The following is a 288,358-nucleotide window of genomic DNA, read 5'->3' on the forward strand; positions in this document are numbered from 1 at the left end:
TGCAGCCACTGTGAGGTCAGGCCTGGGCCAGGGCGGAGGGCAAGGCTCCCCCCTCAGAAAGCCTGAGCCCTGACCCCTCTTCTCTTGGCTCCATCAATTATTTACAGTAAGAGCTTAGGTGGTACTAGTGGTAAAGAACCTGCCTGCCAGTGCTGGACACATGAGATGCAGGTTCGATCCCTGGGTTGGGAAGATCCCCTGGAGGAGGACCCAGCAACCCACTTCTTGCCTCAAGAATCCCAAGGACAGAGAAGCCTGATGGGCTACAGTCCACAGGGTCACAAAGAGTCAGACACCACTGAAGCAACTGAGCACCCACACAGGCTGAGGAGTCTGCACCTTCCCTGGGCTGAACTGTCCTCACGAGAAGGACACGTCCATGTTAAGAGTGAAAATAAGCAATCACCATTACTCTTTAAGGAGCCCTTCTCACCCTCCCAAGCACGGACTAGTCCAGGGGTCCTATTGACCAGAATCTCCCCACCTCCAACAAGGGGTGCTCTGAGTTGTGCTACCGACACATAAGGACAGACGGCCAGGTATGCCAGAGTCCTGCTCCACCAAAACTATCTGCAAGAAAATGTCAGTAGTGATCTCCCTGGGAGATGGCGTGGAGATGCCTTCCCCACGTTATTCCCATTTCATCTTGGCGACACCTGCACAGTAGCAGTGACCCCAGGACATGAACAGTGAGGAGACAGATTTGCAGAAGTTACCCATCTTGCCAGGGACCCACTTCTCTGACTCTGTCCTGTACCCTCCAGCCCTGAATATTCTGCAACTGTGAGCACAGGGAAATGTGGGATTCAGCTTGTGGCCCAAATCCTAGGCTAATGGATGACAGTGAAATCTGTCTTATTTCAGGTTAAGCGAAGAGAGTCAGCAACAGCAAGTTTACTCATAGAAGCTGGGTCCATGTGTAAGGGTGTCGTGTGTGTGTGTGTTTGCATGGAGGAGCGTGTGCTCTGTTCAGACCCTGGGAACGTGCTCACGTGTGAGGTCGTCACTCCTCCAGCCTGTCACCGAGATGACATATGTGGAGACCCAAGTAGCATGAGTTGGGGTAACCTTTTCATCTTGGACACTTTCTTAACTTACAGTCTCTAAAGAGGATCCCAAAATGTGCTCACACGAGGCCTCTCACGTTCCAAACCTCCCTGAATAAATGCAGTGAAACTCGATCAGTGACCTTCTGTGCACGAGCTGTAAAGTGAGCAGGATTCCTTCTCTGGCCTCTAAAGACCCAGGTAACTGATTTCTACAGAAGATGAGCTGGGTCTGTCAGGAACTAACTCATTAGATTCTGAAAAGGATCTGAACTAAAAGGTAAATGATCTCACACTGAAGGCCTCGGACTTCACCAGGCCTGGAGAGGAGACCCAGTCCTGCCCCAGCTCAGAGCACCTGAACTCCCTCCGGCAGCTGGACCTGCCTGCAGCTGCACATGAGGGGTGGGGCGGGGCCATCCATTAGGACAGGGACTCGCTGGGTGAGTGGGGTCAAGGGTGGCAATCTGGGGGCTCTCTGACTTACAAGCCTCTCAGAGAGCAGAGCCCCGTGAAGGCTTGGCTAGCTTCTTACCCACCCTGGCCTGTCCACTCCCTGGTCTGCACAGCCATGGGGCCGCGGGCTCACTCACTGCTCACACGGGGTGAGACAGGGTGAGCTCCCTGGATGTCTCAGTTTCCTGGAGCAGTGAGCTAAGCTTTAGGGAATGACAGAAAATCTCAGGTGCAGCCACTCCCGAAGGGGCAGAGCCACCGAGGACAAGATGATACTCGTCTACATCCTGGGATGCTATTTACTGACTGATGATGTGATTTACAGTGTGATGCTTTAGTAAGGCTCTTTCAAAGCGAAAATGTGAGGTTGGGGGTGGTCAGCAGAGGCACAACATAGTCAGAATGAATTGAGAACTGATGTAGGAGAGAAGAGGTTTAACTATGGGAAAAAATTGACTGCCCTGGGGAGGAACCAACTAGCAGTCAGCCTGGTGGCTTTACTTGGATGGAACTGGGTCCTAGGAATGCATTCTGCCCTCCCCTTATTATCTTGGGCTTAAAGTGCCTGTATCATTAGAAGAGTCCATTGAAGCCAGCCAAGCTCTGTGTGATCAGAAGACCCCCCTCCTTCCATTCCACACAAGTTTATCAAGTACTTCCACACACCAAACTCTATCCCAAGTGCCTTCCTGGATCATAGTCTTGTCGCGGTGAAGGGGCTTGTGTAACCCCAGTGAAGCTATGAGCCATGCCATGCAGGGTCACCCAAGATGGATGGGTCACAGTGAAGAGTTCTGACAAAAGGTGGTCTACTGGAGGAGGGAACAGCAAACCACTCCAGTATTCTTGACACAATAACCCTATGAACAGTATAAAAAGGCAAAAAGATACGACTCTGAAAGATGTGTCCCCCAGGTTGGAAGGTGTCCAGGGTGCTACCGGGGAAGTATGAAAGTCAAAGTGGTCATCACTCAGTCGTGCCCAGCTCCTTGTGACCCCATAGATAGCCCACCAGGCTCCTCTGTCCATGGAGTTCTCCAGGCAAGAATACTGGAGTGGGTAGCCATTCCCTGCTCCAGGGGATCTTCCCAACCCAGGGATGGAATCCAGGTCTCCTGCATTGCAGTTGCATTTTCTTTTTTTTTTTTTACTGTCTCAGCCACCGGGAAAGCAGTGGGCAATTACTAATAGCTCCAGAAAGAATGAAGCCGCTGGGCCAAAGCGAAAACAATGTCCAGTTGTGGATACGTGTGGTGGTGAAAATAATGTCCAATGCTATAAAGAACAATTGTGGAAAGCACCAAAATCGCAACTAGCTATTGAACAACCATTGAAAGGAGAATGCTGGAACCCACCAAAAACAGATACCCACCTCTGAAGACAAAGAAGAAGCTGCATCGAGACAGTAGCAGGGGCACAATCACAATAATATCAAATCCCGATCACATCCCGCTGCGGGGGGTGACCCACAGACTGAAGGACAGTAATACCAAAGAAGTTCTCCCACTGTTGTGAAGGTCCTGAGCCCCATGTCAGGCTTCCCAGCCTGGGGATTCGACAAAGGGACTAGGAATCCCCAGGGAATCAGACCATGAAGTCCAGTGGGATGTGACTGCAGGACTTCCACAGGACTGGGGGAAAGACAGACTCCAGTCTTGGAGGCCACAAACAAAATGTTGCATGCACCGAGACCCAGAGGAAAGGAGCAGTGACCCCACAGGAGACCGACCCCAAACCACATGCCAGTGTAGGAGGGCCTCCTGTGGAGGCGTGGGTCAGCAGGGGTTCACCACAGGGACAGGGGCGCTGGCAGCAGCAGTCCTGGAAGGTTCCCCTTGGAGGTGCCATTATCCCTACAATAGACCCAGCAGACCCCAGGGCTGGGTCACCTCAGGCCAAACAACTAACAGGGAGGGAACCCCACCTATCAGTATATAACTGGATTAAAGCTTTACTGAGCAAGGCCCTGCCCACTAGAGCATGACCCAGTTTTTCTCACCTCCAGTCCCTCCCATTAGGAAGCTTACACAAGCCTCTTAGCCTCCTCCATCTGAGGGCAGACAGAATAAGCAAGAAGAATCACAATCCCACAGCAGCTAGAACAAAAATCACATTACAGAAAGTTAATCAGCATGATGGCAGTATTTGCCATCACTTCATGGCAAATAGATTGGGAAACAATGGAAATAGTGACAGGCTTTATTTTTTTGGGCTCCAAAACCACTGTGGACAGTGACTGCAGCCATGAAATTAAAACACGCTTACTCCATGGAAGGAAAGCTATGACAAACCTAGACAGCATATTAAAAAGCAGAGACATTACTTTGCTGACAAAGGTACATCTAGTCAAAGCTCTGGTTTTTCCAGTGGTCATGTATGGATGTGAGAGTTGGACTATAAAGAAAGCTGAGTGCCAAAGAATTGATGCTTTTGAACTGTGGTGATGGAGAAGACCCTTGAGAGTCCCTTGGACTGCAAGGAGATCCAACCAGTCCATCCTAAAGGAAATCAGTCCTGAATATTCATTGGAAGGACTGATGCTAAAGCTGAAGCTCCAATATTTTGGCCACCTGATGCAAAGAACTGACTCATTTGAAAAGACCCTGATGCTGGGAAAGATTGAAGGCAGGAGGAGTAGGTGATGACAGAGGATGAGATGGTTGGATGGCATTACTGGCTCAATGGACATAAGTAAGCTCTGGGAGTTGGTGATGGACAGGGAAGCCTGGCATGCTGCAGTCCATGGGGTTGCAAAGAGTCGGACACGACTGAGCAACTGGACTGGACTGAATCAGCATGAAAAAGCAGAGAGTTATGTCTCAGATGAAGGGACAAGATAAAACCCCAGAAAATCAACTAAAAGAAGTGGAGAAAGGCAACCTTCCAGAAAAAGAATTCAAAATAATGGTAGTAAATATGACCTAGGATCTTGGGAAAACAATGGAGAAGATGCAAGAAATGTTTACCAAAGACTTAGAAGAACTAAAGAACAAACAAACAGAGATAAATAATACCCTAGAAGGAATCAATAGGATAACTGAGGCAGAAGAACTGATACATAACCTGAAGGACAGGATGGCAGAAATCCCTACCAAAGAACAGAATATAGAAAAAAAAAATGAAAAGAAATGAAGACAGATTAAGAGACCTCTAGGACAACATTAAACACACCAGCATTCGTGATATACGGGTCCCAAAGTAGAAGAGAGAGAAAGGACCTGATAAAGTATTTGAAGAGATAATAGCTGAAAACTTCCCCAACATGTGAAAGGACTATAGTCAACCAAGTCCCGGAGGCACATGGAGTCCCAGGCAGGGTAAACCCAAGGAGGAATACACTGAGACACATAGTAATCAAACTGACAAAAATTAAAGACAGATAAAATATTAAAAGCAACAAGGGAAAAACAACAAACAACATACAAGGGAAGTCTCATCAGGTTATCAGCTGACTTCTTAACAGAAACTCTATGAACCAGAAGGGAATGGCACCATATATTTAAGTCATGAAAGAGAAGCACCTACAACCAAGACTTCTTTACCCAGCAAGACTCTCATTCAGATTTGATGGAGAAATCAAAAGCTTTTCAGACAAGCAAAAGCTAAGAGAATTCAGCACCACCAAACCAGCTTTACAACAAATGCTAAGGGAACTTCTCTAGGCGGGAAACACAAGCGAAGCAAAAGCCCTACAGAAAACAAACCCAAAACAACTAAGTAAATGGTAATAGGATCATGAAAGTGAAAGTGAAAGTCACTCGGTCATGTCCACCTCTTTGCAACCCCATCGACTATACAGTCCATGGAATTCTCTAGGCCAGAATACTGGAGTGGGTAGTCTTTCCCTTTTCCAGGGGATCTTCCCAACTCAGGGATCAAACCCAGGTCTCCTGCATTGCAGGCAGATTCTTTACCAACTGAGCTATGAGGGAAGCCCTAATAGGATTATATATATTGATAATTACCTTAAATGTAAATAGGTTAAATGCACCAACCAAAAGACCTTGACTGGCTGGGCAGATGAAAACATACGCACATATGTACTTTCACTTATCATTTTACTCTGCTTGATTCCCTCCCCCCCAAATTGTATGTAATTATTTTATACTGCAGCCCATGGGGTTGCGACCGAGCGACTTCACTTTCACTTTTCACTTTCATGCATTGGAGAAGGAAATGGCAACCCGCTCCAGCGTTCTTGCCTGGAGAATCTCAGGGATGGCGGAGCCTGGTGGGCTGCCGTCTATGGGGTCACGCAGAGTTGGACACGACTGAAGCGACTTAGCAGCAGCAGCAGCAGCATTTTATATTGTTAGGTTAATCATGTTCCCATGATGGCTTGCAATTGTAATTATCATTTATTTTTTGTCTGGCTATCAATCGTGAAAACTGATAAACATCTTTTACCATTGTGATTATGTAACTATTTTTCACTTAATAGCATTGTATCATGATTGCCAACAACAAAAAAATAGAATTATCAACAAAACTAACATTTAATAGAAAATCCTGTCATCACTTTAAAATCCAGATCATATCAGAATTATCTTGGAATTTTTTGAAAAATAGCAAATGCTTTTTTTTCTCCAGAGCTCCAAATGTGTTTCTAATGAGCAGCCATGTTTAAAAACAACTGGACTATATGAGCATCTTTTACTTTTATCTGGTTATTTTCACTTTTTCTATTTCATATTCAGTGCTCCCATTTCATTTAGCTTATGTTCTCCAATTTCTCCATCTCTTTTTTTTGATGTTCCTTCTCAAGCCTTTATCAAGCATAGTAGAAAAACTTTTGTATACATCTGCTGCTGCTGCTGCTAAGTCACTTCAGTCGTGTCCGACTCTGTGCGACCCCATAGACGGCAGCCCACCAGGCTCCCCCGTCCCTGGGATTCTCCAGGCAAGAACACTGGAGTGGGTTACCATTTCCTTCTCCAATGCATGAAAGTGAAAAGTGATATGTATAATATATACATATATTTTAGAAAACTTATGGATTTTTGCCTAACTAGAAATTTTATGACATTTTGATTACACTTGTTTGACTTAGCATGAATAGAATGCTAGATTTCTAACTAAAAAAAACAGATAAGCAACAAAGGTTTACTGTATAGCACCAGGAACTGCAGTCAATATTTGGTAATAGCCTATAGTGGGAAACAGTCTGAAACTAATGCATGTGTGTGTGGATACCTGAATCACTTTGCTGTGCACCTGAAGCACTGTAAGTCAACTCTCCTTCAGTAAAATATATGTATTAAGAAAAATAAGACAATACTGCACAGACACCTGGAATGTCAGGTCCATGAATCAATGTAAACTGGAAGTGGTCAAGCAGGAGATGGCAAGAGTCAAAATCGACTTAGGAATCAGTGAGCTACAATGGACTGGAACGGGCAAATTTAATTCAGACAACCATTATATCTATTACCATGGGCAAGAATCCCTGAGAAGAAATAGTCAACAAGAGTCCAAAATGCAGTACTTGAGTGCAATCTCAAAAATGACAGAATTATATTGGTTCGTTTCCAAGGCAAGCCATTCAACATCACAGTAATCCAAGTCTATGCCCCAACCAGTAATGCTAAAGAAGTTGAAATTGACTAGTTCTTCATAGAACCACAAGATCTTCAAGGACCTACAAGATCATCTAGAACTAACACCAAAAATGATGTCCTTTTCATTATAGTGGATTGGAATTCAAAAAGTAGGACGTCAAGAGATACCTGCAGTAACAGGCAAGTTTGGCCTTGGACTAAAAAATGAATCAGGTCGTTTATTTTTCTGGAATTGAGCTGCAGGAGTTGCTTGTATATTTTTGAGATTAGTTGTTTGTCAGTTGCTTCATTTGCTGTTATTTTCTCCCATTCTGAAGGCTGTCTTTTCACCTTGCTTGTAGTTTCTTTTGTTGTGCAGAAGCTTTTAATTTTAATTAGATCCCATTTGTTTATTTTTGCTTTTATTTCCAATATTCTGGGAGGTGGGTCATAGAGGATCCTGCTGTGATTTATGTTGGAGAGTGTCTTGCCTATGTTCTCCTCTAAGATGAAATGAATCGCCAGTCCAGGTTCGATGCAGGATACAGGATGCTCGGATCTGGTGCACTGGGATGACCCAGAGGGATGGTATGGGGAGGGAGGTGGGAAGGGGGTTCAGGATTGGGAACACGTGTACACCCATGGCGGATTCATGTTGATGTATGGCAAAACCAATACAATATTGTAAAGTAATTAGCCTCTAATTAAAATAAATAAATTTAAATTTAAAAAAATGAATCAGGGCAAAGGCTAACGGAGTTTTGCCAAGAGAATGCACTGGTTATAGCAAATACTCTCTTCCCACAACACAAGAGATGACTCTATACACGGACATCACCAGATGGTCAATACCAAAATCAGGTTGATTATTAGTCTTTGTAGCTCAAGATGGAGAAGCTTTATCAGTTCAGTTGCTCAGTTGTGTCCGACTCTTTGTGACCCCATGGACTGCAGCATGCCAGGCCTCCCTGTCCATCACCAACTCCTGAAGTTTACTCAAACTCATGTCCATTTAGTCAGTGATGCCATCCAACCATCTCATCCTCTGTCGTCCCCTTCTCCTCTCACCTTCAATCTTTCCCAGCAGCACAGTCTTTTCAGATGAGTCAGTTCTTTGCATCAGGTAGCCAAAGTATTGGAGTTTCAGCTTCAGCATCAGTCCTTCCAATGAATATTCAGGACTGATTTCCTTTTGGATGGACTGCTTTGATCTCCTTGCAGTCCAAGGAGCTCTCAAGAGTATTTACAACACCACAGTACAAAAGCATCAATTCTTAGGTGCTCAGCTTTCTTTATGGTCCAACTTGCACGTGCTGGAGCGGGGAGCAGTGGCTGTGTGGCACTGGCGAGGCCGTGAGGTGATACCCCACGTCCAAGAACAAAGGAGAAGCCCCAGAAAGACGGTAGGAGAGGCAAATTTGCATTTAGAATCAAACCCCATTTCTGCCAGAGGTGCTCAGAGGGCTCAAACAAACCTGTGTGCAGGACCCAGGGACCCCACAGAGACTGAGACAGACTGTGTTTGGGTGTCTCCTGAGGAGGTATAAGTCGGCAGTGGACTGCTGCGGGGCAGGGGCTCTGGGTGCAGCAGTCTTGGGTATGGCATAAGCCCTCTTGGAGGAGGTTGCCATTAACCCACCACAGAACTGCCAGAATTTATGCAGGACTAGGAAATAGACTCTTGGAGGGCGCAAACAGAACCCTGTGCACCAGGACCCGGGAGAAAGGAGCAGTGACCCCACAAGAGACTGTCCCGGACCTGCCTGTGGGTGTCCAGGTGTCTCCGGTGGAGGCGTGGGTCGGTGGTGGCCTGCTGCAGGGTTGGGGGCACTGAGTGTAGCAGTGCATGCCTGGGATCTTTTGAGGGAGGTCGCCATTATCTTCATTACCTCCACCATAGTTTGAAGTGAAGTGAAGTGGCTCAGTTGTGTCCGACTCTTTGCGACCCCATGGACTGTAGCCTACCAGGCTCCATCCATGGGATTTTCCAGGCAAGAATACTGGAGTGGGTTGCCATTTCCTTCTCCAGGGGATCTTCCCGACCAAGGGATTGAACCCGGATCTCCCGTATTGCAGGCAGATGCTTTACCTTCTGAGCCACCAGTTAGCCCCAGGTAAATAGCAGGGAGGGAACACAGCCCCACTCATCAACAGAAAATTGGACTAAATATTTACTGAGACTGGTTCCAAATAGGAAAAGGAGTATGTCAAGGCTGTATATTGTCACCCTGCTTATTTAACTTACATGCAGAGTACATCATGAGAAACCCTGGGCTGGAAGAAGCACAAGCTGGAATTAAGATTGCTGGGAGAAATATCAATAACCTCAGATACACAGATAACACCACCCTTATGGCAGAAAGTGAAGAGGAACTATAAAGCCTCTTGATGAAAGTGAAAGAGGAGAGTGAAAAAGTTGGCTTAAAGCTCAACATTCAGAAAACGAAGATCATGGCATCTGGTCCCATCACTTTATGGGAAATAGATGGGGAAACAGTGGAAACAGTGTCAGACTTTATTTTGGGGGGCTCCAAAATCACTGCAGATGGTGGTTGCAGCCATGAAATTAAAAGTCGCTTACTCCTTGGAAGGAAAGTTATGACCAACCTAGTTAGCATATTGAAAAGCAGAGACATTACTTTGCCAACAAAGGTCCATCTAGTCAAGGCTATGGTTTTTCCTGTGGTCATGTATGGATGTGAGAGTTGGACTGTGAGGAAAGCTGAGCGCCGAAGAATTGATGCTTTTGAACTGTGGTGTTGGAGAAGACTCTTGAGAATCCCTTGGACTGCAAGGAGATCCAACCAGTCCATTCTGAAGGAGATCAGCCCTGGGATTTCTTTGGAAGGAATGATGCTAAAGCTGAAACTCCAGTACTTTGGCCACCTCATGCGAAGAGTTGACTCATTGGAAAAGACTCTGATGCTGGGAGGGATTGGGGGCAGGAAGAGAAAGGGACGAAAGAGGATGAGATGGCTGGATGGCATCACCGACTCGATGGACATAAGTTTGAGTGAACTCCGGGAGTTGGTGATGGACAGATGGCCTGGAGTGCTGCGATTCATGGGGTCGCAAAGAGTCGGACACGACTGAGAGACTGAACTGCACTGAACTGAGCATGGCCCCATCCCATCAGAACAAGACCCAGTTTCCCCCTCAGTCAGTCTCTCCCATCAGGAAGCTTCCATAAGGCTCTTATCCTTCTCCACGAGAGGGAAGACAGACTTAAAACTACAACCACAGAAAACTAACCAAACTGATCCCATGAACCACAGCCTTGTCTAATGCAATGAATCTGTGAGCCATGCCGTGTAGGGCCACCCAAGGTGGATGGGTCATGGTGGAGAGTTCTGACAAAATGTGGCCCACTGGAGAAGGGAATGGCAAACCACTTCAGTATTGTTGCCTTTGCCTTGAAAACCCCACGAACAGTATGAACAGTATGAGAAGTTCTATACAGTCAGCAAAAACAAGACCTGGAGCTGACTGTGGCTCAGATCATCAGCTCCTTACTGCAAGATTCAGGCTTAAATTGAAGAAAGCAAGGAAAAACCACTAGGCCATTCAGATATAACCTAAATCAAATCCCTTATGATTATACAATGGAGGTGATGAATAGATTCAAGGGCTTAGATGTGATAGAGTGGGTGGAGATTTGTAACACTGTATAGGAGGCACTGACCAAAACCATCCCCCGAAAAAGAAATGCAAGAAGGCAAAGTGGTTGTCTGAGGAAGCTTTGCAAAGCTGAGGAAAGAAAAGAAGTGAAAAGTAGAGGAGGAAGGAAAAGATAAACCCAACTGAATGCAGAATTCTAGAGAATATCAAGAAGCAGTAAGAAAGCCTTATTCAATGAGCAATGCAAAGAAACAGAGGAAAACAGTAGAATGGGAAAGACAAGAGATCTCCTCAAGAAAATTGGAGATATCAAGGGAAAATTTCATGCAAGAATGGGCACAATAAAGGACAGAAACAGTAAGGACCTAATAGAGGCAGAAGAGATTAAAATGAGGTGGCAAGAATACACAGAATCGTACAAAAAAGGTTTTAATGACCCAAATGATCACAATGGTATGGTCACTCACTGAGAGCCGGACATCCTGGAGTGTGAAGTCGAGTGGGCCTTAGGAAGCATCACTATGAACAAAGCTAGCGGAGGTGATGGAATTCCAGCTGAGCTATTTCAAATCCTAAAAGATGATGCTGTTAAAGTGCTGCACTCAGTATGTCAACAAATTTGGAAAACTCAGCAGTGGCTATAGGATTGGAAAAAGTCAGTTTTCATTCCGATCTGAAAGAAAGGAAGTGCCAAAGAATGTTTAAACTACTGGACAATTGTGTTCATTTCCCATGCTAGTAAGGTTCTGCTCAAAATCATGATGCAATGGTATTAAATAATAGTTGCTGCTGCTGCTAAGTCACTTGAGTCATGTCCGACTCTGTGCAACCCCATAGACAGCAGCCCACCAGGTTTCCCCGTCCCTGGGATTCTCCAGGCAAGAACACTGGAGTGGGTTGCCATTTCCTTCTCCAATGCATGAAAGTGAAAAGTGAAAGTGAAGTCACTCAGTCGTGTCCGACTCTGTGTGACCCCATGGACTGCCGCCTACCAGGCTCCTCCATCCATGGGATTCTCCAGGCAAGAGTACTGGAGTGGGGTGCCATTGCCTTCTCCAAATAATAGTTACATAATTACAATCGTAAAAGATGTCTGTTTTCACAATCAATAGCCAGACTAAAAAAAAAAAAAAAAGATAATTACAATTGCAAGCCATAATCCAAACATGACTAACCTAAAAAATAATTACATTTAATTTGGGGGTTAAATAGAGTGACGTGCTAAGTCGAAGTGCGTACTTGCACACGTTTTCATCTGCCCAGTCTATTGATATCCATAATTATCTTAAATGTAAATGGATTAAATGCACCAACCAAAAGACACAGACAGATCTCAGAACCCATTTGCCAAGAAACATCTTACAGGACTAGTTACAACAGAGTACATTTAAGGACAAGAGGCTCTATTAAGAAGGTGACATAATCTAATAATTTCTATGCTTTATGAAAGCATAGTTAAATTTAAACTTAAGTCACTGAAGCCAGTAGTTTTTAAACTGGGATATCTAGATGTACAAGCTGGATTTAGAAAAGGCAGAGGAACCAGAGATCGAATTGCCAGCATCTGTTAGATCACAGAAAAACCAAGGGAATTCCAGAAGAACATCTACTTCTGCTTCATTGACTATGCTAAAGTCTTTGACTGTGTGGATCACAACTGGAAAATTCTTAAAGAGATGGGAATACCAGACCACTTCACCTGTCTCCTGAGAAACCTGTATGTAGGTCAAAAAGCAGCAGTTAGAACCAGACACAAACAACAGACTGGTTCAAAATTAGGAAAGGAGTACAGCCAGGCTGTAGATGGTCAGCCTGCTTATTTAACTTATATGCAGAGTACCTCACGCAAAATGTCAGACTAAGTGAAACACAAGCTGGAATCAAGACTGCCTGGAGAAATATCAACAACCTCAGGTATGCAGATGATACCACTCTTATGGCAGAAAGTGAAGAGGAACTAAAGAGCCTCTTGATGAGGGTGAAAGAGGAGAGTGAAAAAAAAAAAAAAAACTAACTTAAAACTCAACATTCAGAAAACTAAGATCATGGCATTTGGTCCCATCACTTCTGGCAAACAGATGGGGGAAAAGTGGAAACAGTGACAGATTTTATTTTTTTGGGCTCCAAAATCACTGCAGATTGCGACTGCAGCCATGAAATTAAAAGATGCTTGCTCCTTGGAAGCAAAGTTGTGACAACCTAGACAGCATATTAAAAAGCAGATATCACTTTGCCAACAAAGGTCCATATAGTCACAGCTATGGTTTTTCCGGTAGTCATATATGGATGTGAGAGTTGGATCATTAAGAGGGCTGAGGGCTGAAGAACTGATGCTTTCAAACTGTGGTGCTAGAGAAAACTCCTGAGAGTCCCTTGGACTGCAAGATCAAACCAGTCAACCCAAAAGGAAATCAACCCTGAATATTCTTTGGAAGGACTGGTGCTGAAGCTCCTATACTTTGGCCACTGGATTCGAAGACCAACTCATTGGAAAAGACTCTGATGCTGGGAAAGATTGAGGGCAGGAGTAGAGGCGTGACAGAGGATGAGATGGTTGGATGGCATCACTGAATCAATGGACTTAAGCAAACTCTGTGAGACAGTGAAAGACAGGGAAGCCTGGCGTGCTGCAGTCCTTGGGGGTCGCAAAGAACTGGTCACAACTTAGCAACTCAACAACAGCAGCCTTACATCTACCAGCATTTTCCAATGAGTCAGAGACTCAAACAGTTTCAGGGGATACATTTTTAGATCCTTACCTTTCTATTGCACTCTTCAAAGAGTCACCAGCCAGAGAAAATGCCCTTTTTTCCCATTACAAATGAAAGCAGATCATTTCCCATATGCATCTTACTGTAGAGCAGGACTCAAGATACAATTTCCAAACATAGTGTTTGGAAATGAAAGCATAGTAACAGGATACAGATCCTCCTGCAATGCTGGTTGGTCCCCAATTCCTTGCTTACAACAAAATTGAAGGAACATCAAAATTTCTGAGTATTTATTTTAGCATGTAATTCCGAAGGAGATGGCTTTACCCTGCTATCACTAACTCCTTCTCTTTCCATCTGTCTGTCTGAAGTAGGGTCATCAGCATTTCCATACATAAAATTGAAAAGGGAGAAAAGAACTGATGCTGTACTGTGGCCATTCTAACAAAAATAATAGTAACATACAGAGATGAAATAATGGGGAGGAGAAGACTTCAACTCATTAAGTGATACACTGTTAATGAAGTTTTACGTGTTTAGTAGTTTATTAAAATTGTCCTCTATCTATTAAACAAACTCAGTCCATAAGAAATTTAAAATATGTAGAGCTTTATGATGGTAGGATGGTATGGAATTTTGTTACAGTCAACTAAACAATATGTAAGCCAAGAATAATTAGGCTAAAATTTTGAGGGAGAAATAGAATCAAAATACAAATTCAGGGAGTAAAAAAGAAAAGTGTGGCATTTCCTACCATTAAAATTTGTATTCTTTGTGTACTTTTTTGAAAGGATGATAGTGTCTAGCACCAACTGTATTTAGAACTTCTTGGCTAAATTTAAAGGGAGATGTAGCCATTTTACCCAAAGATGCAGTATCTATGCATGCCGGTACTTAGATCCTTTGCAACTATTTCAGATGAAAACTTTTAGACTTCACTTATGAGGTCTCTGGGCATAAAATTTTAAGTCGGCTAACTGAGGATCTCTAAGGATAGTTGTGTTTGGAAATAAGGATGGCTAAAAGGGGCTCCTTTTAGGAAATTTGGAAAACTCAGCGGTGGCCACAGGACTGGAAAAGGTCAGTTTTCATTCCAATCCCAAAGAAAGACAATGCCAAAGAATGCTCAAACTACCGCACAATTGCACTCATCTCACACGCTAGTAAAGTAATGCTCAAAATTCTCCAAGCCAGGCTTCAGCAATACGTGAACCATGAACTTCCAGATGTTCAAGCTGGTTTTAGAAAAGGCAGAGGAACCAGAGATCAAATTGCCAACGTCCACTGGATCATCAAAAAAGCAAGAGAGTTCCAGAAAAACATCTATTTCTGCTTTATTGACTATGCCAAAGCCTTTGACTGTGTGGATCACAATAAACTGGAAAATTCTGAAAGAGATGGTAATACCAGACCACCTGACCTGCCTCTTGATAAACCTATATGCAGGTCAGGAAGCAACAGTTAGAACTGGACATGGAACAACAGACTGATTCCAAATTGGAAAAGGAGTACGTCAAGGCTCTCTGTATATTGTCACCCTGCTTATTTAACTTACATGCAGAGTACATCATGAGAAATGCTGGGCTGGAAGAAGCACAAGATGGAATCAAGATTGCTGAGAGAAATATCAATAACCTCAGATACGCAGATGACACCACCCTTATGGCAGAAAGTGAAGAGGAACTAAAAAGCCTCTTGAGGAAAGTGAAAGAGGAGAGTGAAAAAGTTGGCTCAACATTCAGAAAACGAAGATCATGGCATCTGGTCCCATTACTTCATGGGAAATAGATGGGAAACAGTGGAAACAGTGTCAGATTTTATTTTTTTGGGTTGCAAAATCACTGCAAATGGTGACTGCAGCCATGAAATTAAAAGACGCTTACTCCTTGGAAGGAAAGTTATGACCAACCTAGATAGCATATTGAAAAGCAGAGACATTACTTTGCCAACAAAGGTCTGTCTAGTCAAGGCTATGGTTTTTCCGGTGGTCATGTATGGATGTGAGAGTTGGACTGTGAGAAAAGCTGAGCACCGTATTGATGATTTTGAACTGTGGTGTTGGAGAAGACTCTTGAGAGTCCCTTGGACTGCAAGGAGATCCAACCAGTCCATTCTCAAGGACATCAGCCCTGGGATTTCTTTGGAGGGAATGATGCTAAAGCTAAAACTCCAGTACTTTGGCCACCTCTTGCGAAGAGTTGACTCATTGGAAAAGACTCTGATGCTGGGAGGGATTGGGGGCACGAGGAGAAGGGGACGACAGAGGATGAGATGGCTGGATGGCATCACTGCCTTGATGGACGTGAGTCTAAGTGAACTCCGGGAGTTGGTGATGGACAGGAAGGCCTGGCGTGCTGCGGTTCATGGGGTCACAGAGTCGGACACGACTGAGCGACTGAACTGAACTGAAAAGGGACTCCAGTTCTTCTAATTTTCAGAAGGAATAGATATAAACATTCACCTTAGGGGACATCTAACAGTTTGGAGACAACCCTAAAAGCCAACAGAAAGGTAATAATTAGACTAAGAAGTACACAGAATTACTAAACTGGAGTTTGAAAACTAGTTAGTGATTTGTGACAGGCTTTTTATTCTCAAAATATTTTCTTTCTGAAGAGCCGGATTCCACAGTGATCCTATCTCAGAAATGTCCATACTTATTTCTCAGTAGGCTTTAGAAAGCTGCATTTGTAAAGGCTTGTTTATTATTAAAGCTTATTTTTTTATATAAATAGTGTATGCTTGTGTGTACATACAAATGCTGGTAGTTGTTAACATGAAAATTAAATGGCTGTATCACATTTTTAAAAAATATTAATAAAATTTGGTCTCATTGGATATAGCAATTTGTCCAGGAATTTGTTTTGTTGTTCTTTTTAAATACCATTCAATTTTTCATCCTCATATGAAAACAAGAACTACTTCTGTCACAAGATAGGTACAGGTACAGTTCTTTTCAAATTATGTGTTTTTCTATCATTTACTCTATTCTCTGGGTTACTGGTGTTACTCTTAGCAAAAGTTCACTCTATGTAGAAGCCCAAGTTTCTAAAATTAACATGTGACCACTAGCAATGCGTCAGTCATTGGAAAAATATTTTGAGCTAGACAGGCAATGCTATTAAAAAAATACCTGTATTTCTCAACTAAGTAACAGGGCACTAGAGCTGCCAGTCACTGTATTTTCCGTCATCAAGTCCTGCGCAGGAGCCACACCACGTGTCCTGGAGCTGCCCCACCCCCATCCTCATACGCAGATGCCTGGACTAGTCACGCTGGTCCCAAACCTGAGCAGTCTGTGACAGACCCCTGCATTAGCAGATAATCACAGAGAAGTAAAAAGCAAAGAAGGAATTACAACTGCTAAAGTACCATTCTTTTAAATGAATAAAATCATAACTCTCATAAAGACATAAAAGTGAACACATATCCAAAAATTTATTTAACCCCTTAATTCACAATGAAACAAATAAAATGTTATAACTGGTTTGAAGTAGAATTTAAACAACAATACAAGTTTGGGGTACCAGAACCTCTGATTCTGCACTTTCTGCTAGGAGCAATTCAGATGATTCTTGTCCCTGTAAATGCAAACTGTGTCCAGTGCCGACTCAGTTGGTCACTGGCTGTGAGCACTGACCGATTTTACCAATTTTTTAAGTCAGTTAAGTGAATTTATTTTAGCATCATCAATGGACATGAAATCTGACCCCCCCCTTATACCACACATAAAAATTAAATCCAGTTAGATTATACATCAAAATGTAAAAGATAAAACAGTAACAGTTCCAGAAGGAATTCACAACCTCAGAGTAGGGAAAAGTTGTTTCAACAGAACACCAAAGGCACTACCTGATAAGGGAGGCAGCTAAACTAGACTCCGCTAGAGCTCATGACTGCTGCTCCTCAAAAGATACAGTAAGGAGAATAGGAAGGCAGGACAGGGTGGGAGAAGATATTTGTGACAACCTATCTGACAAAGAATCTTGGTGAAAATGTGATTCCATCCCTCCTAGACACTACGGTAATCCATGAGTGGAAGAGGCATATTCCATGAATAAGCACCTCCCAAGAGCACGTCCAAATGACAGGTAGGCAAATGAAAAAATGCTATCCATTATTTGTAAGAGAAAATGCAAATTAAGGTGACAAGAAGATACCACAAAAACTTTTACTGAAGTGACAAAAACTGAAAAACCTAACAGTATTATCCATTGTTAGCAAGAACACAGAGCAACTGGTGATTGTGTAATTTGGTAGCAAATTACATTGTAAAGACATTTGACTCTGCTGATGTTTACCACGTGCGTAGCCTATGAGCAAGCATTCTACTCCTGCGTACAGTTGGCCCTCCGTAATCCGTGAGTTCCCCATTTGTGGATTTAACCAACCTCAGATCGTGTACCACGTTTGCAGTCCACACTGGCTGATCAGCAGGTGGTGAATCCATGAGTGCGAGGGCGGACTATGAGGCTTAAGCGTCCTGAGAGTGCTGAATCCAGGGCAGATCCTGGAGACAGTCCCCTAAGGATGTGTACAAGACAGTGTGCAGTACTGTTTCACACTAGGCAAAACCAGAAAGAGAGTCTTGCTGTCTACATGCTGCACAAGTGTTAACTGTCTGTCTTTACACAATGGAGCACACACAGCAGCTACAACTGACCAAGCTGTAACAACATGGATGGGTCTCACTCAAAGTATAATTTGAGTGAAGGGAGCTGAAAACACAAATATAGCAAAGGGGAAGAAAAGGAACACCACAAATTAGTAGGAATACATAAAGGAAAATGCAGGACATTTGAGAGACGTGTGCATGCATGCTAAGTTGCTTCAGTCACGTCCAACTCTGTGTGACCCTATAGTGACACAGACTCTGTGGCCCTCCCCCCCGGCCCAGACTCCTCTGTCCATGGGGATTCTCTAGGCAAGAATACTGGAGTGGATTGCCATGTCCCCCTCCAGGGATCTTCCTGACCCAGGGATCAAACCCTCATGTCCTGCATTGGCAGGTGGGTCCTTTACCACGAGTGCACCACCTGGGAAGCCCCGCTTGAGACGTGGATTAGTATAAAAAATGACATGGAATGGAGCTCAGCACATATACACAACATGGACACATCTAAACACTGATGGAGCTCAGCACATATACACAACATGGACACATGTAAACACTGATGGAGCTCAGCACATATACACAACATGGACACATCTAAACACTATAGTAGGAGAAAAGTGAGATGCAGGAAAGTGCACGTTAGAGATGCCATTCATATACATCTTAAAAACTGCAAACGAAACAATGTTGTATGTTGCTTATAACAGACATATGGATAGATAGCTAGAAGTATAAAAATGGACTGAAAGGAACATCTGAAAGTCAAGACGAAGACTGAGTCAGTGGGGAGGCAGTGACTGAGACAGGGAAAGGCAGTGTTAACTCCATTGCATGTTTCCTTTCTGTTTTAAACACTGGAAGTGCTGCTCTGCCCGGTACAAATGTAAAAGCAGGCCTGCTTATAATGAACCTATGTATCGATCCTTCTCAGACTCTTCCTAAAGACTGAAGAGGAAGGAACACTCCCAAAGACAGTCTATGAAGCCACCATCACCCTGATACCAGAACCAAAGACAAAAATGCTACCAAAAAAGAAAATTACAGGCCAATATCTTTGATGAATAGAGACCCCCAAACTCTCAACCAAACATCAGCAAACCAAATCCAGAAACACATTAAAAAGGTCATACACCGAGACCAAGCCGGATTCATCCCAGGGTCACAAGGGTGTTTCAATATAACGCAAATCAATAAATGTGATACACCACGTCAACAAAAGGACAAAAGCCACACGATTATCCCACAGATGTAGAAAAAGCATTGATAAAACTCAATATCCATTCATGATAAAAACCCTTACAAAAGTGCATGCAGAAAACATCTCTCAACATAAGAAAAGCTATTTATGAAGAGCTAAAATCTGGACCAAGACAATGATGCCCACTCTTACCACTTCTCTTCAACAAATACTGGAAGCCCTATCCACAACAATCAGATAAGAGAAAGAAATAAAAAGAATGCAAATTGGTAAGGAAGAGCTAAAACTGGCATTATGCACTGAGAACACAATACTCTCTCTATAAAACCCTAAAGACTCCATACAAAACTACTAGAACTGATACACGAATTCAGCAAGGTAGCAGGATACAGAAAGGAGCTGAATTTCCTATCACATAAAAAACCGCCTATGAATAAACCTCAAAGAGGTGAAAACCTTATGTGCTGAGAAATCGTTAGTAAAGGAAATTAAAGAGAATTCAAAGAAAGGGAAAGATATTCCATGATCTTGGGTTGGAAGGACTAATATTTTCAAAATACCACTACTATCCAAATCAGTCTACAGATTTAATGCGACCTTTGCCAAATAACCCATGACACTTTTCACAGAATGAGAATATATAATCCTAGTATTTATATGGAACCATAATAGACCCAGAATTGCCAAATAATCCTGAGGAAGAACAAAAAAGCAGGGCGTATAAACCTCCCAGGCTTCAGACAATACTACAAAGCTATCGTAATCAAAACAGTGTGATGCTGGAAGAAAACCAGACACATAGATCAACAGAACAGCACAGAGAGCCCAGAAATGAACCCACATACCTATGGTCAACTAATCTTCCACAAAGGAGGAAAAATATGAAATGAGAAAAAGACAGTCACTTCAGGAAGTGGTGCTGGGAAGGCTGGACAGTTGCATGCAAATTGATGAAGTTGAAACATACTCTCTCACCATGCACAAAAATAACCTCAAAATGGCTTAAAGATTTAAACATAAGATATGATACCATAAAACTTCTGGAAGAGATCATAGGCAAAACATTCTCTGAAATAAATTGCACTAATGCTTCCTTAGGTCATTCTTCCAAGGCAATAGAAATAAAAACAAAAATAAAAATAAATAAATGGGACCTATGAACTAAATCAAACTTACAAACTTTGCACAGCACGGAGGTTCCCCAGGAAACTTAATAGAGTTGAAATTTGACCCAGACAAAAATATCATTTGAGAAGATAAAAGGACCCATATGTTCATAATAGCACTATTTACAATAGCCAAGCTGTGGAAATAACTGACCAACAGATGATGGATAAATAAGATGTGGTACATACATACAATGGAATATTACTCAGCCATAAAAAAGAATGAAACAATGCCATTTGCAGCAACTTGGATACACAGTAAGTAAAGTAAGTCAGAAAGAGAAAGACAAATACCATATGAAATCACTTATATGTGGAATCTAAAATATGACACAAATGAAGACATCTATGAAACAGAACAGACTCAGAGATAAGAAAACAGACTTGTGGTTGCCAAGCGGGGTGGGGGAAGGAGGGACTAGGAGTCTAGGGTTAGTAGACACAAATTATTGCTCACAGGATGGATACGCAAGGTCCTAATGCAGAGCACAGGGAACTATATTCAATACCCTGGGATAAAACCATACTGGAAAAGGACATTTAAAAGAATGTGTATATGTGTGTAACTGAGTCACTTTCCTGTACAGCAGACATTAACACATTTTTAAATCAACTATACTTCCAAAAGTAAATTTAAGAATAAACACTGAAGAAAATGCAAGAGAGAAGGAAATAGAAAATCACTATTATAATATGACTGTCAAGGTCTACCAATAAATGCTAAAATTAGTCAAAGTTTGAGGAGAAGCAGGCTATTTCCATAGTCTCAAAATACCTTCCTCTAAGAAATACAATTGGAAAGAAAAAAAAAATGAGGCTGTACAGTGGATGAACCCAGCAGACACCATCTTAATCCAAAATGATCAGTGTCCCCACCAGTAATGTGTGACATCACATACCTCCTGAGAAGGCACCTCACTTCTGCGCCATTTGGGCCAAAGCTGCAGAACCTCAAACACATCATGAAAACACCCAGACAAACCCTTGAAATGCAGCATGTTCTATAAAGCGAGTGACCAGCAGTCTTTCAAAGGGTCAAGGTCATGGACAGTGGAAGGTGGATGGGGCCCTGAGGAAAAGTCAGAGACGGGAGGACTGGGAGCCACCGCAACGGCGTGTGCTGTGGGGCCTGGACTGGATGGTGGACCAGAAAAAGGACAGGGTGGGAGAGCGGGTGAAAACCACAGAGACTCTGTGCTTTAGTAACTAGTGTGCTCCAATGCTGGTTTCTTAGTTTTGACCGTTGTACTGAGGTTGTTTGTACAGGATGGTAACCCTGGGGACCCGGGTGGTGCAGGGTACGGAAACTGCTGAACTGTCATGGCAACTTTTCTGTAAGTTTAAAATGTCAACATAAAAAAGTTAAAAGGTAAAAAGCACTGGTAGGGGCGAAAACAAGCAGAAACAACCCACAGGTAGAGAATTCCATGAAGATTCTGTCACAGGCCAGAGAAAGCTTATTATGAAAGCTGTTTTCCAAGAATTCAAGGATTTAAAATTATATATGTGCACACACACATCCATCTAATACAAGAGGTTAAAGAAGCTTCAAGTGTTCCAAGTGGGAATAATAATTATAATGTAAACATACCTTGATATAACCAAAAATGAATTTATCTCCATGGAGGAAGATAAAAAAGAGGATGTAAGGAAACAACCAATGCTTTCTCTCTGAGATAATCCCTAAAAACTGAAAAACCAACAACTTTCAGTATAAGCATGTTGGTTTTGTTTTTGTTAGAACTGTGGAGTTAATGATCAAAAGAAACAACTGCTGACCTTGGAGAGCAGGGATCAAGGGGCAGGGAATCAAGGGGCAGGAGACAGCAGGGGATGTTTGGTAACAATTCTAGCAGTACTTCTGGCTCTTTAAATCCTGTGCATATGTAATTAATAAAACTGGAAATGTAGAATCTAAGTGTGAGTAGATGATACATTGATGGGGACAGATGACTTTTATTCAAGGACACTGGCTGTGAAGGTGACGAGAGGGGTGGGTGGGGAGCTGGTGGGTGAAGGGAGAGCTTCTGAAGATGTGCTTGTGCTGCTGATGGAGACGACGCAGTGGAGAAGGGAAGCAGGGAAAGGGTGAGTGCAGGAGGGAAGCCGTGGGCGCTGCTAAGGGGCCGAGATGAGATTTCCTGTGTAATTTCTTCTACACAAGAGAGAAAGCAAGGCCTCGGCTGACCTTGGGGAGGGTTAGGGAGAGCAGAGGTGTGACACAGTCATGTTAAGAGAAGGAAAATAGAATCTCTTGGTGAAATACAGTCGGCTTGTATTGTTTAACGTGTTTCTGTGCTGTGCGTGTTAACGTTTTCTCACTGGTATTCACTGATGTTTTGGGTCAGGTTTTGTTGTGTTGGCTTTATAAAAATTACTCGGAAGCCTTCCCTTCCAGGACAATGGCACATTCTGAATAGAACTGGAGGCAACTTCTACCAACATTCAACATATGTTAAAACACCATTTGTGAAGCTTTCTGGGCCTAATATAAGAATTTTCTCATTTTCTTCCAGGATAAATTTTTTTCTCTTATGGGCTACTTTTCTATAATAGCAAATACATACATACCTACCTTAATATATACTGGAGATATGATCCTTACAACAAATATACACATATTTATTCTTTTCATCGTCACTTGGTTTTCTATTCCATAGGTTCTTTCTGCATCTTCTTACCTGTAGTTCTATACCTACTATGTTTTACTTGGCTAACTGGCCTTTCATACTTTCCTCGATTAGTTTAGACAATGGATTATTTATTGCATGACTCTGTTTTTCCCAGAAAACAACCTAGCTCCTGCATTTACTCGATTATGTGGGTGTATCAATTCAGCCATTTCTGTGTTTATCTCCAGTAACTCTGTCTTTCCTTAGCCTCCTGTTCTTTTTATAATTGCTTGTGTTTATGTAGGTGATTTCTGTATTTCATTTTTGTGTGCTAACGCACATGGACCTGTACACAGATAGGTGGCCTGGGGCTAGTGGGCATCACTCTTCTGAAACACCCCTTACGAAAAGAGACCGGGCAGGTGCCCAGGACTCAGGCCAGGGGTCAGCTGTTTGCTTGAGACGATGGGGTAAAAGTGGACACAGCCCTGCGGCTGAGACTCAGACAGGGTTACTGGTATCTGAGACTCAGACAGGGTTACTGACGTCCAGAGAACCTAGGCCCCAGTGCAACATGGAACCAGTGCTGGCCCCGCCCTTGAGTCCCCCATTTAGAGCATTCAGACAACCTGATGCCAGAGCAAAGGAAACAATAAACAAAAAGACAACCTTATGGATTGGGAAAAAGTATTTACAAATGATGTGACCAATAAGGGATTAGTCTCCAAAATTTACAAACAGCTCATGATGCTTAACAGCATCAAAACAAACAACATGCTCAAAAAATGGGCAGAAGACCTAAATGGACATTTCTATAAAGCAGACATAATGATGGCCAATAGACACACGAAAAGATGTTCAACACCGCTAATTATTAGAGAAATGCAAATCAAAACTACAATACGGTATCACCTCACACCCACCAGAATGGCTATCATCAAAAAATCCACGAACAATAAATGCTGGAGAGGGTGTGGAGAGAAGGGACCCCTCCTACACTGTTGGTGGGAATGTAAATTGGGACTGCTACCATGGATAATATTATGGAGATTCCTTAAAAAACTAAAAATAGAACTACCACATGACCGTAAAATCCCACTCCTGCATATGTATCTGGAGAAAAGCATGATCTGAAAGGATACACGCACCCGTGTTCTCTGCAGCACTGTTTACAATGGCCAGGATGTGGAAGCAACCTAAACGTCCATCAACAGAGGAATGGATAAAGAAGACGTGGCACATGCACACAGTGGGACACTACTCAGCATCAAAAGACTGAAGTAATGCCATTTGCAGCAACATGGACAGACCTAGAGAGTGCCACGCTCTCTCTCTCTCTCCAAGTGAAGCCAGAGAAGGAGAAATATTGTACGGCATCCCTTATATGTGGGATCTAAAAAGAAATGATACAAAGGAACTTACAAGACAGAAATATACGTGTGGCTGAGTCCCTTCACTGTTCAGCTGAAACTATCACAACATTGTTTGTTAATTGGATATATCACGATACAAAATAAAAAGTAAAAAAAGAAAACCAGATGCCAATGTATAAACAGAGGGAGGAAAGCAACTTCCCATTCTAAATGAGCTTGCACATGAATATTTAAACCTCAAGGAATATAATGCTAATACAGCTAACAAGCAAAAAAGCAAGAAAGTGCACTCCAGTGAATCTGAAAATAACTTTGAAATTTAAAAAAAATTTCAAAGGGAACCCAAGGGTTACACACAAAAGAACAACTCTTTCTTAAACTTAATCAAGAACATATTCCAGAATAGGTATGGTTAGGGAAAGAATTAATAATAACTGTGAAGATTGTACTGAACAATTTGCTCCAATACATCAAGACATGGTAAAAATATGAAAAAGGTTAAAAAAAAAAAAAAGGTAAAATGAGAAGCTCCATAGTAAAATATCTTGAATATTCATGGTTGATGATTTTCAAGTGCTGAAGAGACAAACATTCCCCAGCTCTAAGCAGAGCAGTATAGAGACCCACATACAGGCATATTCTACTGAAGTGGAGGAATAGCAGGATAAAAAGAAAAATCACAAAAGAAGAAAAGACAGATTACCTACAGAGGCCTGACACACAGCAGCAGAGCCTCCAGGTACAGCAGTAGCAGCCTAAGGAATAAGTCACTTGTGTCTGACCCTTTGCGACCCACCAGGCTGCTCTGTCCATGGAGTGGGTTACCAGGTCCTCCTCCAGGGGATCTTCTCAGCCCAGGGATCGAACCCTCGTCTCTTGCATCTTCCGCACTGGCAGGTGAGCTCTTTACCACTAGTGCCACCTGAGAATAAGGGGTGCCTTCAAAATGCCTTAGACACACAGCTGTAGGTCTAGATAATTAACATCCTAATAGTTAGCAATCAAGAGTGAGGGAAATCTCTATACCAAGAAGAGAGGGATGTGTAAATCTCCAGAAACTCTTATCAGTGGAGAAGGCATGGACTTAAAACTGCATTAAAAACCATACTCTTAATCAACTATACTTAAATTAAAAAAAAAAATACCCTTGATTACTGTACTCTTCCCAATAACATCTCAGAGTGGCATTTCCCCTGACGTCTTCTTTTCTCTTTAGCTAGATATGGTATTTAAGGTGCTAGCTTCCTTACTATATGGCTTCCCTTTGTAACTCGGTAAAGAATTTGCCTGCAGTGCAGAAGACTTGGGTTCAATTCCTGGGTCGGGAAGATCCCCTGGAGAAGGAAATGGCAACCCCCTCTAGTATTCTTGCCTGGAGAATCCCATGGACAGAGGAGCCTGGCGGGTTACAGTCCATGGGGTTGCAAGTTGGACACAACTTAGCAACTAGACCACCACCACCACTGCCTTACTATGGCCATTTTTTGCTAAAAGAATGACCACAGTAAGGAAGAAGAAATGTAACACAGAAGCAGGGTGGGAATAATTAGTAAGATATTATGAAATAGAAATAACCATCTACTTGGAATAGAAAAACAAACTAATATGTTAGTAATTAACTCAGACTCCAAAGAAAGCCAGATGACTCTCTGTTTCTTGACTTGCTGGTGGCCCCATAGCTGTTTGCTTTATAGTTAATCACTAAACTATATATATGTTTTATGTACTTTCCTGGATGTTTGTTAAATCATACATAATATGGACTGCTAAGTACTAAATTATGTAACAGTTATAAATGCTGTGGGTTTCAGAAATAAAGGCAATTATAGAAGCATTAGCAGAGAAGATGAATTTCTTACCTTAAGCTGATCACAGTCATTACGTATAATATGAAAGCAACAGAAGGTGTTTTCTACCTGGTGGACAGAAGGTAAAAGGAGACCATTTGTAGCTGAGAGTTAAGATTTCAACATGGCTCTTGTTTTGCTTTAGCATTAACAGGAAGGGAAACTGGTCTTGAGGAAGAATAAACATTTAGGCAAAGTTATCACTGATTCTTCCCAATGCCTCACTCAATACATTGAATCAGTTAGCAAGGACTGTCCATTTACCTTCACTCCTTGTGCAAAGACAATCATTTTTACTCCTTTGCACCTTGGCCAGGGAACAGAATAACATTCACCATGGCTCTCCCCAGCTCCAAAGTCAAGTTCTACCTGTGGTCATGGGGGATGTCCACAATGGTTTGTTAGGTCATTAAGCTGGGAAAAAAATTTGGACCAAGGTATGGTCTGAGCCCAGTTTTTGTAAAAATAAAGGACCAAAGAAGCACATTTGTGATTACCAATGGATGTTTTTGTAGCACTGGAGTCTCTCACTGGAATCACTGCATCAGTGGTAACAGCCACTAGACTGACCTCCCGAGGAGCTGTCCTTTGCACAATAGAGATCTTCTACAAACATCAGAGGTAACACACACTCATCCTCCCGTGCTAAAATCCACAGTCCTCACCCTGTAAGGTTTTCAGCATAACGGGGGTGCTGTTTCGGCTCAGACAATGGCCGGTTTAGGGCAGGGCTTGTTTCGGTCATGGCTGGATCCAGGCGCTCTCCCAGTGGCTCTGTTTCCCTCTTTCTCCACATGATGGCAGAAGGACCACTAGCGACTGAAGACACTCATCACTCTCTCCACCGATCCACCAGAAAAGAAACTTTCTCTTTACCAAGAGCACCAAACAACTCCCATGGACACCGCCCACTAACCTGACCTGGGTCTTGTGCCTGGAGGTGGTGGTGCCAGGGGAGGAAGTCAGCATTACCAGCTGGAGTCACATGCCCATCCCTAGGGGTGTAACCCATGTTTCCCTGGGTCTTCTGGCAGGAGCGGGGGGAAGTGGGTAACAGATTTATTTGAGATGATTCTTATACCATACATTTCACCCACTTGTATGATTCACTGTTTTTTAGCCCCTTTGGAGTTGAGTAACCATCACTATTACCAATTCTGGAACATTTCCATGACCCCAAAGAGCCACTCCTGCTCCTCATCTGTCTCCACTCATTCCACCCCAGGCCACCAGCAGTCTGCTCTCCATCCAGGCCGCCCTCTCCCTCACTGCTGTGTCTACTGTGAGCACAGGACCTCTGTATTTGGATGAGAACCGGAAGGCGACATAGACCCATGGAAAACCAGACTGGATTAAGAAACAGGATCACCTGGCAATGCAGCTGCTGTTTCAGTGTTTCACGATAAAGCTCCCCTTAACTGGCAGCCATAGCTTTCTAGACTGCTGCTTCCCATGGAGTAAATGATTGAGAGCTCATCTTTGCTTAAAACAGATCCTGGCTCTTCTGGGAAGATCCCCGCAGATGATCAGGTCTGCCCCGTGCTCCCTGCAGTCTCCCCTTCAGGCGGCACACCCCTCCATGGCTGTCATCCTGTCTGTTCTCCAGGAGAGCGAAGAGGAGCTGTATTCCTCCTGCCGCCAGCTGCGGAGGCGGCAAGAAGAACTGAACAACCAGCTCTTTCTGTACGACACCCACCAGAACCTGCGCAGCACCACCCGTGATGCCATGGTCAGAGAATTCAACGTCAACGAGAACCAGCTGCAGCTGTACCAGGAGAAGTGCAACCGCAGGTGGGTCACAGCCTGCAGCCACTGTGAGGTCAGGCCTGGGCCAGGGCGGAGGGCAAGGCTCCCCCTTCAGAAAGCCTGAGCCCTGACCCCTCTTCTCTTGGCTCCATCAATTACTTATACTAAGAGCTCAAGCATCTGCACCTTCCCTGAGCTGAACTGTCCTCCTGAGCACGCCCAGGAAAGAGTGAAAATAAGCAATGACCATTACTGTTTAAGGAGCCCTTCTCGCCCTCTCAAGCCTGGGCTCGTCCAGTGGTCCTCAACTGAAGTGGAATCCCTCTCCCCACCTCCCTTCTCCAGAGTAGGATGCTTTGAATTGTGCTAGAGACTTGTACGGGGGTTTCCATGATGGCTCAGTGGTAAAGCATCCACCTGCAGTGCAGGAGACATACGAAATACAGGTTGGATTCCTGGGTTGGGAAGATCCCCTGGAGGAGGAATTGGCAACCCACTCCAGTATTCTTGCCTGACAAAACCCAAAGACAGAAGGATCTTGGTGGGCAACAGTCCATGAGGTTGCAAAGAGTCAGGCATGACTGAGCATGACGACATGTAAGGAGGGATAGCCAGGTATGCCAGAGGGCTGCTCCACAAAGAACATTCTCCAAGAAAATGCCAGTAGCAACTTCTCCAGGACATAGCATGGAGACTCCTTACCCATGTTCTTCTCAGGTCATCTTGACGACACCTGCACATCAACAATGACTGCCGCACAACGACCAGCGACGAAACAGAATCACGCAAGTTATGCACCCTGTCAGGGACCTACCTCCTCAGCTCTGCCCTGTACACCCAGCCCTGAGTATCCACAAACATGTGGACATAAACGGGAGACTTCAGCACATGACCCGAATCCTAGGCTAATGGATGACGGTGAAGTCTGTATGAGAGTCAGCAACAGCAAGTTTACTCATAGAAGCTGGGTCCATGTGTAAGGGTGTCGTGTGTGTGTGTGTTTGCATGGAGGAGCGTGTGCTCTGTTCTGACCCTGGGAACATGCTCACATGTGAGGTCGTCACTCCAGCCTATCACCGAGATGACATATGTGGAGACCCAAGTGGCATGAGTTGGGATGATTTCCTGCTAACTTTCATCTTGGACACTTTCTTAACTTACAGTCTCCAAAGTGAAAGTGAAAGTGAAGTCGCTCAGTCGTGTCTGACTCCTTGTGACCCCGTGGACTGCAGCCCACCAGGCTCCTCTGTCCATGGGATTCTCCAGGCAAGAATACTGGAGTGGGTTGCCATTTCCTTCTCCAGGGGATATCTTCCCGACCCAGGAATCGAACCCAGGTCTCCCACACTGCAGGCAGACGCTTTAAGCTCTGAGCCACCAGGAAGGCCTCTCACGTTCCAAGCCCCCATGAACAAAGGCAGTGAAACTCGATCAGTGACCTTCTGTGCACAAGCTGTAGAGTGAGCAGGATTCCTTCTCTGGCCTCTAAAGACCCAGGTAACTGACTTCTATGGAAGATGAGCAGGGTCTGTAAGGAAGTAACTCATTAGATTCTGAAAAGGATCTGAACTAAAGGCAAACGATCTCACACTGAAGGCCTCGGACTTCACCAGGCCTGGAGAGGAGACCCAGTCCTGCCCCAGCTCAGAACACTTGAACTCCCTCTGGCAGCTGGACCCGCCTGCAGCCGCACATGAAGGGTGGGGCGGGCCATTCATTAGGACAGGGACTTGCTGGGTGAGTGGGGTCAAGGGTGGCAAGCTGGGGGCTTTCTGACTTACAAGCCTGTCAAAGAGCAGAGCCCCATGAAGGACTGGCCAGCTTCTTACACCACCCCCCAGCCTGTCCACTCCCTGGTCTGCACAGCCACGGGCCGCGGGCTCACTCACTGCTCACATGGAGTGAGACAGGGTGGGCTCCCTGGGTGACCCCGTTTCCTGAAGCAGTGAGCTAAGCTTTAGGGAATGACAGAAAATCTCAGGTGCAGCCACCCCCAAAGGGGCAGAGCCACCGAGGACAAGGTGATACTCGTCTACATCTTGGGATGCTATTTACTGATTTGTACATGTGATGCTTTAGGAAGGCCTTTTCAAGGTGAGGACAGTAGTGGGCTGGGGGCGGGGGTGGTCAGTAGAGGCACAACACAGAATGAACTGAGAACTGACTTAGGAGAAAAGAGGTTTACCTATGGGGAAAAAAAAAAATGCTGGGAGGAACAAACTAACAGTCGGCCTAGGGGCTTTACTTGGATGGAACTGGGTCCTAGAAACCCACTCCCCTTATGGTCCTGAGCTTAGCGTGCCTGTTTCAGCGGAAGAGTCCATTGAAGCCCGCCCTGCTCTGTGTGATCGAAAGACCCTTCCCTTCATTCCACACAAGTTTATCAAATACTTCCACACACCAAGCACTAAAGTTGGGAGGGACCATGCCTTTATAAAATTAAGGGGAATAAAGCTGTCATCCTGGTCTCATGGAACCTCTCCATGTACTTCTAAAAAAAAAATGCATTTTATCTCCCATGAAGCCAGGAGTACACCTAACATTAATAGCAGCCTGACCAAGATGGGGCTTTTATTACTTAGTTATTCCTTGAGTTGGAGTTGCTATTTTACTTGGCAGTCAGCAACTGAGGGATGAATATTCCTGCTGGTAAAAACATTCAAAGCACCTTTCAAGAAAGGTTAAGTGGAAAAGGCACTGAGCTGAGCGCTGCAGGGAGGGAATTCTGACACTGTAGCTGACAAAGTTCCATGTAGTCAAAGCTCTGGTCTTTCTAGGAGTCATGCATAGATATTTGAGAGTTGGACCATAAGGAAGGGAGAGTGCTGAAGAATTCATGTTTTTGAACTATGCTGCTGGAGAAGGTGCTTAAGAGTCCCTTGGACAGTAAGGTGATCAAACCAATCAATCCTAAAGGAAATCAACCCTGAATATTCATTGGAAGGACTGATGCTGAAGCTTCAACACTTTGGCCACCTGATGTGAAGAGCCAACTCACTGGAAAAGACTGATGCTGGAAAAGACTGAAGGCAGAAGCAGAAGAGGGTGACAGAGGATGAGATGGTTAGATGGCATCACCGATTCAGTGGACATGAACTGGGGCAAACTCCAGGGAAGCCTGGCGTGCTGCAGTCCATGGGTCACAGAGTCAAGACAGGACTTGGCAACTGAGCAACAATGACAACAATCAGTGCCTCGTTACCTGTTGGGCAGGAAGCCAGTGGAGCCTAATTATTGCAACCCTGCCTGCAAGTCCCTTTGGGATCCATCATTACCTCTGCGAGCTCAGGAGCTGATGTCATTACCTGTTTTTAGTGAGGGGTAGAACAAAGACCTAAGCCTTCCTACCTCACCCCCTTTTAAAGCCATACAGTTCAGACCAAGATCCCCTTTCTGCCTGAAATGCATTTTCAGTTACTGTACCAAAAAAATTTAAGAATTTGCTGCACAGAAGGCAGAAGCTCAGCATTTTTTCAGCTGCAGTGTTGTAGAATCCATACTCGGCCACCCCCTGGCAGGACAGAGCAGGCAATGAGGGGACTATACTCCAAACGGTGCTAGGAGACACCCTCAGCCCTAAAGCTGGCTACTCCTTCTAGGTGCTTCAACACATGACTTCAACACGTCATTAGAGAGTATCTGTTTTGGCACCACGGTCTCCCCACAATTACCTAGGGTTCTGGGTGGTGGTGGAATTCTCTCCATGAGAACACACAGAAAGAGACGGGCACAGAGGACATCGCTGCTCTTCCCCGAGTCTGCCTGGAAACCACATAACCTGAGTATAAATACGCAGCTGAGACTATGCTTTCACAGGCACATAAGGAGCACAGCCGATTCAGATCAAGCAGGAGAGTGACAGGAATGCTGTGAAAGATGGCCATGACTGCCTGTGTGCACGACTGTCTTTATTCTCCTGAATGAGGGAAATGGTGAACATTAGTTATTATGTGGAAAACTAAATGGAGGAGGCTGGTTAGATGTGAGTATGGGAAATTTAGGTTGTAGAATGTGAATTCCTCTGCTGTAAAACCTGCCTATTCTAATGCACACAGTGAAGAGGAGGGTGGAATGTCACATTTCCCAAGTTTGATCTCAGAACCCTTTTTCCAAGAGGTATCTTACAGGACTAGTTACTGTGGAATACATTTGAGGACCCGCTACTCTATTAAGAAAGTAACATAATCTAATAATTTATATGCTATATTATACAAGTAAAATCTACACTTATCCTACCAAGGCCAGTGGTTTTTAAATTGGGCCAGCCTTACCCCCAAGCAGTCTACCAGAGCTTTCGAAGGAGTCACAGACTCAAATAGTTTCAGTGGATCAATTTTCATATCCTCACCTTCCTATCTGCACTCTTTCCAAAGATTCACCAGCCTGAGGAAAAGAGGTCTTTTCTCCACGTTCAGTCTTACCATAGAGCAGAACTCAAGATACTATTGCAAAATACAGCGTTTGGAAAGTGAAAGCCTCTTAACAGGATACAAATCCTCCCACAATGCTGGTGGTTCCCAATTCTTTGCTTTCAACAAGATTGAAGGAACACTCCAGATTTCTGACTCTTTATTTTAGCATGGACTTCTGAAGGAGATGGCTTTATCCTAAGTACTTCTGTTTCCATGAATCTGTGTGACAAGAATCTTCAACATTTCCCTATGTGAAATGGAAAGTCACTTATATGTGGAGTCTAATATATTAATAGCACAGATGAATCTATCTACAAAGCAGAAACAGACTCACAGACATAAAGAACAGATTGTGGTGCCAAGAGGGAGGAGGGAGGGGGAGGGAAGGCCTGGGAGTTTGGGATCTGCAGATGTAAATTATTCTACACAGGATGGATAAACAACAAAGTCTTACTGTATAGCATGGGAAACTATTTGATATCCTGTGTAAACCATAATGGAAAAGGATGTTTAAAAAAGAATGTCTATATGTATATAACTGAGTTACTTTTCCGTATAGCCAAGACTGGCGCAGCACTGTAAATCAGCTATTCTTCCATTAAAAAATTAAAAAAACAAAAACAAAAAACCTACAGAATGGGAGAAGAGACTTGCAAATGATGCAATCCACACAAGGGCTTAATTTTCAAATTATAGAACCAACTCATACAACTCAACAACACAAAAACAACTCAAAAAGTCGAAAAAGGAGCAGAAGACCTAAATGAGCATTTCTCCAAAGAAGATGCAGATGGCCAAAACCGTGTGGAAAGATGTTCAACAACACGAGTTATCAGAGCAATGCCAATCAAAACTATAATGAAGCATCACCTCACAGCAGTCAAGATGTCCATTACGAACAAGTGTACAAACATATAAATGTAGAGAGCAGGGAGAAAAGGGAACCCTCCCACACTGTTGGTGCGAATGTAAGCGGTGCAGCCACTACTGAAAACAGTACAGAGGTTCCTCACAAAACTAAAAATAGTTTCTATTTGATATAGAAATCCCATTCTTGTGCATCTATCCAGACAAAGCTACAATTCAACAAGATACATGCACCTCTATGTTCAGAGCTGCACTATTTACAATAGCTATGACTGGGAAATGACCAAAATGTCCATCAATAGATAAATGGATAAAGAGGATGTGATGCATATGTACAATGAAATACTACTCAGCCATCAAAAAGAATGAAATGATGTCATTTGCAGTAACATGGGCGGACCTAGACATTATCATACTAAGTCAGACAAAGACAAATACCACACGATACCACTTATAAGTGGAATCTAAAATACAATGTAAATCAACATGTCTAGGAAACAAAGACAGACTCACAGATAAAAAGAACAAATATGAGGTTGCCGAGGGAGAGGTGGGGTAGGGAAAGAAGGAATGGTAGCTTGGGATTAGCAGAGGCGAACAACTATATATAGAGTGGATAAACAACAATGTCTTACTGTATAGCATAGCGAACTACACTCAATATTCTATGACAAACCATAATGGAAAAGAGTATATATATGTGTATATATATTACTGAGTCACTTTGCTGTATACAAGAAATTAACACAATATTAGAAATCAATTATACTTAAATAAAAAAAAGAACTGGCACCTAAACAGTACACTAAATAAATTACTTTTTTTTTTTTTTTTTTAAAAAAAAGCAGGGTTTCTCTACCAAAAGCAGATCCAGGCATGTTCAATCTTTCTGGTCCATAGCAGACCACCTAAACTGAACAATATATAACCATGGAAAATAAAGGCAGCAGAAAGAAAGGTTTGGGTGGGGCTGGGAATCATAGTGAATGAGAGCGCCAGAGGGAGACTGACACTAAAAGAAATAGTTATTATTAGCAGTTAATAATTCTGGGTAGTGAGAAGATGCCATTACATTACTTTTTCATGTTTCCTATTTTAAAATTTAACTTAAAAAAATAAAAGGAAGGAAAGAAGATAAAAGCTATATACAAAGATGTACCTGGCAAATATGAATAAAAATTAAGCTGGCGCAATACTGTTAAATCAGACAAATTACAATGCAAGGTAGGTACCACTAAGGGCAACATTTTATATTGCTAACAAGAACATTGCCCCAAAGTGTTACAGAGACACACTTTTGTGCTTTTCATGGCATAGCTCTGAAGAACATAAAGTAGACTGGGAAAGAAAACAAATTTCTAATTACAGTGAGGGACAGACTCCTCTCTCAGAAATCTCTTATTAAAGGAAGTGAAAAAAGCTCAGAGACTCTGAATAGTGTAAGTCACAAGTTTGATCAAGTGCACAGATATGCTCCTACAAACACTAGAACTTTGTACACAGAGGATACTTGCTTCGCCCAAGCATTGCATATTCACAAATGTTTGACTGGACACCAAGCCATAGTTGGTGGTGGGTCAGGGAAGGATGAACTATTTTAATTGCTTCAGTACAAGTCCAAACTCAGTTCAGTTCAGTTCAGTCGCTCAGTCGTGTCTGACTCTTTTTGACCCCATGAATCACAGCACGCCAGGCCTCCCTGTCCATCACCAACTCCTGGAGTTCACTCAGACTCAAGTCCATCGAGTCAGTGATGCCATCCAGCCATCTCATCCTCTGTTGTCCCCTTCTCCTCCTGCCCCCAATGTCTCCCAGCATCAGAGTCTTTGCCAATGAGTCAACTCTTTGCATGAGTACTGGAGTTTCAGCTTTAGCATCATTCCTTCCAAAGAAATCCCAGGGCTGATCTCCTTCAGAATGGACTGGTTGGAACTCCTTGCAGTTCAAGGGACTCTCAAGAATCTTCTCCAACACCACAGTTCAAAAGCATCAATTCTTCGGCACGCAGCTTTCTTCACAGTCCAACTCTCACATCCATACATGACCACAGGAAAAACCATAGCCTTGACCAGATGGACCTTTGTTGGCAAAGTAATGTCTCTGCTTTTGAATATGCTATCTAGGTTGGTCATAACTTTCCTTCCAAGGAGTAAGCATCTTTTAATTTCATGGCTGCAGTCACCATCTGCAGTGATTTTGGAGCCCCCAAAAATAAAGTCTGACACTGTTTCCCTTTCTATTTCCCATGAAGTGATGGGACCAGATGCCATGATGTTCGTTTTCTGAATGTTGAGCTTTAAGCCAACTTTTTCACTCTCCTCTTTCACTTTCCTCAAGAGGCTTTTTAGTTCCTCTTCACTTTCTGCCATAAGGGTGGTGTCATCTGCATATCTGAGTTTATTGATATTTCTCCCGGCAATCTTGATTCCAGCTTGTGCTTCTTCCAGTCCAGCGTTTCTCATGATGTACTCTGCATATAAGTTAAATAAGCAGGGTGACAATATACAGACAGCCTTGACATACTCCATTTCAGGTTTGGAACCAGTCTGTTGTTCCATGTCCAGTTCTAACTGTTGCTTCCTGACTTGCATATAGGTTTCTCAAGAGGCAGATCAGGTGTTCTGGTATTCCCATCTCTTTCAGAATTTTCCACAGTTCATTGTGATCCACACAGTCAAAGGCTTTGGCATAGTCAATAAAGCAGAAATAGATGTTTTTCTGGAACTCTCTTGCTTTTTCGATGATCCAGCAGATGTTGGCAATTTGATCTCTGGTTCCTCTGACTTTTCTAAAACCAGCTTGAACATCTGGAAGTTCATGGTTCACATATTGCTGAAGCCTGGCTTGGAGAATTTTGAGCATTACTTTGCTAGCGTGTGAGATGAGTGCAATTGTGTGGTACTTTGAGCATTCTTTGGCATTGCCTTTCTTTGGGATTGGAATGAAAACTGACACTTTCCAGTCCTGTGGTCACTGCTGAGTTTTCCAAATTTGCTGGCATATTGAGTACAGCACTTTCACAGCATCATCTTTCAGGATTTGAAATAGCTCAACTGGAATTCCATCACCTCCACTAGCTTTGTTCATAGTGATGCCTTCTAAGGCCCTCTTGACTTCACATTCCAGGATGTCTGGCTCTAGGTGAGTGATCACACCATCGTGATTATCTTGGTCATGAAGATCTTTTTTGTACAGTTCGTTTGTGTATTCCTGCCACCTCTTCTTAATATCTTCTGCTTCTGTTAGGTCCATACCATTTCTGTCCTTTATTGAGCTCATCTTTGCATGAAATGTTCCCTTGGTATCTCCAATTTTCTTGAAGAGATCTCTAGTCTTTCCCATTCTGTTGTCTTCCTCTATTTCTTTGCATTGATTGCTGAGGAAGGCTTTCTTATCTCTTCTTGCTATTCTTTGGAACTTTGCATTCAGATGCTTATATCTTTCCTTTTCTCCTTTGCTTTTCACTTCTCTTCTTTTCACAGCTATCTGTAAGGCCTCCTCAGACAGCCATTTTGGTTTTTTTGCATTTCTTTTTCTTGGGGATGGTCTTGATCCCTGTCTCCTGTACAATGTCATGAACCTCAGTCCATAGTTCATCAGGCACTCTATCTATCAGATCTAGTCCCTTAAATCTATTTCTCACTTCCACTGTATAATCATAAGGGATTTGATTTAGGTCATACCTGAATGGTCTAGTGGTTTTCCCTACTTTCTTCAATTTAAGTCTGAATTTGGCAATAAGGAGTTCATGATCTGAGACACAGTCAACTCCTGGTCTTGTTTTTGCTGACCATATAGAGCTTCTCCATCTTTGGCTGCAAAGAATATAATCAATCTGATTTCCGTGTTGACCATCTGGTGATGTCCATGTGTAGAGTCTTCTCTTGTGTTGTTGGAAGAGGGTGTTTGCTATGACCAGTGCATTTTCTTGGCAAAACTCTATTAGTCTTTGCCCTGCTTCATTCCGTATTCCAAGGCCAAATCTTCCTATTACTCCAAGTGTTTCTTGACTTCCTACTTTTGCATTCCAGTCCCCTATAATGAAAAGGAGAAGGGCGCAGGAGGGCCCAGAGGAGCTATTCCACGTTCAAGGTCAGGAGGGGCGGCGGTGAGGAGATATCCCTCATCCAAGGTAAGGAGCAGCAGCTGCACTTTGCAGGAGCAGTGGCTGCACTTTGCTGGAGCAGCCGTGAAGAGATACCCCACGTCCAAGGTAAGAGAAACCCAAGTAAAACGGTAGGTGTTGCAAGAGGGCATCAGAGGGCAGACATACCGAAACGATAATCACAGAAAACTAGTCAATCTAATCACACTAGGACCACAGCCTTGTCTAACTCAATGAAACTAAGCCATGCCCGTGGGGCCACCCAAGACGGGCGGGTCATGGTGGAGAGGTCTGACAGAATGTGGTCTACTGGAGAAGGGAATGGCAAACCACTTCAGTATTCTTGCCTTGAGAACCCCATGAACAGTATGAAAAGGTAAAATGATAGGTTACTGAAAGAGGAACTCCCCCGGTCAGTAGGGGCCCAATATGCTACTGGAGATCAGTGGAGAAATAACTCCAGAAAGAATGAAGCCTGGAGTCAAAGCAAAAACAATACCCAGATGTGGATGTGACTGGTGATAGAAGCAAGGTCCGATGCTGTAAAGAGCAATATTGCATAGGAACCTGGAATGTCAGGTCCATGACATCAAGGCAAATTGGAAGTGGTCAAACAGGAGATGGTAAGAGTAAATGTCGACATTCTAGGAATCAGTGAACTAAAATGGACTGGAATGGGTAAATTTAACTCAGACGACCATTATATCTACTACTGTGGGCAGGAATTCCTTAGAAGAAATGGAGCAGCCATCATGGTCAACAAAAGAGTCCGAAATGCAGTACTTGGATGCAATCTCAAAAACAACAGAATGATCTCTGTTTGTTTCCAAGGCAAACTATTCAATATTACAGTAATCCAAGTCTATGCCCCAACCAGTAATGCTGAAGAAGCTGAAGTTGAATGGTTCTATGAAGATCTACAAGACCTTTTAGAACTAACACCCAAAAAAGATGTCCTTTTCATTATATGGGACTGGAATGCAAAAGTAGGAAGTCCAGATTCACTGTTTCACAAAGTCACAAAATAAAGATATCCCCCCGAAGTCCTTACACATGAAAACTTTACAATCTATTTCTGAAATATTTTTATGTTATCAGGAAAGGAAAAAACTTCTGCTCAAAAAAATCAAACCTTTAAGTGCATTCATTTCAAAAGAAGAAAAAGTGAAAATAAATGAGTTAAACTTTTAACTTAGAAGCTAGGGGAAAAAAACCTCAAAAGTAAAACATGAAATTAATATAGAAGAAATACAGAATGAAGAGAACTTAAATAAAATTGATAAAGCAGTTCTCTAAAAAAGACTAATAAAATATATAAAGGGAAAAAGGAAAGAAAGCACTTTATCAGTACTAGAAGAAAAAAAGAGCATCCATAAGTAGAGATTAAAAAAAGACATTCAAGTCTATTAATATAAACATCTGGGAACCTAGACAAACTAGGCAATATTATATTAAAATAAAAATGATTGCATGTCCAAAAATCTAGAAGTTGGACCACTCCAGTTATAATCAAAGAAAAAATAGTGGCCAAAGATCTGCACCCCCTCCAGGTGTCATCAACTTCATATAATTTTTATGGACAACTTCTACTGGGGGCCCAGTCGCTGACATCACCATCCCAGACCTCTGTTACGTGACTCTCTGTTACATGAGAGAAACAAACCCCTGTAACTTTAAGCTGCTCTGAATTCATTTTTAACAAATGAGAAGCTAAATGCATGTCTGATACAGCAGACATTGGAACTATTAAAGTTGGAACTATTAAAGTTGAAACTATTAAAATTGGAACTATTAAAGTTCCAATCCTGCTTTTAGGGATCTACTGTAGAGACCCACTTGCCAGTGTATCCAAGGAGATGTGTACAAGAGAACTGATGGCTGCGCTGTTTGATAAAGTGGCAAACTAGAAACAGTCATGACCAAGCATCCATAAGGAAATGGCTAAATTAACAGGGGTGGGTTTACAGTGTGGAACACGAAGCAGCTATTAAAAGAGAGTTAGGTGCAACTACCTTACGGTGGTCATAAATAAGACATGTTCCATAATGTCATCATCTCACAAAGCATCACGCATCTAGTGGCCCCATATTAACATGGTGAGATCGAGGCTGAGGGCTACCAAGCTCACACTCTGAGTCTTCTCCTTTGAAGCCACGTTGCTGCTCAGCACGTGTGCCCAGAGTGGGAAGCAGAAAGGCACTCCAGGAGTTAGACCGCCCAGCTCACAGACTCCACCCTCAGGGCTGGGTGAGTCGCACTGACGACCCTGGGAGAGGAGCAGGGAAGTGGGAGAGCAGATGGACTGCAGCAGAGTTGGGAAAGTTCTGGTGTGCACACAGAACACCTGGGGAGCCCCAGGCAGGCAGCCCACCTGAACACCCGTTCCTATCAGGCTGGCCCGGGCTTTTGCAAATTTGACGCAGCGATGGGATCACTAGGCTTAACTACCGTAACAGTGAGAATGACAATGCACTGTCTGAGGCGATTACTGACTCAACTTACTAACACAGTGATGGTCAATTATAAAGAGAATTACCTACGTTCAGGCAGCCCAGATGGCTTTTAACGTTCTGTGAAAATGAAGAGTAAAACACTTAAAGTGCATTTTACAAATACTTTTGGACTCAGGTTGCTATGTTTACTGAAATATCAAGTTCCATTTGAGTTAATTGAAATGCTTTTCATTTTGCTTGAATACTGTAGTATTGTGCGAAAATTTATGTTACAGCAATGACAAAGTTGATATTGGAATTCTTTCAAGTGTATCATTATGCTGCATAATTTGTACCAATATTGGGCTGAGATATTAATTTTTCTATATGCACAATGGCTATTGGCATAGGAATTTATTCAAATGTATTATGGCTTGCTACATGGCTTGACCAATTTTTGTTTGCTTTATTTTGAATGCACAGTAGAGGAATTCCTTCAAATGTATTTTACACTGTGACTTTTCTTTTTTTAGTTAGCAGCATTCAGTGAAACAGAGTACCGGCATCCGCTTTTACACCATCCGATGTCGGATTACCTTCTCTTCCACCAGTAAATGTGTTCTGCTGCTCATTACATAAAATGATGGCCAATAACATGCACTCATAAAATTATTTCAGTGCTGGCAGAATATTGCTGCATACTCAGAATTTAGGATGTCCTACTAGATACACATTCAAAATGATATTTTCCCCTCAAAACCACTTCACAACTTACAACACAGTTATTATGGGAAAATATGTCATCCTTTCTATTATAACTTAAGCATCTTACATACAGTGACTATACAATTCAAATACAAAATGGGACACATATGAGAGTGAAAAAAAAAGAGAACAATTAAAAGTTAAGACAGGACAACAAGCATAAAATCAGAACTGTCCTGGACAAACTGGAACATATAGCCACCATTTCATACACCAGCATGCCTCCTCCGTCAGCCAATAAAGAATATATTCTTTTTTTCTAATTTTATTTAACTTTACAATTTGTATTGGTTTTGCCATATATCAAAATGAATCTGCCACAGGTATACAAGTGTTCCCCATCCTGAACCCTCCTCCCTCCCCATACCATCCCTCTGGGTCATCCCAGTGCACCAGCCCCAAGCATCCAGTATTGTGCATCGAAAGGAATATATTCTAGTATCAGTAGATCACCACGATGCACAATTTAGTGAGAAACAACTAGCAGAACAAATGTGAAGTAGAAGGCAACATTATGGAGAGAAAAGAAGCCTATACAACACTTACATATACAGAATTGGGGATACACTGGTAAAAGGGTTCTTTGGCCAGATCTGCAGAGTTTTAACTTCTAAGAAAAATCCATGGATGGATTATTCAGACAGCTACCTTTAAAACTAAAAAGAAGTATTCTGCACACAGAATTAAGAATGACCTTTTCACCTTTAAAACCAAGACACACTATTAGGGACTGCTTAGGATACTTTTTGTTGTTGTTAATAAAACTACTCTTCCTTCTTGGTGAATTCCTTCTGTGCTCTGGGATAAAGAACCTGAGCTTCATTAAATTCTGTGACCAGATATATAGTTTCTGTTGGGAGATTGTGGGGTTGAGTCTCAGCTGAAGAGTGGCTGTGTTCGAGTACCATCCGAAAGGAGTGCCATTAGAATACTCTGGGTTTGAGCCCCAATCTGAGCCATGCATCTTCAACACCACTGTGAGCATTTAAACAAGCAGAAATTTAAAGCAGAGAGGCATAGGTTATCATTTTTTCTCTAGCATGGTGCCATCTACTCTGCAACTTTTAAAAAAATCCCCTCTTTATTTTCAGTTCAGGACGCAAAACATCAGTGAACTGAGGTACTTAAAACCATAGTTAGCAAATGAGCACCGATTTTGTAGCAGTGAATCAATGAGATAGTTTCACTACTACCATCCTCACCTGATCAGACAGTTCTTCTCACTGAAGCTCCAGTCCGACATCGCTAATCATTTACTGAGCATTCTATTCGAATGACGCAAACTCAACTGTCATGTCTCATATCTACTCCTGTATACCACCAGCTCCCTCTCCAAACTCTTCTGCCTCTCCCAGAAGGACCGCTATTAATTAAGGATCTATGTGCATAGTGCTTTACAGGTTACAAAAGGGCCTCCATGACATTTCATCCACTGAAGGATCCCTGTGAGATAGCCGTGCTAAGTCGCTTCAGCCATGTTCGACCCTTTGTGACCCTATGGACCATAGTCCGCCAGGCTCCTCTGTCCACGGGATTCTACAGGAAACAGTAACTGAAGTGGGTTGCCACGCCCTCCTCCAGGGGCTCTTCCCAACTGAGGGATCAAAAGTGTGTCTCTTAATGTCTCCTGCACTGGCAAGCAGGTTCTTTGCCACTAGCACCACCCAGGAAGCCCTGTGAGGTGAGCAGGGAACGTTTTATCTCCATCTTACAGGTGAGGGACAGATTTGCTGGAGGTCACGCTGCAAACTAGAGATGGATCCTGCCTTAGGAAGTGCTAACAAGTGTGTGAGTCCCTTGCGCACTGAAGGGGGCCAAGACCACCTGTCACCAAAGAACTCTTTTCCACTTGGGCCAAAGGTCTAAAGTCACCCCAGTGCGTAGAGAAACTTCTGTCCTGAGGGGCTTTGGGGAAAGTTCACCTTTCTATGGGAGAATTTAAATATCTCTGTTGCAGAGATATTCAAGTTCTCTGTTGCAGCAGAGGAAAATGTCACATCCTGGGACCTGCAGGAATCCTTAGGTCAGACTGCCAAGAGAGGGTTCTTGACTTTGTGCAGGAAAGAATTCAAGAGTGAGCCTCAGTAAAGGGAAAGCAAGTTTCCTTAGAGAGATACACGTTCCATCTGCAGAAGGCAGACATCTCAAAGTGAGAGCATGCTGGGGCGTGGATGTTGTAGGTTTTTATGCATTAAGTAATTTAATAGGCTAAGGAGTAGGAGGCATATTCGTGCTATTTCAGGGAAGGGTGGGGATTTCCCAGGTATTGGGCCACTGCCCACTTTTTGGCCTTTTATGGTCGGCCTTGGAACTGTCATGGAGTAAGGGGGAGTGGATTTTAGTATTACAGTGAAGGTATAATCGGCTCAGATATGCAGATGATACCACCCTTATGGCAGAAAGTAAAGAGGAACTAAAGAGCCTCTTGATGAAGGGGAAAAGAGGAGAGTGAAAAAGCTGGCTTAAAACTCAACATTAAAAAAACTAAGATCATGGCATCTGGTCCCATCACTTCATGGCAAATAGATGGGGAAGCAATGGAAACAGTGACAGACTTTATTTTCTTGGTCTCCAAAATCACTGCAGATGGTGACTGCAGCCATGAAATGAAAAAATGCTTGCTCCTTGGAAGAAAAGCTATGATCAACCTAGACAGCAAATAAAAAGCAGAGACATTACTTTGCCAACAAAGGTCCATCTAGTCAAAGCTATGTTTTTTTCCAGGAGTCATGTATGGATGTGAGAGTTTGAACCATAAAGAAAGCTGAGTGCCAAAGAATTGATGGTTTTGAACTGTGGTGCTGGAGAAGACTCTTGAGAGTCCATTGGACTGCAAGGAGGTCAAACCAGTCAATCCTAAAGGAAATCAGTCCTGAATATTCATTGGAAGTACTGAAGCTGAGGCTCCAATACTTTGGCCACCTGATGCAAAGAATCGACTCATTGGAAAAGACCCTGATGCTGGGAAAGACTGAAGGCAGGAGGAGAAGGGGACGACAGAGGATGAGATGGTTGGATGGCATCACTGACTCAATGGACATGAGTCTGAGTAAACTCCAGGAGATAGTGATGGACAGAGAACCCTGGGATGCTGCAGTCCAAGGGGTCGCAAAGAATTGAACACGACTGAGCGACTGAACAAAAACAACATAATTAGCTAAAGATCAATGACCGGAGTATTCTCAAAGCTGCCCTGGTTTCAGCCTGTCTATTTTTTTATTTGTTTTACTGAACTGCAAGACATGCAGGATCTTAGTTCCCCGACCAGGGATTGAACCTGTGTCCCTAAAGTAGAAGAGCAGATTCTTAACCACAAACTGCCAGAAGTCCTCTCCAGCCAATCTTTACTGCACGCCAACAGCTGTGTCTCTTTTTCATCATCTATAATATGTGTCCATCCATAAAACTTCTAGAAGAGATTATGGGCAAAATATTCTGACATAAATTGTGCTTAGGTTTGCTTAGGTTGTCAGTATCCCAAGACAACAACAGCAATAAAAATAAACAAATGGACCTAATTAACCTTACAAGCTTTTGCATAGCAAAGGAAACCATAAACAAAATAATGTATGGACTGGGAGAAAATATTTCCAAACAATGAGACAAAGTCTTAATTTTAAAATATACCAACAGCTCATACAACTCAACAACAGAAAAAGAACCCAATCAAAAAATGGGCAGAAGAACTAAAGAAGTATTTCTCCAAAGAAGACATACAGATGGCCAAGAGACATATGAAAAGATGCTCAACATTGATATTAGAGAAATGCAAATCAAAACCACAAAGAGGTACCACCTTACACCAGTCAGAATGGCCATCATTAAAAATCTACAAATAACAAATGCTGGAGAGGGTGTGGAGAAAACCCTATACTGTTGGTGGAAATATAAGTTGGTGAAGCCACTGTGGAAAATAGTCTGGAGGTTCCTCAGAAAACTACAAATAACATTACCATACCATCTAGCAATCCCACTCCTGGGCATATATCCAGACAAAACTATAATTCAAAAAGATACACACACTCCTATGTCCACAGCAGCACTATTCACAACAGCCAAGACATGGAAAAACCTAAAGGTCCACTGATAGATGAATGGATAAAGAAGATACAGACAATAGAATATTGTGCGTATGTGCGCACAGTTGCTCAGTCATGCCCAACTCTTTTGTGACCCCATGGACTGCAGCCCACTAGGCTTTTCTGTCCATGGAGTTTTCTAGGCAAGAATACTGGAGTAGGTTGCCATTTCCTACTCCAGGGAATCTTAACAACCCAAAGATCAGACCCACATCTCCTGCATCGGCAGGCAGATTCTTTACCACTGAGCCAGCTGGGAAGTACACAATGGGATGAATATTACTCAGCCATAAAAATGAATGAAAGAGTGCCTTTTGCAGCAACACGGATGGACCAAGAGGTCATCATACTAAGTGAGGTCGGAAAGACAAACAACATACGGTGTCATTTCTTTGTGGAATCTAAATTATGACACAAATGAACATATCTATGGAACAATCATGGACACAGAGAACAGACTTGGCAGCTGTCAAAGGGAAGACAGGGTGCGAGAAGGATGGACTGGGAGTCTGGGGTCAGTAGATGCCAATTATTACATATAGGATGGATAAACAACAAGGTCCTATTATACAGCACAGGGAAGTATATTCAATATCCTGGGATAAACCATACTGGAAAAGAATATTAAAAGGAACATATATATGTGTATAACTGAGTCACTTTACTGTACAATAGAAATTAACAACACTGTAAATCAACTGTACTTCAGTAAAAAAAATATTGATTAGCATGTGCGTCCTGCCCCTTTCCCTCCTGTCTCATGTCTAAAACTTGGACTTTATGTTTTTATTATTCTGACAGATATTTATTAGGCCTGTGCTCTGTGTCCAAGATATCAATCAACAGCGAGTAATACGTAGGCTCTGCTCTCGGATACCAATGAGGAGAGGAGATTAGGTTATGTACAATGTGACCAATGCTGGTAATTAGATGCAAGAGCAAGTCATTTATTCTTGGAGGATGCCTTGTGGATTATTAGGGCTCTAACATGCCATACTCTTTACTAAATAAATGAGATTCAATAGATTAACCTGCCTACACACACATACACACACACACACACACACACACACACCCCAGCCCCACCACATAGCACATTCATCTGTAAAATAATGCTTTGCTTATGACTTATTAAGGGTTTGTGCAGCAAAAGTCACTATGCACAGTAACTTTTTTTTGCTGCAAATAAATGCAACCATTTATTTTAATTGCAAAAGGAGTTTAGGCGATGTGTGGCCTTGTATAGTGTACTGTTAAAATGATACAGCCACCTCAGACATGGTCATCAAGAGTTTGGTGTCTGACAAAAACAAACTGTAAATGGTTTAAAGGCTTAAACATAAGACATGACACCATAAAATATCCTAGAAGAGAATATAGGCAAAATATTCTCTTACATAAATTGTATCAAGATTTTCTTAGGTCAGTCTCCCAAGACAATAGAAATAAAAGCAAAACCAAACAAATGGGACCTAATGAAATTTATAAACTTTGACACAGCAAAGAAATAAAAGCACAATTTACAGAATGGGAGAAAATATCCACAAACAATAGGACCAACAAGCACTTAATTTCCAAAATACACGAACAGCTCATATAACTCCACAGCAGCAACAACAACAAAAAGCCAAGCAACCCATCTGAAGAATAGGCGGAACAACTAAATAGACATTTCTCCCAAGAAGACATACAGATGGTCAACAGGCACATGAAAAAATGCTTAACATTGCTAATCATTAGAGAAACACAAATCAAAACTACAGTGAGGTGCCACCTCACACCAGTCAGAATGGCCATCATTAAAAAGCTTACAAATAACAAATGCTGGAGAGGGTGTGGAGAAAACAGAACCCTCCTACACTGTTGGTGGGAATGTAAATTGGTGCAGCCACTATGGAAAACAGTATGGAGGTTCCTCAAAAAACTAAAAATAGAATTATCATATGACCCAGCAATCCCACTCCTGGGCATATATCCAGACAAAACTATAATTAAAAAAGACACATGCACCCCTATGTTCACAGCAGCACTAGTCACAACAGCCAAGACATGGAAGCAACTTGTCCATCAACAGAAGAATGGATAAAGAAGATGTAGTACACATATATACACAATGGAATACCACTCAATCATGAAAAAACCCCAAATCACACCATGTGCAGCAACATGGATCCAACTAGAGATTACCATACTGAGTGAAGTCAGAAAGAGCAAGGCAAATAATATCAAATATTTATGCAATTTAAAATATGACAATGAACTTATCTGTGAAACTGACTCGCAGACATAGAGAACAAACTTGTGGTTGACAAGGAGAAAAGGGGTGGAGAAGGGATGGCCTGTGAGGTTGGGATTAGCAAATGTCAACTATTATCTATAGAATGGATAAACAAAGTCTTACTCTTAGAGGACACAGCACTATATTCAACAGCCTGTGATAAACTACAATGGAAAAGAATATGAATATATATATATAACTGAATCACTTTGCTGTACAGCAGAAATTAACACATTGTAAATCAACTGTGATTTTTAAGAGTTTGGTATCTGGATTCAAGTGAACGAGTCTCAAATCCAAGCTTTGCCACTTCCTGGTCAAGTGACTTGGGTGACCTGGGCCAGATGCTTTACCTCCCAACACCACCAATTCCTCACATGTACACTGGGGATATAAAAGTCCCCACTTTTTAAAGCACTGAGAGAATTACATGAGTTTAGAAAATATAGAGAGACTTACACACAGTAAATGTTCAACAAATAGTAGCAATTAACTGGTGAGAATGACCTTCTTTGAATAACTTAGTTAATGAGGGTGATGGATTACATCCATCATTATCCCAGTGATAAACATACCTAGAAGCAAAAAACCCTGAAGAAGTTGCATGATGACAACTTAAGTGTGGGTGTTGCAATTGCCCCAGCAACACAAGTAATTCTTCTTCAAAACTGGGCAGCATTTCAGAGCCCTATTAGCTATTCAGGACACCAGATCCTAGAGATGGTGAACAGCACATGGCAACTCAATTCTCATAACACAAACTAAAAATATGTATTGGTAAGAAAGTATTTTACTTTTAGATCTGTAATATGGCTCCCCTGGAGGACTGGAGAAAAATATATCTAGAATATTTGCCAGGATTAAAATACCACATATTAGTAATGAAGAATGTTTTAATTACTTGCATGCTTCAACCAGATCTGTTAAAAATAAACATTGAAAATTACTGCAAATCAACCCCTTGTTGGCTGCAAGACACTTGCCCAGGTCACTCTGTTTTATGTGATTTCTTGGGGTGAGCTAGATTTTGCCTTGGTCATGGTTGCACTTGAGTTCAGTAACAGAAGTATCTTCCCTGTGTGTGGAGTTGGGTAACATTGTATGAATCTGCAGAATTTAGGGGTGCTGTGGTCTGGTTGACTCCATTTCTGGTTAGATTTTCAACAGCAAACAGCTACTTTATGCCCAAAAGATCAGGTAACCAGGCCCAAGAGACATATTGCAGAAGAAGCCCTTGGGCCAAAGGAAGCGAGTTCCAGGTGGCCTGGAGGAGTCAGCACTGGGAAGTGGCGTGCTTGTGAGTCAACAGACCACGGGGCCTATGGTTGAAAAAGGAGGCAGGAGGTCACCTTGGTTTAAGGTTCTTCTGTGAGCCCCATTTCCCCTCCGGTCAAAGGCTTTGGCGTAGTCAATAAAGCAGAAATAGATCGTTTTCTGGAACTCTCGTGCTTTTTTCTGTGATCCAACGGATGTTGGCAATTTGATCTCTGGTTCCTCTGCCTTTTCTAAATTCAGCTTGAACATCTGGAAGTTCATGGTTCATGTACTGTTGAAGCCTGACTTGGAGAATTTTAAGCATTACTTTTTTAGGGATGAGTGCAGAGGACTGCAATTATGCAGTAGTTTGAACATTTTTTGGCATTGCCTTTCTTTAGGATTGGAATGAAATCTGACCTTTTCCAGTCCTGTGGCCACTGCTAAGTTTTCCAAATTTGCTGGCATATTGAGTGCAACACTTTAACAGCATCGTCCTTTAGGATTTGAAATAGCTCAACTGGCGTTCCATCACCTCCACTAGCTTTGCTGGTAGTGATGCTTTCTAAGGCCCACTTGACTTTGCATTCCAGGATGTCTGACGCCAGGTGAGTGATCACACCATTGTGGTTATCTGGGTCATGAAGATCATTTTTGTATAGTTCTTCTGTGTATTCTTGCCACCTCTTATTATTATCTTCTGCTTCTGTTAGGTCCATACCATTTATTGTGCCCATCTTTATCTGTCCTTTATTGTGCCCATCTTTGCATGAAATGTCCCCTTGGTATCTCTAATTTTCTTAAAGAGATCTCTAGTCTTTCCCATTCTACTGTTTTCCTCTATTTCTTTGCACTGATCACTGAGGAAGGCTTTCTTATCTCTCCTTGCTATTCTTTGGAACTCTGCATTCAAATGAGTATATCTTTCCTTTTCTCCTTTGCCTGTTGCTTCTCTTCTTTTCTCAGCTATTTGTAAGGCCTCCTCAGACAGCCATTTTGCCTTTTTGCATTTCTTTTTCTTGGGGATGGTCTTGATCACTGCCTCCCGTACAATGTCACGAACCTCCGTCCATAGTTCTTCAGGCACTCTATCAGATCTAATCCCTTGAATCTATTTGTCACTTTCACTGTATAATTGTAAGGGATTTGATTTATGTCATACCTGAATAGTCTAGTGGTTTTCCCTGCTTTCTTCAATTTAAGTCTGAATTTGGCAATAAGGAGTTCATCACCTGAGCCACAGTCAGCTCCTGGTCTTGTTTTTGCTGACTGTATAGAGCTTCTCCATCTTTGGCTGCAAAGAATATAATCAATCTGATTTCGATGTTGACCATCTGGTGATGTCCATGTAATAGAGTATTCTCTTGTGTTGTCAGAAGAGGGTGTTTGCTATGACCAGTGCATTCTTTTGGCAAAGCTGTTGACTTGCTTTGTTTTGTACTCCAAGGCCAAATTTGCCTGTTACTCCAGGTATCTCTTGACTTCCTCCTTTTGCATTCCAGTCCCCTATGATGAAAAGGACATCTTTTTGGGGTGTTAGTTCTAGATCTTGTAGGTCTTCATAGAACCATTCAACTTTAGCTTCTTCAGCATTACTGGTTGGGGCATAGACTTGGATTACCATGATATTGAATCATTTGCCTTGAAAATGAACAGAGATCATTCTGTCGTTTTTGAGATTGCATCCAAGTACTGCATTTTGGACTGTTTTGTTGACTATGAGGGCTACTCATTTGTTCTAAAGGTTTCTTGCCCACAGTAGTAGATATAACGGTCATATGAATTATTTGACTATTCCAGTCCTGGAGAAGGAAATGGCAACCCAGTCCAGTATTCTTGCCTGGAGAATCCCAGGGACAGAGGAGCCTGGTGGGCTGCCATCTATGGGGTTGCACGGAGTCAGACTCGACTGAAGCAACTTAGCAGCAGCATTCCAGTCCATTTTAGTTCACTGATTCCTAAAATATCAATGTTCACTCTTGCCATCTCCTGTTGACCACTTCTAATTTACCTTGATTCAAGGACCTAACATTCCAAGTTCCTATGCAATATTGCTCTTTACAGTATCAGACTTTACTTCCATCACCAATCACATCCACAACTGGGTGTTGTTTTCACTTTGACTCTCTCTCTTCAATCTTTCTGGAGTTATTTCTCCACTCTTCTCTAGTACCATGTTGGGCACCTACCAACATGGGGAGTTCATATTTCAGTGTCATACTTTTTGCCTTTTCATACTGTTCATGGGGTTCTCAAGGCAAGAATACTGAAGCAGTTTGCCATTTCCTTCTGCAGGGGACCACGTTCAACATTCAAGGTGGTCCACTGGAGAAAGAGTTTGAACAACACTGTTTAAATATGTGCCCAGTCCAAACACACGCTATTCTAGAAAAGGAAATTAGTCTGTTATGGAAGAACTCCAGCAAATGTTCAGTTCCCTGGGGGTGGGGGGGTGGGGGTGCTAAAAAAAAAAAAAAGGCCCTCTTTGTAAGGAAAGGGGTGCACAGGAGAATGGAGAGTGAGTGCCTTTGGAAACTACAGAGGATGTTCATCTGTGCCCAGGATCGGGGAGTGATTATAAACCAAGACCTTTTCCAATTCACGGAGAAAAAACCCAACTCAAAAGACTAAGCAGAAAACAAAATATACTGAGACTCACATGATAGCATGGTCCAGGAAGAGGTGAGCCTTGGGCGGGAGGCAAAGACGCGGGCCCGGCTTTGAGGACCTCCTCCTCTCTCTGCATTTCATGGCCCTATCATGCTCAACTCACAGCTGGAACCGGGAGCTCAAACATTGTCAGAATTCCGTCTCGCCTCTGTGGTATGCCAATTCATGGCAGCCCCAAAGCCCAGCAACAATCCCTCAACCGCCTTGCAAAGAAGCAACCTCCGCAAAAGCGGAACGTTCGCGGGGAAAGTTGAGGACACTGATTGGCCCACTCTGGCCCAATGACCGCAGTCAGAAGGAGGGCAGTTTTTTGATTGGCCAGGTCTTGCTTGTGGAGGTTAGTCCTAAGGAAGGCCTGGGATTGGATTTCTTGTTTCGAAATGGGAGGGGGCGGGTGTCACCTTCCACAGCAAGAGATGATGGTAGCCAACAGTGACTATTTCAATAAGAACTGCTGGTGTCGGCTTCCCATGCCAGCTAACAGGGGGCGTTCTTAACTATAGGCTGCATGGCTGTGTTGGGGGCCAGGAGTAGAATTCTGTAGGCTATTTCTTCTAACCTGTCTGTAAGGCTCAGTGAACTGGTAGGGATTTGGAAGAATACATGGTCGAAGATGCCCCAACGTTGTGAGCAAACAAATTAAATCTATGACACAGCGATACTGGACTTCTTACAATCAGCATATTACGTGATTTAGGACAATAAAACCTTCTCTTGAAAAGAATCCCTATGCCGACTCTATAGTTTGAGAAATATGATAACCTAGGGAATTTGGTGCCCAAATTAGTTAATTGGCCCTTCTGTAACTGCTACAGTTCTTAATGTGGCATCCCCTGCCACCTATGACTGGAGCAGCACTAAGCAAATCCAGGATTTGAACAGGCCTGCTGGGCCCCTCTTCCTTCCTGCAGACTCTGGCAGGTTTAGCATGTCCTTTAGGTTCCATGACAGGGCTCTTTTTCCCATGGTGTGACCCTTCAGCAGGCTTATGGATAACTGCTCACCCATTCCTTGGAGGCAGTGTTTTGGGTGGCAGTGCTGGGTCTATGCTCAGGTGTCTAGGAGATTCCCCTCTGCCGTCCCCCAGCCATGAACAAGGCTGAGCATCATTTCATAGGTCTATGCAGGTTTGGAAGCTCCACCCTGTTGAGGGAAGGGGAGGGAAGTTGGGAACCCTATAATAATGGAATTCCTTAACTGCAGTATCTCCTGACCTTGGAAAAGAAAAGAGCTGCCTTTCAGATAATAGATTGAGTTCTTTTAAGTGGTTGGTTTTTCGGCTCTGATGTGGACAGAGCGCCACCAATTTATATGGAGAATGAGCTTATTGATTTACTAGACTTCATCTACTCTTAATTGACACACAATTCTTGTAGGTTGGATATTTTCCCAGTTTTCAAGAGATTACAAACAGTAAGTGATGTATGCGAAGAAATGGGTATTCACCCTTGGAAGGAAAAATGGCATTAATTCAATAAGTATTTTTATAACAAATACTTATTATTGAATTCCCATATTGTGCTAGGTGTTAGGGGTACAAGAGTAAGCAAGGAAAAGTTCTGCCCTCATGGAACTTACAGGCATTCGACACATGACGACTCAAACTATGACAGCTGTGAGAAAGGCTACACAAGAGAAACAGGTGCTATGAGGGCTTGTGGCTGGAGGGCCAACCCTAACTTGTTAGGATCACGGAAGGCCTCTGGAAGAAAATCAAGCTGAGGTATGAAATAAACACACAGGTCAGTAAGTCGGGGAGGGGGTGTGAGAAGCTCGGAACTCGGGACCCTGCAAGAAGCTGGTATAGCCGGGCAGAGAAGGCAGTATGGTGTGAGATGACCCAGGGAGAGGCAGGTGGAATCAGATTAGGCAAAGTCTCTTGGGTTGTATTAAGGATTCTCAACCTAAACCCAGAGAGCTTGGAGTAGGGGAAGTGACACAGATTTACACCTTTATAAGACCACTCTGCTTAGCACGTGGAGAATGGGTTAAAGGGACACAGAAGAGGACACAGATGGAAGAGAAAAGAGGCTTTTATTGGAGCCAAGGGGAGAGCAGTGACAACTGTACCCTGGGAATGGGCAGAAGGTAAACTCAAGGGCTAAAGGTGGATCAGATGTGTCAGCTTAAGGGCAGCTGGGAGCAAAGATTATCCCAGATTTCTGGCATAAGAAATTCAACATTGGTGACATCTATTAAAGAGAGGAACCCTGTAAGAATTTGGAGGGATTGTGAATTTCATGTTAGATATGTTGACTGAAAAGTGCTTGTGAAATATCCAGCTGGAGGTGCAGAGGTGGTTGGATGGGTGGGGCTAGAACTATAAATTTAGTATTGTATCAATGTATTTGGAATAGAGATGGAAATTAAAGCCAGGAGCTTGGATGAGATCACTTCGGGAGAAACTGTGGTATTAGACAAGGGCCTAGTGCTGAGCACAGAAGAAACTGATCATGAAAAACTGGTGAGACGCAGAAGTGTGGGAGCAGGCTCCAGCTTGGCCTCCAGTGACCCCACCTCTTGGTTTTCATATCCTTGGGGCTCCTCCCATGTGGAGGCGGCTAGTCAGGGCAGCCCATAGATTGTGGAAATGACAGCGCACGACCACGCTGGTGGCTACAATCTTCTGAGACCTGAATCTTTAGAGACCTAAACTGGTGCCTCTGGTTCAAACAGAAAGAGTTCTGGTTCAAACAGTAAGGTTTCTAAGAAGCTAGAGGGCATTTGTCCCTCAACAGTCTCAGCAGAAACCCATAGTATAGAATATATCTCAGAGAAATATGTGGGTGGGGCCTTTGCTTAATAGTGACTGCAGTGAGATTCCTAGGAGACATAAAGTGTTCACAATAATCAGGACTGAAAGGGATACACTACAAAAGGGAAAGGGGCCTTTCAGTTCAGTTCAGTCACTCAGTTGTATCCGACTCTTTGAGACCCCATGGACTGCAGCACGCCAGGTTTCCTGTCTGTCATCAACTCCTGGAGCTTGCTCAAACTCAGGTCCATTGAGTTGGTGATGCCATCCAATCATATCCTCTATTGTCCCCTTCTCCTCCTGCCTTCAATCTTTCCCAGCATCAGGGTCTTTTTCAAGGAGCCAGTTCTTCGCTTGGACCCCCTCAAATTCTACCAAGGGGAAGCAGGCTGAGAAAATATGTAGCTGTAAATATAGGCTACCTTTCATGGAAGAGGAAGGATGAGTCAGATGGTGGAGGTCAGCCTCCAAGATGGGACCCCCAACACTCCTCCTGCGTTATTCGTACTGAATACCACGTGGAAAATGACTGACTTGTATAAAGCGTACATAGTGTGGAGTGCGCTGTGTGACGTCTGAGGACAAGTCATGAAAGACACTGCAGCTTCCACTTTGCTTTCTTGAATCGCCTGCTCTGAGGGGGAAGCCAGCCGCCCTGTCATGAGGATGCCACACAGCGAGTCCTACGGAGATGCTCACATGCTGAGGAACTGAGTTCTCCTGCCCACAGTAACATGGATGATCCTGGAAGTGGATCCTCTGGCTTCAGTCAAGCTTTCTGATGACTGCAGCGCTAGCAGAAACCCTAAACCAGAGCTTACCCAGGTAGGCCACACCCAGATACCTGGCCCACAGCAACTGAGAAGTAATATTTGTTATTTTAGGATGATATGTCTTGGGGGGTAATTTGTTATGTAACAATAAAAACTAGGAGAAAGGCCAAAAGAGTGTGAGTTCATGAAAAGTAAATGGATTATGTTTCAAGGAGATATTGGACAAGTATGTCAAATGTTGTGAAAATATCAAATGTCTCATATTTAGATGACAATGAAGCCCATTTATCAATTTCATTTAGATACCTTCATTGTAGAAAACATAAACAAGAAAAATCCACTGTGCTCAGTATAGTTGGTATAAGAAAACTTAGAACTATCTGCCATTCTTTTGAAGGACTTCATTAAAAATGTTCTGAAAGTCTGTGAGGCCTCTCAGTGACAACAAATAAAATAAAAATGCTTTGCTGCACTTACCTGGCCTCTCAGTCACCTTCCTGCATGGACACACCATGTCACTGCTGGACTGCAACTCTGTAAAGGGCAGAGGTACCTGTCCTTCAGGACCTGGAGTGTTAGATATGCTGCACATATGCAGACAAGTTGAAAAGTCAAAGTATTAGTCACGTAGTCATGTCTGACTCATTGTGACCCCAGGGACTGTAGCCTGCCAGGCTCCTCTGTCCATGGAATTCTCCAGGCAAGAATACTGAAGTCGGTTGCCATCCCCTTCTTTAGGGGATCTTCCCGACCCAGGGATCAAACCCAGGTCTCCCACATTGCAGGCAGATTCTTTACCATCTGAGCCACCAGGGAAGCCTTGGTCAGACAAGTTAACTCAGACTAAGTTAACTTCATGAAATGCAAAATAAAAGACTCATATTTCACTAAAAACAATCCCACCACCATCTTAATGTTGCAATTTATATATTATATATTAAATTATATATTAAAAGTACTCACTACATCTTACTTTTTGCTCAGAACAAACCCTGTGAGGTGGGTAAGTGGGTTAATGTGCCAGATACTCAGTCACTCAGTCGTGTCTGTTTGCAACCCCATGGACTGTAGCCTGCCAGGCTCCTCTGTCCATGGGATTCTCCAGGCAAGAATACTGGAGTGAGTTGCTATTTCCTACTCCAAGGGATCTTCCCGACCCAGGGATTGAACCTGTGTCTCTTGTGTCCCCTGTATTGGCAGGCAGATTCTTTACCATTGTGCCACTTGAAAAGCCCAAAGGTGGGTTAATAGAAAGGGCAAATACATTCCTATTTCCCAAGGCAGGCAACTGAAGCCCTACAGAGGCTGCAGTTACTTGGTTAAAAGACCATACAAGATATTCATGGTGGCAGATCCTCTGGTATCAAGCTGAGCACTTTTGGGCCTCTTCATCCAGCACCCTCCTCCTACAAATACTCTCAGACCAAATCTAACATGACTTTCCACAGCCATCTGTCCTTACAGCCTAGGAATGCTGTCCTTTCTGTAGCTGGAATCAGAGAATGGGTGAAGACTGTCTTCTCTGCACTTCGGTTCCCATGTGACAGTACAACTTGAATGTCTGCCACAGCAATCCCCGTGGGAGCCCGGACAATGCCACCATTGTTCAGAACATTCTTCACTGGAAGAGGCCTTCAGAGAACGGAAATTCTCCCCAGAAGAAAACCAGTCTATTAGTTGAGAGTTATGTTTTATTTTTTAATTGCAAATGGTATCATTAGCTTGAATATTCTCATCAATCATCAGATTTTTAGCTGTTTCCCAGATTTCAATCTCTCCTTGGAGACCACAACTTTATCAACACTGAATATATTTAAGCACACTTGTTACAGACTCTGAGGGCACATCACAAAGGTATTCCAGAAAGGTCAGTAGCAACAGCACCCTCTGAACAGAATACCCTGAGGAAGAAAACCCTCATAAGGAATGTGTAATAATAATATTAATAAAAATAATGGCTTGTAAGTGTGGTGAGTGGCACTTTATATACCTGGTCCAATTTAACCCTCTAAAGAATCCTGGGAGGTAAGATAAAGGTCTATTCATTTCAATATCAAACATTACCATGTGGTCACACAGGTATAATACCTTTATGTCATGAAGGGCAAAAACTCATTCCTAGAACATACACTGTGACTAGCAACCGCCTCCCCTGCAAAAGTGACCATCTCCTCAGAGGCTTGGGCTGCGGGGAAGTAGCTCAACTTGTTGTTTTTCACACAAGTGCAAGCCTGTTAGCATTTTGCCATTCCCATATCAGTGTTTCAACCTCTGTGAAGTCAATGCAAAACGTATGGAATGAAGATAAGTACATTTTTCGCTTCTGAGAAATTCAAGTAAGACATTTCCCATCTGAGGGAGTTTAGCTCTATGGGTTTTGGAATGACGTCTACTGTCCATGTCTGAAGGAGGAAGACCCAAGGATCCGAATCTCAAACTTATCCTGGTTTCTGTTTTCTCCCTTCAGGATCTGTGCAAGGAGGTAGGAAATGAAGACTTAATCCAAGAATCAATTTTTTTTTTTTTTTGGCTGTGCTGTGTAGCACATGGGATCTTAATTCTACAACCAGAGATCGAACCCATACCTCCTGCGCTGAAAACTCAGAGTCTTAACCACTGGACAGCCAGGGCGAAGTCCCCCAAGAATCTATTCTTAAGTAGCGACTTGAAGATCCAAAGGTTGACATCAGGTATCTATTCTCTATTTTTAAAACGTGTGTTTCATGAAAACCACCTCAGTATATATAACAACTTCAGTGGTGTACTGTACCACCTCAGTACAGCTCCTCCTTCACATCGACAGGATCACGGAAGGCAGCAGCCACACGAGAACCACTGTAACCACGAGTAAGATCACCAGCCCATCCCAAACAAGACACTTGGAGTCACAACTCCCAGGACGTCTGCCGTGACCATGGGCTTTAAACCACTCGACTGCCTCCTGGAGGTCAAATGGCTGAGCCTCATACCCCAGCTCCTTCCTGGCTTTCTCCAGGCTAAAGTAATGTGTGACGCCAGTTTTGTAAACTTCGGTGCGGGTGAGGAAGGGCTGGAAGTTGTAGAGTCGCCCCAAGATGAAGTGGGTCATCTCTGTCAGGAAAGCGAAGCAATAGATGAGGGTCAGGGGCAGGCGGGTGGACGGGAACTTGTAGCCCAGGCCCTCAACCAGAGGCCGGAAGAACTCAAAGTTGTTCACAGGCCTGCCGTCTGAGATGAAGTAGGGCTGCCCAGCAGCAATGTGGCCCTTGTTGGCTTTCAGGGCCTCTGAGGCCAGGATGTGAGCCTGCACCAAGTTGTCCACGTGGACAAATTCCACCAGACTCTTGGGGTCTCCATACACAAACCTGAACAGGCCCTTCTCTATGTAGCTCACTATCCTGGGGAGGTGCCTCTGTTCTCCAGGCCCGTAGATGCCAGCTGGCCTCAGGGCACAGGTGCTCAAGACCCCACTACCCCTCTCCAGGGCTGTACCATTGGCTGACAGCACCTTCTTCTCAGCGATAGATTTGGTCCGAGAGTAGTGATCAGGATGGAGGTGAAGGGGCAGGTAAGGCAGAGATTCGTCTCCATTTCTGATGACCTGCCCTCCGAAGATGACGTTGAAAGTGCTCGTGTACACTAACCTCGGCACCCCTCTCCTCCTGCATGCCTGGAGGATGTTGTCTGTGCCCCCCACGTTGATTTCTTCAATCAGGCTTCGATTCAGTTGCTCGCGCCCTGACATACCATAAGATGCGATATGGAACACACAAGCCACGTCGACACCCTGGAAGGCGTTCTCTATGTCAGAGAGACAGCGGATATCTCCTAGTATAAACCAGATGCCTTCTGGAATGGTCTGGGCAGGGCGGCTGATGTCAAACAGAATCACATGGACTCCCAGAAGGTTCAGAGCACAGCCAAGGCTGCAAGAAGAAAGAGTAAAAGTTAGATCAAATCACTATTAAGCTATGCCTTGGAAAAGTACGGCTCAGGCAGTGAAGGGTCTGCCTGCAGTGTGGGAGACCTGGGTTTGATCCCTGGGTTGGGAAGATCCCCTGGAGAAGGAAATGGCAACCCACTCCAGTACTCTTGCCTGGAAAATTCCATAGACTGAGGAGCCTGGTAGGCTACAGTCCATGGGTTCACAAAGAGTCGGACATGACTGAGCGACTTCACTTTCTCTCTTTCTTTGGAAAAGTATATAATTTTCCCAGTCTTCTTGGCTTATCCTGTGAGTTCCTCACTTTACACATTCATTGGTACAAGTTTTACTTATGCAAATATTAAAAAACGAGCATCTTCACATTTATTTAAATTACAGTGAGAGAGGCTTTATCTTCAAAGATGGTGGTGTCCACATATTACATTCCCCCAGCCCCCTGTTCCAGGCATGCATGCATGCTAGGTCACTTCAGTCGTGCCTGACTCTTTGTGACCCCATGGAATGTAGCCCACCAGGCTCCTCGGTCCATGAGATTCTCCAGGCAAGAATACTGGAGTGGGTTGCCATGCCCTCCTCCAAGGAATCTTCCTGACCCAGGGGTCGAACCTGCATCTCCTGCAGCTCCCTGTATTGCAGGCGGATTCTTTACCACTGAGCCACCAGAAAACCCCTCCTCCCCCCATTCTAGCACTCACCATCTATTCTTCAGAATATTTATGAATGATAATGTAACTGTGAAAGAATAGCCATTATTTTAAATTGTTTGTGATATGATTATCTCCCAACCCCGATTCAATGGCTTTATAAAGAATTTTTCTTCAAGTGGAATGTATCTATAGTTCTCAATTTCCTAATCTGAGCAGTGGGCAGCATGGTTCATTCCTGGTCTACACTGTACCAACGAGTAAGAGTCTACACTGCATTAATGTAGGTTGAAAGCTATACTTTTCCCAGAAACTACCAGTAAAATACTTGCATGGACATATTTTACAGATGCACTGACCGGAAACCAAAATAGCCACCTCCTCCTGTAATGAGGACTGTTTCCTTCGGAGATTTGTGGGAATCCATATGTGGCAGTCAAAGATAACTGGACCTATGAAGAAAGTAGGATGCACCACTGTTACTAACCCAACTGCAGAAGCGATGGTCCCCTACTTGGGGTTAATAGACACGAAAAGGCAGTGTGCTCCAGCAGAAAGAAAAGCTAAGACCTGGGTTCCCGTCATGGCTTTGGGACATTAGCTGACTCCTGCCCACCCACCTCGTCACTTCTTGGGCTGCACAACATTTCTGCCCGTGTGTCAGCAGGAACAGTACTAATCTGCTCTGACTGCCTGGCAAGGTCAGTGTGAAGATTAAATAAGATAATGTAGCTGGGAGAGCTTTGAAAAACCACAAAGCACTCTCCAAATAGAAAGCATTATTCTTAATCCGTGGAAAACACTAGAGGCTTTTTGAAAAGAAGTTGTTCGAATTTGGCACAGAGGGTCATTTTCCGCATCCCCCCACCCCCTCTGAAAAATCAAGGACAGAACTCTGAAGCAAATTTCCAACATCTTTTGTTTAAGACAGCACACTGCAGCATAGTTTAATACGGCTTTTATGTAAAAAAAAAAAAGTAGAAAAAGAAGGGAAGGACAAAAAGGTCCTTTATGTAGCAAACCATATTCACCCACCCAGGAAATCTTCTAAGTACTGTGTGTGCTCAATGCCTTTGGGAACCTTGCTTCCCCCTCCCTCCGCATCTATGCTAAAATTATATTCTAATTATTATTTTCTCAAGGCTCCAAGACACCTTTCTTTCAAAAACAAGACAAAACAAGCAAAAAGTGGGCCACTCAACTCTTTCCGCTTAAGAAGAAATGGAACAGGAAGCTCGCAGGTCCTCAAATGCATTTAAACACACACACACACACACGCACACACACACACCTTCTCTCATTCAGTCAAGTAAGTGGAGACAACTGAGAAGCGTGGTTAGTTAGGGAGACTGCAAGCAACCAAAGGTGCTACCATTTGGACAGGTTCATCCGAGCTGTTGCTGCATTAAACATCAGAGCTAAAAATAAGCTCGCAGGATTCTGGAGACCGAATGGGAACATGTATAAAAACTGCCTGATGTAGTGTAGGTGCTCCATGGATATCACTTCTTGAATTTCTTTTCTTTGAGTTCCACAGTCTAAGGATTCAATTTTTCTCTTACATTCCCACACATCATGATAAGGTCTCTCAGAAGTACAGGATTACACAAAGCTTGTCAGATTCTTCTGGATAACTCTACTAAGAAGCTTTGATCACCAGCAAAGCTAATCAGATCATTCGTGCAGAAATCAGTTGGTGTAACAGCTGAAGACAAGATTCAGCAAGTGACTGTCTCCGTGGCTTGAGGGTAAGAAAATTAGGAAAACTGATCAAAATGATGTGAAGGATGGCTGGAGTCCCAAGGTCTGACTAAGCAGTTGCCATTGTTGTGCTTACAGGAAAATCCATCACGAATGAATGCCCCGGCATCCTCTTAATATGCGACTTTATGTTTCTATTATTTTCTGAGTGCAGGACGCTCCCATTCGGATTTGGACTAGCCAGCCATAAAACTTGCTGCGGTCCATTCTGTCACTTAACATGATCACATGACTTTGTTATCACTGATGCTGCTTCCAGACACAGAAGGGTGTCAGTCAGTGACACTTCAGCCCAGACTTCTTACTGTCACCACCATGACCTGGTGGCAACCTCCTTCTCTGACTTCCTCTCACTCTTTTGTTGGGACTCTACTCCGCGCTCCAGCCCCCTGAACTTCTCCCTTCTCTTGATAATGCCAAGCTCATCTGTGCTAAGGCCTACGCGCACTCCTTGCTTCACCTCTGTGTGAACCGCTGCCAAGCCAGATGCCTGCCAGGCTGCGTCTTTCTCAATATTTAGGTCTGCTCAAGTGCTCGATGCATAGGGTAGTTTCTGAAGAGCTCTCCCTTATCTGAACACTGCTTTGTTTTCTTCATGGCATATTACCTAAATGTATTTGTTTCCTTTCTGACTACTGATCTCCTTCCAGCAGAATCTGGGTGCCATGAGAACCGAAACCTTCAGACTTTCTCACTGGCATGTCCCCACCAGACAACCTCGGATGCAGAGGATGCCCATCAAGTATCTGCAGAATTCATGGATGATTTGGAACATGGTGAAATACACCCAATTTAGTAAAATGATGATGGGCACAAATTATGCAGGGCCCGGCCGTGTCCAAGAGTCGTCGCTGTGTATGCCAATCAGTGCTGCCATTTTCATTTAACTTAGCTCCTAAAAAGGAAAGTTCTGGCATGAAAATGACATAAAGCAAAATGTGACAGAATTCCTGCATTCCGGAGCGTATGCTAGAGGAGACAGGCTTCTGCAAATTAAAGTAGAAGGCAAAATGGAGAAACCAAGATTCCTTCAGGGGAGCCTGCACTCTATTCTGCAGACAACAGTCTTTGCAGGTGTCCACGACGGCGGGCTCACTTCAGTCCTTGTCAAAGATTAAGCTTTACCTGGAGGAGGGAGAGACTGCAGGTTGGCAGGAGTCTAGGTGAGGGGTGATGAAGGGGCAGGGCCAGCGTGCTCAGTTGAGATCACCGTGAGGCAGGGGCAGCAGGAGAAGTCTAAGGACGGTGACGCCCTTAAGCAAAACCGCACTTACAGGTTTTAGAACTGTTCTATTTGGTTACAGGGTTTTCATTAAGAGGATGCCAGAGGGGGGAAAAAAAGGTTAAGATATTTTTCTATCTCCACAAGAATTCCCCGATAAGGAAATCAGAAAAAGGACAAGGCTTCAAAGAGCCCAGCTAAGAATTTTCCAACAGAAATTCTTCGCAGGGACTTCCCTGGTGGTTTAGTGGTTCAGACTCCGTGCTCCCACTGCGGATGGCTCGGGTTCGACCCCTGATCAGGGAACTAGATCCCACATGCCGCAACTAAGAGTTTGCATGCTACAACTAAAGACCCTGCAGTGAAAGTAAGTGAATAAATAAATATTTTTTAGGAAAGGAAAAAGAAAAAAGAAATTCTTCCAAATCTCTTCTTGTCCTTTTTTAAAAAAATTTTTATTTTATATTGGAGTATAGCCAGTTAACAACACTGTGATGGTTTCAAGTGCACAGCAAAGTCACTCAGCCATCCACAGACACGTACGTGTTCTTCTCCAAACTCCCCTCCCATCCAGGCTGCCACATAACATTGAACAGAGTTCTCTGTGCTATACGGTAGGTCCTTGTTGGTTATCCATTTCAAATACAGCAGTGTGTATCAATGTCCTTTGTTTTTAAAATTGCACATTCCCATCTAGTCATAAGACTGCAGGCCAGTCCTGGCTCAAGTGCACACTAATCACACCAGGAATGTACAAATTCAAACTATTAATGCTTCCGAGTACCTGTCAGGCCTATTCACGCTATTCCTCATTACCTTCCAGCTAATTCCAGAATTATCTGGGGCAAGAACCTGTGTAATTGACTTGAACTGGAGGGTCAGAGGAGTGGTGACGAGTAAGGAAAGATTAATAAGTTAGCAAGACAAATGGCAATGAGAGAAGCCTATCCACCCGGCTGGTGAAACCTTCATAGATGACCAGCCATTAGTGCTGCCACCCAGAAGCCACCTCCTCCTTTTCCAGCTGCCTGCATCGGTGAGCACAGAAAAATCGCAGCAAACACATTTCGCAGGAAACCAAAAGAAATTCCCATGAACACTAAGCCATAAAGGAGAAAAGAGGGTCTGCGTGGTTTTCCTTCAAACAGCTGCCTGAGTTTTTATATTTCTTTACTAGTTTCCATCTGATTCTTTCCAGGGCTGGGCACTCAGACCACTGTTTATAATCTCAATTGCTTTAAGGCTCTTCCAAAATGTGGCTTTGTTCAGTAATTGCTTCCTTCTGGGTTGGGGGGGAGGGTCACATTTAATCTGAGTAGTCATTTTAGCTGATACAGGTTATGGTTAAGTACACGATCCAAAAAAAAAACCAGGAATCTTAATTATAAACAAGAAAAAATGAAATTTAAAGTTAGCCTGACCCCTTGATAATACTAAGAACGAGGGTAATAAGGTTGACATCTCACAGGAAAGTCATGAGAAGAAACTCATAAAAATGACTAGGAGTACTTCAGATTTACAAAGACCTAATTAAATGCGAAGGATCAGTAATAAGAACCTCAGCTTATGCACACAGTTCCTTCATCCCCAGGGTTCAAGAGCATGATGCTACTGACCCTCTGGTATTAAAATGCAACATACAAATCTAGGCACTACTGGAGTATGGCGAGCAGAACTGAAGACAGCTTTCATAAAGATAAAAATTTACTGTATTTACTTTAAAGGAAGATAAAAATATATCCAGGTAGTTTAACCCTATGATGGCGTGTTTTAAATTACTGCCAGGTACTGAATGGAGGCAAAATTAACTGTGTTCTTACTGTACTGAGACCAGGAAAGCGTATTGAGGCTAGAAGGTTTAGAAACGGTGCTGCTCAAATTCCATACATGATCTGAAAGTTATCTGTGTTTAATACAAAGCAGTCAGAGCCATAATGATGAACAAGTAGTTACAGACAATAAGGAGAGTCACCCTGATACAGGTAAAAGGGAAGTGAGGTGTAAAACCTAAAAGGCCAAACACATCTGCGAAGAAAATTAACCGCACAGCATTAAGGGGAAAGTTGACACAATCATGCCAAACAGGGGTATTTGTGCAGTTTTGAGTTTTACTGGCAGTGGCAGGGAAGTTAATTCTATCCCTGATCTTCTTGTCCAGCTACCCACTCAAACTCCTTTTGCCTAGATATTTGTTGCACAAAAGATCCTTGCAGTCTTGCAGTTATTCCTGATACTTATGATATAAGTTAATCACAAAGTTTTATAATCGGTATTTTCCAACTGCTTCCCAAACTATCCATATTAACTCCATGCAAACCTAAGCCATTTCTCTAAGAATGTCAGCAGGAATGAGGAATATTTGACAGATCCTAGACCTGGTCCATTATATGTATTACTGTGGGCAGGAATCCCTTAGAAGAAATGGAGTAGCCATCATGGTCAACAAAAGAGTCCGAAATGCAGTACTTGGATGCAATCTCAAAAACGACAGAATGATCTCTGTTTGTTTCCAAGGCAAACCATTCAATATCACAGTAATCCAAGTCTATGCCCCAACCAGTAACGCTGAAGAAGCTGAAGTTGAATGGTTCTATGAAGACCTACAAGACCTTTTAGAACTAACACCCACAAAAGATGTTCTTTTCATTATAGGGTACTGGAATGCAAAAGTAGGAAGTCAAGAAACACCTGGAGTAACAGGCAAATATGGCCTTGGAATACAGAATGAAGCAGGGCAAAGGCTAATAGAGTTTTGCCAAGAGAACTCACTGGTCATAGCAAACACCCTCTTCCAACAACACAAGAGAAGACTCTACACATAGACATCACCAGATGGTCAACACCAAAATCAGACTGATCATATTCTTTGCAGCCAAAGATGGAGAAGCTCTATACAGTCAGCAAAAACAAGACTGGGAGCTGACTGTGGTTCAGATCATGAACTCCTTATTGCCAAATTCAGACTTAAATTGAAGAAAGTAGGGAAAACCACTAGACCATTCAGGTATGACCTAAATCAAATCCCTTATGATTATACAGTGGAAGTGAGAAATAGATTTAAGGACCTAGATCTGATAGATAGAGTACCTGATGAACTATGGACGGAGGTTCATGACATTGTACAGGAGACAGGGATCAAGACCATCCCCACGGAAAAGAAATGCAAAAAAGGAAAAATGGCTGTCTGGGGAGGCCTTACAAATAGCTGTGAAAAGAAGAGAAGCGAAAAGCAAAGGAGAAAAGGAAAGATATAAGCATCTGAATGCAAAGTTCCAAAAAATAGCAAGAAGAGATAAGAAAGCCTTCCTCAGAAACCAATGCAAAGAAATAGAGGAAAACAACAGAATGGGAAAGACTAGAGATCTCTTCAAGAAAATTAGATACCAAGGGAACATTTCATGCAAAGATGGGCTTGATAAAGGACAACAATGGTATGGACCTAACAGAAGCAGAAGATATTAAGAAGAGGTGGCAGGAATACACAAACGAACTGTATAAAAAAGACCTTCATGACCAAGATAATCACGATGGTGTGATCACTCACCTAGAGCCAGACATGTGACTTGTGAAGTCAACTGGGCCTTAGAAAGCATCACTATGAACAAAGCTAGTGGAGGTGATGGAATTCCAGTTGAGCTACTTCAAATCCTGAAAGATGATGCTGTGAAAGTGCTGCACTCAATATGCCAGCAAATTTGAAAAACTCAGCAGTGGCCACAGGACTGGAAAAGGTTAGTTTTCATTCCAATCCCAAAGAAAGGCAATGCCAAAGAATGCTCAAACTACCGCACAATTGCACTCATCTCACACGCTAGCAAAGTAATGCTCAAAATTCTCCAAGCCAGGCTTCAGCAATACGTGAACCGTGAACTTCCAGATGTTCAAGCTGGTTTTAGAAAAGGCAGAGGAACCAGAGATCAAATTGCCAACATCCACTGGATTATCAAAAAAGCAAGAGAGTTCCAGAAAAACATCTATTTCTGCTTTATTGACTATGCCAAAGCCTTTGACTGTGGATCACAATAAACTGTGGAAAATTCTGAAAGAGATGGGAATACCAGACCACCTGACCTGCCTCTTGAGAAACCTATATGCAGGTCAGGAAGCAACAGTTAGAACTGGACATGGAACAACAGACTGGTTCCAAATAGGAAAAGGAGTACATCAAGTCTGTATATTGATACCCTGCTTATTTAACTTCTGTGCAGAGTACATCATGAGAAATGCTGGACTGAAAGAAGCACAAGCTGGAATCAAGATTGCCGGGAGAAATATCAATAAACTCAGATATGCAGATATGCAGATGACACCACCCTTATGGCAGAAAGTGAAGAGGAACTAAAAAGCCTCTTGAGGAAAGTGAAAGAGGAGAGTGAAAAAGTTGGCTTAAAGCTCAACATTCAGAAAATGAAGATCATGGCATCTGGTCCCATCACTTCATGGGAAATAGATGGGGAAACAGTGTCAGACTTTATTTTTTGGGGCTCCAAAATCACTGCAGATGGTGATTGCAGCCATGAAATTAAAAGATGCTTACTCCTTGGAAGGAAAGTTATGACCAACCTAGACAGCATATTGAAAAGCAGAGACATTACTTTGCCAACGAAGGTCCGTCTAGTCAAGGCTATGGTTTTTCCAGTGGTCATGTATGGATGTGAGAGTTGGACTGTGAAGAAAACTGAGTGCCAAAGAATTGATACTTTTGAACTGTTGTGTTGGAGAAGACTCTTTCGAGTCCCTTGGACTGCAAGGAGATCCAACCAGTCCATTCTCAAGGAGATCAGTCCTGGGTGTTCTTTGGAAAGAATGATGCTAAAGCTGAAACTCCAGTACTGTGGCCACCTCACGTGAAGAGTTGACTCATTGAAAAGACTCTGATGCTGGGAGGGATTGCGGGCAGGAGAAGGGGACGACAGAGGATGAGATGGCTGGATGGCGTCACCGACTCGATGGACGTGAGTTTGAATGAACTCCGGGAGTTGGTGATGGACAGGGAGGCCTGGTGTGCTGCAATTCCTGGGGTTGCAGAGTCAGACACGACTGAGCGACTGAACTGAACTGGACAGCAGGGGGCTGTATCTACTGGCACCCAGATGCATCTGATTCTACAGCCTACACGTCACCCACATCAAGCACTCAGGGCTGTGCAGAGTCCCTGACCTGAAGCAGCCAAGTCTATGGTGACCTGAGTCCCATGGGGGCTTTCACAGCTAACACATTCTGCAATGTCAAATGGGCCCTTCCAATTTCCAGAAGGGCAGGCAGGAGGTGCCCCGTCCCCTCCCAAGAGGCAAGAGGTAGTGGGGAGGCAGGGTTAAGCTTTTTAGGTTATAAATCAGAAAATCTGAGTCCTAGACTTGGTTCTCCCATCAGTTCCCTGTGTGACCCTGGGAAAGTCACTGAACCTCTCGGATCCTGTTTCCTTCTTGCTAAAAGGAAAATAGCAACTATGTCGGCATTTAGTATTATGGGCAAGGGGCTTAAGGTTTACCACGGAAGCCTCAGAACAGTCTTCTGAGGTAATTATTATCCTCAGCTTTTCTGATATGAGAAAAAGACTCAGAGGTCAAGAATCTTGCCTATATATATCTCTCTCTCCAAAGTAAAGGAAATCACTATCTCCAAAAGGTATCTGCACCCCCATATTCACTGCAGCATTATTCAAATTGCTGAGTCATGGAAACAACCTAAGTGCCCATTAAAGGATGAATGGATAAGGAAAATGTGATGTATACACACACAAACACACACACAGTGGAATACTATTCAGCCACTCAAAAAGGGAAGGAAATCCTACCATTAGTGACAGTACCAATTGACCTTGAGGGCATTATGCTAAGTGAAATAAGTCACAGACAAATACTGGGGTGATCCCGATTACACGGAGACTCTAAAAGAGCTGATCTCATAGAAACAAAGAGTAGGACGGCGGTTGCCAGGGGGTGGGGGATGCGGGAAATGAGGAGATGCTGGTCAAAGGGTATAAGCTTCTGGTTACAAGACATAATTGAGTTCTGGGGATCAAATGCACAGCATGGGGGCCATATGTAATATTACCGTATTACAGGCTTGAAAGCTGCTGGGCGAGTAGATCTTTTTTCCCCCTCCCCACTTTGGGACCCCGCAGCTCCCAAGGCCGAACCGCCCAGGGTGAGCCAGGCCCCGCCTTGCTGGCCCAGACGCCAACTCCATGCAGATCTGATCTCAAGACCTCCACCTGGATGCCGCCATCTTCCCGCGTGCCAGGCGAGAGTAGATCTTTCAAGTGTTGACCACACACAAAGAAAACTATCATAATTCTGTGAGGTGATAGAGATGTTAACTGACCTCACTGTGCTTATCATTTCACAATATATATGCGTATCAGGTCACCAAGTTGTGCATCTTAAAATCACACAACGCCGCACGTCATTTTTACCCTAGTCAAGTTGAAAGGAAAAGCATCTAAAACAAACAAAAAACTGGCCCACAAATTATGCAGGTGACAGAGGCTGAGTTGGAGCAAGGACTTGAAGACAGATCAGAGTAGGAGGACCCAGCTGGGTTGGGAACAACGCAGTGTCATTCGCTTACCACCTTCATAGTTTCCGTCACACCTGCTATCTCTGATACTTTGTTGCTGCTTAGTTGCTAAATGGTGTGTGGCTCTTTGCGACCCCATGGACTGTAGCCCGCCAGGCTCCTCTGTCCATGGTATTTTCCAGACAAGATTACTGGTGTGGGTTGCCATTTCCTACTCTGGGGGCTCTTTCTGGCCCAGGGATCGAACTCGTGTCTTTTGCATTAGCAGGCAGATTCTTTACCACTGAGCCACCAGAGCAGCCCTATCTCTGGTACTAGTACTTACTGTTTTATTTAAAACTCCTTATCTTTTAGCAATAAATACCTTCATTTTAAATGGGAACCTTACACGGCCACTTAAATGGAAAACCAGAATCATCTGTCATCAAGACAAAGTAATCTTTCCCCCACAAAGTGCGATTATAATAAAAAAAAATGTAAATGGAGTTTAGCTTGACACAGATGCCTGTTGAAAGTTCTGAGCTTGGGGCCTGCCATCTTTTTCAAAAAGAAGACGAAAACCAGAAGCTAGCCGGTGCTTGAGACCTTCGGAACGATCCTAGAAAGAGACGCTGAGCCCCGCTGCTTGGAATCCGAGGGGAAGTGGGGTGAACTCAGGTCGGCCATCACTCACGACCGCGCCCCGTACCAGCGGCCACGGGGCTCGTCCCACCTGGGCCGCCACGACAAGCAGGTAGCGGCCGACAAGGTCGTCCTCCGCAGGACCCCGACGCGCGTGCAAGCCCAGGCGTCCCCGCCAGGGTCACACAGGGAATTGATGGGAGAACCAAGTCTAGGACTCAGTCTAGGACCCGCGCCTGGGTCCCGGCGGAGGGGCGACCCTCCCTACCCGGGGCCACTCACAGAGACAGAAGACCACAGCGACGCCGGGATTGCGCGAGGTGGGGCGACTCAGGCCCCTCCCTCTCCCCACCGCCACCCCCGCTCTGCGCCTGAGCCGTCGGACCAGCCTCCTGGAGCCACTTCCGGCCTCTCTAGGATGCTCGGAGGTCTCGGCATCTCTATGGTATGCAGGTTTCTCCCACCATCACCTGTGCGACGGTGTGGCGTTCACTTCACGCATCTTCCCGAAGTGCCTAAACCGTGTGTTCCAGCTTCGCGGGAGCCCTTTCAGGGCATATCGGTTATGAAAAGTGAAGTGGTGAAAGTGAAGTCGCTCAGTTGTGTCCGACTCTTTGCGACCCCATGGACTGTAGCCTATCAGGCTCCTCCGTCCATGGGATTTTCCAGGCAAGAGTGCTGGAGTGGATTGCCACTTCCTTCTCCAGGGGATCTTCCCAACCCAGGAATCGAACGCGGGTCTCCCGCATTGCAGGCAGACGCTTTACCGTCTGAGCCGTCGTCGGCTATAACCACCTCCAATTTAGACTTCCGTTTCCGTCTTTGTGTACCTTCAACGTTGAGCAGGACTTCCCTGTAGCTCAAACGGTAAAGAATCTGCCTGCGATGCAGGAGACTGGGATTCGATCCCTGGGTTGTGAAGTTCCTATGGAGCAGGGAATGGGAATCCACTCCAATGGTCTTGCCTGGAGAATTCCATGGACAGAGAAGCCTGGCAGGCTACAGTCTGTGGGATGGCAAAGAGTCGGACACGACTGAGTGACTAACGCACACACAATGTTGAGCATAGGCAGTGCTTGATAAATAGGAGGTGCTTAGCTCATTTATTGCTTCGATGGATGAATGGATGTGTGGGTGTCTGGATGGATAGATGGATGGGTGAACGGGTAGATGGGTGGGTGATGGATGGATGAGGCTCTCTATGCTCCTGAGTATTCACTTGCCATGTATCTTTTCAAATCTGTCTCTGAGTTTCCATATTTATGTATATTTTCCTGTGTCCCCAGTTTCCCCTATTTTTACAGTTCCACTTCTGATCAATGAGCGAGCAATGATGCGAAGACTAACCTTTGTTGCTGGCATATTGAGGGCAGCATTTTAACAGTATCATCGTTTAGGATTTGAAACAGCTCAACTGGAATTCCATCATTTCCACTAGCTTTGTTCCTAGTGATGCTTCCTAAGGCCCACTTGACTTTGCACTTGAAGCACAAGCTGGAATCAAGATTGCTGGAAGAAGTATCAAAAACCTCAGATATGCAGATGACACCACCCTTATGGCACAAAGTGAAGAGAAACTGAAGAGCCTCTTGAAAGTGAAAGAGGAGAGTGAAAAAGTTGGCTTGAAACTCAACATTCAACAAACTAAGATCATGGCATCCAGTCCCATCACTTCATGGCAAATAGATGGGGAAACAATGGAAATAGTGACAGACTTTATTTTCTTGGGCTCCAAAGTCACTGCAGTGGTGACTGCAGCCATGAAATTAGAAGAATTTCTCCTTAGGAAAAAAGTTATGACCAACCTAAACAGCACGTTAAAGAGCAGAGACATTACTTTGCTGACAAAGGTCTGTCTAGTCAAAGCTATGATTTTTCCAGTAGTCATGTATGGATGTGAGAGTTGAACTGTAAAGAAAGTTGAGCATCGAAGAGTTAATGCTTTTGAACTGTGGTGTTGGAGAAGACTCTTGAGAGCCCCTTGGACTATAAGGAGATCCAACCAGTCAATCCTAAAGGAAATCAGTCCTGAGTGTTCACTGGAAGGACTGATGCTGAAGCTGAAACTCCAATATTTTGGCCACCTGATGCAAAGAACTGATTCCTTGGAAAGGACCCTGATGCTGGAAAAGATTGAAGGCTGGAAGAGAAGGGGACGACAGAGGATGAGATGGTTGGATGGCATCACTGACTCAATGGACATAAGTTTGAGCAAGCTCCTGGAGTTGGTGATGGACAGGGAGGTCTTTCATGCTGCAGTCCATGGGGTTACAAAGAGTCAGACACAACTGAGTGACTGAACTGAATTGAACCTTTGTTGCTGAAGTAACCAAAGACTTTAAAGCCATATAGAAAGGAATGTTGACATCCTTATTCAAAGGTGTCCTGGGGAGGCCCATCTTTTTCTCCTCATCACAAGTTTGGTTCCATGGAAACCTGCAGGCTCTGTGTACAAACACACACACACACACACACACACACACACACACACACACACACACGACTTGACCCCTGGCTGGAGAAGACTTCATTTTGATGGCTCAAAGGATAGGAGTTTTGACTTCATACACTGCTGTTGCCACATGCAGACTCCAATAAGCTCATATGACGTAAGTCATTTACTGCTAAATTTTCACTGAGAACACAGAGTCACAAAGAAAACCTCAAGCCCAGGGATATAAACATTAATGAAAGCCATAGGAAGAAAGCCGAGTCCCCAGTGTTGGCCTCTTGAATCGTTCCTCTCTGATCCTATCTGTCTTGTCCTCAAGTGTGATCCAGCCATAAGTCTTAGGAGACTGAGATATGGTTGTAGCAAGTAGTCTTAAGACACAGCTTTTCTCTGCCTTCCTAGCATGCATAAAGATTAGAGGAGGAGAAGAGGAAGGCTAGTGAGGTGACTGGCAATATGTTCTTGGGACCAGTAGCCAAGGAAGAAAATATCCCTCTGAGGATGCAGTATGTATGACGGACATCCTTTGGGGAAATTCATCTCTAAGAGATGCCCAGGTTTACTGCCTGTTGATAACCCATAAGAAGAAATGTGGCAAATTTAAATGTTAATATCATCGTGCCACCAAGGACTCTTTTAAAATCTAAGCACTTATGTTTTAAGGGAAAATCATAAACTTTACAATTGCTTCCTTAGTTTCTACCCACTGCAATTTAGTGAGTTGATTTTATAAAGGTCTGAACAAGAATTTTAAGATAAAAATGACCAGGAAAAAAATTGACCTCAGTATTAATTTACATGTCAATCCTTTTTGAACAATTTTTTCCCCTAATAATATATCCAGAGAGTGGATACATTTCAGAAAAACCAGTTTACAGTTATCATTCTTCACAGATGTCCAACAATTTATACTATTAGCTCATCAGATTCACAGAAATTGTATCCATTAAGATTCTTTCAAGTAGTAGAGAATTTTGGTGTTGTTGTTTAGTAACTAAGTCGTGTCCGACTCTTTTGTGATCCCATGGACTGTAGCCCGCCAGGTTCCTCTGTCCTTGGTATTCCACAGGTAAGAATACTGGAGCGGGTTGCCATTTCCTTCTCCAGGGAATCTTCCTGACCCAGGGATCGAATCCGCGTCTCCGGCATCTCCTGCATTGGCAGGCGAATCTTTACCACTGAGCCACCAGGGAGGCGCAGTAGAGAATAGCTCTAGCAAATATAAGTGAAAAAAATGTCAACTTTTAGAATCTCAAAAAGAGTTCAATAATTTATGCATGTATGATAAGAAGTGCTAGCTTCTATAATAGATAAATCCTGATATCTCAGTGGTTTAATGCAATAAAAGTTTCTTTTTCATTCTCATCATAGTTCAGTTAGTCTGCAGGGGAGAGTGGCTCTCCTGCACACAATCACCAGGGCCCCAGCCTTCTTTCATTGGTTATGTTTTTTCATTTGTATTCAACATGTGTCCGCCAAGGTCACTGTAGAAAGGGAAGCAAGACCTTGGCTTTCCCTAGCACCCCTGTTTAAAGTAGGTCCCCTGCAACCCTTGAAATTCTCCAATCATTTCAAAGCACTTAGCTTATCTGAAATTATCTTGTACAGTACTATCATGAATGCTCTGTGAGGCCAGAGACCTGCTTTATCGAACTAGTATATCTCTACTGCTTGTTAGAGTATCTGGCATAGAGAGAATTTGAAAAGAACTGCTGAATGAATGAGCAAGTGAGTGAATGTCCCAACTCTGGTTGTCTGTTCAAAACCAGATTTGTGGATGCGACCTTCTTTTGACCCTGGTTGGGTCAGAAATCACCTCTAATGTAGTAGAGGTGGCAAGGGGGTATAAGCTATGGGGATACAGCTATGGCAAGTGGGTTAAGAGCAACTATTAATAGCCTATCACTAAAATCCAGGGCAGTTTCTAGAAGAGGAAAATCACTGTGAGCCTGGAAGTTACCCTCTACCTTGCTACCCCAAGGTGTGAAGGCAGCCACATCAACATCACTGGGAGCTTATTCAAAATGCAGATCTTGGATTCCACTCCAAACACAAGAATCTGCAAAGGTCTTGTGAAATTTGGAAGTCCCCAGGGAATTCCTATGACCAATAAAGACTGAGAGACGCTGCCCTAAAAGGTTTTTATCACTACGACTCTCCGATGTGGGTAAGAGATTCCTAACAGTAGTCTCTTGCTACACCTGGAACCCAGGTAAGATTTAGTGACTTACCCAAGGTCACAGAACTAGTAATTGGCAGAGCTGGGGTTAAAAGGCAAGGCTTCAGGCTCCAAATCCCACTCCACTCCATGCTTATCCCACCATGCTGCTCTATCTCCTGGATAAACCTATTTCCTTCCACTAATGAGAAAGATTCAAAAGGGAGAAATAAATGGGAAAAAAATAGAGTTACATTTAAATGCTGGTTAATGGTTTCAAGAATTGATTTGTTTTAGAAAAGGAAACAGGCATTTATTGCTTACAGTGCATTCAATACACCGTTTTCCCCATTACATATTAAAGAATTCTCCAAGTAACAAAAGGGATATTTATGTTTCATTTACTCAGCAATTAGGCATCTTAACATTCTTTTATAAGCATTTGTAGCACTTATTCAGAATTACCAATATCCTATCTGGGTCAATGGTTTTTCTTTTCCCTTCTTGGATTAAGTTGTTTACATAGCACTGATTAAAACTACATGTTATTTTGAGTATCTTGGCCAAGGGCTTTCTGCTCAGGGCTCAAGCATTTGAAGCTTTCTTATTAGAACACAAAAGACCCCCAGAGATAGTGAAGCTTGCCTTCGCCACTTTTGTTCTTTACTGTTTCCAAAGATTGAAGAATGTAGATACCAACCATGTTAATCAGCTTGCAAATCATAGAAATCTATCCTAGCATGGGTAAATCAAAGGAATAAATGATTGGCTGCTGTAGCTTGAAGCTCAGAAGTTGGATCTAGCTTCAGAGTCTTAAACATCATCAGAGTTCCATCTCCCCGTCTCTCAGCTCCCCTTGCTCCCGTTTGACCAGTTCTCTTCCTGTGGCTTATTTAACTTACATGCAGAGTACATCATGCAAAATGCCAGGCTGGATGAGTCACAAGTTAGAATCAAGATTGCCAGGAGAAATATCAGCAACCTCATATAGGCAGATGATACCACCCTTATGGCAAATTGAAGAGGAACTAAAGAGCCTCTTGATGAAAGTGAAAGAGGAGAGTGAGAAAGCTGGCTTAAAACTCAACGTTTAAAAATTAAGATCATGGCATCTGATCCCATCACTTCATGGCAAATAGAAGGGGAAAAAGTGGAAGTGGTGACAGATGTTCTTTTCTTGGGCTCCAAAATCACTGTGGACAATGATGGCAACCATGAAATTAAAAGACACTTGCTCCTTGGAAGGAAAACTATGACAAACCTAGACAGTGTGTTAAAAAGCAGAGACATCACTTTGCTGACAAAGGTCTGGATAGTCAAAGCTATGGTTTTTCCAGTAGTCATGTACGGATGTGAGAGTTGGACCATAAAGAAGGCTGAGCACCACAGAATTGATCCTTTTGAACTGTGGTGTTGGAGAAGACTCTTGAGAGCCCCTTGGACTATAGGGGGATCAAACCAGTCAACCCTAAAGGAAATCAGTCCTGAATATTCATTGGAAGGACTGATGCTGAAGGTGAAGCTCTAATATTTTGGTCACTTGATGTGAAGAACTGAGTCATTGAAAAAGACCCCGATGCTGGGAAAGATTGAAGGAAGGAGGAGAAGAGGATAATAGAAGATGAGATGGTTGGATGGTATCACCGAATTGATGGACATGAGTTTGAGCAAGCTCTGGGAGTTGGTGATGGACAGGGAAGCCTCGTGTGCTGCAGTCAATGGGGTTGCAAAGAGTCAGATGTGACTTAACGACTGAACAACAATAAGAACTATGAATGAGACGCCAAACCTGTGCAAACCAGCATTGTCGACTTGCTCCTTAGGGCCACAGAAAAAGGATCATTATGGCAATACGAACTCGGAAAGACAGATGCATCTTCCCTCCCCTCCAGAAGGATAGGCTCTAATAGTTGCAGCTCATGGGTCCTGGAGCGTGTGGGCTTCAGTAGTTATGGAGCTTGGGCTCAGTTGTTCCTGGTGTGTGGAATCTTCCTGGACTAGGAATGAAACCTGTGTCCCCTACTTTGGGAGGCAGATTCTTATCTATTACACTACCAGAGAAGTCCTAGACCTGCTTCTTTTGAATTCCCTTTAGGAAATAAAGCACAAACCCCATCAATATTTCCTTATTCTATGTGGGGAGTCCTCTTAGGAGCGGGTGACATACCTCAGAATAGACTTTGCTAGGAATTCCGGTGATTGGATTGTGGGAGAAACACCATGTTCTAGCTTGAGTTTCTGCAGAAGCAGATCTTGAGGCAAGGATTCAAGTGCAAGTCATTCGTTTGGAAAGTGATCCCAGGAACTACCAGTAGGCATTTTGAGGGGTGTGGTGGTGATAAAATATAGTAACAGTTGCATACTTCTGTGAATACTGAAAACCACTGATTTATGTACTTTAAATGGGTGAGTTGTATAATCTGTGAATTATATCTCAATAAAACTGTTACTCAACTACAATAAATGCCATTTCGTCATTTCAACATGGAGTGAAAGAGGACCAGATGTCCTTTCACCCTGGACATGCCCACAAAAATGTGCCATGGGTGGCAAAATCAATACAGGTTTAGGAGCCACTGCCTTAGAAAAATAAAAATGATTCTCTTTCTCCACCATCTCTATAGTTTTTCCCGGGGGCACTCCTCTCCCTGCCCTCTTTCTCAGGGCAAAGAAAAAAGTACAAACCTGGAGGGAAAGAGGTTTGAATAATAAGTGGTTTTCAATTAGCTGCATTGAAAACTGAGAGTTGACTTGTATTAATTTTCATGATCAAATTACTTCATTTTGTCTCTCTTCTAACTGCGAGGGTAATTTTATGCCAGGATTATTTCAGTCATTCTAATTATGCTTGCATCAATATTTAGTGGGTGTTTACCTAACCCACAGCACACCCAAATGTTCTCTTCCCTCAGAGACCGTGGTAGCACGATGTAATATGAATAGGTGGTGCACAGGACCGAGATTAAGTTCCTTTTATTTCTCCATCTTTGTTTGTAAGGAACATTCAGGTGGCGTTTCTTGAAAAGCAACGTATATGCTATTCAGATGCATCTATAAAACCAAAGGCAAGTGTTGTGAATGCTGTGAGTTCATTACATGATATTAAATGCAATTCTCACAAAGATGTTTCATTAAAGGTTCAGTTATATAAGACAAATCAAAATTTACCATTTGTTTAGATTTTTCTTTTTGTAAAGAAGCTTCGCATTCTTGTTGTCATGCATTTGAATTACTCTGTCACAGACAGAATTGCTTACCCTAAAATTTTCATACAGAATCCCTTCTCCTTAACACTCTGTATTTATGTTCTTCTCTGTCTTCTCACTCCCCTTCATCCTTTCCTCTCCATTTTCTTTCTTCAGAAACTGCATTTTCTTCCCACCTCCTAACTGAGTTAAAACCTAAGACTGAATCTTGTCTTTTTTTTCTTTCATGCCTACATCCTTCACTTAAAAGAACACTTCATTTCTCTTGGTTTCAGTTCTGAACCCTGAGCTGACGTTTCCCAAATATACATGAACAGGCACTGGGATGTATTTATGGGAATGGTCCATTTATCTTAACCTGATATCCAGAAGTGAATCCCTCATCTCCAGCAACACCTGACATTGGCCGGACCATTTCCATACTTCGTTTTTCCCCCTTCATTTTCATTTAACTTTAATTTTGCCTTGCAAAGTCTCTTGGCCTCATTCTCTCTTTCCATTTCTTCTATGTTCACTGTTTTCCTGATGGCTTCCTAACCAGAGGAACACTCCAGCGGGTCAGCAAGCTAACCTTGGTGGTCTGCAAGATCTGATCATCTCCATTCTGAAGCTGCCTGCCTTCTTCCTTCCTTCACTCCCAGGATCCAAAGACACCTGACCCCTGCATCACTCCCCTAAGTCCTGTGAAACGAGACGAAGCTGAGAGAGAGCCTTCCGTAAGAGAGAAGGACATGAAATGGAGCAATACAGGGGAGGATGTTGGAGACCAAAGGCACGATGTGGACCACAGGGTGTTGAGAATCTGGAAGATTCAGAGAATATACCAGGAGAAAGGCTTCCTGCCTATCCCTGAGATCGCCCTGTGGAATGACCTGCCATTCATTCTTTCAGAAGCATCTTATTTAACTAAGTGTTCTCAGAATTGGGTAAATCAAAAGAGTGTTCATTTCAACACAAATGCAATCTTGTGAACACAGTCTTATCATGTGTCTTAACTATCTCTTAAAACAACTCTGTAAGTGAAGATTTACCTCATTTAACTTATGGAAAATATTCAACGTATCACAAGCATTCCACATGATGAAATCAATCAGGCAGATCAAAGTATTTGAATTCTTTCTGAGTTATATGCCCCAAATTACATTTAATGATCATCTGTTAGGGAAAAAATGAGTTTGTATTTCAGTTTGAATAAACATAACAACATTCTCATGACAACTGTTTAATTTTTGGTAGAGAGAAAGAGTAGACAGATTGTAGCCCTTATTGTTGCCGTGAGTTTGTTACTTAGGCTTTCATGAGAAAATTTGCAGCATATTGAGGGGGAGGGAGGTGGGAGCAGGGTCACTGAGCAGGAGACTTTGAAGAAGGAACTATAGAAGGAGAGTGAAATAAGCAAATGGACAAGAGTATTCCTGGCAGAGGGAAGAGCCAAAGTGAGGCTTCAAGGCAAGGTCCAGCCTGTGTGTTTGAGGAGTTGACAAGGGGGCCCTTGTGACTAGAATGGAATGAATAAGGGAACAGAAGTCAGAGATCAAAAACAACAAGAGCAGGGTAATCTAGCCTGGAGCCATCTAGAGATTCTGGTTTTTACCCAAGTTTTCAGCAGATGAGTGATGTGATAGCACTAAGGTTATGAAAGGGTTTCTGCAGTGCTTGGTTGAGAACAGACTATAGGGAGACAAGGTTGGGACCAGACATCCAGGAAGGAGGTGATGGTCACTTGGACCAGATGAGTAGAAGCATAGTTGTCAGGTAGTGGGTAAATTTTAAAGGCATATCCCACAAGATTGTTGATGGATGGGCAGTGGGTTGAGTCAGGAAGCATCACTACGAACAAAGCTAATGGAGATGATGGAATTCCAGTTGAGCTCTTTCAACTCCTAAAAGAAGATGCTGTGAAAGTGCTTCACTCAACATGCCAGCAAATTTGGAAAACTCAGTAGTGACCACAGGACTGGAAAAGGTCAGTTTTCGTTCCAATCCCAAAGAAGGCAATGCCAAAGAATGCTCAAACTACCACACAATTGCACTCATCTCACACGCTAGTAAAGTAATGCTTAAAATTCTCCAAGCCAGGCTTCAGCAATATGTGAACCATGAACTTCCAGATGTTCAAGCTGGATTTAGAAAAGGAAGAGGAACCAGAGATCAAATTGCCAACATCCGCTGGACCATTGAAAAAGCAAGAGAGTTCCAGAAAAACATCTATTTATGCTTTATTGACTATGCCAAAGCCTTTGACTGTGTGGATCACAACAGACTGTGGAAAATTCTTGAAGATTTGGGAATACCAGACTACGTTACCTGCCTCTTGAGAAACCTGTATGCAGGCCAAGAAGCAACAGTTAGAACTGGACATGGAACAACAGACTGGTTCCAAATCAGGAAAGGAGTATGTCAAGGCTGAATATTGTCACTCTGCTTATTTAACTTATATGCAGAGTACATCATAAAAAATGCTGGGCTGGATGAAGCACAAGCTGGAATCAAGATTTCAGGGAGAAATACCCATAACCTCAGATATGGAAATGACACCACCCTTATGGCAGAAAGTGAAGAAGAACTAAAGAGCCTCTTGATGAAAGTAGAAGAGGAGAGTGAAAAAGTGGCTTAAAATAACATTCAGAAATCTAAGATCATGGCATCTGGTCCCATCACTTCATGGGAAATAGATGGAGAAACAGTGGAAACAGTGTCAGACTTTATTTTGGGGGGCTCCAAAATCACTGCAGATGGTGATTGCAGCCATGAAATTAAAAGACGCTTGCTCCTTGGAAGAAAAGTTATGACCAACCTAGACAGCATATTGAAAAGCAGAGACATTACTTTGCCAACAAAAGTCCATCTAGTCAAAACCATGGTTTTCCCAGTAGTCATGTATGGATGTGAGAGTTGAACTATAAGGAAAGCTGAGCGCTGAAGAATTGATGCTTTTGAACTATGGTGTTGGAGAAGACTCTTGAGAGTCCCTTGGACTGCAGGAAGATCCAACCAGTCAATCCTAAAGGAAATCAGTCCTGAGTATTCATTGGAAGGACTGATGCTGAAGCTGAAACTCCAATACTTTGTCCACCTGATGCAAAGAACTGACTCATTGGAAAAGACCCTGATGCTGTGAAAGATCGAAGGCTGGAGGAGAAGGGGACGACAGATGATGAGATGGTTGGATGGCATCACTGACTCAATGGACATGAGTTTGAGCAAACTCCGGGAGTCGGTGATGGACAGGGAAGCCTGGCATGCTGCAGTCCATGGGGTCGCAAAGAGTCGGACACAACTGAGCGACTGAACTGACTGAGTCAGAGATCAGAGTGAAGGGAAGTTCAGTGCTGTGCCACTGGAAGGGTGGCCTTGCCCTCACTGAGATGGGGAAGGATGTGGTTAAGCAAGTTTGGGACATGTAAATTGGGGCATTAGAGTGAGCTGTGAGCAGAGAGTTCTGCAGGATGGAAGGAGGAGGAGTGCGAGTCCATGGGACAGGAAGGGAAGGAGGAAGAGGAGGGGGTTACACAGAGTGCGAGAAGCTCAAAGGAGCATCCATGAGGTCGGTGACACTCACTGAGGTGATGGTGGGAGGACGCCTAGGCCCCTGTTAGTAGGAACAGTTCCCTCTACCGTTGCACACACTTAGGTGATTGTGTTAGTTTCCTGGGTCTTCCATAATAAATGACCAGAAACTAGGTGGCTGTGTTGTTGTTGTTCAGTCACTCAGTCATGTGTGACCCTTTGTGACCCCATGAATTGCAGCACGCCAGGCTTTCCCATCCTTCACTATCTCCCAGAGTTTGCTCAAATTCATGTCCATTGAGTTGATGATGCCGTCCAACCTTCTTTATGGTCCAACTCTCACATCCACACATGACTACCTGAAAAACCACAGCTTTGACTGTTTGGCAAAGTGATGTCTCTGCTTTTTAGTACACTGTCTAGGTTGGTCATAGCTTTTCTTCCAAGGAGCAACCATCTTTTAATTTCGTGGCTGAAGTCACTGTCCACAGTGTTTTGGGAGCCCAACAAAATAAAGTCTGTCACTGTTTCTATTTTCCCCCCGTCTATTTGCTATGAAGTGATGGGATCAGAAGCCATGATCTTAGTTTTTTTAACACTGAGTTTTAAGCCAGCTTTTTCACTCTCTATTGCTTCAGTTGGTGGCTTAAACAAGAGACATTTGTTCTCTTACAGTTCAGAAGACTAGAAGCCCTAATTCAAGGTATGGGCAGAGCTGTGCTCCCTCTGAAGGCTCTAGGGGAGGAACTTCGTTGTCTCTCCCAGCTTCTGGTGGCTCCAGGTATTCCCTGGCTGTGGCACCATAACTCCAGTTTCTGCCTCCATCTTCCCAGGGTATTCAACCCATCTCCCTCGGTCTCTGTTCTGTGTCTTACACAGATGCCTGTCATGGGAATTAGGGGTTGTCTTAATCCCAAATGATCTTATCTAGAGATCCTTATGTTAATTACATATGCAAAGACCCCCTCCCCTCCAATAATGTCACCTTCACGGGTTCGTGGATTTAGGACCTGAACATATGCTAACGATTCACTCCACTACAGCGGTAGAATTTTTCCTCCATCCTGTCCATCTCTCCTACCTGAACTCCAAAGCCACTGAAGGTAGAAGGAAGTTCAATACAGTTGACTTTACTGCTTTCAGTTTTGTTTTGCAAATAGAAAAGAGAGGTTGGGTTTCACATTGAATTCAAAATGATAGAGAGAAGCAATGACTTAGAAGAAGCAGAAGGAACAGTGAGAAGATAGGTCCTTAGGATCTTGGAGAAATCTTGGTGAGGCTTTGACTTCCCCAGGCTGTGGGACTGGGAATTTGAGACAGTCTTATCTGGATCCCAAAGTTTAAGAAGTTCCAACTGATATCTGGATGATAAGGGCATGAAATATGATCACATTATATATTTTACTTTGTGATCTGCTCTCTGTGCTCAAAAATATTGCAAACCTTTCCTCAAGACATTAAATATTCTCCAACAACACAATTTTAATGGCTGTATAGCAGTCCATCAAATGAAAGTGCCGTAATTTATATAACATATCCTTTATGGTAAGCCATTTAGAATGTTTCTGCATTTAACACATGATAAATAACACTGAAATGAACAACTTTCTCGGTAAATTATTGTGCACCTCTTTGATTATTTTCAAATGGTCTCATTTTAAATAACCATGAACACTTCGCGATAACAATTTCTGCTCATTGTTTTCTTTATGAACTAAAACTTTTCCTTCAGGCAAAAAAAAAGGAAAAGAAGTTCCTGGAACATCTGGCTTATGGTATAATTTACTTTTGGCATTCAGCTGTGCTCTCAAATTTTGAAATGTCTTCCTTCTAACAGATTCATCAGAGATTTAATCTCCCTTCTGGAGATACAGATGTCAGCATGTCTCCTGTGAACCTTCAGCCTGGGAGCCATGACCGTAGGAAAGAGCCCACACCAAGTGGTGCATTGGTTGCCTGTGGCTCCTATTTTTCAATTTGTAAATTCCAAGAAGGGACAGGAAGTGAAAAAAATCTATTGCAAGAGTTTTTGCTGAAGTCAAAAAGATTTTTGTATAATGGCTGCCATAAAAGTCTCTAATATGCCAGGTCATTTACACATAGATTATAACCAATATGAGGTACAAATTATTATCCCACTATTGATGAGCACCACCGTTCGAAGGCATCAGATTCTTCAGAGTCTCTTGGATTGCAAGGAGATCCAACCAGTCAATCCTAAAGGAAATCAACTGTGAATATTCACTGGAAAGACTGATGCTAAAGCTGAAACTCCAATACTTTGGCCACCTGATGTGAAGAGCCAACTCATTGGAAAAGACCCTGATGCTGGGAAAGACTGAAGGTGGGAGGAGAAGGGGATGACAGAGGAGGAGATGGTCGGATGGCATCACCAACTCAATGGACATGAGTTTGAGCAAACTCCGGGAGTTGGTGATGGACAGGGAGGCCTGGTGTGCTGAAGTCCATGGGGTCGCAAAGAGTCGGACAGGACTGAGCAAATGAACAATTGGTGAGCAGCCTGTGGCTCAGACAAGACAGGGCAGTTCATGCAATCCAGGAAGTAACAGAGCTGGATTTATACGCAAGGTTTGTCTTACTCAGATCCACCATGTGGTATGTTAGCGGGACTGTCACATTTTTGAATTTTGAACGCTGGTAAAATTTCAGATCAAAATCTGGGGAGACATGTTGGTTTGCCAACTTTTAATTTTGCCAAGGAAATCAAAACAGAAACAGGGGCTTCTCTGGTGGTCCAGTGGCTAAGACTCCATGCTCCCAGGGCAGGGGGCCCAGGTTCAATCCCTGGTCAGAGAACTAGATCCCGCATACAGCAACTAAGAGTTTGTATGCTGCAACTAAGACCCAGCACAGCCAAAAATACAAAAGCTTTTTTAAAAGAAAGGAAATTAAATATATTAAAAAAAAAAAAACAACCAAACTGTGATATCCTATCACCACTGTTTCATACACAAATAGATATTTTAATGACAAAAAGAGAGGAAGGGTATACTCTCCACTGATAATCCTTTAAATGAAATATTCAGTCTTAAGAAAGTTCAGTACATTGTCCTTGCTGATGATCATCATCTCGTCATGGATCAGCGAAAAGCAGTTGCTATCTCTAGACCATGCTCAAGAGTTACTTCGAGAGGCCTGTTGCATCGCTGCTTGATGGGGGTGTTTCTTTGGCCTGGCTGACCAACACCGAAGGGGATGCATGGCCTCTCTTCTGCTGTGGGAGAGTGAAAGTGAAAATGACTTCGCTCAGTCGTGTCCGACTCTTTTTGACCCCATGGACTGTAGCCTACCACCCTCCTCTGTCCATGGGATTTTCCAAGCAAGAGGACTAGCGTGGGTTGCCGTTTCCTTCTCCAGAGGATCTTCCTGACCCAGGAATTGAACTCAGGTCTCCCACATTGTAGGCAGATGCTTTACCGTCTGAGCCACCAGGGAAGTCTGCTTGTGGGAAGGAGCTGGGAAAACATTCAGCCTGGTGAGACTGGGGCATTCATGTCATTATCCCCTCTATTCAGGGTAGAATTCTCACACTCCAGTTCTTTCTAAGAGCGAGGAAGGGAAGTGGAGGCAGGAGATGGAGACTAATATCAAGACATTTAAGGGTAGATTAAGAAGAGAGAGGAGAATTTGGAAACAGAAAAATTTTGGAGTTGATTCCTTAATGTATTCATCAGAAGTGGAGCTATGTAGATGGAGAACCCTTGTCAGTCTCCAAGTAGATAAATCCAAATGTATTTATGGATCTTTCAAGATGGATCTTTCAAGCTGTCTCTTTACTAATATTATTGTTCTGATATACAATGTATGGGAGGAAAGGACAATGGATTCATGAATACACCTTATTCCTTTACTCACACTGAGTCCCTCAAGGACAATGAGAGGTCTGTATTTCCAATTATTGGTGCTGAATGGATACTTAGTAAATAATCGATGAACCACGAAATAGACAAACACCAATTATTACATCAACCTGTTAGTATTTGACTTTAGTACCTCACTCCACCCCATACACCCTCATTGCTTCACTCTTCAATTTGCAGTCATACGTGGTTTCTAAAGGCAAAGTTGGCTGTAGTCTCCATGGATAGAAATGTCATCAAAAAGGTAAAGAAAATGAAGGTCAGGATGATCTTCTTACTCAGGAATAAGGTTGAGATTCCTGAAGTCAACCATTGAAGTTAGCCATTGTTGAATGAGCACTTTGGACCTGACATTGTATGAAACACTTAACCTGTACATGACATTGTACAGGAGGTGGTGACCAAAACCATCTCAGAGAAAAGGAAATGCAGGAAGGTAAAACGATTGTCTAAGGAGGCTTTACACATAGCTGAGAAAAGAAGAGAAGCAAAAGGCGAAGAAGAAAGGGGAAGATATACCCAACTGAATGCAGAGTTCCAGAGAATAGCAAGGAGAGATAAGAAAGCCTTCTTAAAGCACTGAGCTCACACAATCCCCCTAAGAACACAACGAAGGAGATATTATTAATATTATCTCCAGTGTACAGTCTGCAGAGCTCAAGGAGATGCTTAGCAGCTGGGCTTGAGAGTTGTAATGGAACAAGGATGGAACTCACACCAGCTCTCCCCACACACAAAGCAGGCACACATACATACACTTACACACACACAGAGACATGCTCACCCCCACACGTACACATATACACTCCCACAGATACCCACACACCCATACACACACACAGAGTCATATATATTCACACCTACATACATACACACATATGCACATACACATATATACACCCATACACACACACACACACAGCAAGAACCCTGGTCATATACCAAATTCTGACGCTCACTGTATGTGTGTGTGTGCGTGTGTGTGTGTGCTCAGTTGTTCAGTCATGTCTGACTCTTTGCGACCCCGTGGACTATGTAGCCCACCAGGCTCCTCTGTTCATGGAACTTTCCAGGCAAGAATACTGGAGTGGATTGCCATTTCCTCCTCCAGGGGATCTTCCCTAGGAGATCTTCCCTATCCAGGGATCAAACCCAGGTCTCTTGCATTTCCTGCAGTAGCAGGCAGATTCTTTACCAACTGTACCACCTGGGAAGCCCCCCTTATCTGTATGATTCTAGCAAAAAATGTTATCCACTCCTCGGGTTCCTCACAGCAAGTTTAGATTAAATTAATGATCATTTGGTCACAGGTCCAGGAGCCCTCGGGTCCTGCCTTGGGGCTGCTTCAGGGGTGATAGAAAAGCCCAGCAGGAAGGTTGCCCGTGCCTCACCTGGGCTTCAACCAGGACAGCTAAACTTGCATTCGTTTCACTGGTTGCTGTTCCACTCAATTATTTTATTAGCACAAAAGTACCGGAAGCAAGCAGAGTCGAGTACTGGGGAGAGGACCAGCCTGAGAAAATGCTGCAGACCAGGGAGAAGGCAATGGCACCCCACTCCAGTACTCTTGCCTGGAAAATCACATGGATGGAGGAGCCTGGTAGGCTGCAGTCCGTGGGGTCGCTAAGAGCCGGACACGACTCAGCGACTTCACTTTCCACTTTCCACTTTCATGCTTGGAGAAGGAAATGGCAACCCACTCCAGTGTTCTTGCCTGGAGAATCCCATGGACGGAGAAGCCTGGTAGGCTGCAGTCCATGGGGTCGCACAGAGTCGGACACGACTGAAGCGACGCAGCAGCAGCAGCAGTAGCAGGCAGGGCCAAGGGCTTACACAGAGTAGGGGTGGAAGCCGCTGATGCTCTGTGGGCCTTGCGCCGCCTCCTAGTGGCCGCCTCCCACTCTGCAGCGTACAGCGGAGATCTGTCCTCGGAGGGAGCCTTGCCTTCCTGGTGCTACAGGCCACTGTGGGCCAGGGTGTTGAACAGTGCAGCCTGTCCCGACTCACCTTTCTGCTGACCACAATCGGGGCCGTCTTCCCGTCATGTGAAGGGGAGGCTCCGAGCTCCCATGCAGTAGCCTGAAGGGAATCTCTGGGGTCCAAGGGAACCCAATTGCCTATAGGAGCCAGACCTCCCTGAACCTACTGGTGGCAAGAAATGCTTTATGAGAAATGGAACTCCTCCCAAATCCTCAGGGATAATGTTGAGTTCTGATGACGCATTAGGACTCCAGCCTTAAGAGAGAGAAAGAAGGTCTCAGAGGCCAGACTTGGAAATATCCGAGTTATATATCTGTGTGAACATAAAGCCCAAATTACCATCAAGTAGCAGAGGAATATTGAAATCTTTTTCTAACTGAGATTACAAACCTACTTGGCAGGAGGAGAACTACCTCGTGATCTGCTTAAACTTACTTACGTAACTTAGAGGGGAAGTGTGTATCTGGCCTTTCCATTTTTTGATGCTTGTTGTTTATTGCCCCTTGCTGTGGTCAGTACTAAGAGTCAAGAAGGGGATGGGCCCCCGAACAAGAACAGAGATAAATACATTGGGATTGTGACTTCCCTGGTGGTCCAGTGGTTAAGGATCCACCTTCCAATGCAGGGGACGAGGTTCAATCCCTGGTTGAGGAACTAAGATCCCATATGCTGTGGAGCAAGTAAACCCACGGTCCTCAACTAGAAAATCCCAAGTGCCACAACTACTGAGCCTGGAAACTGCAATGAAGACCCGGTGCAGCCAAAATTTTTAACAATTGGGATGCTGTTTCCTACCCACAGAACCCATAACTTATTCCCTACGTCTCTTAAGCGTGAAATTCTATTGTCTCAAGAGCAAGACCTTTCCCATTCTTACACTTCACCTTTTGGTTCCCAAGTGGCAATTCACCACTGCCAGTTGGTGACAACTTTTTCATTTTTTTTTGGGGGGGTGACACCTGAAAGAGGAGGACAAGATAGAAAGTTTCTTAAAAAGTTAAAATCGATCAGTATGAGACCACATTTTATTCTGAGACTATGCCCATCTTTTCAGGGTTAAAATATCTTTTCTCGTGTAGACTGTTGGTAGTTGATTTCCTAATGCATTTTCACTTGGCAAAACTAACTATTGGTGACTCCATGGGTATCTCTTGCATCTTAAAAAATAGTTTACTGGTCTATGAAGCAAAAAATTTGGAAACTATCGATTTAGGCAATTTTATGATTAAGTTGCAGTCCAATTATTTAGTTATAGTTCCAGGAAAATTATCAGCCAGAATCACAGTGAAGATTTTCTAAGAAAGTTACATAGCAGCCTAGAGACTAAAAATATAAAGTGCTACTAAACCTAAAGATAGGAAGCCTTCCTCTACGAAGCTAAGACCCAGATTTGGGTTTTACCTGCAAGCAAGCTTGATGCAGTGGGCATGTTGTTGCTGTTGTTCAATCGTTAAGTCGTGCCTGACTCTTTCCGACCCCATGGACTGTCCATGGGACTCTCCAGGCAAGAATACTGGAGTGGGTAGCCATTCCCTCCTCCAGGGGATCTTCCCGACTGAAGGATTAAACCTGTGTCTCCTGCACCGCAAGCGGCTTCTTTACCATCTGAGCCACCAGATCACTTACGTGTGAATATAAAATATGACACACATGAACCTATCTATGAAACAGAAAGCCACCAGATCACTTACGTGTGAATATAAAATATGACACACATGAACCTATCTATGAAACAAAAACAATCTCATAGACATAGCGAACAGACTTGTGGTTGCCAAGGCGGAGGGGTGAAGGAAGGATGGAGTGGGAAGCCAAGGTTTGCAGATGGAAGCTGTTCTAGATAGATTGGATAAACAACAGGGTCCTCCTGTATAGCACAGAGAACTATATTCAATATTCCATGATAAACCATAATAGAAAATAATATAAAAAGAATATATATGTATAACTGAATCACTGTGCTGTATAGCAGAAATTAATACAACACTGTAAATCAACTATAGTTCAATTAAAAAATAATGATCTGACTTATATACATCATGAAATGATCATCACAGTAAGTTTAGTGGATATCCATCATCTTGTATAGATCAAAATTAAAGAAATAGAAAAAAAATTTTTTTATGTGTGATGAAAACTCTTAGGACTTACTCCCTTAACAATCTTCACATATAACGTACTGCTGCTGCTGCTGCTGCTAAGTCGCTTCAGTTGTGTCTGACTCTGTGCGACCCCATAGACGGCAGCCCACCAGACTCCCCTGTCCCTGGGATTCTCCAGGCAAGAACACGGAGTGGGTTGCCATTGCCTTCTCCAGTGCATGAAAGTGAAAGTGAAGTTGCTCAGTCGTGTCCGACTCTTCGCGACCCCATGGACTGTAGCCTACCAGGCTTCTCCGCCCATGAGATTTTCCAGGCAAGAGTACTGGAGTGGGTTGCCATTGCCTTCTCCTAGTACTAATTTATCTTATAACTGAGAGTTTTTACCTTTTGACTGCCTTCCTTCAGCTTGTCCTTCCCAGCCCCACCCATTTCTTGTAACCACAAATCTGATCTCTTCTTCTATAAGTTTCTTTGTCTTTCAAGCAGAATTGACCCACAACGTTATGTTAGCTCCTGTTACAAAACTTCTTGATTTGGTATTTCTATACATTTCAAAAGGATCACCACCATAAGTCTAGTTACAATATGTCATCACACAAAGAATCACATAGTTATTGACTCAAACTGTACCTTTCATACCTGTGACTCATTTATTTTGCAACTAAAAGTTTGCACTTAATCTCCCCCACCTATTTCTTTCCTCCCCTCCCACACCTCCCCTCTGGCAAATGCCTATTTTTTCTGTATGTCTGTGACTCTGTCTGTTTTGTTAGGTGTATTCATTTGTTTGGGTCTTTATTTATTTATTTTTACATTCCACATATAAGTGAAATCATACAGTATCTGTCTTTCTCTGATGTTTCAGTGAGCATAGTACTACCTAGGTCCATCCATGTTGATGCAAATAGGAAGGTTTTGTTCTTTTTTTTATAGCCGAGTCGTATTCCATTGCGTTTATGTGTGTTTGCATTTGTGTGTGGGTGTGTGTATATATGTGAGCTTATGTATATCATCTTCTTTATCCACTAATTTATGGGCACTTGCATTGATTCCATATCTTGCTGCTGCTGCTGCTGCTGCTGCGTCGCTTCAGTTGTGTCCGACTCTGTGCGACCGCATAGATTTGGCGATTGTAAATAATTATGCAATGAACATTGCTGTCTATGTGTATGCTCAGTCACTCAGTCTTGTCCAACTCTTTGTGATCCTATGGGCTGCAGTCTGCCAGCCTCCTCTGTTCATGGGATTTTCCTGGGAAGAATCCTGGAGTAGGCTGCCATTTCCTTCTCCAAAGGATCTTCCTGACCCAAGGATCAAACCTGCATCTCCTGGGTCTCCTGCATTGCAGGCAGATTCTTTACCACTGAGCCACTGGGGAAGCTATGTATATATATTTATAACTGTTAAATCTTCTTCTTGGATCGATCCCTTAATTGTTATGCAATGGCTTTTTTTTTTGGTCTCTTGTTGTAGTTTTGTTTTAGAGTTATTTTGTCTGATATAAATATTGCTACTCCAGCTTTCTTTTCATTTCCATTTACATGAAATACCTTTTTCCATTCCCTCATTTTCAGTTTGTATGTGTCTTTGGATTTGAAGTGAGTCTCTTACAGGCAGCACATATCTGGCTCTTGTTTTTGTATCCGTTCAGCCATTCTATGTCTTTTAATTGAAGTATTTAGTTCATTTACATTTAAAATAATTGTTGATAGGTATGTACTTATTGCCATTTTGTTGTTTCAGGGTTGTTTTTGTAGTTCTTTTTTGTTCCTTTCTTCTTCAGTTCTCTTCCCTTGTTACTTGATGACTATTTTTAGTATTATATTTGGAGTCCTTTCTTTTCTCTGTGTGCGTATGTATCATAAAATTTTGGTTTGTGGTTATTGTGAGGTATGTATGTATGTGTATATATAGGTATGCAAACACACATATGTGTATATATATATATTTTTTTTTTAAGTTGCTGATCTCCTAAGTTTAAATACATTTCAACAACCTTGCCTTTTTACCACTTCCCCCACATGTTTACTGTTTCTGACATAGTATATCACATCTTTTTGTTTTGTGTATTAATTAATTACTCTGAGAAATGCTTCAGAGTTCTGAAAGCCCTGCACTCCTAGTTTTTGTTTTTTCTAAAAAGGGAAAGAAAATGCCTTCTGAAAACCACAGACCAGAGCAGGGAATTAGATCCTCATCATGGGTCTTATTAAAAAATGGTTTGGGCAATCTTAGAGGAGGAATCCACAGTTCCCAGGAATTAACATGGTTGACCAGTAAATAAATATGTCAGATTAAAAGTACTCTGCTGATTGGTGGAATGAATAAACATGTTGACTTTGGATTTCAGCAAAGGATTTGACAAGGTCACTTTTGATATCACTGTTGGCAAGATAAAGACATGTCAGATGATTAATATCAACCTGAGAAAATGATTTCCAGTGGCACATCTCTCATAGCTATGTTGTAATTAGCTATTTAATGGTCTGTTTCCCTGACTAGACTTTAAACTCTATGAGAGCGTGAATGAAGTGATTTCCCCCCCACCCACCACTGTTGTATTCCCAGTACTTAGAACAGCATCCAGCACACAGTATGAACTCTATAAATATGTGATGAATGAATTAATGTTTTATTAAATGTCTTACTTTAACACTTAGATAAAGCTATAGAAGATACATGTAGACATGTTCCCCATGACATGTTGCTGGGAGGCTAGCACAGTGGACCTGTTTTTAACAGGATTTCTACTTTTATATAAATAACATATCATACAAGGACAGGGAGAGGTGAGTCTTATCAGATGGTATAAAAAGAGAATGAGGAACTTTGCTTTCAGTAACAGCAGACAAGGTAATTAGGATCAGCACTTTTGCTGAGAACTTATCCAATAGACCTAGATAAAACAGAAAACGTATCTCCCCAAAGGCATTAAAAAATGCTGAAAGAAAACAACTGCCAACAAGAAACTCTATACCCAGTGAAAATATTCTTCAAAAAATGAAGACATTTTTAGAAAAACAAAAATTGAGAGATTTCCTCACTGGCCCCCACACTAAAGGAAATACCAAAGAAAAAATACCAAAGAAAAATTAAGCGTGAAGATAGGAGAAAGAATGAGAAATCACAAAAGGTAACACATTTGTGGGAAAATTAGCTGAACATTTGACTTATAAGACAAATATAGTAGTATCATAGGTGATTTGACATATCTAGGTAATTAAAATTAATGACAACATTAGCATTCAAGTCAGGAAGGGTGGAATGGTGTTACGGTGCTCAAACGTCCTTCATTGTGTAGATAGGGATCCAAAATACCAAGTCATGTTGACTTTGATAAGTGTCATAAGCACATATTAAAAGAATCATAAAAAGTGTGTAACCGCCGAGGACTTTGGTCCGGTGGCTAAGGCTTCATGCTCCCAACGCAGGAGGCATGAGTTCAGTCTCTGGTCAGTGAACTAGACCCCACATGCCACAACTAAGGCTTGCATGCTGCCTCGAGTTGTATGATGCAACTAAGACCTGGTGTGGCCAAAGAAAGAAATCTAGTTTTTGAAAGTATGTAACTGTGAATGTAATGGGGCAGGGGAGGGTGGAAGATGGGCTGAAAAATAATTAATTCAAAAGAGGTCAAAAAGTAGAAGAAAAGTAATATAGAATAGAAGGGACCAGTAGAAAGTGAACAGTAAAATACTGGGTTTAAACTAACTATATCAACACTCACATTTAACAAAATGAATTAAACTGTTTGGTTAAGAGACAAAGATCATTATGGAGTTCTGTACTCCCACCCATTCTTCCCTGTATCTTCCATTACCGTGGGGTGTCTGTTACAGCTAATGAGCCAATACTGATACATTATTATTGACTAAAGTCTATACTTTTTACCTGATGTCCTTATCCTTTTTCTGTTCCAGGACCCCATCCGAGATCCCGCGTTACACTTACTTGTCATGTCTCCTTAGGCTCCTCTAGGCTGTGACTGTTCCTTAGCAGTTTCTTGTTTTTGATGACTTTGATGGCTTTGAAGAGTGTTGGCCAGGTATTTTGCAGAATGTTCGGCAAGGATGAGTGTGCCCTTTTCATTACGTGACTTATCCCCGGTCAGTTGATCTCAATCACCTGGCTGAGATGGAGTTCATTCACGTTTCTCCGTGGCAGGTTCCTGTCTCAGTTTCCAGGCTGTGCATTGTGGAAGGGAGTCACTACGTGCAGCCCACACCTCATGGTGTGAGTTCTGTTCCACCTCCTTGAGTGGACATGACTGAAGCGACTTAGCAGCAGCAGCAATCATTTATCTGTATCAGCATGGACTCATGGATATTTACTTACATTTATAATTTGGACACCAAAATAATTTTAAAATGACAAAAAGCTGCAAAAATTGGAATTTTACTTGATAGCAAACACAATGGGAGTAAGCCATAGTACACTACTGTCAAAAGAGCAAATGAGTCTTTGGACATATAACTAAAGATATCACTTCAGGGACAGGGGAGGTGATCATCTTGCTCTATTCTGTGCTGTTTGCACTGTACTAAAAATATGGTGACCTCTTCTGGGCCTAACCTTTCAGAGGAGAAGTAAGTACTTAAGTTCCATTCTAGGAAAGGCCAGGCTGCTAAGGATCCTTGAAACCCTATACAATAAATTTAGATCTGATCTATTTGAAATGAATGATTTCAACATTTTCACCCCAACATAGTTCAGTGGCAGAAAAAAAGACTCCATCCAGCACCACCATCAGCTTGTCTTCCCACCCCCCCAAAATGTGAACTAGAGAACAGATATATAATGTTTGCACAATTACAGCTCAACACTTAAAATGTTAGTTATCATCCAAAACCTTGAAACAGGACAACCCTTGTGCTACTCCAAGACCACCCTGATGTCCATGGGATGACCCATTATGACGGCATCGCCATCTCCATATCTTGACATTTGGGTCATAGTGACATCAACACAAGGTCATTCTCTACTGGATAAATTACGTTGTCATCATGCCGTTACATTATTATAACAACATTTCTTCAGTTATTGAAGAAATAACAACATGATTTTTTTAAATGTTTGAACTCTTGAAGTTATGGCTGCTTCAGGCACTAAGTACCAGACAGATTATATTCTACTATACATAAGGGGCAATTGAGAGAACTGAGGACCATCCACTTGGAGACATTACTGCTGCTGCTGTGTCGCTTCAGTCGTGTCCGATTCTGTGGGACCCCATAGACGGCAGCCCACCAGGCTCCCGCGTCCCTGAGATTTCCAGGCAAGAACACTGGAGTGGGTTGCCATTTCCTTCTCCAGTGCATGAAAATGAAAAGTGAAAGTGAAGTCGCTCAGTTGTGTCCGACTCTTCGCGACCCCATGGACTGCAGCCTACCAGGCCCCTCGGTCCATGGGATTTTCCAGGCAAGAGTACTGGAGTGGGGTGCCATTGCCTTCTCCAGGAGACATTACAGTAGTCTTCAAATATCTGAATGAAATAGGGACTACTAAGTTGGCTTGTGTGATACTAAGTGAAAAAGGACCGACAAGTGACATGATACAATTCAGTCTAGAGGAGATCTTTCTAATGCTCTGAATGTTCTGAACTGGAGAGGCAGCTACAGAGGCTTTTGGTGCCTGTTATGAGAAGCATAGTGGCAGTAGACAAGATGACCACTTGGTGGGGATGTTACAGAGAGAATCCATGTTTTACTCCTTCAAATTTCCCTTTTAAACTCAAGAGCCATCGATTCTAAGAAAATATACATTCCAGATTCTCAGCATTGCCCCCCTTCCCTGGGTTGAGAAATGGGATAAGATATCTTGTCTTCAGAGTGTTAGTCCCTCAGTTGTGTCCAACTCTTTGTGACTGCATGGACTGTAGCCCGCCAGATTCCTCTGTCCATGGGATTTTCCAGGCAAGGATACTGGAATGGGTTGCCATCTTCCCAACTCAGGGATCGAACCCAGGTATTCCGCATTGCAGGCAGATTCTTTACTGTCTGGGCCAGAAGGCACCTTCAAAAAGGGACCTCCGCTGGCAGAAGGAAGCAACACATTGGCTCATTGACACCATTAACAGGAATAACTTGATCCAATTGGCACCATCCCCCTGGAAAGCTAAGCACAAGTTTGCCGGAAATGGGACATTGGTCAAGCGAAAATGGTCTCGAGGAAAGCTCTGGGATAGAATAATGGGGATGAACAGGAGACCCAGTTCAGCTCAGTCAGATGGAAGAAGTCCTCATTCAGAGGTAGAGCAGCCCCTCAGATGGACTAGGGCCCTGGAATCCTCAATCTGAATGAGGACATCCAAAGATCAGGTGGGATTGAACTAGTTTTCAACTGGGAATTCTGCAGTCCCATGTCTGTTCTCCCAATGGTAAAAACCTTCCGTTTCCACCACCATCTACCCTGCTTCAGAGGAGGGGACTGAGTCTCAGGAAGGGCAGGTAATTGCCCAATGCCTCACAGCTAGTAAGTTGGCAGAGTCACGGTTCAAACTCAGTCCTGTGAGTCTTTAAAGCTCGCGTTTTCTTTGAAATAATGCCATTTGCAGCAACATGGATGTTACTAGAGATTATCGTACTAATTGAAGTAAGTCGGAAGGAGAAAGACAAATATCATAGGATACTACTTATATGTGAATCTGAAATACGACACTAATGAACCCATCTATGAAACAGGAAACAGACTTACGGACAAGGAGAGCAGACCTGTGGTGGCCAAGAGGGAGAGTGTTAGGGGAGGGATGCAGTGGGATGGTGGAGTTAGCCAGTATAAGGGTGTCCCTGGTGGCTCAGATGGCAAGGAATCTGCCTGCAATGCAGGAGACGTGGGTTTGATCCCTGGTTCGGGAAGATCCCCTGGAGTCGGGAATGGCTACGCACGCCATATTCTTGCCTGGAGCATTCCATGGACAGAGGAGCCTGGTGGGCTACAGTCCATGGAGTTGCAAAGAGTCAGATACCACTGAGCAACTCACATTTTCACTTTCACTTTCTATGATCTATAGGATGGATAAACCACAAGGTCCTACTGTAGAGCACAGAGGACTATATTCTATAACCTATGATAAGCCATAATGGAAAATAAAATTAAAATAAGAATGTGTATAGGACTTCCCTGGTGGTCCAGTGGTTAAGACTCTGCCTGCCAGTGCCGGGGACACGGGTTGGGTCCCTGGTCTAGGATGATCCCACGTGGCACATAGCAACTAAGCCTGCCTGCCGCAACCACTGAGCTGATGCACGTACAGCCCATGCTCTGCAGCAAGAGAGGCCGCTGCAATGAGAAGCCTGTGCACCACAGCGAAGAGGAGCCTCCACTTCCGCAGCTAGAGAAAGCCCTCGCCCAGCCACGAAGACCCAACACAGCCAAAATGATAATAATAATAAACAATTAAAAATAATATAAAAAAGTATGTGTCTATATGTGTAACTGGATCACTTTGCTGTGTAGCAGAAAGTAACACAACATTGTACATCAACATTCAACAAAAATAAAAAAATAAATCTTGTATTCTTAATATAGCATACCCCCTTCCCTCACATCACAGCATCTTTTGCTTTCTCCTTGGGGGCCCCAGCATCGAGCAGCTTGGAAGCTACGTGGGCAGCCACCAGAGAAGATTTGCTCTGTCTCTGGTGGGTGTGCACTGTCAGAAAACCCGCATGGGGGTCAGGTCCCAGCCCCATGGGCCAGAAAAAGTGCAGAGGGCCCTGGCCAAGAGCCGCATCCTCACCTAGAATCCGTCTGACATCAGAGTTAGCTTGACTGAATCCTCCTGGCTGAGGAGGCCACAAGGACCATGAGGTACCCGCTCTGGGGATGGCTTTGTGGACAGCTGACAGGAAGAAATGGGGTGTGTGGAGTGAGGGTGATCTCGGGGCTCACCAAGCAAGATTTCACATCCTTATCCCTCAGCTCCCTGACCTGAAGCCGACAACTTCTGATGTCCTTGTGGCTGGGAGAGCAGACAAGAAGGGCCATTGCCCCAAGTGAGACCCCCATAAGGGCTTTGTTGTCACCCCCTCACGGTTCCACAGCACAATAAGTTTCACACCCAGTCTTCCCTTTTTTGTTTTAAGATTTTTTGATGTAGACCATTTTTTTAAAAAGTCTCTATTGGATTTGTTACAATAGTGCTTCTGTTTTATATTTTGGTTTTTTGGCCGCGAGGCACATGGGATCTTACCTCCCTGACCAAGGATCGAACCTGCATCTGCTGCATTGGAAGATGACGATCCAGAAGGTGATTAACCACTGGACCACCAGGGAAGTCCAAGAACTATCCCTCCTTGGGTCTTGAGATAGCACCAAGCCCAGGTGGCTTGGCCTTATCTCCCTTTACAGCTGAGCTGGCTGAGCCCAGTGGTTCATCTCAGGCTCATCTGAGGCCAGAAAATAGCTTCGCCGACTCCTATCCAAAGCTCTACCTACCTGATGGGCTGCTACGTACACTTCCTCCAAAGTCTTGCCTCCGCCCCATCATTCATCACTGGAGTCCTCTCACCTGACCTTGGGCTTCCCTGATGGCTCAGTGGTAGAGAATCCACCAGCCAACGCAGGAGACGTGGCTTCAATCCCTGGGTTGGGAAGATCCCCTGGAGGAGGAAATGCCAACCCATTCCAGTACTCTTGCCCGGAGAATCCCATGCACAGAGGAGCCTGGCTGGCTACAGTCCATGGGGTCACAGAAGAGTCGGACACGACTTAGCAACTGAACAGCAATAACACAATCCCCCATCTCCTCCCCACCCTCAGCACGTGCTAACTGCAGCCAGGGTTTGTGAGAAATCCACACGCCACTAGGTGCTCTGTTTTCCTCCTCTGGTTCTTTCTCTCCTGTTGAAAAAATGCAAATTACCAGCACTGATGAGGCTCCTTCTGTGCCAGGCAGGATGTGCTTAGCACTTCACCTTAGTGTTTTTATGATTTTACAGCTGAGGAGATGAGGGTTTAGGGAAAAAGAATCACCCACCCAAGACAACCTAGCTATTAAGCTGCAGAGCTGAGATTGGATTTGAATAGAGCCAATCCGACCTCAGACTGAGGACTTTTCTTGTTTCTCCAGAGATGCCAACAGCTTGATCAGAATTCTTGGTCCCTCCCAGACAGGTGCCCAGAGCAGGCGAGGCTGTAAACCCAAGTAGGGTGGTGACCTCTTGGGGCTGTCAGCATTAATGCCCCCGAGTGCTGCCTTTTGAGAAAATTGAGTCATGGTTGTGGGTCTTGACCCACTATTCTTAAGTAGCTAATCCTCTTCCAGCCTCAATTTTCCACACTGTAAAATGTGCATAGTAACATCCACCTTGAACTATTTCATGCTTCAGATGAGGCTAAAATAGAGAAGAGCTAGTACATAATATACGAATTGTCTTTAATTTTTTTCTCCTAGCACAGTAGAGTGGTTAGAGCATAAAACTCTGAAATAAGACTGCTCGTTTCCACTTCTGTGTGATCTTGGGCAAATCGCTTAAGCTCTGTGTGCCTCAGTGTCCTCACCCATAAAATCACTACAGTAATAGAAGTTATTTCATGGAGATACTGTGTTCAGAGAGACTGTGCATATTGACTGTCGAGCGCTAGTGCCTGGAGCAGAGTTTGGCAGAAAATAGGGTCTCAGCTGAACATGGCTCCTGGCACAAATAGGTATCTATCGGCCATTACTCATATTTTTATTATAGCGTTATCTCTCCCTGGCTTGGCTTTCCTCCGGTGAGACCAGAGCACTTCTCATTTGCTGAGACTCTCTTCCTCTACTTCTGTGTTCTCTTTTCCATCCAACCCTTCAGCCTGGCTCCAGTGGGAGATGGCAGGAATGCTGCAGATGTGGATGAAATCAGTGATCTGTTTCCCTTCCAGAGTGGTTGCTTGGATTTACATACACACACACACACACACACACACACACACACACACACACACCCCTGGGTCAGAAAAGAACCTTGACCCACACACCACAGGCACTGAAAGATCTCCTCCAAGCTAGAGGTTTCGTCATTTACTGTTAATACAGTTTGAATTCTGTCAATTATTACCTAACTAGTTATCTCTCCAGAGGTGATTAAAAAAAAAATGATGTGTGTGTTTGTTGTGGGTGAGTACACATCTGTGTCATGTGTGCAGTGGGCGTGGGGGGTTGTAATCAAATAGTCAGTGCTCTAGTATTTATATTAAACTGCAGATTGATTTAAATTACCCACCAGGAAATATGTGGCTTATATGAGTATGCTTAATTCATACTCATTCAAAGTGAGCTGGGGCTGTTTTCTCCCCCTCCCTTCTTGCTTCCCCGTCCATATAACCCAGGCTGCCTCCAGACTGCCTTTGCCCACTTGACTCACTGGCCGTAAGCACGGAAAGGTGCAGAGTCACCAAGAATGGGCACTTTCTTCTCTGAGCCTGGGTGGCTCTTCCTGACTGTCACCGCAGTGCTGGGAGGAACAATTCTTTGTAAACTCAAGACTAGCCCAGGGCAGGTGGGGAGAAAGGTGGTCTGCCTGGCGGGCCTCTGGGGAGGCGCTTGCCTGATCAGCCTGTCCCTCTTCTGGGGCTTGGTCCTCTTCTCCCTGTCGTATTTCGTCATGTATACTTACTTTTCTGGCCAAGAGTTGTTACCTGTGGACCAAAAGGCGGTGCTGATAACAGGTAAGTGGACAGCCCTGCTCAGGGCCGGAACTGGCCCTTGCTTTGCCTTAGCAGGACTTTTTTTCAGATTAGGTTTAAAAAGAAAATATTTGGCATGGAGTAAATGCAAGCACATCCCCAGTGTCTTTCACTACAGCGATTTGATCTGCTTTCTTTAGAAGGTGCCTTTGATGAGGATGGTGGTACGAGGGACTTGGAAGGGAACATCTATCTAAGTCATGATTTTGTTAATTTCCCAGGATATGTACAAATAAGGCAAGGCGGTTCATTTCATCATAGCCAGGAAAGCCCTATAGGTTTTGTTTTTTTTTTTTTAAAGCTAAAACCAAATTTCGTTCTGAGATTAATGTTTAGCTGTGTTTTAGACTTGGCTTCTTATTCCTGAGATGCACAAAAAAGCTCTCAAATTGAGGTTATCCTTGTACTTTGCTTCATTATTTAAATATCAAAGAGACTCACCCGGGCTGGAAAACGTCGCGGTTTTCCCCAACTGCTGTCAGGAACCTTGTGTCTCATCCGAACCTTTGCCTTCAGATCTCTCTTGGGACTGCTAATGTTTCTTAATTGGATCAATTTGGCAAGGTGTCCAGAAGGCGGCTGGCTGCCTGTTGGCCGAGGTGCTAGCTGTTTTTCCTTTTCCTGTGTTGCTTTTCCCCCTGCTGCAAGTGTGAGTCCAAACTAAATTCCTAGGTGCTGTAAAACTGGTTTGTTTGGTTGTGAAGTTTGAGCTTGGATAGGACTTTAATTAGGGTTACCTAGTGTTATCCTCACCCAGAAAGTCCAGCCACGGTGAGGACAGCAGCTGCAGAACCATTTGCTGGGAGGGAGGTCATTACCCTACTCTCCACCCCTAGGCTGTGACCCACGGGAGTGAAGTGAAGGCAAACAGGCAGTATGAACGGAACCAAATCAGGCGATTTCCCAAGTCACCGAGAAAGGGACTAGAAAGCGACTTGTCTATCTTGCTCTTGACTTTTAACTCATTCATGAAATTCTCTCTTAAAATGAGATGCAAGTAGGCACTTGTTGGAGTTCTGAAGTGCTGCAGAAAACAAGCTTCTGCAGTGAAAAAGAAAAATCACCAAAACAGTTCAAAGGTAGAAAATTCAGTTGATCCATGGGATGTTTATCTACGCTAATGTCTGGTGTTACCTGGAGTCACGCATCTGGAGGACTTGGCTGGGTTTTCCACTGTTTCACTCAAATGTTATAGGGCTGGCTGGGTAAAAAGCTGTAAGAACAGTATAAATTTTTCTGTTCAGTCTGTAGTAGCAAGTCCCCACAGTCTTCAGAGTAATTCCAGTTCCAATTTATTTTTTGTACTTTTCCACTTGCATGAAAGAAGACAGAACAATGAAGCATGTTAGAAAAAAATAATCATGATGCTGTTGTTGACACTAATGGCCATGATTTCTCGGAGGTCCAAATATTCCTGGGAAATGGATTTCAAGAAGCAGCACTTCTAAGACTAATAGATAAGAATACTAAAGCTTAGGATAAACAGAGGCAAACTTCAAGGTAACCGAGAAAGCAGGAATTGTCTCTTGCTTGTTTGTCTTGTCAGTGTTCTTTATCCTATGCTTTTGAAGACAGAGGCATGCAGAAACGTACCAAATACACACCCAGCTCAGCTCACATCAGCCATTGAAATGTACTGACTTGTGTTCAGTGGCACGGAAAATGACTGATTCAATTAGGCAACTCAAACCCAGTGACTAATCCCTCAATGAAATGCTTAGCAATTAGGAGGTTTAGGCTTAAGAAAGGAAGGACATACCTTAAGGCTGACTGAATTGAGCCTTTCAAGTCACTTTCAGGAGGAATGCCATAGACTGCATACAATTCTAGAGAAGCTCTCAAGATCTTTGTACTAAATAGGAAAATTTTAAATGAATTTAGTTAGTTAGACTCTTGTTGTTGCTCAGTTGCCCAGTCATGTCTAATTCTTAACAACTCCATGGATTGCAGCACACCAGGCCTCCCTGTCCCTCACCATCTCCCAAAGTTTGCCCAAGTTCATGTCCATTGCATCAGCGATGCCATCCAGCCATCTCATCCTCAGATGGCCTTTTCTCTTTCTTTCCTCAATCTTTCCCAGCATCAGGAACTTTTCCGATGAGTCAGTTGTTTGCATCAGATGGCCAAAATACTGGAGTTTCATCTTCAGTATCAGTCCTTCCAATGAGTATTCCAGGTTGATTTCCCTGAAGATTGATGGGTTTGATCTCCTTGCTGTCCAGCAGATTCTCAGGAGTCTTCTCCAGAACGGTAGTTCAAAGGCATCGATTCTTTGGTGCTGTGCCTTCTTTATGGTCCAGCTGTCACAGCCATACCCACTGGGAAGACCATAGCTTTGACTATGTGAATGAACCTTTGTCCGCAGAGTAATGTCTCTGCTTTTCAACATACTGTCTAGATTTGTCATAGCTTTCCTGCCAAGAGGTAAATGTCTTCTGATTCCATGGCTGCAGTCACCATCCACAGTTATTTTAGAGTCCAAGAAGAGGAAATCTGTCACTACTTTCAACTTTTCCCCCTGATGTGTCATGAAGTAATGGGGCCGGATGCCATGATCTTAGGGTTTTTAATGTTTAGTTTTAAGCTAGCTCTTTCACTCTCCTCCTTCATACTGATTAAGAGGCTCTTTAGTTCCTCTTCAGTTCAGTTCAGTCGCTCAGTCATGTCCAACTCTTTGCGATTCCATGAATCACAGCACGCCAGGCCTCCCTGTTCATCACCAACTCCCGGAGTTCACTCAAACTCACGTCCATCCAGTTGGGGAGGCCATCCAGCCATCTCATCCTCTGTCGTCCCCTTTTCCTCCTGCCCCCAATCCCTCCAAGCATCAGAGTCTTTTCCAATGAGTCAACTCTTCGCATGAGGAAGCCAAACTACTGGAGCTTCAGCTTTAGCATCATTCCCTCCAAAGAACACCCAGGGCTGATCTTCAGAATGGACTGGTTGGATCTCCTTGCAGTCCAAGGGACTCTCAGGAGTCTTCTTCAACACCACAGTTCAAAAGCGTCAATTCTTCAGCGCCCATCTTTCTTCACAGTCCAACTCTCACATCCATACATGACTGGAAAAACCATAGCCTTGACAAGATGGACCTTTGTTGGCAAAGTAATGTCTAGGCTTTTCAATATGCTGTCTAGGTTGGTCATAACTTTCCTTCCAAGGAGCAAGCGTCTTTTAATTTGATGGCTGCAGTCACCATCCGCAGTGATTTTGGAGCCCAAAAAAATAAAGACTGACAATGTTTCCACTGTTTCCCCATCTATTTCCCATGAAGTGATGGGACCAGATGTCATGATCTCAGTTTTCTGAATGTTGAGCTTTAAGCCAACTTTTTCACTCTCTTCTTTCACTTTCATCAAGAGGCTTTTTAGTTCCTCTTCACTTTCTGCCATAAGGGTGGTGTCATCTGCATATCTGAGGTTATTGGTATTTCCCAGCAATCTTGATTCCAGCTGGTGCTTCTTCCAGCCCAGCATTTCTCATGATGTACTCTGCATATAGGTTAAATAAGCAGTGTGACAATATACAGCCTTGATGTACTCCTTTTCCTATTTGGAACCAGTCTGTTGTTCCATGTCCAGTTCTAACTGTTGCTTCCTGACCTGCATATAGGTTTCTCAAAAGGCAGGTCAGGTGGTCTGGTATTCCCATCTCTTTCAGAATTTTCCACAGTTTATTGTGATCCACACAGTCAAAGGCTTTGGCATAGTCAATAAAGCAGAAATAGATGTTTTTCTGGAACTCTCTTGCTTTTTTGATGATCCAGTGGACGTTGGCAATTTGATCTCTGGTTCCTCTGCCTTTTCTAAAACCAGCTTGAACATCTGGACATTCCTGGTTCAAGTATTCTTGAAGCCTAGCTTGGAGAATTTTGAACGTTACTTTGCCAGTGTGTGAGATGAGTGCAATTGTGCAGTAGTTTGAGCATTCTTTGGCATTGCCTTTCTTTGGGATTGGAATAAAAACTGACCTTTTCCAGTCCTGTGGCCACTGCTGAGTTTTCCAAATTTGCTGGCATATTGAGTGCAACATTTTCACAGCATCATCTTTCAGGATTTGAAATAGCTCAACTGGAATTCCATCACCTCCACTAGCTTTGTTCATAGTGATGCTTCCTAAGGCCCACTTGACTTCACATTCCAGGATGTCTGGCTCTAAGTGAGTGATCACACTATCTGGGTATTGAAGATCTGGATTGTGAAGATCTTTTTGGTATAGTTCTGTGTATTCTTGCCACCTCTTCTTAATATCTTCTGTTTCTGTTAGGTCCCTACCATTTCTGTCCTTTATTGAGCCTATCTTTGCATGAAATGTTCCCTTGGTATCTCTAATTTTCTTGAGGAGATATCTAGTCTTTCCCATCCTATTGTTTTCCTCTATTTCTTTGCACTGATCACTGAGGAAGGCTTTCTTATCTCTTCTTGCTATTCTTTGGAACTCTGCATTCAGATGCTTATATCTTTCCTTTTCTCCTTTGCTTTTCACTTCTCTTCTTTTCACAGCCATTTGTAAGGCCTCCTCAGACAGGCATTTTTCTTTTTTGCATTTCTGTTTTGGGGGATGGTCTTGTTCCCTGTCTCCTGTACAATGTCACGAACCTCTGTCCATAGTTCATCAGGCACTCTATCTATCAGATCTAGGCCCTTATATCTATTTCTCACTTCCATTGTATAATCATAAGGGATTTGATTTAGGTCATACCTGAATGGTCTAGTGGTTTTCCCTACTTTCTTCAATTTAAGTCTGAATTTGGCAATAAGGAGTTCATGATCTGAGCCACAGTCAGCTCCCAGTCTTGTTTTTGCTGACCGTATAGAGCTTCTCCATCTTTGGCTGCAAAGAATATAATCAATCTGATTTCGGTGTTGACCATCTGGTGATGTCCATGTGTAGAGTCTTCTCTTGTATTGTTGGAAGAGGGTGTTTGCTATGACCAGTGCGTTCTCTTGGCAGAACTCTATTAGCCTTTGCCCTGCTTCATTCTTCACTGCAAGGCCAAATTTGCCTGTTACTCCAGGTGTTTCTTGACTTCCTACTTTTGCATTCCAGTCCCCTATAATGAAAAGGACATCTTTTTTGGATGTTAGTTCTAAAAGGTATTGTAGGTCTTGATAGAGCCATTCAACTTCAGCTTCTTCACCATTACTGGTTGGGGCATAGACTTGGATTACTGTGATATTGAATGGTTTGCCTTGGAGATGAACAGAGATAATTCTGTCATTTTTGAGACTGCATCCAAGTACTGCATTTCAGACTCTTTTGTTGACCATGATGGCCACTCCATTTCTTCTGAGGGATTCCTGCCCACAGTAGTAGATATAATGGTCATTTGAGTTAAATTTACCCATTCCAGTCCATTTTAGTTCACTGATTCCTAAAATGTCAACATTCACTCTTATCATCTCCTGTTTGATCACTTCCAATTTGCCTTGATTCATGGACCTAACATTCCAGGTTCTTATGCAATATTGCTCTTTACAGCATCGGATCTTGCTTCCATCACCAGTCACATCCACAACTGGGTGTTGTTTTTGTTTTGGCTCCATCTGTTAATTCTTTCTGGAGTTATTTCTCCACCGATCTCTAGTAGATATTGGGCACTTACCAATCTGGGGAGTTCATCTTTCGGTGTCCTATCTTTTTGCCTTTTCATACTCTTCATGGGGTTCTCAAGGCAAGAATACTGAAGTGGTTTGCCATTCCCTTCTCCAGTGGGCCATATTTTGTCAGAACTCTCCACCATGACCCGTCCATCTTGGGTGGCCCTACATGCATGGCTCATAGTTTCATTGAGTTAGACAAGGCTGTGGTCCATGTGATCAGATTGGTTAGTTTTCTGTGATGGTGGTTTTCAGTCTATCTGCCCTCTGATGGCAAAGGATAAGAGGCTTATGAAAGCTTCCTGATGGGATAGACTGACTGAGGGGGACACTGGGTCTTGTTCTGATGGGCTGGGCCATGCCCAGTAAATCTTTAATCTAATTTTCTGTTGATGGGTGGAGCTGTGTTCCCTCCCTGATATTTACCTGGGGCTCAGCAATCATTTTACCCTTGTGGGCCTTACCTGGGGCTTCCCTTGTGGCTCAGACAGTAAAGCATCTGCCTACAATGCAGGAGACCTGGGTTCGATCCCTGGGTCGATCCGGAAGCTCCCCTGGGGAAGGAAATGGCAACCCATTCCAGTATTCTTGCCTGGAAAATCCCATGGACAGAGGAGCCTGGTAGGCTACAGTCCATGGGGTCGCAAAGAGTTGGACACGACTGAGCGACTTCACTTCACTTCAGCAATCCATAGGAAAAGGAATAGTCAAGGCTGTATATTGTCACCCTGCTTATTTAACTTATATGCAGAGTACATCATGAGAAACGCTGGGCTGGAAGAAGCACAAGCTGGAATCAAGATTGCTGGGAAATATCAATAACCTCAGATATGCAGATGACACCACCCTTATGGCAGAAAGTGAAGAGGAACTCAAAAGCCTCTGGATGAAAGTGAAAGAGGAGAGTGAAAAAGTTGGCTTAAAGCTCAACATTCAGAAAACTAAGATCATGGCATCTGGTCCCATCACTTCATGGGAAATAGATGGGGAAACAGTGGAAACAGTGTCAGACTTATTTTTTTGGGCTCCAAAATCACTGCAGATGGTGATTGCAGCCATGAAATTAAAAGACGCTTGCTCCTTGGAAGGAAAGTTATGACCAACCTAGATAGCATATTCAAAAGCAGAGACATTACTTTGCCAACAAAGGTCCGTCTTGTCGAGGCTATGGTTTTTCCTGTGGTCATGTACGGATGTGAGAGTTGGACTGTGAAGAAAGCTGAGCGCTGAAGAATTGATGCTTTTGAACTGTGGTGTTGGAGAAGACTCTTGCGAGTCCCTTGGACTGCAAGGAGATCCAACCAGTCCATTCTAAAGGAGATCAGTCCTGGGTGTTCTTGGGAAGGACTGATGCTAAAGATGAAACTCCAATACTTGGGCCACCTGATGTGAAGAGTTGACTCTTTGGAAAAGACTGATGCTGGGAGGGATTAGGGGCAGGAGGAGAAGGGGATGACAGAAGATGAGATGGCTGGATGGCATCACCCGACTTGATGGACATGAGTTTGAGTGAACTCCGGGAGTTGGTGATGGACAGGGAGGCCTGGCATGCTGCAACTCATGGGATGGCAAAGAGTCAGACACGACTGAGTGACTGAACTGAACTGAACAGCGATCAATGCAAAGAAATAGAGGAAAACAACAGAATGGGAAAGACTAGCGATCTCTTCAAGAAAATTAGAGATACCAAGGGACCATTTCATGCAAAGATGGGCTGGATAAAGGACAACAATGGTATGGACCTAACAGAAGCAGAAGATATTAAGAAGAGATGGCAAGAATGCACAGAAGAACTGTACGAAAAAAATCTTCAAGACCCAGATAATCACGATGGTATGATCACTCACCTAGAGCCAGACATCCTGGAATGTGAAGTCAAGTGGGCCTTAGAAAGTATCTCTACAAACAAAGCTAGTGGAGGTGATGGAATTCCAGTTGAGCTATTTCAAATCCTGAAAGATGATGCTGTGAAGGTGCTGCACTCAATATGCCAGCAAATTTGGAAAACTCAGCAGTGGCCACAGGACTGGAAAAAGTTAGTTTTCATTCCAATCCCAAGGAAAGGCAATGCCAAAGAATGCTCAAACTACTGCACAATTGCACTCATTTCACATGCTAGTAAAGTAATGCTCAAAATTCTCCAAGCCAGGCTTCAGCAATACAAGAACCATGAACCTCCAGATGTTCAAGCTGGTTTTAGAAAAGGCAAAGGAACCAGAGATCAAATTGCCAATATCCACTGGATCATCAAAAAAGCAAGAGAGTTCCAGAAAAACATCTATTTCTGTTTTATTGACTATGCCAAAGCCTTTGACTGTGTGGATCACAATAAACTGTGGAAAATTCTGAAAGAGATGGGAATACCAGACCACCTGACCTGCCTCTTGAGAAATCTATATGCAAGTCAGGAAGCGACAGTTAGAACTGGACATGGAACAACAGACTGGTTCCAAATAGGAAAAGGAGTACGTCAGGACTGTATATTGTCACCCTGCTTGTTTAACTTATATGCAGAGTACATCATGAGAAATGCTGGGCTGGAAGAAGCACCAGCTAGAATCAAGATTGCCGGGAGAAATATCAATGACCTCAGATATGCAGATGACACCACCCTTATGACAGAAAGTGAAGAGGAACTAAAAAGTCTCTTGATGAAAGTGAAAGAGGAGAGTGAAAAAGTTAGCTTAAAGCTCAACATTCAGAAAACTAAGATCATGGTATCTGGTCCCAGCACTTCATGACAAATAGATGGGGAAACAGTGGAAACAGTGTCAGACTTTATTTTGGGGGGCTCCAAAATCACTGCAGATGGTGGTTGCAGCCATGAAATTAAAAGACGCTTGCTCCTTGGAAGGAAAGTTATGACCAACCTAGATAGCATATTCAAAAGCAGAGACATTACTTTGCCAACAAAGGTCCATCTAGTAGGTTTAGGTTTTACCAGTGGTCATGTATGGATGTGGGAGTTGGACTATAAAGAAAGCTGAGCACTGAAGAATTGATGCTTTTGAACTGTGGTGTTGGAGAAGACTCTTGTGAGTCCCTTTGACTGCAAGGAGATCCAACCAGTCCATCCTAAAGGAGACCAGTTGTGGGTGTTCATTGGAAGGACTGATGCTGAGGCTGAAACTCCAATACTTTGCCCACCTCATGCAAAGAGTTGGCTCATTGGAAAAGAGCTTGATGCTGGGAGGGATTGGAGGCAGAAGAAGGGGACAACAGAGGATGAGATAGTTGGATGGCATCACTGACTTGATGCACATGAGTTCGGGTGAACTCCGGGAGTTGCTGATGGACAGGGAGGCCTGGCGTGCTGCAATTCATGGGGTCGCAAAGAGTTGGACACAACTGAGCAACTGAACTGAACCGAACTGAAACTTTGGTGGAGGTAATGAAGATAATGGTGACCTCCCTCAAAAGATCCCAGGCATGCACTGTTATACTAAGTGCCCCCAATGTTGCAGGAAGCCACTGCCGATCCACGCCTCCACCAGAGACTCCTGGACACCCACAGGCAAGTCTCCCGTGGGGTCACTGTTCCTTTCTCCTTAGTCCTGCTGCACAGGTTTCTGTTGTGCCCTCCCAGAATCACAGTCTTGTGTGAGTTCTGGCAGCTGTATAGTGGGGTTAATGGAAACCTCTTCCAAGAGGAGTTATGCCATACCCACACCTAGAGCTCCTGTCCCTCCGGCAGACCACTGCTGACCCATACCTCCACAGGAGATGCTCAAACACAGTTCTGTCTCAGTCTCTGGTGTCCCTGGGTCCTGGTGCACACAAGATTTGTTTGAGCCCTCTGAGCATCTCTGGCGGGCATGGGGTTTGATTCTAAATGCGAATTCGCCCCTCCTACCGTCTTGCTAGGGCTTCTCCTTTGCCTTTGGATGTGGGATATCTCCTCACAGCCACTCCAGCTCCTACCATCTTACTGAGGTTTTTCTGACCTTGGACGTGGGGTATCTGCACATGGCTGCTCCAGCACAGCGCAGCCGCTACTCGCATTTAGGACTTCTTCTAAATGTGCTTTCTGCCAGTAGAGTGGTATCATCTTCATAAAGGAAGTTGTTGATGTTTGTCCCACGGATGTTGATTCCAGCTTGTAACTCATCCAGCCCGGCATTTCTCCTGATGTGCTCAGCACATAGATTAAACAAACAGGGTGACAGCAGATAGCCCTGTCGCATTCCTTTCTGTCTTGAACCAATCAGTTGTTCCATACAGGGTTCTAACTGTTGCTTCTTGACCCACATACAGGTTTCTCAGGAGACAGGTAAGATGGTCTGGTATTCCCATCTCTTTAAGAGTTTCCACAGTTTATTATGATCCACACAGTCGAAGGCTTTGGCATAGTTGATGAAAGAGAGGTAGATGTTTTTCTGGAATTCCCTAGCTTTCTCTATGATCCAGCGAATGTTGGCAATTTGGCCTCTGGTTCCTTTTCCCTTTCTAAACCCAGCTTGGACATCTCGAAGTTCTTGGTTTGCATAATGCTGAAGCCTAGTATGCAAGAATTTAAGTGTGACCTTATTTCATGGGAGATGAATGCAATTGTCCGATGGTTAGAACATTCTTTAAGTTCTCCCCTTCTTAGGAATTGGGATGAAAATTGACCTTTTCCAGTCCTGTGGCCACTCCTGGGTCTTTCAGATTTGTAGACATATTGACTGCAACACCTTGATGGCATCATCCTTTAGGGTTTTGAATTTGAATTTCAGTTTCACTGGAATTCTGTCACATCCACTAGCTTTATTAACAGCAGTGCTTCCTAAGGTCCTCTTGACTTCACTCTCCAGAATGTCTGGCTGTGGGTGACTGAGTGCACCATCATAGTAATCCAGTTCATAACTCCTTAAAGAATCATGACTTGGAACAGCTTTTGCTTCAGGTTGGCTTCTACTGTCAATCAGTACACATTTTAGGGTTGGGGGGGGTACATAAAGAAATGTGGCAGTGTACCTCAAAACCATAAATGTTATTCTTTTACCTGATAATTCAAGATTTGGACATTTCTCTTAAAGAAATAATCTGAAATGTGAGAAAAAGGGAAGATGCAAACCAAACCAGTACATTTACAAAGTTATTTAAAATTGTGAACTATCAAAAGCCATCAAAATGGTGACAACATTGTAAAATTAGAAAGAAAGCAACAAATGTCATTAAAATGAAGAAAAAAACAAAATGGTGACAAATGATTGGTATAGTCTCCGGATGTAAAAAGAGATTTTGAAAAACTCCTGTAAAATGACCTGACAACTGTCTAGAACATGGAAACTGAACTAAGGGAAAGCACCCAGGGGATCCTGGTGTTTGGCTAAGACTATATCCATGTCACACGAACATGAAAAGCACTAGAAGGAAATAGTATGTGAATGGTTGGATCAGAGTACTTAGATTTGTTTTTCCCTCAGAATTTGTCTAATGTAGTTATATTACTTATGTAACCGTGGACTTTAAAAATATTCATAATCTAAAAGTTGAGAATCATGTTTTATTTGGTGGAAATTTTTAGGGCCTCAAGCCAAGCCTCTCAAGCTTTTACTTTAGACAGCATCTCAAGTAACCCTGAGAAAATCGCTCAGAGGAGGTGAGGAGAGGGGCCAAGGTTATCCAGAACTTTTGAAACAAAGGGCAGGTAGTTCAGACTACCTGAAGGTAGTTGTTATTGTTAACAGAAGGTTATTGTTAAATAAAGAAGATCAAATATTCTAAGTTAAGGAATTTGGGGCTTTTCTCTGTATGGGAAGATGAGGGCTCACTAAGATCATTCCTTTCATATGCGCCTCGGCTTCCTGGGTCCCGTGTTTTCACATCCTGAGCTTCCTTTCCTCAGGGCTCACTGCAGGGAGTGGCTGCAGTCTGATGGCTGCTAGGTGGCAGATATTCTTTTCCTTCCTGAGTGCCCTTGGGGTTCACCACCTTACTTTGAAGGGTTGCAATCCTTGATGACTGTGATATTCTTGTTTACGGATATAGCAGGAAATATTCCATTTCTCATAACAAAACCATTTAACAAAGAGATCATATTCCCTTGTTGCTGAATTGGGGCTTGGCCCACTACAGTGGACCAAGTGTCTACTTAATTATGGACCCAGGTGTAAGACAATAACAAGTTCAAAAATTCTTTTTCCTTGAATCCCTTATTTCACTTTGTTAAAATAAAGGGCTTTTGTCTCCAAGACATATAATTATAGCACTTAGGGCATTCAAACCTACGTTTGTCTTCAAGGCCCAAAGGCTTATGGCAGTCAGTCAATTTTCTTAAATGGCTGTGAGATTACTGAAGAGCCCAGCCACCCTGCAACAGCGTGTCAAGCACCATGGAGGCAAAAGAGGGTTGAAGTCTGACAGGCTTGGGTTGGAACCTTGCGTGCACACTGCCTCAGGGTAGATTCTCCAGGGGCAGGGACTGAGGCGATTTGTGTGAAAGGAATTTATTGGAAAGGTTTATAGGTTAAGGGTGATAGGTCGTGGAGGAGGGAAGATGAACAGGGAAGGGGAGGAGGCCAAGCCCCGATTCAGCAACAAGGGAAGTGCGTTTGGCTCCAGTATTAGCTCAGTAGCCCGGGGCAGATCAGGAGGTCCGGGTGTCACAGGCGAGAGCTGTCTGCCTTGCGGGCCAGGGGATACCCTCATACCTGTCAATCATTAGTCAAGGGCTGTCACCCCCACCCCCTTTGGCAAGAGGAGGAGAGGCTGAAACTCCAGCTGGCTCTCCCTGCTGTGTTTGTGCTTAGTCGATCAGTCGTGTCTGCGACCCCATGGACTGGAGCCCGCCAGGCTCCTCTGTCCATGGGGATTCTCCAGGCAAGAATACTGGTGTGGGTTGCCATGCCCTCCTCCAAGGGGATCTTCCCAACCCAGGGACTAAACCCAGGTTTCCTGCATTGCAGGTGGATTCTTTACTGTCTGAGCCACCAGGGAAGCCCTCTGGCTTTCCGTGGCCACTGCCTAAAAGGACTCCAGCATTCTGGGCAGCCGGTGGACAAGGTCACAGGTTCTGCTTGCTGGGAGTGAAGTGCGCTATGGATGAGAGCCCCTCCAGATGGTCAAGGCACATATACACCTCCGTGTGCAAAATAGAGAGCTGGGGGGAAGCTGCTGTGTACCACGGGGGGCTCAGCTCAGCACTTTGTGATGACCTAGAGGAGTGGGAAGGGGCTTCCCGGGGTGGGGGTGCTCAAATGGTGAAGACTCTGCCTGTAGTGTGGGAGACCTGGGTATGATCCCTGGGTTGGGAAGGCCCCCTGGAGGAACGAAATAGAGGGGTGGGATTGGGGTGAAGTGGAAGAGAGGCCAAAGAGGGAGGGGATACCTGTGTGTGCTGTGTGCTAAGTGCTTCAGTCGTGTCCGACCCTTTGAGACCCCTATGGACTGTAGCCCGCCAGGCTCCTCTGTCCATGGAATTCTCCAGGCAAGAATACTGGAGTGGGTGGCCACGCCCTTCTCCAAGGGATCTTCCCCATTCAGGGACTGAACGCATGTCTCCTGCATTGGCAGGCGGGTTCTTTACCATTAACGCCACCTGGGAAGCCCTGGATATATGTATGCATAAAGATCCCCTGGGGGAGGGAATGGCAACCCACTCCAGTGTTCTTGCCTGGAGAATCCCATGGACAGAGGAGCCTGGAGGGCTACAGTCCACGAGGTCAAAAAGAGTGGTACATGACCAAAGTGACTTAGCATGCGCACGTAGTTAATTTATGTCATTGTACAGCAGAAATTAACACAATACTGTAAAGCAAGTATACTCCAATTAAAACAATTTTTTAAAATGGTCAAGGATCTGGGGCAGCCTGATATCTGCTAGATACCTCTTACTAGCAGTGTGATCTTTCAAAGTACTGTTTTCTCCTCTGTAAACTGGAAATGATACATACACACACACACACACTCACACTCACAGTTATAGATGGAGCTAGTGGATGAGAAAGAGGAGGGGGAAGGGAGGGAGAGAGGCGATTTTGTCTGCTGATGTGGCGACGGGTGAGGTTAGGTAGGATAAAAAGAGAACTAAAAGGAAAAACAATGGCCAACAAAGAAATGGAGGGTGCCTCCAGAAGGATTCCCAGAGTGGCATGAAGCCCAGGGTTGGGTGTGGGAGGGAGCTCATTAGGATCTGAAAAAGTTACTTTCTACAAGGACGATAAGGTCTTCCAGGCAACTGGTTAATCAGCCATGACACACACAGCCAGCACTTATTAAAACTTGTTGAGTTGGATATTTTTTTTTAATTTCATAATTTTTAATTGGAATTTTCAAAAGTAGGTACAGTGGAAGAGAGATCAGGGAAGGGGAGAAGAATATGTTTAATGTGGAAGTCTTTATCTTATGCCCCAAACAGAGTCCTAGGTGGATGGTCACCCCTTTCTAGGACTTACTAAACAGCCCAATTTGTGTTCTAAAATGGAATACTGTTGGCCTCAGCTTGGGATTTAGCTTCCTTAAAAATTTTTTTCTGGTGGCTGTGGTGGGGAGGGTGGGGGGCATATAACACGTGGCTTGTGGGGGATCTTACCTCCCTGTCCAGGAATTCAACCTGCATCCTCAGAAGTGAAGGTCAGGAGTCCTAACTACTGGACCACCAGGGAATTCTCTGGTCTCCTTTAAACTTAACATTCGGTTCAGTTCAGTTCAGTCACTCCGTTGTGTCCGACTGTTTGCAACCTCATGAACTGCAGCACACCAACCTCCCTGTCCATCACCAACTCCCGGAGTTCACTCAAACTCACGTCCACTGAGTCAGTGATGCCATCCAGCCATCTCATCCTCCCCTTCTCCTCCTGCTCCCAATCCCTCCCAGCACCAGGGTCTTTTCCAATGAGTCAACTCTTCACATGAGGTGGCCAAAGTACTGGAGTTTCAGCTTCAGCATCATTCCTTCCAAAGAACACCCAGGACTGATTACCTTTAGGATGGACTGGTTGGATCTCCTGGCAGTCCAAGGGACTCTCAAGAGTCTTCTCCAACACCACAGTTCAAAAGCATCAATTTTTCGGCGCTCAGCTTTCTTCACAGTCCAACTCTCACATCCATACATGACCACTGGAAAAACCATAACCTTGACTAGATGGACCTTTGTTGGCAAAGTAATGTCTCTGCTTTTGAATATGCTATCTAGGTTGGTCATAACTTTCCTTCCAAGGAGTAAGCGTCTTTTAATTTCATGGCTGCAATCACCATCTGCAGTGATTTTGGGGCCCAAAAAAATAAAGTCTGACACTGTTTCCACTGTTTCTCCATCTATTTTCCATGAAGTGATGGGCCCAGATGCTGTGATCTTAGTTTTCTGAATGTTGAGCTTTAAGCCAACTTTTTCACTCTCCTCTTTCACTTTCATCAAGAGAATTTTTAGTTCCTCTTCACTTTCTGCCATAAGGGTGGTGTCATCTGCATATCTGAGGTCATTGAATTTCTCCCGGCAATCTTGATTCCAGCTTGTGCTTCTTCCAGCCCAGCGTTTTTCATGATGTACTCTGCATAATTTAAATAAGCAGGGTGACAATATACAGCCCTGACGTACTCCTTTTCCTATTTGGAACCAGTCTGTTGTTCCATGTCCAGTTCTAACTGTTGCTTCCTGACCTGCATATAGGTTTCTCAAGAGGCAGGTCAGGTGGTCTGGTATTCCCATCTCTTTCAGAATTTTCCACAGTTTATTGTGATCCACACAGTCAAAGGCTTTGGCATAGTCAATAAGGCAGAAATAGATGGTTTTTTGGAACTCTCTTGCTTTTTTGATGATCCAGCGGATGTTGGCAATCTGATCTCTGGTTCTTCTGCCTTTACTAAAACCAGCTGGAACATCTGGAAGTTCACGGTTCATGTATTGCTGAAGCCTGGCTTGGAGAATTTTGAGCATTACTTTACTAGCATGTGAGATGAGTGCAATTGTGTGGTAGTTTGAGCATTTTTTGGCATTGCCTTTCTTTGGGATTGGAATGAAAACTGATCTTTTCCAGTCCTGTGGCCACTGCTGAGTTTTCCAAATTTGCTGGCATATTGAGTACAGCACTTTCACAGCATCATCTTTCAGGATTTGAAATAGCTCAACTGGAATTCCGTCACCTCCACTAGCTGTGTTCGTAGTGATGCTTTCTAAGGCCCACCTGACTTCACATTCCAGGATGTCTGGCTCTAGGTCAGTGATCACACCATCGTGATTATCTGGGTTGTGAAGATCTTTTTTGTACAGTTCTTCTGTGTATTCTTGCCACTTCTTAATATCTTCTGCTTCTGTTAGGTCCATACCATTTCTGTCCTTTATCGAGCCCATTTTTGCGTGAAAGATGGTATCCCTTGGTATCTCTAATTTCCTTGAACAGATCTCTAGTCTTTCCCATTCTGTTTTTTTCCTCTATTTCTTTGCATTGATCACAGAGGAAGGCTTTCTTATCTCTTCTTGCTATTTTTTGGAACTTTGCATTCAGATGCTTATATCTTTCCTTTTCTCCTTTGCTTTTCACTTCTCTTCTTTTCACAGCTATTTGTAAGGCCTCCTCAGACAGCCACTTTGCTTTTTTGCATTTCTTTTCCATGGGGATGGTCTTGCTCCCTGTCTCCTGTACAATGTCAGGAACCTCCGTCCATAGTTCATCAGGCACTCTATCAGATCTAGGCCCTTAAATCTATTTCTCACTTCCACTGTATAATCATAAGGGATTTGATTTAGGTCATACCTGAATGGGCTAGTGGTTTTCCCTACTTTCTTCAATTTAAGTCTGAATTTGGCAATAAGGAGTTCATGATCTGAGCCACAGTCAGCTCCTGGTCTTGTTTTTGCTGACTGTATAGAGCTTCTCCATCTTTGCCTGCAAAGAATATGATCAATCTGATTTTGGTGTTGACCATCTGGTGATGTCCATGTGTAGAGTCTTCTCTTGTGTTGTTGGAAGAGGGTGTTTGCTACGACCAGTGCGTTCTCTTGGCAAAACGCTATTAGTCTTTGCCCTGCTTCATTCTGTACTCCAAGGCCAAATTTGCCTGTTACTCCAGGTGTTTCTTGACTTCCTACTTTTGCATTCCAGTCCCCTATAATGAAAAGGACATCTTTTGGGGGTGTTATTTCCAAAAGGTCTTGTAGGTCTTCATAGAACCGTTCAACCTCAGCTTCTTCAGTGTTACTGGTTGGGGCATGGACTTGGATTACTGTGATATTGAATGGTTTGCCTTGGAAACAGAGATCATTCTGTCGTTTTTGAGATTGCATCCAAGTACTGCATTTTGGACTCTTTTGTTGACCATGATTGCTACTCCATGTCTTTAATGTTAGTCTGCTGAAATGGATAAACATTGATAGTGGGTGGTGGTGGTTTAATCGCTACATCTGACTCTTGAGACCTCATGGACTGTAGCACACCAGGCTCTTCTGCTTGTGGGATTTCCCAGGCAAGAGTAACATGGGAACGTACATTACCTTATATAAAATAGAGAGCCAATAGGAATTTGCTGTATGTCTCAAGAAACTTAAACAGGGGCTCTGTATCAACCTAGAAGGTTAGGATGGGGAGGGAGATGGGAGGGAGGTTCAAAAGGGGGGTGGATATATGTATACCTATGGCTGATTCATATTGAGGTTTGACAGAAACAACAAAATTCTGTAAAGCAATTATCCTTCAATTAAAAAAAAGAATACTGGATGAGTTGCCATTTCCTTTTCTAGGCTGACAGTGGACTAGGGACTAAAGGAAATAACATCTCTGCACTCAGAGCTCTACATACTCTTTATATTTGATTCCCACAGCCTTAGTAACTAACATCTTATGAATGAGGAAATTATGTGTCCAAAGTCCTTGGAATATTAAGCAACATCAGTTCAGTTCAGTTCAGTCACTGAGTCGTGTCCAACTCTTTGTGACCCCATGGACTGCAGCACGCCAGGCCTCCCTGTCCATCACCAATTCCTGGAGTTTACTCAAACTCATGTGCATTGAGTCAGTGATGCCATCCAACCATCTCATCGTCTGTCATCCCCTTCTCCCACCTTCAATCTTTCCCAGCATCAGGGTCTTTTCAAATGAGTCAGTTGTTCACATCAGGTGGCCAAAGTATTGGAGTTTCAGCTTCAGCATCAGTCCTTCCAATGAATATTCAGGACTGACTTCCTTTAGGATGGACTGGTTGGATCTCCTGGCAGTCCAAGGGACTCTCAAGAGTCTTCTCCAACACCACAGTTCAAAAGCATCAATTCTTTGGTGCTCAGCTTTCTTTATAGTTCAATTCTCACATCCATACATGACTACTGGAAAAACTATAGCTTTGACTAGATGGACTTTTGTTTGCAAAGTAATATCTCTGCTTTTTTATATGCTGTCTAGGTTGGTCATAACTTTTCTTCTAAGAAGTAAGCATCTTATGAGACTAAACCCAGCTCAGCCCCATCTGCCACCCAAAGCCTTGCTCTTTAACAGCTGTCATTTTCAGTGCCATAGCTACAGTTACCGGTCAGCTATAAATGTTTCCAGAATATAAAATGTGTCCATTCATCGGCAAGTAAGTGTTGAACATCTTTTATGGGCACAAGACCCTGCTTGACATGAAACATGGTAATTGACTGGATGTAGGATATGCTCATGAGAGAAGATAAAATGAAAGGTACCACAGATGGGAATAAGGATGCCTGAAAAGGGTGATAATGGAGAGATGCCATATGGTGAATCTGACTTCAGGTTTGAGTTTGAGGGCAGTGAGGGGGCCGTTGGAAATTCAGACCTAGATCTTGATTAGGTTTGGAGAAGGAGGATGGAGAAAGAGAAACACAAGCAACATAGCGCGGTTAGTGCTTCAAGGGAAGAGGTCATTGGTATATATTGTAAGAAATCAATACAGTCCTCAGTGAGTCTATAATTTAGCCAGTCTATCAGATTGTTTTTAATGAACACATAACCTCTTTGATCATTCATTTTAAGCTTAACCTTAGCCCTCTAACAAAGAAGGCAATGGCACCCCACTTCAGTACTCTTGCCTGGAAAATACATGGGCGGAGGAGCCTGGTAGACCGCAGTCCACGGGGTCGCTGAGAGTCGGACATGACTGAGCGACTTCACTTTCACTTTTTACTTTCGTGCATTGGAGAAGGAAATGGCAACCCACTCCAGTGTTCTTGCCTGGAGAATCCCAGGGACGGTGGAGCCTGGTGGGCTGCTGTCTATGGGGTCGCACAGAGGCGGATATGGCTGAAGCGACTTAGCAGGAGCAGCAGCAGTAGCCCTCTACAGAGAGACATAAAAAAGGTATTGCTAAAACTTGGGTAATTTTGTAAAATTTGAATGGGGACTTTATTAGGCATTCTAGATGGCGTGTTGAGGTTGGCGGATATACTCATGGAATGAAGTTCCCCCAAATGTGTTGTAAGCTGATGGCAGAGACCAGATCTCTTTTATGACCAAGTGCCTTCTCTGTCTCTGAGCACATTAGACCCATCTCAGTGTTCATGAGTGAGAGAGCCATTAGTGAATGAACCAAGCTGGTGAAATGTCCTCCCCTTGTTGTGGTCATTGGTTGGACACAATGGGTTTGTCCCCATAGACTCACTTGCTTAAGGACTTATCTCTGCTGGTTCTTTTTGCTGAGGTCACCCGTGTAGAAAGGTCAGAGTGACATGGCCTGCGGCGGGCCCATTGTTCTGTAATGTCATTCTTGGCTTGCTCTGGACAAGGCTTTGTGATGACTTGGTTCGAAGCCTGCTCCTGGTCACCTGGGATGCAGCATGAACAGAACACCCTCTGGTTCATACCCCAGCTGCTGAAGCTGCTCTCCCAAGTGTTACTGGTACCCTCCTTGTCCCCTGAGCATGACTTCCATGCCAGCACTGCCGACTGTTTTCCTTCTTGACACGGCCTCCTTTGCCTTCCAGAACACTACATGTCCATGCTTCTCCCCTACTGCTCTGTCCTCTGACTCCTCCCTTTCCTTCCTCTTACCCCCTCCCACTTAGGTGGCCTTTGTCCTTAGCCCTCTTCAGAAGGATTCCTGGTCCAAACAAGTTCATCTCAAAAAAGCCATTGAAGTGCTCGCTTCAGTAGCACATATACTAAAATTGGAATGACACAGATTGGCTTGGCCCTGGGGCAAGGATAACACACAAAAATACATGAAGTGTTCCATACTTTTCATGTAGTGGTATGGCAAAAACTAGCACAACAATGTAAAGCAATTACACTCCTATTAAAAAAAATTTTTTTTAAAAATCCATCCAAGATTATCCTTGCTTACTGCCTTGAAGACATAGCTGCCTTGTCCATTTGTTTTTCAGTCTGTGAACCTTGATTACCCCATGCATTTTGGTGTCCCCTGTTTATGCTCCTAACGATGAACCCTTTCCAGATACTGTTCTTTTGCATCATCCCCTACCCTCCAGTGCTGGAACCTCAGAGTTGGTGATTAGATGAGATCATAGGATGTCAACAAATACGTGTTAGGACACAGTGTGGGCAGAGGTTCTGAATCAAGGTCAGGGACATCAGGTTAATGGGTAGATGGTTCAGATTGTTCTGTCGCACTGAACAAAATGGAGGAAAACGGACACCTGGGGGTAACACAAGTCAGTGAATCCAGGTGCCAATGAAGATAAGACAGGGCTAGACAAGCAGGAAGCAGGAAGGAGTCTGGGGCAGACATGGAGTGGAATGGAGGAACATGTCTGGCTTGGATGATCCAGGGACGCTTGCATCCATTCGACCCACCATTGTCACAGAGGGGCGTCTCCTCTTCAACATAGAATTTACCATGCACAGCATGTGCTCCCCGACCCCCACTTCCACTCCCTTGCCCACTGGTATGCTTTATGAGTTCCTTCCTCTGTGCTCAGATTTTCCATCTCCCATGGATTTCATGCCATAAACAGGACATTGAAAAGATACATGTCCGCTGAAAAACAATTCTAAAATGCAAAAACAGAAGCTGCTAGGGACCTGTGTGGAATGCTCTTTGTGTGCAGAGGACTCAAGGCTCAGGGACTGCACTGGATGGATCTTAATTTGAAACAGTCAGCGCCCAGCATGGTCTTAGGTTGAGTGAAACCCCAATTTCGTCTTTATGGGTCAAAGGCTTAGATAGGGCAATTGAAACACTGGGAAAGGATCTGGGTTTCATTGAATCCTGTTTTGAAAAAATAATTTTATCTAATTGTATTTTTGGCTGTGCTGGATCTCCGTTGCCCCATGGGCTATTATCTAGCTGCAACAAGCAGGGGCTACTCTTGTTGCAGTGCGTGGGGTTCTCACTCTAGTGGCTTCTCTTGTTACAGACACGGACTCTGGGGCGTGTGGGCTTCAATAGTTGCAGCATGTGGGTTTCAGTAGTTGTGGCTCCTGGGCTCTAGAGCACAGGCTCAGTGGTTGCGGTGCACAGACCGCAGCATGTGGGATCTTCCTGGACCAGGGATTGAATGTGTGTCTCCTGCATTTCCAGGCGGATTCTTTGCCACTGAGCCACCAGGGAAGCCCTGAGTCCTATTTTCTATAAACACTTACATTTACTGAGGTCCTGTAGCCTAGAAAGTCAAACCAAACCTAGGCATCATTAAGAAGAAGAACAGAAACAAAACCAAAACTCTGTTCCTCTTTTGAAACAACACAGGTACATCTAAGTGCAGGTCTGGTCACTGTCATTCAGGGTGAATAGTAGCGTGTAGTGGTTAAGACCACATACATAGAACAATGACTGATGCATGTACTAACTCCTGCCTTGCCACTTATTAGTTTTTTGACCTAGGGCAAATTAATCTACCTGCCAGAATCTCAGTTTCTTTATCTGTTAAATGGAGATAATCATATACTGATCTCTCTGGGACTGCTGCCAGGATGAAATGAGATAATACACATAAAGGGCCATCTGTAGGTGGTAACTGTACTTCTATCCAATGCTAGTCATTGCATATATAATTTTTATAATGAGCCAAAATACGCCTCCTTGGAACATCCATCAGTGCACTTAGTTCTGCCTTTGGAAGTCACATAATCTGATTAAACCACTCTTTTGCATGGTAGCCCTTGAAAAATGTGAAGACTGTGTCATATCATAGCCAAATCTGCTTTGAACTAAATCTTCTGATTCATTTTACCTTTCCCTACCATGGCCTGGTTTCCAGAACTCTCACCATTCTATTAAGTTTCCTCTGGACGCTTTCCAATTACTTGACATTCCTTTGAAATGTTGACTCAGATTTAACATCATGTGCCATCTTGGTATTAGCAATACAAACCAACCTGGAATTAATGAAATAAAATTAAATCAGTATACACGCAAAGTTCTTCCTTGGATGCTGTTGTTTTGTTTGGTGGGGTCAATTCATAAGTCCCTTTCTAATATTCCCAGCTGAGTTCTGAACTCATAGAGATAGGCAAGTGGAAATCAAGATGTCAGTTTTATTACTGATATAAGTCTTGAAGAAGGTATCTTAGTTGTGTAGTAATAATGGTGCATTGGAAAAGACCCTGATGCTGGGAAAGACTGAGGGAAGGAGAAGAAGGGGGTGACAGAGGATGAGATGGTTGGATGGCATTATCAACTCAATGGACATGAGTTTGAGCAAACTCGAGGAGATAGTGAAGGACAGGGAAGCCTAGAGTGCTGTAGTTCATGGGGTCACAAAGAGTGGGACACGACTTAGTGACTGAACGACAACAAATGGTGCATTCAGTCAAGGCAGGGTTGAGAAGACTCAAGCCTTGCCCCTGAGGTAGGGCTTGGGTTGGACAGCTAGGCTAATAGCCCAATAGCACAGGGGTTTTTCAGGCTGGGAGATGCTGAGAAAGAGAGAAGCGCTTCCAGGTGATACTCTGGCCTCTTGGTTTTTCTCCTCTGCTTCTCAGTCCTGATCATTTTCTTTGAACTGTCCTTTTGGTTCTTCTGCTAGAGAGAGAAGAGACCTTGCACCCATTGAAACAGCCTCCAAAGTTCTTTCTGTCAAAATCACCAACCAGATGCTTTGCTCCACCTCCCAAGGAGAAGGAAGGAGTGGGAGACAGAACAGGGCTAGTGTCACACTAATAGATATCCCTCTATACTGAAGGAAGCACGTGCAGTGCAGAAGAAGGGTTCCCAACCTCATATTAGGCTCAGAAAACCAGCTCTCTGGATGGAGAGTGCTGTATCCAAACTGTGGCTTGTATGATAGAGGTCCAGGCAGGTGTGACTACAGACTCAAACAGGGTCCATGGTGGGCTGTTTTCCCACAACCTGTCCCCCACACCCATTCCATCACACACACACAAACATATATACAAAGATGTACTCTTCAGATGCACAATATCTAAAAGAAGGTATTAGACTACTCACTAGCTCTGGGCCCTTGAACAAGCTGCTTCACCTGTCTGAGGTTAATTATCTTTATGTAGAATGAGGGAGCCATAATGGTGTGTCTTCACAGTTCATGTTTGCAATTACCACTCATCAACTGCCTCCTGAGCACACTTGACATACAATGGGGAGCGAAGACAGACAGGGTCTCTGCCCTCATGAAGCTTAGTTCCAGTGGAGAAGAACACAGCACAAACCAATAAAGAGATAAGATAATCGCAGCCCAGCAAGGATTTGGTGGCATGAAGAGTGACCCTTCCTTCACTGCTGAGGACCACTCTGTACCGGAGGCTATCTTTGTGTTAGGAACTGTGACAGGCACTGTGATTAGCATTTTCCTAATTTAATTTTCACAAATACCTTATAAATAATTTTTAAACATATGAAAAGCTTTAAATATATAAAAGTAGGGTGAATATATGCAACAAGCCCAATACCCATGTTCTAAAATCATAATCGAGACATTGATAGATAATGCCTATTATTAATCCCACTCAAAGATGTAGAAATTGAGGCTTTCAAGAGATTATACAATTAACATCATATAACGTAAAAGAAGTAAGTGGCAGTGCTGGAATTTAAATGCAATGTTCTCTCTCTTTGGCTTCCAAGGTGGCTCAGACGGTAAAGAATCTGCCCATAGGGAAGGAGACACTGGATCGATTCCTGGTTTGGAAAGATTCCCTGGAGAAGGGCATGGTAACCCACTCCAGTATTCTTACCTGGAGAAGTCCATGGACAGAGGAGCCTGGTGGGCTACAGTCCATGGGGTCACAAAAGAGTCAGACATTATGACTGACCAAGCACGTGCGTGCACACACACACATTATATTGAATAAACTTATAGTGTTGTGAGGGGACCAATAAGAAGGAAGATGTTACAAGACAACATAACATGTGAGAATTCAGAGAAGTGAAAAGAAATAAGAGGAAATAAGACCACTTAGGAGGCCAAGGCAGTGGCCAGGAGTTTGGAGAGCAAGCAGCTGATTGGAGGGGCACAATGATGGGAGAACCAGAGCACTTTCCAGCTCATTGGGTCTAGCTGATAAAGAGGAGAGACCCGCTACACATTAGACTTCTCCTACTATAACCCTCATCAAAGCTCTCTGCACTTTCTTTTGATCATCTGTCTTGCCAGATGGACTGCGAGTTCCATGAGGGCAGACAGTCTGTAAAGCACGGTGCCCACAACAGGTTCAAGGAGTGACTTCATGAACAAGAATGAATGTAGACAATTCATTCTGAAGCTCCAAGAATGATTCTTCCTACTAAAAGAAACAACAGATTTTGAGAAGCTGAGGGAAAGAGCTGACTTTGAAGAAAAGATAGAGCCTTTTCTTTAGGACACTTTCAATTTGCGGTGTCAAGGTTGTATTCAGGTAGAGTGTCCAGATGGATTGCAAAAGCAAGTTAAGCTAGTATTCCACAAAGGTAGGTTAAATAAAGCTTGGAAAGCTAAAACAATGCCTGAGCAATGAGTGTAGAGATTAGGACAAGGAACTGGGAACTTGGAGGAACAGTGGAGGCTACCCAAATCTATAGGATAGGAGGCAGAAGGTAGACCTGAAGGGTGCAGGGTACCAAGGAAGAAGAAAGCTCCAAGGAGGAGAGTTTTAAATAACATCAAACATGGAGGACAGATTGAATGAGATGACAGGATACCTCTGGATTCTATGCTTTGGGGAAACTGATGAGAATGATTTCAGGAAAGGGTATGAAGGAGACGGTTGGGCAACTTTGAAGTTTTGAGAACAAGGGTGGGACAAGGAAGAAGCAAGATGGGAGATCAGGCCTAGGGAATAGTAAGATCAAACAAAGAAATCTGGGTGATGGGAAAATTGTGGGGAGCACTCTTGGAGGCTCAGGAAGACATTGACAGTTCCGAAAGGTTGTGGTAACTGATGAAGTGGGAGGCTGTTGCCGGAGGATGAACAAGAAGTAGAAGCAGTCACTGTCTCAGCTTTCATTCAGTTTACTATTTCAATTTACTTATGTGGTGAATCTTTAGCGGTTTGTGGTCCAATTATGCTTACAGGGTACTTACGAGAATACAATGATATAAGGCATGCCCAGTGCTCAGTACTGTACCCGGCTGCCTAGTACAGAGTCGGTGAATGCTACTGCAGGAAACTAGGAAGACAGAAGACTATTGATCAGTCAGAGAAAGCCTCATGTTGGAAGGAATACCAGCTATTTTTCTGGGCTGGAACAGGTGGTCTCCACATTGGACTCTTATCTCTCCATTCCTGCCGAGATAAATTGAATCTCTCTTGTTTATGCTTCTGTCATCACATTTATCTACCTTGCTGAGTGTTTGTTTAATGTCCTCTTCCTTCTAGAACAATATCTCTTGACTGGGAAAATTTTGCTTCCCAGGAGAAGTTTTAGCAATGACTGAAGATATTTTGGGTAGTCACAACTTGAGGGACGGGAACAAGCTACTGGCATCTAATAGGTAGAAGCCAGGGAAGCTGCCGAACATCATACAACGCACAGGATGGTCCCCACAACAAAGAATTACTTGATGTCAAATGTCAATAGTGCTGAGATTGAGACACCCTGTCCTAAGGTGTGAGATCCATATTGAAAGTGAGAGTGTTTGTTGCTCAGTCGTGTCCAACTCTTTGCAACCCCATGGACCATATATAGTCTGTCAGGCTCTCCTGTCCATGGAATTCTCCAGGCAAAAATACTGTGCTGAGTAGCCATTTCCTTCTCCAGGGGATCTTCCCAATCCAGGAATCAAGCCTGGGTCTCTATCAGGGGCCGTATCACTCTCATTGATCATGGTATCCCCAAGTGCCAGGTACAGAGCAAGTCAACGATGGGTGTCCGATAATAATAAAAGGGAATAAAAGGAAATGGATAAAGAAGATGGGAGATACACACACACACACACACACACACACACACATGTGTACATATGATGGAATATTCAGTTCAGTTCAGTTCAGTCGCTCAGTTGTGTCCAACTCTTTGTGACCTCATGAATCACAGCACACCAGGCCTCCCTGTCCATCACCAACTCCTGGAGTTTACTCAAACTTATGTCCATTGAGTCAGTGATGCCATCCAGCCATCTCATCCTCTGTCGTCCCCTTCTCCTCTTGCCCCCAATCCCTCCCAGCATCAGAGTCTTTTCCAATGAGTCAACTCTTCTCATAAGGTGGCCAAAGTATTGGAGTTTCAGCTTCAGCATCAGTTTTTCCAATGAATATCCAGGTCTGATCTCCTTTAGAATGGATTGGTTGGATCTCCTTGAAGCCCAAGGGACTCTCAAGAGTCTTTTCCAACACCACAGTTCAAAAGCATCAATTCTTCGGCGCTCAGCTTTCTTCATAGTCCAACTCTCACATCCATACGTGACCACTGGAAAAACCATAGCCTTGACTAGATGGACCTTTGTTGGCAAAGTAATGTCTCTGCTTTTTAATATGCTATCTAGGTTGGTCATAACTTTCCTTCCAAGGTGCAAGCATCTTTTAATTTCATGGCTGCAATCACCAGAATATTACTCAACCATAAAGAAAGAATGAAATCTTGCCATCTGTGACAACAGGGATGGAGGGTATCAGGAGGGTATCATAACACCAGAGGGTATCATGAAGTGAAATAAGTCAGACAGAGAAAGACAAACAGCTTATGATTTCACTTATATGTGGCATCTAAAATGCAAGACAAATAAATAAACATGATAAAACAGATATAGGATTATAGATACAGAGAACAAACAGGTGGTAGGCATGGAGAGAAATAGATGAGGGATATTAAAGAGATAAAAAGTTCCAGTCATGGGTACAAAATGTACCTGTGTGGGGAGTGTTGTCAATAACTATGTCGTATCTTTCTATGTTGACATATTATAACCAGACTTATTATGATGATCATTTTGAAATGCATAAAATACCAAATGGCTATGATGCATAGCAGGAAATAACACAGTCTTATAGATCACTCATGCTTCAAAAACAAACTCATAGAAAAAGAGGCCAAATTGGTGGTTACCAGAGATGAGGGTGGGGGAATGGGGAAATGGGTGAAGGCAGTCAAAAGGTAGGGAAAAAAAGGAAATAGAGGATTGAACTAGAGCTTGAAGAATAGGCCTGGTCTCAATGTATTTTTCTCTGCTTTGAGTACACGGTGGCAGAGGATGCTGGGAGTTGTTTGGAAAAAGGAGGTCGGAAAGAAGACTGTAAATATTCTCTCCCCAATGGGATGGAAGAGATGAAGCAGCCCTCGGGCTTCAGCAGGAGACTGACATTGCTGTAAACAAGAGAGTCTCAGAACAAAGGGTCTGGAACTGAAGATGGCACGAGAACATCCCAGATGTTGACTGTTCTTTGTTTTGACAGATGGAACTCAGCCGACCACCGAAGCAGCAGCAGAGGCAGGATTTTAAATAGACACAAAACAGAGAGTTCTTTTGGTAACACACAGAGGTGAGGCTTCTCAGCCAGCTGTGGGCTGCCATGAACACAGAGAAGGTCCCCTGCTTGGGGGCAGATCCGCAAGCACAGTTGCAAGGCCTCTTATGAGTAACTCCTCTTTCCAACACCTTACCTACCCATGTCCACTGGGTGTCTCAGACCTGCCGTGTCTGAAGGCAAGCTCTTGATCTGGGACCCCTCCCACCTAGCCCTGGCTCAGTCTTCCCCATCTGGAGGTCCACATGACCCAGCACCCTGGAGACCAGAATCCCTGTTTCTCCTCCTCTTCCTCCCCAGATCCAGTTCATCGTCAGTGCTGTAGCTGTCACTGATACCCCCATTTCTCTCGTGTACCACCCCTGGGCTTAGTCAAGGCTATCATCTCTTCTTGGGCAGTTCTATCCCAGTCTCTGGGATTCTACTCTTCCCTCACTGCCACTCCTCTGCAGAGTAGCCAGAGCGCCCCTCTCCAGTTTAAGACCCTTTAAAGGCTTTCCATGGCAAAGAATAAAAAGCCAAACTTCTGCCCAAGACCAGGGCCCTGTACAATCTGGTCCCTCTCATTCGTAACTTTCTCCCCTATTCCTTAGCTTGAGACACAAAGCTTTTCCTGACGTTGTAGCCTTTGCACATGCTTTCCCTTTCATCTGGAATGCTTGGGGCAGGCAAATAGGGCTAGTATCTTCTTCATCTTCATGTTGTTGTTCAGTCGCTAATTTATGTCTGACTCCTAGTGACCCTATGGACTGCAGCACGCCAGGATCCTCTATCCTTTACCATCTCCCAATTTGCTCAAATGCATGTCTGTTAAGTTGGTGATGCTATCTAACCACCTCATCCTCCACCGCCCTCTTCTCCTTTTGCCTTCAATCTTTTCTATCATCAGGATCTTTTCCAGTGAGTTGGCTCTTTGCATCAGTTGGCCAAAGTATGAGAACTTCAGCATCAGTCCTTCCAGTGAATACTCAGGGTTGATTTCCTTTAGGATTGATTGGTTTGATCTCCTTGCAGTCCAAGGGACCCTCCAGAGTCTTCTCCAGCACCACAGTTCAAAAGCATCAGTTTTTTGATGCTCAGCATTCTTCATGATCCAGTTCTTACCTCTGCATATGACTACTGGAAAAACCATAGCTTTGACTACTTTGTCAGCAAAGGTCACCTTCATATCTTTGTCTAAATCAGGGTTGCTCAGTCTTGTGCCATTAACACTCTGGGCCAGAAAATTCTTTGTTTTGGGGGCTGTCCTGCGCATTGTAGGATGTTTAGAAGCATTCATGGCCTCTACTCATTAGATGCTAATAGCACCCTACTGCCATTTCTTTGGAGAAGGCAATGGCACCCCACTCCAGTACTTTTGCCTGGAAAATCCCATGGACGAAGGAGCCTGGTGTGCTGCAGTCCACAGGGTCGCGAAGAGTCAGACACGACTGAGTGACTTCACTTTCACTTTTCACTTTCATGCATTGGAGAAGGAAATGGCAACCCACTCCAGTGTTCTTGCCTGGAGAATCCCAGGGACGGGGGAGCCTGGAGGGCTGCTGTCTATGGGGTCGCACAGAGTTGGACACGACTGAAGTGACTTAGCAGCAGCAGCAGCAGCAGCCATTTCTTATTGTGATCACCAAAATTGTCTTCAGACAATGTCCCGTGGGAACAAAATCACTGACCAGTTGAAACACTAGTGACTTAAATATTACCTCATTGAGTGAGCGTTCCCTAGTGTTGGGACTTTAAGTCTCCAGCTGTTATTCTCAATCTCCATATCTTACTTTGATATAGTACTTTTCTCACATAGAAATTAAATACGCATTTATTTATCTGTTAAGTATCTGCGCTCCCCTCTCCCCACTGGATTACCTTGACTATCTCACTCAGTTCTGCTTTACTCGTATCTAACACAGCTGCTGGGACACAGTAACTACTCAATAAACATGCATTGAAAAAGTGCATGCATGAATGAATGCATGAATGTTTAAATTCACGAATAAGCCAGGACTGCTGGACATGTGAGTGGGAGGTGACCTGGCACAGCAGAAAGAACATGAACTTTGGAGCCAGCAAATTCTGGCCTCCCACCTCTGGGTGATTAACACCGCAGAGCCTTAATTTATCTACAAAATTGGCAGACTGTCCTTGAGTGTTGGGTCAGCTCTCCCAGATCCCAGGCGTACCTTCCCTTGCCCTTGGCAGCTGGAGTAGGTCTCTATCAGAGCTTACCATTACCGAGGACAGGAATCAACACTGCACCCTCAAGGCCTTATTTGGTGCCAAGCATATCAACAATGATCTGTGTGCAGTGTGACCACAAATCGTATTGTGTCCACGTTTTAACGACAGCGCTGTGGCCAGTCTGCTGAGATGATTGCCATGGGGCTGGTCCCTGGGAGGAAAATGGCCAATGCCAAGTGCCCCCTTTGGTGGGTCATGGGCCTGGGAAGGTTGTGCCCCTCTCTATTGTGCACTCACACTCAGGTGGGCTTCCCAGCTTAATGCAGAGATCTGGAAAGCTAGGCCTGGGCCTTCCTGTTTCTCTGCTCCTCCTTCTCCAGGCTTTGTGAATAATGAAGTTGATGATATTTTCTGACTGCGTCTTAGACCCAGTGGGCTGAGTGTGGGCAGTAATGTCCTCCTCCTCCTCATTCACCAGAAAAGGGAAGGTCTAAGTCTTCAAGATGGTTCTAGCAAGCAGTCTTTGTGAGGAGAGCTGTCAGTGAGTTTCTGCTTGTTCATAGCATGAGCTCCCTCAGGAGGCAACACTTTGAGGTCTCCCAACGGCTTAAAAATCCCAACCAGGAGGCAAGCCCTAGGGGTATGAATTTCCCTTGAACTGGCTCATCCCAGTCCCATCAGGCCAGCAAGTGGCAAAGCAGGGATCTGAATTTAGGACTTGTCTAGTTCCCTGTTTTCATGCTCAAAATCCACATCCCAGGGGGCAAATACCCTTTTCCCCAACCCCAGCAGGGTTGGACTGTCATGCGGTGCCATGTGGTGGGGAAGGGGTAGCCCCCTCTGTGGTGTCCTGGAGCTGCTATGACAAGGAACCGTATTCTGGGTGGCTTAAAACATCAGAATAATTGGTATTTTTATTTTTATTGGAGTACAGTTGATTTACAAGGCTGTGTTAGTTTCAGGGATACAACAAAGTGATTCAGTTATATACATATACATATATGCTTTTTAAAGATTCTTTTCTCATATAGCTTATCTCAGAATATTGAGTAGAGTTCCTTATGCTATACAGTAGATCCTTGTTTGTTATCTTACACATAATAGTGTGTGTGTGTGTGTGTGTGTGTGTGTGTGTGTGTGTTCATCACAGGCTCCTGATTTATCCCTTCCCCTCCTTCTATTTTGAATTTGTGTTATGGCTCTGATGCCAGAACTCCACAATAAAGGCGTGAGTAGGGCCTCACTCGTTTTGGAGCCTCTAGAGAATGAGGCCTCTTCCAGCGGTCCCAAGTGATACTTGGCTTGTGGCAGCGTAACTCTAATCTCTGCCTGCATCTTCACATGACAGTCTTCCACCTGTGTGTCTAAATTTTCCTTTTCTAATAAGGACACCAGTCATATTGGAATACGTGCCCTCCCTACTGCATAGGGCTTCCCTGGTGGCTCAGAGGGTAAAGCGTCTGCCTGCAATGCAGGAGACCTGGGTTCGATCCCTGGGTCGGGAAGATCCCCTGGAGAAGGAAATGGCAACCCACTCCATTATTCTTGCCTGGGAAATCCCATGGACAGAGGAGCCTGGTAGGCTACAGTCTAGGTAGCCTGGTAGGCAAAGAGTCAGATACGACTGAACGACTTCACTTTCTTCTTTCTTTTCTGCTGCGTATGACCTCACCTTAACTAATTTCACCTGCAACAAGTCCGTTCCCAAATAAAGGTCACATTTTGAGGTCCTAGAGGTTGGAATTTTCATATATCTTTTCGGGAGACACGATGCAACTCATAAGATTCCCTCAAACCAAAGCAATGTCCTATCAGAGGAAGTGGGGATGGATGTTTGAGCAGATGTGCTAGCCATGGACAAATCCACATGGACCCACCCTTCTCCATGCATCTTCCCCACTCTGCTTTCTATCCCAAGACTGACCTCCATCAGCAGAGAGCAAAGGTCAGAGGTTGTAGGAAGAGAGAAGCATGAAATCAGCTTATTCCTCCTGATGCCTTTTCAGCAGGGTCACTGATGTTGTTTAGGTCCAACTCTTTGCAACCCCATAGACAGTAGCCCACCAGGCATCTCTGTCCATGGAATTCTCCAGGCAAGAATATTGCAGAAACCAGTACTCAAGAAACCAAGCACCACACTCAGAGAGTTGCAGAACTCAGGCTTATTACGCTGGCGGGCCCAGAGGAGTTAACACTCTAAACTCTGAGCCCTGAACAAAGGGATTACAGTTTTTGTACATGGACAGGCATGATTAAGCAGGTTTGTAGGGGCTTGGCGATTGCAAAGAGCAGGACAAGGGTGAATGAGATAAGCTCCAGCTCCTTGTATTGTCAGTCCCCACTTTCTGAGACTATGTGTGACCTACATGATCCAGACTTTGCAAGGAGCAAGCTGAGTTACAGAGGCAGAAGGAGCAGGAAGTTATGTAAAATTTTAACTTTTCCTCTTCATTCCTCCGTTTGATGCTTCTATCACTCATTGTAGAAAGCATCATCTCATGTTTTGGTAGGACATTCAGAGCTCCCCATTGTTTAGGGGGCTATATTGAGCTATTACCATTGGTAACTTTATGGATTCGATCTGAGAGGTTATGAATTGGGTAATAGCATCAAGAAAACAAGGGCCAAACAAGAGGGGTGCAAAGAACATGAAGAGAGGACTGCTTAAAGGCAGAAGCCATGATGCCCAGCTCCAGACACTGTTCCAATTACCCCAGGAATTTGCTAGTTCCTCTCTCCTTTTCATGATTCGTTCCCTTAGCTGTTGGGCCATGTCCCTGACTATTCCTGATTGGTTTACATAAAAGCAGCATTTTTCATTCAAGAAGAGGCAGAGTCCTCCCTTTTTAGCTGTCAGTAGGTCTAGCCCCCTCCTATTCAGTAAAATCATCTCAGCCAGGGTTGACAATGAAAATCCATTGATATTTTGATAGCTGGATCCTCAAGCTTCCACTGTGCATTGAGCAGCCAGCTGCCAGAGTGTGGCTGGAGCAAGGCTGAAGAATCCTCAAGCTTCTGCTGTGTGCTGTCTAGTCAGCTTCCAGAGTGACTAGAGCAGGGCTCAGCGTCCTTCCTGGGTGAGGGCCTTTGTCTTTGGAACTGGACATTCAGGAGGTTTTTGGGGTCCCAAACTGCTTTCCAGGTGTCCTCATCACAGGAAGCTGCTGCCTTCTTGACTCTGGTGTGGTGGATCCAAGAGATGACACCTGTGACTTTAACAGCAGTACGGGTTGCCAGGACGAGCTTGTGAGGGCCTGTCCAAACTGGCTGAAGCGGTTCATGTTTTCAGTCTTTAACCCATATCTCATCTCCTGGCTGATAGGGGTGAACCCAGTTGTTCAAAGGAATGGGTGTTCTTTCTAAAGTTTCTTAGGCAATATGGCAGAAGACTTTTCCCAGGGCCTGGAGGTATTGGGACATCTGCAGTTCAGCTAGTTGTTGGTGGTCTCCCTTGAGCTTTTCTATCACTGGGGGTGGTCTCACGTATAAGATCTCAAAGGGAAAATAGCCTCAGGACCTCGGGGTGCATTTACGGAGGGAGAGGAGAGTCCACAGAATGATAAGGCAGCTTGTTTCAGCATCGTCTGGGTGTTGCCCGGGGGATGTTTTTGTTGTACTACTACTTGGAGAAGGAAATTTAACAAGAAAGGTAAAGATATTTGGCCCAAAGATTAATAGAAGCAGGAAAGCTGCTAGGTGGCTAGCCAGGAGAACCAGGTCCAGATATTGATTTGTGACATTAGTGTTTCTCTAGGTACAAGAAGATACACGGATTTGGACTCACAAAAATCTTTACCTGAAAACATCTGACTATCTGAAGGCCTGTTTTTCCGGGTTTTTCCCAGAGCACAGAGTGCCTTATTTTTTGTCTCCACCCTGAACTCCTTTCAAGAAGGCGTTGAAGATCAGCATCTTTCAGTGGTCATGATTTAATCTTTGTAGAGGCAGCTGGCAAGGGCCAACTTTCAGTCAGCAGGGCCCCTTCATAGCCACATATTTGACCATGTTTTGGGGGCATTTCATGGTCATTGTGTCCCACGGTGCTGGGAAGGCTCACTCCCAGGTCTAACAAAGATTCCATTGACAGGCCACTCCATGTGTTGTCACTAGGCCAGGCCTTGTAAGTAGCAAAAGTCTCTGGACCATACCTGTCTTACCAGCCCCTTGGTCCAGGAAAATATTTCCTCATCGCTTCTCCCCGTATCTAGAGTTACATTATTACAATTATTGATCTCATATGGAATTGCATATCAGCATTTTACCACAGGCTCAGTCACACATTTGGTTATGTAAGCAATAATCTTCTGAAACAAGCTACATAGAAAATAATATAGCTAGCTGTTATTAGTAAGGTCACCAGCAAGAATTTAAGTCAAGAACTTTCATTGGGTATAGCCTGGTATACCCCAGGTCATCTGACTCAGTTAAATGATTATAGCCAAGTGTTAATCTCCTGGTTGTACATCATGGAGCATCTGACCTTTATCCAAAGATTGGTTACTGAGAGAAGCTTTAAAAACAATCTTAGAGGGTCCTTTTTAACAACAATTAAAACTTTTAGCAATATAACATAACAAGAAATTATCTCAGAAGTGAGTCTTAGTAGGCACAGGCCTTAATTAACAAAACTAGAACTTAATAATCAGTGAAACATAATTTTTTTCTTTTTGGAGAACTCATTGTGAGGGCATTAATGCTGTAGCCAGGTAAGGCTTTAACCCATCAAATAAAAATGAGGTCCGTCAGGGAGCTGGGGAAAGCCAAGCAGCTTGGCTCTTTGATTTTCAGCTGTTGTTTATCCATTTTTAATTTCCTGATTTAGGAGCAGACTATTGCCATGTTTTAAGGACATCAGGATAGCAAAAGTCTTACTGTGAGGGGTTATTTTTTTTTGTAGAAGCAGAATGAGCTTTGTCTACATGCATCATACTCTTAAATAATGTTTATTTACTTTACCAAAAAGATTTTAAAAACAAATATAAATCACTTAAAGACAAAGAAATTCATAATCTGTTATCAAAAGCTGCATTCTAAGAAAACTTTGTTCTCTAGACAGAGAGAAAACCAAATTTTAGTTCAGTACCAGCTTACTGTTTATAACAAAGTTTGTTTATCTGTTTAATCTTAGAAAATCTTTTCCATAAATCTTGAAGAGCTAGCAGTATTCTTCTAAAGGCATGAGAGTAAAACCATAGAAGGCATGTTTAAAATCTGATTCTATTGCAATTAACAAAGAAACCTGATCATTGTTGTGATATGTAACACTTTAATATGATAACTAGAATTATAATTGACCATATTTCATCAGGGAATATCAGATCTATATGAATTTAACATAATTTTAGGGTATCTATATTAGTAACATCAACCATACAGTATAACCTGAAAAGATTTATCACCCCTTCAACAGCACTTCTCATGTCATTTAACAGGTCTAATGAACCCAGGTAGCTTAATAGGTCTTTGGGATGTCTTAGGGGCCCTCTGAAGCACCCCAAAGTTAGCTAGAAGTCAAGTTATTTAGGAAGTTTTGTCAATAAATGTCAAAAGGGTTTATAACACTCAGTCAGGTAGGATCATATAATTTACTGTGAAATAATAGTTATTCACTTAGCCAAAGTTAACAGAAGATTTCAAAGGTAAATATAGAACAGATCAATTAAGGGGTAAAGAAACTTAAATCTATAATTAAAAGCAGTTCAACACCTGAAGAAAGCATGTCCTCTTAACAGAGAGAAAGGCCAAATTTAAGTTTTTGCACCAACTTACTTTAAACTCATTTACATAAACTTAATTAAATGTATTTTAATCTTGACTAGTCATTCCTAACCACGCACAAACTTTTTTTTCAGGGTCACTTTCCACAAAACTTCTAATCACTTTTTGTAACAGCCACATGTAAGTCAGACCTACTTTCTTTTCCCTTTATAAAATGTAATTTTATTTTTTCTATCTCCTTTATTAAAAACACACATCCTACTTCCTTATTAGATTATGAAACATTCAGTTCAGTTCAGTCACTCAGTCTCACTCTTTGGGACCCCATGAATTGCAGAACGCCAGGCCTCCCTGTCCATCACCAACTCCTGGAGTTCACCCAAACTCATGTGCATCAAGTCGGTGATGCCATCCAGCCATTTCATCCTCTCTGTCGTCCCCTTCTCCTCCTGCCCCCAATCCCTCCCAGCATCTGAGTCTTTTCCAATGAGTCAATTCTTTGCATGAGCTGGACAAAGTACTGGAGTTTCAGCCTCAGCATCAGTCCTTCCAATGAACACCCAGGACTGGTCTCTTTAGGGTGGACTGGTTGGATCTCCTTGCAGTCCAAGGGACTCTGAAGAGTCTTCTCCAGCACCACGGTTCAAAAGCATCAATTCTTCGGTGGTCAGCTTTCTTCACAGTCCAACTCTCACATCCATACATGACCACCGGAAAAACCATAGTATTGATTAGATGGACCTTTGTTGGCAAAGTAACATCACTGCTTTTGAATATGCTATCTAGGTTGGTCATAACTTTCCTTCCAAGGAGTAAGCATCTTTTAATTTCCTGGCTGCAACCACCATCTGCAGTGATTTTGGAGCCCCCCAAAATAAAGTGTGACACTGTTTCCACTGTTTCCCCATCTATTTCCCATGAAGTGATGGGACCGGATGCCATGATCTTTGTTTTGTGAATGTTGAGCTTTAAGCCAACTTTTTCATTCTCCTCTTTCACTTTCCTCAAGAGGCTTTTTAGTTCCTCTTCACATTCTGCCATAAGGGTGGTGTCATCTGCATATCTGAGGTTATTGATATTTCTCCTGGAAATCTTCATTCCAGCTGGTGCTTCTTCCAGCCCAGCGTTTCTCATGATGTACTCTGCATATAGGTTAAATAAGCAGGGTGACAATATACAGCCCTGACGTACTCCTTTTCCTATTTGGAACCAGTCTGTTGTTCCATGTCCAGTTCTAACTGTTGCTTCCTGACCTGCATATAGGTTTCTCAAGAGGCAGGTCAGGTGGTCTGGTATTCCCATTTCTTTCAGAATTTTCCACAGTTTATTGTGATCCACACAGTCAAAGGCTTTGGCATAATCAATAAAGCAGATAGATGTTTTTATGGAGCTCTCTTGCTTTTTCAATGATCCAGTGGATGTTGGCAATTTGATCTCTGGTTCCTATGCCTTTTCTAAAACCAGCTTGAACATCTATCTGGATGTTCACAGTTCACATATTGCTGAAGACTGGCTTGGAGAATTTTGAGCATTACTTTACTAGGGTGTGAGATGAGTGCAATTGTGCGGTAGTTTGAGCATTCTTTGGCATTGCCTTTCTTTGGGATTGGAATAAAAACTGACCTTTTCCAGTCCTGTGGCCACTGCTGAGTTTTCCAAATTTGCTGGCATATTGAGTGCATCTCTTTTCACAGCATCATCTTTCAGGATTTGAAAGAGCTCAACTGGAATTCCATCACCTCCACTAGCTTTGTTCGTAGTGATGCTTTCTAAGGCCCACTTGACTTCACATTCCAGGATGTCTGGCTCTATGTGAGTGATCACACCATCATGATTATCTGGGTCGTGAAGATCTTTTTTGTACAATTCTTCTGTGTATTCTTGCCACCTCTTCTTAATATCTTCTGCTTCTGTTAGGTCCATACCATTTCTGTCCTTTATTGAGCCCGTCTTTGCATGAAAGATGGTATCCCTTGTTATCTGTAATTTTCTTGAAGAGATCTCCAGTCTGGTATTTAATATTGAATATTTCCCAGTTTACGTGAATTTGAAATTTATTTAGGTTAAGTTTTTTTTTTTTTAATTTAGAATTGTTTGATTTGTAAGTGCTTGCTTTTCTTTAGGCCAATTAAATTAGAACTCATTTACAACTTTAACAGTATTATTGGAAGAAAACAAAAGACATACACTGAGGCATACATAAATCCAGACAGACAGACTGACAGAGATCTTACAGTTTTCTGTTTGAGGTTTAAAACGTCTCTTTGATCCTCCTTTTTTTTCTTTGCTTGAAGTTCTAATTTGCCAAAGGCTGAGGTCTCAGGCAAAGTTGGTTGTGTATTTCAAGGACATGGAAAGGGTTAATTGCAATTTTTCTCTTGGGCAGGCCTTTTAACCAGCTAGTTGTTTTTAACTGTATTTTCAAAAAGAATTGGTTTTGCAGTTTCCAAAATGAAAAATTTCTCTCACTTCATTCAATCAGCAATCACGTGCTCACAATCATTCAGAGGTTATCACAACGCCTCCCTTCTCCCTAGTCCCCAGGTTTCTGTAACTGTTGCTCCCTTCCTGGGAGCCCCAAGGAGAGGTTATCAGTCTTCTACCTGTTGGGGTAGGACCTGACTGGGGACTGGCCCTGGGGCCTTACCTGATCTTGTGGCCATTCCTGGTGAGTTGGTCCGCCCCTCCAATGAGTCCAGTCTGGGCTCGGCCATCCAGAGAATCGGAACACGGGTCTGAAAGAAAACCCAGAATACTATCAGGTGGCGCACCTCCGTGTTTGTCTCAGGGTTCCTTTGCTCCAGCCTGGCTAAGCCACCAGTCCGGCTGCTCAGCAGGCCAGCATGAGTGGAATCTCACTGGGGCTTCCAGAAATGTTGCAGAAGCCAGTACTCTAGAAACCAAGCACCACACTCGGAGAGTTGGAGAACTCAGGTTTTTCACGCTAGTGGCCCCAGAGGAGTAACACTCTAAGCTCTGAGCCCCGAACAAAGGGGTTATAGAGTTTTTATACACAGAAAGGCATGATTAAGCATGTTTGTAGGGACTTAGCTATTGCAACCACTCCAGTACTCTTGCCTGGAAAATCCCATGGACGGAGGAGCCTGGTGGGCTGCAGTCCCTGGGGTCGCTAAAGAGTCAGACATGACTGACTGACTTCACTTTCACTTTTCACTTTCATGCATTGGAGAAGGAAATGGCAACCCATTCCAGTGTTCTTGCCTGGAGAATCCCAGGGACGGGGGAGCCTGGTGGGCTGCTGTCTATGAAGTTGCACAGAGTCGAATAGACTGAAGCGACTTAGCAGCAGCAGCTATTGCAAAGAGCAGGACAAGAGTGAGTGAGATAAGCTCCAGTTACTAGTATTATGAGTCCCCACTTTCTGAGACTACGTGACCTACATGATCCAGACTTTGCAAGGAGCAAGCTGAGTTACAGAGGCAGAAGGAGCAGGAGGTTATGTAAAATTTTAACTTTTCCTCTTCAAGAACACTGGAGTGGATTGCCATTTCCTTCTCAAGGGGATCTTCCTGACCCAGGGATCAAACCTGCGCCTCCTGCATTCTTTACTGCTGAGCTACCAGGGAACTAGGGGTTGCCTAACTCCCTGATGGAATGTCACAGTTTACTCTCTTTGGATTTCAGCAACTGATCCCTTCCTTTGCCCCTTAGGCCTAGAATAGGGATCCTGACTTTTATATGCCCGGGGGTATTTCACTGCCTTTTGACTCTTCTCACGTCCATTACTGGCTTTCCTTCCAATCGCCCAATTTGCCATCTCTTTACCCAAGATATCCTGCCTTACAGAGCAGCAAATACAACAGATGTCCACTATACTTCTAAGAAATGTTCATTCTACAATTATTATTTGATTAAACACACAATTTACTAAATGACATCTCTTGGTCATGACTGCTGGGTCTCCATGTTTTTTTGTCCAACAATAACTTCATTTAATAATAACTCAGCAACAAGGTGCTTTCTAGAAATTTTTCCTAGCACAGGACTTGTCTGCACTGCAGGTGCAGAAACACAGGGAGCCCACAGAGCCCATGCAGATCAGGGAGTCATGACTTGAACCACAGAGAAAAGAAGCCAAGTCATAAAGCACGAAGAGCAGTGGAGATCTGGAAGAGGCATGCATTCCAAACAGGCTAAGATTACCATAGCCCTTGTGCGGAGTCCACAGAGGAGATGAGGGTTTATGGAAATCATCACCATCTTCCATCCTCCTGAATTAAAAACAATGACAGGAACCGCAAACCAAGACAACAAATATCAGCATAGCCAAACAATGATATATTTATCAGGAATGGGTAAAGTCCATACTGCTAGCCGTGGACTTGGAGTTTCCCACCAGACTTTAAGTGCCTTCAGGGCAGGGACTGGATTGATCTCTACCCCCAGCGTCCAGGCCTGTGTGAAGCAGAGAGAAGCTGAGAGAACTCATGAGTGGACTCTTTGGCTGGGGCTAGCTTCTAAAGGTGTTGTTAATCAGCTCCGAGACTGGGTATAGAGAAAACTCCACTTTGTGTGCCGTTGTCCCCTGGGGATAAGCTTCATCTCTGGCTGCAGCTGGGGAGCCAACACAAAGATGGACATGGAGAGTTGCCCATGGGCGGGGCGTCCCCTTGGCACTAAGCAAGGAAGTTCTAGTGTAGAAAGTATAACCACAGATAGAGGTTCACGGTTGAATTTAATCAAGCAGATAACTGAAGGGACTCAGACATCAGGGACGGTCACCCTGCCCCATTAGGTCAAGACATCGTGTGCTTAAGTCCCTATGTGATCCCTTGTAGTAGGTCCATTCATGGCCTCCAGAGTGTTTGCAAATCCTCAAGTTCATCTTTCTCCAAGTGAAGGTGCAGTATTGTTCTCCACCCTGCTTTCCACCAAAACATGTAAGAGTCCTGTCTCCTTAATCACTCACTCTCAAACCCACACCCTTCCATACACAAATCGTAGTAAGCTTTCCAGAAAATTCAGGTGTCTTTTGTCATAGCAGAATGGTAGATATTAGATTGCCCTATTCTATTCTTGTTTATATCTTACTTTTTATTGAGCTATAAATTCACATACCGTATAATTCACCCTTTCAAGTGTACAAGTGGATTTTAGTATACTCATAAGGCCATCCAACTGTCACTACTATCTAATCTCCAATTTTCAATAACCCCCAAAAGAAAGCTGGAACCACTAGTAGACTGTTCTCTTCTGAAAATGTTGCTTAGTCATTTCTGCCAGCTCGACTTCTCGACCTCCTGACATGTTGCTTTCCATCACCTCCACCTCTGTCTCTTTGGGGAGTTACTCCTCCTTTCCACTAGTGTTTTTAGGTAGAAGGGAATAGTACAAGGCAGTGCTGTCCAATGGAAATAACATGCAAGCCACATAAGTACTTTGTGGTAGCTCATTGGTAAAGAATCTGCCTAACAATGCAGGAGACACAGGAGATGGGGGTTTGATCCCTGGGTCGGGAAGATCTCTTGGAGGAGGAAATGGCAACCCACTCCTGCCTGGGAAAGAAAATCCCATAGACAGAGGAGCCTCGCAGGCTATATAGGGTCCATGGGGTTGCAAAGAGCTGGACACGACAGAGTATTCACACATGCATACTACATAAGTAATTTAGACTTTTTTAGTAGTCACATTTAAAAAGAAATGAAAAATAAACAGGTAAAATGAATGTTAATCATGTATTTAATTGAACATAGTATATTAAAAATGTTATCACTTCAATATGTAATCTGTGTAAAAGTTATTAATGAGGTACTTTTCCCTGTACCACATTTTTGGTGATTTGTTTGTATGTTACTTCCTTGAAGAAGCCTGCTCCCTTAAGCCTGGCCCCTCCTTTCTGCCTCAGTTACTCATCGCACAGCACTCATTTAGACCCTCTGTAACACTTACCACAGTGCATCATTTTTTTTCTTATATCATGCAGGTAATGTCTATATCCCACACAGGACTGTGAACTTTGTGAGGATGGTGGTATAGTCTGAATTATATTCTCCCTGAATTCATATGTTGAAACCCTAGTTCCCCTGCCCCCCACACTGTGATGGTGTTTGGAGATGGAGGCTTTGGGGGGTGACTAGGTTTAGACGAGTTCATGAGGGTGGGACCCTCATGATGGGATTGGTATCTTTATAGGAAGAGGTTGCCAGGTGGTCTAGTGGCTAATATTCTGCACTCCCAATGCAGGGGCCTGGGTTCAATCCCTGGCCAAGGAACTAGGTCTTGCATGCTGCAGCAAAGATGGAGACTCTGTGTGCCATGGCTAAGACCCAGTGGAGCCAAATAAATAAGTAAATATTAAAAAAAAATAAGAAGAGATGCCAGAGAACTCTCTTTCTCTCTCTGTCATGTGAGGAAACAGTGAAGAGGTCTGCAGTGGACTTCCTTGCAGAGGGCCAGGGAGATCGCTTTCACCAGAAGCTGCTCATGTTTGCACCCTGGTCTCTGATTTCTGCCCTCCAGAACCGTGGGAGAATGGATTTCTGTGGTTGAAAGACCATCCAGTCTATGCTATTTTGTTATGGCAGCCCGAGCTGACTAATACAGGTGGGGTTCACGTTTTCTTTTGCACTTAAAGATTTGTTTTTATTTCCTTTATTCCCAGTTGTTTCAAATCAATATTCTTCTTGGACATTATGGTTCCATGCCTTTCTTGGTGCTCATACAAGTGTATATACCTTCCTAGTATCTCACGGGCTCTTTCACAATAAAGTTATCACACTATACTTCCTCACAGGCAAATTAGCAATGCATTTTGGATATTTCTGTATGAATACTGATCTGTCTTTTCCTTTCCTTTCTTTTTTAAAATTAATAATTTTTATTGGAGCATAGTTGCTTTACGATATTTTGTTAGTTTCTACTGTACAGCAAAGTGAACCAGCTCCACGCATGCATATATCCCCTCTTTTTGGATTTCCTTCCCATTTAGGTCACCATAGAGCACTGAGTAGAATTCCCTGAACTATACAGTAAGTTCTCTATTTTATACACAGTATCAATAGTTCACATGTGTCAGTCAGACAAGGATCACATTGATCTTCCTCACCAGTATATCCCAAGTACCTAAGCATAGTGCCTGGCACATAGTATGATCTCAGTAAAAACTCGGCAAATGAATGACTAAATAGATATTGATGTCAAAAATCATTAAGGTGTAGCAATAGCTTCGGTAGCTTAGGCAAGTCACTTGGAATAGTGTCCCCTGGGAACTTTTCTTTCTGGGAATTGTCACCGAAATGGGAGATGATCCCCCTGGAAGTGGCCCACACAACACAAATGAGTTTTACTCATAGTGTTGTTCAGGCAACAAATGCTGAAACTTGATTCTTTTGTCTGTGAAATGGGGATAAATGGATTGACCCCAAGAGCCATGTGTTCATTCAACAAATACAGAGCCCCCAGGGTATGCCAGGCACTGTCCTAGGGGCTAGAGATTCAACAGGTCACATAGCAAAGTTCTTGCCTTCTCTCAATTTGCATTTTATTGGGGGAGACAAATATTTAAAAATTAACATACCAATATGTCATACAATGTCAGGTAGTGGTAGGAACAATGAAGAAAGTTACCAAGATATCCTAGTTTAAGGGGTGTCGTACAGTGTCTCAAATTGGTAGCCTTTTAAATGGCTTTATAAATGGTAGCCTTTTATATCACTCATTATTCAAGGTATGATTTACTACACAGTATCTAAAGTGACCCTTTCAAAATTGAAGTCAGTTCATGTCTTTCCTTTGTTTAAAGCTTTGTAATGCCATTTCATCACACTTAGAGTAAAAGCCAAAGTCATCGCCATGGTTTAAAGCAAGGTTTTGGTGGTCCAGTGGCCAAGAGTCTGTGCTTCCAATGCAGGGGGCCCAGGTTTGATCCCGGTCGGAGAACTAGATCACATATGCTGCAACGAAGAATTCGTATGCCACAGTGAAGACCAGGCACAGGCAAATAAATAAATAAAGCAGGGCTTCTCTACCTGGGCACCTTGATGCTGGGCTTGGGTACTTCCCTGATGTGTCACCCTGTACACTGTAGGATATTAAAGAGCATCCTTAGACCCTGGCGTCCAATGAGATACCAGTAACACCACACAACCATGACAACAAAAAATGTCTCCAGATATTGTTAGATGTCCCCTGGAGTGGAGGCCAAATCACCCCAGTTGAGAGCCGTTGGCTTAATGGCCCCACGTGAACTGGCCTTGAACCACTGCTCTGATTCACCTCCTGTTGCTCCCTTCCTCACTCATTCCCCTGTGGTCACAATGGCCTCCTTGTTCTTCCTCTAACAGTTATGTCCCCAAGAGCCTTTGTACCGACTCTTCTCTGTGCCTGTAGTTTTCCCTGGGAAGACTGTTCACCTGCTCCTGCTCAGAGGTGCCTTCCCTGACCTCCATATAGAACCCGGGGTCCTCCTCTCTGGTCACAGCACTTGTTGGCTCTTAATACCATATGCATTTGTTCGTGTGCTTGTTGAATGTATCCCATCTCCACCTATAACATACGGCCCACGGGACTGGGACTTGGATGGCTTTGTGTACTGCTGTACCCTCATGGAGAGTGCATAGCACACAGTTGTCATTGTTGTTTAGTTGTTAAGTTGTGTCTGACTCCTTGTGACCCCACTGACAGTAGCCCACCAGGTTCCTCTGTCCATGGGATTTCCCAGGCAAAAATACTGGAGTGGGTTGCCATTGCCTTCTCTGGGGGACCTTCCTGACCCAGGGGTCGAACCCGAGTCTCCTGCATTGCAGGGAGGTTCTTTGCCACTGAGCCACCAGGGAGGCCTGACAGCACCCTGTAGGCGCTTAATAAATATTCTCAAAGAGATGGGAGAATCTCTTTGAGAAATCTGTATGCAGGTCAAGAAGCAACAGGTAGAACTGGACATGGAACAACAGATTGGTTCCAAATTGGGAAAGGAGTACATCAAGGCTGTATACTATCACTCTGTTTATTTAACTTATATGCAGAGTACCTCATGCAAAATGTCAGGCTGGATGAAACACAAGCAATTAAGACTGCTGGAGAAATATCAATAATCTCAGATATGCAGATGACACCACCATTATGGCAGAAAGTGAAGAAGAGCTAAAGAGTCTCTTGATGAAAGAGGAGAGTGAAAACGTTGGCTTAAAACTCAACATTCAGAAAATTAAGATCATGGTATCTGGTTCCATCACTTCATGGCAACTAGATGGGGAAACAATGGAAACAGTGAGAGACTTTATTTTGGGGGGCTCCAAAATCACTACAGATGGTGATTAGAGCCATGAAATTAAAAGACATTTGCTCCTTGGAAGAAAAGCTATGACCAACCTAGACAGCACATTGAAAAGCAGAGACATTACTTTACCAAAAAAGGTCTGTCTAGTCAAATCTATGGTTTTTCCAGTAGTCATGTATGGATGTGAGAGTTGGACTGTAAAGAAAGCTGAGCACCAAAGAATTGATGCTTTTGAACTGTGGTGTTGGAGAAAACTCTTGTGAGTCCCTTGGACTGCAAGGAGATTCAATTAGCCCATCCTAAAGGAAATCAGTCCTGAATATTCATTGGAAGGACTGATGCTGAAGTTGAAGCACCCAAACTTTGGCCACTTGATGTGAAGAATGGACTCGTTGGAAAAGACCCTGATGCTGGGAAAGATGGAATGCAGGAGGAGAAGGGGATGACCGAGGATGGTTGGATGGCATCACCGACTCAATGGACATGAGTTTGAGTAAATTGCGGGAGTTGGTGATGGACAGAGAAGTCCGGCGTGCTGTAGTCCATGGTGTCACAAAGAGTCAGACATGACTGAGTGACTGAACGGAACTGAACAAATAGCTGTTAAAAAAAATAGCTATTGAAAGAATGAACAAATGCATGCATATTAGAAGGATAGGCAGGAACACACAGGATAGGAAAAGCAGGACATGTGTGGGATGTTGAAGAATACAAAGTAGAGCCTGATCTTGGGCTTGGCTGGATGTGAACAAATTAAACAGATTACTGAAACCCAAGCAGGATACTTCATCCATCACTTATCAGACAAGAGGAGCCAGAGGAGGTTTGTAAGTCAGTGAGAAATATGATGGTAAGGATGCAGTAGAAATCAGAAACCTGACTCCAACTAGAAAACAGTGGGGTGAAAGCCTGGATCCAACTAGAAAATAACACAATGCTTTGTGTGTGAGTGGGGACGGCAAATACCTTCCTCTCTTGTGCTGTCTCTGGCTGGTTAGGAACGTGTGGTGAGGGAGTGGGTCCTGCGGGAGAGTGTGCTTTGATTGAATGAGGTCCATGGTGGCATCAGAGTGGGGTGGTGGCAGGGACATCAAGGGTTCTGCACCTCTGTTGGGAGGTGTAAGTCAAGTGCAGAGAAAAAGAGAGCGAACTGGGCAGTCAGGCAAGAAAAGGAAATTTATTAGAGGGAAAAGAGGGTGACTGGCTCTTAAGGAGAACCAGAATTCTCCCTTTCTGATGGAGTCCTTCTTATACACCACCTAGGGAAAATTCTCTGAAGGGATGGTCACGTAGCCGGAGGTCTGGAATCTGGTGGTCTTGCAGCTTTGAGAAGACAGGCACCAGTGAGATAACAGGATGCCATTTGGGCAATTGGGTCGGCCTCACAGATTGCTGTGATTTATTCTTTGTTTGCGAGGTTGACATAACGAGCCATCTTATCAATGAGACCCCATGCAGGCCCTATCAGGAGGAACTAGGTCATTGGCAGTGATGGCTAACGAAAGAGAAAGAGAAATTCTGTAGGTCACAGATCTCTTGGGTTTCCAGTATTTGAGTCCAGTTTGGCAGGTAGCATCTTGCACCATTAGATGTTAGAAGCAACCTAGTGAGTTTTTGGCCATGTGTTGGCAAGAAGGACATCCTGTCAGTCAGGAGGCACCTTTGCTGTGAAAGAAACTAACGGAAACATTGTTAAGACAGCCCGTGGTAGATGAAATGATAGATAAAGATAGGGAGGAGGAAGTGAGCCACCCCAGTACAATGGGGCGATTTAGTGATATCTCCAGGTAGTTTCCCCTTCTTTGTGTAACGTTAATCTTAAGTAAATTTACTTTTAAAATAGTAGTCTGCTATTTTTTTTTAATGGAGTTGCTTAACGTGTTTTTACAAGTGTTACCTTGTTTGTAGCCTTTCTTATGAAATAAGTGGTTGGAACCTCTTTTTAAAGAATTCCACTAACCCAGAGGGAGGGTATGGGGAGGGAGGAGGGAGGAGGGTTCAGGATGGGGAACACAGGTATACCTGTGGCGGATTCATTTCGATGTTTGGCAAAACTAATACAATATTGTAAAGTTTAAAAAGAAAATAAAATTAAAAAAAAAATTCCACTAACCAAACCACATGAAAACAAATGAGGATGAACAAAAGAATCCAGCCTCCAAAAGGAATAACGGATGGCTCCATTTACTTAAAGTGAAAATCAAGTATACCTGATCTGCTGTTAGATGCCAGAATAATGGTGGCTTCTGGGGTGGGGATCACTGGAGGAAGGCCCCAGGGGGATTTCTGGTGAGCTAGTGAAGCTCTGCGTCTGGATGTGGGTGCTGGCTGCACGAGTGGATTCACTCTGTGAAAATTCATCAACATATAAAAAGTCAAAAAATAAGGAAGTTTCCCTGTAATGTACATAACAGACTGGTAGTCTCAAAACTTATTGCCTTGAGTAACTCCATCAGATGAAAGATACACTAGTCATTGGTCAACAAAGATTGGCTATGGATCGTAGCCAATGATGAGTAGGGAAAAAAAACCCTGTGCTTTAGAATCTAATGATTTTCATTGCGCCTCTGCTCTTGTTAGTTTAGTGATAGTGGGAACTTTATATTCTTTGAAGCTTGGTTTAAAGAAACTTTATATTCTTTCACCTATAAAATCAGAATAAAAAATATACTTTGACAGGAGCCAACTGAAAGAGCTCAAAATAATTTAAGCTGGAATAATTTGAGCACTAAGATAAAGTACTGGATTATAACCCAAAGTATAAAATTAATATTCCTGAGTCCATAAAGATAAAAATAAATTAATAAATGAGGGAAAAGAGACAAATCTCCCATGTACAAGAGTTCCAAATAATTTATGTAGGTATTAATACATAGAGGCTTCCTTCCGAAGAGTATAGTATGGAAGAGGGGGTGGATAAAGAGTAACTTCATAGCGGACAAATTTCCCCACTTTACTTCATCCAGGTGATCAAAGGCGATGTCAACATTCATGTCTTGTTGCTTGTTTGTCCTCTTAATACAATGTGATGAAAATGGCCCTGTATCTGTGATCTCCTTTCCCAAGCTCATAACCCCAGTCAGAACATAAGAAAAACATCAGACAAATTTCACCAGAGGGGCATCCTAAAATACAGTTGACTGTGCGTGTGTGCAATATACTTGTGTGCTCAGTCGTGTTCCACTCTCTGTGACCCCATGGACTGTAGCGACCCAGTCCCCTGTGTCCAGGGGATTTTCCAGGCAAGAATACTGGAGTGGGTTGCCATTTCCTTCTCCAAGGGATCTTCCCAACCCGGGGTTCAAACCAGTGTCTCCTGGTGTGGCAGGCAGATTCTTTATCACTGATCCACCTGGGAAGCCCTGTATACTTTAAAACCATCAAAGACAGCAAAAGCAAGAAAAAGTCTGAGAAGAAGCCTAAGGAGATATAATGACTAAGTATAATAAGGGATCCTAGATGGGACCCTGGGATAGAAAAATGACCTTAAGTAAAAAAGTAAGGAAATCTGGTCTGAACATTTGTTAATAATAATGTATCAATATTGGTTCATTAATTTCAGAAAATGTAGCATACTAATGTAAGATGTTAATAATAGTGGAAACTGTAGGCAAAGAGAACTCTATACTCTCTTCGCAATTTTTATATCTAAAACTTTAAAAAATTAAAATCTATTTTTTAAAAAAGACCCACTTTGAGACCTCGGGCATGATATAAGGTAACATATATAAACATAAGGCTCTCAGACTGTTGGGACTTAGACCCAGCACTGTTTTGGGCACAGAGGTGTCTGTGTGTGCGTGTTACTCACTCAGTCCTGTCCTACTCTTTGAGACCCCGTGGACTATAGCCCATCAGGCTCCTCCATCTGTGGGATTCTCCAGGCAAGAACACTGGAGTGGGTTGCTATTCCTTTCTCCAGGGGATCTTCCTGACCCACGGATTGAACCTGGGTCTTCTGCATTGCAGGTGGATTCTTTACTGTCTGAGCCACCAGGGAAGCCTAACAGCACTGTTTTAGGCACAGAGGCTAGAACAATGAACTGGGTTAACCCAATAGATTCCCTGTCCTGGTGGAGGTAACTAGTTCTTTTTCTTTCCTGCCTGTTTTCTTCTCCAATGGGATGTCCCCTAAAGGAGGGACTTTGAGTTCTCCTTGGACAGAAGCTACGGCCTGTAGTTCCCAGAGATTTTCTGTTGAAAACATTCCTTACTCTCCGTTTTACTTATTTACCTAAAGTGTGTCTTCCCCTAGACCAGGGTTTCCCAGCACTATTGCCATTGAGGGCCAGATCATTCTTTGTGGTGGGGGCTGTCCTGAATGCTGTGGGATGTTGAGAAGCGTCCCTGGTTTCTGCGTGTTGTTGGTGTTCAGTTGTGAAGTTGTGTCTGGCTCTGTTTTACCCCATGAATCTTGTCTAGATCCTTAACTCACCTCTTTTTAATGGCTTCTGTGCTTGACTGAGGATTTCTGAAATTCTGGCCTTCTCAGCTGACTGAACATCATCCCCGTCAGTACTGTTTCATGTCCAGTGTTTCTTAACTGACATACCCATAAAAGACATAATATGAAATTTTGGACAATTACAGCATCATTTTCCGTGGCTTTTGAGGATATATACCCCTAACTTTGGGCTTCCCTGATGGCTCAGGGGTAAAGAATCTACCTGCCAATGCAGGAGACATGGGTTTGATCCCTGGGTCAGGAAGATCCTTTGGAGGAGGAAATGGCCACCCACTCCAGTATTTTTGCCTGGGAAACTTCATGGAGGGAGAAGCCTGGTGGGCCACAGTCCATGGGGTCACAAAAGACTCAGACCTGACTGAGTGACTAAGCAACAACGAAAACAATCCCTAACTTAACAATCTGTTGAGAGGCTGAGCTGAATTGGCATTTTTTGTCATGAGATGCTGGAAAGGAGATAGAGATAGATATCAGTCTTAGGAGGACAGGCATGGGCACTGACTGGAGATGAGCATTGGGAGAGAAGGTGTTGGTCCTGAGTAACTAGGAGAACAAGAAATTCCAGAAGGTAAAACAGTTGGGGGCAATTGGTGATGAATTCTGGTTCAACTTGAAATTGCAGCAGATAGAGTTCAGAAGAGGCATCAGGACTAGGCTGTGGTCTGGAAATCCAGCCACTTGCTCAAACCCAGCAGAGCTACCTTGATTGGCTGCTTATTTTGCAAGGCTAGGAGTTGCTTCCTTATACACCACTGAGAACAAACCCACTGCATTTTTCCATCCAGGAAATCAGCCGTAAGTCATTTTCCCTGCCGGATGGATGATGGCAGTCCATCCTGTGTGAAGGGAACTGACATCACTGATGGAGGCCCCTCTTAGGCAGAGAGCTTTCATCCGTGGTGCCCCCATCCCCACCACTGCAAAGCACTCAAGGAGACAATAAATGAATCATAGCAATAATAGAACATGAAAGAAGCAAATCTAGGTCTGAGAGCCAGCTCGTTTTCCTGGTTTTGTTTTCAGTTCATGAGAACCTTTTATTATCCCTATGTTTTTAAAAAACTCATTTATTTTTCATTGAAGGTATTGTGTTGGTTTCTGCCAAACATCAACATGAATCAGCCATAGGTATTCCTATGTCCCCTCCATCTTGAACCTCCCTCCCATCTCCTTCCCCATCCCACCCCTCTAGAATGTTACAGAGCCTGGGTTTGAGTTCCCTGAGTCATACAGTGAATTCCCATTGGCTATCTATTTTACATATGGTAATGTACATTTCCAGGTTCCTCTGAGAGCCAGCTCTTGCACATCCCAGCTGTGTAGCCTTGAACGAGTAATCTCTTGGCATCTCAGTTACCCATCTTAACATAGGTATATCAATAGTACTGAAGAGATATTCATAAAGGTTTTCACATTCCAGGAAAAATTCATTTTCATTAAAAATTTGACATGAGAGCTTCCCTGGTGGCTCAGTGGTGAAGACTCCGCTTGCCAACACAAGAGACATGGGTTCAATCCCTGGCCCGGGAAGATCCCACCTGCTGCAGAGCAATCAAGCCCTTCAGCTGCAACCACTGAAGCCTGCACGTCTAGAGCCTGTGTTTAGCAACAAGAGAAGCCACCACAATGAGACGCCCTGTGTACCACAACTAGAGAATCATCCCTACCCACCCAAATTAGAGAAAATCCTTCACAGCAATGAGGGCCCAGCACAGCCAAAACATAAAACTTAAAATTATTTTTAAAAATTGACATGAAAGATCTAGCTAAGCTCTGTGATGACCTAGAAAGAGAGATGGAGGGTGGGTGGGAGGAGGCACAAGAGGGAGAAGATAAATAAATATATATATATTAAAAACATCAATTCTTCGATGCTCAGCTTTCTTTACAGTCCAACTCTCACATCCATACATGACTACTGGGAAAACCATAGCTTTGACTAGATGGACTTTTGTTGGTAAAGTAATGTCTCTGCTTTTTAATATGCTGTCTTAGTTGGTCATCACTTTCCTTCCAAGGAGTAAGCGTCTTTTAATTTCATGGCTGCAGTCACCATCTGCAGTGATTTTAGAGCCCAGAAAAATAAATAATTTGAGCACTAAGATAAAGTATTGGATTATAACCCAAAGTATAAAATTAATATTCCTGAGTCCATAAAGATAAAAATAAATTAATAAATGAGGGAAAAGAGACAAATCTCCCATGTACAAGAGTTCCAAATAATTTATGTAGGTATTAATACATAGAGGCTTCCTTCCGAAGAGTATAGTATGGAAGAGGGGGTGGACAAAGAGTAACTTCATAGCGGACAAATTTCCCCACTTTACTTCATCCAGGTGATCAAAGGCAACGTCAACATTCATGTCTTGTTGCTTGTTTGTCCTCTTAATACAATGTGATGAAAATGGCCCTGTATCTGTGATCTCCTTTCCCAAGCTCATAACCCCAGTCAGAACATAAGAAAAACATCAGACAAATTTCACCAGAGGGGCATCCTAAAATACAGTTGACTGTGCGTGTGTGCAATATACTTGTGTGCTCAGTCGTGTTCCACTCTCTGTGACCCCATGGACTGTAGCGACCCAGTCCCCTGTGTCCAGGGGATTTTCCAGGCAAGAATACTGGAGTGGGTTGCCACTTCCTTCTCCAAGGGAGACTTGGGTTCCATCCCTGAGTCGGGAGGATCCCCTAGAGAAGGGCATGGCAACCCACTGCAATATTCTTGTCTGGAGAATCCAGTGGACAAAGGAGCCTGGTGGGCTACAGTCCATGGGGTTGCAAAGAGTTGGACATGACGGAGCTACTAACACAGACTTTGTACAGCAGATACCAATACAACACTGTAAAGTAGTTATCCTCCAATTAAGCAAAAAAGCTCTAGCTAATTCCCAGGGGTTCACCACCCAACATCACTATCTTTTAAGAGTGCCAAAGTCAACACAGGTAGTGTCAGTGGTATAACTGTCAAGTGTTTTCTCTTCCTGGATTAGAAGCTGAGCCTTGTAGGGCTCTCAGGGAATTATTAGGTACCTTACAGTTTTATTATGTGTCTACCATTTTATTGCACCTTAATCTATTTTATAGGGACCAGGCAGGGTCAACATGAGGGTGGCAATCTGGTGGAGTGCTTAAATTTCAAACAAGGGTGGGGAAAGTCTTTTCCTCCCTAGTTTTCCACGGTTTTACAGATAAATAACTCTAGACCCAGATGACCTTTGTAAGTGGGACAAAGTGTGGCAGGTATGTTGGGTTCAAAAGGCTGCAGAGGTGGGGCGGGTCACAGTGGTGAAGGCAGTGGGCGATAGAGGTGCGCATGTGCAATAGGAAGTGGGAACCCTGGACCTGAGAGCGTGGGGGGAGGGGAGTCGGGGGACGGGAGAGGGCGGTGGGGACGGGGGACAGGGAGTGGCAAGGGGCAGCTTTGGGATCCTCAGCTTCAGCACACGAGTTCCTCGTAGGAACGCAGGCCCACAGTTGGCCTATATTCTGGTTGATCAAGAGAAACCACCGATCTGGGTTTTCAGGTGGCATTCTTGGATTTTAGCCTTTGCTTAAATTTTTAAGAAATACACTGTATGGGCCAAGCAAAACACATATTCAGATAGTGTCCTCTTATTTGATACACACAGGTCCTCCATTTGTGTTTGTCTATTCCACTCAGTTCAGTTCAGTCGCTCAGTCGTGTCCGACTCTTTGCGACCCCATGAACTGCAGGCACGCCAGGCCTCTGTCCATCACCAACTCCCAGAGTCTACCCAAACCCATGTCCATGGAGTCGGTGATGCCATCCAACCATCTCATCCTGTGTCATCCCCTTCTCCTCCTGCCCTCAATCTTTCCCAGCATCAGGGTCTTCTCAAATGAGTCAGCTCTTCCCATTATGTGGCCAAAGTATCGGAGTTTCAGCTTCAACATCAGTCCTTCCAATGAAGAGAAGTGAAAGTCCACTATGAGAATGGGCCCTGGCACCTCTGAAGAGGCCCACCCCCTGAGAAACTCTGTTTTAAGCTGCTGTTGTTCAAAGATATTGACAAAGGGGAGACTTCGAGGAGCTTTAGGGAAGGAGAGTCTAGGAGAGATGAGACCGCTGGCAGAAAGCACAGTACTTGGCCAATTCATTATTGTGGTTAGAATGTCTGTGATGATCTTCTGAGATAAGAACTCAAAATCCTTTGGTTCTAGGAACCAGAAGTAGCCAATGAAAGGAGTAGCATGGGTTTAAAACAAACAGAAACGCAGTTGCTATTTATTTAACACCTGGGTAGCAACTGCCATGTGGCAGGCTCTGTTGCAATTACTCTGGTATATAAAATCATTTAATCTTTCGGACAATCTTATGAGGCAGGTCCTAGTATCATCTCACTTTATAGATAAGGAAACTGAGGCACAGAGAGGTAAATTGACTGGCCAAAGTCACACAGCTTGAAAGTAGCAGAGCCAGGATTTGGACCCAGGGATCCTGGCTCCAAAATCCGGGCTCCAATCATGTTTTTCTTTGCTGCATTTTCATGGGGAGAATTTTATCTAGTAGTGAAAAATGATGACTTTTGGTTTTGCAGACTGTGGAAATAGCTAAAACTGGTTTCAGTTCAGTCACTCAGTCGTGTCCGACTCTTTGTGACCCCATGAATCGCAGCACGCCAGTCCTCCCTGTCCGTCACCAACTCCCGGAGTTCACCCAAACCCATGTCCATCGAGTTAGTGATGCCATCCAACCATCTCATCCTCTGTTGTCCCCTTCTCCTCCTGCCTTCAATCTTTCCCAGCATCGGGGGCTTTTCACATGGGTCAGCTCTTCACATCAGGTGGCCAAAGTATTGGCGTTTCAGCTTCAACATCAGTCCCTCCAATGAACACCCAGGACTGATCTCCTTTAGAATGGACTGGTTGGGTCTCCTTGCAGTCCAAGGGACTTTCAAGAGTCTTCTCTAGCACCACAATTTAAAAGCATCAATTCTTCGGCGCTCAGCTTCCTTTATAGTCCAACTCTCACATCCATACATGACCACTGGAAAAACCATAAGCCTTGACTAGACGGACCTTTGTTGGTAAAGTAATGTCTCTGCTTTTTAATATGCTGTCTTGGTTGGTCATCACTTTCCTTCCAAGGAGTAAGTGTCTTTTAATTTCATGGCTGCAGTCACCATCTGCAGTGATTTTAGAGCCCAGAAAAATAAAGTCAGCCACTGTTTCCCCATCTATTTGCCATGAAGTGATGGGACCGGATGCCATGATCTTAGTTTTCTGAATGTTGAACTTTAAGCCAAGTTTTTCATTCTCCTCTTTCACTTTCATCAAGAGGCTCTTTAGTTCTTCTTTGCTTTTTGCCATAAGGGTGGTGTCATCTGTATATCTATAATACTAATTTAAAAATTAGTTGTCAAATCACATGTGTACTATAATTATAGTTATTAAAGAACAGTGTATAGGAAAAAAAGACTAGAAGAAAAAGCAAGAAAGTTATAAAACTTATGCTAGATTGGTGGTGTTATGGGTAACTTCTTTTGTTTATCCTGATGTTGCTCTTAAAGTTTTATTACTTATATGATGTTTTAATACTGTCTAGAAAAAATTGGTAGCTCAGGGGTAAAGAATCTACCTGCCAATGCAGATGTGGGTTTGACTCCTGAGAGGAGATACCCTGCAGAAGGAAATGGTAACCCACTTCTGTATTCTTGCCGTGGACAAAGGAGCCCGGCAGGAGCCTCCCAGTCCACGGGGTTGCAAAGAGCCGGACACAACTGAGTGACTAAACAATAACAACAACAACAAAGAAATCATTTACAGTGTTGCAAATTCTTCCTTCTTCATCCTTTTCTGAATGCAGCTTCCGAGGAACCAGCTTGTGTCCAAGAGCACATGCTGTTAGTCTTGACAGGCGTGTTTCATTCAGGGGACCTAGCCTTAAAGAACTCCAGAACTTGAGTTATTCACAACTTGCCGACGACTTGACCCAACAAATGATGAGCTATGTTTCTATTCACCAGCTCCATACGGCAATAGCATAAATCCACTTACAGTTAGCCCACCAGCTCAGAAACTATCATTCTTAACTCTTCTGAGTTAAAGTGATTCACATTTCCGTTTTTCACACAAATTGAGAGACTTTATTAATATTTTAGAATAAATCATAATTTCACGTTCACTCCAGTTTTGCAAAAATGAGACTCTAGTACTTGTTGCTTGCTCCAAGCTGATGATTTTCCAGGCCACTAGAGACAGAATGATCTCAAAGGGCATAGCTTAAAACCACCCCCAGCAATTCCTACACCCTCTCTTGGGGTAGGCATCCAACTCCACAGGTGTTTGTTAGGACTTAGAGGCTAGGAACCCTCGATACTAGTGACATAAGACTCTCTGCGTTTTTAAGGCATTAAGGCCAGTGGCCTCTTAAATGCCCATTTAGCCAACACATGCTTTTTTGTGTGTAATTTTTTGGCTGTGCTGTGTAGCATGTCGGATCTTAGTTCCGCCACCAGGGATTGAAGTCTCTCTCCCTGGATTGGAAGTGGACAGTCTTAACCACTGGACTGCTGGAGAAGTCCCCAACACACGCCTTTTATTGATCAGCTACTATATGCTAGGCCCTGTGCTCTGGAAGAATAGAATATTTTATATTCCAGATGTTTATTTATCAACCCCTGCCTGGGTTTCAACCTACCTCTGCCATGTCCAGCTAAATGACTTAACCCTTCTGTGTTTCAGTTTCCTCCTCCGTAGAGTGATGATAGTAAAATGACTTATCTCCCAGGGTGGGTGGAGTTAATATGTGTGAAGCTGGATGGGTCTTGGTAAGCATTCGAGTCACACTAGGTTTGATAATTTTCAGAGGCTGGTGGTTTAGTTGCTCGGTTGGCTGCAACTCTTTATGACCCCATGGACTGTAGCCCACCAGGCTCCTCTGTCATGTGATTTTCCAGGCAAGAATACTGGAGCAGGTTGCCATTTCCTTCTCCAGGGGATCATCCTGACCCAGGGATTGAACCTGAGTCTCCTGCATTGCAGGCGAATTCTTTACCAACTGAGCTACTGATGGGTAGGTTATGAAACATTTTGCCTTTCCACAAAGTGCTAGTTGCTCAGTTGTGTCTGACTCTTTGTGTCTAAGCTCATGGACTGTAACTTACCAGGTTCCTCTGTCCATGGAATTCTTCAGGCAAGAATACTGGAGTGGGTTGCCATTCCCTTCTCCAGGGGATCTTCCTAACCCAGGGATTAAACCTGGGTCTCCTGTATTGCAGGCAGATTATTTATCAGGGAGCCACGAGGGAAAGTAGCTTTCACAAAGGCCCCTGCCTTGTCTTTGGGTTTCTGGAGTGCACAAGGGTTACTCTATCTTGACAGGGAGTGGCTCTCCAGCCACCTACATTCTCAAGGCCCTCTAGCCCCTGCCTGGCCCTAAGACACCAGGGTTAGCATAGCCTGATCGTTCACACAGCAGATCAGAAATGATGTCTGGGTTAGAGCCACAATACTGGTAACAGTCACGTATGATATGCTGGGCTTTGTGCAGAACATTCTCTGTCTTGTTGACTTCCAAGATCAGCCTAGGAGGGAGGAACCGTTATAACCCCACTTCCCAGATGAATAAGTGGAGGCTCTGTACTACTTTATGTAATGTTACCCAAGGCTCAGACATGGCAGAGGCAGAATCAAGCAGGCAGAGTCTTAACCAAGATGTTTAGCTATCAGTAGAGGTGAACTTCCTATCTACCAAGATCATGCATGTAAACACCTGAAATTCAGGAAGAATGTCATGTACCTAGTATTATTTTTTTTTAAAGATCTATTATAGTAATTCCAGGCATTGTTAAGCACATCACAAATCATAACTGATGTAGGCACCGTTATCAAGTCCATTTTAGAGATGAGGAAGCTGAGGCACAGAGAGGTTAAACAACTCAAGCAGGGTTGCAGAGGTGGGGGGCCAAGTTCACAACCAAGCCCAATTTACCTTGATTCGTGGACCTAACATTCTAGGTTCCTAGGCAGTATTACTCTTGCCTGGAAAATCTCATGGATGGAGGAGCCTGGTGGGCTGCAGTCCATGGGGTCGCTAAGAGTCGGGCACGACTAGGCGACTTTACTTTCACTTTTCACTTTCATGCATTGGAGAAGGAAATGGCAACCCACTCCAGTATTCTTGCCTGGAGAATCCCAGGGACAGAGGAGCCTAGTGGGCTGCCGCCTATGGGGTCACACAGAGTTGGACACGACTGAAGTGACTTAGCAGCAGCAGCAGGCAGTATTATTCTTTATACCATTGGACTTTACTTTCACCACCAGTTCAGTTCAGTTCAGTCACTCAGTCATGTCTGAGTCTTTGTGATCCCATGGACTGCAGCACACCAGGCCTCCCTGCCAACTCCCAGAGTTTGCTCAAACTCATGTCCATTGAGTGGGTGATGCCATCCAACCATCTCATCCTCTGTCATCTCCTTCTCCTCCTTCCTTCAATCTTTCTCAGCATCAGGGTCTTTTCCAATGACTCAGTTCTTTGCATCACGTGGCCAAAGTATTGGCGTTTCAGCTTCAGCATCAGTCCTTCCAATGAATATTCAGGACTGATTTGCTTAAGGATTGACTGGTTGGATCTCCTTGCAGTCAAGGGACTCTCAAGAGTCTTCTCCAACACCACAGTTCAAAAGCGTCAATTCTCTGGTGCTCATCTTTCTTTATAATCCAGCTCTCACACCCATACATGATGACTGGAAAAACCATAGCTTTGACTACACGGACCTTTGTCAGCAAAGTAATGTTTCTGCTTTTCAATGTGCTATCTAGGGTTGGTGTAACTTTTCTTCCAAGGACCAAGTGTCTTTTGATTTCAAGGTTGCAGTCACCATCTGCAGTGATTTTGGAGCTCCCCCAAATAAACTCTCTCATTGTTTCTATTGTTTCCCCATCTATTTACCATGAAGTGATGGGACTGGATGCCATGACCATAGTTTTCTGAAAGTTGAGTTTTGAGTCCACTTTTTCACTCTCCTCTTTCACTTTCATCAAGAGGCTCTTTAGTTCACCACCAGATACACCACAACTGAGCATCATTTCCGCTTTGGCCCAGCCTCTTCATTCCTTCTGGGGCTATTAGTACTGGCCCTCCACTCTTCCCCAGTAGCATATCAGACACCTTGGGTGTGCTTATCTTCCAGTGTCTTATCTGTTTGCCTTTTCATACTGTTCATGGGGTTCTTGCAGTAAGAGTACTAGGGTGGTTTGCCATTTCCTCCTCCAGCGGACCACGTTTTGTCAGAACTCTTCATTATGACCCGTCCAACTTGGGTGGCCTTGCATGGCGTGGCCATAGCTTCACTGAGTTATGCAAGCCTCTTCACCATAACAAGACTGTGATCCATGAAGGGGTTTTAAAAATTAACTAATTAACCTTGGCTGCATCAGGTCTTAGTTGAGGCATGTGGGAGGTTCACTGTGTCATAGAGGATCTTTAGCTGCAGTGCACAGATTCTCTAGTTGTGGCCCAAGGGCTTTGTGGTCCTGCAATATGTGGGATCTTAGTTCCCTGAGCAGGGATTGAACCTGCAACCCTTGCATTGCAAGATGTATTCTTAACCACTGGATCACTAGGGAAGTCCCTCCGGGGAGGTGTTGTTAGCTTTAAAGTCAGATATCTTTTCTAATCACTTGCATATTGATCCTTGAGTTGATTGTCAGTGTGCTCTCTGATTTCCTGAACTTTCTGATTTTTAGGGGCATGCCTGACTGTAGCCCCCAGATGCTGACAAGGCAGTTCTTTCAGGGTTTACAGGACAGACCACCTGGCACAGCCAATGTGAATATGATCTCTTATCTTTAGAGCTGTAGAGACTTAGTAATTGTTACACATTTATTCTGGTATGGCTCAAAGGGTGAGTTTATGTCCACGATGTCTTCATCTTAAAATTTCAGATATCTCTATTTTGTACTTGTGGGTATAAACCAAATTTCTACAGCCCATAATACACTCCAAGTGGGTGGGGTAGACTCGCATCTCAAATTCTGAGATTTTGCCCCCATCCCCACGCTCTGCTGATGCCCAGCCCTGCGTTGCAGGAAGTGGGGGCCCCACCGCCTAACGTCAGGGGCTGGAAGTGAACCGTTGTTGGGGCACAGGGTGTGGACGAAGACCACAGTTGGGAGAGCGTGTCTCAGCTGAGCACTTTGGATTAGTCTCCTTAATTTCCAACATGGAAGAAACTTACATCAATACTCTGAATCCTGAAAAGCTGTTATGATGCCCTTATGATAAAAACCACCAGATCAGAGCCTGCAGGTTTCCTTATCAGTTTATCAAGTGCAGAAAGAATCATCTTGATGTCGCAAACTGACGACTTGTCCCTTCAATGCTCGCTGTCAGGTTCCTTGGGCTGAAATCAGTCATCACATCTCAAGCTGTGATGACAACAGCTGTATTGAGCAGGGTGTAGTCAACCAAAGCAGGAACCTTGGGCAAGAGACTGGCTGAGAGCACAAGGCAGTGCCCTCCTTGCCTAAGACTGGGATAAAGGTTTGTGGGGACAGACCAGCACCCCGTTTGTCTGGGGCACGGCCAACTTCTGTGGCATTGCAAGCAACATTGGAGAAGGCAATGGCACCCCACTCCAGTACTCTTGCCTGGAAAATCCCATGGATGGAGTCTGGTAGGCTGCAGTCCATGGGGTCTCTAAGAGTCGAACACAACTGAGTGACTTCACTTTCACTTTTCACTTTCATGCATTGGAGAAGGAAATGGCAACCCACTCCAGTGTTCTTGCCTGGAGAATCCCGGGGACTGCGGAGCCTGGTGGGCTACCGTCTATGGGGTCGCACAGAGTCCAACATGACTGAAGTGACTTAGCAGTAGCAGCAGCAGCAGCAGCAGCAAGCAACATAGGAACAGAAGAGTAACCTGGCTTCAGGCATGCACGTTCCCAAGTCTCTGCCATATGTTCTGCCATGGAAAAACAATGGAACAATAGTAACAATATTCACAGTAACAATAGTTAATCAATTGTCAGACCCTGGAAGACTCTTGCTTCTTTCTGCTACAGTAGGTTCTTCACTTTTTTCTCCTAAGCTAATTATAGAAGGATAAACTGTGACTTTCACACTGACAAGTACTTCTCCCTGCCACTCTGAGTCCTTACTCATTTGATGCAAGAAAGAAGCCTCGTGCTCAGAAGAACTGTTTCAAATAAACCATCATTGTAGATAGCTTGATAATTTGGTTAAGTGCCTGCATCCCAAGATCAGAATTCATATCCCGTTCCACATTAATGAAACAGAATTATCTAAATTTACCTTAAGTTCAGTTCATTTCAGTCACTCAGTCGTGTCTGACTCTTTGCGACCCCATGGACTGCAGCATGCCAGGCCTCCCTGTCCATCACCAACTTCCAGAGCTTGCTCACACTCACGTCCATTGAGTTGGTGATGCCTTCCAACTGTCTTATCCTCTGTCATCCCCTTCTCCTCCTGCCTTCAGTCTTTCCCAGCATCAGGGTCTTTTCCAGTTCTTCACATCAGATGGCCAAAGTATTGGAGTTTCAGCATCAGTCCTTCCAATGAATATTCAGGACTTAATTCCTTTAGGATAGACTGCTTGGATCTCCTTGCAGTCCAAGGGACTCTCAAGAATCTTCTCCAACACCACAATTCAAAAGCATCAATTCTTCAGGGCTCAGCTTTCTTTATAGTCCACCTTTCACACCCATACAAGACTAGTGGAAAAACCATAGCTTTGACTAGATGGACTTTTGTTGGCAAAGTAATGTCTCTGCTTTTTAATGTGCTGTCTAACTTGGTCATAGCTTTTCCTCCAAGGAGCAAACATCTTTTAATTTCATGGCTGCAGTCATCATCTGCAGCGATTTTGGAGCCCCCCAAAATAAAGTCTCTCACTATTTCCATTGTTTCCCCATCTAGTTGCCATGAAGTGATGGGACCAGATGTCATGAACTTAGTTTTTTGAATGTTGAGTTTTAAGCCAACTTTTTCACTCCTTTTTCACTTTCATCAAGAGGTTCTTTAGTTCTTGTTCACTTTCTGCCATAAGGGTGGTATCATCTGCATATCTGAGGTTATTGATATTTATCTGGGCAATCTTGATTCCAGCTTGTGCTTCATCCAGCCCAGTGTTTCTCATGATGTATGTATTCTATGCATGTAAATTAAATAAGCAGGGTGACAATGTACAGCCTTGATGTACTCCTTTCCCTATTTGGAACCAATCCATTGTTCCATGTCCAGTTCTAACTGTTGCTTCTTGACCTGCATACAGATTTCTCAGGAGGCAGGTCAGATGGTCTGGTATTCCCATCTTTTAAAGAATTTTCCACAGTTTGTTGTGATCCACACAAAGACTTTGGTGTAGTCAATAAAGCAGAAGTAGATGGTTTTCTGGAACTCTCTTGCTTTTTCTATGATCCAACAGATGTTGGAAATTTGATCTTTGGTTCCTCTGCCTTTTCAAAATCCAGCTTGAACATCTGGAAGTTCACAGTTCACGTATTGCTGAAGCCTGGCTTGGAGAATTTTGAGCAAGCATTACTTTACTAGCATGTGAGATGAGTGCAATTGTGCGGTAGTTTGAGCATTCTTTGGCATTGCCTTTCTTTGGGATTGGAATGAAAACTGACCTTTTCCAGTCCTGTGGCTACTGCTGAGTTTTCCAAATTTGCTGGCATGTTGAGTGCAATGCTTTCACAGCATCATCTTTCAGGATTTGAAAGAGCTCAACTGGAATTCCATCACCTCCACTAGCTTTGTTTGTAGTGATGCTGCACTACAAAGTAAGGCCCACTTAACTTCACATTCCAGGATGTCTGGCTCTAGGTGAGTGATCACACCATTGTGATTACCTGGGTAGTGAAGATCTTTTTTGTATAGTTCTGTATATTCTTGCCACCTCTTCTTAATATCTTCTGCTTATGTTAGGTCCATACCATTTCTGTCCTTTATTGTGCCCATCTTTGCATGAAGTGTCCCCTTGGCATCTCTAATTTTTCTGAAAAAATCTCTAGTCTTTCCCATTCTATTATTTTTCTCTATTTCTTTGCATTGATCACTGAGGAAAGCTTTCCTATCTCTCCTTGCTATTCTTTGGAACTCTGCATTCAAATGGGTATATCTTTCCTTTTCTTCTTTGCTTTTAGCTTCTCTTCTTTTCTCAGCTGTCTGTAAGGCCTCCACAGACAACCATTTTGTCTTTTTGCATTTCTTTTTCTTGGGGATAGTCTTGATCACTGCCTCCTGTACAATGTCATGACCCTCTGTCCATAGTTCTTCGGGCATTCTGTCTATCAGATCTAATCCCTTGAATCTATTTCTCACTTCCACTGTGTAATTGTAAGGGATGTGATTTAGATCATACCTGAATGGTCTAGTGGTTTTCCCTACTTTCTTCAATTTAAGTCTGAAGTTTGCAATAAGGAATTCATGATCTGATCCAGTCAGCTCCCGGTCTTATTTTTGCTGACTGTATAGAGCATCTCCATCTTTGGCTGCAAAGAATATAATCAATTTGATTTTGATTTTGACCATCTGGTGATGTCCATCTGTAGAGTCTTCTCTTGTGTTGTTGGAAGAGGGTGTTTGATATTACCAGTGGATTCTCTTGACAAAATTGTGTTAGCCTTTGACCTGCTTCGTTTTGTACTCCAAGGCCAAATTTGCCCATTACTCCAGGTGTTTCCTGACTTCCTACTTTTGCATTCCAGTACCCTATAATGAAAAGGACATCTTTTTTTGATGACTATAACTCAGATGACCATTATATCTATTACTGTGGGCAAGAACCCCTTAGAAGAAATGGAGTAGCCATTGTAGTCAACAGAAGAGTCCGAAATGCAGTACTTGGATGCAATCTCAAAAATGACAGAATGATCTCTGTTGGTTTCCAAGGCAAACCATTCAATATCATGGTAATCTAAGTCTATGCCCCAACCAGTAATGCTGAAGAAGCTGAAGTTCAACAGTTCTATCAAGACCTACAACACCTTCTAGAACTAATACCCAAAAAGTTACCTTAAAGGATCCAACTAAAGCAAGCAAGCAATTTGGATTGGAAAAAGTAACTGTGTATTTGTGTTCTCTGAAGCACACGGGCCAAATTCCTTCTAGCATTTACAGGAATGGACCGTTTCTGATTAGTGAAAAAAAAAAATTCTGAGATTAGACATATGTTTTGCATATGACCTTATCCTCTGGTTTCACAAAGCAATGCCCTTAGGGATTTCTATCTGGTTTCTGTTGCAGGCGTCTTCCCAGGGTTCAGTGGTTTGGGAGAAGGCCATGGCTAGGGGCAAGCTTTCAAGGAGGTGAGAAGGGCAGGTGGCTAGGAGTCTTCATCTTTCATAATTCATAAGGAATTGGACCCTGTAGGTAGCCCCTTCTATTGTCCTCGGTCCACTTTGAAGCAGGACCTGACATTTTGTTATAGCTTTAAAAAGAAAAACCAACTCCAACTTGTTAGTTTGTAATGAAAATTTTACTGAAGACTGTATGGAAGTTATTACAGCAAACACTACACGTAGAGATGAGTGAAAAAGCTTCTGTCAGATGTCTTTTTCTCTGCTACATTCTTTGACCACCTGGACCCCTTCCCTTCATCAGCATTTCTCCTTCCATTTATGTCCCCACCTCAAATTCTTCCTCATCTCCTTTTTTTTAATAAAGAGAAATTTGTCTGTTGTGGCTTCTCTGCCCATTTTCCACTTAGCAAAGGAGAAAACTTCCTCAAGACTCACTCTCTACACAGAACATGGACCATCATAAACAGCATGCAGTGAGTTTTTCTTCAATAATTTCTCCTGCCATTTTAGTCTGAGCCCATTTTGTATTGCTTTGGCCCCTTGCAGGTTGTGATTCTGGGTTTGGCCATGGTTTGGCCAAGTATCTGGACGAGCTGGGCTTCACTGTATTTGCCGGAGTTCTGGATGAACAGGGGTCTGGAGCAGAGGAATTACGAAGAACCTGCTCCAAGAATCTCTCTGTGCTCCAGCTGAACATCACCAACACGCAGGAGATAAAAGCGGCCTACAGCAAAGTGAAGGAGAAGCTGCAGAACAAAGGTACTGCCTTCAGCTACCTGTGCCCTCGACTGCCCTCCATCCTCCTTGCAAATGACCAGCACTGGTTCTAGCCTCTAATTACCACTTCCCTCTAGTCTCAGATGGCATCTGGAGACACCTGCACTGAGCCCCTGCCCCTTGCTGGGACCTCTTGCAGATATGAAGACATTGGGAAGGAGTCAGGCATGGTCCTTCCTCAGAACTTACAGAATTCTCCATCTCATTCCCTCCAACCTCTGCTCAGTCACTCTCCTGTTACTTGCTGCCCCTCCACATGTCTTTCCTCTTACTGATACTAACATGTATTAGACTTGAAGTAGCTTCATAATGGAGAAGGCAATGGCAACCCACTCCAGTGTTCTTGCCTGGAGAATCCCAGGGACTGGGGAGCCTGGTGGGCTGCCATCTCTGGGGTTGCACAGAGTCGGACACGACTGAAGCGACTTAGCAGTAGCAGCAGCAGCTTCATAATGGCTGTCTTTCTTAGCCCCTGCCTTTCTCTTCCTCTCCCTTCATAGCCAGGCTCTTTGGAACCCTGCTGCCCAGTTTTCACTTCTTGACACATCTCCCTAAATGGTCTAGCCATGGGGATCAGTCTGTATTATCTTGAACACCAAGCTCTTAACTTCTCTGCAGTGTTTGAATGTGTTGATTACCCTCCCCTCCTTGGGCTTTGGGGGTCTCCAGCCACATCTTGCCCTCTAAGTTCTCTGATCATTCTTTCTGCTTCTCTTATATGAACCTCCTTCCTCTACCCACCATACCAGTCCCCTAAGTGTGAGTGTTACTGAGGGCTCTGTCCCCAGACCCCACTCCAAGTTTCCTGGGCTATCCTGTTTCCCTTCCTACACCAGGAATTTTCACCTGGGAAGTGTCTTAAAATACCTATGTGTGAACCCAGGATGGGCTATGCAATTTAGGGGATGCAGTGCAAAATTGCAACTTTATGTGGGGCCCCTTGTTTACAAAATGTTTACAATGTTAAGGTAATGCCAGTGGAAAATTAAACCAAGCTTGAGATCTTTCTGAAGCACAGGTCACACATCTGTGATTCCCACACAGCCTGGGGACTTTTCCCTAGCAGATTAAATCGGTATCTACAGACAGTAACTCAGCAGATCTTCGCAGCGAGGCTGGTACTGGTGCTCTCCTTTTGCTGGGAAGGTCCACTATAAAGAAGATCCCATTTGGGGGTCCCAGTATTAGCATATTTTAAAGCTCCTCCAGCAATGCTAATATTCTGCCAGAGCTGAGAAACACTGCCATTTAATCCAGTAATTTCTGAATCTGTGTTAACAACATAGCCCTCTTTTCAACATCAGGACCTATAGGCATATACAACTGGTTACCAGATATCCCGCCTCAATTTGTCAAAAACGGACCTCATTATTTTTTCCTCTGCTTCTAGTCTGCAAATCAGTTTCCCCTCCTGCATCCGACGACGGAGGCGCTGGCTCAGACACCGGCTGCGCTTAGTTGCTCAGTCATGTCTGACTCTGTGACCCCATGGACTGTAGCCGGCCAGTCTCCTCTGTCTAGGGGGATTCTCCAGGCAAGAATACTGGAGTGGGTTGCCATGCCCTCCTCCAGGGGATCTTCCCAATCCAGGGATCAAACCCAGGTATCCTGCAGGCGAATTCTTTACTGTCTGAGCCACCAGGGAAGCCCAGGCACTGCCACCTAATCAGTCATTCAAGCCAAACAAGCTGGGTTCACTTAGGCCTGCAGCTTACCCTTGATTTCTGCATCCTGTCGGTCCTGAGTCCTGTCAATTCTATGTCCTAGATCTTTATCATCCCGCTCCTTCCTATTATCCCTGGGGAGCTATGGTTTAACTGGGACCCTCATCTCCCACCTGAGCTCTGTTTGTAATCGGATTTCCTTCCCCATTGCTTTCCAGATGGAGAGTGGTCTTTACAATGTGCACATCTTAGAGTATCATCCATCTCCTTTGATAAACTGAGCCTCCATGTCTTGGGCTCCTCCTATGAGCCAGGCGTATGCTTTGTCTCACTGAACAGTTCTGTGGTCCTCCATTCACCATCAAACACCTTCACAGGGATTCTAAGACCTTTCAGGAGAATAGCCCTTGCCAAAACCTTCATCTGCAATATCTGCTGTTCCACTAAGTAAATGATGAATGGTTTCCAGAATAGAATGTTCTAGTTCATGACTTTGTACCTTCAGCTTCCTCTTACCCAAACTTCCCTCTTGCCTCCACTTCATTTCTCTAGACTTTTGCCTTTGTCCAACCACACACTCTACAGGAGATCTAGCTCAAATGTAACAGTAATCCAGGCTACATCATTCACTTCCTCTTCTGGAAATTCACTCTTTACCCCTTGCATACACCCTCATTACTGCATTATTATACAAATATGTCCATCTCCCACTCCTCACCACAGGGTTTCTTAAGAACCAAAACTATGTTTCCATCAGGATTCTTTCAGATACAAGTGACATAACCAATTCAAAACTGCTAAAGCATAGTTCAGTTCAGATGTTAAGAAAGATTCATAGTTCAGTTCAGTCACTCAGTCCTTTCTGACTCCCTGTGACCCCATGAACCGCAGCATGCCAGGCCTCCCTGTCCATCACCAACTCTCAGAGTTTGCCAAACTCATGTCCATTGAGTCAGTGATGCCATCCAACCATCTCATCCTCTGTCGTCCCCTTTTCCTCCTGCCTTCAATCTTTCCCAACATCAGGATCTTTTCAAATGAGTCAGCTCTTTGCGTAAAGGGAATGCATTGTGCTTACATAACTAAAAAGACCCGTTGGTTTCAGGCATGTCTGGATCCAGGCACTCAAGCAATGTCATCAGGATCCAGCCTCTCTTAATTAGCTTCGCTTTCTCCTGTTATGGCTTCACTTGGGGGTTTTCCATGAAGGCCTCAAGGACTTCCTCCTTATGTCCTCTTCACAGCTGATCTACCCAGAAAAAAGAAACGAATATAGTTGTTTTCTAGAAAGGTAATTTTCCTGGCCTTGTCTTTTGCTGTCCCTTTTATTGACTTGATGGTGTCTTGTTAGGAGATATTCAATATACACCATCTAGAGAGGCCCAGCGGGACAGTATTGGCCACAATGAATGATAAAGTAGTACTTCTTGAAATGCTAATAACAGTGCCAGTGTCCTGGGATGAAAGGATCCAATCAGTACGCTTTCCAAGGTGTGAGCATTTGGAAAACACTTTACATGCTGTTTGGGGGCCTGCATTCTGGAGAACAGTCCTTACTGAGGCAGAGTTACCAATATACCAATTCAACACCAATACAGAATTTCCTGTTCTCGCGGTCTCTCTCGACTTCAGCCTCTCAAGTCAAACAGAAAGTGGAGCGGTAGAACAGGTTCATTTAAAATCACAAAGAAGGATGTTTGCTAAAGAACCCTCCGGGCCACGTGGATAAACCAGAAAACCTCAGCTCCTGTAAGAGGGCCAGCAACTGTGCGGTGTCCCTACATAGCAGATTTTAAAATTAGCATGAACATATTGTTCATTATTGCCTGTGTGTTCATTATTGCCTGGTGTCTGTGTACTCAATCGTGTCTGACCCTTTGTAAGCCCTATGGACTATCGCCTGGCAGATTCCTTTGTGTGTGGGATTCTCCAGGTGGGAATACTGCAGTGGGTTGCTGCACCCTGCTCCAGGTGAATCTTTCTGACCCAGGGATTGAACCTGTGTCTCCTGTGTCTCTTGCATTGCAGGTGGATTCTTTTAACGTGAGCCATAGGGAATCCCTTTGTTCGTTATTAATATTAATTAAAAAAAAACTATTATGAAGCCCTACGGGTATAATAGGTTTATTGGCCAGATTAGAATTCTATGGCAGGAGTTGGCAAGATGTGGCCCTGCCTTTTTTTTTTTAACTATTTTATTTTGAAAAATAGTAGATTCACTCTTTGCCGAGCCTCCCCCAGTGTTAATATCTTGCATAACTGTAGTACAATATCAAAACCAGGAAATTGGCCCTGGTGTAATCCCCAGAGTTCATTCAGATTTCATCAGCTATACATGCAAGTGCATGTGTGTGTGTGTGTGTGCGCTTGCTTGCAATTTCATAATGTGTAGTTTTGTGCAATATCATCCCACTCAAAATACAGAACTGTTTCATCACCACCAGACCCATCACGTTACCTCTGAAGAGCCATATTCTCATCCTTAACCTGCTCTCTATCTCTTTCAGTTCAGTTCAGTTCAGTCGCTCAGTCGTGTCCGACTCTTTGCAACCCCATGAATTGCAGCACGCCAGGCCTCCCTGTCCATCACCAACTCCCGGAGTTCACCCAGACTCATGTCTATCTCTTTAACTTTGCCATTTAAAGAGTATTTTATAAAGATATATAGATTATTATATAAATCTGCCACCTGTTTTTGCATATCCTGTGAGCTCAGGATGGTGTTTATAAGAAATCAGAATAAGATTTTTTTGGACACACGAAAGTTATATGGGATACAAATGTCAATGTCCCTATTGTTTTATTGGAACGTAGCCACTCCTGTTCATTTACAGATTGTCTGTGGCTGCTCACACTGTAATGGCAGAGTTCAGTGAGTAGGACTTGAATGTTAAAGCTTTTACTATCCAGCCTTTTACAGGATATGTTTGGCGGTCCATGTCATAGGGCATTCTCAAGCTGCCACCTGTATGTTTGACTGGTCAAAGGTATGCATCAGGCTGAGGCAATTAAAACCATCACTTGGAGGGATTAGCTGAAGGCATCCTCTCCTATCACCAGCCTCCTAATAGCTGTAGAGCCCTTACTGCATGCCAGGCATCCTCTCACTTACCGCTCCCAGTTATTACTGCCTGTAAATGTCAGACCACCAACTCAGCTGTGCAAGAAATGTAACTTGATTTTCTATAAGTCAACTCAATTTCTATCTTGAGCCATGTGGCAAAAACCATGTCAGTCGTTTGGAGCTTTCTCTCATTTCCCCAGGGTGGCATCCTAAATTCCTAGGGACGGGCCATTACATCTTTGATGGCCAGTGCTTCGTGCTGGACTCTGCTGAGACTCTGTCCAGTCCTCATGCAGGTTGGCTGCTACTTGCCTCTTTGAAGTTAGGGCTGGTGTCGACTGCCGTTTCTGTGCCTCTCCGAGCATGGAGGCTCATTCTGCTCCTCTATATCCCAGGGGTTCTCACATGTGGGCGTGCATCTCACACTTGGGCACGTCATGTCACAATGCTGAGCTTCAACAGTAATTTCTGATCGTCAGTGTCTGAGCCAGCAGGTCTGAGATGGGGCTCCAGTATTTGCATGTCTAACAAGTTCCCAATTACTGCTGCTGGTCTGGACCACACCTTGAGAACCATTGGTCTGAACCCTGCAGTGGCTCAGGGAACTCAGAGAATCTGCTTCAGGTCTATCTAGCTGAACATGCCCCAGATCCTGTCGCCTCTGTTCCTCCTAGGTGACTCACTTGTGCTCCACACCCTCCTCCCCACAAAGCACGTGGAGCTTCTGTATTACCACTCTTCTGCCATTTAGGGCAATGACTCCGAAGCTTGGTTGTACACTGGAATCATCTATGTAGGGAATTTAAAAAATGGCTAATGCCGAGATCCTCTTTCTTTACTACCCCACAGCTGCTGCTCTAATTGGCTGCGGTATGGCCTGGGTGTCAGGGTTTTAAAAAGCTCCCCAGATGATTTTAATGTGCAGTCAAGGCTGAAAAATCACCAGTTGTGGACAGTGGTTCTCCAAGTGAGGTCCAGGCCTGTAGTGTCAGCATCACCTGGGAACTTGCTAGAGATGCACATTGTCAGGCCTCACACCCCAGACATCCCCAATCAGTTTCTCTGGAGCTGGATCCTAGGCACCTGTGAGTGAACAAGCTCTCCTTGTGATTCCGGTCAGTCAGGGGATCAGGCTGGCTGGGGAAGGGAGCAGAGCTCAAGGACTCTGCAGTCTTCTTAGCTCTTGGCATTTCTGCTCTAGTTTTCCTGTTTCCTTGTACTAGGGGAACTTTTCCAGTCAAAGGGAAGACAGAATCTTATTTTGTTGCACTGCATGTAAGACACGTTGTCTTAAATCTGCATGTCCTAGAGACATCATTCTGTCTCCACATACTCCTTTGAGGGAGAAACACGAGGCAGATTTGGAATAAACTTTGAGGCAAAAGAATATACCTCCATAAAACCATTTCTTAATCTTTCAAAAGTATTCAAGGAGAGTAAGGTTTTTTCCTTTTCAAGACTTTTTTTTTTTTTTTTAAATGTGGGCCATATTTAAACTCTTAATTGAATTTGATACAGTATTGCTTCTGTTTTATGTTTTGGCTTGGGCCATGAGGCATGTGGGATCTTAGTTCCCTAAGAAAGGATTGAACCCACACCCACCTTGCATTGGAAGGTGAGGTCTCAACCACTGGGCCTCCAGGGAAGTCCCAAGACAAAGGTGTGAGAGTTGAAGTGATCTCTTGCCCAGATCTCAAGTCTCAAATGGGTCCTTTTGACTTAGGAGCTTGAAGGATTAAAAATCATCCCACTCTCTTGGTATTGCCCGATCTCAGAGTTGTTCCTTTCTGTCCTCAGGACTGTGGGCTGTGATCAACAACGCCGGAGTCCTTGGCTTACCAACCGATGGGGAACTCATTCCCATGACCGAATACAAACGATGCATGGCCGTGAACTTCTTCGGGGCTGTGGAAGTCACGAAGGTGTTTCTGCCTCTTCTTAGAAAATCCAAGGGGAGGCTGGTGAATATCAGCAGCATGGCAGGTGAGCTTGCCTTTCCCCCACAAGGTTGTGGGTGCCAGTCCTGCAAGATGCAGCTCGTAGCATTCTTTGTGGGCTGAACAAGAAAACAAGACTCTCATGGAGGGCTGGGTGAAGATTAGTCAAATCCTGTGTTTGCCCATTATTGGGGATTTAGGGTTCTCACATATCCTCACAGCATGACTGCTAATGCACAAGCTTCCTAGATTTGGCCAGGAATCCCTGCATACAGTTCACATCAGCGTGACAGAGGACCTGTGTTTTCCAGCCTCCCAGCGTCTGCACCCTCTGTCCTTCCTTGGACAATGAGTAGGCACATGTCTTCACTCTTTTGGCACTGTCAGTGATCCGTATCTCTGTTGGCTAACAACTGGCATTTTCCATAACATTATTCTCACTGTTTTGCAATCTCAAGATAGTTGGGACAGGGTGTGACATTTGATGGCTCATCTCTCTCCATTTCAAAGGGCAGATAGCTAACAAGTCAAGGGTTTAACATCTCCCTTCCATAAAAAAATGCTCATGCAGGTGATGTCAAATTCTTTCTCCTAGAATAGATATTTCCAAACTGGGGTTCTTGATACCAAAACCAGACAAAGACAACACAAAAAAAGAAAACTACAGGCCAATATCACTTATGAACATAGATGCAAAAATCTTAAACAAAATTTTAGCAAACAGATTTCAGCAACACATCAAAAAGCTCATTCCCCATGATCAAGTTGGGTTTATCCCAGGGATGCAAAGATTCCTCAATATATGCAAATCAATCAATGTGATACACCATATTAACAAATTGAAAGATAAAAACCATGTGATAATCTCAATAGATGCAGAAAAAGACTTTGACAAAATTCAGCACCGATTTGTGATTAAAATTCTTCAAAACATGGGCATAGTAGGAACCTACCTCAGCATAGTAAAGGCCATATATGATAAACCTACAAACTGGGGTTCCTCAGAACCTTAGTAGGCTTTGAGTGGTGTCCAGGGGGTTGTTGGGGGAAGTCACTGTGTGGGTAAGTGGGAAGCCTAGAGGATGGGCTCTAAACTCCAGGATCCTGTCTTTGCGTAGAGGAATGCCAATCTTCACTGTTGGCTCAGTTGGCTCTGAGTAAGATTTTTTTTTTTAAATAAAAGTCCATCTATTTGTTCATCTGATTTGGGTTTCTTTACGTTTCAAGGGGGAAGGTTTTTTTTTTTTTTTGTATTTTTTAGACAATTAATATTGTCCCTGATATTTTCTTCCCTGGCTCTAACTTAGCAACTTCCTTGAATTTTACAGCTATTTGAGTGTGTTGCTAACATTGCTACTTTCCCTGGTGGCTCAGACAGTAAAGAATCTGCCTGCAATGCGGGAGACCCAGGCACAATCCCTGGGTCAGGAAGATCCCCAGGAGAAGGGAATGGCAACCCGCTCCAGTATTCTTGCCTGGAGAATTCCATGGACAGAGGAGCCTGGCAGGCTACAGTCCATGGGGTCGCAGAGTTGGACATGACTGAGTAACTAACACTTTCAACATTAACACTGCTGGTTGCAAGGAAGGAAGGAAAGAAGGAAGGAAAAGAGGGAGGGAGGAGGGGAAAGGATGGAGAGAGAGAGGTCTAAGTTGGTTAAGAGCAATGAGTGTTGTATTTTAACTTTTATGAGAACCCCAAAATATTTCCAATTTTTTTGCTAAAGCAAACCAATCCTGAGAAAACACATTGGCAGTACTTCACCCTTATCTTTCTTCTGAATTTAGCCTTTACATTTTTGACCTCTGCAAAAACTTCAATTTTCTCAGTCTGGTACTTCTAGAAGTCTCACATGCTCCTTTGCCTCATTCATTCAACAAGTATTTACTGAAATGACCTATCATTGCCTTTTGCCTGACACAGTGACAAGGAAGTTTTTCTCTTCCTCTGTTCTCAACTTTGAGCTGCTCATTCGTTCATAAGATTTTATTTTACATTTCACTAATATGCACACTATCTGTTATGGGCCCAGTGTCTGGCAGGAAGTAAAAGCTCAATTAATAAATGGAAAAATGCAAGGGTGCAAAGGAATGGAAAAATGGATGAATGAATAGACAAGTGATGAATTTATACTATGAGGATGTCCATTCATACATCTTCAACTTGGCCTCTAAAACTTTTCTAAGCCTTAAAAAAAAAAAAAAAAATGGCCATGCCACATGGCATGTAGGGTCTTAGTTCCCTGGCCAGAGATCAAACCTGCACACCCTGCATTGGAAGCACAGAGTCATAACCTCTAGACCACCAGGGAAGTCCTTAAGCCAAGACTTTGAACTGACTTGTCAAATGTTTGGGTTTCCCTGGTGGCTCAGGCAGTAAATAATATGTCTGCAATGCAGGAGACCCTGGTTTGACTCTTGGATTGGAAAGATCCCCTGGAGAAGGGAATAGCAACCCACTCCAGTATTCTTGCCTGGAGAATTCCATGGGACAGAGGAGACTGGTGGGATAAAGTCCTTGGGGTTGCAAAGAGTCAGACATGACTGAGCAGCTAACAATTTCACTTATCACATGTTTCCATTAGAGGAAAATTTTTGAGTATTAAATCACACATCTCACTCCTATTCTCACCACTAGACATGCAAAACCTTTACACCTAGCCTTAATTATTTCCATTCCATTATTTTACCATCATCATCAAGTCAACATGTTTGAAGCTAAACTTGCTACTAGCAACTCAAAAGTTTGCTCTCTTAACTTCTTTCTGTTCATCTCCTGGTCTTCGGGTTTCAGAGCTTTGAGCTTTCTTTGGTTTGTTTATCCCTGTGCCTTTCTCTCCTTTGCTCTTAGCCAGTCACTCACCGGAGCCTCTCACTCCATCCACCAGGAAGCGTGGAGTCTTCCTTCATCACACCCAGCTCCAAATCCTTATGTTTCAGGGAAAATCCAGCATTGGGTTCATTTACAGGACTCAGAAGTCACCCAGGGTATTTTATAAAGTTGTTAGAACAATAGCACGAAATCAGGGCAGACAGGAAGCATATGTCCTTGACAGCGCAGGCGTTTGTAAGAAGACAGGAGCCAAAGATCTTAAACCATACATACAGTTTACCTTATCGATGAGGAGCAGAGGAATTCAGCAGAATTCCTTGCACTTTGCTGATGAGTGTTTTGCAGAACAATGGAAAAGATTTTAAGCAAGGAGAAAAGAAGCTAGACTGTAACACGAGAATCAGAAAAGTCACGGGGTGTGTAAAAGACACTATACAGCCTACTACTAACCCACAGAAATTAACATCCAAGATGATGACAGCTTGACGATGAGTCTCTTGGCAAAGCTAATGCAATAGTAATTTTGGAAAATGTACTTATATGGAAGTACATGCTGGTCTTTTTCTCATTTTGAAGATGGAGGTATGAAGAGAGAGAGAGAGAGCCAGTCACTAATAAGTGTTCTCCAAAGTTCTCCCGGGAGCTCCTGGCTGCCCTGACCCTTCAGGTTGTCTTGAGCTTGGCACCTTGGCCACCCTCTGCATGACAAGAATATCATGTAGATTTATCATGGAAGTTTGCATCAGCCAGGAGGAGCTAAGCTGGAACTGATAACTCTGTTCCATTTATTCAAAGCTGCATAGCAAGTAACCCCAAAGACAGTGTCTCACGATACTGTGAATAGACAACTGGTCTGGTAGAGAATAATGATCTCTCAAATATATCCATGCCATGATTCCCTGAACCTGAATTATGTGACCTTACCTGGCAAAAGGGACTTTGTAGGTATGATTGAGTTAAGGATCTGAAAGGCAGAGATCATCCTGAGTTATCTAGGTGGGTCTGATGTGGTTACAAGAATCCTTATAAGAGGGAGGCAAGAGGGTCAGAGTCAAAGAGTGGTTGGAAGATGGATAGTTGTGACCAATAGAACTGATGTTAAAGTACTTAGAGTGGTGCGTGGCATATAGTAGACATCTAACAGATGTTAATAATTATTAGGAAGCATCCATTAGGCATTATGGAGAAGGAAATGGCAACCTACTCCAGCATTCTTGCCTGGAAAATGCCATGGACAGAGGAACTTGGCAGGCTGTAGTCCATGGGGTCAGAGTCAGACATGACTTAGCAATTAAACAAACATCTATTGGGTTTTAGACATTTTGGGGATGCCATCAGATATATGATCCCAACAACCCCGCAAAGTATTAGTATCCTCCTTTTGCAGTTGTGAAAATCAAGTTTCATAACAGTTATATAACCAGCCCTGCAGCTAGAACTGGAATTGAACTTTGGCCCCATGTTCTGATGCACCAAGTCACTGCCTCTCCCACTGATTCAGGTGGGATCTTGTGTTAACATCATGTCAGAGACTTTTCCCAAAGGATCACCTCTACCATGTTCCTCTGCCTATTAATCTGCAAGCTTTAGCCTCGCCCCCATATCCAGGTGTAAAGACAGTCAGTAGACAGGAAGTTCCAGGATTGGGGCAGGGCAGAAACATTGCTTCTTTAAAGACTTCTCCAGGAGATGCACACAAGAGTCGATTGCATTACGAATACACCCTTCCCTCCTACATCTCCTCCTCTCCAAAGAAAGCAACAAGAAACAGAAAGAACAAGTGAGGCAGCATGTAGCTATATAGATAGAATCAGGTTTCAAAAAGGAGAGAAAGCCAGGAAGCTGAGTGGGGATAAACTGCATAGGTTTTGATCCTGTCTTTCCTGCTGACAGTGGAGTGACCCAGGACAAAGTCCTGAATCTGAGCTGCAGCTCGTGCATTTTACAAAGGGGATAAAAATGATTGTTCCTTCTTAGGGCCATGGTGAGATGGAATGAAATGACATGGATTTAAGCATCAGCCTTGAACCTGGCGTGTAGTAGAGTAAGAGACTCAAAGGCCGTCCACCATGAAGAGGCTGGCTCTGTGTGCCCCTGTGGCTTTTCATCTTGCCCACTGCTGGCATCAGCACGCCTGACTGTGACACTACCTGGCATTTCATTCTGCCGCTTCCTATCACACACGATAGCTCCTGGGCGGATAAGCCCAGTAGGTCACGACTTCCAGATTTGACCACAACCTACCCGGGAGGACATTTACCCCTGCCCTGTAAGTAAGTTCGTTTCTCATCCCTCCCACAGAATAGGATAGCTCTTTAACCTAAATCTTGGCAAGGCAGTTTGATAAATATTTAACCAAGGATTGAAGGAAGGGAGAGATGACTGATTGATGGGACAAAGGGCAGGTGAAAAATCTTTATGATTGAGAGGCCTGAAAGTCTTTTCTGGCCAGCTGTCCTCTTAAGAAATTGCAAAGCAAATACCTGTGTTATGTTGCAAGCTGTACTTGAGTGAGAACAGCTAAAAGCAAACCTTATCAAAACGACTCAGGCCTCAGGGATTTTGAGCTGGTTGTGCTCTGAACTGTGCTCTTGTATTACTAGCTGGGTGATCTGAGGGCAGGCCACCCCACTTGTCTATGGGTCCCTTTCATCTCCTGTCATGACAGGGTGGCACAGCACCTGAGTCGAAGGCAGCATTTCCAGCCTCCACATTATTGATAATGTGGGGAGGCTAATTCTTTCTGTGGGGGGCTGTCTGATGCACCGCAGGATGTTTAGCAACATGTGTTCTTGGTTCACTAGATGTAAGTAGTACCCACCCACAGCGCTGAGAAACCCTCAGATATTACCACGTGGCCACTGGGGGTGGGGGTGGGGTGCAGAAGCACCCCCAGTTGAGAACTTCTGGTCTCAACCATAGAGCTAAATGCACTGTGGGTTCTGAGCACTTAGCACAGTTGCAGAAGGCACTCTAGTAACAGGGATCTCTCTACTGAGAGATAGTGATGATTGCCCAAGTCGACTAAAAAGATGCACACCTTGAGAGGTGCGAGTTGAGCTTTATTGCCGGCAAAATGAGGACTGCAGCCCGGAAGGCAGCAGCTCGGATAGTTCTTAGAGACTGCTCCAAAAGAGGTAGTAGGGGAAGGCCAATATATAAGATTTTGGTGAAGGGGGGAGTTCAATACCGTTAAGCATTCATTTACAAAAAGGTTTCTGCTAGTCGAGAGGATCTGATGTCACCATGAAGGGATTTATTGCTTTTCTAGATATGAGGAGATGCAAAGGTTGAGGTTATAAAATCTGTTCCTAAAACATCTATCTAAAGACCCATGCCATCAGGGGCACAGAGTGCCTTACTCCACCCTGAACTCCCTCAGCGGGTGTTAAAGGTCAACGGTTGCAACAGTGCAGGGTTCAGTCTCCATTGAGGCAGATGGTGAATGCCCTTGTTCTTCAGTCGTTCGCAGCGATCTTGGCAAGTGCCGATTTGTAGTTGACACCCATCACATCAAGCTGTTTAAAAACGTGTGAAAAACTTTGCACCAGGGTCCTTGGCCTCACAGAGAGTCTTACAAGTCTACAAATTACAGGCAGATCCAACCTTGAGTTCAGTTTGACTTAGTCCATGTGGTGGTTTGGTCACTAAGTCATGTCCAACTCTTGTGACCCTAGGGACTGTAACCCGCCAAGCAACTCTGTCCATGGGGCTTCCCAGGCGAGGATACTGAAGTGGGTTGCCATTTCCTTCTCCAGCAGATCTTCCAACCCAGGAATTGAACCCCATGTCTCCTGTCCTGCAGGCAGATTCTTTACTGACTGAGCCACCAGGGAAGCCCTAGTCGGTAGAAATTGACTATGGGATCATGCCTGGATTTTTTTTTTCCCCCCTTGTTGAACTAGCTGCCTTAAGGGAACCATCTGGCAAATCATTCAGCCAGTCTCAGTTGCTCAGTAATGTGAGAAGAAGCCAAAGATGAGATCTACTTCCTCAAAACTAGCCAGAGCAAGCACAGGACAATGGGGGAGAGGGGAGAGCAAGATGGAGTGAACATCTTCGTGCTGAGTTTAATTAGATACTTACATACTTCAAGTCATTCATTTCTAACATCTACAGGATGCACAGACTAATTCCTTTTAGATCAAGAACGCTCTAGCCCAGAATCATCCATCTACAGGATGCAGAGACTAATTCCTTTTGGATCAAGAACACTCTAGCCCAGAATCATCCAGCTGGTAAGCAGTGGAGTCAGGGTTGGTACCCAGGTCTGTTTTTTGACTCCAAATTCTGTGTTCCTCTCACTCTTCCAGACTACCAAACAAGGATACCAGGCAAAAATGGGGGGCAAAATAACCCCCAAAACAAACAGAAAAACCACAGACCCTAACTCCAGTGTGTTTAAGCAATGATGAGGAAGTGTCAGCAGTTTACGGCTGTCGCCTACGTCAGTGCTTCTCAAACGCTGTGTACGGTGATCGCCTAGTTGGTGTTGTTCAGTCGCTCAGTCGTGTCTGGCTCTCTGTGACCCCATGGACTGCAGCACGCCAGGCTCCCCTCTCCTTCACTATTTCCGCGAGTTTGCTCAAACTCATGTCCATTGAGTCGGTGATGCCATCCAACCATCTCATCCTCTGTTGCCCTCTTCTCCTTTTGCTTTTAATTTTTCTCAGCATCAGGGTCTTTCCCAATGAGTCTGCTCTTTGCATCGGGCGGCCCTGTTAAAATGAAGGATTTGACCGAATTGGTCTGAGAGGGCCTAAGAGTCTGTATTTCGTAACTAGTTCCTAAGTGAATGCTACTGGTCCCTGGACAATTTTTTTAAACTTTGGATGCATTAATATCAGCAAGAGGGCTACTTAAAAACAATGACAGGAAGCCAAAACTTAAATGAGGTAATATTTCATACCCACTAGGGTGATGTCATGAAAAATCAGAAAACAACACTTGATCTGCCAGGATATGGAGGAAGTGGAATGCTCCTGAATTGCTGGTGGGAATGTAACATGGTACACCCTCTGTGGAAAACATTTGGCAGTTCCTCAATAAATTAAATTGGAGAAGGAAATGGCAACCCATTCCAGTGTTCTTACCTGGAGAATCCCAGAGACTGGGGAGCCTGGTGGGCTGCCGTCTATGGGGTCGTACAGTCGTGCTTCACACAACTGAAGCAACTTAGCAGCAGCAGCAATAAATGAAACATAGAGTTACAGTATGACTCAGCAATTTTACTCCTAAGTGCATACTTGAGAGAACAGAAAACAGGTGTTCAAACAAAAACTTGTACACAGGTCTTCATAGCATCATTATTTACAATAGCTAGAGATGGAAACAATCCAAATGTCCATCAACTGATGAACTGATGAACGTAACGTGGTCTGTCCACACAGTGGAATATTATTAATCCACAAAAAGGAGCAAAGTGCTGATCCACTGAAGGGTGAACCTTGAGAAGATCGTGCTAAGTGACAGAGGCCAGCCGCAAAAGGCCACATCTTGGGACAGTCCTATTCATGTGGAATGTCCAACACAGGCAGTCCCATAGAGACAGAAAGCAGGTTAGTGGTTCTCAGGGCCTGGAGGGAAAAGGTGTGAGAGGTGACTTCTTAATGGTCATGGGGTGTCCTTTTGGGGCATTGAAAATACAGAACCAAATAGTGCTGTTGGTTGTGCAATATTGTAAACATACTAAAAGCCACTGCATTGTACACCTTAAAAGGGTTAGATGGTGAATTTTACATTTTGTGTGTTTTATCACAGTAAGAAAAAAATCCTGCTCTCACCCCCAGAATTTCTGATTCAGTGGGTCTGGAGTGGGACCCGAGGGCTTGTACTTCTAATAGACTCCCAGCTGCTGCCGCTGCTTCTCAATCACACTTTGAACAAGGTCTTAGATATTTCTTTGTTACTGAACAGTTTGTTAAATCCCCAGGGACTGGGGAGATGCTATTAATCTCAAATTTCTGTTATCCATACCTAAATGAGGTAAGCAAACCTACCTCTCCTGGGTTGGTCTGTGTTCTTTTTTTTTTTTTTTTCCTTTTGGCTGCACTTCGTAGCATGCAGAACTTCCCCAACGAGGGGATCAAACCCTTGTCCCCTGCAGTGGAAGCATGCGATCTTAACCATGGGACCACCATGGAAGCCCTGGTCTGTGTTCTTGAGTTGGAAAGGTGCAATATAGTAATGAACTTTGTTCCTTTTTTGGGGCAGGGTGATGGAGGTGGGGATTCTTAGATCCCTGACCAGGGATTTAACCCTGGCCCTCAGCAGAGAAGCCCTAACCCCTGGACTGCCAGGGAATTCCCTGGACTTTGTTACTTGAAATGACTCACTTGACTTTGGAGGAAGCAGAAACCAGCTAGGAACCCTCACTGCTTTCTCCCAAGACAAGGTCATGAGAGTACTGTCTTGGGAAGATATTAGAGAATGAGAAAGCTGCTGTGGATATGGGACCCTGGTACCCCTATAAATGTGTCCTGCGCCTGGTCCCAAATCGCAGAGAAGAGTTTCCCAGACACCAACAAGCAATGCTCGGATACCAGCAGGGTGCCTACAATGCAACTCAATTCTGACGCTTTCTACCTGGATAGAGCATCAGGTCCCGCTGGTTGAGGGCTCAGTCCTATAGGACTGTCCCCCCAACCACCCGCCCATCCCCACTTTGGATTCAATTCTAACATCTATCTGCAAGATGCAGAGACTAATTCCTTTTAGATTAAGCACATTGTAGTCCAGGATCATCCAGCTGGTAAGCAATGGAATGAGGGTTGGTACCTAGGTCTTTTACTCTAAATTCTCACTCTTCCAGACTACCAAACAAGGACATATCAGGCAAACACGGGGGCAAACAAACAGTGGATGCTGGTCACAAGCCCAGGTTATCGTCTGTGCTTCTGATCGATGGGCTGTAGAAGAGAGGTACCAACTACTCTGTTGCTGGGATTGATTAATTTGCTAGAGCAGCTCAACTCACTGGATTACTGGTTTATTACAAAGGATATTAAAGGATATAGATCAAGAGCCAGATGAAGAGCTACACAGGGCAAGGCATGGGGAAAGGGTGAGATGTTTCCATGCTCTCTGAAAGCCAATCTCTGTGCGGTCACTGACCTGGAAGCTCTCCCAACGCCCTCCTTTGGGGCTTTCGTGAGGCTTCGTTAGAGCATGTGATTGACTACATCATTAGCCGTTGATGATTGATCTCAATCTCCCCTCTCCCCTCACTGGAGATGGAGGTGGGGGTAAAACTGAAAGTTCCAACCCTCTAATCACAAGGTTGAATCCAGTGGCAACCAGCCCCATCCTTAGGAGAGGGTTTTGTTGGTTGCCTCATTAACGTGACAAAAGTCTCCTTTAACCTTTGCAGCTCCTGTCCCTTAGGGCAGGGGTTCCCAACATCCAGCCCTGAGACTAGTACCTCCTGTCAGATTAGTGGCAGGGTTAGATCAGAAATAAAGTGCATAATAAATGTATGTGCTTGAATCATCCTGAAATCATCCCCACCCCCCACCTCCTGTCTGTGGAAAAATCGTCTTTCGTGATATCAGTCCCTGGTGCCAAAAAGGCCGGGGACCGCTGCCTTAGGAAACTCCCGGGGCTTTAGAAGCCCAGTGCCAGAAACAACGACCATGACCAAATACATATTTATCATAAATCAAAATATCACACCCTACCTATACAGCTTCGGGCTGAAAAGTTGCAGGTATTCCGCCCTGTGTTACAGGACATCCACTTGGAAAGCCGTGTGTTAGCTTTTGGTCAGGAAAAAGATGGTCTGGTAGGTATGGGTCCTTGTGCGTATGAGGAGCCTTTGAGGCCCTGTGCTTCCTCAGAGGACCCTAAGAGCACTTGACTGCTAGAACTGAAAGGTTACTAACCTGTTGCTTGTCCAGCACCAAATGAGTCAGGCAAAGACTAGGACTGAGCCCCACCTTAGGGGATGGTGGGGGGTGGGTCGGGGGAAGGCCTCACAGTTCTGTAAACTGTAGGATTGTAACTTCAAGGTTCCCTCTACACCATGAAGTCCAAGACAAGGAACCCTAGACTGATGACAAATGTGAATGCTGAGTTTGTTCTTGCCAGACAACAGAGTCACTGAGTAGTTCCCCGAGGCAGAAAGACTGGGTAGGGGAGACTGGTAGATTTAGAAGGGGGTGGGATGCTGCATTCATGGTGGCTCCACCAAGGGGAGATAGATGGTTTGCAGTTGTGAAGGATGGAAAGAGTCCCTGGGGCTTCCCTGCTGGCTCAGTGGTAGAGATTCCGCCTGCCGATGCAGGAGATGAGGGTTTGATCCCTGGGTTGGGAAGATCCCCTGAAGGAGGAAGGGGCAACCCACTCCAGTATTCTTGCCTGGGAGATCCCATAGACAGAGGAGCCTGGTGGGCTAAGGTCCATGGGGTTGCAAAACGTTAGACATGACTTAGCAACTAAGCAACCACCGCAGCAGCAAAATAGTCCATAGGTTTGTATGCAGATGGTTAAAACAAGTCCCATTGTTGCCTGGGTGTTCCATTAAGTTGCTTAATAACAGGTCACCCCATATTCTGGGCAGTTTACCAGCGCTGGCTACTTAGAATTGACTTACAGGAACCCCAGCATTCAATTTTAATATCTCCTGAGCAAGTATCCCTCTAAGGGCAAAGTTTTGCTTTTGCATTAGCCTAATCTGTGATGGAGGTGCGTGTGGGATGGAGTGACTGACAAGTACACTGTCACTTTAAATTCGCTTGCAGCCTCAGCAGAAATGTTTCACACTCTGGTGTGCTTAGGGGGCTCATCTTTTATGTTTCAGATTAGCCAGACCTTGATTTGGGGGCCTCCTATTTTTTGTTATTTAGTCGCTAAGTCATGTCTAACTCTTTTGCAACCCCATGGATTGTAGCCTGCCAGGCTCCTCTGTCCGTGGGATTCTCCAGGCAAGAATACTGCAGCGGGTTGCATTTCCTTCTCCAGGAGATCTTCCCAACCCAGGGATCGAACCCACATCTCCTACATTGGCAGGTGGATTCTTTACCAATGAGCCACCAGGGAAATCCAGGGGCGTCCCATGACAAGCTTAAAAAAAAAAAAAAAACCTAAATTTTTAGTTTTATTTACCAAGATGTTAAGAGACCCTATGATCTTGGTACATCCAAAGACCTGCATGGCAGCTAGGCAATTCTCTAGCCCTAAAATGTCTTAAAGAGAGTATGCCTTTAAACATTTTTTATTTGGAAATAAGTATAGATTCTCAGGAAGCTGCAAGGAAATGTACAGGGAAGTCCTGTTGGCCCTTCACTCAGTCTTCCCTAAAGATAACATTTTGTGTAATTATAGTGTGACATCAAAACCATCAGTACCATGCACAGAGCTTATTCAGACCTCACCAGTTTTATCTGCATCCATTTATGTGTGTGTGTGTGTAATTCTGTGCAGTTTCATCATATGCATAGCTTTCTAAAACCACCAACACAATCAAAATACAGAATGTTTCAGCAAAAGGATCCCCTGAGCTATCCCTTTCAGGACCACATCCACACCCTCACCCCAACTTCTGGTGACCACGAATCTATTCTCCATCTGTATAATTTTATTTCAAGAATGTAATATAAATGGAATCATACAGAATGCAACCTTCTGAGATATGCTTTCAGTCAACATAATTTAAGGGAAATATATTTTGACCAAGGCACATACAGCACAAGATCCATCAAAACCAAACATATAAACAAGAAACACTTTCTTTCGGCATAGCCTTAGATTTAATTTCAGACTCTTGAAACACAACATACCTTACCCCTGCCCTCCCCCTGCCCCAGCCACGTCTCTGAGACTTAGATCAAAGATAAGACAGCAATGCCAGGTCACTATCCAACTTCTGAGTCACAACTTCTACAACCAAAACATAAACCTCAGTTTTCCCAGGTCCCAGGCTGGATTAACATTTACACGTCCAGAAGGCAGAGACACATGGAAAACACTCAGAGACGTTCTTGAGAAGCGTTTAACAACCAGATCTGACCGCTGGAATCACCCGGGGGAGCTTTTAAACAACCCAGTGCCTGGGCAAGTAACAGGAAGGTCTATTAGGAGCCTGTTCTGTACCACTCACTCAGCTTTCACAACCATCCTGTAACACACGTATTATCCTTACTCTTAATTTATAGATCAGAAGGTGCATCAACATGACCTGGTTTTCCTAACTTTAACTGGCTTTGAACACAGGTGCAGTTGGCTCCAGAAGCCAGCCCTTAACTGCTGCCCTCTGTTAACCTGCCTTCCAGCTGGCCATGCACACCTCATCTCTAAAAACCGTGAAGAAATGACAAGGCTAACTGTCCAAACTGGGTTGAAAGTTTGAACAAGTTGCTTTTGCTTCTTTGCTTTTGCCCTTCTCACGGGTCAAAGGAAGGAACTGGATTTTGAACTCTTAATCACTTCAATAAGAAGCAGCTTAAATACGTGACAAGCAGGAATCAGAGTTTAACATTTGATGCCAGATTCTATATTGAAATTGCATTAGTTAAGCTTCAGGACTCTTTCTTTTAAGTGACAGGGCCAAACCTCAAAGGAACTTAAAGAAGGAAGTGGGAGTTTACGAGCTCACTGACAGTTGCAAACAAGCTTCAGGGTGATCATAACTCTTCCCCCAGCTCCATCTCCGTTTCAGTCCACAACCCTCCACCTCTAGCTTTCTGAACTTGCTTGTCACCACTTTCTTTTGCTTACCTTCTGTGAGGTGGTGACCAAAACGGCCCCGGGAGTTCTGACGTTTCACCATTATCACATGTAGATATCCAGGAATAAATGATAAAGCTATTTCCCTTCCACAATCTATATCAGGACTCTGCTCAGTTGAAGTCACATGCACAGCCCCAGCCCAGTCTCCATGGCCAGGGGATGCAAGATCATGATTGGCCAGTCGACCTCTCTTAATGATGACAGTACCCCTGACTTTGCAGCCTTCCTGCAAAGACAGAGGGGTAAGGGAGAGTGTTTCCCAAAAGGAAGTTATGTGAGCCAGACCAAAGATTTATTTAAAAAAAAAATTTTTTTTTGGCTGCACTGCCTCGCCTGTGAGATCTTAGGTTCCCCACCAGGGGTCAAACCTGAACCCTCTGCATTGGACACGTGGGGTCTTAACAGCTGGATCATCAGGGAAATCCTAGACCAGAGCTTTAATAATCATGTAAGAAGAATAATGCTAATTGATATTAGCTCTTCTAGGTATCTCTTCAATGCCTGTGTTCCCTGCCCCCCAGTTTTACTGGGCTGCAATTTTCTTCCCAGGAGCAAGCATCTTTTCATTTCATGGCTGCAGTCACTGTCCACAGTAATTGGGTTCCCTGTTCTCCAAACTCTCTCTGCAGCATTTATTACTTAGAGTCTTTTTGATGATAGCCATTCTGACGGGTCATACCCTCTTACAGAGATGTTTCACAGTTCCCTGTGGTGTCTGTTACTCCTTGTGGCAACGTGTTAAGCCCAAGTACAAGTACAGTAATGGAGTGAACAGTGCCCATTCTGCCCCTCCTTCCCCCAACATATGTCCACCCAGGACCTCAGAATGTAGGTCGGCCAAACCGGAAGGTCAGAGGTTGGGCAGATGCTCTTTATTACCTGAGCTTAATTGCTGGGAGAGACTGAGCCTTACACTTGGTTTGTCATTGGACCAGCTGTGATGGAACAGCCGTGGAAAGCAGAAGCAAAGGAAGCCAGACAGCAGTGTGACCAGGAACACATGCTCACCTGGATACCGGGGGCCCTTGTCTTCCTTTGTCTGCCTTAGTCATTGCTGATTCCAGCTCCTGGCATGAAGTAGGTGCCATCTAAAAACTTAGTGGATGAACAAATAAAAACCTCAGACCCGATTTTTTTTTTTTCCTCTTGTTGTTCCCTAGGAGGGGTTCCAATGCAGAAGATGGCAGCCTATGGCTCATCCAAGGCAGCTCTGATCATGTTTTCATCAATCCTGCGACAAGAGCTGTCCAAATGGGGAGTTAAAGTCTCTGTCATCCAGCCCGGAGGCTTCAAAACAAGTAGGTGTCTGAGCCCAAGAGCCCCAAAGTGTTCATTCTGGAAGAGATTCTGACAGAGGTTCTGTTCTGACAGAGGTTCTGTTCTGACAGAGGTCAAATCAAACCCGTCAGCGGTGGACAAAAATGGGGTTGGGATGGGCGGGCCTTTCTTAAGCGTGTATGTGTGCTCAGTCGCTTCAGTCGTGTCCGACTCTTTGCGACCCTGGGGACTGCAGCCCGCTAGGCCCCTCTGTCCATGGGATTCCGCAGGCAAGCATACTGGAGTGGGTTGCCATGCCCTCCTCTGAAAATCTTCCTGACCCAGGGATCGAACCCCCATCTCTTACTTCTCCTGCATTGGCAGGTGGGTTCTTTACCACTAGCGCCACCTGGGAAGCCCCTCTTTCAAGCACTGATGACCAAGTGCCCAGCTTTGCAATGTATAGTTGTTCCCCTGCCTCCTCACACCAACGAATTATATTGATGTCATGTATTTTTTCAAACACCACCTCGTCCCCTCTGGAGGATATGGATATGATCTGCCTCCTTCTACCCCGGGAGGAGATGGCTGTCCTTTCTTCTCCACTTGCTGAATTTCTGGACTCTAGGGAGAGGCAAATGACCCCCCATGGCTCAGTCCTTAGTTCTGGGCCATCAAACATTTAATTGCTGATTTAAGCAAAGATATAAAAGAGCATGTCTAATAAAAAACCACACACTGGGAGAGGGAGGCCTAACATGCTAAAGAACAAACCCTAGAGGTTTGAATATTAACTCAAACGCACCAGATGTAAATCAAAAAGAAAAGCAGAACTTTGTCTTGAGGTATGTGGCAGCCAGGAGTCTCGCAGAGCTGTCCAGGAGGAGCCAGGAGATGGTGAAAGGGTTCATCTGGGATGGAAACCTGGGGAAACACACGTGGCCCATCCGGGTTGAGAGGTGGGACCAGAACTCTAGGAATGGAGGGGAGGTGAAGTCTGGGGAGGGGTTTTCAGCTTGGGGACTCTCTGGGTGGGGAGAAGAGTTGAGGGGAGTTGGAGAAGGAGGGTGGGTCGGAGACGATGCCAAATGTGACAGCCTGAGAGACAGAGCGAGGAAAGCTGCCTGACAGCTAATGGAAAAGGGGAGAATGATGAACTGGCAGGGGCATTGAGGGCTTGGTGTCACAGCCCACGTAAACTTCTAACACAGATGTAGGATGCAGTATGGACCAGACAGCAGCCCTGCAATTAAGTGATTGTTTCAAGGACCCAGTGAAATTGTCATTGCTAGCATTTGGGGGCAGCTGCTCTTATCAGGCACTAGCCATTTTCCATACATTCCTTCTTGATGCTGTTGATCTTATTTTTTAAATTGAGAAATATATCGCATATACACAGTTTAGTAGATTGATAGAAACTCACGCACTTAACATCCAGATCAAAAAAACAAAACATTTCCAGCTCCCAGAAGCCCCCATATGGTCCTCTCCGCTTTTGGCTCTCTCCTCCTTGCAACATTTAACCTCCTGTACTTTCTCTAACAATTGTTTATTTGCTGTTCTTGACAGTGTTCCATGCATGCATGCATCCTCAAACAATAGTTTGCCTTTATTAGTTTTTGAGCTTTGAAGGGAATCAACATGTATGTAATCTTTTGTGTCTGTTTTTTTCCTCAAAATATTATGTTTTCACAATTCTTCTGTGCTGTGCATAGCTGTAGTTCATCCATTTTTGTTGCTGTGTCATATTCTGTGAATATGCCACAAATTTTTCTACCATCAATGGGATATTTGGGTTGCTTTAGACTTCCCTGGTGGCTCAGATGGTAAAGAATCTGGCTGTAATGCAGGAGATCTGAGTTCGATCCCTGGGTTGAAAAGATCCCCTGGAGAAGGGAATGTCTGCCCACTCCAGTATTCTGGACTGGACAATTCCATGGACAGAGTAGCCTGGCAGACTACAGTTCATGGGGTTGCAAAGAGTCAGACACGACTTTTTCTTCTTTCTTTCTTTCTTCTTTGGACAATTGTGAACAATTCTGTGGAGCTCCTGGCACATGTACTGTGGTGTATGTGTGTGTGTGTGTGTGTGTGTGTGTGTGTGATTTTTCCTATGACACATACCCAGGAATGGGATGACTGGGTCATAGATTTTCATTGTCTTTAACTTTACTGGATAATTGTAAATTGTTCCCTTAATTATCATTCCAATTTTACTCCCATCCTGTCTGTATATGTCTGAATTTACATCACAGCCTTGAGGGGTAGGTTTATTTGACATCATTCACCAGGCGAGGACACCGCTATAGGGTGGGTAGCAGATATTCCAGCATGGACGTCTATGACACCACAGTGGTGGGGATTAAAACTCAGATCTCTTGGTCTAGTGCCTGGTCCTTTTATATCATAAACTAAGCTGCTCTCAATTTAAAGCTGACATTTGGGGACTTCCCTGGTGGCCCAGTGGGCTTTCCTGATAGCTCAGAGTCCACCTGCAATGCAGGAGACTCTGGTTTCATTTCTGGGTCAGGAAGATCCGTTCAAGAAGGGATAGGCTACCCACTCCAGTATTACTGGGCTTCCCTCATGGCTCAGCTTGTAAAGAATCCATCTGCAATGTGGGAGATCTGGGTTCAGTTCCTGGGTTGGGAAAATCCTCTGTAGAGGGAAAGGCTACCAACTCCAGTATTCTGGCCTGGAGAATTCCATGGACTCTATAGTCCATGGAGTCTCAAAGAGTTGGACACGACTGAGCAACTTTCCCTTCACTTCACACTGGCAGTCCAGTGATTGGGACTCCATGCTTCCACTGAGGGGGATGGGGTTCAATCTCTGATCACAAGGAAGATCCCACCGCACATGCCACACAGTGGGGCCAAAAACAATAAGTAAAATGAAAAATAAAGCTGATATTTGCTGGGCTCTCTAAAGGCAAGAGGCCAGATGGTAGAGGGCTGAGGACTTATGTTTGACATTTGAATTGGGAGATGAGAAAAGGAATCTTTAGGGACACAGAATTTCTGAAGACATTCAAGGAGACATCAGATTTTTGGGGTCCCTTGCAATAAAAATAGCTAGAACATTTTGCACTCCAAGCACATTTTAAGATTTTATGTGATCCCCTGGAAAAGGAAATGACAACCCACTCCAGTATTCTTGCCTGGGAGATCCCATGGATGGAAGAGCCTGGTGGGCTACAGTCCACGGGGGTCACAAAGATGTGACATGACTGAGCGACTGAGCATACACGAGGCAGGCATCACAATAGTCCCATTTCATAGGTAGAAAACTGAGGCTCAGAGGAGTTAAGGGATTTCTCAAGCCACAGAGCTGAGATGAGCTAGTGTTTGGATTTGGAACCAGGTCATCTTAACTGTTCTATTGTGCATGGCCTCAAAATGGCAGGGGATGGACAACAGTATGTCAGAAGAGGACGATGAAGTTTGATCAAAGGCTGGTGGCTTTGTCATCAATAAACATAGCTTTGGGGATTGTGGGTAGGGCAGGTGCAAGAGTGATTAGAATGTCCATGAGATGTTCAGTGAGGGAGGAAGTGGAGAGGAAAAGAAACCCCCTAGTCTGTGAGAGCAGACTAGGGAAGAAGCAGCTGGAGGAACCATAGTTCATGCAAACATGTTTTCCAAGTCAAAGAAGCCCCCAGAGTGGTAACTGTCAGGGTAATCATTTCTTTAAGTATGGGTGTCAGGGTGTCATGCCTTCATGAAAAGAAATGAGCGATGGAAACCCCATTTGGGCTTCCTCACTGTTCTGATATCCAGGAGTCACCCAGGCTGGCAAACAAGATTCACCCCCACAGCAATCCCTGTGCAATCACACACTTTGCAGGAGGGAGTGTGGGTCGCTACAACCTTTCTGGAAAGTAATCTGGCAGTAGCTATTAAAATTCAAAATATACCTGTTTTTTGACTGGATCGTCACCCTTTGGGGACAGTAGCCTAAAGAAGTAAAGGGTGAAAAACAAAAGGATATATCGTGCAAGGTTGTTGAAGGCAGCACTGCCTGAAATGGGGAAATCTAGGAACGACTGGCTCGTCCTTTGATTGAGAAGTGGTGACTAAAAACTGCTCGGTGGGAAATTCTGCAGCTCTGGTTTAAACCTCGAGCCATTGACCAGGAGGCAGGTCTGTGATTTATTACTAAGCAAGCAAACCAAAAACAAAACCTGCAAACAAACAAAAAATACATACCATATGTGTTTTCATTTAGTATGATCCTTTCTGTGTTTTGTTTGTGAAAACACAAATGAAATGAAATTAAGCTGAAGTCAAACATACATGTATATGTTTATGAAGTAGGAGGGACTGTAAAATGACACAAAACTGTGAGTGACCTCAGAGGAGAGTAATTTTTTAAAAATATGCATCTCCTTATTATTCATTATTTATACAATAAGCAGACATTGCTACTATATTTTAAAGTAAAATATAGATATTATTGGGCTTTCCTGGTAGCTAAGCTGGTAAAGAACCCGTCTGCAATGCAGAAGACCCAGGTTTGATTCCTGGGTCAGGAAGGGGTAGGTTACCCACCCCAGTATTCTTGGGCTTCCCTGGTGGTTCAGATGGTAAAGAGTCGGCCTGTAATGAGGGAGACATGGGTTCGATCCTGGGTTGGGAAGGATCATGCCCTGGAGGAGGGCATGACAACCCACTCTAGTATTCTTGCCTGGAGAATTCCATGGACAGAGGAGCTTGGTGGGCTATTCCCCATGGGGTCACAAAGAGCTGGACATGACTGAGCTGCTAAGCACAGCACAGCACATAGATATTGTTAAATTTTCTATAATCAGCAAGAATTTACTTCTATATTAAATTATGGTTATATATTTAATCATTATGTGTTAAATTTTAATGTGTTGTTTAAAATGAAAGTTATATTTATTAAATAGATAAAATCATGTTCAAGATTTTTTATTTTTTAACTTTTTTTTATTTTTTGGCTGCAAGGCTTTTGGGACCTTCCCTGACCAAGGATTTAACCTGGGCAATGGCAGTAGAAACCCGGAATTCCAACCACTAGGCTACCAGGGAATTCCCAATGTCATATATTTAACTTTATACGCAGGCATTACTGCTATATTTTTAAAAGTGGACTGAGGGGCCTGGCAGGCCGCAGTCCATAGGGTTGCAAAGAGTCGGACACAACTGAGGTGACTTGGCACATGGACATAGATAATATATACATTATATTTTATATTGTATTTAATAGTCATGAAAAGATATGTACTAGAATGTTTATGGCAACACTATTTGTAAGAGCCTCAAATTGAAAACAACCCCAGGGGCCATCATAGTATAACAGATCAATAATTTACGGCATGTTTACAGAATGGAAAGCTATTGACTACGCAATACATGTACCTGTGCGTGCATGTGTCTAAAGTCAGGCAAAACTCTATTCTGTTTATTGGAACAGTTGCTCCTGGGAAAGGAGCCTTGGCTGGTTTTTCCTTTTCTTGGTCTGGCTGCTGGTTACATGAGCTGTTCAGTTTGTGGAAACCTAGTCTTCTGTGCCCTGTTCTGCATGCCTGTTTAAAAGAATAGAATTGCCATTATAAAGCACATACTTTAGGATTTCCCTTTAAGACTTCACCTTCCAATGCAGGGGCTGTGGGTTCAATCCCTGGTTGGGGAGCTAAGATTCCACATGCCTCTCTGACCAAAAAAAAAAAAAAAAAAACAACCAGAACATCAACAACAGAAACAATACTGTATCAAATTCAGTAGAGACTTTAAAAATGACTCACATCCAAAAATCTTTAAAAAATAAAAAAGCAAAGCACTTACTTTAAAAGGCATTTGGGAATGTCCTTCCTGACAGAAGCCAATTTACAAGAGCCCTTTTCCCAGTTAGGGGTAGGACATGCCTGTTCTGGCCTTCCCAGCATCTGAGCCGCTCTCTTTTTTTTTTTTCTTGTATCTCAGACATCTCAGGCACGAGTCAAATGTGGGAGAAGCTGGAGAGGACTGTCCTGGACAACCTTTCCCCTGAAGTGCAAGAGGACTACGGCCAGGACTATATCCTTAGCGAACGTAGTTTTCTCAACTTAATGAAAACCTCCACTGATCCAGACATCTCCCCAGTGCTCCTGGACGTTCGGCACGCCATCTCTGCTCAGAGCCCCTTTGCATTTTATGCGCCGGGGAAATTGTCTTATCCGTGGCTCTGTTTTGCTTCCGTCAGCCCTACTGGCATATTTGATTATCTTAGCAGAAAAATACATACCTACAGTAAGAAGATGCCCAGAGTGTTAAGCACATCTAACTGGGAGAATGAGGCTATGTAGGCTATGTAGGCAACTCAGTGGGAAATGTTAAGCGTCTTGGAATAAAAAGAAATCTCAAGCTTCTCATTAAAGTTGCGGTTTCCTACCTTGCAGCCCCTGTGAATTCTGTTGGTTGAATAGGGAGACAGGAGGGAAGGGGGCAGGGCACAACTTTTAAAAGCATGATAGTGGCATTGAGCATATGACAAAAAAAAAAACAAAAAACAAAAAACTGGTTAGAACCAACTAGACCCATGTTGCTGGAAGATTCAACTTCCAGTGGATCGAGCCTCATCAGACGCTCATCACAATGTGTTACCTAAATGCCACACTCACAGGTGCCAGGACAGTTCTGAAGCTGACCATAAAAGGCCAGAAAGCGGGCAGTGCTCCAGTTCCTGAAAATCCTTACCCCTTCCCCGGAACAGTTGGAGTGACCCTCGCACTCACCTGTTAGCTTATCAAATCACCCAGCCCATAAAAACGGACTGCCCCGTATTTCAGGGCTGCTCTCCAAGCCTTTTGAGATGGCCCACACTCGGTCTGTGGAGTGTATATCTTTCTCAATAAATCTACTTTTTACCTATCACTCTTCTGCAATGAGACATAAAGCACCTGAACTTCATTAAGTCCTAAGACCAGGTGGGTGATTTCAATTAAAATACAGTGGGTTTGAGGGGCTTCCTTGATGGTCCAGTGGTTGGGAATCCACCTGCCATTGCAGAGGACATAGGTTTTGATCCCTGGTCCAGAAAGATCCCATGTGCTGAAATGCCACAGGGCAACTAAACCCATGAGCCACAACTACTGAAGCCTGTGCTCACTAGAGCCTGTGCTCTGCAACAAGAGAAGCCACTGCAATGAGAACCCCATGTCCAGCAATGAAGACCCAAGGCAGCCGAAAATAAATACAAATTTGAAAAAAAAAAAAAAAAAAAAGGACAATGGGTTTGAGTCCTAATCTGAGTTGCATAGTTTCAATAGGACTTACTGGAGGGGAGACATGATCACCATGGAGAGCATCAGTTGGGTGTTTACTTTGCCCTGGATAGATATCAGACATTCTCTCATCTAGTTCTCATTAGAGAATGGAGGTAGGTATCTTCACCCCAGTTTAATAGGCAAGGGAATTAAGTATCAGAGAGGTTAAATTCCTCAATCACTGTCACACAGCTAGCAAAAGGCAGAGCTAGAATTGAAATCCAGGTTGGACTCCACTGCCTGCCAGGAGAGGGAAAGAGAAAGAGAGACGAAGAAAGAAAACAGAGCAGGATGGGAGAAGAGGAGGAAGAAATGGCAAGGACCACAGTGAAAGTGAGTCTTTCTCACTGCGCACTGATGTCTCGCTGCAACTTCTGCATCCAAGGTATTGGATTCATTGTCTATAACCAGTGCTCCATGTCCTTCTTCTTCCTTCCTCTACCCAAGGAGCCCTGGGGATAATGGGATGAGGCCTCCCATCTCAAGCACAGGCCCTGAGGTCTTTTGGCTGGATTGGTGTCCATGGTAACCATCCCTGTGGCCTCCATATGAGCATGCAGGATGAAAAAGCCAGGATCGTTACTTGCAGAAGTCCAGCTGAAGGGAGCAACGTGAGATACTAAGGAAGGTGTAGCCAAGTTCACTTGGTAGAGGTGCAAGGGGAGGAGCTGGTGAACAGAGGGGGCATGAAAGTAACTAGAAAGAAAACCAGCTTGACACGAGGGAAGTAGAGATCCAGACCTCTTGCTCATCGCAAACCTCCCTTTGTCTCATTTTCTTTCTAGACTGTGCAGGTTCTTTTTCTATTTTTCAACCCCATGGAGATTTAGGGCCATCTTTTGGGTTTGCGAAAGAGATGGACACGACTTAGCAACAAAAAACAACAGAGGGAAAGAAACCACAGCACAGTCTTTTTGGTTGGAGAAAGACTGACCGCCTTTCACCACCACTCTGGCCATGACCCCTTGGGTTTGGGTGGAAGTGGGGGGTCTGGAAACATCACTGAGGCTCATGGAGAGAGGAAGAGAACTCTAGGATGAAAACCCAGGGCGTCCATAGGGTGGTTTGGGGGAATATTGTAGCAGGGGCCACTTGAGCTAGGGGCTTATGTGAGGATAAGAAATCCAACCAAAAAGCTGGTGAAGATGAGACACCACCACTTCCCTGGTGCTTTGAAAACACACCAGCTCCTATGGACCCGGACTCTGAGGATTAGGGCAAGCAAAAGAGAAAGCGATGGTAGGGGAAGGGATCTGGAATTCTACCTCACAGTCACCTGGAGACCCTGTTTTAAACCAGAAGAGGCTAAGTTACCTGTAAGTATTAATAAGCATTAAAATAATTTTCAGGAGCTTCCCTGGAGATCTAATGGTGAGGACTTTGCCTTCCAGTGCAGCGGTGTGGGTTCAGTTCCTGGTTGGGGAGTTAGGTTCCCATGTGCCTCATGGTCAAGAAACCAGAACATAAACAACAAAAACAATACTGTAACAAATTCAATGAAAACTTCTAAATGGTACAGATTAAAACAACTCTAAAAACATATAAGTTAGATATATCTCAATTTTAGAACAATACCTACAGGTTCTCAGAAAATAAGAGAGACAAGTACTACATACAAAACACCATGTCTAGACCATGTCTGCACAGTAATTAATGTTCCTGGTTTACTACAATTAAACAGTAAGAGCTAATGGCAGAGGGAAGCCCCAATATTGGAGTATTTGTCATATTCTTAGGGGAAGGCATAATGAACAGGTATTTCAACAACAGGACTCTTGGCAAAAAGTATTTTATATTCCCCAGTCCTGCTTTCTGTTCAAGGGCAGAATACAAGGTACATTTAATACCTGGGCACACAGCATCACATGCAAATTGCACGCAAGCCCATACCCATGCCCCATTTACCTCTTCACTCTCTGTATTTTCCCAATACTGGCAGAGGGAAGCGGGCCATCCTCACAACCCAGGATAAGAGGGAGGAATCAGAAAAAAGCATGTGGCGAAAATATGATTTCTTTTATTACATAGGGAGCTGATAAAGGTCTACAAATAAACTTTACTACATTATTGAATGGAACATTAAATTTCATGAGTTTCATTATACTGGTGATAAATCTGTGTTTTGGGATGCCATTCTGGATGATGTAATTCTGAGGAAGAGTAATTCCATGCAAATGGCTCTGATGAGGTGTTGGTACCTCCTGCCCAGTAAAAGTCCCCAGTCCAACTCACACATAAACGTCCACTCAGGGACCCAGGACCCCTGAACACTTGGTCAAGAGAAGTTCCAAACAATATTTCTCTGTTGATTTATCTTATAAGCCAATATTTCTCCTGGGATCTCAAGTGTAGGGTGTTCATGGCAGGGCCAGGTGGGTGTTTCAGAGACTCAGCTTAATATCCAGATCAGAATTCCACAGCAAGAAACAAGAAGCAAAAGGAAAGGAAGTTGGGAATCAATGTAAAGGTTGAATATATGTTTGTAGTCTGAAGTTGCTTATTCTTTTGCCTGCCTAGCATTTCTTTGGTGGAGGATTTTAGTGAGATGGTCATTCAAGGGACTTCACACCCCTATCATAGGGGTGGGCATGTGAACCAGGCTGGCCAATCAATTTATACTCTTGGATCCAGTGATTGGTTCAGAGGTGGACATATGACCAAAGAAGAACCAGTCATGACTCCTGATTGTGGGAGGATTGCTAATGGGCACTGGGAGAAAAATGTTATCCTTTCTCACTGCAATGTCCATGTTAAACTGCAGCTTCTAGACCCCACAGAGGAGAATCTGGTAGAGAATAAAGTTAGGATAGAGGAAAATGTACCAGAATGATGAAGAAAAATCAAAGAGTGATGACATAGTTTGAGTTCCTTGATCTGGCTATACCTGCATATCTACTGTTTGGACTGATTTCCAAATTGTGTGAGCTGATACGTTTTCTTCAATCTATTTTGAGTTGGGTTTCTATCTTTTGCAACAGAATTAGTTCCTGACAAATATACACTGTAGGAGGAATTCAGTGAAGAATGAAGAGTAAAATAATGCTTGATGGAGAAAATAGACAATGTCACAATATCGTAGGAGAGGAAGAAAGGGATGAAACTAAAGAAAAAAAAAGGTTAGGGTAGGTGATATTATGGTTTAGTGGCCCTCTTCCATAGAAAGGCAATTATTTCTGTTAAAATTTATTTTGGGATTTTATCCTCAAAGTCTGTGGGGGCTTCCTGGTAGCTCAGCAGTAAAGAAACCACCTGCAATGCGGGAGATGCAGGAGACTCGGGTTCAATCCCTGGGTCAGGAAGACCCCCCTGGAGGAGGAAATAGCAAACCACTCCTGTATTATTGCCTGGAAAACTCGGTGAACAGAGGAACCTGGTGGGCTATGGTCCATGTGATCACAAAGAGTCAGACATAGCTGAGCAACAGAAAACACACATATGCCCCAAAATCTGTGAGCGTGGTCCCTCAGGGAAAAGGTGATGCAAAATTCTTTCTGGGCCCCATGGTGGGGATCAAAGATTTCATCTGATCACTGGCAATTCTAGACTATTGAAATCACACTTGGCTAGAAGAACAGTGGTAGGTACACTGTGTCTGGTGTGGTAGGACACCCTGTCCTGGATCATCACATAACCTGTTTATCATATTGCAAAATATGGAGATGACTAAAGTGAAAATCCCAGCTTACCATGGGAAGCAGGAAGATCAACAAAGAAACTCAAAACTTTTGTCCTCAGTTATTTGTTCTTCTCAAGTTCTTTCATCTACATGAGAGTGTTCTGGCCTCTGGTAATTGCCCTAGGAATTCTACCACAGAGATAATTTTGTTTAGTTCTGCTTTCTGTTCTTCTTCCTGTTTTGATAATAGGTAATAATTCACTGCTGGATAGCATGTAACCTCTTTCTTTGACTTGTCCTGTACTCTCTCCCCTTACTGGCCGAGATGAAGTAATTCCATATAGAGAAGGTCCTAACTGAAAACGCTATTCTTTAGACTGGGTATGACTTTTTGGAAAGACTTAAATGTTTATGCAAGACATTTTCATTGATGAACACAAAATTTACACTTTCATCTTGAATATTTATAGCATTCAAGTATACTGGGACTGGAAAAATCATAGAAGGGCTATTAATATTAATATATATCATAGACATTGCAATGACTGGAATTTTTTGGCAGGGGTTTGGCGTGGGGGGCGTTGTGCTTTTCAGCATCCACTTATCTTATTTGGAAGTTATTCCCCAGGTGTGAGATCTTGGTAGAAAGCAATGCTTTTCCTCCACTTATAGAAGCCAGAGGTCTAAAGCCTGTCTCTTCCAGAATCTTAGCTTCAAGGACTTGGGCATCACGAACAGACATATGGCCTTCCAAGGATCTGGGGTGTCGATTGAGGGATATAAAGAGTGATGGTGGTGGTCTCCTACAAATGACAGTTGTTGTGTTTCCTGTCTCTTAACCTTTTGGAGGCATTTGGTCCCATCAATTCTGTTTTTTCCAATCTATTCTTCCAGGCTTGCCTTGATTAAGTGATCAACTCCTGTTTTGTTCAAAGAGGTCAGAACTCAGTTTCTGGGACTTCCTTGGTGGTCCAGTGGTTAAGACTCCATGCTTCCACTACAGAGAGGTGGGTTCAATTCCTGATTGGGGAACTAAGATCCCACATGCTGTGCAGCACAGCCAAAAGTTTAAAAACAAAGCAAAGCAACTCTGTTTCTGTTACTTGCAACCATGAGTATTTTAATTATCTCCTCCTCCTCCTTATCATCATCACAGTGTTTTCAAAGTCTCGATCCCAAAACACAGCCCTGTGTCTTTGTGGGTCTCAAGAAGGATGCTCCCTCTATAAAGAGGGATGGAGTGTATATTTCTTCTTGTGTAGCATCCCAATAGGCCTCTCCTCCTCTCCTGCTCCATCTAGGACTCTGGTCTTTACATTTCAAAGTCAAAGGATGACCCTCTCCTCCTCCTTCACTTGGATTTGTTTTTGTTTTGTGTTTTGAATTCTGGCTAATATTGCTCCAAACATGTCACATTCTTGGTGGCAGAGCAGCAAGGTGGTATAGTGTGGGTATTTTGGAGTTATTTTTACAGAGTGTTAATGCATCCCCTCCAATTCATATGTTGAAAACCTACACCACCGTGTGGTGGTATTAGGAGATGGAGCCTTTGGGAGGTAATTAGGTCATGAGGGTGTAGCCCTCATGACGGGATTAGTGCCCTTAGAAGAAAGGAGAGAGCTTGCTTTTCTCTCTCCCTGCTCTGAAGATAAAAGATGATGTCCATCTGCACACCAGGAAGTGGGTCTTGTGCAGACACCAGATCTGTTGGCATATTAATCTTGGACTTGCCACACTCCAGAACTGTGAGAAATAAATGGTCTGTTGTTGAAGCTGTTTTGTGTATGGTGATTTGTTATAATAGTCAGAACTAAGATGCACAGACTTGGGTTCAAATCTTGGGTCTGTTGTTCAGCAGCTGGGTGACCTTAAGCAAGCTGATGAACTCCTCTGCATCTCTGGGATCTTCTTTTTCTTAAGATGCAAGGAGTAATGCTAATCTCATACAATGACTGTGACAGTAGGGTCATAACGCAAAGGGGTTTAGCCAGTGCCTAGCACTTAAGAAGGGACCCCAAACATAGGATAATGGTGGCTGACTTTCTCTTCTTTGTATCTGAGCACAATGGCTGTGGAGATGAGGTTCCCTTGGTGTGTCCCTTCTAGGTTGAGGTTGGACGGTGGGATGACTGGTGGTTGGCTAATACTTCTTCCTCTCACAGGAGTACAAGGTAGTCTGTCATAGATAAACAGTGAAGTTCACATTTCCTACTCTTGCTGGTAAGAATTTCTACTTTTTTTTTTTTTTAAGCTAACAATCATTTCTGTCTTCCTATGTGCCAGGAATTCTGCTGAGCAATTTAATCAACTAAGTCAATCCTTACAATAACACTATGACGCACATACTTTATTAACATCTCCATTTTTAGGTGGGAAATCGGTCTTAGAAAGTTAATCTGCTCAAAATCATACAGCTAGTGTGTAGTAAAACTAAGGCTTTTGGTTTTTTTTTTAAATTGTGGTAAAATATACATAACATACGAATTAACCATTTTAACCACTTTTAAGTACACAATTCAGTGGCGTATAAAGGATCATGGCATCCGGTCCCACCACTTCATGGGAAATAGATGGGGAAACAGTGGAAACAGTGTCAGACTTTATTTTTCTGGGCTTCAAAATCACTACAGATGGTGACTGCAGCCATGAAATTAAGATGCTTACTCCTTGGATGGAAAGTTATGACCAACCTAGATAGCATATTCAAAAGCAGAGACATTACTTTGCCAACAAAGGTTCGTCTAGTCAAGGCTATGGTTTTTCCTGTGGTCATGTATGGATGTGAGAGTTGGACTGTGAAGAAGGCTGAGCACCGAAGAATTGATGCTTTTGAACTGTGGTGTTGGAGAAGACTCTTGAGAGTCCCTTGGACTGCAAGGAGATCCAACCAGTCCATTCTGAAGGAGATCAGCCCTGGGATTTCTTTGGAAGGAATGATGCTAAAGCTGAAACTCCAGTACTTTGGCCACCTCATGTGAAGAGTTGACTCATTGGAAAAGACTCTGATGCTGGGAGGGATTGGGGGCAGGAGGAGAAGGGGACGACAGAGGATGAGATGGCTGGATGGCATCACTGACTCGATGGACGTGAGTCTGAGTGAACTCCAGGAGTTGGTGATGGACAGGGAGGCCTGGTGTGCTGCGATTCATGGGGTCGCAAAGAGTTGGACACGACTGAGCGACTGATCTGATCTGATCTGACACTGTGTGACTATCACCACTATTCATTCCCAGAACTTTTTCACTATCCCAAGAGTTGAGCTTTTTAAGTTGAATTTGTGCAGTGTCTATTTTTTTCCTTTTTTTTGGTCTGTGTCACTTGGCATGTGGAACTTTAAGTTTCCTGACCACGGATGGAACCCACACCCCCTGCACTGGAAGCATGGGGTCTTAACCCTAATACCACCAGGAACATCTTCAACTTCTAATTTGTGAATGGAGCCTATTGTGAAGCAGTTAGAGTATAAATTCTTTGAGCGTTCAAACCTCAGGTATGCCTTTGATGAGCTGTGAGGTCTTGGGGGAAGTTACTTGGTTTTTTTGTGCCTCAGTACCTTCCTCTGTAAATGGAGAGCATGATAATTAATGGTGCCTGTCTTATAGAGTGGTTATCATATTAAGTGATATTAAATACTTAGAGTTCCCCTGTAGATATTAGGCACACAATAAGCATTAGTTGTTATTACTCCCTAGTGCTAATTATAGGGTGCTGTGGTCCTGATGGAAGGAAAGCTGGCACATCAGAGCATTAGGAAAGATGCTGTGATGTGGACAGGGCTTTGGACCACATGGATTTTATTCAAGTTCACTTCTTTGAGCTGGGCTTGAGGTGATACATCACTTCCTTGAATCAAGTTGATGGATTCCAGGACCGTCTGGGTGGTCCAGTGGTTAAGATTCTGTGCTTCCAATGCACGAGGTGTGGGTTTGATCTCTGGTCAGGGAAAAAAGATACCACATACTGTGTGATGAGGCTAGATGAAGACAAAAAAACAAAAAACAAAAAGAGCAGGGTGGGGAAGGGGTTGATGGGGTTTCATTACATCTTCAAAATCTCCTCTAATGTTGAAAGGCAACATGATCTCTCTCATAACTAGGTAACTGGGTGGCCCAAGCAGGCAACTGCTAACACATATGTGCGTCTGTCTCCAGAGATGGGTACCTGGCAGATGGAGAGCTTAAGGTGAGTTGCAGGATGGAAGCTGTGCAGGCAGCATCCTCAAAGTCTTCTCTTCCTCTGGACCCCAGGCCAGAAACAAAGAGCTCATAACTCCCATGCTGCCTCCTGCCTCCTTCCATACTGTCAAGGAATAATTTTAGAAAATATTAAAATCTCAAACAAATGCACAGCAAGCATGTACCAAAGTTTTATTTAACTCATTAATGAGAGAACCAGCAGGATGGCAGAGCTGGCTTCAGAGAGGATATGAGAACTGATATGTAAAAATACAGTGCTCTTAAAATAATAGAAGGATGCTAGAATTTAGTTGCTAAGTAAGATATAAAACTGTAAGACTGGTTAATATATATAAGAACAATATATCCATACTGTTTGGGTCTATATTCTCTGCTAGTCAGAAATCATTTGCATCTCTACCACATAAAAATAATTTGTACTCTCTAAGTTTTTTCCAAGTTACTATCAACCCTTGCAGAGCTGGGTCTCCGGTCAATATATAAATTCACATTTCCTTGGAGAGTCAGGTGGTATTTTGAGGGCTTTTAGACAATGCCGTAGCCTGATAATAAAAAGACTTTTGACTTATTTCCAAGTTTTGGGTGATTCTTTTGTAAGAATAACCATGGAAGGGATCGATGAGCGATTAGAAATCCTTCCCCACCAAGCCTTAGATAAGGTCTCAGGTGCTGTTCCAGCAGTGTGCTTCTTGTGGCTACGACCAGTTGATGGAAACTGGTACAAGGGAGAAAGTGATTTGTCATCCAGCCCTTGATGACAACGGTGGCTTGATTTATAACTTCCGAACAGCTTCGCCCACAGCTGGCAGAGGCTATTCCAATGACTCAGTCAGAGCTCTGGCTTAGCCGCAAGGAAAGACCTAAAGAAGCATCATCTCTCATTGAGAGAAGGCGAGAGGCCAAAGGAAGTGGGTGGTCAAAGATGATTTTTTTCCATCCTAGATGAATGTTCCCTTATCCTTCCTAAAGTCAGTATTTCATAGACAAGCTACATGGCTTCAGAGCCATTTATCTCATGTGGATGGTATGTTTTGATTTTTCCTAGTGTAAAAAGTTGTGTGTCAACTCTGAATATCCACTGGAAGACTGATGCTGAAGCTCCAGTAATTTGGCCACCTGATGCAAAGAGCCATCTCATTGGAAAAGACCCTGATGCTGGGAAAGATTGAGGGCAGGAGGAGAAGGGGGTGACAGAAGATGAGATGGTTGGATGGCATCTCTGACTCAATGGACTTGAATTTGAGCAAACTCCAGGAGATAGTGAAGGACAGGGAAGGACAGGGTCCCTGCAGACCACGGGGTTACAAAGAATGGGACATGACTTAGCCACTGAATAACAACAAATGTAGAGAGCTGAGTGTTAATGGGTGAGGAGCTTGGAAGGAGATGGGAGATTTGTTCTTAGTTGCACTGGGTGCTGCTAGTGACCTTACAGAGTTTATAGTTCATCCATTCAGTAAATGGACCTGTTATAATCATGAGAAATGGGAAGATCATGCCTTCAAGAAGAGGCAATCATCCTTCATTCATTCCAAGGCATACTCTGGCACCCACTATGAACCAAGCTTTATTGAAGTCCATTGGAACTCAGGAAGTCTCTTCCCTAGAAAGACCATGAGATGCTACCATATAACAAGTCTCCTTTGTGAGCTACACCAAGCCCTGTGTGCCTCTGCCAGTAAAGGCAAGGCTATCTGCAGTCAGAGGGAAGACTTAAGTAGTGTGTCAGTGTCCTTTGTCGAAATATTATTTCTTATAGTTACTCAGTGTTTAAATTGTCAACAAAATCTCCCACTTGTAGATTACCCCTAACATTTATATTTCTACCCCAAACTGTGGAGAAGGCAGTTCATTAATGTTTCAAATAAGGTAAGAGAACGCTAATTCACTGTTATCATAGGACTGTCATTTCTGTCCTGAGTGAAATGATGAGAAGGGACAGGAAACCTTCTCTCTTGGGACAGCTGTGAATGGTCAGTTGAAGAAAAGTACAAGGAGGCAGGGGCTGGGAACTGAGCGGATGATATCCAGCCTCGTGAGTTTTATGCAGTAAAGGCAAAGTGAAAGATGGGACCCCTCTCTGTGTCTCTGGTGTTCTGTGACCTCTGCCTCAGTGTTCATTAAGGGTGAAGTTCCTGGACTTCCCTGGTGGTCCAGTGGTTAAGAATCTACCTCCCAGTGTAGGCGACACAGGTTCGATCCCTGGTGTAGGAAGATTCCCACATGCCGAGGGGCAGTTAAGCCCAGGCACTACATCTACTGAGCCCCTATGTCCTACAGACCATGCTCTGCAACAAGAGAAGCCACTCCAATGAGAAGCCTGTGCATGGCAACTGGAGAGTAGCCCCTGCTCACCACAACCAGAGAAAAGCCTGCGCACAACACTGAAGACCCAGGGCAGCCAAAATATAAATAAGAAAAAAAGGGTGAAATTCCTACTTTATTGAGAGATGGGAGACAACCCTACTTTGGTAGACCATGAAGCAACCGCACTGGGTGAGAAGCTATGGGAGGGAGATCAATTCAGATCAGTCACTCAGTCGTGTCCAACTCTTTGCGACCCCATGAATCGCAGCACGCCAGGCCTCCCTGTCCATCACCAACTCCCGGAGTTCACTCAGACTCACGTCCATCGAGTCAGTGATGCCATCCAGCCATCTCATCCTCTGTTGTCCCCTTCTCCTCCTGCCCCCAATCTCTCCCAGCATCAGAGTCTTTTCCAATGAGTCAACTCTTCGCATGAGGTGGCCAAAGTACTGGAGTTTCAGCTTTAGCATCATTCCTTCCAAAGAAATCCCAGGGCTGATCTTCAGAATGGACTGGTTGGATCTCCTTGCAGTCCAAGGGACTCTCAAGAGTCTTCTCCAATACCACAGTTCAAAAGCATCAATTCTTCGGTGCTCAGCCTTCTTCACAGTCCAACTCTCACATCCATACATGACCACAGGAAAAACCATAGCTTTGACTAGACGAACCTTTGTTGGCAAAGTAATGTCTCTGCTTTTGAATATGCTATCTAGGTTGGTCATAACTTTCCTTCCAAGGAGTAAGCGTCTTTTAATTTCATGGCTGCAATCACCATCTGTAGTGATTTTGGAGCCCAGAAAAATAAAGTCTGACACTGTTTCCACTGTTTCCCCATCTATTTCCCATGAAGTGGTGGGACTGGATGCCATGATCTTCGTTTTCTGAATGTTGAGCTTTAGGCCAACTTTTTCACTCTCCACTTTCACTTTCATCAAGAGGCTTTTTAGTTCCTCTTCACTTTCTGCCATAAGGGTGGTGTCATCTGCATATCTGAGGTTATGGATATTTCTCCCGGCAATCTTGATTCCAACTTGTGTTTCTCCCAGTCCAGCATTTCTCATGATGTACTCTGCATATAAGTTAAATACACAGGGTGACAATATACAGCCTTGATGAACTCCTTTCCCTATTTGGAACCAGTCTGTTGTTCCATGTCCAGTTCTAACTGTTGCTTCCTGACCTGCATACAAATTTCTCAAGAGGCAGATCAGGTGGTCTGGTATTCCCTCCTCTTTCAGAATTTTCCACAGTTTATTGTGATCCACACAGTCAAAGGCTTTGGCATAGTCAATAAAGCAGAAATAGATGTTTTTCTGGAACTCTCTTGCTTTTTCCATGATCCAGTGGATGTTGGCAATTTGATCTCTGGTTTCTCTGCCTTTTCTAAAACCAGCTTCAACGTCAGGAAGTTCACGGTTCACATATTGCTGAAGCCTGGCTTGGAGAATTTTGAGCATTACTTTAGCGTAGGTCTAAAGCAAAGAAGACAGCCCCTGCCCAACCAGAACTCACTGTGCAGGAGACAGGAGTATACCAGCACTAACCACAGCCTGTGGAGGGTCAATGTCCACAAGGGCATTGAGACTATAGAGTGTCAATGAGAGAAACATCATAAGATTGAAGGGAAGAAGATCAATTATACCACGCAAATACTAATCCAAGTGTTGCTGCTGCTGCTAAGTCACTTCATTCGTGCCCGACTCTGTGTGACCCCATAGATGGCAGCCCACCAGGCTCCCTGGTCCCTGGGATTCTCCAGGCAAGAACACTGGAGTGGGTTGCCGTTTCTTTCTCCAATGCATGAAAGTGAAAAGTGAAAGTGAAGTCGCTCAGTCGTGTCCGACCCTCAGCGACCCAATGGACTGCAGCCTACCAGGCTCCTCTGTCCATGGGATTTTCCAGGCAGGAGTACTGGAGTGGGGTGCCATTGCCTTCTCCCAATCCAAGTGTTAGGTAGTTAGAACAGGAAACAGGAGTCCAAAATGGCGGTGGCTAGAAGACAAGGAAGGGAAAAGCCGGTGAAAATAGAACAAAGGAAGGTCAAAGGAAGTTCTGAGGACCTGAGTGAGGACCTCCGGTAGAACAAATAGCACCCCTGGCTAGCCCAATTTACACAGGGCAGGCCCAGGGAGAGGAAAAAAACATATAAAAAGAGGAGCCAAAGTACACTCTCTCTCGCTCCCTTCCCCACGTGCTGGCACGCTCCCCCACTCTCTTCTCTTCGCATCTTTGGGTTGGCATGCCCTCACGCTTTGAGGATGGATTCTCTTGCTATTTTCTAAATAGAACTGTAACACCGATTTGTCTAAGAGCTATGACACGGTCTGTCCAAGACCTGAGAGCTGCGACACGCTGAGGGCTTTAATGTCCGTCGCTCCAAATCTTTGCTGTGATGAGACAGAACCGAGGAGCATACACTCGCCCGACACAAGGAAAGTTGGCATGGCTGAATCAGTTTGATCTGGGTACAGGCTAGGTGGCCAAGGCCCAAGAAGTGAGAGCCTCTCTGGCCAAAGTGAGTGGATGGATGGAAATTGTCAGGCAGGGGCTTTGGCTGATTTTAGATAACAGATAACAGGCCTCACTGAAAACTGGCATGTGCCTTTATGCGGCTTCTTTCATATCTTCTCAGAAAAGCCCTGTAAATCAGGGCCCTGAATGGCTGCAGGCCTTCTGCATCCAGTCATAGCCAGTTACCTGGCTAGTGTCTCACCCAGGCTAGGCTTCAGGGTGCGTGCTAGTTCCTAGAGTGCCTTTTGCAAATTAGTACACAATTTTACTAATTGTCCACTAGACAGATACAGTTCAAGGATGTGTCAACTACAAATTGGCACTTACCAAGAGCTTTGCCAACGACTGAACAACACAGGCATTTGCCACCTGCCATGGAGATTGAGCTCCATCTGCTCTAGTGTTGACCTTCAATACCGGCTGAGGGGGTTCAGGCTGGAGTGAGGCACTCTGTGCTCCAGGGAATCTGGTGGGACAGGTCTTCAGATAGTTGGATGTTTTTAGGAACAGATTTTATGATCTCAACCCTTGCATCTCCTCCGGTCTAGAGAAGCACTAAATCCCTTCATGGTGACATCAGATCCTCATGACTAACAAAAATCTTTTTGAAAAATGAGTGCTTCATGGTCCTGAACTCCCCCTTCACCAAAACCTTATCTATTGACCTTCCCCCACTGCCGCTTTGGAGTGGTCTCTCAGAGCTATCTGAGATGCTGCCTCCCAGGCTGCAGTCCTCATTTTGCCCCAAATGAAACTTAACTCTCAAGTTGTACATCTTTTTTAGCTGACAGACGCATGGCTTGGTAAGGGGAGTGAAGGCTGGATTTCAGGCCCCTCTTACTGCCTCAGCAGGGTGTGTTGTGAAATGTACAACCTGTGCAACTGTGCATGTCAGCCTTGCTGAGCTTTATGATCTCCAAGGACAGTTTCTATCAACCTTTAAAAGGCACCCTGGGAGGACAGAATTAGCATCACATCCAAGGGGATGAGCAAGTAGCATTTAGAGAAGAAAAGGTAGGAATCCAGCTTCAATTCCACTTTCCTGGTGAAGTCTTCTGTTCCAGGGCCATCAGAAATGATTTTGGATTCTCAATAGCAAATCATTAGGTACTGAAAAACCAGAGACTGACAGGATGCCCAGAAGGCAGGGAAAGTGTGAGGTTTCAAAGTCCAAATTAACCACTGGGAGTGGTGATCACCGTTTATCTTGTAATCCCCAACATCTTGGAGGAGGAGGCCTGGAAAGCATTTCCAGTAGAAGATGAAGACATTGGGATGGGAAGACAAGATAATGAGTAGAGCAGAGGCTGGATCTGGTGGGAGGGAATGGGATAAACATACAGAGGAAGGGGCTGAACAAAAAAAGAAGATAGAGGAACCAGGAGGTATGAAGGTGGGTTGTAGAGCAGAGGGATAAGGGATTTTGGCTGGATAATGATAGGGCCCACACGGGGTCTCATTGATAAGATGGCTTGTTATGTTGACCTCACAAACAAAGAATAAATCACAGTGATCTTTGAGGCCGACCAAACTGCCCAAATGGCATCCTGTTATCTCACTGGTGCCTGTCTTTTCAAAGCTGCAAGACTACCAGATTCCAGACCTCCAGCTACGTGACCATCCCTTCAGAGATTTTTTCATTGGTGGGGTGTAAGAAGGACTCCGTCAGAAAGGGAGAACTCTGGTTCTCCTTAAGAGCCAGTCACCCTCTCTTTTCCCTCTAATAAATTTCCTTTTCTTGCCTGACTGCCCAACTCACTCTCTTTTTCTCTGCACTCGCCTGACAGATAATGTTTTATCTTCTTCAGGCTGAAGTCAGTACAATCCAAGATGCTGAAGGTGCTGAAGGTCTAGAGTGGTTATGGAGGACCTCTCTGAGGAGGTGATATTTAGGCTAAGAGCAAAGGTTGAGAGGAATTCGTAATCATTTCTACTAGAGCTTTAAAAAATTAAGTATTGGACTTTCCTGGTGGTACAGTGGATAAGAATCTGCCTGCCAATGCAGGGGACACGGATGGGTTAGATCCTTGGTCTAGGAAGCTTCCACATGCTGCAGAGCAACTAATCCTGTGAGTCACAACTGCTAAACCTACGTGCCGGAGTCCGCGAGCCACAACTACTGAGCCCACGTGCTGCAGCTCCTGAAGGCCGGGCCCCTAGACCCGAGCTCTGCAGCAAGAGAAGCCATGGCAGTGAGAAGCCCGTGCACCGCAACTAGAGCGCAGCTCCCCACTTGCCAGGACTAGAGAAAGCCTGCTCACAGCAATGAAGACACAGAGCAACCAAACATAAATCAATTACAAAAAATTATTACTTCATGTACAAGAAACACACATACACACACATGCACATTAAGCATGTGGCTCAATGAGTTTTGAGAGTTGAATAGAACTGTGTATCCCATGCTGGTGGGAGTAGAGATCAGGTTCACTTTTCTCCATATAGTCATCCAGTTGTTCCAGAACCATTTGCTGAACAGACTTTATCTTCCCTGCTGAATGGCTATCATACTTTGTAAAACATTTACTGATCGTATAGATTTCTGGATTCTTCTATTTCTGTATTCTACTCTATCTCATTGACCTATTTGTCTACTTTATGCCAATACCATATGGTTTTTATTTCTTTTAGCTCTTTTTTTTTTCTTTTATTTTTGGCCTCCCTTTAAAACCTTTACCATATTCTATTTCAGTTCCTTTGGTGGTTACTCAAAAATTTCACATGTACACTTAAGGTTATATTTTAAAAACTATTATATACCTGGGGCTTCCTAGATGGTGCTAGTGGTAAAGAACCCGACTGCCAATGCAGGAGATGTAAGAGACAGGGGTTCTATCCCTGGGTTGGGAAGATCCCCTGGAGGAGGGTATGGCAACCCGCTCCAGTATTCTTTCTGGAAAATCCCACGGACAGAGGAGCCTGGTGGGATACAGTCCATAGGGTTGCAAAGAATCGGCCATGACTGAAGCGAATTAGCATGCAGCACGCAGTATCTACATAAATTTGTATTTCTATTCTCCTCTTGAATAAGATGAGGACAATTGAAATTTCCTCAAAATGTTCCTTTCCCATCTTTGTTAATTTTTTTCCCTGGTATTATTTCTTAAACCAAATAGACTACTTACAATCAATGCACATTTAAAATTCCTAAATAATTACACAACTTACAATCAATTAATATTTAGAGTCTCTAGTCAATTTTTGCTGATTTCTGTCCTTACTAATTCTTCTTACATGACACAATCTTTGTCTTTATTTTTCTAGTTTCATTCTTTAATAATTTTTTCAAGGAGGGTCTGTGAAAAATAATAGCTCTTGATTTCTGGGTTTGTGAAAGTGAATTTCAATCCAGAATTCTATGCTCAAATGAGCTATTGTCACGAGTGATTCCATTCTATTTCTTTTCTTTTTCTTTTTTTTTTTTTTAGCCACACGATATGTGGATTTTTAGTTCCCTGGCAAGGGATTGAACCCATGCTCCCTGAATTGGAAATGCAGAGTTTTAACCACTGGACCATCATGGAAGCCCCACGAGTAATTCCATTTCTAAGCATGAGTTCAAGGTCAAAATTCCAGAGTATTTATTTTACATAGAGCCTCACATGAGTCACCCAGTGTTTTGTGGTTTTTTTTAAGATAATTTTTTAGAAGTTTTAAGTTCACAGCAAAGTTGAATGGAGAGTACAAAGATCTGTCATATACTCACTGTCCCCACACATGCATAAGCTCCCCCACTGTCCATGTCCCCCACTACAGTGGTACATTTGTTATAACTGATGAACCTACATTAAGCCACCATAATCACCCAAAGTACAAAATTTACCGAGGCTTCTCTCTTGATGTCCTATGCTCTGTAGGTTTGGATAAATGTATAATGGCATGTAGCCACCATTGTCATATCATACAGATAATTTCTCAGCCCTAAAAACCCTCTGTACTCTGCCTATTCATCCATTCTTCCTCCCTACCTTTAACAACCACTGATCTTTTTCCTGTCTCCATAGTTTTGCCTTTTCCAGAAAGTCATATAGTTGCAATCATACAGTATGTAGCCTTTTCAGATTGGCTTCTTTCACAAAGTAATATACATCTAAGTTTCCTCATGTCTTTTCATGGCTGGATAGCTCATTTTTCCTTAGCAATGAATAATATTCCATTGTCTGGTGTGCCAGTTTATTTATCCCTGCACCTACTTGAAGGACATGTTGGTTACTTCCAAGTTTGGTGGGTGAATTATGAATAAAGCTGCTGTAAACATCCGTGTGCAGGTTTTGGGTGGACATATTTCCGACTCCCTTGGATAAATACCAAGGACGATGATTGCTGGATCAGATAGTAAGAACGTGTTTTAGTTTTGTAAGAAACTGCCAACTGTCTTCCAAAGTGGTTGTCCCATTTCGCATTCCCAGGCCACACGGTTTCGACTTCTCCTTGTTACTCGGGCTAAATTCCCCTGGTGGCCATGGGAACACTGTCTTTTGTTTTTAGGTTTGGCTCTGTGTTTTTAAACTTAGGGCATAGTCTGCATCTGTTTAGTCCTCCATTTTGAGCAGACTTGTTTACATTCTGGAAAAGCATTACCCAGCAGAGGACAAAGCAAGTGCACAAACCCTACCGGGGTGAGAAGTGTGGCGAGAAGGCCATCTGATTGACCGTATCATCATAAGAGAGTTAGATAGTAAGGTGAGATTGCAAAGGCAGTTCCAAGTCACACAGGGCCAGGGTAAGGAGTTTTGAATTTATTCTCAGTGTGATAGAGAACCACAGAAACATTTTAAGCTGAGAAAGTGACATGATCGGTTTCTAGATTTAAAAAGTAATTTGGCACTTATTGCTGGCTTTCTCATTCTCTTTACTTATCCAGCTTCTAAGCGCTCCTGATTTTACTTTCATATACATATGTCTGTTTCCACAGCCTCCAAAGCATTTACATTTTGAGAATGCCTTCCTAAATACAAATAAAACTTTCCAACATTAGTCTGCAAAAAAGAAGAAATCATGTTAAAGCATTGGATTAACCCTGGGTTATACATTGCATGACTCAAAGGAAGCAAAATGTAATTTGCATTAGATTTAGCCAAATCTTGGCACATTAAAATATATCAAGTAATTATTTAATAGATGAAGTGCAAGAAACAGAGTGAGATAGAGTAGGGAGAGTATAGATTAGAAGAGACTTGAAAGAAATATCAATGAGTGGCTATGTAGAGCACTTATTTGGATCTTGATTTAAACAAACTATAAAAAAGCATTTGCTAGATAGTTGAGAAATTTAATACTAATTTGATATTTTATGATATTAAGAAATTGTTACTTTATGTGTGATAGTTGTTTCAAAAGACCTTATCTTTTAGATGTATATGCTAAAATATTTCATATTTTAGCGATTTCATAGAGGAAATGGTATGACATTTAGTATTTTGTTCAAAATTATATAGAGTGGGGTAGTGGATGAAAGTACAAATATAACAGAATGGTTGTAGGTAGAAAGCTGAAGCTGGAAAATGGAAAATTTTCCATAAATGGAAAATATATGATACTATTCTGTCTACTTTTATATAGATTTGAAATTCCACAATAAAAATCTTTGAAAGAAACTGAAATTTGCCATTTTTAAACATTCAATAAGAAATATGAATGTAATCAATACGAACTTTCCAGATAAAAATATCTGTGATCCTTCTGCTTTCCAATCATTCTTTTCTTGACTTTATGTATTATTTATCATCTATTTATCTATCTATCATTTATCTGTTTGCTTGCCAATCTATCCTTACTTTGTCAATAACAATTGTTCTAGTATCTGACTCAGAGTTGCTGTCTTAATTTGGATTGCCCCAGAAGGAGACCCTAATGAGGGTTCAGGTGCAAGCAGTTAATTTTGGAAGTGCAGGAAATATACAAACAACATGGATAAATCCCAAAACATTAGGATGAGCAAAAGAACCTAGGTACAAAAAAATATATACTATAAGATTCCTTTTTAATAAAATGTTAGAACAGGCAAAACTAACATAATATGGCAGAAACATATCAGTGGTTGCCTAAGACAGGAGGTCAGGAACTGGCCACAGGAAGGCAGGAGGGACTTTCTAGGGTGGATGGAAACAGTCTACATCTTCATTGCGGTGATGGTTTTGTCAAAAGTGAATACTTGTGTCAAAAGTCATCAAACCATAGACTTAAAATGGGTGGATCTTATCACATGTACCTTATATTCCAATGCTGACTTAAAAAATAAATCCCGGAGCCAAGATGGCGGAGGAGTAGGACGGGGAGAACACTTTCTCCCCCCACAAATTCATCAAAAGAGCATTTAAACGTCGAGTAAATTCCACAAAACAACTTCTGAATGCCGGCAGAGGACATCAGGCACCCAGAAAAGCAACCCAACTCTTCGAAAGGAGCGCGACTGAACAAGTGAGCCTAAAAAAAAAAAAAAAAAGTGTCCTCCACCGTCCCCTTTGTGTCAGGGCGGAAACCAGATACTGAAGAGACCAGCAAACAGAAGAAGTTATAACAGAGGGAAACGCCTTGGAAGCTACAGAGAGAAGAAATACAGCTCTACCCACCAGAACACTGACACAAGCTTCCCTAACCAGGAAACCTTGACAAGCCACCTGTACAAACCCACACACAGCGAGGAAATGCCACAATAAAGAGAACTCCACAAACTGCCAGAATACAGAAAGGACACCCCAAACTCAGCAATTTAAACAAGATGAAGAGACAGAGGAATACCCAGCAGATAAAGGAACAGGATAAATGTCCACCAAACCAAACAAAAGAGGAAGAGATAGGGAATCTACCTGATAAAGAATTCCGAATAATGATAGTGAAATTGATCCAAAATCTTGAAATTAAAATGGAATCACAGATAAATAGCCTGGAGACAAGGATTGAGAAGATGCAAGAAAGGTTTAACAAGGACCTAGAAGAAATAAAAAAGAGTCAATATATAATGAATAATGCAATAAATGAAATTAAAAACACTCTGGAGGCAACAAATAGTAGAATAACAGAGGCAGAAGATAGGATTAGTGAATTAGAAGATAGAATGGTAGAAATAAATGAATCAGAGAAGATAAAAGAAAAACGAATTAAAAGAAATGAGGACAATCTCAGAGACCTCCAGGACAATATTAAACGCTACAACATTCGAATCATAGGGGTTCCAGAAGAAGAAGACAAAAAGAAAGACCATGAGAAAATACTTGAGGAGATAATAGTGGAAAACTTCCCTAAAATGGGGAAGGAAATAATCACCCAAGTACAAGAAACCCAGAGAGTCCCAAACAGGATAAACCTAAGGAGAAACACCCCAAGACACATATTAATCAAATTAACAAAGATCAAACACAAAGAACAAATATTAAAAGCAGCAGGGGAAAAACAACAAATAACACACAAGGGAATTCCCATAAGGATAACAGCTGATCTTTCAATAGAAACACTTCAAGCCAGGAGGGAATGGCAAGACATACTTAAAATGATGAAAGAAAATAACCTACAGCCCAGATTATTGTACCCAGCAAGGATCTCATTCAAGTATGAAGGAGAAATCAAAAGCTTTTCAGACAAGCAAAAGCTGAGAGAATTCTGCACCACCAAACCAGCTCTCCAACAAATACTAAAGGATATTCTCTAGACAGGAAACACAAAAATGGTGTATAAACTCGAACCCAAAACAATAAAGTAAATGGCAACGGGATCATACTTATCAGTAATTACCTTAAATGTAAATGGGTTGAATGCCCCAACCAAAAGACAAAGACTGGCTGAATGGATACAAAAACAAGACCCCTACATATGTTGTCTACAAGAGACCCACCTCAAAACAGGGGACACATACAGACTGAAAGTGAAGGGCTGGAAAAAGATTTTCCATGCAAATAGGGACCAAAAGAAAGCAGGAGTAGCAATACTCATATCAGATAAAATAGACTTTAAAACAAAGGCTGTGAAAAGGGACAAAGAAGGTCACTACATAATGATCAAAGGATCAATCCAAGAAGAAGATATAACAATTATAAATATATATGCACCCAACACGGGAGCACTGCAGTATGTAAGACAAATGCTAACAAGTATGAAAGGAGAAATTAACAATAACACAATAATAGTGGGAGACTTTAATACCCCACTCACACCTATGGATAGATCAACTGAACAGAAAATTAACAAGGAAACACAAACTTTAAATGATACAATAGACCAGTTAGACCTAATTGATATCTATAGGACATTTCATCCCAAAACAATGAATTTCACCTTTTTCTCAAGCGCACATGGAACCTTCTCCAGGGTAGATCACATCCTGGGCCATAAAGCTAGCCTTGGTAAATTAAAAAAAATAGAAATCATTCCAAGCATCTTTTCTGACCACAATGCAGTATGATTAGATCTCAATTACAGGAGAAAAACTATTAAAAATTCCAACATATGGAGGCTGAGCAACACGCTGCTGGATAACCAACAAGTCACAGAAGAAATCAAAAAAGAAATCAAAATTTGCATAGAAACGAACGAAAATGAAAACACAACAACCCAAAACCTGTGGGACATGGTAAAAGCAGTCCTAAGGGGAAAGTTCATAGCGATACAGGCACACCTCAAGAAACAAGAAAAAAGTCAAATAAATAACCTAACTCTACACCTAAAGCAACTAGAAAAGGAAGAAATGAAGAACCCCAGGGTTAGTAGAAGGAAAGAAATCTTAAAAATTAGAGCAGAAATAAATGCAAAAGAAACAAAAGAGACCATAGCAAAAATCAACAAAACCAAAAGCTGGTTCTTTGAAAGGATAAATAAAATTGACAAATCATTAGCCAGACTCATCAAGAAACAAAGGGAGAAAAATCAAATCAATAAAATTAGAAATGAAAATGGAGAGATCACAACAGACAACACAAAAATACAAAGGATCATAAGAGACTACTATCAACAATTATATGCCAATAAAATGGACAACGTGGAAGAAATGGACAAATTCTTAGAAAAGTACAACTTTCCAAAACTGGACCAGGAAGAAATAGAAAATCTTAACAGACCCATCACAAGCACGGAAATTGAAACTGTAATTAAAAATCTTCCAGCAAACAAAAGCCCAGGTCCAGATGGCTTCACAGCTGAATTCTACCAAAAATTTAGAGAAGAGCTAACACCTATCCTGCTCAAACTCTTCCAGAAAATTGCAGAGGAAGGTAAACTTCCAAACTCATTCTATGAGGCCACCATCACCCTAATACCAAAACCTGACAAAGATCCCACAAAAAAAGAAAACTACAGGCCAATATCACTGATGAACATAGATGCAAAAATCCTTAACAAAATTCTAGCAATCAGAATCCAACAACACATTAAAAAGATCATACACCATGACCAAGTGGGCTTTATCCCAGGGATGCAAGGATTCTTCAATATCCGCAAATCAATCAATGTAATACACATTAACAAATTGAAAAATAAAAACCATATGATTATCTCAATAGATGCAGAGAAAGCCTTTGACAAAATTCAACATCCATTTATGATAAAAACTCTCCAGAAAGCAGGAATAGAAGGAACATACCTCAACATAATAAAAGCTATATATGACAAACCCACAGCAAACATTATCCTCAATGGTGAAAAATTGAAAGCATTCCCTCTAAAGTCAGGAACAAGACAAGGGTGCCCACTTTCACCATTACTATTCAACATAGTTTTGGAAGTTTTGGCCACAGCAATCAGAGCAGAAAAAGAAATAAAAGGAATCCAAATTGGAAAAGAAGAAGTAAAACTCCCACTATTTGCAGATGACATGATTCTCTACATAGAAAACCCTAAAGACTCCACCAGAAAATTACTAGAACTAATCAATGACTATAGTAAAGTTGCAGGATATAAAATCAACACACAGAAGTGCCTTGCATTCCTATACACTAATGAGAAAACAGAAAGAGAAATTAAGGTAACAATTCCATTCACCATTGCAATGGAAAGAATAAAATACTTAGGAATATATCTACCTAAAGAAACTAAAGACCTATATATAGAAAACTATAAAACACTGGTGAAAGAAATCAAAGAGGACACTAATAGATGGAGAAATATACCATGTTCATGGATTGGAAGAATCAATATAGGGAAAATGAGTATACTACCCAAAGCAATTTATAGATTCAATGCAATCCCTATCAAGCTACCAACGGTATTCTTCACAGAGCTAGAACAAATAATTTCACAATTTGTATGGAAATACAAAAAACCTCGAATAGCCAAAGCGATCTTGAGAAAGAAGAATGGAACTGGAGGAATCAACTTACCTGACTTCAGGCTCTACTACAAAGCCACAGTTATCAAGACAGTATGGTACTGGCACAAAGACAGAAATATAGATCAATGGAACAAAATAGAAAGCCCAGAGATAAATCCACACACATATGGACACCTTATCTTTGACAAAGGAGGCAAGAATATACAATGGATTAAAGACAATCTCTTTAACAAGTGGTGCTGGGAAATCTGGTCAACCACTTGTAAAAGAATGAAACTAGAACACTTGCTAACACCATACACAAAAATAAACTCAAAATGGATTAAAGATCTCAACGTAAGACCAGAAACTATAAAACTCCTAGAGGAGAACATAGTCAAAACACTCTCTGACATACATCACAGCAGGATCCTCTATGACCCACCTCCCAGAATACTGGAAATAAAAGCAAAAATGAACAAATGGGACCTAATTAACCTTAAAAGCTTCTGCACATCAAAGGAAACTATTAGCAAGGTGAAAAGACAGCCTTCAGAATGGGAGAAAATAATAGCAAATGAAGCAACTGACAAACAACTAATCTCAAAAATATACAAGCAACTCCTACAGCTCAACTCCAGAAAAATAAATGACCCAATCAAAAAATGGGCCAAAGAACTAAATAGACATTTCTCTAAAGAAGACATACAGATGGCTAACAAACACATGAAAAGATGCTCAACATCACTCATTATCAGAGAAATGCAAATCAAAACCACTATGAGGTACCATTTCACACCAGTCAGAATGGCTGCGATCCAAAAGTCTACAAATAATAAATGCTGGAGAGGGTGTGGAGAAAAGGGAACCCTCTTACACTGTTGGTGGGAATGCAAACTAGTACAGCCACTATGGAGAACAGTGTGGAGATTCCTTAAAAAACTGGAAATAGAACTGGCTTATGATCCAGCAATCCCACTGCTGGGCATACACAGTGCGGAAACCAGAAGGGAAAGAGACATGTGTACCCCAATGTTCATCACAGCACTGTTTATAATAGCCAGGACATGGAAGCAACCTAGATGTCCATCAGCAGATGAATGGATAAGAAAGCAGTGGTACATATACATAATGGAGTATTACTCAGCCATTAAAAAGAATACATTTGAATCAGTTCTAATGAGGTGGATGAAACTGGAGCCTATTATACAGAGTGAAGTAAGCCAGAAGGAAAAACACCAATACAGTATACTAACACATATATATGGAATTTAGAAAATGGTAACAATAACCTGGTGTATGAGACAGCAAAAGAGACACTGATGTATAGAACAGTCTTATGGACTCTGCGGGAGAGGGAGAGGGTGGGAAGATTTGGGAGAATGGCATTGAAACATGTAAAATATCATGTATGAAACGAGTTGCCAGTCCAGGTTCGATGCACGATACTGGATGCTTGGGGCTAGTGCACTGGGACGACCCAGAGGGATGGTATGGGGAGGGAGGAGGGAGGAGGGTTCAGGATGGGGAACACATGTATACCTGTGGCGGATTCATTTTGATATTTGGCAAAACTAATACAATTATGTAAAGTTTAAAAATAAAATAAAATTAAAAAAAAAATATCCCTTTACCAGTAGACAGAGTGTCAAAATAAAAGGGATGTATAAAATGACTCAACCTTTGAAAAGAATTACCTTTAAAACCTTCAGCTTGAAGCCAGTTTCTTCCTTGGCCCCTTTTTTCAGGGAAGCTCAGTGTAAAAAGAGCTTTCAGGACTTCCTCCCCACCTTCATTTTCTTCTTAAGGAGGAAAGTATTCTCCATCAAGGAGATGAAGAGTGAGTTTATAGTCAATTTTTTATATTCAGAGTTGATTTAATATGAGTTAGAATTTTTGGAACAAGACAGTACTACTAATTCTAACACTTTAAAGTATTAAAACCCATAAGCCTCCAACATGCATAATTCACATTCATGAGACAGCTTTTCTTAGCTTCATAATTATTACTTCCTCCTACCTTTGGTATCATTGGCATCTATTTCATGTATGTCTTGGTTTTTTGTAATCTCTTCATCTGGGCGAAGTAAGCTCCAGGAGACCTCAGGCATTTCTTAGTTTTGCTCTTCTGCTCCTAGGTATAAACACTTGGAAACATATCATTTCTGATTTGAAAACTCCCGACTGCCAATCCAGGGGGCTGGAGGGTGTGTTGAAACCCTCTGCCGCCACCCAGCTGTCTCTGCCTCAACATGAGGACAGCCGGTTTCAGCCTCACTTTCTTTTATGCCAGCTAGCCTTCTGACCCAGTGGTTTCCCATTTGACTCCTGCTGGAGGCTCTGGGGCTTCTGCCACTATTGTTACAGAGGATAGGAATCACTCAGAATTGTACATTTGGTCCTATGGATTATAATGTCTAAAAATCCAGACAACAACTTTCCCAGAATCAAGGGCATAGGTGCCATAATCTGTTGAACAGTGTTATGACTGAAATCAGCTACAGTGTTACCACCATTCTGTGTAAGCAGCATCCTGTGTAATAACTGGCTAGCCAGCAACCTAACATTCTGGGATTATTTGCTTCCCTTGAAACTTCTCTCCAGAAATATCTGCACTGTAGTTTATCCCACAGAGCTGATTTCTCCTGGGTAATTCAGAGAAACATGTTTTTTTCCCCCTTCCAAACCTTGTTATCCAATGTACTGGTATAGGGGTACCCACAGGGATTAAAAAAAAATGGATTCCCAACACTTCTAACTGTTGGTGGGAATGTAAACTGGTATAATCACTAAGGAGAACAGTATGGAGATCCCTTAAAAAACTAAAAATAGAGTTACCATAGGATCCCACAATTCTACTTCTGAGCATATATCCAGAAAAGACAAAAACTCTAACTTGAAAAGATAAATGCACCCCAATGCATGTATGGTAGCACTGTTTACAATAGCCAAGACATAGGAGCAACCTAAATGTCCATCAACAGATGAATAGATAAAAAAGATGGTACCAACACACAGTGGAATACTACTCAGTCATAAAAAAGAATGAATTAATGTCATGTGCAGCAACACGGATGAACCTAGAGATTATCATCCCAAGTGAAGTCAGGCAAAGACAAATATCATATGATATCACTTACAGGTGGAATCTAAAAAAAGGGATGTAAATGAACTTAGTTGCTGCTCAGTCGCTTCAGTCATGTCCGACTTTACGCGACCCCATAGATGGCAGCCCACCAGGCTCCTCTGTCCCTGGGATTCTCCGGGCAAGAACACTGGAGTGGGTTGCCATTTCCTCCTCCAATGCATGAAAGTGAAAAGCCAAAGTGAAGTCGCTCAGTCGTGTCCGACTCCTAGCGACCCCATGGACTGTAGCCTACCAGGCTCCTCCATCCATGGGATTTTCCAGGCAAGAGTACTGGAGTCGGGTGCCATTGCCTTCTCCAACAAAAGGGAAAGGGTATAGGGAAGGATAAATTAGGAGTTTGGAATTAACAGATACACATTACTGTATATAAAATAGATAACAAGAATCTACTGTATGGCACAGGGAACTATATGCTATATCTTATGATAACCTATAATAGAAAAGAATATAAAAAAGAACATATATAAAATATATATGTGAATCACTTTGCTGTACACTTGAAACTAATAAAACATGGTAAGTCAACCACATTTCAAATAAAAAGATTCCTAAACTCACTTGTAGCCAGGAAATGTAGACGAAAGAAATAAGATGCCATACCTCATATACATACGATTGGCAAATGTTTCAAAGTCGATATCTGTTACGCATGGCTGCATAACAAACGACTCCCCTTAAGATTCTTAGAATCTCTCTTACATAACAAAGAAGATCTAGGAGTTTAGTTCAGTTCAGTTCAGTCGCTCAGTCGTGTCTGACTCTTTGCGACTCTATGAATCGCAGCATGCCAGGCCTCCCTGTCCATCACCAACTCCCGGAATTCACTCAAACTCACGTCCATCGAGTCGGTGAGGCCATCCAGCCATCTCATCCTCTGTCATCCCCTTTTCCTCCTGCCCCTAATCCCTCCCAGCATCAGAGTCTTTTCCAATGAGTCAACTCCTCGTGTGAGTTTTTCAGCTTTAGCATCATTCTTTCCAAAGAACACCCAGGGCTGATCTCCTTTAGAATGGACTGGTTGGATCTCCTTGCAGTCCAAGGGACTCTCAAGAGTCTTCTCCAACACCACAGTCCAAAAGCATCAATTCTTCGGCCTTCAAATCTGACATCTCAAAATCAGAAAATGATCGTATAGCTGCATCCTTGAATTTGATGATTTACTTCAATATTTATTCTAAGACCAAATTTTATTGAAAACTCTCCAGATTTAATCTTTGCATTTTCTTACTTTGAGGGCCTTTTGCTTGGCTAGAAAGATTACTCTGGGCTCTCACATTTTCTGTAAATTCTTCTACAAAACTAAACAGTTCCTTCTGTAGCTCATCTATCTGGCTTCTTAAAACGACATTGTACACCCGTGGCAGATTCATGTCAATGTATGGCAAAACCAATACAATATTGTAAAGTAATTAGCCTCCAATAAATTAATTAATTAAGAAAAAAACACATTGACCTGTTTTATCATAGGCATCAAGAAGAAGCCATCTGTCACCTTTAACTTTTTACCTGGGAATGTCCCCAACCAGATGTTACCAGATGTAGTGCGCCCTGTAGTTAATACTGGGAAGAACCTTGCATCTTCTGCTTGACAGAGACAGTAGAATCTGGCACCAGGATTAAATCAGAAAGGAGAAGTACATCCTAAACTAAGATTTTCATAATTCTAATCTCCTGGAGAAAACTCGGAAATTCTCCATTACTGTTGAGCACTGAACACCTGAAGACTTTGAGTTTGTGAATATATGCCTGCAGATAGATTTATCTTGCAAAACAGTAAAGTATGCAGAATCTTCGAGGAACCAATATTTACTAAACAAATTTCACAGGAGTCATTAAAAACATTATGTGCAGTTAGGTAAATAGAAAAACAGTTTTTTAAAGCCTACTATCTTTTAATTACCTACTTTTTTTTTTTTTTTTTAAACAAAGGACTGCTTGAGGAACTTGGCTTGGAACCAGACAAAGAAGAGTAAGGCATAGGTGACTGCCCTGGTGGTCCAGTGGTTAAGACTCCGCCTTCCAATGCAGGGGGTGCAGGTTCTATCTCTGGTCAGGGTGCTGAGATCCCACAGGCCTCAAGGCCAAAAAACCAGATTGTGAAACAGAAACAATGTTGTAATAAATTCAATAAAGACTTTAAAAGTGAGGCATAACCCCTGCTTTCAAATTAGGTACTATTTCATAGAAGATAACTTAAACAAATATGTGATGACATACAGTTACATTCCAAGTAATCACTCAATTGCTTTTCCAATTGTTTTTATTACCATAGAGAGTCACATGTGAAATCTTTCTTAATACAGGACTACTGATGTTGAGAATATCCTATTTAAAAAATAAATCATTTGTGTTGAAAACAGATTTTTAGTGTGAATTTAATGGAATGTGAAGTCAAGTGGGCCTTAGGAAGCATCACTATGAACAAAGCTAGTGGAGGTGATGGAATTCCCATTGAGCTATTTCAAATCCTAAAAGATGATGTTGTAAAAGTGCTGCACTTAATATGCCAGCAAATTTGGAAAACTCAGCAGTGGCCACGGGACTGGAGAAGGTCAGTTTTCATTCTACTCCCAAAGAAAGGCAATGCCAAAGAATTCTCAAACTACTGCACAATTGTACTCATCTCACATGCTAGTAAAGTAATGCTCAAAATTCTCCAAGCCAGGATTCAGCAATACATGAACTGCGAACTTCTAGATGTTCAAGCTGGTTTTAGAAAAGGCAGAGGAACCAGAGATCAAATTGCCAACATCTGCTAGATCATCGAAAAAACAGAGTTCTAGAAAAACATCTACTTCTGCTTTATTGACTATGCCAAAGCATTTGACTGTGTCGGTCACAATAAACTGTGTAAAATTCTTCAAGCAATGGGAATAGCAGGCCACCTGACCTGCCTCTTGAGAAATCTGTATGCAGGTCAGGAAGCAACAGTTAGAATTGGACATGGAACAACAGACTGGTTCCAAAGGAGAAGGAGTACATCAAGGCTGTATATTGTCACTCTGCTTATTTAACTTATATGCAGAGTACATCATGAGAAATGCTGGGCTGGAGAAAGCACAAACTGGAATTAAGATTGCTGGGAGAAATATCAATAACCTCAGATATGCAGATGACACCACCCTGATGGCAGAAAGAGAAGAACTAAAGAGCCGCTTGATGAAAGTGAAAGAGGAGAGTGAAAAAGTTGGCTTAAAGCTCAACATTCAGAAAACTAAGATTATGGCATCCCATCCCATCACTTCATGTCAAATAGATGGAGAAACAGTGGAAACAGTGTCAAACTTTATTTTTTGGGGCTCCAAAATCACTGCAGATGGTGACTGCAGCCATGAAATTAAAAGACGCTTACTCCTTGGAAGGAAAGTTATGACTAACCTAGACAGCATATTAAAAAGCAGAGACATTACTTTGCCGACAAAGGTCTGTCTAGTCAAGGCTAAGGTTTTTCCAGTAGTTATGTATAGATGTGAGAGTTGGACTATAAAGAAAGCTGAGCACTGAAGAATTGATGCTTTTGAACTGTGGTGTTGGAGAAGACTCTTGAGAGTCCATTGGACTGCAAGGAGATCCAACCAGTCCATCCTAAAGGAAATCAGTCCTGAGTGTTTATTGGAAGGACTTACATTGAAGCTGAAACTCCAATACTTTGGCCACCTGATGTGAAGAGCTGACTCATTTGAAAACACCCTGATGCTGGGAAAGACTGAAGGCTGGAGGAGAAGGGGACGACAGAGGATGAGATGGTTGGATGGCATCAACAACTCAATGGACACGAGTCTGAGTAAACTCTGGGAGTTGGTGATGGACAGGGAGGCTTGGTGTGCTGCAGTCCATGGGGTTGCAAAGAGTTGGACACGACTGAGCGACTGAATTGAACTGAATGCATACCATCTGGAAAAATAAATTCAGGAAAAAAAGAAATATTAAAAAAAATAAGGTAGTACATTGTACTTCTGAATGATTCTGTTTGGAAAAAATCAGGGTCTTGGGAAGCTATGCTACTTTATGCCTATTTCCTAATTCTGTTCTTTTGCTTTTGCCTGTAGTGACATGAGAGGAAAAGTGTGGGCTTTGAGGTTAGTAGATCCGGGTTCAAATCCTGGTTCTATCACTTACAAGCTGTGTGACATCAGGCGAGTCAGTGAATGTCTCTGTGTCTCAGCTTCTTCTTGGATAAAATGGAGTTGGTAAACTACGTCTCCAGCCCACAAGGCAGTGCCTGGCTGAGTGTCAGAACTCAACATTTATTAAACAGACAAACAGTGGAGTAATCTCAGAAATATTCCTGGCACACAGCTGACATGTAATGACAAATCTCCTCTGCACGGTTATTGCTGTGGTATCGGAGAAACTGTTTCTTCTTTGAGTTATTTTCTCCAGATGACATCTGGGCCCTCCGTTACCAGCACCCTTCTTGGTCTCTGATGATCCAGGGTGGGCTTGTGCTTCATACTCCTGGCTTAGTTCTGGTGTTCTGTTACCATGGACTCCAGTATCGGTCCACAGCTTGAAGAGCTCGCTTAGTGTTCTTCTCCAGTTTTGAGCTGTTGCCATTCCAATGAGGTCAAATGAGAAGCTGAGGTGGGAGCGGCAGAGTGTCAGGTTCGAGGATAGGATCTGTTTGACAGGGCTGTCTTATGTGGTTAAGTGACACAGGGACAATGATCAGAGCAGAGGTTGGAGAAGGGGAAGTGGGTGTGAGAACCTAGGTGAATGGTAGACGAGCGAGAGAAGTCACGGGGAGTCATCCTCTGCCAGCATTTGTCAAATTGCCATCTGCATTACCTGGATGGTCTTGCTTGATCCTGTTGCAATTTTGCAACAACATACGGTTACTCCTGATACTGCTGGGCAGACAGGGTTTTCTCCCATCCAGACAGTACTGATGAAAGAGGAAGTTTAGCAAGGGATACTATCCAGATTAAATACGCCTGAGAACACTGTGACTTTGTAGGGTGCTTCCAGGGATTCCTACTTTACAATGAATGTCTGAAACCCAGTGTGTCTTTTATCCCGGGGCAAGTGAAAACATAGGGCCATATGGAAAACAAGCTAACTATGTTGGAAAGAAACTCCAGGATATGAAATTGAGCTGCTGGTTTAGAAAGTAGCATCCTGTCTGTGCATACAGTTTCTTTGTCCAAACACAGCTAAACAGGGCACATTTATGGGTTAATGACTTTCACAACGACTAAAGTTAACGTTAGAATTTACCGTGTAGTGGGAAGCTTATATAGCTGTGTAAGAACTTACAGAGCCACCAAATAATTTTAGTAAACTGCTTATGGAAGGATATGCCTATACGGAGAGGGGAGGTCAGACCACAGACTCTCTTTAAGAAGCTGCCAACACACCTTGGACTCAAATGATAAGGTACCTGTGTGTTCTCTGAAGCCAGGATTGGGAAAATGAGAGTGTTTTGGCAGGCAAGTGGAGAAACTGATTTTTCTTTATAAAAGACATATTAAACAGTGGGGTTCTCTGGGGATTTTCTTGGAATTACTATTAGAGCTATATCTTCTCTTCCTCTCCAAATATAGCTCACTTTGATAAAGTTCGTCAACCAACTTCAATGTTAGTGAATGGATGGTTGTATACCTGTGAGTGGAATGATGATATCTTTTAAATCGAATTTTATATCCATTAGCCAGTGGTATTCAGTTTTCCTCCCCAAGATCTGGAATGGTGAAAGGTTTTAATTGCTTGATTTGGTGGCTTTGTCTTTGCAGCATTAACTTAAGTGTCTGCCTTCAACACAGACAGCTCCCTTAACGGCTGGAGCCACAAACATCCTTGATCCCATTGGGGGCATTCTGTTTTTAAATTGGGTGCATGTTTCCTCAGAGACATGATGAAATGGTTGTATTTTACGGTACAATTAGAAATAAACTTGGGCATTGAGAGACTGAATACACAAATGGACAGTAGGCAGGCCACATATAAAAACAGAACTTTGATTCATAACCTGCAGTAACCTGCCCAAGAAATCAAACCTTCATCTATAATAAACAACTTAGGAAGCCAGCCTGCTAAATGTCAGACTTGGCAGGAAGTCAGTATCTCCAGTGAGCTAAAAAAAAACTTCATAATAGTCAGCCCCAAATAGTCAGAACTTGATTAATAATTGACAATTATCTTACCTAATTTTTGTCCCCACTTCCAATTTGGGACCAGCTAGAGAAAATAACAGGTTTCCCTGGTGGCTTGGGGGTAAAGAATCTGCCTGTAATGTAGGAGACATGGGTTTGATCCCTGGGTCGGGAGGAGCCCCTGGAGACGGAAATGGCAACCCACTCCAGTATTCTTGCCTAGAGAATCCCATGGACAAAGGAGCCTGGTGGGCTACAGTCTATGGGGTCACAAGAGTCAGATATGCCTTAGCTACTAAACCACCCCCACCAGAGAAGATGAAATATGTGACCCTAACCAGTGACTTACAATATACTGCTTCTAGTTGGCTGCCTAGGGCTTTTCAAGGCTTTGACAGCCGCCAATCAAGGCATCCTCAACCCTTCCCTTCTTCCCCACTGTAAAGCTCTCCCACTATCTACCTCCCTTTGAGTCTCTGCCACAGCACATGTGATGGTGGCTGACTCCCTTGCTATATAACAAGTTCAGAGTAAAGTCTTTTTCTCATTTGATTGGTTGTTAATTCCATAGCATGCGTGCGTGCTAAGTTGCTTCAGTCGTGTCCAACTCTTTGCGACACTATGAATTGTAGCCTGCCATCTTGCAGGCTTCTCTAAGGATACTGGAGTGGGTTGCCATGCCCTTCTTCAGGGGACCTTCGTGACCCAGGGATCAGATCCTTGTCTTTGGCGTCTACCTGCATTGGCAGGCGGGTTCTTTACTACTAGCGCCACTTAGCAGTGTGGCTTAAATACATTCTGTAGACCAACTGGTTCCCAAATTATCCAACTATCATTCATTCATCCATTCATTTAAGAAATATTTATCACAACCTTTAATATGAGCCATATTCCTTGCTAGGGGCAGAGGCAAATGAAAAAAGATGAGTCTCTGCCTTACAGGACATTAATTCGCTTGACAACTAAGGAGATGAACATGAACGACTCCGCAACCAGGTTGATGGGTGTTACTGTGCTGGGCAGTGTTCTTCAGAAAGTGTTATGCCAACTGCCGCTTCCATGATATAACTTCCAGGAAGTGTAAAGGGTTGAATGTTTTTAACAGCCGTAAACTTGAGGGGCATGAAGCTAAGTGGAGGAAGCCAGATTATAGAAAGACCAAACTTGCATGATTTCACTTACAGAATCTAAAAGAGCCAAACTCCTAGAAATGGAATGTGGAACGATAGTTGTCAGGGGCTGGAGGGAGGTGGAAATGGGGAGGTGTTGGTTCAGGTGTAGTTTCAGCTAGGCAAGACAAATTCTCTCTGGACATCTAGTGAATAGGGTTAATAATCCTGTTGTGTACTTGAAATATACTAATAGGGTAGATCTTCAGTGTTCCCACCAAGAAAGAGAGGAGGGGAGGAGGGGAAGGGGCAAGGGAAGCGGGGAAGTGTAGCTGTGTGAAGTCATGGATATGTTGACTGTGGTGATCATATACCAATGTATACATGTATCAAAATGTATACCTTAAAGGCATATAATTCATATTTGCCAATTATGCCTCAATAAAGAAGGGGAGAAAAGGGGGAAAAAAAAGGATTTCAAGCTCTACCAAGCCCACGGTTTCACAGATATTACTGCTTTATCTGTATCTGTCAAAATCTAGTCAGGAGATAAGTCACCCTTCTTTTAACAGGGGAAATTCAATATAAATAACTGTTAATGGGGTATTAAAAAGCCAAAAAGGCACAGAGAAACTACTAAAGGTTATCATGCAGGAAACTGCCACTCTTAGGGAAGAGGCTGTAATCGTTCAATTTTAAAAGCTTGGAGGCCCCTGGAGAGCTGAAATACAAGATCCTCTGACAAGTAGCTGCTCAGTTAAAACCAGCGTCTCTGAGCTGTGAGTGGGGGCTCCTGTGGGCCAGGGTACCAGACAGACATAAGAGGGCATCAAGTGTTACTGACAACTGTGACTGGAACGCCAGCCTCTGTTGGGGTGAAGAGGTATTGGGGGATGGGTGCGGTGGGCAAAGGAATAGGAAGCAAAGAGACAGAAAGAACTGAGCCCCTCCTCCTCCGGTAGCTTTGCTGTCTCCTTTGGGCTTCATCGGCAGATTCTAGTAAGGAGGCAGCTGGCAAAAAAGAAATGGGATTTGCAGAGGGCTTCCCTGATAGCTCAGTTGATAAAGAATTTGCAATGCAGGAGACCCCAGTTCGATTCTTGGGTTGGGAAGATCCCCTGGAGAAGGGATAGGCTACCCACTCCAGTATTCTCAGGCTTCCCTTGTGGCTCAGCTAGTAAAAAATCTGCCTACAGTGTGGGAGACCTGGGTTCGATCCCTGGGTTGGGAAGATCCCTTGGAGAAGGGAAAGGCTACCCACTCCAGTATTCTGGCCTGAATTCCATGGACTGTGTAGTCCATGGGGTTGCAGAGTCAGATACGACTGAGCGACTTTCATTTCACTTCTTCACTTAGCCCAGCATCAAAGCTGAATATAGAGCATTTGAATCTGAGAAACAATAGGTTAGAATCTGCTACAATCCGTTGCGTGGGCCATTCAGCATTCACGTACACACATGCTTCTAAACGTGATTAAACTTCCCAGAACACTCCATTTCTCCCAAATGAATTGCAAACATCCTTTGTACAAAAGATGTTCTCACTCTCTTCTCCAAAATCTCAGTGGACATTGTATCTGTTTCTGGGAAACAGTCACACTATTCATCTTATCTCCTGTCAGTTATACCCAGACTTCGGTGAGACTCATCTGAATATTGTTATCTCAAGGCTAAATAGCAAAGTTAACCCTCTTTAAAAAAATGGACACAATACTATGAGGAAGGAGAAATTAGCACACATACACACCAAGAAAGAAAATGTGTGAAACTGCTTGGTAACTTGTTTTTGTAATTGGTTGCAAGTTAATCGACTTCATTTTTCCCCCTACACACTCCGTATTTCCTCTTTCCTCAGCCAGTATCTCAACTGCTCAGGGTTGACACCTGCTAGAGCGACCCAAGACTACAGAGTCTAAAGGGTTGAAATCTTTTTCACCTCTGAGGTTGCACTTTTCCACAATTATCCTTCAATTACAAATAAATTTAAGTTTTAAAAAGTGAAAAAAAAAAAACCTTATCACTGGACATGGAAGTGCTAAAAAACCACGCCCTAGAGGAAGCGCCCTAGAGGAAGCTCTGCGTCTGACGTCCTTCTGCATCACCTATCGTGTAGTAACAACACAAACGTCCCTTTGTTCCCAAGATCACAAGCACCAGCCGGGAGAGTTAACGTTTCTTTGCCTGCTGGTTTAGTGGTAAAATGATCAGATTGTTTCCATTTCTGTCTTCTTGGGACCACTGTTGTCTTCCCTAGTGGAAACAAACCTTCCTTGGGAACCCAGAGCTCCAAGCAAGAGATCAAAATTGAGGGGCAGGAAGCAAAATGTCTGCTTACTGGGTGTAGCAGTGAGAGGAGCTGTTCCCTTTGCCTCCACTGATTCCAGACGGTATGTTCTGACCATGGGGAGAGCAGAAGACCCATCTGAGTGCTCAGTGACTCAAAGCATCAGTTACATTTTGTAGGATAAGAGTGTCGTATCCCACCTAGGGCCCAGTGCGTCGCGCCTTCAGTAGACCACTGCACTGTCCTATTACGGTGCAGAGTATCATGAGGGTGGATGAGATGTTCCATAGATTCAGGGACTGTGGTGCCGGCCAAGCGCCGTGGGAGACTTCCAGCTCATGCCTCAGGATGTAGAGAGCAGGAAGGTGCGCCTTTCTCACCTTCACGATGAATTCAAACCCAAATTAACTTCAAAGTCACAACTTTTTTGTAACTCACCAGAGAACTGCGGTCACAGAGCAGTCTGAATCTAGGGAGACTCTGAGAGAGAGGAGGAAAGCACCTCTTTCAATTGCTAGAACATAATTAGATGAAATCAGTATTTCTCAGATGTCCTAGGTAAACATCTCCAGACGGACAGACACACATACACATTTAATTCCATGGGCCTCTCATTTACTATCTAGAATAAGGTTCAGATTAAGAGATGGTGTCCCTGGTTCGATCCCTGGGTGGGGAAGATCCCCTGGAGAAGAGAAAGGCTACCCACTCCAGTATTCTGGCCTGGAGAATTCTGTGGATAGTCCATGGAGTCACAAAGAGTTGGATACGACTGAGTGACTTGCACTTTCGAGAGGCAGTGTGGTTGGTGGTAAATTTTACTGGGTTGAACTATCAAAAATTGATCACTGTTTTTGGCCCATAAAAGTTTCAATTTAATATATCACCATATTCTAAGTTAATGGCTATTGGACATTACCAATTGGACAAAAGTTCCAATACTGAATTAGACTAAAATTATTTGATAAGACAAAAAAGTATATGAAAACAGGTATTTATTATAGAACCATGTCTAAAAATTAAGTAAAGGCTTAAACAACAAGAAAAAACATAATTCCACACATTGACATTGACTTTGTAGCATGAAAATACTTAGCCCAAAGAGGCAAGTTTGTTCTTGATGAATTAACATATAATAAATTCTCATGACATGATTCCAAAATATACATATGAACTGACTTGACATGTTTATAAACATAAGGGCAATTTAAACACTGGTATTAGTTCTCACGAGTTCAATTTCAGGTCAGTGACTGGAGAGTTATATTAAAAAAAAAAATCTGAGATAAAATATTCTTTAGGAAGCTACCACATACCTACGTACATTTGAAGATCAAGGGTTTAAAGTCCACTCTTGATGAACACCGTTAAGCAAAGGATGTATAACATCCATCACATGTTTGTTCCAAAAACAGCATGTTTCCAAAAGTATACATTTCTTTACAAATAAACATTACGCCATTAATAACTACAGAGGAACCTACAGAGTTGAGTTCCAAAATATGCTCTCATCCCTGAGCTATATGTTAAGGCCTACACTTTAATCTTGGGGCTTTAAGAACATCTTCTTTGCTTTAACTGGTTTTATGTCTCCATTTTCATCTTCTTCGTAAATGGCACGGTCTCTTTTCTTGGCAAACTTTTTCCCAATTGTCCCCACCAAGGTCTCATATCTGTTAAGATGATAAAACGGAACAAGTTTAGTTTCAAATAAAAAAGGAATCAAAACTTGTCAAGACTATCAAATCAAATACACAACAAAGAATAAGAAAAACCAAAACGATGATTAAAAGAAATAATCTGATTTAAAATTCATGAATTTCTCTGTGAACAATTTTTTTTTTTTTTGGTTTTGCATTATCCTAATAAATTAAGATGTATATTTTAAAATATGTATTAGAAGCAGCACTAGAAATTAGCCCTCAGCTGCCAGCCTGTGACAGGTATGAATCCACCCCAGGTCATGTTAGAAAAAGCAGGAAGTCCCCTTTCTGCTGGGGTTACTCCCTTCAAAGGCAGGGCAGACCCATCACTGGCGGAAGGAGTGTAAGCGTGAGTCAGTGAATGCTGGGCTCAGATTATAAACCTGGTCTAAGGTAACACTTACCTTCTAGCCATTTCTTCATCTGACACATCGAGCTCCACTGTTTGCTCTTCAACTTCTTCTGCTTTGTTCTTAGTGTTCATCTGAAGCATTAATTTCTGAAAAAAACACAACGGTGGTGACTAGCAGAGTCAGAAAAAGCTTGTTAAAAGAACTAGTGCCAGACACATTTGAAGGTAGAGACACAGAATCCACAGAATCTACAGGACTAGCCAAAACTTACTAAGGGAGTCTCTAAAATTTAACCAACTTTACTCCACAATATGTTGATATAAGCCAGCTCTGAATTAAAAAAATAGTAAGACAAAGCCTCACTAGATTAGACTTACTGTTAATGAGTTTAACCTGTAATTTAGATCAGAAATGTACTAGTTACTTCTGTCTAAAGCAGGCACACTGCGAACACACTGTAGTGAGTGGGGAAAGGAGGAGTAAACTTCATGCATCCTCTGAACTTCCCACTTTTGAGCCAAATGTGAGAAACACTACAGTCTGGAGTAATTTTAAACGCAGCTTGGGTGGTAGCTGGGGAACGAGAGCAGCGAAGTGCTGGAAGGCCAGCACTGGTGTAACGGTGGGGGGCCTCCTCACCCCTAAACATGCGGGTGGATAACACACTGATGTCCACATGATGTCTGCATGCCATGCATCTTTCCTTGGCTTCTTTTTCTCACATTAATGTTTTCTTGATAGGTATCCACCGACAGACTTAAAAACAATATCCTCTTTACCAGAAAGGTGGGACCAGGAAAGGAAAGCAGAAATCACTTTTGACTAGCTTTTCCAAAGTTTAAAGGACTGAAGATGAAGCAGTCTCAGTACAAGCTCTGTGGGGGCACAGCCTTTGGTTCCCTGCTGCACTTCCAGTGCCTCCACAGGGCTGACGCACCACGGGTACACAGTAACTATTTACGGAATAAACCCCACGGTAGGCATCCCCAGAAACACACAGATACTATGAAACGTGTCCTAAGTACATCCTGCTTGTAATAAAGTCAGTGCCCAAGTTGGTATCATTCTTTTTATAGCCAGGTACACTGAACTTTTCTCACAATTTACGACAGCTCAGACCTGCATGACCAACAGTTCAAAACCTTTTCCCAGAGAGAATATATTAAGTGTTATAGAGTGCTGGTAATTAAAGTCACTTTCTAATAACATCCCATATCAAATCTGGAGGGTCAGATCAACACTATTTCCCACTGCATCACTTTGGAGTCCTTGCACCCAATACCCTAGTCTCTGGGCATCAATCGCTCATCATCTTTGCTATCTTTTTTAATCTTTTACCCCATTGCTCTCATTCTCTTCCTAATCTAAAGCTTTCAGCAGGCCAGAACAGGAGATATATTAAAAACAAACACTTCTAGTGTTGATTTTGTGTAAAGTCGATTTTACCACCTTAATTAGCACACCCACTCAAAAAAAGGAGACAAAGGAAAATCAACCTGCAGTCTTTATAAATAAACACTGGTGTTTAGTTTGGCTAACTGTGGTTGCTCCAGGCGTCCTTTGAGAACCAGTTTTCAACCAGGGATGATTCTGCTCACCGAGGAGCCCCTGGCAATGTCTACATAATGTCTGGACACAGTTCAGGTTGTCACAGCCGGAGTGTATATGTGTGTGTCTAGTGGGTAGGGGGCAGAAGTCAGGGATATTGCTCAACATCCCACAGTGCACAGGAAAGCCCCCACCACAAAGGCAATTCTAGCCCCAGTGTCAACAGTCCCAGGGCTAAGAAACCACAGCTTCATGAGATAGTTACCAAACAAAAGCTTTGTATCACAAACCTCCATGTGGTTGGCTAACTACTGATAGGAGAGCTTTCAGTATCTGAGCCAGAGTTCTAATAATTATTTGTTAAATGGACAAATCTGTGCTTCTCTACAAACCCGAGGCAGGAAGATTAAAATAAACAGCTCAGTTACAAGGTGAATACTTCCTTTGAAGACAAACTTTCTAAAGAATCATTTACAAATCTATTTATAAGCTTGGATTAAAAGCTGTCCATTAAAAAGTTAAATTATTCAATTTTTAAGTTACCCTTTTTCCATTAGAGAAGACAGATTTATAGATGCCAGAAAATAATTTTTCATAATGGCAGCAAATGAATAAAATCCTGACATTCCTGTAGAAGACCCGAGCTAAAATCCTAACACTTACAGTGGCACTGTCAGGGACTGTATACTGCTAAATTAAATCATCTACTCAATTCTAACATAAAACTAGACTGCAATGCCTGCGATTTCTTTAAATAGCTATGGCAATATTTCAGGACTTGTTATTTTCTATATAATGAGGCGAAATGGTATCTGTTGTGAAAAAACCTAAACCCAATCATTAGCAGAAAGAATTTAATTGGAAAAATTTTAAATCTGAAGCAATTATATTTAATACCTCAACCTCAGGATTAAATCCTCTGAATGACATTCTTCCATAGAGAAGATCTTCACACAACAAGAAACTCTGCTCTTCTATAATGAAACTCCTAAATGAGAAAATAAACCTGTATTAACAGCATGTCTACTTGTAGCAAAGCACAGCAAATAAAAGTCAAGATTTCAAATGAAAAATAGATCTTATGGTTCTCAGTGGAATCAAGGAAAAATACACTAAGCTTTCTAACCTAAGGTTAGAGATAAAAACAGATTGCTTTGGTCAACAAAAGCACTGTGAGGCAAGAACACAGAGCACCTGAATTTTCCAAACGTAAACTGAAGTTTCCTTGATGTTTATGCTCCCCACCCAAGTTTTTTATTAAATTTGCAAAAATCAGTGTCATAGGTAGCTTTAAGTGAGTGTCTAAGTTGGAGCTCTCAGCTATAAATAACGACGACTGATGTTGGATGACTTAAGCAGAGAAGTAATTTACTCTAAGGACACAGGGTATCTTACAGACACTGGGAGAGCCGGATGAGTGGGACTGGAAAATGAGCAGAAATAAGAGTGGCTAGGTGGCTGACCTCACACCAAAATCATCCAAGTAAAAATGGCGCTGCTACTGAGAGGGTTCAACACTGGACACCACAGAGGGCATCCAGATGCAGGTGTGGATGTTTCAGTGTCCGAAGGGATTCTCCCACGAGTCACCAGTGCATAACCCCCGTCCCAAGTGAGCACATCTGACGACAGCACATGTTCTCCTGAACATTTTGTTCAGCATTCTCATAAACTTGAGATTCCCTTTCAACTGGCCAGTCTGGTTTCTTGTAGAGTGCAGGTGATAAAACATCACGAACGTCTCAAGTAAATCACCTCCCTCAGGAAAGCACCATACATATGCATTTAAGTCTTCACTTAAGTCAAAAGATGGACCCAAATGCCAGCAAAGGATTTGCAGAAGGACCACTGGCCCCTCAGAGGGCTTTCTCATGCATTTCTATTGACTCAATAACATTAGTGTGAAAAGGTGGTTTGTTATCAACAAGCATAGTTTCAATGATGAGGGACACTCATGGAGCTAGCAAATAAGGGAAATATTCCAAAATATAGCTGAAAACATTCTGTATTTTAATTTTCCTGCTTTCATTAATCAGAATCTATGACTTTAGAGCTAAAACATATCCAGGAAATTATCAATTTTGTCAATTATTGCAGATGAGAAACTACTGCTCAGGAAAAAAAAGACACACCTGCCTAGGGCCACGAATAACGAGCACTGCAAAACAGGGCAAAAACTCACTGCTGGGGAGCTAGTCTCTGTGGGTCTCCTTCATTTCCACATGCCTGTGAGTGAGGCCCTAGATGTGCTTTCGTTCTTTTCAAGGATACACGCACAGTGCAAAGCTTTGAAAGGCTGAGCGGCTGTCTCCCTTCTCCTGTTGGAGCAATACACAGACTTGCTTTAAGGCTCAAAATAAGGATACTGCCTCCCCTGGGGCCAAAGGCAAGTCTGTCTGCAGTTCAGTATCAAAGACTCGGGGCTCCTAAGCTCAGGACTTCTCTGTTCTGATGTTAACCTACTGCGGGTACCATGTCATGCTCCCTGGGATAAGAGGAAATGATGCCAACGTGATGCTCAAGCTGCTTGCTGTGCTGTGAGTAATGAAAGTCCTGTCTCTGACTCAGAGCTCTCCTGCCTTCCACCAGTATCCGTGAAACTGTAGCAGGCTGACTTGTTAGTTTGCAAGTAGGGTCAATCTCAGACCTCACAGTTCTCGAAGTTCACCAGGCCACAATACATAAGCACAAGAAGCACAGTAGCCAAAAATACTTTTTAAACATCATCCTGTGGCAGGCGAGTCATTGAACTGGCTGTACTCACATCCTCTAAACCACAGCACATCCTTTGGAGAAAAACAACATGGCAACAACAGAGCAAAATCTCTCATCTGGTAACTTCCACTTCTATACTAAGTATCAGGTTCCCTGGTAACACTCTGAGACAGAGCTCTGCACAGAAGTTTCACTGGGGAGTGCTGGCTGGAAGACACCCCTCTACGGAAGTGAGGGCTGCAAGACTGGGCTGAGGGAGAAGCTGACTTGCAGCGTGGCTATACCAAGACCTCAGCCCCTACAGGGAGCTCCAGACTTAGGAAGCTCTGCAGCTGTTTCAAGCTGAGGCAAAGCAAGCAGGTCTTAATCCACCTACATAGCCTGGTGACTGGCTAAGGGAGGCATGCACTCTGAATAGTCCTAATGGTCATCACTGAGCTATAGTCCAATATAGCTGAATAGCAACCTCTAGACTCCCAGAGCACATACACAACGAAATCTCCAGTTTCAGGGAGATTGGTAACCCTTTGGAATAATTCAGATGGTACTACCAAGTAAAGGTTCACAAACACAAATGAGCAGAAAGAGTGGTTGAATTTCCTAATACTTAAATATAAGGAATCACATATACTGCTAACACTTTGTGCTTTATGCCTAGCACTGTGGTCACCGCTTCACATGTATTACCTCATTTACTTCTCATCACACCCAATATACCAATGACAAGAGACAGGTTGAATAACTTGTCTAAGATCACAAGTAAGCAAGTGGCAGAGGTGGGCATCAAACCCAGGTCTGTCTGTCTCCAGAGTCCATGCACTAAATTAGCCAATCCATCCCACTGTCTGGGGTGTTAAAGCACACACACCTCAGGGCCATGTCATCCATTTGCCCTTCCAGGTCTACTTCTCACCCCCCATAGCCCTCACCATCAGTGCCTTGGGAAGCTGCTCTGAATGTAACACATGGAACAGCTTCCTTCCATAGGCTTACCTGGGCTGGCTGTGCCCTCAGATAAAGATGGCGACTCTTGCAACATGCTCCCTCCACACAGCCCGTCTTCAGATTCAGTAACCACTCCATCCCCTTGACCCTCCAGGCCTGGGGGAAATTATTTCTACTACACAAACCACTGAGGTGCTGCACTGTCCACAGCTGCTTCCCTACCTCTGCCCACACTTTGGTGGTCTCTGTTATACGCTCCTCAAATTACCCAACTTGACAGCTTCATCTCTTCCAGCTCATGTCCCAAACTGATCTTCATTTCTAAACATAAACATGACACTGAATGATGGCAAAAGGTTATTATTAATATTTACTGCTATGATCTGAAAGTTCATGTCCCCCCACAAATTCATATATTGAAATCCTAACCCCCAAAGATGAGGATATTAGGAGGTGAGGCCTTGGGAAGGTGCTTAAGTCATGAGTGTGGGACCCTCAGGAATGGGTTTAGGGCCTTAGGAAAGACCCACAGAGATCCTCAGCCACTTCTACCAGGTGAGGATACAGCAAGAAGGTGCTGGCTCTGAGCCAGGAAGAGGACCACCATCAAAACATGACCAGGCTGATATCCTGATCTTGGACTTCCAGCTTCCAGAGCTGTGACAAATACATTTACGTTGTTTATAAGCTACACAGTCTGTGGTATTTTGTTACAGAACCTGAACAGACTATGTCACATACCTCCCTAGGAAAGGAATCTAAAGGTCATTTTCCTGGGACTAATACGCTATGTTGGGGGGAAAAAAAAAGAATACTGAAAACAAGATACAAACGGTCTTGCTTTTCATTAAAAATAAGTAACAAAACATCTGGAATACTCTTGAGCAAGTTTAGCCAAGGCATAAAATTAAATTATACCTCCCTACCAGTAACAGTCCCTTTCCTACCAACCCCTGCTCCCAAATCCATACCACCTTCAGCATCATCTGCTCCTTCCTCACTGACATCTTGCCTCCTCTGAGAAGCAAGAGAAAAGCAAGTTGAGAAGTAAGCAGAAAAAACAAAGTACTTTCCTTCCATCCCTCCTGGTGGGACGTACTTTCTATCTTTAGAGAAGGACGTTCAAATTCCCAAGAAAGATCTAGAGAAGATCAGCCAAGTAAACAATGGACAACAACTGTGTTAGAAACAAAAAAATAAATTATAAGGTATGGAAAGGGAAAACATAAGTGTGTCTGAAGACAATAAGCAGCATCTCTAGTGAGAAACCTATACGCAGGTCAGGAAGCAACAGTTAGAACTGGACATGGAACAACAGACTGGTTCCAAATAGGAAAAGAAGTATGTCAAGGCTATATATTGTCACCCTGCTTATTTAACTTATATGCAGAGTACATCATGAGAAACGCTGTGCTGGAAGAAGCACAAGCTGGAATAACCTCAGATAAGCAGATGACATCACTCTTATGGCAGAAAGTGAAGGGGAACTTAAAAGCCTCTTGATGAAGGTGAAAGAGGAGAGTGAAAAGGTTGGCTAAAAGCTCAACATTCAGAAAACGAAGATCATGGCATCTGGGCCCATCACTTCATGGGAAATAGATGGTGAAACAGTGGAAACATTGTCAGACTTTATTTTTTGGGGCTCCAAAATCACTGCAGATGGTGACTGCAGCCATGAAATTAAAAGATGCTTACTCCTTGGAAGAAAAGTTATGACCAACCTAGATAGCATATTCAAAAGCAGAGACATTACTTTGCCAACAAAGGTCCATCTAGTCAAGGCTATGGTTTTTCCAGTGGTCATGTATGGATGTGAGAATTGGACTATAAAGAAAGCTGAGTGCCGAAGAATTGATGCTTTTGAACTGTGGTGTTGGAGAAGACTCTTGAGAGTTCCTTGGACTGCAGGAGATCCAACCAGTCCATTCTGAAGGAAATCAGCCCTGGGATTTCTTTGGAAGGAATGATGCTAAAGCTGAAACTCCAGTACTTTGGCCACCTCATTCGAAGAGCTGACTCATTGGAAAAGACTCTGATGCTGGGAGGGATTAGGGGCAGGAGAAAGGGACAACAGAAGATGAGATGGCTGGATGGCATCACCGACTCGATGGACGTGAGTTTGAGTGAAATCTGGGAGTTGGTGATGGACAGGGAAGCCTGGCATGCTGTGATTCATGGGGTCGCAAAAAGTAGGATACGACTGAGCCTGAACTGAACTGAACTAGTCATTTGATAAAACTTAAGTAAAACTACTATACCACAGAGGCTATCAAGGTAAGAAAAGAATCAAGGAGGAATGATAAACAGCTTTCAGAAACATTTAGAAAAGTTAACTAATGATGTGAATCATCACTCCTTCATTAAAAATTTATCATGCATCAACCAAGCTTAGAGGTGGAAGAGAAATGATCTAGTGTGTTATCCTGTTTCAGTAATAACTATCTGGTGACCCTCAGCAATTTACCCTCCCTTAAGCTTCAGTTTCCTCAACCATAAAATGGGTGGAATGATGTTAGCCAGCTCTCAAGTTTGCTGTGAGGATTAAATAATTAAGAGACATAAAGTGCTTTGCCCAGTTCCTAGTATATACACTAAAGACTCAATACATGTTAGCTAAGATGACTGGTATTATCAGTAAAAATTAAAAAGAAAACAAATAAAACACTCTTGACTTTACAAAGCTCAATCTATGGAGAACTCTGTTACTGAAACAAAACTGGAGAGACGTGAAGTACACATATAATCTTCAGAACTTAATACAATAGACAGCACATTGCAGATTTTCTTAGAAGGTCCCCAGCTATCACCAGAGACATATGGCTTAGATTCCTTTATTCTAAATAAGGAATGTAAAAAAAGAACCATGTTATAAATGATGGCAAGCATCAATAAAAACATATAAATGCAAGTAGAACTCTTATAGACTTAATGATTAAAAAAAAATATTTGCAGGGCTAACTCAAGAAACTGAACAGGTATCAGTTCATGGGTTTTATGTCACTGGAATGATAAATCGTATTTACAGGCATGTGAACGTCCAACGTATCATAAAAAACCTACTCTTTCTCTTTCAGCTCAGGCAAATCCAAGTACCAGTGCTCTTCACTAATGATTTTCTTTTCTTCCTCTTCTAGTTGTTTCTTGGTTTCCGAGTCCAGTCCCCTTTGCATGAACTGTCAAAACATAACAAAATCAGAGTCAGCAACTATTTTCCCCAACAACCTCATTTCTCTGGGAATCCCATCTCAAGGGTGGGGATGGGGTGACCAAGCAGCTTAGCTGACCAAGACAAGAGGACTTCCAGTACACTAGAAAATAAACAGTTTAGTTCAGTCACTCAGTTGTGTCCGACTCTTTGCGACCCCATGAACTGCAGCACGCCAGGCCTCCCTGTCCATCAGCATCTCCCGGAGTTCACTCAAACTCACGTCCATCGAGTCGGTGATGCCATCCAGCCATCTTATCCTCTGTCGTCCCCTTTTCCTCCTGCCCCCAATCCCTCCCAGCATCAGTCTTTACAGTACTAAATCCTCAACCCTCTCATTCTTGCTCTATATTTAGCTCTGGCTGAACAGCTACACTAGATAAGGAAACCTAAAGCAGCTGCTCCCTTGCTTCTCATAGGATACCCCACTTTATCTGTATACTCTGTCTCCCGCTGTTCTGCCAGAAGGCTTTTTGTTGGCAATGGCCAAACTTGCCAGAGAAGCTGGGTAATTGTTTCTGTCTCTTTTGCTTCAAGTGTCCAGTTGAGTTTTCCCAAACCACCCAAGCAGGGGTAGATAACTTTTAAGTTAACTTCTTCCTTCACAATTACAGAGTCAGATTGTTGGTCTGAGCCCTAAGCAGCCAGCATACCTTCATTTGACTTATTCCAAGACTAAAACAACTGCTAAAATCTTCCCAATGCCTGCTTTGCCAATATACTTCCCTGAAATTTATATGATTACACACCATAAGGAAAGAACCCCCTCTGTTTACTGAAGATCCAAATTTTGCTAATATGTATCAAAGAAGTACTTCAAAAATGATTAATTACACTACTACTCACCCTCCGCCCTCACTCACCCTATCCATCCCAGGTTATACTCCAGCTCAACTCCACTCAGGTCTTGCACATGCCATTTACTCTCCAATGTTTCAAAACATTATTTATGCCCTGCTTCCCTTCACTGCAAATTGCATTATTCTGTAAACAAGACATTTAGCAGTTTGCATCTAGATAGTGGTGTTCAGTGACAAGCCGTACAGAGTGGTACTGATAAGTACGAGCATGGGCTTCAAAGCCAGACTGCCTGAGTTTAAGCCCTGTCTACACTTATGTATAAACTGTGTAACTTTGGGCAAGTTACCTACTTCTTGTTTAAGGTGCCTTGGCTGTGAGAGAGGGACAATAACCGTACCCACCTCAATCGGTTATTATGTGGCTTTCCCGCCTTGTAATATGCAAACCACTCAGTGTCTAGCACATAGAGCTAGAAATGTTCGCTAATACTGTTACTTAAGTTTTAAGGCTTACATGTTTCTCCTGTATTAATTCCTGTTTTCATTTTATCTACCCTTGTCCGCACACCTCATCTGAAAATCAATTTTGTTTGAAGTTGGTGACATAACTTCACTTTCACCTCAACTGTTAAAATTCTGTTCCCACCACCACTGAAATCCTTCACCCAGATCATCAGTCCTAGCTGGTCGTTATGACTGCAGTTTTGTCGGGTCTTTCTGTCAGCAATGTATTCTCCACAGGACAGTGAAAGTAACGGTGAAAACTTAAGCACAGCTCGTGATACTCGCCCCGGTGCTCAATCGCTTCCCAATGCTCACAAGATAAAGAAAAAAAATTCCTAATCTGCCCTAAAATTCCTTCCTTGCATGCTGTGATTATTGGCTTCTTTTCCAGGCCCATTTCTTGCTACTTGCCTTCCAGACAGACTGAATGACCTTTAGTTCTCTGAAATTACGGATTTGGGGAGGAGGGTTGCCTCACCAACTTCTGAACTCGCTTCTCCCCCAGTCTGTGACGCTCTGTCCCCCACCCTCCCACCTACCCTTCAGTGTCTACTAGATGCCACTACCCGCAAAAGCCCAAGTAAGTTCCAGGGGCTTCCGGAGCTTCTAGCACCACTGCGCTGAGTACACTATATTTTAAGTGCCTGCTTACGCGTCTGTCTCTCCTATCCGACCGCCGGTTTTAAGAAAGAATCCGCCGAAATTTATAATCCAGTTCCCGGTGCCTACAACAGAGCAGGCGCTGCTCAGTGAATGAATGAAGGCGACAGCTGTAGGTCCTCTGGGGCTTCTCTAATGCCCTCGTACGCCCGCCGCCTAGGCTCCAGCCAGGTCGGAAAGACTGGGTATCCCCACCGCCCAACCCGCCTCCCTCGCGTCCCCGCACCTTCATGCGCAGCAAGTTCTTGGACAACTTAGTTTTGCGCTCGGCCGCCATACTGACTCCCACCGGGCGCCGCGGTCTGCAACTGGACCCACCGCGCATGCGCGTTTCTGCGTGTGCGTCGGCGCCGTCATACGTAGCGTGCGTCCTCCCGCCCCCGTCGGCTTCGCCCCTGTTTCTCGCGCTTCGAGGTGGCCCGCGCTTTTTGCTTGTCGCCTCGGGGAGCATTTGACTCAGGAGGTGCTTTCTTCGCGCAGAAGCCCAGGGTAAACACGGCTGTCAAAGCAGGAGTGAGAGCAACTTGACGCCGAGAGAGAGGGAGAACCCAAAGCGGCTGCTGCCTCAGGAGGCCGTAGTCCTGGGCGCCGTCGGCCTTCCCTGAGGGCTTCGATTGGTCCCCTCAGGGCTGAGCACCGGCCTCGTGCCACTCGCTTTACAGACCCCGTCTGGCCGCGCGTCGCAGACCCAGTTGCCTTGGTGAGAACTTTGAGACAGTGACCACACCAACCATTCCCCCTCAGTGTTTCTAACGTGGCTGGCGGGTTTTCTGTGGCACTCCATATGTGTAATAAGTTCATTTTCCTGAGAACCCCATGGAGCCATCATTATCCTCTTGTTGCAGTTGAATAAACTGAGGTACAGGGAGGTTCCAGAACCAGCCCAAAGCCAGGGTGAGGGAGGTGGGGGTAAACCCAGGCAGTCTGGCTGCCGAATGGCCTTTACAGTGTCAAATCCACCTGTTGACTGGAGTGTGCGTCTTTAAACCTAAGTGGCCAGTTAAATAGGAAGAATAGGGAGAGGTGTATGTCAAATACACGAGCATGAGAACATGACCTTATTTTCATAGGAGGAGTTAAAATAACTTTGCCAAGATGATAGTTTTAATGCTGCGCATTACCATCTAAAGACAGTTTTCATGCCATTCATAGCTGCCACACTTTGAAAAACACCCATCCTGATAGCTCTTCCGCTGATAGCGTGCAGTGTATAATGAATTCTTGTGCTAAGTACCGCATGTCTTCTATTTTTTATTATTAAAAAATTTTTTTTTATTTTTAATTTAATTTTATATTTTATTTTTTTCCCCTGGGAGTGTGTATTACTTTAGTTCATCCTCATAAGAACTCTGAAGAAGGTATTGTGGTCCTCATATCGTTTGGGAACCTGAGGCCCAGAGATTAAGGGACTTACCAGAGTTTACACAGCTAGTAAGTGTTAGAGCTAAGATTGATCACAGAGCTGACACTTGAATAAAACAGTCATTCCCTGGCAGATTTTCTCAGAGGAGGAAAAAAAAAGTCATTTTAATATGGTAAGCGGGTATAGATACTTACTCATTCGTGTCTATGTGTGAGACACTGGGTTCATCTCTGAGCTACACTGATGCATGAAATCACATGACCTGCCTTTCTTGGAGCTGACTATCTGGTGAGAGCCATGGCAGAAAGAAAAGAATGATGTGTTAGAGGGACTTTTAGGGTGACATTAGATAAGCTGATCTGGGATTGCTCTTGTCAGATGATAGTGCCTATGCTTGGAAGCTGAAAAAAAAAATTGTTGTATGAAAGATTGGAGTAGAGTGTACCAAAGGGAGGAAATAGCAACTGTGAAAGTCCTGTAATGAGAATAAGATGAGTTGTCATAGAGTTTACCAAGTGGGAACAGTAGAGGTAATCACATGTTATGGGCGGAATTGTGTCCCTCCAAATTTCATCAGAATTTTGTTTCAGAATGTGGCTGTATGACTTAGAGAACGAACTTTGGGTTGCCAGGGGGAAGGATAAGAGGAAGGGATAGGGGGTTTGGGATGACATGTACACAGTGCTGCATTTAGAATGGGTAACCAGCAAAGAGCTACTGTACAGCACATGCAACTCTGCTCAGTGTTATGTGGCAGCCTGGTTGGGAGGGGAGTTTGGGGGAGAATGGATATATGTATATGTATAGTTGAGTCCCTTCACTGTTCACCTGAAACTATCCCAATGTTGTTAATTGGCTCTACTCAATATAAAATAAAAGGTTAAAAGAAGGTGGCTGCGTTTGGAAACAGGACCTTTAAGGAGGTGATTAAAATGAGGCCCTTAGGGTCGTGGCAATCTAATCTGACTGGTGTTCTGATAAGAAGAAATTTGAATACACAGGAAGATACCAGGATTGCGCAGGTACAGAGGAAAGACACAGCAAGAAGGTGGCCATTTAAAAAGTGAAGTCGCTGAGTCCTGTCCGACTCTGTGACCCCACGGACTGTAGCCTACCAGGCTCCTCCCTCCATGGGATTCTCCAGGCAAGAGTACAGGAGTGGGTTGCCATTTCCTTCTCCAGGGGATCTTCCTGACCCAGGGATCGAACCCAGGTCTCCTGCATTCCTCTGAGCCACCAGGGAAGCCCAGAAGAGGTCTCAGGAAAAACGAAACCTTCATCTCGAACTTCTAGCCTTCAGAACTGTGAGAAAATAAAGTTTTGTGGCTTAAGCCACCTGGTCATACTATTTTGTTATGACACCAAATTAGTTCTTGATTACAATTATAATAAGAGCCCTACGTGAAAAATATTGGACTCAAGAGAGGATATAGAAAAGGCATCTAAACAATTCTGGCCTGGAAAAGGAAGTTCTCTTAAATGTGTGACATTTGAGATCTGAAAGGGGGAGGAGTTAGCCTGAGGAAAAGGCTTCTAGTCATTTAGTTTTGTGCTACCATAATTCCCATACATCCACAGAAAACTTATCTTGCAAAACTGAAACGCTACTCATTGAACAAAAACTCCTCATTCCCTCTCCCAGCAAACTATACTACTTTCTGCCTCTATGAATTTGACTTCTGTTCAGGATTTTGAAAGAGGTTCTGTGAGAGCCAAGGTGAAGAAGTGATCCATTCTGCCATCTGCATCCAGGCATCCAGGAAATAGCTGACTATGAACACTATCTTGAAAGATAGGCACATATCTTGTCAGACTTAAGAGGGAAACAATTCCTGAAGAAATAAGAGCATATGCACACCAGCTAAGGAAGCTAGAAGCTCTATACTTCCCCTCTGGACCTCTGTTGTTACCAATATACTTGGACACTGGATTCTGATTCCTTTTCCCAAAACATTGGCTTCATCATGGTCACTCTCCTACTCCACAGTTTACAGTGAATATTGTTGTCTGAGGGATAAAGGTCAAATTTCTCAACCTTCAAAATTATGCATTTTTATTTGACATAGAAAATACTTATAATTAAAACAAATCCCCAAAGCCTCTACCTATCAAAATGTAATGAATGAAAAGTGGTTTAAGAGTAATAATGTAATTTTAACTTTGAATTAAACTTGCAGACAGGGAAGATAACTCCTTGATGTCTCTCTGCTGTTGAATTATAGAATACAGAGGATAGGTTTCACACTCAATAATGTGTTAACCTGTTTTAGTTACACAGCCAAAGAAACATCATTTGGGGGGAAGAGATATTTTCATAGGTTTTCACACAATTCTGAATCCTTTCATAATGGAATTGGTTGGATGAGTGAAAACCTCCAATTACTTCCAGTAACTAGACCCATTAAGAAAAGGTTCCCTGAGTCTCTTCACTCTTGGAGCAGATCATTTCTAAGGCTATGCAGCCCAGTACAGTAAACCTATGATTAATATGTTGCTACTGAGCACTTGAAATGTGGCTAATGTGACTGCAAAATGGAATATTTGTTTAAATTTAAAAACTATAGCAGTGTAAAATATTTTCCTGTTTTACACATTTTATTATTTTGGCAGGACTGTATTTCACTTTAGCCTGTCTATGTTGAGATGTGCTGTAAGTGTAAAATACATACTACATTTCAAAGACTTGGAAGGAACAAGAGTAAAATATTTATATTTTTCATATTGATTAAATGTTGAAATAAGAGTTTGGATGTATTGGTCTAAATAAAACCTAGCATTAAAATTAATTTCATCAGTTTCTTTTTTTTTAATGAATCTGCTAGGAAATTTAAAATTATATATATAATTTCTTTTACTATTGTATTTCTTTTCTCTTTTATGCTCTCTCTTTCTCTCCCTTTCACTCCCCTTCTTTCTTTTTTCTTTCTTTCAGTTAGCTTTTGTTCTTTTTGTTTTTTGCAAGTACCAGAAATTGATCATGGCTTATTAAATAAAATGGGGATTTATTAGAAGGACATTTCTAGTAGTTTATAACAAGGCTGGAGAAAAGGACAAGTTGAAAGAAACCAGGGCAACGCAGGTATCTAGGAAGTGGGAATTAGTGTCACTGTAGGAATAAAGAGAATCAGATGATTGCTGTTAGGATTTTCAATTTTTCATAGTCAAGGAGAGAATCTCATTGAGTCTTAGCTAAGAGAGGGCAAGATCTGATTTATAGTCCCTTTAGGACTATACACAATGGGGGAGGGAAATTTTTTAAAGAGAAATTGGGTGTATAACCTAAAGAAAAGATAATCATTGTAATAGCCCAAACAGCAAAGCCAAGGTTAAGTATCTATTTGAGGCAGGAAGGAAGAGAGTTCCCTTGATACAGCCATGGAGGACAAAGAGCATCAGTTAGGAAACTGACACACAACATCAGATCTATTATTTCTCACAAAATGTTTTCCCTCTTGCTGCCAAATCTTACTACCTTTATGTGAGTAACAATCATAGACTCCTATTTTTTCTGCCTTTTTCATTCTTCAACAAATATTTTTAAATATATCTTATGTTCTTGGCCCTTTGATAGGTGGTAGGGAAACTACCTCTTCCTAATGGTATGTCGTAGACAAGGATATAGGTCTTAAATGCTGGCATTGAGATAAGACTTATTGCAGGAAACCTAATCTGGATTTCAGGAGTTTGGAGAGTCTTCCTTGGGAAAGTAACACCTAAGCTGAGACCTCAAGATAAATTAAGCGTATGCCAGAGAAAAAAAGGGAAAGGGGCAGGAGGAATGAAGGAGATACTTAATTCAGATGGAAATTTTTTTCAGTGATGGCAATTGTGTAAGTGACAAGTGTGGAGAGGCATGCTAGGGCCAGATCTCAAAGGCCATGTGTTAAGTCAGTAGGATTTTGAAAGTTCCTGTGAAGCTATTAAACTGTTTTACCAGGACAATGGCATCATTTCAGAATTGCACAATAGAATTGTGTTCATCTTAAGAGCACTCTGAAAGTAGAAAAAGTGACAGTTGCTCAGTTGTGTCTGACTCTTTGCGACCCATGAACTGTAGCCCACCAGGCTCCTCTGTCTGTAGAATTCTCCAGGCAAGAATAGAGGAATGGGTAGCCATTCCCTTCTCCAGGGAATCTTCCCCATCCAGGGATTGAACCCTGGTCTCCTGTATTGCATGCAGATTCTTTACTTTCTGAGATATCAGGGAAGCCACTTTGACTGACCACCAAAAACTATTAGAAGTAATAGATCAATTCAGTAGAGTTGTAGGATACAAAATTAATATGCAGAAACTTGTTGCATTTTTATATGCTAATAAACTATGAGAAAGAAATGCAGGAAATAGTCCCATTTACAATTGCATCAAGAAGAAAATTACCTAGGAATAAATTAAACCAAAGAATTGAAAGATCTGTACTTTTGAAAACTATAAGACAAAGACAAAAGAATTTGAAAACACAAACAAATGAAATGAGATATGATGCTCATGGACTGGAAGAATCAATATCCTTAAAATGTCTATACTACGCAAAGCAATCTACAGATTCAATGCAGTTCCTTTCAAAATTTGCATAGCTTTTTTCACAGAACTAGAACACAATGCTAACATTTGTATTGAACCACAGATGGCCCCAAATAGCCAAAGCAATTTTGAAAAAGAAAAAGCTGAAAGTATCACACTCTTAGACTTGAAACTATAGCATGCTACAAAGTTCTAGTAATCAAAATTATGGTACTGGCACAAAAGTGTACACATAGAATGATAGGGTAGAATAGTACAGAAATAAACCCATGCTCTTATGGTCAATTGATCTATGACAAAGGAGGCTAAAGTATATAATCAGGGAAAGATAGTCTCTTCAATAAATGGTGTTGGGAAAATAGGGCAGCTATCTGAGAAGGAATGAAACTGGATCACTTCTTATACCATATATAAAATAAACTCAAAATGGAATAAAGTCTTAAAAGTAAGGCCTGAAACTGTTAAGCTCCTAGAAGAAAACTAGGCAGTAACTTTTTGACACCAGTCTCAGCAGTCCTCTCAGGCAAGGGAAACAGAAGCAAATAAACAAATGGGACTGTATCAAAGTAAAAAACTTGAACAGTGAAGGAAATCACCAACAGATCAGAAAGATAATCATGGAATGGGAGAAGATAGTTGCAAATGATATATCTGACAAGCAGTCAATGTCCAAAATAAATATACACTACAGTATCAAAAACCTAAACAACTCCATTAAAAAATCAGAGGACCTGAGTAGACATTTTTCCGGAGAAGACAAATATATGGTCAAAAAGCACATGAAAATGTGCTCAACATCACTATGGGGGGGATGCAAATCAAAACCACAATGGGATACCTCATACTTGTCAGACTGGCTGTTTTCTAAAAGACAAGAAACAAGTGGTGGTGAGGATGTGGGGGAAAGAGAACCCTCGTGCACTGTTGGTGGGAGTGTAACTTGGTTCAGCCACTGTGGAAAACTGTTGGTGCTGCTGCTGCTGCTGCTAAGTCACTTCAGTCGTGTCTGACTCTGTGCGACCCCATAGACGGCAGCCCACCAGGCTCCCCTGTCCCTGGGATTCTCCAGGCAAGAACACTGGAGTGGGTTGCCATTTCCTTCTCCAGTGCATGAAAGTGAAAAGTGAAAGTGAAGTCTCTCAGTCGTGTCCGACTCTTAGCGACCCCATGGACTGCAGCCTACCAGGCTCCTCCGTCCATGGGATTTTCCAGGCTGTTGAGGGTCCTCAAAAAAAGCTAAAAATAGAACTGCTGTATATGATCCAGCAATTCCACTAGTAGGTATTTACCTGGAGAAAATACAGACTTGAAAAGATATTTGTATCCCTATGATCATTTGTATCCCTATGTTCATAAGCCATGCAGATGTAATGTGCATATAGGGAATATTGTAAATAATATTGTAACAACTTTATATGGTAATAGATGGTAACTGGTTTTATTTTGATTATTTCATAATGAACAAAAATACTGAATCATTATGTTGTACACTTGAAACTAATAGTTTATTTATCTATTTTAATTATAATTCAATGGAAAGTGTTTAGAGACTGACTTTTAACTGAAAGTGGAGTAGGGAAATGGAGGAAGAAAAAAAACAAGAGAGGGAGAAAGTCTAACCCTTAAGTAATCTCAAATGTTCTTTTAGATTACTCTTCCTGGGAACTCCCTGGTGGTCCAGGGGTTAGGAATTCTGCCTTCCAATGTGAGGGATGTGTGTTCGATCCCTCATCTTGGAACTAAGATCTCATCTGTCCCTGGCATAAAGCCCCTGCATGACTCAACTAGAGAAAGCCTGCATGCAGTGAAGACTCAGTGCAGCCAGAAAAAGAAAAAAAGATAATCTTCCTAATTTCTTTTAATTTCCTGTTTTAACTAGTTTATCCTATCATCTGTTAGATAAAATCCAAACTGATTACAAGGCTTTCTACACCTACCCTCTAGCCTTATCTCCTCCCTTTTTGGCCCTGTCTTGTACCTGACATGACTGAGCGACTGAACTGAACTGAACTGTATGCCTCAACTTCATTTCCTCTAGCCAGACTGATCTCCTTGCTATGCCTCCAAACATTTCATATTCACCTTACATGTAAATATTCATACTGCCTTCTATTTCTGGAATGATGCCTGGAATAATGTTTTCTCTTTTTTCAACTTTTCAAATCCTGCCTATCTCTCAAAACCCAATTCAAATTTCGTCTTCCTCTTACATCAACCACAAAATGATGACTTTCTTTTTTTTCTTCTTTTATTGCTGATAGGGCTGTTTTACAGTTTCAGTATTTAATTACACACTGCTTTTTATTGTCACCTAACATGATTGCAGGTTCAGTTCAGTTCAGTCACTCACTCATGTCCGACTCTTTGTGACCCCATGAACCACAGCCGGAGAAGGCAATGGCACCCCACTCCAGTACTCTTGCCTGGAAAATCCCACGGACGGAGGAGCCTGGTAGGCTGCAGTCCCCTTTCACTTTTCACTTCATGCATTGGAGAAGGAAATGGCAACCCACTCCAGTGTTCTTGACTGGAGAATCCCAGGGATGGTGGAGCCTGGTGGGCTGCCATCTATGGGGTCGCACAGAGTCGGACACGAGTGAAGCGACTTAGCAGAACCACAGCCTCCCTGTCCATCACCAACTCCCAGAGTCTACCCAAACCCATGTTCATGGAGTTGGTGATGCCATCCAACCATCTCATCCTCTGTCGTCCCCTTCTCCTCCCGCCTTCAATCTTTCTCAGCATCAGGGTCTTTTCAAATGAGTCAGCTCTTCGCATCAGGTGGCCAAAGTATTGGAGTTTCAGCTTCAACACCAGTCCTTCCGATGAACACCCAGGACTGATCTCCCTTAGGCTGGATTGGTTGGATCTCCTTGCAGTCCAATGGACTCTCAAGAGTCTTCTCCAACACCACAGTTCAAAAGCATCAATTCTTCGGCTCTCAGCTTTCTTTATAGTCCAACTCTCACATCCATACATGACCACAGGAAAAACCATAGCCTTGACTAGATGGACCTTTGTTGACAAAGTAATGTCTCTGCTTTTTAATATGCTATCTAGGTTGGTCATAACTTTCCTTCCAAGGAGTAAGCGTCTTTTAATTTCATGGCTGCGATCACCATCTGCAGTGATTTTGGAGCCCAGAAAAATAAAGTCAGCCATTGTTTCCACTGTTTCCCCATCTTATTTGCCATGAAGTGATGGGACTGGATGCCATGATCTTAGTTTTCTGAATGATTGCAGGTACCAGAGGGCAATTCTGAGCTTTATAGTTGCCTGAATCTTTCACAGCTTCAAACAATTCTTAGTATACTTAATAAATACTTACTCAAATCAGTAAGTGAAAAACTGTTTTGTTTTTTTTTTAAATGGGTGAGATAGCATGTTTGAAAATTACACACGTTCTTTATTTTTTTATTTTATTTTTTTTCACACGTTCTTTAATAACTAACTGATAAGCCCCAGAACACCTAACCAATTCTATCTAGCAAAATTGACATTAAAATTTTTGTTTTACAAAAGAAAAAAAAAAAGAGAAATGAAAGGCCAGGGATATGGTAATGAAACCACCTTATTTTCCTGAATTAATTCTATTCAAAATATTCTGTTCAGTTAAAAGATAATGATATCTTTGGACTTTCTGTGGAAGTTTCTAAAGAAGCCAGTTGCTATGGGGATTGAGAAGACAAAATATATAAAAATATGATCAAATTTATGCATGTGAAGCTACCATGTCTAAACCTGGAAGACATTTATTTGATGGAGAGGTTTCACAGAGGGAAAAAGAATGTGGGAATGAATTGTTGGGGGAACATGTTATGGTGGTAGAAGTCAAGACACAGTTAAGATGGGTGTTTATTTTCTTCACGGGAAAATTGTGTGTTTACTAATAATAAGGAAGAACAAAAGAAAAGTTAAAACAGATGGCTGGAGAGACTAAATGGTTTTCTCTTTACCTATGACAAGTTCTTACTCATGAAAAAAATTATAGAAGTCAAAGCCAGTAGTTGAAAAGGAGGCTGCTGGGACTTTGAACCAAGCCAAATCAGTGGCTTTCACTGTTTTATATCCCTCTGTCGCTCTTAAGAATATGAGTCCCACACTGCAAAAATAAAAAGCCCATTGTTTTTCTTACAAAGAAAGTTATGTTTGTAGCTATTGTTATTTTATTTACTATCTGTAGTAAGTTTTACAGACATTAAAATGCATTTTTGCCTTTTGGAGAAATGTTTCCTGTTACAACTTTACAAAAGAAACAATTCCCACCCCCGCCTCCCACCCACTTTCCTAGATGATTTCTACCTGTTTGCTCTGAGTATGCCTGAAAAAGTGATGGCAAATGCATTCAGCCTTGTACACTCACCAGATGGTGTAGGTTGATGGAGAGTAAAATTTTCATTCTGAGTCTTTCTCTGGTATTCTTGCCATAGTTGGAAATTCCTGGCCTAGAGGACGTGGACAAGCCAGGGCAGGGTTTTTCATGACAGAAGTGAACTATTAAAGAAATGAAGGTATTCTTTTTTCAGTTCCTGAAAAGAGAATCAGCAATGATGTTTTGTGATAAAGAGGAAAATAATTGAATTAGGTATTAGATTCCTCTGATTAAAAACTATCTAGTTTTCAAATTAGTGTTATAAAAGTAATACATTTTATTGTAACCAATACAAAAATATACAAATGCTCTAAGTAGAGAAATGAAAACCTTACCTGCTTCGTTCCCCGAACTCCCACTCCTCACAGGCAACTTCTGTGAAATCCTTTGGCTTTGAAAGTTCGAAATAGAAACATACTCTCTAAATAAACTTTATGTCTGTTAAATAGTTTTAACTTTAAGAAAGATATCTGTTTCTGATAGTAAGAAGGCATTGCAAAGTGGTATAATCTCTTTTTTCTTTGGCGGCTGTGCCTGTGAGTGTTTGTTTTGTTCTGTTTTTCTGTATCATGAGAAGGTTTGGCCATGACTTACTACCACCATTGGGTGGCAGCCTAAATTGCAACCTCTTAAGAAATCATCCTCATTGGGTTCTGTGAAATTCATCTGAGAAATTAAAACTTTGCACAGATGTTTTTAAAGGAAGAGTTGAATAAAATTTTCCTCTTATTCTGAGAGAGAAGAGAATGCAGCTGAGCAAAGGAAATAACTAATGACCAGATACCTGGGAGAAAATCTTCTCTTCCAATAAGTCATTTGCTCCTGCACCATCTACTCTCAACAGTTTAAGAGCTACTGAACCCTCTTAACCCTGTGAGGATCAAATGAGATAACACGTGAAAACACCTTACCAAATGTACAAAACTGTGCAGATGTGAAAGATGATTATCATTATAGTGTGGATGCGGGTTGCTTTCATAGCCAGTTTTATTGGCGTGATTGCTTTTTAAATGAAGTCATCTGTGTGAATTAAACAGAATTCACAGATCTGCAAAAACTATTGCACATATTTATTTTATTTGAAGTCACTTAAACCCAGATCTAAGTAAAACCTCATCATACTTCTGGGATGGCAGGAATTAAATCTAAATATTTGTGTAGTACTCTCCTGTCCCAAACATTGTGCAAAAATTCAGGTTCTTGAGTGAGTGAAAGTTGCTCAGTCACGTCTGACTCTTTGCGACCCATGGACTGTAAATTCTCCAGGCCAGAAGGGGATCTTCCCAACCCAGGTCTCCCACATTGCAGTTGGATTCTTTACCAGCTGAACCACAAGGTAAGCCCAAGAATTCTGGAGAGTGTAGCCTATCCCTTCTCTAGGGGATCTTCCCCAACCAGGGATGGGCTTCCCTGATAGCTCAGTTGGTAAAGAATCTGCCTGCCATGCAGGAGACTCCGGTTCAGGTTCTTAACTGGTGCCAAATCATAGCGAAGATCATAGCTCTTGAAATTGATCATTGGACCTCACTGGAGATGCCATGGTCCAGCTAGCTAGGTCCACTAGACTCTGTTTTACCACTGTAGTCCATGCTTGGTGTTAGGAATCTTTGAAAGGACCAGGGGGCCAAGCATTCAATCTTTCTGGGTGCACCACACAGACACCCTCTTGTCCTGCCATGCTCTATGTCTCACTAGACCTTCTGAATCCTTCTGACCTCTTTCCAATACTGAGAAAACTTTTCCTTTTACCTTTTGCTGCCTTAGAAGGTACTCTGGCTATCCCATCTGGCGTCAGGCCTCATGGATGTACGGCTTCAGTGAGTGTAGAGTCTCCAAGAGTCAGGAAGAACTGTAGAATCCATGCAGCTTGTGTTCTGTGGACTTTAAGACATTAAGGGGTTGTCTGTCTTCTTGAAACTATTGAGGTGTATGTAGAGAAAAATACAAACCAAAGATTCAAAAAGTATTCTACTCCAGTGACATACCAAGGTCTCCTCTTGGCTTCAGGGCAGGCAGAGCTTTGGTGAGTACACCAGAAAGATAAAAACATTGTGTCTTTTTATCTGGATGAGTAGAGCACACAGCATTATCTTCTTCATTTTTTCTTTTTCTTGCCATACATAGACTAAAGAACTGTTTTTCTATTTTCATCCAGCTGCTCCAGTTTCAATATAAGTTTCAATATAAAAACACTTTGTCTGTCATTAACTCTAAAAAGCAATAATTATAATAGTTTATAATTTACACTTGTCGATAAATACTCCCATAACACTAGTGAATATTGCTTCTCTGGGCTGGTTATTGTATTTGGATTTTTATAGCAACATTCAGACTATGAGGAAGCTAAGTTTGTTTGTGTTGCTTAGGGGATGAGTGTTGGGAACCATTGGTTTTGTTGATTAAATTACCTAATCAGAAATTAATTACTGTAAGTTAAATTCATAGCTGTTTGGAATTTAGCAGCTAAATTTTAAGGATCGAAAAATGTTAAATTTTTTAATATGGAAAATTTCAAAAATATTTAAAAATACAGAGAAGAGAGTAGTCTAATTAAGACTCATACAGGGACTTCCCTGGTGATCCAGTAGGTGAAAGTCCACCTTGCAATTCAGAGGATGCAGGTTTGATCCTTTGTTGGTAAACTAAGATCTCACATGTCCTGAAAAATAAAAACACTCATATACTCACCAACCAGCTTAATTATTTATTCATAGCCAATCTTGTATTATTTTTGTCCCCTCATTTTCCTTCTCTCTATCCCTCTTCCAGTTATTTTGAAGCCAATCTTAGGTATGATATAATTTATTGGTAAACATTTCAGTGAAAGTGAAAGTCACTCAGTCGTGTCTGACTCTGTGACCCCATGGGTCCGTGGAATTCTCCAGGCTAGAATACTGGAGTGGGTAGCCTTTCCCTTCTCCAGGGGATCTTCCCAACCCAGGGATCAAACCAGGGTCTCCTGCATTGCAGGCGAATTCTTTACCAACTGGGCTATCAGGGAAGCCCAAATATTTCAGTTCAGTTCAGTTCAGTTCAGTTCAGTCGCTCAGTTGTGTCCGACTCTTTGCGACCCCATGAATTGCAGCACGCCAGGCCTCCCTGTCCATCACCAACTCCCGGAGTTCACCCACACTCACATCCATTGAGTCAGTGATGCCATCCAGCCATCTCATCCTCTGTCGTCCCCTTCTCCTCCTGCCCCCAATCCCTCCCAGCATCAGAGTCTTTTCCAATGAGTCAACTCTTCTCATGAGGTGGCCAAAGTACTGGAGTTTCAGCTTTAGCATCATTCCTTCCAAAGAAATCCCAGGGCTGATCTCCTTCAGGATGGACTGGTTGGATCTCCTTGCAGTCCAAGGGACTCTCAAGAGTCTTCTCCAACACCACAGTTCAAAAGCATCAATTCTTCGGCGCTCAGCCGTCTTCACAGTCCAACTCTCACATCCGTACATGACCACAGGAAAAACCATAGCCTTGACTAGACGGACCTTTGTTGGCAAAGTAATGTCTCTGCTTTTTAATATGCTATCTAGGTTGGTCATAACTTTTCTTCCAAGGAGTAAGTGTCTTTTAATTTCATGGCTGCAGTCACCATCTGCAGTGATTTTGGGGCCCAAAAAAATTAAGTCTGACACTGTCTCCAGTGTTTCCTCATCTCTTTCCCATGAAGTGATGGGAGCGGATGCCATGATCTTCGTTTTCTGAATGTTCAGTAGATGTCTCTAAATGGTAAAGGACTTAAAAATCAATGTAATTACAAAGCTATCATTGCTCTTAAAAGTTAAACATGATGAAAGAATGCTGCCTCTTTATTTTCATCATTTATTTTTTCTACTTATTTAAAATTTAATATTAAACTTATGTCAACAGCATAAATCTTCATATAGTAACATATACTGAAGGATATCTTGGACATGTTGTTAAGTGAAAGAGCAAATAATAGAGTAATTTTTATAACATGACTCAATTTCTACTTTAAAGGATTATAAATAACCACATCTATTTTTGTTTAAACATGTAAAAGCATAGACACATATATAATACATCAAACCAAGAATAGTTGTTACCTTTAAAGTGAGATAATCACAGTTGGTATTAGAGATAGGTATAGGACTCTTACTTTTAACCTATTTTTTAGTATTTTTTATTTATAAAATATATGTGTATTACTTTTGGAATTAAGTTTTCAAAAAAGAATTCATGAAAGGAATAACTTAAATTATATCAGTATGAGAAATGAGAGACATTTTTAGATCAGGCTATCCTGTCCATATAGTGTCCCTCAGTTGAATAATCCTTACTCCTGGGTTAATAAGAGTAGCAGTTAGCACATATAGAGGTTGGCTAGGTGCAGACACTTTGACAATTTCTTTCAATCAGATTATTTGTTTCTTACCATAACCCTTTGAAGTGGGTATTCCCATTTCACTTATGAAGAAATATGATCTAGAGCAGTTAAATAACTTGCCAGAGTTTGGAAGAGGCTGACCAGGCTTGGAAATTAGGTGCTGGGACTCCCCTGCCCATGCACTTCACTGATGGTCCCACTTCCCTTGGATCTGAAGGTCTCACAGTTAGAGAATGAGTTTTATTATTTCAATTCATACTTGTTTGACTCTTTTGTTGCTTAGTGTCTATGTTAGCTTTAATTACTTTGTTTTGCAATATTTTACCTTATTTTATTTTACTATAAACTTAATAGCTCAGGCAAAACCAAGTAGTAATTCCTCTCATTTCCCCCCATAGTCTGTAGAATCTGGCTTGGAGGCCTAAAGGGAGAAACAACCTCAAAAGAACATCATGCTTTTCTAATATGAGAAACTTTTAAATGACAGGCAGAAGGTTCGTGTCAAGAGCGGCTTTAAGTGCAGTTATCCAGCCACCTAACTTTTCTTTCTTGCTGAAAATTCTTATAAAACTCTTCTTAATTTATCTGTTCCATAAATGTAGGACAGCAGAATTACAAGTATATGGGAATAGAAGTGCCCAGCACTTTTATTTGGGATTCATTTTACATTATATATGTAAACATGCTAAAACTATCTTTTTAAGAAAGTTGTTATAGATTAGTCCTTGCATACTGTAGCAGATTTATTTTTCACAACTTGACATTGGCATTCACAATGCTTTGGGCTTTCTCAGGGTAAATTGTTGTTGTTGTTCAGGAATAACAAATTAACTTATTATTTAACATAAAAAATGCAGTAGGAAAGCAAAATAGCCTATATAACAAAATACCTACAAACCCACATAGTAGGATACAAAAATTATTTCTGTATTCTGTATATTGTTATATCCTTTACCTACTGGGGATAATTGAGATATTACTGAGTATCCAAAAGAAGGTGAAGGTGAAGTCGCTCAGTCATGTCCAACTCTTTGCAACCCCGTGGACTGTAGCCTACCAGGCTTCTCCGTCCATGGGATTCTCCAGGCAAGAATACTGGAGTGGGTTACCATTTCCTTCTCCAAGGGATCTTCCTGACCCAGGGACTGAACCCAGGTCTCCCGCATTGGAGGCAGATGCTCTAACCTCTGAGCCACCAGGGAAGCCCTTTCTCCAAAAGAAAACTGTCTCTAAACAAGGAAAACTGATGCTTACAAAAATTTGCTGAAATTATTCAATTAACTTTTTAAAAAGATGAGTGTTTTGAAATTTTTGAAATCCTTTGTACTCCTTTTCTCTGTTCATCCCGTCAGGGAGCAACAGGAGTTCTATAGATTTTAAGAAAATGCCCCTGTCAGTTTTCCAGAACTTAGACCCCATTTACACATAGTGAAAAAGTACAGCATGTACTTCACACACTGAAAGAAGATACTGTCTAATCCTGGTTGTGTTACTGAAATAAAATTTGAGACTTTAATCATTTAGATTTAAAATTTTGCTCTTCAGATAAGCTGAATGGTCACTCTAGCGGGTAGTTCACAGTGCTTGGAGAAATAATTTAATATTAATTCTTCTGCAAATGTATAGCTCTACTCTGTGTCTCTGTCTGGATACTCCAAAGAGGTTATTTTGAGGAATCTTACAAGTACTTGTAATTATGTTTGTTGAGATGTTTTAAAATAATTCAATTCTAATTCCTTTGAAAGTGAAAGTTAGGAGGTCCAGACAGAAGGGGGCTTATTGCTCTGAAGGGTGAAGAGTTTTCCACTGCCTAATGTCAGAAAATGTTGTACATGCTTTGGAAACTTTTAGATAATTTAGAGGCCATATTGTAGAAAACCCAGTTGTGTAACCTTTCCTCTAGGTAGGTCTCACACCCAGCATCTGAGGAAATTCATGAATTTAGGTCTGATAAGCTGCAACTGTGTTTCTCCAAGGAGATGTATTTTTCCTGTGACTTATATGCCATGATTGGCTTTTTGGTTACTTCTTCCTCTGTATTATCTTCCAATTGTTACTAGAAAGTAAGTATCCAGACATGGGTGTTTGGTTTTGTGATAAATGCAACTTTAATATAAAGAGTTTGACAGATGATGATTCTGTAAGGTTACAGTTTTCGTGATATTTTAAGTGTTAGAGCTAGAAATTTTCTTAAAGATCTCCACCCAACTCTTTATTTAACTCATTAGGAAACGGTGGTTCCAACAAAGTTAAGCAACCAGTGGCAGTTCTGGGACTAGAGAGGTCATACTGAACTATGGTAAGTGTTTTGCCTCTGAAGTTCTGCAGCCTGCCCCTGCTACTTACTAGTTTTGTGGCCTTGTGCCAGCTGGGTCATCTCTCTGTGCCTCACTTTCCACACCTGAAAAAGGGATAGCCATGGTACATAGTTTGTTGGGGTATTATGAAGATTAAATAAATGAATGTGAGTTAAATGCTTAGTGCAGTGCCTGGCACATAGTGAGTACTAAAGACATGCTGTTAGAATTCATGTTTCTTCCCTCACAGTGGATTGCTTTATGGTTGTGCCACATTGTCGCTCCTGACATCACTTAAATATATTTGATATGGCATTAAAAATATTTCATCACTGTTATTTCTCATTAGAATTGATAAAATATTTTAAAAAGAGCATATTTAACAAGTATATAGCTATTTTTTCCATGTGTGAGATGGCCATGTAATAAATGAATGGAAAGGAAAAAATTAAATGATGTATGTCTGAGTATATTCAGATAGTGCTTTATATAATAAATTACTTTTTAATGCAGCCACAATTCCTAATTTACATCAAGAATTGTCCACTTCAGTGGCTCATTAGATAAATTGAGCCCAACTAACCAACACAAGCTTATTACAAATGCACATCTGGAATGTGAAACTATTACAGGAAACTCATTGGAAGAGAAATTTCCCGTAAAGGGAATCCTTGATTTTTCAATAAAAGAGGAAATATCTTTTCTGGGTTCATATAGATAATATGGATTTAGCCATGATTTGTTCTTCAATTATAATTACTGCCTTTTAAACAGAGATTCATGTCTTTGCAAGTTTCTGTGAAGATACACCTCTGCAGCAACAATGGCTAATCTTAGATCTATGACACTGTCAGTGAAACCATTCGTGTCAGCTTCATGCATTGAGCCATGTGAGGTGAGTTAAGGTCTGTTTCTATTCTTATTAGATGTATGTAGCAGATACTTCAGGCTGCCTACTCCACTAACCTAAAATACATCTCCTTGGAGGAAAACGGTTTCTTGCTATTAGAATCCTATTTTTCCCTCAGATATTAGGCTTTAGGGGAAGTTGGAGTAACCCTCAACCTTACGGGGAGGTAAATCTTGACTAGTCGAAACCAGACATTCTAATTCTCATTATTGCCCTTCCAGTAGTTGATTTAGACATGGGTTTGTGACATAGTTTTGACCAATGAGAGTTGAGAGGAGTCTTTGGGAAGGAGGGTGCTTCTGGATAAAATTTATGCATAGAAGGAAACATTTCTGTCTCTTAATGTTGCCATCTTTATATAGTGCCTGGAATTGCAGAAACTGTCTTAGGACTTTGAGGAGGACCAGCCTCAGGGGACAAGCCAGCATGCTTTCATTGGCAGAGGAGACAGATAGAAAGGCCAGGTTCCTGCTTGACATTGAGTTACCCAGTGAACTCATCCTGGAGCTACTATACCTGTGGACCTCTTGTTTTGTAATATAATAAAAGGCATTGTTGAAACCAATTTTACTCAGCCTTTTACTATTTTCAATGGAAGCATGCTAATTGATACAATGTAAAATCATGTAATTATAATTCTGGTTTCTGTATATTCTTTGCTCGTAGCTGCCAGAATGAGCTGAGGTCTGAAAATTGCTCAGCAGGATCAGGCATAGCAGGGGCCTCTCCTCTTGTGGTTTCGCTTGCCAATGACCTCTGTCTTGATAACTGTTAAGTATTTAAACTTGTACTAACCAGTTACATGTCTTTATGCCTGGAGTTAATGTTTTAGTTATGATCATGTAAATATTAAATTATAAAATTATTAATCCTCATAGGGCCCATTTTGCTGCAATTTCATTTCCTTTTGGGTAGCCCATCATTTGGGGGCCAACCTGAATAGGGGATTACTTTTGTCAGTGTAAGGAATGCTCTAGATCTTTTGTTCCATTAGCATAGCAATCTCTTTTGAATTGACATAGTGTTTTCCTACCAAAAATGCTTAATTTGGGTGTCTTAAAATTAACTTTCCTCCTTTTTTAAAAGTCATGAGCACAGAATCATGCAATAGCAGCTGTACATTGATAAGACTGAACATATGTGAGAAAAGATTCATGTTGTGATAAGTGAAACAAAAAATTAACTTACATATATTTCAATATGTTTAATTTTTCTTTTGGATGATTACTAGACATAGGCATTAATTGATTCATGTAAATTACCAGGGTTACAATTTATAGGAGACTTATAAAATAAATACATTTGGTTAATTGGAGAATGACCAAGTCTACAGGGAGATCTTACCACCTTTAAGAAATTCTCCTCAGTTAATTTCACTACTGAATAAGACACTGCATTTTGGCTACTGTCTCTTCACACACTCTTACTGTGTAGAGTTACTGACAGAGTAGTATGCTCCTTCTATACTAGTAAAGGGGGAGTCACTTTTCATATGGCTTCATCAAGAGATTTGTTATGTTACCAGACCATGAATGTAGATGATAGAGGGTCTCAGTAAAGGGTGACAGTGTCCTGTTAGGTTTTTCATCAGTCATCTCGGCAAAGCCAACTGTGAGTGAGCTGCATAGATGGGCCTGTTCAGAAAGACCGGTAGGAAAGTGCCCAGGTGGGGCCTGGACCCTTGGCATGGCTTCTTTTCTTGGTGTTAAATAGACTAATAGAGGATGATCAGTGTTCTTAATTAAAGAACAAAACCTCCATCCCCTTTTCTGGTAGACAGGCTGCTGTATATTTAGAATAAGGAAGACAAAGAGAAACATTTGCATACAGCTTAAGAAATACCTGCTTAAAGCCTGTTAATTGAGAACACCTGCTTGCTAGTACATTTTAGTAGGTACGTCTGTAGGGAGAGACTGGGCTGCTGTTGCTGCTGCTAAGTCGCTTCAGTCGTGTCCGACTCCGTGCAACCCCATAGACGGCCCTCCACCAGGCTCCTCTGTCCATGGGATTCTCCAGGCAAGAACACTGAAGTGGGTTGTCATTTCCTCCTCCAATGCATGAAAGTGAAAAGTCAAAGTGAAGTCGCTCAGTTGTGTCTGACTCTTAGCGACCCCATGGACTGCAGCCTACCAGGCTCCTCCGTCGATGGGATTTTCCAGGCAAGAGTACTGGAGTGGGGTGCCATTGCCTTCTCCAAGAGAGACTGGGAAGAAATTGTTTTTTCCTGTTGCATGCAAGGCAAAATGAAGATGTAAAGGATGTCACTGTGGGTTTTTAATTTTTGTCCATAGACAATTCAAAACCTTTTTTAGGACTCTGTCTACTTTCTGGGAAACCTTCCTCCAGTTCAGCCCCTAAAGAAACCAGCCTTGGATAATTAAAATTCTTTCACTTTTAAGTAGAATTCAGGAAGTAATATGAGTAATATTGAGATATTATTTGGTGTATCATTTGATTGGGAGTGAAAAGCATGTGAGTCTCAATCTTCTGGCCTCCTGAAATTTCCTCCCCATCTTGCTATAAAGAATTAAAGTGCAGTTTTTGCTGGAGATGAGAGGCATCTCAAATTTGGGAGAATATTGGGACAGGCCCTAAAAATTGTCTTTAATGGCGTCTATGAGGCCCCAGCCTCATGTTGAGCTCCTTTGGGGAGTAAGAATGTGAATATTTGTTGGGGTCAAGGGGTTTGGGTAGCTGTTGTGCTGGACTCCATAAACTTGACTGCTTTTCAAGAATCTTACACAAAGTGAAATAAGTCTTTTTGAAAATCTTAGTACGTCTCATTTGTATTAAGGAGTGCCAAGAAAACTCGTGTGTGTGTGTGTGTGTGTGTGTGTGTGTGTGTGTGTGTAAGAAAAATCACGGGACAGAGCAGTGATTACTTGTATAGCCCCTACATCCTCTGGGGGAAACTCCTTCAAGTGCTGAAAGCTTTCAAGTCCTGTGTTTCATTTCAGTGGTGTGGTTGAGTCACTAAGTTGTGTCTGACTCTTGTGACCCCCATGGACTGTAGCCCACCAGGCTCCTGTGTCCATGGGATTTTCCAGGCAAGAATACTGGAGTGGGTTGCCATTTCCTTCTCCAGGGGATCTTCCTAACCCAGGAATCAAACCCGGTTCTCCTGCAGGCAGACTCCTGCATTGCAGATGGATTCTTTACAGCCTGAGCCAGTAAGGGAGGTGAAATCCCAAGGCTTTATGGGTCACATAAAGCCCTAAATAATTACATAACAGATTATATTCATTTTCACATTTCAGAGTATTTTTATGTATTTTGCAAATTTTTTGTCTGGTTTCTACCCTGTAATGTAGTCCCCCTTTATCAGCAGATCATCTGTATTCTAATTCTTTTGTATTCTTGCATGTGACACACTCTGCAAACTGCGGGGATTCAGTAAATCCTGATAACTTGCAAGTTTTAACTAGTAGATAAGATAGTCCTCTGAGGCTTCCCTTGTAGCTCAGTTGGTAAAGAGTCTGCCTGCGATGCAGGAGACCTGGGTTTGATTCCTGGGTTGGGAAGATCTCCTGGAGAAGGAAATGGCAACCCACTCTAATATTCTTGCCTGGAGAATCCCATGGACAGAGGAGCCTGGAGGGCTATAGTCCATGGGGTCGCAAGAGTCGGACACGACTTAGCGACTACACCACCACCACCAAGATAGTCCTCGAAAGGTTACAAAAAAAACTTTGGCAATTAGCAGCAGGAGCAGTCTTAAGCTCTTTTCTTAAAGAATACATTTAGGAAGAATGTGTAAACATTTCAGTTGTCTTGGTAGCATTCTTCCTATGATTTCCACTTCTTTAAGTAACAGACATAATTTTAGCAGTTTAGGTATTGTTGGGAGAAGGCAGTGGCACCCACTCCAGTACTCTTGCCTGGAAAATCCCATGGACGGAGGAGCCTGGTAGGCTGCAGTCCATGAGTTCGCGGAGAGTCAGACATGACTGAGCGACTTCACTTTCACTTTTCACTTTCATGCATTGGAGAAGGAAATGGCAACCCACTCCAGTGTTCTTGCCTGGAGAATTCCAGGGACGGGGGAGCCTGGTGGGCTGCCGTCTCTGGGGTCGCACAGAGTCGGATGCGACTGAAGCGACTTAGCAGCAGCAGCAGCAGCAGCTATTGTTGTCATCTAATTTATTAAACACATAATTGCCCATATTAAACACATACTGTCAGGTATATCCCTGTCAACTATACCATATTTCCTGTTTTGTTTTTTTTTAGGATGTTTTCATTGTTAGTTCAAATGCCAGTTTTCCTGCGCAGTCAAGGTAGATGTCAAGTACAGGAGGGAGGCCAGGCCTTCGGCATATCAAGACTTCTTTGCCCTGGGCTCATTTAACCCACTGCCTTCTATCACTAGAGTGTGCACCTGACCAACGATTAGCATTTAATGGCAACAGTGAAGCCTATAGTCTCCGAGAGGTGCAGGTATCTGAGGCTGCTGCTGAAGGAAGAAGCAAACACAGCAAAATAGATACATCTGCCTTGGTTCATAAAGATCACAGACGGAAATACTTTTTACCCCCTGTGGACATGCTGGGATTTTAGAGCTGATGCTATTAATCAATCTGTCCTAAAACAGAAATAGTTGCAGGTATGTAATATACAGTATCTATGGGATAGAAAACAAACCTTTAACTAAGCCTGTTTTTTTTTTTAAAGTTGGAAAATGTTGCCAGCCTGTTTTTGATGTAATTGAAAATGTTTAGAAGCTTTCCTAAAGAGTTGATTAATATATCAAAATCAAAAAAGGCAATTTTGAGTCTAATTTTGCTTGTTTATTGTGTAATACAGGATTCTTGGCTTTGAAATTCTGCCATGCAGGGTGAAAAATGACTGTCAGTGGGAAACAAAGTAGTCTATTGAAAAGAACATTGTGTCTAATAGGAAATGGCTGATACCAGCTCAGTGAATGCTATCTGGTATTAAAAGATAGTATTGTAATTCCAAGATAGAGAGTCCAGATTTGGCCAAGGGTTGGGGTGGGACTTCTTTTGCCCCACCTACATCTGGAGCAAGAATCCCAAGGTGGAGAGTTGGTTGGGAGGCTCTTTGGTCCAGGCTGGAGGAACCAGGATAGTTTGCAACTTTGATTAGCTGCACAGAATAGAGCATTCCCACAAAGGCAGAAGTGATGCCATGAGGGAAGTGTTGGTATTGCAGGAAGGGCGACCCCTTCCAGGGTCTGAGAGCATGCTCTTGTCTAACACTCGGAAATGAATTGTCTGAGGAGACACACGTGCTGATAAAGCAAGAGACTTTATTGGGAAAGGGAGCCTGGGCAGACAGCAGGAGGGTAAGGGAACCCAGGAGAACTGCTCTGCTACGTGGCTCACAGTCTTGGGTTTTATGGTGATGGGATTAGTTTCTGGGTTGTCTCTGGCCAATCATTCTGACTCAGGGTCCTTCCTGGTGGTATACGCCTTGCTAAGCCAACATGGATTCCATTGAGGAGGCTTCTGGGAGTATGGTAGGACATGTGACATCTCCTTTTGATTTTTCCCGAATTCTTCTGGTTGGGGGTAGCTTGTTAGTTCTGGGTTCCTTACCAGGACTTCCTGCTATAAAATAACTTACACTGCTGAATATTATGTTGCCTGGGTGAGTGGTTTCAGTCAGTGTTTCCCCTAACACTGGCATAGCTTCTATAGGAGGGCCTGGAGTTTTACTATATTCTAAGAAACTTTTCTGAGAGCTTCTTGATTTTCTAAGTACAAATGAACTGAAGTAGTTACTTATATTTTTGTTCTCAGTTTTTGGAAGAAGAGGCCACAGTTCAAGAAAACTTGCTGTACTAAGAAAAAAGCAAGTGAATGCCAACCAAGAGTTTCTGCCTATCTGATTGAAAAATGAGTACTCTAGGAGTTTTTCCAGTAGTGATGTATGGATGTGAGAGTTGGACTATAAAGAAAGCTGAGCACTGAAGAATTGATGCTTTTGAACTGTGGTGTTGGAGAAGACTCTTGAGAGTCCATTGGACTGCAAAGAGATTCAACCAGTCCATCCTAAAGGAAATCAGTCCTGAATATTCATTGGGAGGATTGATGCTGAAGCTGAAACTCCAATATTTTGGCTACCTGATGCAAAGAACTGACTCATTTGAAAAAACCCTGATGCTGGGAAAAATTGAAGGCGGGAGGAGAAGGGGGTGACAGAGCTTGAGATGGTTGGATGGCATCACTGACTTAATGGACATGAGTTTGAGTTAGCTCCAGAAGTTGGTGATGGACAGGAAGCCTGGTGTGCTGCAGTCCATGGGGTTGCAAAGAGTCGGACACGGCTGAGCAACTGAACTGAACTGAACTCCAGGAGAGGAAAATTCCTGCCCTAGAGTGGTTCTACAAATTCCTTTCCCTAGGAAAGTCCTCATTTCAGATATTTTCCCCATTGTTTCAATCATTGATATATCCTAGAAACTCAATATTTTGGTAGCCAATAGCACTATATCTGCAGGACTGTCTTTGAAAGTCCTCATTTCAAATATTTTTCCCATTGTTTCAATCATTGATATCTCCTAGAGACTCACTATTTTGGTAGCCAATAGCACTATATCTGCAGGACTGTCTTTGAAACACAATCTTCTTAGGACCACAGGTCTTGGTTTGGGGTTAAGAAAATAATGTCACTCTATGCAGAAGGAGGTGAATGAATGGTAATACAGAAAGCCAACTATATTTCATACCTCACTGAGTAGATACTAAAGTATCTGGGCCAGGTTGTCAGATGGCCTCTGCTTGAATATCTCCCCTGACAGAGTGGCAGTTCATAGCTCAGAAGGCATCTCATTATTAGTAAACTTCTTTGTATCTTTAGTCAAACCTGGTTCATCAGATCAACAGAGAAGGTCCTCCTGTTTATTGTGATGGTCCTTTTCAGATAGGCAAATTGTTATTTTATCCCCACAAGTCTCTTTTCTCCCAGGCTTCATCAAGCCCTTTGATCTGTCCATTCATAACAAGATTTTCACTATTCTAGCGGCCTTAATACCCTACTTTGACTGTGGCTTTCCTAGTCTAACTTCTGCAGAATAGAACTGGGTCCCTCTTGCTTTAAAAAGTCTCAAATAATACAGTTTAATACCATTGTAGTTCATTCGACGGCCACATCTTAATGTTGGTTTGCCTTGCGCTTGTGGTCAATTGGTGCCTCTTGGTCTGCTTCAGATAAACGAGCGCCCCCTATCCCTTCCTCCCAGCGCCCTGTGCATGTGTGCTGGGTTCGTAAAATTGGCACAGGGGACTTCACCTTTGCATGTTTTTTGAATTCTGACCTGCCATTCAAATATGTCAAACTCTTGTAAAATCTTGAGTTTTTTCATCTAATACCAGCTTTCCTGTCAGCTACAAGTTTAGGTAGTTTTTTCCCCATGGTTTCATAAGTATTATCATATTATTGTAAAAAAGCATGTGCTTTGCACTGAGACAATCTGGGTTTTTAATCCCAGCTTCCTGTACCTGCTGTCTCATGTTGGCATGTTGAATTTCCCAAGCCCAGTTTTCTCATATTAAAATGAAGATGATAATAAATTCTACCTCTTAGGTTTATTGTGAGCATTTACAATAATATAAGTACCTATTGTTGAGTAGGCGATGGTTTTGGTATTAATAATAATAAATTATTTGTGACCGGACTTGGAACCAATTCTCTTATTTTCTCTCTCCTCATCTGAGTCAAATTTAATATTTTGGATAGGGCTAAGAACAGAGCCATATAACTTCTAGAGACCATTCTGTAGCCTGACATCCATTAATTAATCAAATATTATTGAGAAATGAATATTTATTGAGGATGGCTGTGTTTTAGTACTATTCTAGTGATTGGGGTTATAGTGGTTAAAAAAAAAAAAAAAAGGCAGTGAAATCCTTGCCCTCATGGAGCTGTCATTCAAAAGTGCAGGGCTACCATAAAACATTAGGACCTCATTCACATAGAATTTGTTGACTCTGCAAGAGGAGAAGATAGACATATGTACATAAATACATACATACACACATAGAGACACCTCATATGTATGTAAAATACAGTGTCAGTGTATATAATACAATGTCAGGTAATAGTAAGAGCTGTAATGTATAATGTATCTGACTTTGCAACCCCATGGACTAGACAGTCCATGGAATTCTCCAGGCCAGAATACTGGAGTGAGTAGCCTTTACCTTCTCCAGGAGATCTTCCTAACCCAGGGGCCGAACCCAGGTCTCCCATATTACAGGTGGATTCTTCACCAGCTGAGCCACAAAGAAAGCCCAATGTATAATGTGACATCAACTAATTGCAAGAACTATGCAGAAAAATAAAGCAAGGTACTCAGAGTACAATAGGGGAAAACAGTATCTTACATGATTGGGGAAAATCTGTATACATCATGGAATACACCTTTTTTCTCATGTTGAAAGATTGGAATGCTATTTTTCTAGCTCCATTGCCCTGATGCCTTTTCTTGTCTCTGTGATCCCTTAAAGATTACTGACAGTGACTCTTAGATTACATCTGCGAAGTCTCTCCATACTCTGGGATGTAATTTGTTTAGGCCTACAGACTTGAACTCATTTAAAACAGCAAGATGGTCTCTTGCTATCACCTTACTTATCTCATACTTCAATTCCTTCTAAACTACATTTATTCAACCCTCCTGAGTTTAAAGATCATTCTCCTTGATAAAGAAAGATGGAAATACAACAGAAGTTGAGATATATGACTTTCTCTTTGCTGTTGGTTAATGTTGTATCATGTGCCCCAAGCAGTAAGTGTGTTTCTTCGGTTCATCCTTTTTACTTTGATTATAGCTGATAAGGGTGTGTGTGTGTTTCTGAGTTTGTGGATGGAAGGTTTGAGCATATTTCACTACAGCGCAGTGAGGGCCTAACTCCTGTCATGTTCTTCCAGTTCAGTACTCCTGTCCGCATTTTCCCTTGTTTTAGCGTCAGTTATGAGTGAAGGCTCTGGAACTACACAGTGTGTTAGTTGCTCACTTGTATCCAGCTCTTTGTGACCCCCATGGACTGTCCTGTCCTTGGAATTCTCCAGGCAAGAATACTGCAGTGGGTTGCCATTTCCTTCTCCAGGGGATCCTCCCAAATCACAGATCAAACCTGAGTCTCCCACATTGCAGGCAGAACTACATAGTTCAAGGGCAAATCCTGGCTGTTCTATTTCCTATAGCAGTGAGACCATGGGCAGGTTAGTTAACTTCTTTGAACCTGATTTGCCTCATCTGTACAATGGAGATAATAATGCTTGCCTCCTAGGACTTGAGAGTCAATGATTTAATACACATAGAGTGCTTAGGATTCTGTTTGGTGCATAGTAAGTGCTTATCACAGCCAGCACCACTATCATCATTTCTAATGCATTCCTATCATCTTTCAAATGTATTTTAAAGAGACTGACCTCATCAGAGAGGTTTCTGGTCAGCCACAGTTTGTCTTGTGGTTAGGGGCCCTTCAATCCGATTTTTGTATCTAGTGTTTCTGTGTATCCAGTACCAAACAGTTAGAATTGATGTAAATAATGATTCAAAGACCATGAATCATCAAAGAAAGATTAAATTATGCTTAGTGTGCTCATGGCAGCAGCAAAATAAATGGATGAATTCTTTATAAAGTCTGTCATTTGAATCTGGCTTGAAATTTTTTAAAAAGAATTTCTTCCTAATCAGGGAATCCAAGTAAACCAGTATACTCACTTCCAAGCTTTCTGACTTAATTTAAATGCTAAAGGAAAGCTTGTCTTGATCCCAGATGAAGCTAAACAAATCCACAATACCTCATCAGTCAGTTCAGTTCAGTTCAGTCGCTCAGTCATGTCCGGCTCTTTGTGACCCCATGAATCGCAGCACGCCAGGCCTCCCTGTCCATCACCAACTCCTGGAGTCTAGTCAAACTCATGCCCATTGAGTCGGTGATGCCATCCAGCCATCTCATCCTCTGTTGTCCCCTTCTCCTCCTGCCCCCAATCCCTCCCAGCATCAGGGTCTTTTCCAGTGAGTCAGCTTTTCTCTTGAGGTGGCCAAAGTATTGGAGTTTCAGCTTTAGCATCAGTCCTTCCAATGAACACCCAGGACTGATCTCCTTTAGGATGGACTGGTTGGACCTCCTTGCAGTCCAAGGGACTCTCAAGAGTCTTCTCCAAACCACTGTTCAAAAGCATCAATTTTTTGGTGCTCAGCTTTCTTCACAATCCAACTCTCACATCCATACATGACCACTGGAAAAACTTTAGCTTGACTAGATGGACCTTGGTGGCAAAGTAATGTCTCTGCTTTTGAATATGCTATCTAGGTTGGTCATAACTTTCCTTCCAAGGAGTAAGCGTCTTTTAATTTCATGGCTGCAATCACCATCTGTGGTGATTTTGGAGCCCCCCAAAATAAAGTCTGACACTGTTTCCACTGTTTCCCCATCTATTTCCCATTAAATGATGGGACCACATGCCATGAGCTTAGTTTTGTGAATGTTGAGCTTTAAGCCAACTTTTTCATTTTCCTCTTTCACTTTCATCAAGAGGCTTTTTAGTTCCTCTTCACTTTCTGCCATAAGGGTGGTGTCATCTGCATATCTGAGGTTATTGGTATTTCTCCCGGCAATCTTGATTCCAGCTTGTGCTTCTTCCAGCCCAGCGTTTCTCATGATGTACTCTGCATATAAGTTAAATAAGCAGGGTGCAATATACAGCCTTGATGTACTCCTTTTCCTATTTGGAACCAGTCTGTTGTTCCATGTCCAGTTCTAACTGTTGCTTCCTGACCTGCATCTAGGTTTCTCAAGAGGCAGGTCAGGTGGTCTGGTATTCCCATCTCTTTTAGGATTTTCCACAGTTTATTGTGATCCACACAGTCAAAGGCTTTGGCATAGTCAATAAAGCAAAAGTAAATGTTTTTCTGGAAATCTCTTGCTTTTTCGATAATCCAGCAAATGTTGGCAATTTGATCTCTGGTTCCTCTGCCTTTCCTAAAACCAGCTTGAACATCTGGAAGTTCATGATTTATGTATTGCTGAAGGCTGGCTTGGAGAATTTTGAGCATTACTTTACTAGCATGTGATATGAGTGCAATTGTGTGGTAGTTTGAGAATTCTTTGGGATTGCCTTTCTTTGGGATTGGAATGAAAACTGACACTTTCCAGTCCTGTGGCCACTGCTGAGTTTTCCAAATTTGCTGGCATATTGAGTGCAGCACTTTCACAGCATCATCTTTCAGGATTTGAAATAGTTCAACTGGAATTCCATCACCTCTACTAGCTTTGTTCATAGTGATGCTTTCTAAGGCCCACTTGACTTCACATTCCAGGATGTCTGGCTCCAGGTGAGTGATCACACCATCGTGATTATCTGGGTTGTGAAGATCTTTTTTGTACAGTTCTTTTGTGTATTCTTGCCGCCTCTTCTTAATATCTTCTGCTTCTGTTAGGTCCATACCATTTCTGTCCTTTATCGAACCCATCTTTGCATGAAATGTTCCCTTGGTATCTCTAATTTTCTTGAAGAGATCTCTAGTCTTTCCCATTCTGTTGTTTTCCCTATTTCTTTGCATTGATCACTGAGGAAGGCTTTCTTATCTCTCCTTGATATTCTTTGGAACTCTGCATTCAAATGGAAATATCTTTCCTTTTCTCCTTTGCTTTTCACTTCTCTTCTTTTCACAGCTATTTGTAAGGCCTCCTCAGACAGCCACTTTGCTTTTTTGCATTTCTTTTCCGTGGGGATGGTCTTGATCACTGTCTCCTGTACAGTGTCACGAACCTCTGTCCATAGTTCATCAGGCACACTGTCTGTCAGATCTAGTCCCTTAAATCTATTTCTCACTTCCACTGTATAATCATAAGGGATTTGATTTAGGTCATACCTGAATGGGCTAGTGGTTTTCCCTACTTTCTTCAATTTAAGTCTGAATTTGGCAATAAGGAGTTCATGATCTGAGCCACAGTCAGCTCCTGGTCTTGTTTTTGCTGACTGTATAGAGCTTCTCCATCTTTGGCTGCAAAGAATATAATCAGTCTGATTTCGATGCTGACCATCTGGTGATGTCCATGTGTAGAGTCTTCTCTTGTGTTGTTGGAAGAGGGTGTTTGCTATGACCAGTGCATTCTCTTGGCAAAACTCTATTAGTCTTTGCCCTGCTTCATTCCGTACTCCAAGGCCATTTTTGCCTGTTACTCTAGGTGTTTCTTGACTTTCTACTTTTGCATTCCAGTCCCCTATAATGAAAAGGACATCTTTTTTGGGTGTTAGTTCTAAAAGGTCTTGTAGGTCTTCATAGAACCATTCAACTTCAGCTTCTTCAGCATTACTGGTTGGAGCATAGGCTTGGATTACTGTGATATTGAATGGTTTGCCTTGGAAATGAACAGAGATCATTCTGTCATTTTTGAGATTGCATCCAAGTACTGCATTTCAGACTCTTTTGTTGACCATGATGGCTACTCCATTTCTTCTAAGGGATTCCTGCCCACAGGAGTATATATAATGGTCATCTGAGTTAAATTCACCCATTCCAGTCCATTTTAGTTCGCTGATTCCTAGAATGTCGACATTCACTCTTGCCATCTCCTGTTTGACCACTTCCAATTTGCCTTGATTCATGGACCTGACATTCCAGGTTCCTATGCAATATTGCTCTTTACAGCATCAGACCTTGCTTCTATCACAAGTCACATCCACAACTGGGTATTGTTTTTGCTTTGGCTCCATCCCTTCATTCTTTCTGAAGTTATTTCTCCACTGATCTCCAGGAGCATATTGGGCACCTACTGACCTGGGGAGTTCCTCTTTCAGCATCTTATCATTTTGCCTTTTCATACTGTTCATGGGGTTCTCAAGGCAAGAATACTGAAGTGGTTTGCCATTCCCTTCTCCAGTGGACCACATTCTGTCAGACCTCTCCACCATGACCCTCCCGTCTTGGGTGGCCCCACATGGCATGGTTTAGTTTCATTGAGTTAGACAGGCTGTGGTCTGTGTGATCAGATTGGCTAGTTTAATGTGATTAAGCTTTCAGTGTGTCTGCCCTCTGATGCCCTCTTGCAACACCTACCATCTTACTTGGGTTTCTGTTACCTTGGACAAGGGGTAGCCTCACGTGAAGGGTAGCCTCATGGCCGCCCCTCCTGACCTTGAATGTGGAGTAGCTCCTCTGACCCTCCCCGTGCAGCCGCTGCTCCTTGGATGAGTCCTCAAATATGGTTTCATAACAATATGAAAAGGTAAACTCGCAGTCACTCACTCATCCTGAGCTATCAGATCTTTGGACCATAAATAGGGACTTTGGTGGATGCTTTGACAGATTTGAGTGGTTGCCCTAAGGAGAGACTCTCCATTCCCCTGCCTTTGTGTTTTTGTGGCAGATTTCCTTTGTCATAACAATCATCACATTCTTCGCATTTTCTGATAGGAGAAAGAACTAAAGCTACTTAACTTACATCTTTCTTGGCGGTCTCAATTCTACAGGATACTGACACATGTTGCAAACTTACAGAAGCAGCCCCTGCGGGTAGGGTTCTAGAGGGTTGCACAGTGGTGTATTGATGCCTGTGATCGGTGGATAAATTTGCCTAATTGAGAAGTAATATTAGCAAGTCCATTTGTACCCAAACATCAAGCCAAATTCTCAAATCAGTTTTTATCGGTAATAATGATAATGATAATGCATCAGGGTCAAACAGACAAACAAATAAGCCTAGAAGCCTGTGATGAAAAAGGAGCTATTGATAGCACCTAGCCAGAGAGGAAAGCTAGACTGAGCTGATTGGAAAATAATGATAATGCTGGTATTTTGATCTCTATTTGTCTGTCTTCCTTGTCTTGTTTCCTACTACATTCTTAGAACTTGATATTATTTATTGATCTGCTCATACCTCCAATGATGCACACAATAAGAGTGAAGCAAGCAATATTCTTTCCTTCCTTCCTTCAAATGTAGCCAAGATATGAACCAAGATTGTCTTTAAGTAGCTTGTGCAAAAATAACTGGAATTGACTATTTCCTGGGAAGTTAAATTTGCCCAGTCTTGTCCGACTCTTTGCGACCCCATGGACTATACAGTCCATGGAATTCTCCAGGCCAGAATACTGGAGTGGGTAGCCTTTCCCTTCTCCAGGGGATCTTCCCAATCCAGGGATTGAACCCAGGTCTTCTGCATTGCAGGCAGATTCTTTACCAGCTGAGCGACAAAGGAAGACAAAGAATACTGGAGTGGGCAGCCTGTCCCTTGTCCAGCGGATCTTCCTGACCCAGGAATTGAACTGGGGGTCTCCTGCATTGCAGGTGGATTCTTTACCAACTGAGCTATCAGGGAAGCCCCAATTCCCTGGGAAAACCTGCCCTTATTTCTGCCTTTCATCAGGGTCAAACAGACAAACAAATAAGCCTAGAAGCCTGTGATGAAAAAGGAGCTATTGATAGCACCTAGCCAGAGAGGAAAGCTAGACTGAGCTGATTGGAAAATGACTTTCAGAGCAGCTGTGGTGGGAGGCTGTTTTTTTTTTTTTTTAGAAGAGGAGGTAGTGGAGTGTCACTGTCCAGGGGACAAGGGACACTTTGAGTAGCATGAAGGGCATAGGTCATGTTTAGATGCACAAAAACTCACATTGGAGGTTTCTTAAAATCGTTGTCCATATAAAAATCCATGCAGTGCCTAGATGCATCTTTAGGTCTCTCCTTAACTAGTGCACATACAAGCTTCATCCTTGCTGAGTTAGAGAGAGTTAAAGAGTAGACCAGAGAGTGGAAATAAAGCAAAAGGTGGCCTAGGTATACAGGAAATTGGATAGATATGACTGAAGAACTAAGAAATAGGACCAGGTTTAAAAGCTAGTTAATGAGCACAATTCAAACAGATTGACCAGAGGAGAAAACCCTGGAAGTGCTATACAGGCCCTTCCAGGAGTGGAAGGAGATGAAGAGAGGAGAAGTTAGAGTTCTGAAGGTGAAGAACCAAGGAGAACCACAAATTATTTCCACTTCAATTCTAGGAAAGCCCAGAGAGAGTGAATGGAATTTGAATGGAAGATTGATTTTCCTAGAGGCCAGATATCAGAGTTGAATTTAAATCCAGAATTCATGAACTATTTATTGTTCAATTGCTATATGCCCATCACTGTGCTGAGAACTGGTGAAAAAAAAAGGTGAACCAGCACGCCCTAATTCTTGTTGTCATGGGGCTTAGAATTTAGGCGGTGAGTCGTAGAGCCAATTAAGATGTTGCAAGTGCTATACAGTACAGGGTACCATGGCAACACAGAGGCTGTACCTGATCTCATAGCTGGGAGATAGGTCAGGAAAATCTTTCTGGAGAAAGATATATATGAGCTGAGACCTGAAAGGCAAGTCAGAGTTAGGTGATCAAGGAAGACAGAGTGAGTAGGAGGTGGTAAGGCCAAGGCCAAGGCCTAGGGGATGGGTGAGAAAGAGCTTCAGAGTTAGGCACTCAGAAAGCTGCAAGTGGTTCAACATCATGCTGCAGGTACTTCTTTGTAGGTAGTCACTTTTCCTGAGGTTTGAGTCTGCAGAAAAAATAAAAATGGGCCTTGGCAAGGTCACCAGGTGGAGAATGTTCTTTGGTGTCTCTCTGTTGGGATGCATCAGATAGAGCAATAAAAAGTGGCATTGATGGGGGCTCCGGGAGAGTGGAGTAGGTGTTTTGAGATTCTCTGGATGCTGAGCCAATGGGCAGAGGGACAGCATGCCACTAAGTCCAGAAGAAAAGAATAATACTGCATAGGAAATTGAAATTTGTGCATGGCCAGGAAAAAAAGACGATTTAGTTTTATATGTTACATTTTAATAATAGTCATTTGTAACTGCATAATGAAATTTGCGAACAAAAGTTCATTTCCAGAAGAATAATCTCTAACTGATATGCAATGCCTCAGTAGGATTTGGCCAGGTTTTAATTTTAGTTTGAAAAAATAATGTAAGATACTAGGCTGTGAGATAAAAGGAAATCTCTGTACTTTCATCTCTCCATGATGGAAATAATAACTACTTTATTTCAAAACAAGTTTCCAATTAATTTCTGTGAAATATCATTATCCCCTTTTCCCAGATACTGTAGCTCATTTTGAAACTTAATTTTGATAATATATAAACATTTCTGAAACTTACTCTACAGGAATGACAGTTATATTTGGAGTTAGGAATGCAGTTGAGCTGTAACTGTATTTTTGGTTCTGCTCTAAATAATAGTAAAAATAACAAAAGAGAATTAGTCTAAGTATAATCTTGTATCATGGCTATTCATGACCTGGCATGGAATATCTTTACCCTAGAGTATAGATCAAGGCCACATCCTCCAAGATTGTTCAATAGATTTTTTTCCCTTTAAGATTAGTTATGTTTCACTTGAAGTTAGTTATATATTGTCTTTTCCCTATTTAAAGAGTTGATATTATTTAAATAACTAATGTACTCATTCAGTAAACACAATTGAGTGCTAACTGTGTATTAGACCCTGGGCCAGATACTGGGATTTGTGTGGTGAACCAGGCAGCTGTGACCTTTCTTTTGAGATGCTTACAGGTTAGAGATACTTGAGGGACACTTACTGGGGGGAGATTCCTCCACCCAAGTTTCCCCCTAGATCTATAGAAATAAAGACCACATATTTTAATTAGTATTATAAGTCAGAACCTGACTATTATCCTGAATCATTCAAGGTGGATAAACTGAGGCACAGATTCAGTACAGTTCAGTCGCTCAGTTGTGTCCGACTCTTTGCAACCCCATGGACTTTAGCACGCCAGGCTTCCCTGTCCATCCCCACCTCCTGGAACTTACTCAAACTCATGTCCATCGCGTCAGTGATGCCTCAGGCTCAAATGATTTGTAATAAAGTGGTGACTTTGGTTGAGAAGTTTGGTCCCCTGATGAGTTCCTCACTCCCTAGGCCCTATTAGTTCGCTTTTCTACAATTGCAGGGTATTGTTTGCTGTTTTTCTTCCCTCAAAAGAGAAAGGCAGACTGGTAATGCTATTTTTCAGATGAAGAAAACAAGGTACAGGGAGTTTACCCAAGGCCACTTATCACTTTTATGGAGGAGCCAGAATCACAACTCCTACCCTTAGAGTTTCCAGGCTGTTGCCTAGCTACCAAACCTCCCTGCCTCTTCCACTGCACAGCAGCTGAGCAGGCACTTAATAATCATAATTGATGGTGCTGGCTAACAGGGAGAGCTCAGAGTGACTCCAGGAGTTTGTTTTCACATACCAGTGAATTTTATTCTTCCTGTGGTCAGTAACCTCTACCCGTTTGTTTTAGATGGCATCCCTTAGTCCACAATGTAGCTTTCTTACCTGCATTGATGATTTCTGTTTTCTCTTTCTCAACTATTCTTTCTGGGGGAATTCAGTTGCTGTCTACAGGTATTACATATTAAAAAAAAAAAAGCAAAAACAAAACAATGTCTGCTCTAGGGCTTCCCAGAGAAGTCTCATTAGCAATTAAGTGAAAGTTAGATACATTCTGCTAGAATGTAACACTTCTGCTTCTTAAAATATTAGCTGCATTAATTAATCGATTACTTATGTTAAAAATATTTGAGCACCTATTTGTTCCAGATACTAGTGGGAATGTACTGTGTGCTCAGTCGTGTCTGACTCTTTGTGACCCCATGAACTGAAGCCCACCAGGCTCCTCTGTCCATAGGATTCTCCAGGCAAGAATACTGGAGTGGGTTGCCATTTCCTTCTCCAACTAGTGGAAATAGAAAGATACATTTGTTTATGGTTTCTGTTGCGATTTATTGAGTTCACCTGGCACATGCCAAGTACTGTTCTAATGCTAGAAATTCTATAGTTTTCCTCAGGTTATTGAGGAAATATATGACTCCTGGGGGAGTCAGACAGTTTTGAATGATCACACAAGTAGATAATTGCAACTTTCACATGTGCCTCAAAGGAGAAGCACAGGGAGCTGTGAGTGCCCATTACCATGGTTTTGACAGTCAGGGAAGGCTTCCCAGAGAAAGCGATGTTAGACTTGAGTCCCGATGAGTAAGTCGAGGGCACTGGACAAAGAGGGAAGGAGAGAGTATTCCAGGTGCAGGGAACAACATGTTCAAGGGCCCTTTGGTGGGTGGGAACATGTGGAGTCCAGGGGCTGTAATACTTGTATGGTTTGAATGAAGTCAGAGAGTGAGAGGGGGCTGGAAGAGGAAGGCAGAAGCTGGGCCATGCATAGTATCAGACACCTTTACTGCACCACTTCATGCCTCAGTCTGATTCCAGCCAGGGCCATGAGGGACAGTGCCATACAGTTCCCACTGATCCTGTGCTGACCTCATTCTAAGTATGCCTGGGCCTTTTCTGGTCCCCATGTCTGAGGCTCTTGCAGGCGACCACTGGCAGTCACATGTGAGCAACTTGGAAGTGTCAATGAGTTAGCACCATAGGGCAACTCTCAACCATTGGCAGGTGAAAGTCTATGGGTAAATGCTCCCCTCTCTGTCTCTTGTGGACAGTTCTGAAATACATTCCCCACAGTCCTCAGAAGTTCCTCAAGGAATTGATCACAGTTGCTCATGGCAGTGGTCAACTTGCTCATTAATTTCCTCCTTCTCTGTTTCACTCACTTTCCAATACCCGTAATTCAGGCTTCTTGGGGTCACTCCCCAAATGATGTTTTGTCTTTGTCTTAAAAGCCATGGAAAATGATTGAGTGTTTTGAACAGAATGGTGAAATTAGCACTTTAGCACTTAAAAGAGATCATTTTGGCTGCAGTGTGGAAAATGGATTGGAGGGTAGAGCAGTTAGTGCTTTGTAGTAGTACAGGCAAAAATAGTTAGAATGGGAACAGTAAAGATAGAAAGATATAGACAGATTTGAGAAATATTTAGGACCTATAATTGACAGGATGTGGTGACAGATTGGATATGGCAGGTAAGGGAGGAGACACTGGAAATGACTGCTTAGTGTTTGACTTTTAAATCCATGTGGATTTAGCATGCATGTGTGCTAAGTTGCTTCAGTTGTGTCTGACTCTGTTGCTTCAGTTGTGTCTGACCCCACAGATTGCAATCTGATAGACTCCTCTGTTCATGGGATTCTCCAGGCAAAAATACTGGAGTGGGTTGCCATGCCCTCCCCTAGGGGATCTTCCTGACCCAGGGATTGAACCCAGGTCTTCTGCATTGCAGGCAGATTCTTTACCATCTGGGCCACCAGGGAAGCCCATGGATGCTGCTGCTGCTCACTGAATTGGGGCAGTCTGGAAGGTCAGGTGTACCGGAGGAAGTATCCATTTCTGTGTGGTTCTCCTGATAGAAAACCCAATACGAACTTGCTTAACCAGAAAGATAATTAGTTGACTTATATAAATTAAAAAATAGGGTAAACTGGCCTTAAGAATGGCTTGTCAGGGGACCAGTGGGATAAGAATCTGTCTCTTGGGTACCTTTGACAACTTCAGGAAGCAAGATGATCACATACTCAAACCATCAAATAGAAAGAGGAATTTTCTCTCTAGAAGCCCCAGCTAAGATATCACTATGACTCATTACGTCCACCAAAGTGCTCATTACCATGGAAAAGTTCCTGACTTTTGTCTTGAACTTGTGTTTGAAGCATTCAGTAGATGATGGATGTGTGAGTTTAGTCTCAGAGGAGAGTTCTGGGCTGGGTATACCTTGGGAGTAATCTGCACCAAAGTACTCATTGAGACTAAGGGAATAGACAGTCAACTAGAGGGAGGAATATACAATGAGAAGGGAAGAGGATCGAGGAGCAAGTACTGAAGGATGGCAACACTGAGTTGGAATTCCTCTAGGTAAAGGAAAATTAATCTGAAAATAGAAAAAGAAATAGCCAGAGAGGTAGTAAGAAATCCTGGACTTGTTTAATAAATAGTAACAGGCAGCAGCAACAGGTAACAACAGTAGCTGCTTTTTTTGGAGTTCGTAGTCCGGAAATGAGACATAAGTTCAAAACTGAAGGTAATGTAGAGAATTTCACCACAAGTTATGTGTTGTATTGGAGGTATGAACCCCCCAGCACATCGAATGGGAGCACGAAGAAGAGATGGGTGAATTGTTCTTGGGGGAGAAAGGGATCATATGATAAGCCTTGAAAGAAGAGAAAGATGCAGCCAGTTGGAGAAGGGAAAAGTCCCAGGTCCAATTTGAATGGAATCAGAACTAAGAGAGGGTAACTGAAACTATAAGCACTTTAGGAAACAGGCAAGGACTGAGTAGGGTTATGTTGGTGAAGGGAGAAAAGCTGGAGGCATCAATAGGTTGTGTTTGTGGATGGTTATTTATCTGAGGGTTTAACTGTATCACTCCATCCCTGGAGTGATCACTCCAACATTTGAAAAGCAGCTTGACTGACGTTTATCCTGGATTGGCTGGTTGGTCAACATATGATCTCTGTGTGTGTGTGTTTATACATGCATGTGTGTGTTTTCCATTAGAAAGACTCCAACTTAAAAGGTTTTACCATGCTAATAATGACTTATTGCTTACTGTTACTTCCAAAGTGAGGGCAAGAAGAACTGTGGTCATGTTTCAACAAAGGTGATTTAAATTAGACATTAGAGAGTGGTTTTTTTTCTTATTTATTTACTTTTAAAAATTAATCCATTTTAATTGGAGACTAATTCCTTTATAATATTGTGGTGGTTTTTTGCCATATATCAACATGAATCAGCCATGGGTGTCCCCCATCCTGAACCGCTTTCCTACCTCCCTCCCCACCCCATCCCTCTGGGTTGTCCCAGAGCACTGGCTTTCAGTGCCCTGCTCCTTGCATCAAACTTGCACTGGTCATCTGTTTTACATATGGTTATACTCATGTTTCAATGCTATTCTCTCAAATCATCCCACCCTCACCTTCACATAGTACAAAAGTCTGTTCTTTACATCTGTGTCTCTTTTGCTGTCCTGCATATAGGGTCATCGTTACCGTCTTTCTAAATTCCATATATATGCATTAATATACTATTGGTATTTCTCTTTCTGACTTAAGGAAGTGTTTTCTTATCAGTGACATTTATTTTACTTGTCTGCATCAGTCTTCCAATTTATAGGCTCAGTCAGACAATGGATAACAGTCAAAGAAAGGAAGACTGTACAACTAACAAGCAAACGGAAAACAGAAATAACTAAAATCTGTAAAGTTTATTGGGGATGAGGAAGTTACATCAGGAGCAATCACCTCAACTCTTCCAATTACCTAGGGACATGTTTCTAGAGGAGTACGATTTAGGGATCTGGGCTTTAGGATAGGGCACAGTTTCCGGGCATTCCTGGTAGAGGATAACAGTGATAGGCAGATAAACATAGCCCCTAAAAATGTCTGCATCCCAATTCCTAGAACCTGTGAATATATTATGTTGCATGGCATGGAAGATTTTAGGTTGTAGATAAAATTAAGATCATTAATCGGCTGACTTTAACATAGGGAAATTATTCTAGATTATCCTGGTAGGCCCCATTGTAAACCATAGGGTACTTTAGAGTGGAAGAAGACAGGAGAGGGAGTCAGAGAAAGATTTGAAGAGGCCATGCTGCTGGTTTTGAAGATGGAGGTAAGACGTGAAGCAAGGAATGCAGTCACTTTCTAGAAGCTGGGAAAGTCAAGGCAGCAAATTCTCTTCTAGAGCCTCCAGAAAGGAAGGGTCAGCTCTGCTGACACCTTGGTCATAGCTCAGTAGAGTCCTTTTGGACTTCTGACCTGAGGATTGTAAGATAAAAAATTTGTGTTGTTTTAAGCCACTAAGTTTGTGGTAATATGTTTCTGTGGTAATCAGCCACAGAAAATGAAACATTGGCTGAGGTGGTCTAATGAATGGTAGTCATAGAGTCGGTTTTCTTCTGGCATAGACAGAAGGTGGAAGGCCTTAGACTCAAGATGTTGTTATTAACCTCTTTTGTTAATTTTTAAAACTTTAAATTTTGTATTAATTTCAGACTTTTTAGAAAAGTTACAAAAATAGTACAAAAGAATTCACATAGGTCTCCTAAAGGTTAACATTTCAACACATTGCTTTATCTGCATAATAAATATTCTAATATCTGTGTATACATATAATATATTATATATATAATATTATATATAATATTATAATTTTAATAATATAATATTAAAATATATATAATATATAATATTAATTAGTATATATTATATGTTATATATAATTATAAATAATTATAAATTTATACATTATATTTATATATAAATTTATAAATTATAAATATAAATAATATATAATTACATGTATTATATTATATAATAATAAATTATTATATATATTATTATACATTATAATATTTAATAATATATATTATATTATAATATATAATATATATTGTATGATATAATGTATATAATATATAATATATGTATCATATATATAATATATGACATATAATAAATATAATATATAATATAATATATATTATATATCTTATATAACATATATTATATATTATATAATATATATTATTATATAATATATAATATATTATGTATAATTATGTAATATAATAATATATGTAATAATCATTATTATATAATATATAATGTATAATGATATATTATTATAATGATATATTATAAATATTTATAATTTATAAATTATATTATTGCTATATTATATAATGTAATTATATAATATAATAATTATAATAATTATTGTAATATATAATAATAATAATTATTATTATATACAATATAATGTATATATAAGTATATAATATTATATAATATAAAATTTTATATTATATAATACTATATTATAATTTATATATCATATATTATATATGTAATATATAACATATTATATATTATATCATATAATAAATATTATAATTATAAAAAAATTACATTTATTTTATTATATATAATATAATATAATTGTTATATATATAATTTATTAAGTATTATTATTATTTATAATTATAATTATAAATAAATTATAAAATAAATATTATATTATAAAAATTATAATATATGTTATATATTACATATGTAATATATGATATATAAATTATAATATAGTATTATATAATATAAAATTATATTATTATATTATATAATATTATATACTTATATATAATATGATTATATTATTATATTATATAATATTATATACTTATATATAATATGATTATATTATTATATACTTATTCTCAAACAATTCAAGAATAAAATAATACATACTTACATATATAAGTTGAGAATAAGTTGATGATATAATGCCCTTATTCCCCAAATACTTCATTGTGTGATCCCTAAAATAGCACAACCATATATAGAAGACAAAATCAGTAAGTTAAAATGACACAACACTGTTAGCCAACCTGAAAACCTGTTTAAATGTTGCCAATCACCACATTAATGTCCTTAACAGCAAAGAGCATATTTTTCTCTGTTCTGGGACCTAACCTAGGACCACATACTGCATTTGTCTCCTTTAACCTGGAGCAGTAATTCAGCCAGAGAGTACAGGCCAGTCCTTTTGTAGAATGTCCTTCAGTTTGGTTTTGTGTAATGCTTTTGAAATGATTAAGAGTCAGAGGATGCATTTTGGACAGGAATACAAGAAATGGTACTGTGTCCTTCTCTGTGTATCATATCAGGAGGTACTTGGTTAAGATGTTTGCCATATTACTTCACTGTAAAATTACCATTCTGTTTATATTTAGTAAGTGTCTTGTGGAGAGATATTTTGAGACAATATATGTATCTTGTTTCTCATAACAATTTCACTCATTAATTTTAGCATTTATGAATCTTGCATGAAATAAGTAACTGGAGGTTGCCATTTAGTGATTTTCTAATTATTTAAAATTCAAATTTATGTTTCTAAGAAGTAAGGATTTTAAAGACATAACCTTAATACCTTCAGAACCCCAAATGAACAATAATTCTTTAATTCTCCTGATTATATTATAAATTAAAAATATTTTGTTTTGAGATAATTTTAGATTTATAGAAGAATTTCAAAAGCAGTGTAGAAGGTTACTGTATACCAATGACTTTGTGTTAAATATATAGATCATATTGGAAAGAATTGACATCTTAACAATACTGAACCTTCCAATCCATGAATGTGACTGTCTGGTTCTTCTTTGGTTTCTTTCTTCAGTGTTTTATAAATTTCAGCATATATATTTTATATATATATATATTTATATAAATTTCACCATATATATTTTATAAATTTCGCCATATGTATTTTATAAATTTCACAAGCCACATTCTTGCACACATATGAAACTAAATTTCATTTTTGGTATACTGTTAAAGTGGTATTTAAAAAAAATAATTCTTCACCAAAAATTGACTTTATATCCAGTAAACTTGCCAAACTCACATACTAGTTCTAAGACATATTTTTGGTATATGTTTTGGAATTTTCTATGTAGACAATCATGTCATGTGTGAATGGAGACCATTTTCTTTCTTCCTCTCCAATCTGTACACCTTTGACTTCCTTTTCTTGTTTTCTTGTATTGGCTAGAACGTACCCAGCAGGGTGCATCCAGTAGGATGTAGGATAGAAATGGTGAGAGAGGACATTCCTGGCTTGCTCTTAATGGGGACATTCAGGTTTTTACCATGAGACGTGTTTTTCCTTTTTTCTGTTAGCGTTGTGAATTACACTGATTGATTTTCAAATCAACACTCCCGGGATAAACTTGATTGTGAGATATTTATTATTCTTTTTATATACTGCTCAATCTGATTTGCTAATGGTACGTCGACTATTTTAGCTGAGCTCTTCTTAGAAGTGTCCGTTTAGTGGCATCTACCCTAGATAAGTGTGTGGTCACATCTCTTCTCTCCCTATAGGTATCTACTTGTATTTTGGATCTGTTGGTTTTCCTGAGACCTCAGTTCTCTAAGAGGTTTGAAAAAAAGTCATGAATTTGCAGTTGCATGACCTTTTTTCTCTGTTGTTGCTGCTGTAAGGGTGAGAGGAGTGCTCAGTCCAGCTCTCTAAATTCCTAATTGGAAACTGGAAGCTCCACAACTTTTTTCCCACAATTGTTTATTTTAGTCCAAATCCAAATAAAATTTATACAACATAATGTTTATATATCTCTTAAGTCCTTTTTGATCTGTATTTTCTTCCCCCCTTTCTCTCTTTTTTCTTTCCCTTGCTACTTTTTTTCTGTTATGTCATCAAAGACACTGGGCCTGTCTATCTTACAGAGCTTCCTCCAGTCTTAATTTTGCTGATTGCATCTCTGAGATGTGGTTTAGTATGGTGCTCTGTCTCCTATAAACTGGTAGTTATATCTTGAGGTTTTATCAGAATCAGGTTTATTTTTCTTTAATAATTCATAATCTAGGTATTTGTATGTCATGTTATTAGCTATTAATATTCAATGCCTAGCTCTGTTAATTCATTAGGGCCTTTTAAAAGCCTTTCTCCTACTGTAATAAACATTATAATAAAAATGTGCAATGAAAATTCTATAATGAAGTTGAAGAGAATGAGGCTTAGAGAGGTTAAGTGACTTTCCTAAGGCAATACAACCAGCGAGTAAAACATGAAGCCAGGCCTGGAGCCAGCGTCTAATAAATGCAAGTCCTATATGCTTTTTATACCATATTGCTTCTGCAGAGTTTGCATTATTAAGTAATGGGAAGATCAGTGTTTCATCCCTAGGCACATGAGACGTATTTATCTCTTTTAGGAAGACTGAATTCTCTTGCTTAGAGGCATAGGACCATACCAAATGATTATTCAAAAAAAAAAATTTCCCCTCAAGTTCTGGGTTATATTCATTTTTATGGATATGATTAAATTTTTTTATGTTAATTCTAGTGTTTGAAATGATATCTAGATTCAACTCAGAATGCTGAGCAAATTTCTGCTTGCACCTCCAGTGCTACAGAAAAGAAGAGAATAAAACAAACAGATTTAGATTAAGTACTATAAAGCAGTGTGTTTCTTTTGTCTACTACAGTCAAGGCTTGCTACTGAAATTTTTCTTCAGCTTGGAGAAGAGAGAGAGAGGGAGAGAAGAAGGGAGAAAATAAAGAGGGAGAATGTTGCAGTTGGTTTTAATCTATCACCTAAATCTTTCATGGGTTTGTTTCTCAAGTGATAGAGTGTCTCCTTTGCGGGAGTTGGGGGGGTGGTAAGAAATTCCATGAATTATTGGTTAGAGTTTTGTGGAAACAGCTGAAGAAAAAGACATTTTTAACACTATAAAAATAAATGAACTGTGTTAAAATCAACCAAGGACAGATATCTATCCTGACCTGAGCATTCACTTTTCATCACAAGTGGATGTACTTAGATACCCAGCCTATATCATCTGATGCATGACTGATGGTCCTAAGCTTATTTTTAAGAAAAGGGCATGACTGTCCCACCCTGCAAGTGTTTCCTGAAATCTCTACAATTTATTAAGTCAATAATAATAAAGATTATTCTTGAAATAATTTTAATCTATTTCAAATCCAATTTATGAAATAAGGAGGGAGGAACTTGGCTTTAGCTTTTAACCATAGGGTTCTGGGAATCCCTGAATAGAGGAAGTGCTCTACCTCCCATATTACCTTCCATGCAGACTTAGAAACTTAGGTATGAATGGACTTTTTTGGCCTGGATAGAACTTTTTCTCTGGACTGGGTCCAATGGAGTTACTGGAATCCTATTGGATGCAGGAGAAAATGGATCAGAAATCCAAAGAACCAATCCAACTTTGAAAACAGTGTATGTCAAAGATGCAGCTCGAGAACCAGGGTGAACAGATGTAAAGTGGGGATTATTGTGTTGGCTAAAAAGTTTGTTTGGGTTTTTCTGTAAGATATTATGGAAAAATCCCAATGAACTTTTTGGTCAGCCTAATACATTTGGATTCCTAGAATCCTTAGAATATTAAAAGTGTTGTGGAATTGTAGTGATATTCTGGTCCAGCTCATTTTGGGGAAAGTGACTCAAGCAAAGTTCCCAAATTGCCACTGGCTAAGTAGGTGCTGGAATTTTGTTCTCTTAAGTTATTTCTTAAATGTCTTTTCCCCTGACATCTGAATTCAGAAGACCTTGGCATGAGTCTGGCTGTAATGTTAACTGCAACTGTGATCTTGGGTAAATCACTGATTGTCACTGAAACTCCTTTCCTCCACCTGAAAAATGTGAGTATTAATACCTTTTAGGATGTAGTGGATTAAATGGGATAATATGCTTAGAAGCCCCTTGTGAACTATAAAATGCATAGAGAAGTTATTAGAGCTGAGGGATCAAACTAAGTCTGGTTAGATCCACTGACATTCCCTAGGAAATTTCATGATGGACCTAGACTTGCCTTCTTCCTGAAAACCTTGGGTATGAATCGAAGCCTGCTAATATCTCATGCAATGAGCTGTGGTGAGGTCGTCAGTTGCCACCTTAGTAGGGTCATCCAGAAGGGCCCATTTATACTCTGAAAGGAACCTGATTCCTGAGAGCAGCCCCTACATCTTCCTTCTGCTGTGAAAAAAAATTTAATAGATTTCACTAATGTCTATAGGAGTGTTCACCAGGGATCTTTGTTAAGAGTAATCTTGACATTTAGAAATCTTCTCATTACGGATAATGGGATGATGAGGTGAAAAATGATCTTGGCTACTTGTGATTCTGAAAAGCCTTCAGACTGAATAATGTATGGTGAATTAGACATAATGGCAGAAAAGAAATAACTCATTTACTTCAAGGTCCACTTAGTTATTTAATCACTTTTACTGTCATATAAATACATACTGCCAGGCAAAGTGGTGAAAAGTTAGTAATAGCAAAAAAATGCAACTGTATAATGACAGCCTAGCAAATGCTTTAAAAAGAGAACTTAATTCTGGACTTCTTATGGCATGTACACTATAGGGGAGCAGTGACTGGAATCCCTCACTTTGTCTCTGCATTATTATATATCATGGAACAGAGAAGTATAAAATTGGCCAGTTAGATCTGAATCCTATTTGGACTTAAATGAGATCGTTAGAGTGAAAATACTTTGGGAGAATACTAGTAGAATATAGGGTTATTGTTACTTTAAATTTTTAGGTAATTTAGGCCAGAGAATGGAATGGACACTATTAGCCACATAAGCTGAAACAGAAAAACCTGTCCTGGAGTTATGACAGGCATTAAAATGCCCCATGTGGTGTCTGGGTGTCACCAGAAATAGTTAGCAAAAAGCATAATTGCTGAATTGTGTTACAGATACCAAGTGAGCAGGAACTCGGTCATGAAGGGAGTTCTTGAGAAGTGGAATAATTAGAGGGAGCTATACAAAGACCTTGAAGAATGGGAAAAGTTTAGGTGTGGAAACCTGAAAGGTGAATTCCAGTCTGGTTTGTGTTTTAAGAAAGTTTTCAAGGATAAGCTGGAAACATATGGCTCTAAAAGTTGGACTGATCCTCGTGTTGTGGTCTTGCCCTTCTTCAGGGCCTCCAGAGATTTTTCAACAAGGAATCAATTTGGGGATCTTCCTCAAAGATGAGCACAGGGGTTGTCTTGACACAGAAAATGCCAACAGTGGTTAATGAAACTTTTGTCCCCTCTCAGGTTCATTAAATTGTAAAGCAAGTTTTCTCTCCTTTAAGAGAACTGTGTCAGTTGCTATCATCCTCTGGGCTTAGCTCTGCTTCTTATCAAGAGCTATGACAGAAAATGTAGTTGTTGGAGTAGTTCTTTCCAGTAGAAACATAATGCAAGCCATGTACACAAGCCACATAGGCAATTTAAGATTTCTTCGTAGCCACATTTAAAAAGTAAAATAAATCTGATGAGATTATTTTAATATATAAATATATTTAATCCAATATATGTACTAAATATAAAATTATTGATGAGCTATTCTACATTCTTCTTTTCATACCTGGTCTTCAAAATCTGGTGTGTATTTTACTTTTTAGAGCACATTTCATTTTGGACTAGCCACGTTTTAGGCTCTCAGCAACCATGTGGCTAGGTGGCTACAGTGTTGGACATCACGAAATAGTCTTTATCCGTTGTGGAGAGTGGTACTGACTGAGTTTAATTCTGTATTTGAGGATGAATTTCCAGAGTGTCTGGGGTGGGGCGGGGGCATCTGTCCATATCTGATGATCCATCCAAAATCAACTCCATATGATCAGAAAAGTTTAAAATATTTATCAGAAGAATTTGTATGAATGATGGTTTACATAGTTTTGAGGAGGAAGAAAATCAAAGGAAAATGTTGGTAGATTTACCATTATAACATAGAAAACTTTTAGAATAATGAAAAATTCAAAATTATCATTGAAAAAGGGCACCCAACAGATTAGGGGAGATATTTGCACTTATTCTGAGACAGGTTTTAATGAATACTATTGTAGTAAATATCTATCCTGTATAAAACTTATTCAAATGTAAGAAATAAAATTAATACCTCATTTGATTAATGAAATAGTTAACAATTTGTAGAAGAAAGCCAATAGGTGTTTAAGAAAGTTTAATATGTGTATTTCTTACAAAAAAGAAAATTAACCATCATTTAAATCAGGCAAATTCTTATACTTATTTTTGAACCAAAAACAGTAATGTCCAATGCTGACAAGATTCTAAGAATACACTGGTAAAATCATTTTGAGATGCAATATGACTAGGACTAGAATCTTAAAACTGCTCCTATCTTCTTATCTGCAATTCCATTCTTGGGTATATATTCTAAGGAAGTAATACATCTGAAGAAAATAAAGGGTGCCTTTGAAAATGTTCATTTCTACTTGTCTGTAATAGTGAAAAATTAGAGGGTGGTTAAACAAATGATACTAGGTCACCTAAATGTACAATTATATAGCCATTAAAGTAGTAATTATGAAGATTGCATGGGAAAATGTTTAAGCCATATTATATGGAAAAGAAGAATGCAAAATTGTGAATACATTTTGATTATAAAAATATGAAACCCTATGTGTGGACAAAGACCAGAAGGGAGTATAAAAAGATAAAGATACCTGTGTAAAGGTGGAGGGATTATGATTTGGTATATATTTTTTACAAATTCTAAGAGATTGGATCAAGATAGGAAAGGAGCATATGCACTCATTTCACGTGCTAGCTAGATTATGCTCAAAATCCTTCAAGCTCGGCTTCAGCAGTATGTGAACTAAGAACTTCCAGTTGTATAAGCTGGATTTAGGAAAGGCAGAGGAACCAGAGATCAAATTGCCAACATCTGCTGCTGCTGCTGCTGCTAAGTCGCTTCAGTCGTGTCCGACTCTGTGCGACCCCATAGATGGCAGCCCACCAGGCTTCCCGTCCCTGGGATTCTCCAGGCAAGAACACTGGAGTGGGTTGCCATTTCCTTCTCCAATGCATGAAAGTGAAAAGTGAAAGTGAAGTTGCTCAGTCGTGTCCGACTCTTAGCGACCCCATGGACTGCAGCCTACCAGGCTCCTCCGTCCATGGGATTTTCTAGGCAAAAGTACTGGAGTGGGGTGCCATTGCCTTCTCCGACCAACATCTGCTAGATCATAGAAAAAGCAAGAGATTCCAAAAAACATTTGCTTCACTGACTATGCTAAAGCCTTTGACTTTATGGATCACAACAAACTGTGAAAATTTCTTAAAGAGATGGGAATATCAGACCACCTTACCTGCCTCCTGAGAAACTTGTATGCAGGACAAGAAGCAACAGTTAGAACCAGACATGGAACAATGGACTGGTTTAAAATTGGGAAAGGAGTACATCAAGGTTGTATATTGTCACCCTGCTTTTTTAACTTATATACAGAATACATCATGCTAAATGTCAGGCTGGATTAATCAAAAGCTAGAATCAAGATTGCTGGGAGAAATATCAACAATCTCAGATATGCAGATAATACCACTTTAATGGCAGAAGAGAAGAGGAACTAAAGAGCCTCTTGATGAAGGTGAAAGAGGAGAGTGGAAAAACTGGCTAAAACTCAGCATTCAAAAAACTACATTAAAATTAAAGACACATGCTCCTTG

The 288,358-nt window shown here is 42.6% G+C and overlaps 3 protein-coding genes, 2 long non-coding RNA genes and 1 other non-coding gene across 29 annotated transcripts; 3 read left to right on the top strand and 3 right to left on the bottom strand.

Moving 5' to 3' along the window:
• Positions 1 to 25,710: 25,710 nt before the first annotated feature.
• Positions 25,711 to 51,052, bottom strand: LOC147352995 (uncharacterized). The gene is made up of 2 exons (XR_015145294.1): positions 50,777 to 51,052; positions 25,711 to 26,248 (listed from the first exon to the last, which is right to left on the bottom strand). It is a non-coding gene; the product is annotated as an uncharacterized LOC147352995 (long non-coding RNA).
• A 4,940-nt stretch (positions 51,053 to 55,992) lies between these two features.
• Positions 55,993 to 101,666, bottom strand: SDR42E1 (short chain dehydrogenase/reductase family 42E, member 1). Of its 17 annotated transcripts, XM_086350056.1 has the most exons (6): positions 99,406 to 101,666; positions 92,251 to 92,484; positions 87,082 to 87,156; positions 86,225 to 86,452; positions 59,244 to 59,336; positions 55,993 to 58,220 (listed from the first exon to the last, which is right to left on the bottom strand). In XM_086350056.1, exons 5-6 carry the CDS (start codon positions 59,309 to 59,311, stop codon positions 57,107 to 57,109), a joined length of 1,182 nt encoding a protein of 393 aa, XP_086206182.1. In that variant the 5' UTR covers positions 59,312 to 59,336; positions 86,225 to 86,452; positions 87,082 to 87,156; positions 92,251 to 92,484; positions 99,406 to 101,666; the 3' UTR covers positions 55,993 to 57,106. The 17 variants fall into 17 exon arrangements, with proteins under 17 accessions (XP_086206182.1, XP_086206185.1, XP_086206181.1 ...); XM_086350059.1 differs by lacking the exons at positions 87,082 to 87,156; positions 92,251 to 92,484; XM_086350055.1 differs by lacking the exons at positions 86,225 to 86,452; positions 87,082 to 87,156.
• HSD17B2 (hydroxysteroid 17-beta dehydrogenase 2) lies at positions 98,628 to 190,829 on the top strand. 3 transcript variants are annotated; one of them, XM_086350070.1, is made up of 5 exons: positions 98,628 to 98,946; positions 162,720 to 162,932; positions 169,476 to 169,661; positions 184,334 to 184,471; positions 190,376 to 190,829. In XM_086350070.1, the coding sequence occupies exons 1-5, from the start codon at positions 98,679 to 98,681 to the stop codon at positions 190,735 to 190,737; spliced, it is 1,167 nt and encodes a 388-aa protein (XP_086206196.1). In that variant the 5' UTR covers positions 98,628 to 98,678; the 3' UTR covers positions 190,738 to 190,829. The 3 variants fall into 3 exon arrangements, with proteins under 3 accessions (XP_086206196.1, XP_086206197.1, XP_086206199.1); XM_086350071.1 differs by lacking the exon at positions 184,334 to 184,471; XM_086350073.1 differs by lacking the exon at positions 162,720 to 162,932.
• LOC147352998 (U6 spliceosomal RNA) lies at positions 118,570 to 118,673 on the top strand. Its single transcript, XR_015146765.1, has one exon. It is a non-coding gene; the product is annotated as a U6 spliceosomal RNA (small nuclear RNA).
• A 37,345-nt stretch (positions 190,830 to 228,174) lies between the features above and the next one.
• MPHOSPH6 (M-phase phosphoprotein 6) lies at positions 228,175 to 245,650 on the bottom strand. Of its 2 annotated transcripts, none has more exons than XM_086350074.1 (5): positions 239,856 to 245,650; positions 237,521 to 237,633; positions 231,698 to 231,788; positions 229,304 to 229,398; positions 228,175 to 228,869 (listed from the first exon to the last, which is right to left on the bottom strand). In XM_086350074.1, the coding sequence occupies exons 1-5, from the start codon at positions 240,078 to 240,080 to the stop codon at positions 228,737 to 228,739; spliced, it is 657 nt and encodes a 218-aa protein (XP_086206200.1). In that variant the 5' UTR covers positions 240,081 to 245,650; the 3' UTR covers positions 228,175 to 228,736. The 2 variants fall into 2 exon arrangements, with proteins under 2 accessions (XP_086206200.1, XP_086206201.1); XM_086350075.1 differs by having other exon boundaries at positions 239,622 to 239,939.
• A 9,762-nt stretch (positions 245,651 to 255,412) lies between these two features.
• Positions 255,413 to 265,080, top strand: LOC147353000 (uncharacterized). 5 transcript variants are annotated; one of them, XR_015145298.1, is made up of 6 exons: positions 255,413 to 256,297; positions 256,463 to 256,533; positions 257,306 to 257,426; positions 261,672 to 261,718; positions 261,811 to 262,044; positions 263,204 to 265,080. It is a non-coding gene; the product is annotated as an uncharacterized LOC147353000 (long non-coding RNA). The 5 variants fall into 5 exon arrangements; XR_015145296.1 differs by having other exon boundaries at positions 261,672 to 262,044; XR_015145299.1 differs by lacking the exon at positions 261,672 to 261,718.
• The last annotated feature ends 23,278 nt before the right edge of the window (positions 265,081 to 288,358 follow it).

This window comes from Bos grunniens, chromosome 18 (genome assembly GCF_055505025.1).
Source record: "Bos grunniens cultivar Pamir isolate PY7600 chromosome 18, Bosgru_T2T1.0, whole genome shotgun sequence".
Classification (NCBI taxonomy): Eukaryota; Metazoa; Chordata; class Mammalia; order Artiodactyla; family Bovidae; genus Bos; species Bos grunniens.

What these genes read in the sequence shown, in the direction of transcription:
- SDR42E1 (XM_086350054.1), bottom strand. Translation starts at nt 59,311, where the DNA reads ATGGATTCCCACAAATCTCCGAAGGAAACAGTCCTCATTACAGGAGGA. An exon ending in GGTGGCTATTTTGGTTTCCG is followed by an intron (nt 58,221 to 59,243) that starts GTCAGTGCATCT and finishes TTCTTCTTGCAG; the next exon opens with CCTTGGCTGTGCTCTGAACC.
- HSD17B2 (XM_086350070.1), top strand. Translation starts at nt 98,679, where the DNA reads ATGGGCACTTTCTTCTCTGAGCCTGGGTGGCTCTTCCTGACTGTCACC. An exon ending in GGAGAAGCTGCAGAACAAAG is followed by an intron (nt 162,933 to 169,475) that starts GTACTGCCTTCA and finishes TTCTGTCCTCAG; the next exon opens with GACTGTGGGCTGTGATCAAC. An exon ending in GAATATCAGCAGCATGGCAG is followed by an intron (nt 169,662 to 184,333) that starts GTGAGCTTGCCT and finishes GTTGTTCCCTAG; the next exon opens with GAGGGGTTCCAATGCAGAAG.
- MPHOSPH6 (XM_086350074.1), bottom strand. Translation starts at nt 240,080, where the DNA reads ATGCTCCCCGAGGCGACAAGCAAAAAGCGCGGGCCACCTCGAAGCGCG. An exon ending in CCTGAGCTGAAAGAGAAAGA is followed by an intron (nt 231,789 to 237,520) that starts GTAGGTTTTTTA and finishes TTTCTCATTTAG; the next exon opens with GAGTTTCATTATAGAAGAGC. An exon ending in GATTTAATCCTGAGGTTGAG is followed by an intron (nt 229,399 to 231,697) that starts GTATTAAATATA and finishes TGTTTTTTTCAG; the next exon opens with AAATTAATGCTTCAGATGAA.